Source organism: Macaca mulatta, chromosome 14, assembly GCF_049350105.2.
Source record: "Macaca mulatta isolate MMU2019108-1 chromosome 14, T2T-MMU8v2.0, whole genome shotgun sequence".
Lineage (NCBI taxonomy): Eukaryota > Metazoa > Chordata > Mammalia > Primates > Cercopithecidae > Macaca > Macaca mulatta.
The window spans coordinates 13,161,394-13,437,067 of NC_133419.1; the positions used below are offsets into that span (position 1 = coordinate 13,161,394).

A 275,674-nucleotide genomic window follows, 5' to 3' on the forward strand; every position below is an offset into this window, starting at 1 on the left:
AAATACCACTTCACAGTAGGTGTGAAGTTTCAAGGAAGCAACAATCATGAACATTAAAAAAAAAAAATCCACGTTGCTGACCGAATGTTTTTATAACCATCAAGAGCTGTCATAGGAGAGCTTCCTTTTGATGTTAAAACTTGTTTCTCAAACTCAGCCCTCTAAAACGTAACTCTTCCCTGCCACCCCCAATCATTCAGCCTTCTAATTCTGCCTACCTCCCAGAATACACACTCTGTAGGCTCCCAATCTGTCACCTCACCCAGTTGTTTCTTTCCATCAAATGTTCCTCAGACACATCCATCTTCATCTGAGCTCTTGTCACTTCCTGCCCCTCAGCTAAGAGTCCTTCTTCCAGAACAGGCTCTGGTAGCATCCTGAACCTCACTCTCCAGCTTTTCTAACAGTTTCAATTTTACATTTGCTTGTTAGATCCTTTCTGATGTGTAGGATTACCAATCTCAGGTCACAGACTTTCCTGGGAAAGAAATGTAACCTTTTTTTGTCTATGACAAATTAATTTCTTTTCAACTCTGTTTTCCATGTGGGTAGCAGAAACAATCTCAGACAGCTCAGGGTTCTTCCCATCCTTGATTTTCAGGTTGTATACACCTTTTGGAAAATGAACATAGGGCCAAAATTGGGGGAGAACATTTATCTAATCCTGGCCGGGGCAGTGGTTCACGCCTGTAATCCCCAGCACTTTGGGAGGCTGAGGCGGACAGATCACTTGAGGTGAAGGAGTTCAAGTTCAGCCTGGCCAAAACGATGAAACCCTGTGTCTCTAAAAATACTAAACAAAACCAGCCGGGTGTGGTGGTGTGTGCTGTAATCCCAACTACTTAGGAGGCTGAGGCAGGAGAATCACATGAATCCAGAAGGCAGAGGTTGCAGTGAGCTAAGATCATACCACTGCTCTCCAGCCTGGGTGACAGAGTGAGTGAGACTCCATGTCAAAAAAAAAAAAAAAAAAAGAAAGAAAAAAGAAAAAGAAAAAGAAAAAAAGAAAATTCATCTAATTATCACTGTCAGTCGTTTAAGCTGGCAACTTCTCCCTGCCTAATCTTCTGTCACTTGTCCACACAGATTGCCACTGAAGATACCTGGGAAATTGAGCTTCTTCTGGGTCTTTGGCCGATGTGTCCCCATACTCCCCAGGCAGCAACAGCAGCGTTGGTCTGGGGGAACAAGGCATAGAGTTCCTTCCTCAGGGACCCACCAGCACCAATACATGTATCTCTTTTCCCTTAAGTCTCCCTGTTTCTCCAAAATCAAGTGCCCTGAATTTTTTCTATTCCCTGTGAACTGGCTTATGAAACGGAAAAGCCTTGAAGGGACTTCCTTTTTCCTGCATCCTGCTGTCATAGCCATAAACTCCCCCAGCAGAGGGGCACCTCTGGTTTTGCTCATTGTGATATTACCAACACCTAGTATCATGCCTGGCTGACACACTATGGGTACTCAATAAAGACTGGTTCAACAATTAATTACTGAGTCTCCCTCCTTCTAGTCTGTCCCACTCCAACCCATCCAGTAAGTGTCTTCCAGAGGAAACCTCTAAAAGTGTAGTTATCACTCCACAGTTCAAATGCAAACACATGCTATTGTGCTGCCAGCCCAATCACCACCCAAGTTTAACCACCTTGGGTTCAAGGCCTCTCCTAAACGGATCCATTTTATTTCCTACCACACATCCAAGTACAGTACTTGAGATGCGTGGCCTGTCAGGCAACCTGTCTTTCAACCAACAATCAAAGTTCCTGCTACGCGCCAGGCACAATGTGGCACTCTTACACTCTGAGAGCAAAAGTAACCAGAACAATGATGGTTCCTACCATCATGAAGTTTACACTCTAGTGGAGAACCCAGACATCAGATACTTATAAATAGATAATTAAATGATTACAGTTCTTTGAAGTGGTTTGGAGGACAATTACAGTTTGCTGTGTGGACTAAATGTAAACCAGGGACCATGAAAAGGGCTCCAGAGGAAGTGACATTTAAGGCGAGACTGAAGTTTACATTGGAGGGTTTGAGACAGGAGGGGGAAGAGGGAGGGAGGAGAGGAAAGTGGTCCGGGCAGAAGTTCTGAAACCAGCCAGAATGGGTATGTTTGAGGAATTGAAAGGCCAATGTGGTTGGAGAGAAGATAAAGTGAGACCATGATGGTCAGCATGGGCCAGATGGTACAAGACTTGGGGTCAAGTTTCCTCATCCAGAAACTCTCTCTCTCATTCATGGCCTCAGGAATGACCCCTGGTTGGGGCTCAGAGAATGATACCCCAAAGTATGGTGCTTTAGTATTGTTTCTGAGCAAATAGAGGCTTACTGCCTGATGCACATAGAAGCCAATACTATGGTACCAGCTTTTGAGTGGAGAAAGGCTTTATTGCAGGGCCACCCAGCAAGGAGACTGGAGGCATGGCTCAAATCTGTCTCCCTAATTTTCCCTAACTGGGGCAAGTTTTAAGGGGTCAGAGGGTGATATGGTTTGGCTGCATCCCAACCCAAATCTCATCTTGAATTCCTACATGTTAAGAGAGGGACCAAGTGGGAGGTAATTGAATCACAGGGGCAGGTCTTTCTTGTGCTGTTCTTGTGTTAGTGAATAAGTCTCATGAGATCTGGTGGTTTTGAGAAACAGGAGTTTCCCTGTACAAGCTTTTTGTTTTTGCCTGCTGCCATTCATGTAAGACGTGATTTGCTCCTCCTTGCCTTCTGCCATGATTGTGAGGCTTCCCCAGCCACGTGGAACTAAAAGTCCTATTAAACCTCTTTCTTTTGTAAATTGCCCAGTCTCAGGTATGTCTTTATCAGCAGTGTGAAAACAGACTAATACAGAGGGCAAGGAAAAGAATTAGGAATTTTTGCTTGGCAGGGTCTGATTGGAGGGCTTCAAATTTGACTACACGGGTATGTTGAGGTGGATTTTCGCCCTGGATCTTTCTCGTCAATAGACCCTTTGCTCCTGAAACAGTTCTAGCATTTAGGTTCTGTTCAAGTCTAGGTCTTCTTGGTACTACAGGGAAGAATCATTGGTTCTGGGTGTTGTTAGATGTCAAAGCATTTTCTATTGTGCATGTCCTGCTGACATGACTTGGAGTTTCGGCTCTGTCATACCTACAAGAGAACATGACATTCTATTATCAAAAGAGTAGGCCCAGTTTGGATTGGTCCTGAGGTTACAGCATGCTGAGCACTTTTGAATGAAAAGAAATGGGAAGGTCTTAGAAGCTGCCTTAGAACCAAGGACTTTCTAACCTTCTCTTGCCCACTGACCCCCATCCTAAGTGCAGGTAGAAGCTCTCTCTAGAAGTTCCCTTATCTCAGAAAATTTCTTCCAAAAGAAGTGCAATTGTCTCAAATCCCTCTTCACAGGAAACTCATCAAATAACCAGGAAAGATTAACCACTAGAGAAGAATAAAAACTAAAAGTCATCAACTCACCACTACACCTAGAGAGACTTTTAATCTATTCTTCTGAGGGAGCTATAACAGATTACCTGGGAGACTTTATGAGTATAAGACAACCTTTGTTCACAATGGAGTTCTGCCCCTCACCTTCCCACAATTTGTTGCCACCTCCTCCAGAGCTCATAAGAATTTTGTCCCAAGGCATTGTCTGTTCTTGGGGCTCATTCATTTCCCCTAAAAATTATTTGCTAGCCCTCAAAATTGCCTACATTTCCCCCATCTCCCTCTTTCCTGGGTGCCATTTAAGTAAGCATCAGCCACCTGTTCCTTCTTTGAGCCTCATATTTTGTATGACTGCTGTGCACACTTGCACACTAATACACTTGTATGTCGTTTCTCCTGTTATTCTGTCGTTTGTCAGTTAATTTCAGCAAATCTTTAGAGGGCAGAGGAGAAACTTTTTTGCTCCATACCCTCATTCAGTTCTCAGCGAAAAAAAAATCAGCTCCTCAAAGATGCACTCTCTAAGTGCCCTGTCTAAAGCAGCCATTCCTCCAATCCCCAGCACCTCTGTCTACTTTGCTCTGATTTGTTGCATTCATAGCACTACTACTCTGGAATTTTCTTCTTAAGTGTTGATTGTCTCTGTGCTCCCACCACTCCCAGTACAGTGTAAGCTCCAAAAGAGCAGAAACTGTGTCTTTCTTGTTGACCTTTTCTATCTCCAGTTTTTAGAATAGGGCTTGGCACATAGGAAGTACCCAATCAATATTTGTTGGATGAATGAAATGCCTGGGGAATAACATGAATCGATATTTCATTCAAAGCGGATCACTGGCTGCTCTGTGGAAAGTAGATTAGGAGGAGGAGGCCAGGCTGGAAGCAAGGAACAAGTGGCAAGCTACTTTGTTGGTGCAAGAGAGAGATGAAATGCCCTTTTGCATATTAACTCCTCATAAGAGTTCAGCGAGTTAGTTCTACCCCTGTCATCACTCCCTCTGTTTTACAGATGAGGAAACTAAGGCATAGAGAAGTTCATACAGTTAATCACCTGGGTGGTGCTAGGATTTGAGCACACAGTCTGACTTCAGAGTCCATGCTCTTGGCCACTATGCCATACTACCTTTTGTACCTGTAACTTTTATTTTTCTCTCCAAGCTTTTGCTTACATTGTTTCTCCTTCTGGAATGCCTTTCCTTCTCCTTCTCCTCTGAATACTGCCCACCTGTCAAAGTCCCTCTCACTCACACATCCTGTTCATCCTGCCCGTTTGTCTTGATACCTTATAGTCCACACCACATGTCTTTTGCATGATTCCTGAGAGTATCTTATCTTACAGATATCCACAAAGAATCATACACTATCTGAGCTGGAAGAGAAACAGAAAATACAAAATAAATTGATAAGAGGCCACTGGTTTGGACTGAGCTCTTGCGCTAGGCCTAACAGACCAAGCTAAAAAGAGTCCTGCCGAAGTTCCACCCCAATGAGCTGAAACTAAGATCTTTATGACCTTCTGAGAGAGAGTGTGTGTGTGCATGTGTGTTGGCGGGGAGAGCTAAATTCCCAAACAGGCAAGTTTTACATGGCATGATAAAGAAGTACCCTCCACTTTAACCTTTACAAGAAAAGTAATTTTGAGATTACCAAATGACCAATCCCATTTTTGTTCTGTTTCTGTTTTCCTCAGTCCTTTTCTGTCTAAAAAACCAAGCTCCCCTGTTCAGCTCATTGGAACAACCATTAGATTTTATAGTGTAAGGCGCTGCCCAATTTTATAGAATTGCACCCTAAGTCCCAGAGCTACTCTGGAGGCTGAGGCAGAAGGATCACTTGAGCCCAGGAGTTCCAGGATGCACCTGTGATAGCCATGATTGCTACGATTGCACCTGTGAATAGCCACTGCGTTCCAGCCTGGGCAACATTGCCAGAGTCCGTCTCTTAAAAACAAAAACAAAAACAAAACAAAACCAAAAAACAAAAACAAACAAAAAACTTTAAACTAAATTTGTTGTGATTTTGTCTTTTGACAAAGAAGAAAGGGCAGGGAAGCCAATGTGAATTGCCCCAAATCACAGAGCGAAACGGTAGTAGTCAGGACCAAAACGCTGTCTTAGCCGTTTTCTTAGTTCCTGTACCCATCTGCCTCTGTATTTTTAACACCAGGCCATCCAGCAGTGTCTCTTAAAGGGTGGCCCGAGAAACACCTGACTTAGAATAGCGTGGGGCGCAGTCTGTCTACGCAGATCCGAGGAATCTGCATTTTAACAATGGGAAATTGGGAAATTCTCGCGCACACCAAGGTTTCAAAGACCAGGGTCCCGTGACACAGTGCCGCACAGTTGTCAAAACAAGTGCTGTCCAATTGCTTTGGTTTTAAGTTCTCACTGCATCATGGGAAATGTAGTTTCGAGTCTCCTCTCTTCCGACGCCCCCGCCAATCCCCGGGCGCTTTACGGAACGAGCCGAGTCAATCCGGAAATAACCGAGTGTTCGTGGCGGGCCCTTTCCTGCCCGGCTGCATTCTGGGAAAGGTCTATTTCCGTTAGGTGCTGGAGGCAGTGGCGCGCGGCTGTCCCCATTCCCACGTGAAGCGCTACGCGAGCATCGCTCGACTGGCGGCTCCCAGCTCGCAGCTGAGCAGTCCCGGCAGCAGCGGGGGACCGGAAGTGGCTCGCGGAGGCTCAGAAGCCAGTCCCGGAGTCCGGCGTGTGGCGCCTGGGAGCGCGGCAACGGCGCCATGTCCCTAATCTGCTCCAGTGAGTGTTGCCTGCGGCCGAGCGCGGGTCGCAGGAGGCCGGAGAGCGGCGCGGGAGCGTGTGCGGGCCACTGCGGCGCCGGGGCCGGGGCCGGGGTGGAGGCGGGAATGGGGCGCTCCAGAGGCAGAGCGGCGGCCTGTCAGCCCCGGAGCCCTCCCCTCGGAGCGGGGTGCATTTGCGCAGTGCTCCGCAGTTTACATAGTGCCGGAGGTTTATTGTCGCAGGCATTACTGAGGCAGGTCGCCTCATTCTACCGAGTGGAAACAGGCCTGGACAGAGGGAGCTGGTGCAGGGGAAACAGCCTTGATGTAAGAGTCAGGAAACCCGAGGTCTTGTCCAGGGTCCGCCTCCTGTTGGCTTTGTGAATTGGCTTAAGGCTCTGTGCCTCGGTTTCCCCATCTGCAAAATTGAGAGCATTGCACTGGATATTTTGTGAGGCCTTGCTCGGATAGTCGCAGCTTTTGCAATTTGTAAAGGTCACATGATGAGTTAGAGGTAGGCAAGGCTGGCAGCTAGGTATATGGCTCCCAGCCTTACAGTGTATGACTAATTAAAAACAGCGCACATTTATAAAGCCCTTATTGGTTTACAACGCGCTTCCAAGTCTAGGATCTCATTTTATCCTCACAAGAATTCCCTAAAGGAGAAAAGATCCTGGTGTTGCAAATGAGGAGGCAAGGCTCAGGAAGAGCGGGGCTTATCTAAGAATGCGTAGCTAGTCAATGGCAGAGCTGGGTGACGTAGTTAGGTGACACGGAGTTTGGAGCCTGAATCCTTGCTTTTTCCATACCTTCCACTATCTTTCCCTTTGATATTTTATCATGACGTACATACGTTTTCCTTTCCCTTTTCGTTGTTTCATCAGATTACTCGTTTCCCCTCCCTTTTGCTATTCACCTCCGTCTCTTCTCAGAACCTGTACGTTGATCCAGAGAGGGGGAAGAAGGAAGGGAAATGATGGAAAAGGAATCCCTCACATTGAAGAAATTACAGCTCGCAAAGTACCTTCATATTCATTGTTTCCTTCCAGTCTTGGGAAAGCTCTCTTTTACGTTCCCCAGCACTATCTTTCCTGGCAGGGTTCACTCATTCGTTAGATGTTTACCGAGTGCCCCGGGGGCATCTGCATTGTACTGGAAGTGAGAGACCAGCTGTAATCCTTATCCTCAAGGGGCGCACAGTCTATGCAGGCAAGAGTGTAAATGATACCTCTATTGCGGGTTGTTGTGAACATGAATTACTGTACTGTATGCCTAGAATTGTGCTTGGCACATAGACATGTGCCATGTAAATATTTTTATTGTAATGATTGCCACTTTGCTCCTTGGAATCTTCCAGGTGATAAGTGTCTGCCTGTATCCTAATCAGTTGACTGGTAGCTGGCAGACGTCAATAGCTTCAGGATGGGGACTGGTCACCTAGAAAGACTAAAGGGTATTAGAAAGTTGGGATTTTCAGTCCTACCCCCCACTTACCTGGGGAACGAGAGGGGCTGAAGTTGTCACTAGTGACCAGTGATTTATTGAATCATGCCTTTGTAATGAAGTTTTCATAAAAATACAAAAGGGCAGGATTCAAAGAGCTTCTGTATAGCAGAACATGTGGGCGTTCCTGGAGGGTGGGGTGCCCAGGGAGGGCATGGGAAGCTCTGTACTCCTTCTCCCATACCTCATCCTATGCACCTCTTCATCTATACCCTTTGTAATATCCTTTATAATAAACTGGTCAACATAAGTGTTTCCCACAATTCTGTGAGTCACTGTTGAAAATTAATTGAACCCAAAAAGGGGGTCATGGGAACCCTGATTTACAGCTGGTAGATCAGAAGAACAGGTCAAACAACCTGGAGCTTGCGATTGGCATCTGAAGGGGTGGGGGAGTCTGGTGGGACTGAGACCTCAACCCGTGTGATCTGACACTATCTCCAGGTACCTGGTGTCAGAATTGAATTGGAGGACACCCGGATGGTCACATCTGAGGTCACAGAAGTATTTTGTTTTGTGAGAGAATAGGAGAAACTGAGTTTGTTATTCCTATATTCTCAGACTTTATGATTTCTTTGATAATCCCTCTGGAGCTATAGACTAAGATGGATGGAAGGGATTTGAATGGCTTCATGTGTGTCTCCATGTCATGGAGTAAACTGTATTCATAGAGTACACAATCATTGTTCAGATATTAGGTGGCGATAATGGACTGCTGTTCTCTAGGTGCTTGGCACATAGTAGTTGTTAATAATTATTTGTTGACTATCTGATTGTCAGGAGACTAAAGGAAAAGCTAGTTCCACAGCTGGAAAGCATTCTGGGGCCAGTACAGAACTGGCTTAGGGTCAGATGTCTTGCTTTTTGCTAGTTGATTGTGAGGATGCCTAGTCTTGTTGGGGCTAATAGCAGATGAGGAATCCTCTAGGCTCAAGATTGCCTTCACTCCAAGCTCACTGCCGGCCTTTTCTCTACAGTCTCTAATGAAGTGCCGGAGCACCCATGTGTGTCCCCTGTCTCTAATCATGTTTATGAGCGGCGGCTCATTGAGAAGTACATTGCAGAGAATGGTACCGACCCCATCAACAACCAGCCTCTCTCCGAGGAGCAGCTCATCGACATCAAAGGTGCCTATTGGCTGCCTTAGTCTAGGGCCATCTTAGCTCAGAGCCTGAGAGGATGGGAGGTGGTGCCAATGCACTGGAGGAGGAGATGGTGGGCTGTTTATGGCTAAAAGGAAAAGATGTGATGGCAGGGGAGGTCCCTGGGTTATGCTCTTCATACCTACTTTCCCTTTCGGCAGTTGCTCACCCAATCCGGCCCAAGCCTCCCTCAGCCACCAGCATCCCGGCCATTCTGAAAGCCTTGCAGGATGAGTGGGTGAGTTCCTGCAAGAGAATTAGCATCTTCCCCACTTGAAGAGAATGCATCGCTGAGTTAGGACTTGGGGGTGGGAAGGATGGAGAATTATTTAGATAATCATCATCAGGGTTTTGTGACATCAGGGTTTTGTTTTATTCTTTGTTGTATCCCCAGCACTGAGAGCGCCTGGTACGTAGTAGGTGCTCTAGAATTATGAACTGAATGATTGAATACATCCTGCAGGACTGTCTGGCACAGTGCCTGACACAAAGAGGGCAATCAATAAATAGCAGCAGCAGCAGTGTTGTTATCCACTTTTAGAGAGGTGACGGCATGACAGCTGGAATTTGCCAGTAAATTAGGGAAAGTAGGGATGGGAAAGAGCTGACTGCCACTCCTGTCTGTGTGCCCAGTGTTTGGCTTGGGGTAGGAGCTCAAGAGTGTCTGCTGGCATATTCATGGTGCTCGGATATTGTTTGGGTCACTGATACTGGTCTAGGCTGTGGGATAGGAGGCAGCATCCACTCCCCAAGAGCTGGCTCCACTGGGTGCTCCCTGCGCCCCCCGCCTCAGCTCACAGTAATATTTGCCTCTCCCAGGATGCAGTCATGCTGCACAGCTTCACTCTGCGCCAGCAGCTGCAGACAACCCGCCAAGAGTTGTCGCACGCTCTGTACCAGCACGATGCCGCCTGCCGTGTCATTGCCCGTCTCACCAAGGAAGTCACTGCTGCCCGAGAAGGTGCAGCCTGCCCCCTGCCATCCCCCACCCTGAGCTGGTTCTGCTTTGTAATATCCCATTTCTAACATCGTCTTTTCTCTCAGCTCTGGCTACCCTGAAACCACAGGCTGGTCTCATTGTGCCCCAGGCTGTGCCAAGTTCCCAACCAAGTGTTGTAGTAAGTGTCCCCCTTCCCTTACCACAGCCCATTTGTGTGCAGTGGCCCACAGAGCTGTCCTTATGTAGGTGTCTTTGGTGCTCTGTGCCCCTCACCCTCACTTTTCTTCTCTTCAGGGTGCGGGCGAGCCAATGGATTTGGGTGAGCTGGTGGGAATGACCCCAGAGATTATTCAGAAGGTAAGTCCTGCTCTCACCTGGTGGGAGTGCTGATGGGCCCTTACTTTTCCCCATCTGTCTAGAGTCCATCGTGACTAAAATCGCTATGCTTTTGGGAGTTGAGTGGTGCAGAGCGTGGATTCTGGGCCCAGATTGCCTGGGTTTGTATTTTGATGCCACTACTTGTAAGCTACATGACCTTGGCTTCCTTAGCCGATTTCCAAGTCTCATTTCTGTAGCTTCTAAACTGAGAATGTAATAATATCCACTTTATAGGCTTGATGTGGGAATCTAAACGATTTAATTACTGATAAGTGCACCTTTTAGCCCTTATTGTTTTGGGTATTATTTGCAGATAGTAAACTACTTTTATATATTTTCTTGCTTTTTTTCTATGAGGGCAATAGGACAGGAATTATAATCCTTATTTTACAGATGAAAGACACATCAGAGGCAGAGCTGGGCTCCTGATTGCAAGTCCAGTGGGATTCTCATTTGCAGGGCTTTTTAGTGTCTTTCTGAGCAGTTCAAATTGTCAGCATGTGTCTGAGCCCTTGGCTGAGTGGCATGTAGACCTATGGGAGCTCTACAGTCCTGGCCTCCATTCCTGCTCTGCTATTTATCACCTCTGCAACCTTGGGCAATTGACTTCACTTCTCTGAGGCTCAGTGTCCTCAGCTGTAAAATAAGGTCATCAACACCCCCCTTATAAAGCTGGGATGGAAGTAAGAAGAGAGAATGCCTTTAAGCCTGTAATGTAGAAATTGGCAGATAGCAAGTTCTGGGTGTTGCTTGTGAAAGCACAGATGTGACCAGCATCCAATGTGCTTTTCTCCTTGCAAGATAATTTGTCTCACATTGAGCCTATTCTTCCCCAGCTTCAAGACAAAGCCACTGTGCTAACCACGGAGCGCAAGAAGGTGAGTTCTCTTTTGAAGCCAGGAGAAAGAGCTGGCCTGGTGGGAGGCAGTTGACCCCTTAGGAGAAAGGGGGCTGGCTGATCTTGGATTCATTGCTGCTGTACTTTGGGGGCTTTTTCATTTTCTCAGAGAGGGAAGACTGTGCCTGAGGAGCTGGTGAAGCCAGAAGAGCTCAGCAAATACCGGCAGGTGGCGTCCCATGTGGTGAGTGTCTGGGTCTTCACTGTCTTGGAGACAGCCCTCCTGTTTTGTGTCTGGGGTGGGCGGGCCAGCATGGGGAGTGCTGAGTACAGAGCTGTCCCGGGCTCCTGGCACTGTTCCTGGCGCTGTTTCTTGCCTGGGCTGCTGAGCTGTCAGGGCTCCTCTTCCTGCCCAGTTGTGGGTTTCCCAGTGATGCAGTGAAGGAGTTACCGCAGCAGGCAGATAGCCAAGAGATATGGATAAGGAGTAGAAGTAACTCTTGCTCCCCTGAGAACATGGGTGACTGGGGATGGCAGTAGGGGAGACCTGTGGCTTTGTGGCCTGCTGTGATTTGGCTGTGACAGGGTTTGGTGTGTCTCTCTGCAAAGGGGTTGCACAGTGCCAGCATTCCTGGGATCCTGGCCCTGGACCTCTGCCCGTCTGACACTAACAAGATCCTCACTGGTGAGAGTCTGGGCCTAGCCCAGCAGGCCAAGGTGGGGAGGGGCAGCGGGGAATTTGCATGCGCCTTGTCCTCTTCATGGGCATGGGGACAAAAGCATTTCCTTCAGCAAAAGGGCCTGGGTGGGCCTGACTCATTGTATGGTCTCTTTGGGTCTTCTCCAGGTGGGGCAGATAAAAATGTCGTTGTGTTTGACAAAAGTTCGGAACAAATCCTGGCTACCCTCAAAGGCCATACCAAGAAGGTCACCAGCGTGGTGTTTCACCCTTCCCAGGTAAGGGGTTCTTGCCACCTTTGGATCTTCTTTCCTTGGCTGTTGTTTGTCCCTCGCCCCCCTGCTGTCTCTGTGAAGTGGGGCTGAGAAAGAGCGCTGACTCCTGAGTGGGCACTTGGAAGGGCTTCACTTTGGAGTTGTGGAGATTGCCCTTCACTCTGCGTGAGACCTTCGAAAGCAGTGGTCTTCCAGCCAGGGAGAGAAGGGAAATGTGTAGTTTGACAAGCATATTCATTGAAAAGTTTTATATTAGGGAAAGAAAAAATCTTATAGTGTTCGTCATATAAACTACAGAAAACAAAGCTCAACTCAATCTCAACTCACAGGTATGAGGAAGACAGATGTATTTGCTTTCTCATGACCCTCCGAGACGGGTAAAAGTCATGTTGACTATTGAAAGTGGTGTGGGTTGTAAATAGAACCTCTGGTTTATAGGGTAAAGGTAACTCATGGGACTGAATTAATGATATTATGGGATTCGAATTTCAAGCCTAAGACAGTTTGGGTTTGGGGCTGCAGGACAGTGGTTGGTTTAGCGCTTCCCAGTCGAGCTTTCCCTTGGACCTTAGGGAAATGAGAAATGTTAAGAATGACATGGTGAATTTTTCATGACTAAATTACTCAAATCGAGGGCACTGTTTTCTTGCTTATGGGGTATTAATAGTTAGGTCTCATGAAATTGTATTGATAAAGATGGTAGTTATTTTTGCCTTGTGGCTTTTAATATCCTAACTAAACAAAAAATTGGTGAGTGAGTGATACGAAATTCTCTCCCTGCCCCAAATCTTTTGGAAAACTAACTTACCCTGGAAATCCATAAATGTGGGATGCACTGAAATACAGCCATGCAGCCCCTTCGAGTCCCAGTACTGCCCAGACCTGTGCCATACAGTACAGTAGCAATTAGCTACATGTGGCTACTTAAATTTCAATGAAATAGAATAAAAAATTCAGTCCCTCAATTGTACTAGCTACATTCTTCCTTTGGTCCTGGAAATGGGAAAATTGCTCTCTGTTGCAGTTAGCCTTTTTACCACTAGATGGCGCGGACGCCTCCACAAGCCCTGATGATGTATGAGTTACGACTTTAATAGCGTTTACCATTGGCTGTTGTGGGCACCTTTGGGTGGGTAGGTGGTTCCAGGGAGGGCAGGGCTGAAAGGTGAAGCAATTGTTGGTAGTTTTGGGCATCCCCTGCCCCCTTTTATAACATTGTTTTGATCTGTGTCTCTTCTCTGACTCTGATACTCTGTCTTTGTTTTCCTTGTAGGACCTGGTGTTTTCTGCTTCCCCCGATGCCACTATCAGGATTTGGTCGGTCCCCAATGCCTCTTGTGTACAGGTGGTTCGGGCCCATGAGAGTGCTGTGACAGGCCTCAGCCTGCACGCCACTGGTGACTATCTCCTGAGCTCCTCTGATGATCAGGTGCGGTCCCAGCCAGTGCCCTGGAGAGGCTTGCTGGTCCCCAAGCTTGAACATCCTGGGTGGCGGGAACATCTTCCCACCCCAGCTGCTTCCCCAGAACCTCAAAGGAGAATGTTTCCTCTCTGCTGGGAGGTGCTAGGTTTGCCAGGGTTTACCAGACCAGGGGCTCTGTCTACCTGAAAGGCCACCAAAGCCTGGGACCCACTTTCTCGCTGACTCCATTCTCTCTCTCTCTCTTTTTTTTTCCCCCCAGTACTGGGCTTTCTCTGACATCCAGACAGGGCGTGTGCTCACCAAGGTGACAGATGAGACCTCTGGCTGCTGTAAGTTGCCTCGTAGGCGCTCAGCCTTTTTGTTTGCTATTTATTATTTACTTTTACATTTTATTTAGTCGTTTGCTTATTTGTTCTAAAGATACATTTACCATCAGCACCTGCCTAGTGCAGGCTTTGTGCTGGGTGCACTGAGGATCGTGAAGAACAAGGAACCTAACTTTGCTGCTCTTAGTCTCTCCCTGGTGGGCTCTGACCACAGGTCCGTGTTCCTCCTCCACAGCTCTCACCTGTGCACAGTTCCACCCTGATGGACTCATCTTTGGCACAGGAACCATGGACTCTCAGATCAAGATCTGGGACTTGAAGGTAGGACACGGTGGGCTTCCATCTGAGGCCCAGGGCCAGAGCGGGTGTTTGTGACAACGTGGTGCTGATGAGGTGCTTGTGGCACCTGGCACTGAAGGGGCCGTCGCTGGCTATGCCTGTGTGATATGATGGTGTGGTCTGCGGGGTCCCGCTGGCTGGCCTTCCTGGAAGGACAGTGAGGGACATCTCAGGTAGGGGTTTGGTGAGCTCCATTTTCTTCCTCTCATGATCTGTGGGTGACGTGTTTTACTACCCACCACCACTGTAGGAACGTACTAATGTGGCCAACTTCCCTGGCCACTCGGGCCCCATCACTAGCATCGCCTTCTCTGAGAATGGTTACTACCTGGCTACAGCGGCTGATGACTCCTCTGTCAAGCTATGGGATCTGCGCAAGCTTAAGAACTTTAAGACATTGCAGCTAGATAACAACTTCGAGGTATGCCCTTCCCCCGCCCCACCCAGCTTTCCATTGTGTCTCCTTGTTTGTCGATTATTTATTGAATTAATCTAATTGCTTCTGCTTATCCGCAATTGCCCCATAGTTTCTGTTCCCCTTGTGTGACCTTCTCTCTTTCTGTTTCTGGCAGGTAAAGTCACTGATCTTCGACCAGAGTGGTACCTACCTAGCCCTTGGGGGCACGGATGTCCAGATCTACATCTGCAAACAATGGACGGAGATTCTTCACTTTACAGGTAGAGGCTGGTCCTGGGCTCCTGGGGTCTCTAGGTGCCCAGGCCCGGAGGAAAGCCTCACTGGGTTAGGAATTTCTAGGACTTGCATGAATTTACCTAAGCAGCTTTCGGTTACCACCTGAGGCAGAGCTTTATGGCTAAGGAAGCAGACTGAGTCAGACTGCGTGGCAGTGGATGCTAGTAGTCGCTCTGCCACTTCATGCCGTGTGGCATTGGGCAGGTTACTGAAGGGAGAGAAAACTCCTCCCTCTGAAGGTTTGATAACTGAATCTAAAATCAATGAACATTAGGCAGAGTGACAGGAGGAAAGCCATTTTAATGACGTGCATATGCATGGGAGGCCCACATTATATTAGACCTGCAGAAAGGTCAGATGATTGAAGCTTATACAGTCTATATATCCTTTAATAATGGGGATATGTTCTGAGAAATGTCTTGTTAGGTGATTTCATCATGTGTGACCATTGTAGGGTGAACTCACACGTATCTGAATGGTGTAGCCTGCTACACACCAAGGCTGTTGCTATAACCTTAGTGTAGTCTATTACTGCTCCTGGGCTGCAAACCGGTACAGCATATTACATGTAGTGAGTACAGTTATAACACAGTGGTGAGTATATGTGTATCTAAACCAATCTAAACATAGAAAAGGTTCAGTAAAAATAAGGTAGAAGAGATTTTTTAAAAATGGTACACTGGTATATTGCTTGCCATGAATGGAGCTTGCAGGACTGGAAGTTGCGTTCAGTGAGTGAGTTGTGAGTGAATGTGAAGGCCTAGGACATTACTGTACACAGCTGTGGACTTCATAAACACAGTGCATTTAGGTTTTACTAAATTCATAAATAGCTTTTTCTTCAGTAATAAGCCTTAACTGACTTTTACTTTATAAACTTAAAAAAATGGATTATTTTGTAATAACATTTAGCTTAAAACAAAAACACATTGTACAGCTGTACAAAAATATTGTCTCTCTACATTCTTATTCTATAAGCTTTTTTCTGTTTTCTAATTTTTTTAATTTTTATTTTTTACTTTTTAAACTTTTCTTATTAAAAACTAAGACACAAGCACACATTACCCTAGACCTACACAGGATCAGGATCACCAACTGTGTTAGTCCGTTCTCACACTGCTGTGAAGAACTGCCTGGGTAATTTATAAGGGAAAGAGGTTTAATTGACTCCCAGTGACTGGGGAGGCCTCAGGAAACTTACAGTCATAGCAGAAGGGAAAGCAAACACATCTTTCTTCACATGGTGACAGGGGAGACAAATGCTGAACAAAGGGGGTAAAGCCCCTCATAAAACCATCAGATCTCGTGAGAACTCACTATCATGAGAACAGCATGGGGGTAACCACCCCCATGATTCAATTACTTCCCACTGGCTCCCTCCCACAACACGTGGGGATTACGGGCACTACAATTCAAGACGAGATTTGGGTCGGGGCACGAAGCCTAACCATAGCACCAACATCACTGTCTTCTCCCTCCACATCTTGTCCCACCAGAAGGTCTTCCGGGGCACTAACACACGTAAACCTGTCATCTCCTATGGATGATAATACCTTCTTCTCGGATACCTCCTGAAAGGGCCTGCTTGATGCTATTTTACAATTAACTTTTTTTTATAAGGGGAAAGAGTATGCTTAAAATAATACCAAAAAAGTATAGGATAGGCATACCTTGTCTTATTGCACTTAGCTTTATTGTACTTTGTGGATACTTTGCTTTTTATAAATTGAAGGTTTTTGGCAACCTTGCCCCGAGCAAGTCTGTCAGTGCCGTTTTTCCAACAACATGTGTTCACTTTGTGTCTGTGTGTCAAATTTTGGTAATTCTCACAGTATTTCAAACTTCATGATTTATTGTGTCTGTTATGGTGATCTCTGATTAATGATCTTTGATGTCGCTATTGTAATTGTTGGGGGGGCACCATGAAATGTGCCCATATAAGATACTAAATCGATAAATGAAATGGTGTGTGTGTTCTGACCACTCCACCCACCAGCCGTTCCCCATCTCTCTCCCTCTCAGACCTCCCTGTTCTCTTAGACACAACAATATTGAAACTAGGCCAGTTAATAACTGTATTATGTTCTCTCTGTGTTCAAGTGAAAGAAAGTGTCCCATGTTTCTTACTTAAAACTCAAAGCTAGAAATGATTGAGCTTAGTGAGGAAGGCATGCAAAAAGCCAAATAGGCTAAAAGCTAGGCCTCTTAATGCCAAATGTTAGTCAAGTTATGAAAGCAAAGGAAAATTCTTGAAGGAAATTAAGAGTGCTACTCCAGTAAACACACGAATGATAAGAAAGCAGAACAACCTTATTGCTGATACGGAGAAAGTTTCAGTGGTCTGGATAGATCAAACCAGCCACAACATTCTCTTAAGCCAAACCGTAATCCAGACCAAGATCCTAACTCTTGAATTCTATGAAGGCTGAAAGAAAAGTCTGAAGCTAACAGAGAGGTTGGTTCATGAGGTTTAAGGAAAGAAGCCATCTCCATAACAGAAAAGTGCACGGTGAAGCAGCAGATGCTGATGTAGAAGCTGCAGTAAGTTATTCGGAAGACCTAGCTGAGATCATTGACGGGGGCTACACTCAAAAGATTTTCAGTGTAGATGGAATAGCCTTCTATTGGAAGAAGGTGATGTCTAGAACTTCCACAGCTAGAGAGAAGTCGATGCCTGGTGTCCAAGCTGCAAAGATCAGAGTGATTCCCTTGTTAGGGACTCATGCAGCTGGTGATTTTACATTGAAGCCAAAACTCATTTAGCATTCTGAAAATTGTAGCGCCCTTAAGAATGCAGGGCTAAATCTACTCTGCCCGTGCTCTGTAAATAGAACAACAAAGTCTGGATGACAACACGTCTGTTTACAGCATGGTTTACTGAATGTTTTTTAAGCCCACCATTAAAAGGTACTGTTCAGAAAAATAGAGTCCTTTCAAAATATCACAGTGCACCTCATTACCCTAAAGCTCAGATGCAGATGTTTCATGCCTGCTAACATCCAATCTTCAGCTTATGGATCAAGGAGTAATTCTGACTTTCAAGTCTTATTACTTAAGAAATATGTTTTATAAAGTTATAGCTGCCATGGATAGTGATTCCTTTGATGGATCTGGACAAAGTAAATTGAAAATCTGGAAAGGATTCACCATTCTACATGCCCTTAAAAGCATTTGTGATTCATGGGAGGAGGTTAAACTATTAACATAAAGAGGAGTTTGGAAGAAATTGATTCCAACCCTTCAGCCCTCTTGGATGACTTTGAGGGATTGAAGACTTCAGTGGAGGGAGTAACTACAGATGTGGAGGAAATAGTAACAGAACTAGAATCTGAATGGAGTCTACAGCTGTGACTGAGTTGCTGCAGTCTATGTTAAAACTTTAATGGATGAGGAGATGTTAAGGATGACCAAAGAAAGTGGTTTCTTGATGGAATCTACTCCTGGTGAAGATGCCGTGAACATTGGTGAAATGGTAATGAAGGATTTAGAATATTACATAAACTTAATTGATAAAGCAGATGCAGAATTTGAGAGGATTGGTTCCAGTCTGAAAGTTCTGCTGTGGGTAAAATGCTATCAAACAGCATCCATCACAGAGAAATCTTTTGTCAAAGGAAGAATGAAACGATGTGGCAAACTTCATTGTTGTCTTATTTTGAGAAATTGCCACAGCCACTTCAGCCTTCAGCAGACATCACCCTTGTCAGTTAGCAGCCATGAGCATCAAGGCAAGACCCCGCTGGTGGGTCTTGGAAAAAGATTACAACTCTCTGAGGTGTCTGATGGTTGTTAGCATGTTTTAGCAATAAAGTATTTTTGATTGGCCGGGCGCGGTGGCTCAAGCCTGTAATCCCAGCACTTTGGGAGGCCGAGACGGGCAGATCACGAGGTCAGGAGATCGAGACCATCCTGGCTAACACGGTGAAACCCCGTCTCTACTAAAAAATACAAAAAACTAGCCGGGCGAGGTGGCGGGCGCCTGTAGTCCCAGCTACTCAGGAGGCTGAGACAGGAGAATGGCCCGAACCCGGGAGGTGGAGCTTGCAGTGAGCTGAGATCCGGCCACTGCACTCCAGCCTGGGCGACAGAGCGAGACTCCGTCTCAAAAAAAAAAAAAAAAAGTATTTTTGATTAAGGTATGTACATTGTTTACTAGACATAATGTTATTACACACTTAATAGACTACAGTATAGTGTAAACATAACATTTTTTTTGAGATGGAGTCTCTATCGCCCAGGCTGGAGTGCAGTGGCACGATCTCAGCTCACTGCAACCTCCACCTCCTGGGTTCTAGCACAGGTGTGCACCATCACACCCGGCTAATTTTTGTATATTTAGTAGAGACGGGGTTTCCCCATGTTGGCCAGGCTGGTTTTGAACTCCTGACCTCAAGTGATTCACCTGCCTTGGCCTCCCAAAGTGCTGGGATTATAGGCATGAGCCACCATGCCTGGCCAACATAACTTTTATATGTACTGAGAAACCAAAAAAATTTGTGTGCCTTGCCTTATTGCGTATTTGCTTTATTGGTGGCCTGGAGCTGAACCAGCAATATCCCTGAGATATGCTTATACATAAACCAGTAATGTAGTTATTTGTACTGTACCTAATTGTGTTATACATTTTTTTTTTTTTTGATATGGAGTCTTGCTCTGTCACCCAGGCTGGAGTGCAATGGCTCGGTCTTGGCTCACTGCAACCTCCGCCTCCCGGGTTCAAGCATGTGCCACCACATCTGGCTAAATTTTTTTTTTTTTTTTTTTTTTGTAGTAGAGACGACGTTTCTCTATGTTGGCCAGGCTGGTCTCAAACTCCTGACCTCATGATCTGCCTGCCTTGGCCTCCCAAAGTGCTGGGATTACAGGCGTGAGCCACCGTGCCCAGCTGTTGTACTTTTATACAACTGCAAGTGTAGTAGTTTTGTTTATACCTGTATCCCCACAAACGTGAGTAATGCATTGCACGGTGACATGAAGATGTTTATGACATCACTTGGTGATAGGAATTTTTCAGCTCCTCTGTAATCTTATGGGACCATTGTGTGGTCCATCGCCGACATGTCATTATGTGACACATGACTCTATGGCATCCTGAGCTGCAGAAGGGAGTAGGGGCCTAAGGCTTCTAGGGGGTGGTGGTGACACAAGTTGTGTAGGGGGATGGGGAGGAAGTGCACTACAGAGTCTCTCAGGTAATAAAAGTTGTCTCAGAGCAGACCTTAGATAAATAATGCATGATAGTATGTGACAAAGACCGGCATCTAGTCTTCTCTCTTGTGAGACCAGTTCATTTTCCCTGGTTGAGATTCCCAGGGAGGGAATTCATGATGTTCCTTTCAGATGATCTGCCCTTAGATAGAGAAAGAGGGGCAAGAAACAGGAGGGCAGGACATGGTCAGAGAGACCTTGGTTCAGAGCCCTCAGCATGTCAAACCACCATACTTTGGGGTATTGTTTTCTGAGATCCAACATTACTTAACCTCTCTGGAGCCTCAGAAAAGTGGGAGTGGTAACAGTACAGACTCAGTGGGGTTGTTGAGGTTTAGATGAAAATACATACAGGTGCTCCTTGACATACGGTGGAGCCACATTCTGATAAATCCATCATAAGCTGAAAATACTGCAAGTCAAACCATGGTAAATCGGGGACTGTCTGTGAATACATAGGTCAGAACAGTGTCTGGCACATAGTCAGGATTTGCAGTTGTACTTACTCAGCATTGGGTCTTAGTCTGTTGTGGGACAGAGCAGTGAATAAGACAGATCCGATTTGGGCACTGATGTAATTCATAGTCAGGTTAGAAAGGCAAATGTGGATTAATTTCACACACACACATTTAATTGCAATTATAAGTGCTAGAGAAGAAAAGTATGAGATGGTGAGAGAATGGATAACAGGGTTTCTAACATAGCAGTTATGTGGCCCTGGGTACGTGACTTTCCCTTTCAAAGCTTTAGCTCCTTCATCTAGAAAATGGGAATATTGGCATAGCTTTGCAGAGTATGACAGCTGGTGTTGTGGAGGTGGCATGCTAATATGCTGGTTAACAGGGTGCCTGATGCTCACTTAAGATGCTGCGTGAATGGGAGCTACTGCTGTGTGTGTTGATGAAATTCTCGTCCTCAGTAGCAGTTTGTGAGCAGGATACAAGATACTTCTTCTTGCCCGGTATTCTCCCGAGCCCTGCTCAGTGTGTTTGTGTAACAAACGTGTCCATCCTAACAGTATAACTCACCAGTTTTCACCCCGTACTGTACCTGGTGTTTTGATTCGGAGCTGAGTTAGGTAGCTGAAAATACAGCGTGAACTTTTTAATGGGGAGTTCATTGACTCCAGGTGTGATCCTAAATCTAGAAGGAATTTGGGCAGATGTTCATGAATTTCCTGAGTCCCATGAGGAATGTTGCCCAGCCCCATCTGCCCCTTATCTGGTCCTGCTCTATGTTAGGGGCCTGAGCGCCCTGGGGTTGGAACCCCATGAGCTAGAACATGCCGATGGACTGTTCCACTTACGAGCAAGGAGTGAGCCCTAAGCATAAACAAGCTGAGCTCTGAGGTTTTCAGCTAAACCTAGCCGAATTGCAGTTGCCCAGAAAGCTCTGGTGAGAAGGGGGCTGGCATTGCTTTATTCATTCATCCTACCGGTGAAAAATGACAGGCACTGAGGGAGGCACTGGGGGTAGTGTGCAGGTCAGCCTAGGGAAAACACAGGAGCCTGCGGTGTGATAAATACTAATTAGGGAAGGCCTGATTGTTTGGGAACATGTTATTAGGGATCAGTGTTCAGACTAAAGGAGGAAAAGCCTTCTCACAGTTGCCTCTTATCTTTCTCCTCAGAGCATAGCGGCCTGACCACAGGGGTGGCCTTCGGGCATCACGCCAAGTTCATCGCTTCAACAGGCATGGACAGAAGCCTCAAGTTCTACAGCCTGTAGGCCCTGGCCCTTCTGATGGAAGCTGGGCCTCATCTCAGTAGAGGGGTAGAATTAGGGTTTGGGGGGGTGGGGGGAATCTGTGGGGGGAGGGGGCTCTGTGGGGTGGGACATTCACATCATTTCACTCTGGTCTGAGTGGTGGCCTGAGAACCATGGTGGCATGGACCACCCTCATCCATGCACCTCCATGCACCTCCAGGCCCCATGGGAACGGATGTGGAAGGAAGAACTGTCACCCTCTAAAGGCCCAGGGCCTCTCCCTTCCTGTCGTCCAGTGGACGCGGTGGTGGCTGTTCCACACCCAGAGACAGGAGAGGCCGAGCCAAGGGAACTGTGAAGGGGATGGGCAGGAGGGCTGTGCAGGGTTTTGTAAGCAGCGATCTAGTTTCATTAAAAAAAGAAAACAATAAACATAACCACCTCCCTGTGTCTGTGTGCACCAGGAGCGCCCAGGGCTGGGAAGGTCAAGGGGAGGGAGCACACACTGGGGCACTGGCTTCCGGGAAGCCCGTCTTCCTTTCCTTTCACAGCTCTTACCCTCTTTTTTAAATTGCACAGCAGAGATAAAAACAAATCTGCAGTTGAAATCTGCCATGTTCCTGCGGTTCTTGACCTTGAGTTTCAAGGCCTCAAGTCACTAGTCCTGCCACTTGCCTTGTGGACTTGGTTTCCCACACAAGCCTGGAAGGGAGGGAGACCTGCAGGGAGGATGAGCTGGATCTTGCTGGTGGAGAGGTCCGAGCATCTCCGTCAGGGTTCTTTAGTTGTGGTGCTAGAAAGCCTGCCCTCAGCTGGCATAAGTCAAAAAGGAGATTTTTTTATTGACTATGGCGATTGAAAAGCTGAGGTAGGACTGGTTTTGGGACAAAGATCCACTAATGAATGTGCCTTATAGGGAATTCCTGTAGGGTCATGTGACTGCTTTAGATTGCAGGTCAGGAAAGGCCTCTGAAGTGGTGATGATGAAGCTGAAGCCGGAATGACAGGGACCTAAGAGGGGAGGAGTGTTGGCAGGCAGAGAGCAGGTTTAGGGCTGGACTGAACCAGATGTATGGAGGAACAGGAAGGAGGTCATGGTGGCTAAGGGGGAGACTATGGTGTGCAGGCTGGGGTGATTGACAGTCCCCTGACAAGGGCCATCCCGATGGAAGGTCGGGGCTGGCCGCCTGCCTGGAGTGGGGTAAGAGGATATGAGGTGAGGAAGTGTGGGAGTCAGTGATTACAGACAAAAGATAGTGCTGAGAAGGGGAGCTGAGAAATGGGGTGTTACCAGGTGGGGAGCTTTAGGGGCAAAGTATGGTGGGCCATACTGTGGACGTAACAGGAGACCTCCGGGCATGTTTTGCTGGGCAGTGTTCTGCTGTCAGGGAAGCTTGGGCGTGCCGTATCTGCTGGGAGGGTCAGGATGCCTACTAGCTAGGGAAACTTGAAAAACCCCCCAGTAAAGAAACCACTTAACTTATACAAGTTGAATATAAACCATTTAACTTACACAAGTGTTTATTATTAAGAAAAGACCTGGGCCAGGTCTGGTGGCTCAAACCTGTAATCCCAGCACTTCGGGAGGTCAAGGTGGGCAGATCACGAGGTCAAGAGTTTGAGACCAGCCTGGCCAACATGGTGAAATCCCCGTCTCTACTAAGAATACAAAAATTAGCCAAGTGTGGTGGCAGGTGCCTGTAATCCCAGCTACTCCTGCTAAGGCAGGAGAATCGCTTGAACCTGGGAAGTGGAGGTTGCAGTGAGCCGAGATTCTGCCACTGTACTGCCTGGGTGACAGAGCAAGATGCCATCTTAGGGTGGGAGGAAAAAAAGACCAATCATACGGTTCTTCCAAGGCAGGACATACTTAAAGAAAGGTTAGGACAACTGCCTAGTACAAGGTGGGCTAACAACAGCTATGGTTTGCAGGTAGTAGAGTGCGTTACTTGAGTGGGAGAGGATTGAGGGCACGACTGGGGGACGTGCTGGGCTAAGTTGGACCTCAGGGCTGGTACAGCACTAAAGCCAACAGTTTCTGGTTAGGAGCGGCTGAGCCAAGGGAACTATAATGTGCGTATTTCAGACCTGCCTTCCTTTCCAGGAAAACTAAGCAGGAGATACTGAAGGACAAAGGTTCTTGGGGGATCCGTGGGTTGGGGGGACGCTATAGTTACACTAAGATTTTGTGAAGCATGGTGTATGTCTACGCATACGTACATTTTTCTAGAGAAGGGGAGCCCTAGTATGCATCTCGGAGAGACTAATCTGTCCCTCACCAGTTCCGAACCATTGCCCTAGAACTGACATCTGGTGCTGTCCTGGTGTCCGGGAGCCTAATGTCTGGGTCCTAAGGCTCCGCAGTGCATCTCATCTGGCCTTCCATCTGTGCAGTTGCATCAGCAGAAGAGCTCCATGCCCGCTACCTACGTTTGCTCATTTAATTCTCTTTTTTTTTCTTGAGACTGAGTTTTGCTCTTGTTGCCCAGGCTGGAGTGCAGTGGCGCGATCTCGGCTCACTGCAACCTCTGCCTCCCAGGTTCAAGCAATTATCTTGCCTCAGCCTCCTGAGTAGCACAGATTACAGGCATGTACCACCACCACCAGGGATTACAGGCTGGTCTCGAACTCCCGACCTCAGGTGATCTGCCAGCCTCAGCCTCCCAAAGTCCTGAGATTACAGGTGTGAGCCACCACACCCAGCCACTCATTTAATTCTTAAAACAACCTTGCCCTTGGCCGGGTGTGGTGGCTCACGCCTGTAATCCCGGCACTTTGGGAGGCCGAGGTGGGTGGGTTGCCTGAGGTCAGGAGATCAAGACCATCCTGGCCAACATGGTGAAACCCCGTCTCTACTAAAAATACAAAAAATTAGCTGGGTGTGGTGGTGCATGCCTGTAGTCCCAGCTACTCAGGAGGCTGAGGCAGGAGAATGGAACACGGGAGGCGGAGGTTGCGGTGAGCCGAGATTGCGCCATTATGCTCCAGCCTAGCAACAGAACGAGACTCCATCTCAAAAAAACCAAAACAACCTTGCCCTTTGCTGTCCAGCAATTCAGCAGACTCTTGGTCCCTGCATACCATGTGGACTTCATACCGCTCTTCCTTTGCAGAACGGAGCAGAAGGTGGGAGCATAGTCCTGGCACTGGACTGTCTGGCTTTGAAACCCAGTTCTGGCACTTAGTAGCTGCAAGACCTTGGACAGATTATTTAACTTTTTTTCTGTTTGAGTTTCTTCATCCAGCAGATGGGGGTAGTGTACTTACTAGAGATAGAGTAAGGATGAAGTGAATGTGACAAGTGCTTAGAATAGGGACTGCACATCATAAATAATATATGTTTTTAAACTTGCTGCTGCTACTATTACTGTTACCACCCTACTGTTCCCTGGCCCTGGAGTCTGCCCTCCCCAGAGACAGGCCAAGTCCTTCAGGAAGCCTCTGGAGCCCATTGCTGCCCTGCCAGGTCAGTAAGCTTTCTTGGAGCCCATGGTTCATGCCTTTAGCATAGTGCTGTTACCTGGAAGGTGTTTGCGCATTTGTCTTTCTTAACTAGATTTTAATCTTAAGGGCAGGACCATGTATCCGTTGCTGTCATTTATCTCTTCAGCTCATGTCACACTGCTGCTAAGTAGCAGATTGAGAGGTTCAACCTTGGGGCTCAGTCCAAAGCCCAGACAACGTCTGTCTCTTTCTTTGATAAGTAAACACAGAGGGCTTGACAGAATGTTAGTTTTATCAACCAAAATGAAGAGCTATCACCTCCTGCCACAGCTCACCAGATGTTGGCCCAGCTGCCTTGTAGGTGAACCTTTTGGAAGCAGATCTTGGTTGGGGGGGGGTGGATTCTAAAGGACTCACCCACATTGTCTAGCTAGTGAGTTTTGTGTTTAGGACCCAGCAGCAGTCAGTAGTCCCAGGTGTCCGAAGGGAAATTGTTTGGTGGTGTAATCAGCGCTTACTGCATCCTTTGTGCACTTGAGCCTTTGGTGATCAAACCCTGCCTCGCCTCCACTGTTGAAGGTGAGGAAGCATTTGTATTGTTCCTGAGCTTGGAGCACTAATCAAGGAGGTCACCTGGGGGCAGTGCAGTCATACCCGTCTCCCCAGTAACACTGATGCTGTGATGGAGCTCCTCACAGTGAGTACCACAGAATGACCCTGCCAGACAGGTGGTGGTGTCCCCGTTCTACAGGTGAGAAGACAAGCTCAGAGAAGTGCCTTGTTTAGGCCACCCAGTAAATAATGCAGCTAGAGTTTGTAAGCCATGTGACTTTAGAGACCAAGCTGATGAAGACAGGTACGGGCAGCTGATGACCCACTGCACACCTTTCCAGGAGGTAGTGTCTGTCATGGTTAAATGCAGGCTCTGGAGCCAGCAGCCCAGGTTTGAATCCCAGCTGTGCACATTTCTGTGATGTGCATCTTTATGTCTGAGGCTCTTCATCAGAAAAATAAGTTCTTCGTAGGGCTCTTGAGAATTAAGTGAACTGATTCATGTAGAGATGAGGCACTCAGTAAATGTTGACTACTGTACATTTTCCCTGCTCTGCCTGCACTGCCATTACCCTTGAGATTTAACTGTATTGACACACATAGCCAAGGTCATGGTGGTCCTTGACACTTGACACCTATCCTATAAAGGCATGGTCTGACTGCCTTCTCTGCTGCATTAATAAACTAAGGCTCTGTTGACACAAAGTGGCTGGAACATAATCCAGGCACGGAGACAGGAGTCAACAGAGCAATACAGACATGACGCTAGAGTTCTGATAGAGGTGCCAGCACAGAGGACAGGATGTGCAACAGTTTAGGACGTCAGGTGGACCTGGGGGAGGTGACACAGCCACATTTTGAAGTGGAAGTTCCCTAGGTGGATACAGGACAGAGGAACAGAGTAGGGGTGTCTGGTGTGAGCAAAGGCGCTGGCAACCCCACCCCCACGCCTAGGCAGGGTTTGATCCTCAGAGGGTCAAGTGCACAAAGGATGCAGTAAGCACTGATTACACCACCAAACAATTTCCCTTCGGACACCTGGGACTACTGACTGCTGCCTCGGTGAGAAAGCAGGTTTGAGGGAACAGGCAGCTGGGGAAGGAGCAGCAGCACCGTGGTTGGAGACAGGCCCAGCAGATGGTAGTAAGGCAGGCCAGGAGGTTAAAAGTTTTCTGAAATATTCACCCCGAAGTGTCTAAAAGTGTACCTGTACAGTTTAAAGAATAGTAAACATCTTTGTATCCACCCGCCAGCGGAAGAAAACATAAGGGGCCATCGGCGTGTTCCTCAATGAATGCATCCCTCCCTGCCCCCGCAGAGAAAACCACTACCCTGAAATTGGTGCTGGTCATTCCTTTGTTTTTCTATACAATTTGACTACTACATTGGGGTTTTGGGAACTGATTTTTGAACTTTATGTAAATGAGGTCATTCAATCTAGTTTATTTGATTTCATCTTCTCAGCATCGTCCTTGAGAATTACCTGTATTTACACACGTAGCCCTAGTTCGTTCACTACTGGGAAAACGAAGGAAAATGGCCAAGCGGAACTCACCCAGGGTACTGTGACAGCGTTTACTGAAGGTAGGAGCAGCTGCAGATACGCCAGTCCTGCGTGGCGCGTTCATTCTAGGACTGCACGCCGGGAGAGGGATCCTGGCCACTGGGCTATAGGGCTGTTAAGCTGCATGATCAGGAAGCTCAGCCCCTCCTCCTGCTGTGACCAGGGCTCTAGGGTCTGAGTTTTGCTGTTGCAGTTATTTGATGTGGTCAGCCAGCAGCAGGATTTACTGCAGTGTGTTCGTGGCTGGAGAAGCATCAGCCCTTCCTCTGACATGATTAAAGGGCTGGGGTCCAAACCTTGTAACTGATCAGTGTCTTAGGCACTTAGCAATGGCTAGATTCCATGGAGCCTTGTAAGGGGCCAACTCCTTTCCCGGGAGGCCAGCCTGCAAGGGACAAACAGGTTAACTCTTACCTCTCATTCATTGTAGAATATGACTGTAGGAATATTGCAGAATGTATTTATATGTTCAAGTGTTCATGATGGACATATGGGTTGTTTCTAGTTTTTTATTTTTCTTTTGCTATTATAGTGTTTCTGTGAACATTCTGTTGCAAGGGTTTTTCTAGGTTAGGAGAGGACTTAAAATATATTAGGGAATGACAATTTTTCAACATAGGTATACCAGTTTATATTCTAATTAACATTGGTAGAATGTTCTGTCTTCATACCCTCACCAATGCTTAGTATTTTCTGGCTTTTTAATTTTTGCCACTCTGGTGGGTATATAATATTATCTTGAAGTTTAATTTTTCACATTAATGATTACTGGGTTTTTTTTTTGTTTTTTTTTTTTTTTTTTGTGAGACAGAGTCTCGCTCTGTCGCCCAGGCTGGAGTGCAGTGGCCGGATCTCAGCTCACTGCAAGCTCCGCCTCCCGGGTTTACGCCATTCTCCTGCCTCAGTCTCCCGAGTAGCTGGGACTACAGGCACCCGCCACCTCACCCAGCTAGTTTTTTTGTATTTTTAGTAGAGACGGGGTTTCACCATGTTAGCCAGGATGGTCTCGATCTCCTGACCTCGTGATCCGCCCGTCTCAGTCTCCCAAAGTGCTGGGATTACAGGCTTGAGCTACCGCCCCTGGCCAATGATTACTGTTGAAGTTGAACATCTTTTCAGCCACTTACAGACCATTTGAATTTTTCCTCTTATGAAATGCCTGTTAGTGTCCTTTGCCTAATTTTCTATTTGTGTTATCTTTTTCTTGATTCGTAGCAGTTTTAAACGTGTTTTTTTGGATAGTAATCCTTTGTCAAGAATGTATTGCAACTGTCTTCTCACTTTGTGTGCTGACTTTTCACTATTTATTGTATCTTGTGACTTCTTCTTGTGAGGTGTTCATGTTGTTTGTAACTTGATCTGTCAGAATTCTCTGAGGCTTTGGCTGAAATCACCTTTCAGACAGGACCTGCATTTGCTTCTTCCTGAAGCCTGGGAATCACTTTCTTTATCGCCCCACCTGGGATCACTTTAAATTAAATTCAGCCCTTGAGGTTTGTTCCTAGATTGAACCTGAGGGGTTCTCCTTTCTCTTCTCTCCTTCAGTCTGAGGATTTGACTGCACACACCAGAGAAGAGGGTATTACACTTTTCATTCTCAGGGTGATTTTTTTTTTTCCAATACATCCAGCCCCAAGATAAAAATAGGCAGGATTCCTTGCTGCCCACTCACGTCAGAGGCTTGTTTCTCCTTCACTTACGCTGAGGACAGGGCCTTCTGGAGTTCCAGCTTTGGAGGAGGCCTTGCACCTGAAGTTGTTGCCTTTGCAGTCTCCGGGCTTGATCTGCCGTCCTCTTTCTTCATCAAAGCAGAAGGCCAGGGCCTCCAGGGCCCTGCGGTGCTTCCCAGAATAGAAGCTGATTTTACTTCCCAGAGTTCCTGTTTTGTATTTTTGGCCTATCTGCATGCCTCATTCCCCATGTGAATTCAGCAGCAGTCTAAGGATATTTTAAAATGTTTACCATCTGGTATTTCAGTTGTTTACTTCAGGTTGATCCGAGTATCTAGTGTTCCTGCTGCTGGAACAGAAGTGGCACCTTTCCATGAAATGCTCTTGCGTAAGCGTCCAGACAGGGAGCTGAATTCAGCTGAACAGGCAGTGAAGTCTTCTGTTCCCTTTGTTAAAAACAAAGCAGCATGAAGTTAATTTGCTCTCAATGTGTAATGTAAATCTATGGGGGCTGGTGGGGGCGTGGGGAATGGAAAGGCAGGGGATACCCTTAGGTCTTATATAGATACAGCCACAGCCTCTGCCCTCGTCCCCACCTCCCCAAAAGGGCAGGAAGAGACAAAACCTGACGGGCCCTGAGCAGCTCTGCTTCCTGCCACAGGTCGGAGACAGTGGTTATGGTTCCCAGCGGGTCTGCTGAATTGTTCTCAAGGCCCAGCAGGGGCCTGCTCACATCAGAAGGCGGTAAGAAGGGAGGAAGAGAGAAACTGGGCAACATTTAGACTAGATTTTGGTACCTAGGAAAGCCAAAGTTTAGATTGCTTCCCCCGAGAGAAAGCTAGTGCTGCAATGAACTTCATCGTTCATATAGTTTGTACCTTTGTTTCAGTAAACAGACTCCTTTGGCCGGGCGCGGTGGCTCAAGCCTGTAATCCCAGCACTTTGGGAGGCCGAGACGGGCGGATCACGAGGTCAGGAGATCGAGACCATCCTGGCGAACACGGTGAAACCCCGTCTCTACTAAAAAATACAAAAAACTAGCCGGGCGAGGTGGCGGGCGCCTGTGGTCCCAGCTACTCGGGAGGCTGAGGCAGGAGAATGGCGTAAACCCGGGAGGCGGAGCTTGCAGTGAGCCGAGATCGCGCCACTGCACTCCAGCCCGGGCGACAGAGCGAGACTCCGTCTCAAAAAACAAACAAACAAACAAACAAACAAAAAGACTCTTTGACGTGGAATTGTTGACAAAATCTATGAACAATTTATCAGTTGCCAAAATCATGTACCTATATACACTTGGAAGTAGGAGATAAACAATTGCATTGTTACTGGAGTATCACAATAAAGCAAATGGATACTTCGGTGATTATATAGGATAGGGGAAAGTCTTTGCCATACTCAAAACTACAAATATGAGAGGGAAAAATTCATTGTTACATAATCCTTTCTAAGATAACCTGGCAGAGAAAAGCCAATGGCCAATTAGATGGAAAATTTATAAAATGAGGGTGCCGGCCCCTTGATTTGGGAAAGTTCTTTACAGACGAGGAGAGAAATAGTGGAGAGTAGATAAAAGACATGAAGGGTAACTTATGTGACACGAGTGGCTAGAAAGATGCTTGACTTCTAATCAAAGAGAGCCCCTTCAAAACAGCCAATGCCATTTGCCTTATGATGCTCAGATAGGCAAAGGTTTAGAGTGTTACTGGCCTGTGGTGGCAAGCCTGCACAGTGGCGTTGGGCGGGGAGACAGACAGTCCCGAGCCCCATGGTCATAAGAGGTGTGGTCTTGACCCAGCAGTTCTAAGACTGTCTTTCAAGAAAATAGTATACAAAGAACTATATGCTTAAGTAATTGTGTTCAACACTTGTCATTCTTAACCTACTTGGTCTGTATCAACAGATCAAATGCCATAGCTCAACCACAGTTTAGAAAATACATCTATTTGAAATGATAGGAAATGATACAAGACGTCTACCCTTGTGTTAAACAAAGCAAATTCAGTTACACAGCGTTATTCCAATTGGTACCTCTGGAAGTTTGAAATCCTCACATGAGCTTGTATGATGGAGGGAGGGGAAGAAGGAAGAGTTAATGCTGGAAGGAACCAGAACCCAGGCCCCTAAGACCAAGTCAGCCTGGCTCCTCCAACCAGCCAAGCTAAGAATCCTCACCTATGCCATACTGAGCCTGCAGGATATATCCTATGTCCCCCTGTACACACCAGGAAGCTGGGCAGGGCAAGACTGGCCGTTGCTAGCCATAGATGGGAAGACAGGCCCAGAGAAGGGAAGTCACTTAGCTTCCATGGCAAATGTTTGGGCCTTCCTGCCTCTCATGTTCTCACTCTAGCTAGAAGAGTCAAAAGACAGCAGTTTCCCCAGCCCGTCTTCGTACTGGCCTGTAAACTTGTACATTCAAAACCAAACCAAAACATTGACAACAAAAACTAGGTAAGCATTAGGCTTGGGGCAAGAGGAAATGAAATTCTAGTCAGTAGTTAATAGAACCCAGTTACTGTTGGCTGTTAGGTACTATTCTAAGCATTCTTATTAACTCATTTTATCCAATACTTCTATTGGAATAGACATTAACCTCATTTTACAGATGAGAAATCTGAGGCCCAGGGAAGTTGAGTAACTTACTGATTATCACACAGCTAGTAAGAAGCCAGCTCTGGGGGCCACATGCTTGACCAGTATTCTGAAGACAGGAAAGGCTGAGTAGGCCAGAGCCGAGTAGAGGGTTCATGTAGTATCAAGACCACAGGCATGACTTGAGCACGTTAGCTCCCCTTGTAACAGCTCTCCAAGCTCATGCTCTACCTGAAGTCCAGAGAGGTGTCTGAATCCAAATTCAGCCTTCCCTACCAGATTCTTCTCCCTGTCCCCTTGAGGCCAAACCCTAGCGTCCTGCCCCCTTCTCCACCTAGAGGATCCACATGTCTGGAAAAGGCTTTGCTGCCAAGTCAGAGATGAAGGCCCATGCCGTGTATGGGCAAACCGGGCTCAGCGGCATAGCCAGCACTGGTACGGACCTGTCTGGTGGCCATGCCCACCGTGGCAGGCAGTGTCAGGGCCAGCAGGCTGCCATTCCTCCTGTGCCAGCCCTTCCCACATGGACTAGTCTTGGGAGGCCAGGGGAGGGGATGGGAGGCTGTGGCCAGAAATGCAGCTTTTACAGTAGGCTGGCAGGCTCAGGGGGTCTGTGAAGTGCTCCTTCAACTCAGCCTAAGAGTTCCCCTTCTCCACAACAGCAGCTGCTCTGGGTGCTTTGAGGATGCCCTGGCCAGAACCCCTGTGTCTGTGAGGAGGTGACAAGCCTTCACAAGCCATTTGCCCAGCTGTTGCTGTTCTTTGCCAACATCTTAACCTCCAGTATCTTTTTCCTGTTTGCTCTGCCTGAAATGCCACCATTCCTTGTGAAGAGGGAGAGGCTCCCGAGTTAAGCCTTGGGGGACATTGGCCTCTGTGCAGGGTGTGGCACATATGAAGTATTTGTAATTGACATCACAGTTCTGGAAGGACGGAGCTGACTTGGAGGACGTTTCTCACATAAGAAAGAGTTCTGTTCTAGTGGTCACAAAAAACTTCTCCACACCTGGTTTCAGTAGGTTTGAAATGATTGTTTATTGAGCCCATTCACTGTTTTCCCAGAGCTTCTGGACCCAGGTCTGGCTCAGGCCCACAAAGACACCAAACCCAAGGACCAGGGCAACAGCTGGCAGCAAAAGGACCATCCAAAGGAGAGGCCTCAGGCTGGAGTTCCCATTGGAGTCTGTCAGAGAGAAGGGATTGGCGGGACTGGCTGAGGCCCCTCCAACCCTGCCCTCCAGCCCAGAACTTTGTATCACACTGGGCAGAGCTGAAGCTGCCTTTCTGCAGATGAGGTGGACTATGTCTGTCTTCACTTAGTTCCCCACTGACTGCAGTGACACCATCTCTTGCCCTCAGCTATGGCCGGAGCATCCCCGTTTTGTCAGCACAGTCTTGAGGGCTAGGAGTGGGTAAGGCCTGAGGGGCCCATCCAGAAGCCCTCATACCTGTGGGCCCAAGTGTGGGCTCCTGCCCATAAGAATCCTCAAAGCCCACTGGCCCCGGAGAGCTCACGATGTCCTGGGGCCTGGCAGTGTCATTACGGTGACCTGAGGATCGTCGCTGTCCTGCCCAAGAGAAGAATGAAATCTTGGCCTGGTCTCCTGCCCCTTTGGCCCAAAAGCCGGGCACGGGCCTGAAGATGTATGAAGGAACAAATGCCACTAGCACCCCAGACTCACTTGCAGTCCCAGCGCTGCACACAGTGGAGCAAGTCTCCAGCCCTGAGCTGTGGCAGGCAGAGGCACTGCAGAACAAGTAAACCTGGTGGGAAGAGAACATCAAAGTGGCTGGCTCGGTGCCACCGGGCAGGAAGCAGAGACAGGGACATGGGATCCCCAAGCTGGGCCAAGTCTAGGCTGCTGCTGTTCGGGCAGGGAGAAATCTGAACATTTTTTTTTTTTTTTTTTTTGAGACAGAGTCTCGCTCTGTTGCCCAGGCTGGAGTGTAGTGGCCCAATCTCAGCTTGCTGCAAGCTCCGCCTCCTGGGTTCACACCATTCTCCTGCCTCAGCCTCCCAAGTAGCTGGGACTACAGGCGCCCGCCACCACACCTGGCTAATTTTTTGTATTTTTAGTAGAGATGGGGTTTCACCGTGTTAGCCAGGATGGTCTCGATCTCCTGACCTCATGATCCTCCCACCTCGGCCTCCCAAAGTGCTGGGATTACAGGTGTGAGCCACCGCGCCCGGCCGAAATCTGAACTTCTTGACCAAGAAGACGACTGCTGCCCATGCTGAGGGAGTGCAGAGCTGAATGTGTTCCTTCCTGATTTGAAATCCGCACCTTCCCCCATCCCCAAGGTCCAAGTCTGTAGTGGAGTGCCCTGCAGGCAGGGACCACCGCACTTCAAAGAGCCCCAGTCCTTGGCAGGCCTGCTCTACCAATGCTGCCTCTGGCTGCACAGCCCCCAGGAGGGCTGGATCTCTCCCTTCCACCTGCCTTACTGAGGGAGACAGCAAATTCCAAGGAGGTGGGGCTTGGCCAGGCAGCAGGAGAATGGATATTTGCCCTCCGTTTGTGACCCCCAAGACCAGTGACCGGGGGAAGAAGGGAGGGCAGATTACCACTGCTTCCAGATACACAAGGGCAGGGGCAGTGCCCTATGGGAGCAGAAGCAGGAGGAGCTGAGCTGACCCAGCAGGCCTCACCCACGGGCACCCCTCATCCAGGTAGGTCAGCGTCTCTTGGATCAGGAGGCAGCACACAGCAGAGATGAGAAGGAAGCCACCCTAACCAGTGCTTACCAGTGAAATCAGTCTACATCTGACATAATAACGGGCAGTGATTTAAAAATCTAGAGATTTGGGTATGTGATGTGAAAGATAGGTTATTCAACAGGACAGGAGTTACAGTGTGTCTGTCACCTCTGGGGCCATCTGTATATTTACACAGAAAACCTAAATATACCCTAAGTTTATCTACGTTTACCTTCTGGAGAAGTTGCTAAGTTAAAGAAAATTCAAAGCAGAATTACATGGAACACATTATCATTTCTGGAATCAGAAGTGAGGCGAGGCTACCCTAGAACATCATGACCAGAGTTCAGATTTAGGGCTGATTGCAGCACAGGCAGCGCTTTCCTTCCTCCTGGTGGTGGCTACGGGTTACCTCTTGCTGACCCAAAGCCCGCTGCCTTCCACGACACCTGGTAGAAGCCAAGCCCCATCCCAGAACTTTGTCCACATAAGTTCACGGGGTGCCAGAGGGATTTGGCAACCAGCTCCTCCCCAATTAACACGTGGGGCCAGGCCTGCAGCAGCCGGGGCTTCTTACCGGTCCTCTGAGGGCTCTCTGGGAGCCCGAGTCCAGGAGGGCGAAGGTGGCAACAGTGAATCTCTGGTAGTGAGACTGGAAAGGTGTGGCCCCATCCAAGGCTACCATTTGGGTTCTGTAGCTGTCGCCCTCGAAAGGGCATCTGAGAAGAGAAGTCAGAGGCTGTTTACAGGAGGCAGAGCAGGTGGGGGGAGCACGGAGACACTTACCCGTCTGACAGAATGGGCCACTGGGGCTGCTGGAAGGGGTTGGCACTGGGAGCGCCCCAGCACTGGTGCAGCAGCAGGACCAGGTTGGGGTCTGTCCTCTGCAGAAGCCGGACCTCCACATGGACTGGTTCTCGGAGCAGCCTCACGATGGGATAGTCGTCCTCCCCATAGTAGGAGCTGAAGGTCTCGTCTGCAGGGAGGGTGACTCATGAGCCAGGGTGGACTGTGCGTCGGGGGAGTGGGGGCCACAAGAGAGCAGGGATAGCATAGCATACCCTTGGCGATCCGCAGTTCAAGTCGCAGGGGGCCGGGCTGGGTCACAGGGGCAGGCGCCGGGGGTGGGAAAATGGACGCCTGAACGGGCAGGAAGTCACTGGCATTGAAGACGCAGCGCACATGAAGCCTGAAGTCCACGTGCAAGAGGGTGGGGGAGAAGACACAGAATCAGGGCATCCTGTTTACGTGATAAACTAGGCACCAACTCCGTGGGTGCAACAAACAGGGTACTGTCCAGCAGGGCAGATGGATGCTACTTAAGCAACACTTTTCCAAGGCCGGCTCAGGAAGCTCACCCAGCCCCATCCTCTGTCCATCTGGTCTCCCTGGGATGGCTCAAGCCTGTTATGCCAGGCCCTGAACCTGGTGGGAGAATACATCAGGATAGAGATGGGCCCTTGGGGGGCTGGCACCTTGTTGGGTCTGGCCTGGATACCCACAACTGCCTGCTGTGCCATTCGAGGCCCCTGGAGCCTGACAGTTGAGGCTGGCAGACGAGCCTAGGCGCTCTGCTTCCCAACAGACCTGGGTTTGAGTCTTCTTAGCATTGGGACCACAAGCAAGTCTTTTAACCTAAGCCTCAGTGTCCTCATTTGTAAAATGGCTGTGACTGCCTCCCTTTGAGGGCGCTGAGGCTGCCTGAGATCACAAGATGATGCACCTGTGTCTTCACTGTCCTTGTAGTTGCAGCTGGTCTGCCACAGCCTAAGGGCCACAGTGTCCAGCATCTTCCTCACTAGCCTAAGGGCCATGTGGCCGCTCCTCCACACTCTGGCGGGGCCCGCATCCTCCTAGCACCCCAGAGGCCTGGCACCAAGGAGATGCTAAGTAGGTAGAAGTGGCTCACCCCTGTTCAGAAGGACTTGTGTCTGAGCCCTCTGGCCTAGTCCTGCCGGCTGCAGCTGCTCCCCTGACTTCTGCCTCCCTTCAGGAATCCCCAGTCACTCTGTGTTGACCTCTGGCTGACTCCCATAGCTCTTACATCAGAGAGTCTAAGGCATGACACAGCCTTGTCCCCCACCATTTGGCCATAAGAACTTCAGGGTTTTTTAAATTAAAATAAAAAAAAAAATAATAGAAATGGGGTCTCACTGTGTTGCCCAGGCTAGTCTTGAACTTCTGGCAGTTCTTCCATCTAGGCCTCCCAAAGCACTGGGATCATAGGCATGAGCTACCGCCTCTGTGGTACTTAGAGCTTTAAAGCCAAATTCATTTGAACTGTGACACAGTCCCCTGCTCCCCAACCCTCACGGCAGGGCGGGAACGGGCATCCACGCAGTGTCAAGCACAGGATTTCTACAACCCACTGGCTAGTGCACTGGCTCTGTCCCACAGGCTGAACGGGCTGAGGTGAGGTGCTTTGCCCTTGGTCACACAGGTTCAGAGCCAGGTGTCACAGGCAGATTCCCTCGGCTCACCCCCACTGGCATCCTGGGCACCTGGGTTGCTTTTGCCTCTTGAGTCAGCAGGTCCAGGAGGCCCCTAAACAATGAGGGGTTCCTCCCCCACCCAGTTCCTCTCCCACCACATCCTCAGAGAGGTATCTTCAACTTCATCTGTGGCTTCTTAACCTGACATTAGGAGGGGCAACAGCCATAGCCTCAGCCTCCTCCTGGGACCTGGAAGGGGATGCTTTCAGTTGCTCTGAGCTTGGTTCTGAGAGAGACCAAGACAGGGCTCTCTCAGGACTCCAGCCCTCTCAGGACTGGTCATGGGCTTCTAGCCAAACCCTGCAGGCCGGGCACAGAAGGCCCCCACTTAACACTCATGTCTGCCCTGACAGAGGGATATTTCCCCTGCCTATCAGGGGAGGCTGGGAAGAGGCGGGCCCCTTGCCTAAGATCACATAGCCAGGTAACAGCGGAGCCGGGGTTTGAGCCCAGATGGCTCGAAGCCTGTCCTGAGCTCTCCTGTGCCCCCTGACACCCTAGCACAGAGCCACGCCTATAGGAGGAGGGCTGCTCTCACTGGAAGGTGCTGTCCCGTGTGATGGAACCCTGTGGCCCCTTTCGGACGTGGATGCCAGACACCAGCCAGTTCTCATAGATGAGCTGGTCACCAGCCACCTGTGGGAAGAGATAGCTGGGTGAGGCTTTCCTGCGGGGACCAGGCCCCAGCCTGTGGTCCCGGCTCCTACCTGCACTGTGGTTCCACAGTGGGTGAGAGGGAAGTAGAAGACCACGAAAGCTTCCGTGTGCTGTGTTGGGGAGCAGCTGGTGGGGGCGTAGGCCAGGTGGACGTTGGCCAGTGTGATCCTGTGTGTCAAGGCCACTTCTTGGGACACCACAAGGATGAAGTAGCCATCTCTGAAGCACTGGAGAGTAGCTGGGACAAAGGTAGATGAGGGCCTTGGGGTTTGGTGTCCATCCAGCACAGAGACAGGGGATGTCTGGATGACAGCCAGGCTTTAAGTGCGGGCCCAGGAGTCTGGACGCTTACTGTCTACTTAGGCTGGTGTTGACCCCAGCAAACCCTTTATGGACTGATTTTTCTCATCCATGAGACAAATGAGTTGAACTACACTCTAAAAGTAGGCTCACCATATAATCTGTTATCCAAACCAGGGTGCTTTAGATCTGAAGGTACAGATGTGTGTAAAGGTAGATCTATTAATACTTCCTGGGATAGTTGTTATAAGGCCAGCTGGGACCTGTGACCGCCCCATCTAAAGGTCTCCTCTGCCATCTGCTGTGGGAGTTGGGCTCTCCAGGAGGAGGATGGGAAGCAGTTTCCACCAGCTGGAGGAGACAGCTCTCCTTCCGCTTCAGAATCCAGGGGACCAGGATCGTGCTGGGGTAGGAGGTTGTACCTGTGTTGCCATAGTAACAGGGAACCTCTCTGGTGTTGTCATAGCAGCAGCCAGCCCGCTGACAGGCTTCCTTTGAAGTTCTTCTCACGATGCAGGGGAGGTGCCCCGAGGCCACCTGGCACTGCTCCTGGCTCGGATGGGTACCTAGGGTTGGGACAGAGCAATGAGGCTGAAGGCACACAGTTTGCAAATTGTGGCCCTGGAATTGAATCTTGGGCACCTGCTCCAGAGCGTATGCTCTTAGCCAGCACATAGCCAGGTAACAGCGGAGCCGGGGTTTGAGCCCAGATGGCTCAGCACACTAAATGTCCTCCCTCAAGACTGCATATTACTGACATTTCTAGAGAACGTTTTCTGAGAACCACGTGTTGCTGGCAATGGTTTCAGTGAGTTTCTGCCTAAAGTTAGGAAACAATTTTACAAGACTTCTTCTAGCTTTAGTATACCTGTACATGTTTAAAGCTGTTTTCCAAATACTACAAAGGAATAAAAGAATCATCTTTTCCTAAAAAAAGAAAAAAACAAAAAAAGAAATGGCTTCTTAGAGCCCAGTGAAAGGCTGTTAGACCACCCTGTACCCCAGAAGGCCCCAGGCAGAGGGTAAGGACACTCAGATGTCCTGCGTACCTATGTAATCTGGTTTGTTCACATCCCAGTGTTCCAAGGGGCCCCAGTGCGGTTGAGCCAGGGTGGCGAGGGCAGGTCCAGGTCCAGGGGATGGTAAAGCAGGGTTTGGGTGGACAGAGCTGTGCCCTGGGTCCAGTGGGCTGGGAAAGGCATGGCCAGAGCCTGGTGAGGTGTGGCCAGAGGTGGGGAGGGAGGGAAGGGTTTGCGGAGTCGAGACAGAGAACATGGTGGGTGGTGCCAGCTGGGAGTCCGGAGTCCAGGAGTGGTCAGGTTTGGGACAGACCAGGGTAGTGTCTTGTGCCACATCCACACGACCATCGGGCAGCACAGCCTCCATGAACACTCTCAGGTGGAAACGCCCATCCTGCAGGTGAGAGGCCAGCAGGGAGCAGCAAGGTGAGGCCACCCAGGCACGGGACGGGCCCACCAGAGCTGAGCTGGCCGTTAGGCAGGGAGCTGGATTCATGGTGGATCCCAGAAAGTACCTTCCAGGACTTAGTTTCCCCCACCCACCAGCTCAACAGATCTTGGGCTCTGGTTCCATGAGGGGCCTCTTCAGCCTGAAGTGACACTAGGACAAGCTTGCTCCTGCACCAGAGCACGGACCCCTACCTTCTCCAGCACGTGGCAGCCTCTGTAATCAGCCGAGAAGACTGCAGGCTCCTGCGGCCTGGAGGTGACCCAGTGGTAGCAGATGGAGCAGTTGTTGACATCAAATCGGTTCCCAAATTCATCTGCAGTGGGGGAAGGGGAGGAGCCAGGGATGTTGAAGGGTGCAGGGAGAGGCTGCTGGGGTCTCGGAAGGAGCTCCCACTCAGCAGCCAGACGACCTGAGTACTCGCCTTAGCTTTACTGTTGGTTTGTTGTGTGGTTTCAGGCTATCCCCCTCCCCTCTCTGCGCTCAGCTTCCACAGCTGTAAGAGGATGGCGGCGGGGGGGGTCTTAGGATCTTTCTAGCTAGGGTTCCCTGCTCATAGCACACGGCAGCAGGCAGGCACGAAGGTGAGGTGGAGAAGGGATACACAGGGTCTCAGGCACCGGGCTATTTCATATCACTTCTTTTAAGCTTAGTTATCCGCATCCTGTGGCTGAGGCAGCTGAGGAAGGGAGGGTGCCTGAGCTTTCTCAGGTGCACACAATGAGGGCCAGAATGAGGATTTGAATCCTGGGCTTTGTAGAAAGATCTGAACCCATTTCCCAGGTTAACTGTGGCTGCTGCAGTCGCTCGGAGACGCTCCCTAGGTGTCCACCCTGCTTGTTGGTCCAGAACAGCCTGGGCACTCTCTGGGTGTGGGCATGTCCCCATGTGCTTGTTCCATAAGCACAGCCAGGTTCATCTTCCCCACCTTGCAGATGAGGAAACAGGCTTATGGGTCAGGTCAGTTGTCCAAGATCACACTGTTTAGAAGCTGCAGATCTAAACCCCAATTCCAAACCTACACCAGGCCACGCTCACTAGGTCCTGCTGCTGAAAGTGGTTTATGGACCCTCAGCCTCAGTATTGACCAAGTGTGGTTAGAGATGCAGAGCGTAGGCCGGGTGCAGTGGCTCACGTCTATAACCCCAGCACTTTGGGAGGCTGAGGCAGGCGGATCACCTGAGGTCAGGAGTTCGAGACCAGCCTGACCAATATCGTGAAACCCCATCTCTACTGAAAAGATAAAAATTAGCTGGGCATGGTGGCTCACACCTGTGGTCCCAGCTACTAAAAGGCTGAGGCAGGAGAATGGCTTAAACCCGGGTGGTGGAGATTGCAGTGAGTTGAGATCGTGCCACTGCACTCTAGCCTGGGGGACAGAGTGAAAGTAGTGAGAATCTATCTCAAAAAAAAAAAAAAAAAAGAGAGAGAGAGGAAAGAAATGCAGAGGCTTGGCCCTGCCCCAGGCGCACTGAATCAGAACCCGCACCTCGACAAGGTGGCCAGGTGTTTCCCACGCACACTAACGTGGGAGAAGCTGCCCTGGGTGGTGATTCTCCTCCGTGCCCTTTTCTGTGGTGAGGAGGTGGGGGGCTGGACACCCCCAGGCTGGAGGGAGTCCTCTGTTCTTGCTCCTTCTCCAGGGGAAGGGGCCCAGCTCCCTTCTGGCAGCAGCCCGTGGCCAGGGAGGTGGGGGCCAGGACTCTGCCAGCACTCACCCACCACCTTGAAGCGGAGAGTCTGGCCTGGCCTGGGGAACACCAGCAGCTGCATTCCCTTGATCCCACAGTCGTAGCTGTGCCGGAGGCCTGGGAGGCCAGGGTCAGGATGGAGCCGCCTACCCAGCCCCAGGGTGGCGACCAGCAGCAGTAGGGCCACACGGTAACCCCAGGTAGTGGCTGAGCCTCCTGCCATGAGACACCACAGACACACCCCTTACTCCCTCACCACCAGAGCGGGGCCCAGGCCTTTTATGGAGGAGGTGGCAAGGGGAGCCTCTAAGGGCAAAGGGGGCCCACCTGGAGGAGCACCCAACTGGCCACCAGGGACTGTGGTGAAACTCCTGCCCCAAAGGCTGGGGGAAGCAGAAAGCTGCACGTGGCCCCTGACCCTGGCTTTCTGTCCCACAGCTGTGGCTCTGGAAGGGAGGAGGGAGCTTCCCAGGAAACTGAGGCTGCAGATGGGCTGTGGGAAGGGATCCAAGGCTGGGAGGTGGCCCTGCAGACCTCAGGCCCTCTGCTGTCTCCCTCCCACCCCAGCCTTTCCACATTCCCTCCCTGCCCCAACAGGCTCTCCAGGGCCTCCTTCCTGCCTTGAGGCCTCAGGACCACTGGGAGCTGCAGGCCTGGTTAGCGCAGTCACAGCTCCTCAGGCAGGGCTTTACGGGCCGGTACAGCAAGACCAGGAAGACACGGCCCTCAGAGCTGGCAGCGGAATGCGGGCTGCAGGTGAGTAAACAGACCAGTAGCACCTCCAAGGGCTCTCCTGAGGATTCAGCCGGTCAGTATGATGATGACTATGACTAATAAAAAAATAACAAGGACAACTAAATGTAATGTGTCATCTGGATGGGATCATGGAGCAGAAAAAGGAAGTAAAAGCGAAGAAAGTGGATTTTAGTTCATAATAATGTGCCCACATTGGTTTGTTCATTAATTGCAATAAATGGATCATACTCATGTAAGATCATTCATGAGGTAAACTGGGCCTGCGGTGTATGGGAACTCTCTGTACTATCTTGTCAGTTCTGTATATCTAGAACAGTTCTAAGACATAAAAGTGGCTGGAAACAACAAGAATGACCTGCGGTCTGCCATGATTACAGTGCCAGGCCTTGCTTGTGTTCGCTCCTTATACCACCTGACCATCCTCTGAGGGAGGGACTGTCACCAGCCCCACATCCCGGCACTAATTCCTGCAAGTGATTAGCCTAGGGTCTAGCAGCGTTTGAGCTCAGCAAACATTAGGAAACTGAGCTCAGCAAACATTAGAAAACGCGGCTATTATAATTAGCAGCTGCTGGAAGGGGAGAGCCTTGATAGCTAAGAGGCGGGTCCTGGTGAGGTTGCAGAGAGAAAGGAATGCTTATACGCTCTTGGTGGGGGTGTAAATTGGTTCAACCATTGTGGGAGGCAGCGTGGTGATTCCTCAAAGAGCTGAAAACAGAACTACCATTTGATTCAGCCATCGCATTACTGGATATATATCCAAAGGAATATAAATTGTTCTATCATAAAGACACTGAACATGTGTGCATATGTTCAGCGCAGCACGATTCACAATAGCCAAGACATGGAATCAAATGCCCATCAATGGTAGACTCAATAAAGAAAATGTGGTACATGCCAGATGCGGTGGCTCACGCCTGTAATCCCAGCACTTTGTGAGGCTGAGGCGGGCGGATCACGAGGTCAGGAGATCGAGATCATCCTGGCTAACACGGTGAAACCCCATATCTACTAAAAATACAAAAATTTGCCGGGTGTGGTGGCACTCACTTGTAGTCCCAGTTACTCGGAGGCTGAGGCAGGAGAATCGCTTGAACTCAGGAGGCAGAGGTGGCAGTGAGCCAAGATCGTACCATTGCACTCCAGCCTGGGCAACAGAGCAAGACTCTGTCTCAAAAAAGAAAAAAAAAAGAAGAAGAAAATGTGGTACACATACACCATGGAATACTATGCAGCCATAAAAAAGAATGAGATCATGTCCCTTGCAAGAACATGGATGGAGCTGGAGGCCATTATCCTTAGCAAACAAATGCAGGTACAGAAACAAATACCACATGTTCCCACTTACACATGTACTCACATATAACTGAAGGCTAAATGATGAGAACACATGGACACACAGAGGGGAACAGTGCACACTGGGGCCTTTTGAAGGGTGGAGGGTAAGAGGAGGGAGAAGGGTGGAAATAATAACTATTGGGTGCTAGGCTTAGTATCTGCATGATGAAATAATCTGTACAACAATCCCTCTTGACATGCGTTTACCTGTGTAACAAACCTGCATAAGTAACCCTGAACCTAAAATAAAAGTTTAAACAAAAAAAGTCGGTTCTAATGGTGCCCCAACCACTTTCTTAGCTGTGACTCAGACGCGTTATCTATTCTGAGCCTCAGGTTTCCTGTTTGTAAACGGGGGTGATAATGCTTTCCTTGCCTGCATGGTGGACAGGAAGACACACAGAGATAAGTCATGGGCACCAGATGTAGTAATGATTTAATGCTTGGCAATAATTCACTTCTAATGTGATTAGAGCTCAGCTGGGAAAGCTTGGTGGGGCGGGTTGGGGGTCTCCCTGGGAGCACAGTGGGAAGAGACACTCAACACAGCATCGAGGGTGGGCGACATGGAAGCGTTTTTGGAGGAAAGGGGTCCTAAGCAGAGGTGGGAGGACGCGGGGAGGACAGGGATGGTGCGATGGGGATCTGGGGAGAGCAGGGCTGAAGTAGGGAGGAAGCAGGTCACATAAAGGTCCGGGACAGGGACTCCAGGCAGGCTGGGGGTGCTGTCGAGGGAAGGACTAGGAGGGGAGGGAGAGGAGCCAGGCAGGAGCGGGGAGAGGGATGGATTTTTCCTGAGGAACAATGTGGAAGTTTTAAACTTTTAATTTTGAAATTATTTCAGATTTGCAGAATTTCCATATAGCCTCCTCCAGATTCCTCAAATGTTCACTGTTCACTTTTTACATTTGCTGTAGCTCCCGCTTTCTCTCTGTGCATGTGTGCAGACACACACACACGCATATACACGCGCTTTCTTCCATACCGTTCAAGAGTCGGTGCGGAAATGACAGATTCCCCTTTACCTCTAATTACTTCAGTATACATTTCCTAAAAAAACCAAATCACCCCCATAGTCAAATGATCAAAATCAGGAAACCAACATTGGTATAAACACAACGATCTAATCTGCAGACATTATTGTAAGAATTAAAGAGGAAAGAAACATGAAAGGGCGATTCCACAGGCAACAGGGACGGGTTTATTTTGAATAAACCTGAGAGGGGCGGCTGGCCGAGGTAGGTCAGAGCCCCGCTCTGTTACAGACTAAGAGTTTTTAAGGATTTAGGGTGGAAGAGTTGATCAGAGGCTGGGACTGCTCCTGTGTCTCTTTGCTGTGCGTATCTGGGAGGGAGAGTCGTGTGTCCGTTCCCATACATCTTTCTGCAGCTGCAGGCATATCCCCCGAGTCTGCTGCTTGCTTCCCTATCTTAGTGCACCTGAAGGGAAAGGAAGGTGCTTACTAAGGCCCACTGTTTGACTGGGGCTCACTGTGTGAGGATGAAGTTTGGCAGTTATCAAAGAGATTTTCCCTCCACCCCTCTCTGTGCCGGAGCTGTCTTATCTGTATTTTACTGTCTGCTCTTTCTGGCTGTTGTAGTTAGAAGAGAAGTGATTGCCTTGAAATGTATGAGGCTAGAAAGGGAGCAGGAGCTTGAAGTGGCAGTATTTGTCCGAGATGACGGTGCTCCTGCTCTAGCAGTTATTCAACATCTGCCGACTGTCCTAACCGTGACTTTCATGGCAAAGGAGTGCAATGGTTTTGCAAGTCTGCAGGATCCAATCCAGGCTCAGAGTCTTGCTGGCGTGCCTCTCGGCCTGCTCCCACCCGGGACCGCCCTTCTATCTTCTCTTGTTTTTCATACCCTTGACATTTTCGAGTACAGCCCGATAACTTTGCAGAATGGCCCTTGGTTTGGGTTTGTCTGGTGTTTTCTCCTGATTACATTAGATTTAGTTGATGCATCTTGGCCTTGTATTAGTCAGTTTGGCTGCTCTAACAAAATACAGACTGAGTGGCTTAAATAACAGTCAGTTTCTCACAGCTCTGGAGCCTGGATATTCTAGGTCAAAGTGGCGGCAGGTCTGGTTGCTCGTGAGGCCTCTCTCCTTGGCCTGCAGACGACTGTCTTCTCACTGAGTCCTCACGTGGTCTTTCCCCTGTGCTGCTGCATCCTTGGTGTCTCTTTGAATGGTCAAATTTCCTCTTCTTCTGCCTGGCCCGGTGGCTCATACCTGTTATCCTAGCACTTTGGGAGACTGAGGCAGGCAGATTACCTGAGGTCAGGAGTTTGAGACGAGTCTGGCCAACGTAGTGAAACCCCATCTCAACTAAAATACAAAATAATTAGCCTGGTGTGGTGGCGCACACCTGTAATCCCAGCTCCTCAGGAGGCTGAGGTGGGAGAATCGCTTGAATCTGGGAGGTGAAGGTTGCAGTGCTAGATGGTACCACTGCCCTCCAGCCTGGAAGACAGAGTGAAACTCCATCCCAAAAAACAAAAACCAACTTCCTCTTCTTCTAAGGACACCAGTCAGATTGGATTAGGGCCGCCTTAAGGGCCTCAATCTTAAATCACATCTTTAAAATATCTATCTCCAAATATAGTCGCATTCTGGGGAATGGGGGTGGGGGATTAGGGATTTAGCATATAAATTTTGGGGGGATACAATTCAGCTCGAACAAGCAGGAGGACCCCAGAAGTGATGTCATTTCCTTCTCAGTGCATCCTATCCAGAGGCACACCCCACTGGCTTGTCCTGTTACTGCTGATGTCACTTTGATAACTTGGATAAGGTGGTGTCTGCCAGGTTTGTCTACCATAAAGTAATGATGTTTCTCTTTGTAATTCATGAGTATCTTACAGGGAGATACTTTGAGACTATGTAATTAATCCTGTTCCTCTTCAAATGTTCACTGGCTAGTGTGGTGGTTGCCAAGTGGGTGGTGGTTCTCTAACTCCACCCTTCCTTCTGCATTTATTTGCTTTCTATCATAAGAGAGAACTTTTTCTAACGGGGGCTTTTAGGGGCCAGAGAGAGCATCAGCTGGAGTCTTTGAGAGGCCTAGATTTTGCCTGGTGCTCAGTGTTTATGAGCACAAGGGCCCTGGGACGTCACTTACCGGCTTTTTTCCTCTATCTGGAGAGTAAGGATGAGAATTATTACGGTGGGAATGCAATTAGATAAGACATAGAGAGGCGTTTCCCTACTGGTCATGGACCCATGGGGAGAGTGCGTCTCCCAAGGTGCTGGAAATGGGCAGGGAAAGAGAAGTCGGGCTTCCTCAGGGCCAAGGGCAGAACACCTTTGGGGAAAGGGTGCCAGACTATCTGAGAGAGACAGAGAGACAGAGAGAGAGAGCGAGAGAGAGAGAGCGCACTCTGAGTCCTCGGTTATGACTGTACGTTCTTGCAAAGACTCATGGCCACCAAGGCTCATCGGCCTGGGAGGATCCAAGCTCCTCTGCTCACCCACTGGAGACCCTGGAAAAGTCCCTTCCCTGCTCTGTGACTTGCTTTCTTCATCTATAAAATGGGGTTATAACAGGACCTAAATTGTAGGGTTGCTTTGAGGACTAAATGACAGAATCCATGTGAAGCAGGCAGAACAGGGTCTGCACATGGTCGTTGTTTGAACATGATAGCCATTACAACCATGAGTATTTTTATTGATGAGGAGAGAGGGTCAGATGGAGGGGACTTGACTTGGAATCTTGGCTTTATCCACTTGGCTTCTGTTTTTTTGGTTTTTTTTTTTTTTTTTTAGAGATGGGGTCTTGCTATATTGCCCAGGCTGGTCTCAAACTCCTGGACTTAAGCAATCTGCCCGCCTCTGCCTCCCAAAGTGCTGGGATTACAGGCATGAGCCACCACACCTGGCCACTTGGCCTCTTGGTAAACCTGTTTGTTCATTTCTTTCTCTTTTTGACCTGTGAATTTTTTTTTTAAATGGAACTTCAGTTTCCTTTTTTTTTTTTTTTTTTTTTTGAGGCAGAGTCTCGCTCTGTCGCCCAGGCTGGGGTGCAATGGCCGGATCTCAGCTCGCTGCAAGCTCCGCCTCCCGGGTTTATGCCATTCTCCTGCCTCAGCCTCCCGAGAAGCTGGGACTACAGGCGCCCGCTACCTCACCCGGCTAATTTTTTGTATTTTTTAGTAGATATGGGGTTTCACCATGTTAGCCAGGATGGTCTCGATCTCCTGACCTTGTGATCTGCCCACCTCGGCCTCCCAAAGTGCTGGGATTACAGGCGTGAGCCACCGCGCCAGGCCCAGTTTCTTAATCTGTAAAATGGAACTAAGAATACAGTCTACCTAAGTGGGGCGCCGTGAGATGTAAGCATCAGTTGCTTGCCCTGTCTCCTCTGCGAATAGAGCCCAGGGAGGGCACTGGAGGAGGATGGAGCCTCTCTTGGCTGGAGAGACAAGATCCCCTTTCAGGGGATCCACACATGCCAGGAAATCAGCAGGGAGCAGGCTGCCTCACTCTGGGGCCTGCAGAGTAACCCAAGGGCAGCGCCAGCTGTGTGTGTGTATGGATTATGCTCACTGCAGAGATGCTCCCAGAAGGCCAGTGGTAGTGCATTTAACCGAAGACAGGCAGCCCTGCTTCCCCTGAGGAACAAAGGACCTCAGACAATCTTGTCAGCTGGGAAGAGCTGGGCTCTGCTGCTGGACCACATGGCTCTGAACTCCAGCTCCTCTGCTGCCCAGCTTAGCGCCTTGGTAGAGCTGCTTAAGCTCTCTGAGCCTCAGTTTTCCCCTTGGTGAGTGACAATGACAGTGGTACCTAACTCAGAGGGTTGGCATGAATATTTGATGAGCTTATCCATGAGAAAGGCTCAGTCTTACGCTGGCACATAGTAAGTGCCCCATAAGTGTAAGCTATTACTGTTTTCTTTTCTTTTTTTTTTTTTTTTTTGAGATGGCATCTTGCTCCGTCACCCAGACTGGAGTGCAGTGGTGGGATCTCGGCTCACCGCAACCTCCACCTCCCTGGTTCAAGCGATTCTCCTGCCTCGGCCTCCCGAGTAGCTGGTATTACAGGCATGCACCATTAAACATGGCTAATTTTTGTATTTTTAGTAGAGACGGGGTTTTGCCTGTTGGCCAGGCTGGTTTCGAACTCCTGACCTCAAGTGATCTGTCTGCCTCGTCCTCCCAAAGTGCTGGGATTGCAGGCATGAGCCACCGTACCCAGCAGCTATTGTTGCTTTCAGTGTGTTGAATGGTGGCCCCCGAAAGACATGTCCACAACCTAACCCCTGGAACCTGTGAATGGGGCCTTATTTGGATAAGAGGACTTTGCAGATGTGATTGATTTAAGAATCTCAAGATGAGAGCACCCTGGATGATCCAGATGAGCCCTAAGTCCAGTGACCAGTACTCTGTGAGAGACACACGAAAAGAGGGAGGGGGAAGGCCGGGTGAAGAGGAGGTAGAGATTGCAGTGATGCAGCCGCAAGCCAAGGGACGCCTGGGGACACCAGAAGCTGGAAGGGCCAAGAAAGGCTCCTTTTCTAGAGCTTTTGGAGGAAGTGCTGACACGTGATTACGGACTCTGGCTTCCAGACTGTAAGAGAATAAGTCTCTGTTGTTTAAAACCGCCATGTTTGTGGTAGTTTGTTCTGACAGCCCTAGGAAACAAATACACCACTGTTGTTTCTGCGAAGGTTGCCTGGCACATGTGTGGGCCTGAGCCTAGGCCAGGGCTGCCTCTGCCTGCTCTGCCTTCTTGTCTTCCTTCCTACTATAAAGCTGTCAGTCCCCGAGGTTGTACCCACTGCAGGTGAAGACAGAGCCATGGAGAATTGCACCAGACCGTGGGTAAGAAAGGTTCCAGCATGGGTCCAGGCGCAGTGGCTCAGGCCTATAATTCTAGCACTTTGGGAGGCTGAGACAGGTGGATCACCTGAGGTCAGGAGTTCGAGACAAGCCAGGCTAACATGGTGAAACCCCTTCTCTACTAAAAATACAAAAATTAGCCGGGTGTGGTGGCGCATACCTGTAGTCTCAGCTACTTGGGAGGCTGAGGCAAGAGAGTCGCTTCAACCTGGGAGGTGGAGGTCGCAGTGAGCCATGATAGCACCACTGCACTCCAGCCTGTGCAACAGAGCGAGACTCAGTCTCAAAAAAAAAAAAAAAAAAAAAAAAGTAAAGGTCCCAGAATGGGTCACCATGAGGGACTGGGGTGCTTTGGGGTCTGCACATGGAAGTCAATTTTAGAGATTCATTCTGTTTAGCAAATATTTTTTGGGACCCCTCTCATGTGTCAGGCCCTCTGCTTGCCTTTGGAGGTGAGGAGATAAAATCGGAATAAGTCTCTGTCTTCAGGTGGCTCATAAGGGTGGTGAACAGTTGTGTGAACAAGAGTTACCAGGGAGGACAAGGAGGCTATGGGTCAAGTGAAGTGGAGATGTGGGAGGGAGGGACAGCATGTGTGTCTGTCTGAGAGAATCAGCAAAGTCTTCCCAGAGGAGGCAACCTCTAACCAGGGTTTTGAAGGATGAATAGGAGTTCACTGAGAGTCCAAGGGAAGAAAAGCCATTCCAGAGCAGAGCACAAACAGCATAAGCCAGGGCACAGAAACAGCCTGGTGTGCACAGGACAGGAGGGGACAGTGATGGGTGCTGGCTGATGACAGGATGCCACTAGGGAGTGGCAGCAATACGGGGGGAGGCTTGGATGGGACCGGATCACCGAGGAGCTTGTTGGCCATGGGAGGAGTCCTGTAGGTGATGGTGGCACCAGGGAACTCAACCTGGGCCTCCTCAAGGTATCATGTGGGGCCCTGCCATGCTACTCCTCTACTGGGTGTCGGTGGCTTGAGGGCCTCCGAGCAAGCGGCCGGCCGGAGGATCCCAGGGCAGGCCTCACCCTGCTTCCTGCCCTGCATCTCACTTCCTGTTTGACTGACTTCTTTAAAGTGGCCAGAAGGGAACATTAAAAACCCTCCTCCTAAGGCAGGGCTAGAGGGAGAAGAGAGCCCATCTGGGCTGGGCCTATGCCTGAGGGCTCCATTGGCCCCTTCTCCGTTCCTTTGCTCTCTTGACTGTATTTGTTAAACACTGATGCTGTAAGTATCCTCTGAGTATCTAGTGACATTGATGGTCTCAGAAAGAGGCCCTGCAGGATGAATCATGGAGGGGAAGAAGCACTCCCAACAGCACGTGCCAAGGCATGGAGGTGGGGAAAGAAAGGATGGGGTAGCTGTGGACATGAGGAAGGGGGTGCAGGGACTGGTGGTTGGTGCACTGGATCCTGCTAGGTTGGGAATCTGGACAGCTCCCATGGGCAGCAGAGACGCAGCAGAGGTCCGTGTGGCGGGAAGCGCCAGGCTCAGATTCGTCTCCTCCACGGCAGAAGGTGGTGCTGAGGCAGCGAGGGACCCGACTTCCGCTCTTACTGGCTCTGACGTTAAGTTCCAGGCCTTGGAGGAGGCTGTGCTTTAGGGACTAAGGCCTGAGCCTGAGCGTAGCTTGCATCTTTCTCCCAGTCCTGGGGGACACAGCGCATGGGATAAGGCAGGACACGGCTCTTCTTCAGAAAATTCCTCTGGGCCCTGCTTATCTGGAATACCTTTTTTGGTTTGTTTTGGTAACTCTGTGAAGCTTAGTAGCTTTTTTTGTTTACTTAGTAATAAGTTTGCTTGAGAGAGGTCTGGACGTGAGCCACTACAGTGATTACAGGACTGGAAACAAGGACTGAGAAGGGCGGAGGAGTAAGGGTTTTTTTAGCCAGAAAACAAGAACCTCAGCAGGGCTGCCAGGAGAGGTTGTGCAGAATGTTCACTGCACAAGGTACCAGTGGAGGGGGCAAGGGTGGACTGAGATCCAGAGGAAGGGCTGTGCCTTATCTCAAGCCTGATGCCCTGGTGCTGAGATGTGTCTGTGGGGTGGGGTGGTGGGGAAGGGGTGATTCTTTTTCTTAGTCCAAAGAGAAATCTGGGCTCCAACTCCCGTCCTTTGAGGGTGGGACTGTGCAGAAGGACCACCATTTAAAGTTCATCTTTTACTGGTGAAGTTACTTGCCCAAGATCACATAGCTGGGGAGTGAGTGTGCCAGATCCAGACACTGGCAGTGGCCCCAGAGTCCCTGCGCTTAACCACAGCCTGACACTCTTCGTGCGCAGACACGGCACACATGGCCTTGTCTGTGTTTCAGTGGGTTGGGCATCGGGGGTGGGTGGAAAAGAGGGCCCTTTCCCCAAGCAGAATGGAATCACCCACCTATTTTCTCTGAAGGGCCGCAGGCATTTGTCTTTGGAAATCAAGCCCTCCTGGACCTGGGGGAGAGGAAACGTTTTTATATTGCTAATGATTTGGATCACCAAGGCTCTTACTGATCTGCCATACTGGGCTCCAATGAGATGTATTATCCCTATCACAAGGGCATAGAATTTGACTCATTTTCCACTCATGATGGTAGCCTCTCAGCGAGAGTGTATTACGCATCAGGTTCTGCGTTAAGCCTAGGCCTCAATGAAAGATGCTTGTGCGGTCCATCCCATGGGAGGTGCCCTTGCCTTGATACAGGGATATTGAGTTCTTAACATGTTTTAATGAGTATCCATTAGGTGCTGAGATGCTGAGGTTGAAGGGATGGTCCTGACCCCAGGAGGCTTGGTCAGCAAATGAGAGTAAAGAGTTAGAGAACAATGAAATGTAAACTTCTCTTATCTTAGGGTTTTGAGCCTTTTTTTTTTTTTTTTTCTGTTTTTGTTTTTGTTTTTTTTTTTGTTTTGTTTAAATTTCCATTTTTTTTGAGATGGAGTTTTACTCTGTTGCCCGGGCTGGAGTGCAGCGGCGTGATCTCGGCTCACTGCAACCTCCACCTCCCGGGTTTAAGTGATTCTCATGCCTCAGCCTCCCAGGTAGCTGGGGTTACAGGTTTATGTCACCACGCCCGGCTGAGTTTTGTATTTTTAGTACAGACGGGGGATTTGCCATGTTGGCCAGGCTGGTCTTGAACTCCTGACCTCAAGTGATCCACCCTCCTCGGCCTCTCAAAATTGAGCCTGTTTTAAATAACAGCTATATGACCTTTGCCTTAGAGCCTACATTCATTTTTCCCTCAGAGGGGAAGGAAGCTGATTTTTATAAGCACTTACTGTGTGCCGTGAGCTTTGCGGAATCCACCTCATTCAACCCTTACCATAGACTGTAAGGCAGATGTCACTGCTCCCGCTCACAGATGACAACCCCAGGCTCAGCAAACAGAAATGACTGACCTCTTGGCCTGCGTTCTTCCCACTGCCTCCACTACCCCACTGTGCTTTCCTGGCCTTAGGGCCCTCGGGTCCCTAATGGACAGGCCCCCACACTGCCCGGGAAACGCAGCAGAACTGGAGGGGTTTCTTCTCTGAGGATTCTGGTGTCAGGAGATGGCAGCCCAGGCACAGTGGACAGATGGATGAGACATGCTCCTTCTCGCGCACTTATCCTACACGCTGGTCACTCTCAAAAGCACAGCCCTAGGCACACTGGGGCTCACACTCTCTTGCACACATTGATTTTTTCACGTGCACTTGCATTGCCCTCTGGGCTTCTGCAGTCTCTTTCATGAAGCAGGGGTGGGTGGAGCAGGGGCTGCCGGCACTGATGGAGACTGATGCTACTTGAACTCCCGTGACAACTCACTCTCTAGCTGTCCCCGCCTCCCCACACCCCACCCCTAAACACACATGCACTGGGGCTGACAGCTATTTCCTCTCTCAGCCTCCGTCTCCCACCTCTGTCTGCCTGCTGCCTCTTGTCTAGCTGCTGTCAGGAGCTGACTGCCTCCGGGGCTGGAATCCTGTGCTCCCTCTGTACCCAGGTAAGGAGGCAGTGGCCCAGGGGCTGAGCGGCCTAGGGCCCTCTCTGGACCCACAGGAGAAGGCAAAGTTTTACCAGGTGAGAGGGCTGTTACCAGCTAGATTGGCAGAAGGCTGAGTTTACCAAAGATTGGAGGGGGACTTGGTGCTCAGAGGAGGGAAGGACTAGCTTCTTTGAGGCATTAACTAGATGTCAGGTACCAAGAGAAACCACTCAACTGTCTGTCAATATTCACAAGCAGTCTGGGTGGGAAGATGACACCAGCAGGCTTAAAGTAACTGGCCTAAGGTCACGTAGCCAGGAAGCCGAGGAGCTGGGATTCAAACCCAGGTCTTGGACTCCCACAGCTTGCACTCTCTGGCCGCCTCTTTTTTTTTTTTTTTCACCTGCCAAAGCTGGACCTTAGCTGCTGGGCTCCTGAGAATCTTGGGAGGCTGGGGGCTGTCTCTATTGAGTCAGAAGGACTGATCTGGCGGTTCCCAAGGATGGCAGGACTGTGCTCTCTGATCATCCCCATGGGACTTGGAGAAGCAGCAGCTGGTCTGCAGGGAATGTTTCAGGGCAGACAGTGGGTGGCACTTGGCTGTCTGCTGGGAGTGAAGTCCCAGCCCCACCGCTGCTGCTGAGGAATGCGGGGCAAGTTGCTGTGCTTTTCTGACCTTCATCAGTTTCTTCTGAAAAATGGGGTCTCATAGGTCCATTGCAAGAGTAACTGCTCTGCATATTCTAAAGCCTAGGAAGTGCCCATTCTCAGGTAGCACAGGCTCCTTTTCCATCTACCTGCAGATTCCCAGCTCCAAGGGGCTCATCTGCCAGCAAAATTCTAGTTTGATAACCCAGGACCCCACCCTATAGAGGACTGTGGTCTCTAGAAGGGAGTGGGTTTTCTCATCCTGGCCAACAGTGTTTTCCCTAGAAAGATGAGTACTAAAGACCATTGCTCCCCTCTCCCACTTTCCTTCTTCCTCCTCCATCCTCTCTTCCTTGGAACAGGGGAAGAGGAAAGAGCACAGGCTGAGCATGAAACTTGCTCCTCCACATGTTTGTGCTGTCTGGGTGGCTCTGGGCCAGTTATTTAACCACTTGAGGCTCAGTTTTCTCATCTGTAAAATGGGATGGAGTACTAGCACCATTCTTCTAGAGCCAGAAAGACAGCACCTATTGAAGGACCTACCATAGTACCTGGAGTGTCACTGGTGCCCAGGACAACCCGAGTCCCTGTCCCTGGCTACTTGCCCCCTGCCTCCTGCATGGAGCCTCATGCAATTTCTTCAGCCCTCACTGACCCTGACCAGCCTCACATCAGATGGTCTTCAGGCTTTCAATGAGGATGTGAGCATGCATGTCTTATTTCTGGATGAGTGCGCGGGGGAGTAAGTGAATGAACAGGGCAGAGAGCGCTGCTGTGGCTGCTCCTGAGCGGGGAGAGATCTTTTGGCCCCATTGGGCCTGCAGAGCCCCATGTGGGAGTTCCTCCTACCCAGCTCTCCTGGCTCTTATCTTATTTCCTCTCCAACTATCAGAGGAGGGGCTGGTTCCACTGTTCACAGTCAACACATCTAACCAGCCACCACTGAGTGCGGGGAGCTGCACGGAGCAAGGTCTGGGGGTGCTGTGGGTGGGAAGGGGGAGCATCTCCATCCCCCAGGCCAGCAGGACCCTCTTGCCCTAGCTGTGGGGACTCCTTCACCCGCCAGTGCTCTGGGGATTGGAAAAAGAAGTCCTGTGGGCCTGACCTTGTTCCTATTTCTCTGTGTGATCCTAGACCGTTTGCTTCATAGTCATCACAATGACACTGATACAGCGCTTGCTGTGTGCCAGGCCATGTTCTAAATGCTTTTATGTAGTAACTCATTTAATGCTCCCAATAACTCTATGAGCTAGGTGCTGTTATGACTGACATCCAAGTTTTAGATTCAGAAAAAGGCTCAGGAAGGTTAAATGACTTGCCCAGGCACAGCAATGCTGGGATGTTACTCCCCCCGCCCCCACCGCCCAATATATTCATGGGTCACATTGGCATCTCCTGGGGACGGTCCCACCCCAGGCCTCTCTCTTGGTTCCCCCGTGGCCCCTGCACTGCCAACCTAGGCACCTCCTTCCCTCCACTGCAGAACCCCACGATGTCCGCCAACGCCACGCTGAAGCCGCTCTGCCCCATCCTAGAGGAGATGAGCCATCTCCGGAGCCACAGCAACACCAGCATCCGCTACATCGACCACGCGACCGTGCTGCTGCACGGGCTGGCCTCGCTGCTGGGCCTGGTGGAGAACGGAGTCATCCTCTTCGTGGTGGGCTGCCGCATGCGCCAGACCGTGGTCACCACCTGGGTGCTACACCTGGCACTGTCTGACCTGTTGGCCTCTGCTTCCCTGCCCTTCTTCACCTACTTCTTGGCCGTGGGCCACTCGTGGGAGCTGGGCACCACCTTCTGCAAACTGCATTCCTCCATCTTCTTTCTCAACATGTTTGCCAGCGGCTTCCTGCTCAGCGCCATCAGCCTGGACCGCTGCCTGCAGGTGGTGTGGCCGGTGTGGGCGCAGAACCACCGCACCGTGGCCGCAGCGCACAAAGTCTGCCTGGTGCTCTGGGCACTAGCGGTGCTCAACACGGTGCCCTATTTCGTGTTCCGGGACACCATCTCACGGCTGGACGGGCGCATCATGTGCTACTACAACGTGCTGCTCCTGAACCCGGGGCCTGACCGTGACGCCACGTGCAACTCGCGCCAGGCGGCCCTGGCAGTCAGCAAGTTCCTGCTGGCCTTCCTGGTGCCGCTGGCGATCATCGCCTCGAGCCATGCGGCCGTGAGCCTGCGACTGCAGCACCGCGGACGCCGGCGGCCCGGCCGCTTTGTGCGCCTGGTGGCGGCCGTCGTGGCGGCCTTCGCACTCTGCTGGGGGCCCTACCACGTGTTCAGCCTGCTGGAGGCGCGGGCGCACGCCAACCGCGGGTTGCGGCCGCTTGTGTGGCGCGGGCTGCCCTTCGTCACCAGCCTGGCCTTCTTCAACAGCGTGGCCAACCCGGTGCTCTACGTGCTCACCTGCCCCGACATGCTGCGCAAGCTGCGGCGCTCGCTGCGCACGGTGCTGGAGAGCGTGCTGGTGGACGACAGCGAGCTGGGTGGCGCGGGAAGCAGCCGCCGCCGCCGCCGCACCCCCTCCACGGCCCGCTCGGCCTCCTCCTTAGCTCTCAGCAGCCACCCCGAGGAACGGCGGGGCCCCGCGCGCCTCTTCCGCTGGCTGCTGGGCGGCTGCGCAGCGTCCCCGCAGAGGGGCCCCCTGAACCGGGCGCTGAGCAGCACCTCGAGTTAGAACCCGGCCCGGGTAGGGCAGCGCTCACACGCGAAAGCATCACCAGGGCACTGCGGTTCAACTTGATATCCGGACTCCAGCCGTAGTGATCAAAGTCGGAGGGGGCGGGACCCAGGCATATGCATTTTAAAGCGCCCCGGGAGACTCTGAATCTTTTTCAGAAACAGTGAGTTAAAGCAGTGCTTCTCAAACTTTGATGAGCCTGTGAAAAACCTCGGGGGTCTTGTTAAGTGCAGGCTGATTCAGGAGGCCGGGGCCGGGTGCTGAGAGTCTGCATTTAACAAGCTCCCAGGCCGCGAAGCCAGTGCGGCAGGTTCACAGAGGAGGCCTGGAGTAACACAAAGTGAAACTCGTAATAGACTTCCCACACTAGGGCTGTGGAGTCGGAAGGGCACACGGGCGTCTCCCTGGAGCTCAGTTTTACCAGATGATGGGAGAGGGAGTCTTATGTTAAACCAGCTATGCATTTTTGGAGAAGAGAGAGGCAAGGTTTGAGAAGCACTGTTCCAGTCGGCCCTCTTTATTTAGCCAGTGCTTACTGCCCTAGACGCTTTATCCCACAATCTTAAGGAGCAGCTTCTATTAGCCAGTCTTTACAGCTGAGCACATTCTGGCTCAGGGAGGTTAAGTGACGTGCCCAGTTTCAGGACTAAGGACCACAGGGGTCTGCACTGTAACCCTAGGCATCACATGCTCAATGACTCTGGTGAGCGAGGACATTCTCTGACTTACTGGAGGGACCTAAGATGCTACCCTGCGACCCAGCACTGCCCAAAGTGCTTCCAAGGCAGAAGCAGCAGGGGATGGCGTGGTCAAGCACTCGGGAAACCTGGGGCTAATCAAATCCAACCGGGGAAATGACTAAGTCTTCGGTCTTTAGAATTTGAATGGGCACAGCAACTCCGAGACTACAGCACGTGTCATTTCTTAGCTGAGCTGACCAGCCTCCCTGCAGGCCTGGTATTCTGTGGGATACCACTGGGTATCCTCTGGGCACTGGTAATCCCAAGATCTGTGCAGCCCCCGCCTCCAGGCTGCATGGGGCTGGGCAGCTACCATTTCCCATTTGTGGGTAGAAGGGGTAACTTGCATTTCTGACCTACCACTTCCACTGCACCGCGTCTCATTCCTCCATCTGCCATGGACTTGGGGTCAGAGACTGCTGGGTGTGAGCTCTGCGGCCCAGGGACTGAAAAACTGGCGCCAGTGAATTCTGCTTGGTGGATGAAACGTCAGTGGAAGAAGCAGATGAGAAACTCTTGAGATCTTGGTCCTGTATTTTTTTCTGCCACCAAAGCCAGGGTCACTGAAGGCCTGGCCCACAGCAGGCGTTGAGCAAAGGGAACAGTGAGGTGCCCAGCTAGCTGTATTGACACCCTGTATTGACACCTCACCCCTGCTCCCTCCTATCCCTTCCCCCTTTACTCATAGCACTTCCCCCATTGGACACGTGGTGCATTTTGTTTGTTTATTATGTTTCCTCTCCATTAGAATGAAAGCTTCTCGAGGGCAGGGACTTTGGTCTATTGTCTGTATTTGCTGGTGCCTAGGATTGTGCCTGTATGCAATAGGCACTCAATAAACATTTTTGCTGTAGACTGGACAGGCATGAGTTAGTCAGATTCTCTGGGGCTTCTGCAGAGTCTGGTTTGGAAAAGGAGGTACTGGGGAAAAACTCTGCTCCCCGCAACCTCACCATTTTAATCTTTCAGTGTTGAAAAGTGGAGAGGAGCCAGATTCAGTTTGCTGGGGACAGAGCCAGTGGGGTGTGGAGGTGCTCAGAGCAGTCTTTGGGAAGGTGTGGGGGGAAGCTGGGTTCCCAACTGCCAGCCTCCAGGCCTGGGATGGACCTAGCATGCTGAGAAAGGGCATACACCGCTGGGGAAGTCACCTGCCAGCCACCAACTCACTGAGGAACCAGAAGAATTGCTGTTCTTGGTTTGAAGGCACTTGGAGGAGAGGAAGGAGGGATGGGGGCTGAATCTCTTCCCGCCCCCATCTCTGCCAGGTCCCAGGTCCCTCTGGGCTTCTGTCCCACACAGACCTGCCTGGAAGCCTTCAAAGGCCGAGGAGCCCCGGTCGAGGTGGGGTCCCTGTTCTGCAGCCATGGGGTTGGAGTGCTGGCTCCAGCAGAGGCATCTGAGCAGCAGCCTGAGGTGCTGTGTCTGACATGATTGTTGGCCATGGAAGGCCTCGGGCTGTCCTGAGCTCAGATCTTGGCTGCTGGCCGCTGGGGCGGCTGCTTTTGCAGCAGGGCCAGGGTGTCCCGCTTCTCAATGGAGCGCAGCTGCTGCTTCTTTGCCCGCTTGAGCTTGGCAGGGTTTCGGATCTGGGGATGGTATGAGGGGAGGGCATTAGTGTGGCTGCAGCCTTGGTCCAAATTCCCAAGGGAGAGGAAGCTGCCCCACAGGGGCCTGAGATCACAGCATGACAGTGGGGGCACATGAGGCAGGGGTCGAGGCCCTGGTTTGCACCCCCAAGCGGGGCAGAAAGGCAAGGGGGGAAAACGAGGCACTCACCACTTGGACGACTTCTGCCTTCCGCTCATTCTCCAGGCGGCGTTTCAGGTTCTCGGCCTTGCGCTGTTTCTTCTCCTGGGACATGCAGAAGGGGATTTGAGTCGGGGAGCGGAGGCGGCCCTGGTCTCCCAGACCCCAGAAGAGTGCGAGCCGGCAGAATTCCCACAAGGGGAAAGGCCCTCTAAACCAGGCTCCAGGTTGGTGATGTGTGGGTGGAGGGCCAGCAGGAGCAATCCTGTGCCACGGTCTAGTGCCAGGGGCCAGTGCCAGGGGCCCACTGTGGTGCAAGCTCCTGACAGCACGTTGGGAGGTGGGTACGGGACAGGCAACTGAGAACAGGGGCTGAGACATGGGGGGTGCCCACCTAGAGATTCACGCACATGCAGACAGTGGTCCCTTGGGCCACCCTCATCAACTGCCAAGGGAGAAAGGGGTGCTGGCCCTTCCCCCATTCCCACCCTCTTGGACGGTCCCCCCCTCTTCCCCTGGAGTCCCGCTGCAGCAGAATGCCAGGTAGGGGTGAGGGCTGGGTCCCTGAGATTTTCGCAGGTGTGGGGCTGGGGAGGGGCTGTACTGCACAGAAAAGGCTCTGGAGCTATCTGGGCTGGGTTCGAATCTTGATCCTGTTATTTCCTAAACAGATGACCTTAGCAAAGTCTGTGCCTCAGCTTCTCCATCTTTAAAGTGACAGTGACCACAGTATCTACCTTGTAAGATAGTTTTGAGAAATCATTGAGGGAATGCACATGCAGGGCTTGGAGCAGCCCCTAGCTCCTTGGGCACACTGAGACTCTCGATGGAGTCTGTCTTGGGAGGGGAAGCCCAGTGCTCTCTGGCCGTGCTGACTGTGTCCCTCGGCAAGGCCAGGGTGGGGACGTCGGCTCCAAGGCTGCTGCATGGTTAGGTGTCTCTGCTGGCTTTGGTGACTTGGGGTAGCAGGGGTGGCCTAGGCCCTGGGGGAGGAAGGAGAAGTGAGCCATGGCCTCTTGTGGTCAAGGCAGGCCTGGGCTGGGCAGGAGTACCTTTGCAGAGGACCGTGAGAAGTGAGACGGCAGCTCTCTCTTGCCCAAGAGGGAGCCAGGGCCACACAGGAAAAGAGATAAGGCCTCAGTATACAGTGGCAGACACACCGTTCCTCGGATGTCAGCTGTAAGCTGAGCTGGGGTGACTTAAAGCAGGGGACAGAGACTGAGTGACTGGCCCACCGCTTTCCTCAGTGGCCAGGCTGGGAGCACGGGCTAGGGATGAGTTGTCTGAATCCCGTTCAGCACTCCTCCTACACCCCTGGGGTCATTAGAGGAGTGGAGGAAGAACCTCCCACTGATGTCTCTGCCCTGGGGGGCAGGTGCTGACCAATGCCACCCCGCTTTCTCTGCATGCTGCCTGCTAAGCATGGCCTCTTCCCCCCACCCCCACCCCCACCCCCACCCCCGCCCCCCCTGCCCCCACCCTCCACCCCCACCCCCGCCCCCACCCTCACCCCCACCCCCCGCTGAAAAGTTCCTGGGAGATGTGGGTGAGGCTGTGACCCTTTACAGGGGCTTCCTGGCTCCGGGATGGGTGACAGGGGACAGAAGTGGAGGAGAGGTGTGGGGGCTGCTGCTTGGAGAATGACAGCAGCCATACCGGGGACATGGATTTCCAATCTGCAAGCCCTTCCCAAGTGAGTAGGTTCCAGCAAAGGGCCCTCGACCCCATCTCACTGATGGCCCTACCCCCCAGGGCTTCCTCCTGGGCCTCTCCCCATGGCCTGCTGCTGGTCCTCCCCCTCTGTCCCTGTCCCTGAGGCTCTCTCAGCAGCCCAGGCTAAACTGGATGGTCCCCTGGGCCTCCCTGCCCTGTGGTCCCAGACTGCACTTCTGCTTCTGGCCAGGTGCCCTTCCTCCCTGGGGCCTTCAGATTCAAGAACGTTTCTTAACCAAGTCGGCCTCCCCCAGGCACCCGTGGAAGCTCCCGCCTCAGGTTGTACCAGCAGACACCAGCTCAGCCTGGCTGGGCCCTCACCTGGCGGCGCCTCTCCTTCTCCTCCTCCAGGTGACGGGCAAAGTCCTTGGCCAGCTTCCTCTCCTGCCGTTCCTTCATCTTCCGCTGCCACGACGTGCGCAGGGGCTTGTCCTGAAGCATCTGGGAGAATCTGAAAGGGGGAGAGTGGGTGCGTACAGGGTCTGTGGGGCGAGCGCCACCCATGCCCTGTCTCTTCTCAGCCGTAGGCTCTGGACCTTCTTCCCCAGAGGCCAGGCAGAACCACCTCCTTGATGGCCCGACAGGCAGCCCTCCAGGTCTGCAGAAACTTGGGGTGGGAGGGAACCCGGATTGTGCTGGCTGCCATTTCTCAAGCCTTGGCTACATGCCTCTGAGGTGGGTACTCCTGTCTTCTCCACTTACGGAAGAGCAGGCCAAGGTGCGGAGAGGTTAAATAGCTGACTAAAGATACCTTGTTCCTAAGTGGCAGTCGGGACTCGAACCCCGTCAGCGACTGCAGAGTCCAGGCTACGTGCCCCCTGCTGTAAAGTTCTGCTGCTTCCGCCAAGCGCATTTGGCCCGGATGTGAATGCCTCTGGAGGTGGGGCGCTCACCCCCTATGGAGGCGGCCCATTCCAGTTGAGAGCAATGTGAGTGGTTAGAGTTCTGGGTAATGATTCAGAATCTTCCCCGCCAAGACTGGATGCGGTGGCTCATGCTTGTAATCCCAGCACTTTGGGAGGCCAAGGTGGGCGGATCACATGAGTCCAGGAGTTGGAGACCAGCCTGGCCAACATGGCAAAACCTACCAAGCCTACTAAAACCTACTAAAGTTTCTACTAAAGATACAAAAATTAGCTGGATGTGATGGTGTACGCCTGTAATCCCAGCTACTTGGGAGGCTGAGGCACAACAATTGCTTGAGCCTGGGAGGTGGAGCTTGCAGTGAGCAGAGCGCGCGCCACTGCACTCCAGCTTGGGTGACAGAGCAAGACTCTGTCTCAAAAAAAAAAAAAAAGAAAAGAAAAAAGAAAAAGGAAAACAAGAATCTCTTCCCCCAGTTGGAGACGGAGTGTGCATCAGGGCTCTCAGGGAAATCTGAAAAGAGTGACGATGATTTTAGAGTTACAGGAGAACTGAGCTCATCTCCATAAGAATGCATACTATAAGGATTTATGAATGGGATGATATATCTAGGATGTACTTTAAAATATTTCAGGGAAAAAAAATGCCAAGGATCGGCCGGGCGTGGTGGCTCAAGCCTGTAATCCCAGCACTTTGGGAGGCTGAGGCGGGAGGATCACCTAAGGTCAGGAGTTCGAGACCAGTTTGACCAACATGGAGAAACCCTGTCTCTACTAAAAATACAAAATTAGCTGGACATGGTGGCGCATGCCTGTAATCCCAGCTACTCAGGAGGCTGAGGCAGGAGAATCGCTTGAACCCGGGAGGCGGAGGTTGCGGTGAGCCGAGATCGCCCACTGCACTCCAGCCTGGGCAACAAGAATGAAACCCCGTCTCAAAAAAAAAAAAAAAAAAAAAAAAGAGCCGAGGATCAAAGATGAAACTAGACTAGTAAAATGCTGAACTGTGTTGATGCTGATAATGGGGACTTGAGAGCTTTGCTCTCTCTTTGTATGCTTGAAAATTTCCATTCAAAAAAAGTAAAAACGAAATGCAAAGAAGTGTCTGGTGGCCTCCGCATACTGAAGTTAGGCCTTTCTCTTTTAGATTCAAGGCCCATTTTGGTGTCCCTCGGACGACTTCTGGCCCCAGCTCCCTGATTTCCTTCTCCCCTTCTCAAAGTCCTGCCACCAGCTCCCTGATTTCCTTCTCCCTTTCCCAGGGCCCTGCCACTGAAGGCCTGGCCTCCTAAGCACTAAGAATGGGGTGCCACATGGACCTCCCCCATAACTGTAAAGCTGGGCTTCCCAAGCTGGGGTACAAGAACCCTGAAGGGACAAGGTGGTGGGAGCCTAGAGACACACAGAACCACAGGACACAGCGCTGCATCTCTGTAGAGCAGGGCTGTCAAACAACTTTCTGTGATGGTGCAAACATTCCACATTGACACCGTCTAATAAGGTAGCCACTAGTCATGGGTGGCTGCTGAGCGCTAGAAATGTGGTTGGTGTTGATAGAGAAACTGAATCGTACATTTTATTTAATTTTAATTAATTTAAATTTACATAGCCACATGTGGCTGGCAGCTAAGGTACTGAGGCAGGGCAGTTCCAGACCATCGGTTCTACCTGTGTACTGAAGGAACTCAGGCCTGGGTTCCAAGTCCAACCACTTACCACCTGGGTGACCTTGAGCAAGGTAGCCTCTCTGAGTCTCAGCATCCTCTCCAGTGGAGATGAGAATCATTCCTAACCCAAAGGGTGGTAGGAGATTTAAACCTATTATGGAGCACATAATAGGTGCTCCATAAACGCTACTCCTCAGAGAAGTCAGACAGCTTGCCCGAGGGGCACTACGGAGAAGGTGGCGTTTGGCATGAGCATGAAGGCAGGGCTGCAGCCAGGTCTCCCTCAGCACACATGCTTTCCCAGCTGTGGCTGTCTTCCTCCCTGCAGCAGGAGCTGCTTCCCATCCATCTCCCGGTTCACTCACCACCCACTGAAGCTGCTCCCTCAAAGATCCTAAACATTCATTTAGTGGCCCTACGGGGCCCCTCTCCACAGACCTGCCTGCAGCTTCTGAAGCTGTTTTAGTTCTCTTGCAACAGCCTCCTTGTGGGTTTCCCTGCCTTCACCCCTGCCGGCCTATGTCTGTGTCCAGTAGCCAGGCTGATCTCACAAGTCAGGTCATTTCATTCCTTTGCTTGACACCCTTCCATGGCTCCCAAGCTCACTCAGGAAAGCTGGAGTCCCTGCAGGGGTCACCAGGCCCTGCTGTCTCTCTGACCTCATCTCCTACTGTTTCCCCTTCTCCCCCTCATTCCAGCAGCAAGACCTCTGGAATACTTCTCAAGCGGGAGCTTGCTCCAGCCCCAATGCCTCTGAACTTCCCTTTCCTCTTGCCTGGATACTGTTTCCCCAGATCTCTGCCTGGCTTCCTCTGCTCAGGCCTCTTCATCTGCGAGGCCATCTCTGACCACTGTGACAATACCCAGCCCTCCCTGTTATTCTCTGGTCCCTATCCTGGTTTATTTTTCTTGAAAGTCTTTATTCCAGACATATCATGTGTGTACTTGTTCTTGATCCGTTTCCCACAATTACAACGTTTGCTTCAGGAGAGCAGAGGCTTTTTGTTCACAGCCATGTTTACCCCAGAGCTGAGCAACTGGTTGATGAATGAACGAACTACCTTCTGTCCTCATTCATCCACTTGTTCAGCTTAGTGCCTGCCCGGCTTTGGGCTCTGGGGGATCTAGTCATGAGAGGTAAGTCCCCACTCTCACACTCTCATGGAGCCTCTGGTTTAAAGGATAACAGGCAGTCAATAAGAATCACGGAAATAAATAAGCATTTGTGCAAACAGAGGTGTTACAAAAGAGAAGGACAGCACACGATGAGAACATAAAGCACGGGGACTTAACCCTCGCTGGATAAGCCAGAGAGGCTTTTCAGAGAAGGTGACATTTGAGCTGAGCCCTGAAACATGAGTGGGGGACTGGCCAAGGGAAGAGCCTTTCAAACAGTGGGAACAGCACGTGTGAAGGCGCTGAGGAAGGAGGCAGCATCACACACGGGGGAAACATGGAGGGGACGTCAGTGTGGAAGCTCTAGTGATGGAGGGGAGAGGAGGGTGGGCCTGCCGGCCTCATTAAGGAGGCTGGAGTGCGTGCTCTGAGTGGGCAACAGCGAGTCAGGAAGGGTCTGCAGTTGGGCAGGGAGCTGAGACCACAAACCCTCTCTCCAGACTTCTTGGTCAAGTGATCTGTGGCCTCCTACTCTGCTCCAGCTGCTGATTCTGTGTCTTGTGCGGGCCCCTCCCTTCTCCTCACCTGTGCATGGGCCCCCTTGAGCTCAGCAAGCCCATCTCACCTGCAGCATGAGTACCAGGACCCAAGCTTCACTCGCTCAACTTGCTCATCACCCTCTTCCCACCTGGACCAGCCTCCTCCAGTTCCACATGGCCATCAATGGCCCGGCCATTCTCCTGTGACCCGCTGGGACAGGGCAGAGGGGTAGTGCCATCATCCACTTCTCCAACAGCTACAGTCACTCTAGCTTCAAAGTCTCTCTCATGGGAGACTTGCAATAAATTACTCTGTAAGCCTCAGTTTCTTCTGTTGAATCAGGGGTGGGGGGATAATACCCACAGCCTAGGGTTTTAAGGGTACAAGAAAAGGGCCTAGCACGAAGCCTGGCACAGAGTCAGCTTCTTCCCTAAAAACACCCCCCTTCCTCATGGCCCCTCACAGGCATGCATCCCGGACTCTCCCCTGTGGCTCCCATTAGCTTGAATTGGAACTGAACCCCACACCTCTCCTTCACGGCGGCCTAAACTCTTCCTTCTTCAGACGAGCCACTTCGTTCCTTCCTTAAATAAGCATTCATTGAGCATTTACTATGCTCTTGGCCCAGAAAGACAAGAAAGATCTCGTGCCTGCCCCTTAAGAAGGTTGCAATCCAATTCAAGGTGGATCTACAGGGATTGGGTAAAGGAGTTTTGCACACAGCCTTCGGAATCAGATCTGTGCTCAGATCCTGTGCCTACCACTCATTTAGCCTCGGTTTCCTCACACAAAAAACAGGAATACCACCACCTGCTTCACAGAGCTGATGTGCAGATTAAGTGTGATGATACGTGCTGTTCCATGTTTGAAAGGCTGTATATAATCAGTGCTCAGTAATACTTTTCATCTTAAAGGCAAATAACTGTAACAGACTATATTGGATGAAGACTTCACTGCTTTGATCAAGTAATGGCTGGTTTACTTGCTTCTGCCTCACTCACTAGAGAGGGCAGACAATGGTAAATGTCTGTTGAACGAATACACAACTGAGGTGCTACAGGAGAGGCCCATAGGGACCCCGAAGAGGAAAGGCATCAGAGAAATTGATCTTTGAGGGCCTGGTCACCCCCCTCCGGGATCCCAGGTCATTTTACCACATTCTGATTGTAATTACCTGTTTGCTGACACCCTCACTAACGTGAGCTCTCTCTAACCCTGGGGCTATTCTCCAGGCTGCAGCAGGGCAAAGGCGGGGTCCCAACACCATAGAGAACGCCACCCCTGTCCAAGCTGTCCCTTACTTCACCTTTTCTTGGAGCGGTCCTTCCAAACTCGCCCCGATTTGGGCTTCCCCTTCGGGATTACAGGAAGCTCCTCTTTGTTCAACTTCTTGGACGCTGGGGCCTGGGATGAAGAACCTTTTCGCTTCTTTGCCCCGAGGCCGCCTGTCACCGTCTCCCCAGCTGGAGGTGGCTTGCTCGGCTCATGCTGACCCCGCGGGGAGCCAGGTGCCTTGGGTGTCAGCTCCAGTAGTGGCTGAGAGGGCTCCGGACCGGGAGCTTGCTGACCGGGGTAAGGCTCTGGTGATCCTGGGCCCGGCGGTAGCTGATGCTGGGGGGCCCCCGGGGTCAGCTCCTCCTTACTCTGGGCCAACTCCGAGGCCAGTACTCCCTGGTCCTGAGAACACTTTGATGCCTCCTCATTTGACTTCGGCTGACATCGTGGGGATTCAGGACGGGACTCCGGCTGTCTTTGAGGCGACTCCAGGTGTAGGTCTTGCTGACGCTGGGGGGACCCTGGGCCTGGCTCTGGCTGCACTTGGGGGGACTCCAAGCCTGCACCCTGTTGCAGACGGGGTGATCCTGGGCTTGTCTCCGGCGGTCTTTCCGGGGACCCCAGGCCAGCTTGCTGCACACTAGGAGGAGACCCAGGCTCCCTCGTTTCTTCTGGGTTCGACTGCAACTCCACAAGGGCCCGTCTCACCCGCGAAACTGAGGTGAGGCTCTCGGGGGATTCGGGCCTTAGGCCTCCCAGCCGTCGGCTGCGCCTTAGCGGTGTATCCATGCCTCAGCGGGTAAGTTTCCACACCCCTGCACACGTGCAGACCCCGCCGACAACCGGCGCCTTCCTATGACGTCATGAGTCGCCACGTCCGTGACGCGCAGGAGGGGCTGTTGCTGAGGCGGCCGTGTTGGTGAGGGATGCAGAGGCGGGACTGGGAGTGGGGTGGGGTGGGGCTCAGCATGCGCATGCGCAATTCGCGCGGGCTTCGTTAAGTGATTGATGAGCCAGTCTTTTTTCTAGGATTCGCTTTTGCCTTTCTTGCAAAGTTTCCTGGGGAAAGAAGAGCGAGCACGTAGGAAAGGGAAAGTGGGAGGACCCATTTCAGGGAGAGAACAGAGTTGAAAAAAGGTCCGAGGAGCCTTAGGCAAGGCCTGATGGAAGTTTTGTGGCCAACTCCGGTGCAGTTGGGCAGGGTCCTGCCCTCCTTGGGCCTGTTTTTGCACTAGCTTCGTGCATCCCAAATGACCCTGTCGGAGTCCTCCTCCCAGCAGCCTGAGGGAATGCTACCTGGGGGTCGTGGAGGTGGAAGATCGGTCTTTTCTGTGTTAATTGTTCACACTTTTGCTTCTCCCGTCCTGTGCTTCCGTATATAATCCATGGCTCTCCCTTTTCAGCCTTTTCAACGTCTATGAGTGAAGCTGAGGTACCAATAAGATGCAGCACCTTTGTCCTGTGGCTCACCTGGGCCCTCGACCAGCTGCGTACGCTCCCACGTCCCTCTTTTTCTGCCCCAGTTCTAGAAACAGGTTGGATCATCTCTGATCTTCCTTTCAGCCCAGACAGTGGTTTTTGCCCGTGTGTCAACCTGCCTCGCCTCCCCTCCCTTCCCTTGCTATTCAACTGTAAATGTACTTTGCTTACTGAGCACTTTGGGACCTCACCAGTGAGCAGGTGTTGCCTTCTGGACTTCCCAGGGCCTAGAGAAGATGGGATTGGGAAATGTCGGGCTGTGTAGACCTTCCTGTGAGACCTAGGAGTGAGGCTTTGATTTTCTTACAGCATGCTTCTTAGGAAGAACATCTTGGAAGCGGCCCAGTTGCGTGATTATTGGGACTGCCTGGGGTTGGCTATTAGAGGTCCCAGGGCCCCTGTCCAACATTCCAGTGGTTTCTTTTGAAACCATTCCATTGTTTCTCCAGCTGGGGGCTTGCGAGAGGGCCTGGGAAATTGTCCAAGAATATCAGGAGTCAGAGTGTTCTCAACTTCCTCATGTTCCCGAGCTAAGGAGACCCCTGCAGGGGGACTTCGCCTGCCTTGCTACTCCTCCCCTGCCATGCAGCTGTCCACAGAAGAAGCAGCTGGGACACCTTCTCGCCCAGCTCTTCCACCCCTCAACTGTCAGAGGAGTGAGTTCTGTTCAGTTCCTTAAATGCCCTGCCCCTGCCTAGAGATCCCAATGATCCGACACTCAGAACCAAGCCTGGCAGGCATTGCCAGGGTGCTGGAGGAGACTGTATGCCCCTCTGCCCTGCTCCAGTCCCCCTAGGCTTGCCCTGCCTCCTAAGCTCTTGTCCCCAGCTGGAGGGATCACTCTCCAGTGCCGACTGGATCATATCCTAGTCTAACCTGAAATACTTCAGAGAGTGATCTCAGGTTTTCACCAGAGAGAGGGAGATGTTTTTCAGAGGAGGCCTTTGGGTGTCCCCCTGACATTTGGAGGCACTTTGTCAACCTCAGCATCAGGTGGGCTCTGGCCCAGAACCCCCTACTCCCACCTGAGCTCAGTTTGTCATTGTCATTATACATGGTGTGCAGAGGCCTTGAGTAGACTCCTGAAATTTTCAGAAGAGCCTGGTGTGGTGGTTGCTGTTGGGACCCTGTCCCCTTACACTCCTTTGCTTTCTTTTAAAAATTATTATTTTTGAGACAGGGTCTTGCTCTGTTGTCCAGGCTGGAGTGCAGTGGCACAATCACAGCTCACTGCAGCCTTGACCTCCGAGGCCTCAGGGAATCCTCCTGAGCCTCCTGAGTAGCTGGCACCACAGGCTCATGCCACTATGCCGGGCTATTTTTATATTTTGCAGAGACGGGGTCTCCCTGTGTTGCTCAGGCTGGTCTTGAACTCCTGGGCTCAAGTGATCCTCCTGCCTCGGCCTCCCAAAATGTTGGGATTACAGGCATGAGCCACTGTGCCTGGCCGCTCCTTTGCTTTTATTGCCGCTTTCTACATCCCAGCTTTCTTGCCTTTGGGTGGTAGGATACTGAGGGGCTTCTCTGCAGCCCCCAGAGTCCCCCAGCAGGATTGAACTTGTATTGCCCACAAAGGTAACCTGCTCATGCACCCTCTTTTGGCTTCATCCCTGTCTCATTTCCCCATTTTCTTATAGATGCTTGCTGGGGTCATTTTCAGAGGAGGCAAATATTGTACTTAATCCTCTTCTCAGAGTTGGCTTCTGGAGAAAGCTAGCCCGAAACACTGGTGCCGGCCATGATTGGTCCAGGCGTTGTTTCAAGCACTCTGCAAGTACAAATCCATTTCTTAATGCTTCTCCCAACAATCCTGTGAGGCAGGTACAGTTGTTATTACTCCCATTTCACAGATAAAGAAACTGAGAGGCTGCGTGTGGTGGCTCACATCTGTAATCCCAGTACTTTGGGAGGCCGAGGCAGGCGGATCACTGGCGGCCAGGAGTTCAAGACCAGCCTGGCCAATATCCCAAAACCCCATCTCTACTGAAAGTACAAAAATTAGCTGGGCGTGGTGGCAGGCACCTCTAGTCCCAGCTACTCAGGAGGCTGAGGCAGGAGAATTGCTTGAACCTGGGAGGTAGAGGTTGCAGTGAACTGAGATCATGCCACTGCACTCCAAGCTGGGCGACAGAGCAAGACTCTGTCTCAAAAAAAAAAAAAAAAAAAAAAAAGAAAGAGAGAAAGAAACGAAAAGACTGAGGCACAGAGAGGCTGAGACACTTGTAAAGTTCACACAACAAATAAGTGGTGGAAGCAAAATCCATACTAGACTGTCTGATTCCAGAGCCACAACTCTTAACAGTAAATCTGTCTATTACCCAGGCAAGGAAACAGACATGGGAAGGCTAAGGTGCTTGCCCCAAATCAGACAGCGACACATTCAGGAGCCAGGATTGTGGTTCCAGAGGTGGCATGCTTAGCTGCCTTGCAGCTGCCCCCACGTGGGCCCTGCTCGCCTATTCCTCACACTGATCCTGGTCTGTGTGCTGGGAGGTGCTGGGTACCACCTGGCACACACCATCGTGCAGAATGTGCCAAATCAGCAATACCAGCTTTTTTATGTAACCTGAGATCTGCTGACTGACGGAAACCAAGCGCTGGCAGATGGACGGAAGATAGGAATCAGGTGTTCTCCTCTGAGTCATTGACCTCCCCTCAGCTAAGGGGTGCTGCGGTTGAGAGGGTCTGACAGTTCCCAGATGTCAGGGACCTGGGTCCCCAAGGCTCTCTGTTCAACGCCTAGCCTTGCCTGAGATACTTCAGAGGGTGATCTCAGGTTTTCACCAGAGAGAGGGAGATGTGTTTTAGAGGAGGCCTTTGGGTGGGTCCCCAAACACTTGGAGGCACTTTGTCAGCCTCAGCATCAGGTGGGCTCTGGCCCAGAACCCCCTACTCCCACCTGAGCTCAGTTTGTCATTGTCATTATACGTGGTATGCAGAGGCCCAGAGGAGACTCCTGAAGTTTTCAGAAGAGTCTGGTGTGGTGGTGTACTTGCAGAGCGCTTGAAACAATGCCTGGACCAATCACTGCTTGCCCCAGTGTTTCAGGCTGGGTTTCTCCAGAAGCCAACTCTGAGAGAAGGACAGGGAAAGGGCCCCTGGCGGTCACCGGCAGCGTTAACTGAGCACTTACCATGCATTGTTTCAAGCACTCTGCAAGTACAAATCCATGTCTTAATGCTTCTCCCAATAATCCTGTGAGGCAGGTGCAGTTGGTATTACTCCCATTTTACAGATAAAGAAACTGAGAGGCTGGGTGCGGTGGCTCACGTCTGTAATCCCAGTACTTTGGGAGGTCGAGGCAGGTGGATCAGTGGATGCCGGGAGTTCAAGACCAGCCTGGCCAATTCAACAAACACATTTTGTTTTTTTGATTTTACTGACCAGCCTGCGGTTCGGGAGGGTGATGTTCAGCAGGAGCGCGGTGCTCGATATGTGTTTGTTGAATGAATCGATCCTCATTATGACCTTACAGGGCTGGGGTGACCATCCTCATTTTACTGACCAGGAAATCCCACTCCCAGAGAGGCTGCGCTTCAGGGCCAGGGTGACACGAGGAGAGGGTCCAGGGTGAAGTCCGGAGCTCAGGGCTTCTTGACTCTAAGCCCTAAACCTCCACCTCCACCAGGCCCAGGACTGGGACATGGGGCCGACTCAGTCTGGGGTGTCATTGGCAACCAGGATGTTGCTGAGCATGGCAGGAGTGAAGGCAGGACCCAGATGCACGGAGGTGCAATTGGGCCTCAGCTAATCTTCCTTGTGCCGCAAGGATCCAAGCTGCTCTGTCTTTCGCTCAGAGCTCTCTCAAATATTTGAAGTCAGTTTTCTTGTAGCTTTGCCAGAATTGTCTTTTATCCAGGTTAAGCATCTCCTGTTCCTCCCATAACATGATAAGTCTTTGGGAAAGACACCAGTTCTCTACAATGCTTCCAGAATGTGGGGCCCAGAGCTCCTTCTGGCACTAAGGTTAACTGCCCCATGGACAGCTGAGTGGATTTGTCACCTCCCTCCTCCATGATCTGTATCAGTGTGGCCAAGATTGCATTCAAGCCACCCCATGGACATCTGATTGAAACCCTCAGTCTGGTTCCCGTGGCTGTCCGGCTCCCTTGCTCCCAGCACCTCCTTGCTCTGATCTTGGACATGAACTGTGGCTTTCTTGGATAGTGCAGGATTCTTCATCTGTCCCTGCTGCATTTTGTTTTTACCTCTCTGGGAGTCCAGCTCACCTCCTTCAGTAGTTACCCCCACTTTCTCTTTTGCACATGTGAAGAGCTGCTTCTAGGTACCTTGAATCAGGTGCCACTGAGAACATGGAACAGGACCAGGGTGATTGTGTGAGTTCTTATCGTGTGTGCTTATCTCAGAGGCTCATCTGTGCTGCACGCTTCCAACAGCTCACTATCAGTTTCAGGTCCTTGAGAGGAGGTGAGAAGAGACCCCAGTAGAGGGGCCAAAAGATGGGGGAGGATGAAATGGTACTTGGGACCCCAGCTTGAGACCTCCCAGCTGCCCCTACAGGGCATTGCCAGGGTACAGAGAAGCTGCCTGGCCTGGGAGAGGCCCACTTTGCAAAGCTCTCATGTATCTGCCCCTGCTCAGGGCTGAGGAGAGCAGAGCTTATCTCCTGATCCTCTCACAGTATCTGCAGGTTCTGCTGAAACAGGAAGGGGCCAGACCTGCTACTCCCAGGTCACCATGGGGAGGGGGAAGAGGAGACAAGACCTCCTCGCCCTCCTCAGGCACCTGCCAGCTTCCACAGCCTTTCCAAGGCAGGCCAAGAAGAGGTGGGGTGGGTTGGGTAATGAACACCTGAACCAGATGGAAAGTAGTTAACTCAAGAAGGGGGCGTGGCATCTCATACCCCATTCTAACCTCACCCCAGTGTGTCCAACAGCAATGCTTTTCAAACTTCAGTGAATGTTGGCATCATGGAGGGGGTGTGTTAAAACACAGATTCCTGGGCTCCAACACCCCCAAATTAAGATTCATGATTTTGCATTTCTTCTTTCTTTCTTTCTTTCTTTTTCTTTTTTTTTTTTTTGAGATGGAGTCTCACTCTCTCGCCCAGGCTGGAGTGCAGTGGTGTGATCTTGGCTCACGGCAACCTCTGCCTCCCGGGTTTAAGCGATTCTTCTGCCTCAGCCTCCCAAGTAGCTGGCACTACAGGCATGCACCACCACGCCAGCTAATTCTAATTTTTGTAATTTTGGTAGGGACGGGGTTTCACCATGTTGGCCAAGCTGGGTTCAAATTCCTGACCTCAGGTGATCCGCCCGCCTTGGCCTCCCAAAGTGCTGGGATTACAGGTGTGAGCCACCATGCCAGGACTGAATTTGCATTTCTAACAAGCTCTCAGGTGCTGCTGCTGCTGCTGCTGGTCCACAGACCACACTTTAAGGAACAGTATCTGGTGGGAAGGAATGAGCAATGCAAGAAGAGCTTTCTTTGCCTTCTGTCTAGGGCAGGGGCTGAGTTCACCATACCATCGTTCATTTATTCACCAGTCTTTTTTGAATGTTTACTTCATGACAGGTGTCACGAAGAGGTACAACAGGGAAGAGGGCAATCATGGTCCCTGCCTTTGTGGATCTTACGGGATCTTGGAGGCACAGATAATAAACACCGGAATCTGAAAATTATCCTTTGAGGAAGGCTGAGCAAGGATTAATTCCCCTATTTTACAGGTGAGGAGATGGTATCTCAGAGAAGTTACCTGACTTGTTGAAAGTTACCCAAATGTTAAGTCACAGGACTTGAACTCAGGACTTCTCAACTCAGAATCTGGCCCCTATTCCCTGGCTATGAGCCATCTCAGCTTCATGGGGCTGCACTTAGATGGGAGAGCTATAGACCTTGTGATTATGTTGCCAGTGGGTGAAAGCTGTGGGCTTCCTTCCCGTGTGTGGAAGAAGAGCTTAGGCAGACAGATGGGTAGGCACACATGTTTACATCCCATACATATGGACTCTCAGTTCCTAAGACCTGAAAAATCACAGTTTCATAGTGAGTCACTTCCCCTCCCTTCCTCTCTGTTCACTTCTCCCTATTCTCTCATTTCCTCTAATCTTTGGCTTCCTCTCTGTTCACTCCTCCCTGTTCTCTCATTTCCTCTAAAGCTGTGACCTTGCACAGTGGGAGATCTGCCTAAGTAATGGTCATCCCTTCCAATCAATATGATGGCTTCATCTCAGTGGTAACCCCTGGAGACCCTGCCTTGGTGACCAAGGAGGAGCGTAACGGGAGCAAATTATGAGACCTTCCCAGAAGCATGGATCAGCTTGGTTCCTGCTTTCTTGATTCCTTGGTTTCTGTTGACCATGTGATAGGGAAAATCTCTGCTTTCTCTACCACGGAGTTTCTCTGACACTCTAGTGGTGACCAAAACCAGCCCCAAATCTGATTCAGTGGGCTCATACAGTGCCAGGTTGGTGAGGTAAGCCCTCCCCTGAGTCAACAGTCTCCCTTCTCTGTTCTCATGGAGCAAACAGAACGTGAGCCCCCCAAGGACGGAGCAACTCCTGGACCCCACTGGATCAACAAGGCTTGTTCTTCTGGATCTCAGATGCCATGGCGCATTCTTTCAAAGGACGGTTATAGAAACAAGCAGATCATTTCCCCAAAAAGGCCCATTCCCACGTTTACCGATGGAAAAGTACATCACTTAGGGTAAGCTTTCCGGACATAGGAGTGGTCCGCAGTCTTGATGAGAACACATTTTATTGCAGTGAATTAAACATCATAAAAATGGATCAGTTCCATTGGCAGTTTAAATGATTGAGATTCTTTCCAGAGTAGCTACGAAGGCTTTGGCAGATATTACCCCATTTAATTCTCTGAGATTCTTTCCAGGGTAGCTACAAAGGCTTTGGCAGATATGACCCCATTTAATCCTCACAGCAACCTCACGAGGAAGTTAATATTGCCGCACTGTTTCTCAGAGGTGGAGAAATTGCCCAGGGACGGGCAGCTGGTAAGTGGCACAGTGAGGGTTTAAATCTAGCACTGTGCTTCCAAAGTGTGTACAGTTTCACCCACACTGCTTTGCCTCTGTGTTTTAGGCACTTGACCTGAATCAAGAATGAGTCTCCTCTCTAGCCCAGGCCTAATTTTTCTATTCTTTGAAAATAAGGCAGAAATTTCAGATCATTGCGAGTACCTGCTCTACAGGGCAGGGGCTGATCAACTGAAGTGTTGTTCTGCTGCTGTTTTCTTCTCTGCTCCAAACCAAGGATTATGCAACACTCAGATATTATCTTCTGCTTGAGTGGTTTTTGCTCTCTGCTTTCAAGATGACTCTGGGTAGATGAAGATATCCCACTTGTTCGGAAATTAGACACAGGTCGTGTAGAACATTGCGTTTTCCCAAGTTGGCCTCAAAAGTATCTCCTATCCATGTGCTCTTACCGTGTGACCTAGATACTCCCTTCCCTCCAGTAGTGGGGTCTACACTTCAAACCTGCACGGATCTTTGTGATTGCCCTGGACAAGGATGGCAGGACTGTTGCCATGTGACTTCTTCATGTTATTTGCAGAGACAGAGTCTTACTCTGTTGCCCAGCCTACTTAGATCATAGCTCACTGTAGCCTCAAAATCCTGGGCTCAAGCGATCCTCCTGCCTTAGCCTCCTGAGTAACTGGGACTACAGGTGGACACTGCCACACTTGGATAATTATTATTATTGTTTTTTTGTTTGTTTTTTGTTTGTTTGTTGTTTGCAGAGGTCCTGCTATGATCCTGCTATGTTACCTAAGCTGGTCTCAAGCCATCCTCCTGCCTCAGCCTCCCGAAGTGCCAAGATTACAGGCATGAGCCACTGCACACCCAGCATGCCATGTGACATCTGAGGCTAGATTATAAGAATGTCGTGAGCTTCCACCGGGCTTTCATGGACAAGATGCTAACTCTTGGAACTCAGCCACCATGTTGTGAGGAAGTCCAAGTCATCCCACATGGAGAGGCATGTGAAGGTGCTCTAGCTCACAGCCCAGCTGAGGTCCTGGCTGACAGCCTGCATCAGCTGCCAGGCATGAGTGAAGATGCTTCCAGATGATTCTAGCTCCCTCTCATCAGATCACTCAACTTGGATTCTTCCCAGCAGAGGCTCCAGAAATCATAGAGCAGAGATCACCTCTTCCTGCTCTGCTTTGTCCAAGTTATGGGCTGTAAAATCTATGAGCATGATAATATGATTGTTTTACACCAGAAAGTTTTGGGGGTGGTTTGTGACATAGCAACTGGTACAGAAATTATTTGCTAACAAGCAGGCATCTCTCTCAAGGGGGAAAGTCTTATGGTCATTTTTGCGCCCTTTACTGGGGCAAATATGATTGGTAGGGACGATGCCCATCATAGCACCATTGCTTCATCAGAGGCCGTTTGGATCAGTGAGCCCTTCCGTGTTCTTTAGTGACAATATGTTAATATATTTTACTAGTCCATTTCCTACTGACTAGAATATCAGTTCCCTGTGATAAGTTTTCCCCCATTTTGTTTGTTCCTATATCCCCAAAACCCAAACTAGTACAGTTGCTCCTCAACTTATGATGCGGTTACCTCCCAATAAACCCACCACAAAATTGAAAAATCCTAAGTTGAACCATCTTAAGTTGAGGACCATTTGTGCTTGGTAATTGCTCAATAAATAATTGTCAGATGAATGGTTACAAAACAAACATCAAGTGGGCAAACGCTTTGATAATGATTCCTGGAGAGAATTTTGCTAACATTGCCATGTTCTAGTTGTTATGATAATGTGAAATTACTTTCTGGATAAGGACAAGTTCACATTGTGGTGGGAATTTCTGGAGAATAATAGTTAAATGTTCCCACTTTTTCTTGAAACAGAGAACACAAAAGAATCATTAGGAAAGGTATGATGAGTATTAGGGGCACGTCAGGTCCGTACTTAGGAGTTTGTTCAAGGAGTGATTCGAGTCAACCTTCCTTTGTTGCCTGGCATATGCTGGCTATCATAGGGACCACAAAAAAGTGGAAGATGTAGATGCTGTCCTCAAACTGTGTTGAGTCCAGCTGGGGAGAGATAAGATTGGAATCTATATACAGATAGTCCAATAAGGCAAGCTAGGTCCAGTGGTGAAACTGATAGGGTTTCACCAGCTGAGGCCCCCAAGGGTGAGAGAATGTCAAAGAAGACTTCCTGGAGGAGGCAAGTTAAAGGGAATTAATGGGTTGGGCAGGTGGGCAGCTTCCTGATATACTAATCAGAGGAACACTGAAACCACAGGGATCCATCAGAAATCTGCTGCCTGTTAACTCAGGTTTCCACCTGCAGATTCTCACGTAGCTGGTGGAAATGAAACTGACGTCCCTTTTGCCAAAATAGACAATGCCCCTAAGTAGAAAGAAAAGTTACTCCTCCCCAGCACCAGCCTACCTCTGTGTGGGTATTTCTGCAATGTGCATTGCAAGTTGCTGCATCCACTGGCCAGCCTGGCTGTGAGATCAGCCAGCTGGCAGCCCTGGCAGTGGACATGGCTGGGCAGCCTGAATTCTGAAACCAATTAATGCACTGCAATAACTGTTTACCAAGAAGATATCTGCAAGCCTTAAAAAATATCTCCTAAAAAGTTGTCCACCTGTAGTCCCAGCTACTGGGGAGGCTGAGATTGGAGGATTGCTTGAGCCTACAAGTTTGAGGCTGTGGTGAGCTATGATTGCATCACTGCACACCAGCCTGGGCAACCAAGTGAGACACTGTCGCTGTAACCGCAAACGCCTGAAAACAAGCAATAAATGTGTCTAGAATAAGACTTGTTATTGCTTCTGCAGTAATTTCTGCTATTTACAAATGAGGGAGAGTGGGTGAGCAATGCTTTCCAGTTGTGAGTCAGGGAAGAATCGGGAAAGACAATTCCAAAATCAATTCCTGTTGGCAATTCCTGTTGGTGTGTGTAATACATCTCCATTTTGAACATGAAGAAAGGGGGTTATGATTTTTATTAATGTGAAAATGACTTCTTGCTATCCTCACTCAGTTGAAATGAAACATATTTGATTATCAATTTGGAAGGGTGCCAAATTTTTAGTCTGCCCCCAGGCGCCCGAGTGTTTCTGATCTGTCCTCCAAGCAGGACCTGTGGCAGGCCACACAATCCTGTTGGTGACATAAGACTAAGAATTCATGTGGAATAATCTCGAAATGCCCCAAAGGCCATGATTAGCACCTGGAGTGAGGAGAGCTCAGGGTAACCACAACTGGAGGAGCAGGTGTCAATGGAAGCCCAAAGCTACCAGCTTAGTATCTCTGAACCATGACATTCCTGGCTGTTCCCTCCTTGACCAATTCTGTTCCATTCTGCAGATAAATATCTTTCCGAATGCAGCCTTGAGTGGAGCTGACCCCGCTGGTACCAGTAGCCTCAGCAGGTGCCCGCAAATATCTGAGACTGGTATCTGCCTGGCCAGGGCGTTCATGAATTCTTTGCCCAGAGCAGGTGCTCAAGTTCAATGCTCGATGCTTCACTGCCACCTGGTGGCCTTATGTTGCAAGTCTCTGGAGCTGCCTGTGTGTAGAGAGCCACTCTCCCAGGGTTTATCCTCCAAACAGGAACATCTGTCTAGATGGGAAACTGGGTGCAAACTAGGTCTATGCCACAGGGACATACGGTCACTGTTTTGGAGTCTCCCAGTTACTGGGATATGCATTCTGCAATAGGCTGTCATGTGACAGAGGTGGGAACCAGGAAGCGCTGCTCTCTGAATGTTTGTCAGTGGCTGGATAATCCTCCTGCTCCTCCAGGGCGAGGTGTCTGGGTTATGTCATTTCTTTCTGAATCAGTGATATACGATTTGCTAATGTGAGGCCTTGGGCAAGGTGTTCAATAAGGCAGCACTTTCAGAGTGTCTTCTAGACGCAGTCTCTATTCTAAGGTAGAGCTTTACATATATTAACTCAGAGAGTCTTCACCACAATCCTGTGAGGTGGGAATTAGCATTAGCCCCATTTTACATTTGAAGAAGTGGAGGTCCAGAAAGGTTAAGAAATTTGCCTAAGATCACACAGCTAGGGAAGGAAAGACTCAAGAGTCAAACCCAGACGGTCTGGCCCCGAGTTGGCACTCTTAGCCATCATATCTTCTGGGACTCAGTTTTCTCATCTATACATAGACTATGTTCTTTCCAACACGTACATACCTATGATAAAGTTTAATTTATAAGTTAGGTTCAGTAAGAGATGAGAAATAATAGAATTAAAATATACTGTAATAAAAGTTATATCACTTTGGGAGGCCGAGGTGGGCGGATCACTTGGGTTCAGGAGTTTGCGATCAACCTGGTCAACATAGCAAAACCCCGTCTCTACTAAAAATAAAAAAAATAGCCAGGCGTGGTGGCACAAGCCTGTAATCCCAGCTCCTTGGGAGTCTGAGTCAGGAGAAGCACCTGACTCTGGGAAGTGGAGGTTGCAGTAAGCCGAGATCACACCACTGCACTCCAGCCTGGGTGACAGAGCGACACTCCATCTCAAATAAAAAAGTTATATGAATGTGGTCTTTCCAAATATACTGTACTCAACTTTTTTTTTTTTTTTTTTTTTTTTGAGACAGAGTCTCGCTCTGTTGCCCAGGCTGGAGTGAAGTGGCACGATCTCGGCTCACTGCAGCCTCTGCCTCCCAGGTTCAAGAGATTCTCATGCCTCAGTCTCCCAAGTAGCTGGGATTACAGGCACGTGCCACCAGGCCTGGCTAATTTTCACATTTTTAGTAAAGATGGTGTTTCGCCATGTTAGCCAGGCTGGTCTTGAATTCCTGACCCCAGGTCATCCACCTGCTTTGGCCTCCCAAAGTGCTGGGATTACAGGAGTGAGTCACTGCGCCCGGCCAGCTGTTTTTGGGCTGTGGTGGGCCACGGATAACAGAAATCACAGAAAGTGGAACCTCATGCGGAGGGGACTTCTGAATACATTCAGATTGCTTGCTACCTATACACTTGTCTGCACTGAACATTTTTCTGAGAATTGCTTGGGTACCTTGGGTTGGGATGGAATACATAACGTTTCCCATTTGCAGTCATGAAAATATATTTCTTTTTTAGACAGTCTCACTTTATCACCCAGGCTGGAAAGCAGTGGTGCGATCTTGGCTCACTGCAACCTCTGCCTCCTGGGTTCAAGCAATTCATGTGCCTCAGCCTTCTGAATAGCTGGAATCACAGGCGCACACCACCATGCCTGACTAACTTGTGTATTTTTAGTGGAGACGAGGTTTCACCATGTTGGCCAGGTTGGTCTCAAACTCCTGACTTTAAGTGATCTGCCTGCCTCGGTCTCCCAAAGTGCTGGAATTATAAGGGTGAGCCACTGTGCCCGGCCATATTCATGAAAATATTTTTATTTAATAGCTTCTCATTTAGCAGCAGGGTTTCCAGTAACGAATCCGTTAAGTTTGGGAAGAGGGGGATACTCCTGCCCACTTGTCCATCCACACATCTGGATGTGAGACACCTAGGGTCCCTGCTGTGCACACACACGGACAAGCTATGCAACTTTAGTCATTAAATCCAGGTGGATGTGACCTGAGCCACATGTCAACTTTTTATTGATAGCAAAACAGCGACATTGAGGAATGTTTCTTAGACAGAAAGAGCAGACCCTTCTCCATGCGGCCATGCTGGGGCATGTATGACGGGTGGGGATAGTGATCTCTGGGGCTGGGTGTTACAAAGGGAGGGCCAACCCTGCAGCCAGCAGAAGGGGAAGATCGCAGAGCCCCAGAGGTCAGATGCTGGGAGGAGCTCAGCTCCCAGGAGCAGCAGATGCCTCGAGGGCAGGCCGTGGCTGGGGGGTGTGACGCCTGTGTGGGTGGATCCCGGGAGTGGCTGCTGTGGCCGTGGGAACTTCCTGAGCTGGGTTCAGGTACTGGAGTCGGGAGGAGAAGGAAGGGCCAAGGCCACTCGCCTTTAGTCAACCCAGAAGAAGCCCAACTGAAGAGAATGTTCCTCCTTTCCTCTCTTTCCCTAGGATGTGAGCAGAGGAAACTCCTCCCCCAAGTATTCCCAGCCCATTTTTGCCAAATCCAGGTCCCTGGTAGCAACCTCATGACATAACCAAATGTCTTTGAAAAGATCTGACCTCAATGGCACCAGAAGGCAGGGCTCACTGATAAATCTTAGGTACCATCATGTTGGCAGTCTTCCTAATGTCCCCTTGACCTCTATGTTCTTAGAGGGGAACGTCCTTGGTAGGAGGCAAGGAGCTGGAATATCTTACTCCATGCAAACTATTGTTATTTTTTTAAAAACAGGGGCTCACTCTGTTGCCCAGCCTGGAGTGCAGTGGCATGATTATAGCTCACTGCAGCCTCGAACTCATGGGCTCAAGCAATCCTCCCCCTTCAGCCTCCCAAGTAGCTGGGACTACAGGCGTGCACCACCATGCCCAGCTAATTTTTTTAAAAATATATTTTTTGTTGAGATTGAGCCTCACCATGTTGCCCAGGCTAGTCTCAAACTCCTGGGTTCAAGTGATCCTCCTGCCTTGGTCTCCTAAAGAGCCACCACATCAGCATTCACATAGGAAACACTAGTCCAGAGGGAAGCAGCGGGGACTGTCAGATCCTGGTGGCGTTCTGCCTCAGGGGCTCTGGAGCTAATTGCTAAAGCACTTAAACCCTACTCCCCAAAACTGGATGTCATGGTACCTGCCTGGAGTCCCAGCCACTCAGGAGGCTGAGGCAGGAGGATCGCTGGAGCCCAGGAGTTTGAGGAACAGCATGAACAACTTAGCAAGGCTCTGTCTGTATTAAAAAATAAATACATAAATCCCACTCCCCATTTTCACTTTGACAATAGAGGATAAGAAGACACCTCTTGGTGGTGGTTTCTAGGATTAAATGGTACCCAAAGAGTGGATGCTGGTTCTCTGGGCCTGAGACACTCATCTGGGTATAGTTGCTGCCAGCAGCCAGCTCAACCACAAAGGCACACACTGCACAGAGGCCGGCACACATAAGCTGACCAGGTTCGGCACACTGTGCCGACTTTCATCTACTAAGGAGACCGGAGCCCGCGTTACTACCCAGCTGGAAGGGGAGGGTGCTGGTTCACATGCCCTCTGCATCGTGGGCTTCCTTCGCAGGATTTTGATCCTGGAGGAACCACTGACTTGCCCTAGGAGCCAGGAACCAGTGACCAAGGTGAGAGCATCTCTGCTCCACCTGCTGGAGCCCATGGGCCACAGAGGCTACGTCAGCCTTAACAGACAGGAGATGGATTTGTTGCAGGTGCACAGACAGCAATATGTGTGGCCACTTCTTCCTGCCGAGCCCATGGCAGACAACATCCCTCAATCCTCAGAACCCACCAGGGTCACATCGATAGAAAAGCTATTTGCCATCTTTTGTGGGTTGAACCGTATCCCCCCAAAAGATATGTTGAAGTCTTAACCCTGGTATCTGTGAATGGGATCTATTTGGAAATAGGGTCTTTGCAGATGTAATCGAGTTAAGATGAGGTCATAATGGATTATGACTGGGTGTCCTTAGAATAAGCGAAGGGACACAGGGAGAACAGCCCCTGATGTCAGAGGCAGAGACTGGCAGGATGTGTCTGTGAGCCAAGGAACACCAAGAGTTGCCAGCAACCACTGGAAGCTGGAACGAAGCCAGAAAGGATTCTGCCTGAGAGCTTTCGGAGAGAACTCGATCCTGCCAGCACCTTGACCTTGGGCTTCCAGCCTCCAGAATCATAGACTATGTTTCTGTTTCCTCTTTTTTCTTTTTTCTTTCACTGTTGCCCAGGCTGGAGTGCAGTGGCACGATCTAAGCTCACTGCAACCTCCACCTCCCAGGCTTAAGCAATTCTCCTGCCTCAGTCTCCCATGTAGCTGGGATTACAGGCACCTGCCACCACGCCTGGCTAATTTTTGTATTTTTAGTAGAGGTGGGGTTTCACCACGTTGGCCAGGCTGGTCTCGATCTCCTGACCTCAAGTGATCCACCTGCCTTGGCCTCCCAAAGTGCTGGGATTACAGGCATGAGCCACCAGGCCCAGCCACGTTTCTGTTGTTTTAAGCTACCCAGTGTGTGGTAATTGGTTACAGCAGCCGTAGGTTTCTAGTTTCCTCGAAACAGACGGCTCTGGTGGCCTTTCTGAAGGCCTAACCAGGAGGTTCGGCAAATTTAATGCCATTTTGGGTCTGCATCCAACCTGTCAGATTAGGGGCAACTTGCTGAGGTCCAGGCTGTATTAGAGGCATGGAGGAGCTGTGGTAAAGGAGAGGAGACTAGAACCAGACTCAAGTTAGATACAGGAGGCTCCTAGAGGACAGGAGGATGGTCAGGAGCTCAGACCCACCAGTGGGTAGGATTGCAGACAAAGTCCCACTCCCCACTCACCCACCATCCTGTGGAAAGGCTCCACAAGCATCCACTTTCATATAAGGTCTTCCAGGATAAGCTATGCCCAGAGGCAGAAGCAATGCCTGTGAAACTCACCCGGGGAACTGCAGTTTGCTGAGATGACCAGGGTGGTTGCTCCTGAAACGAAGAACTGCACAGAGAGGCAGGAATGATGGTCTCAGGGAGCCCAGGGGCACCTGCCTCCTGGAAACCCTCACGCAGGGGAGGATTGCTATGGGCATTTATGGCTTGGCACAGTGGGCCATGCACCAGGGAGTAATGGGCTTATGGGAACAGAGAAAGGCATCTAGCTCTCCCGACTGGGCTCTGCATAGGTTGGTGAGATAGGATTTTGGAAGGGGACCACTAAAGATTCCTAGGTACCTGCCAGACGTGGTGGCTCATGCCTGCAATCCCAGCACGTTGGGAGGCCAAGGCAGATGGATCACCTGAGGTCATGAGTTTAAGACCAGCCTGGCCAACGTGGCAAAACCCTGTCTCTACTAAAAATACAAAAATTAGCCGGGCATGCCCGAAAGATGCCTAGGTACCCGGTCCAGTACTTTTCAAACTTGACAGAGGACATGAGCAGCCTAGGGATGTTGTTAAGCTGCAGACTGACTCAGCCTGTGTACCGTGGGGCTCCAATTCTGCATTTTTGTATTTATTTATTTTCAATTAATTAATTATTATTATTATTATTTTAAACGGAGTCTTGCTCTTGCTGTCTCCAGGCTGGAGTGCAGTGGCGCAATCTCATCTCACTGCAACCTCTGCCCCCCAGGTTCAAGTGATTCTTTTGCCTCAGCCTCCTGAGTAGCTGGGACTACGGGTGTGTGTCACCACGCCCAGCTAATTTTTATATTTTTAGTAGAGATGGGGTTTCACCATTGTTGGCCGGGATGGTCCTGATCTCTTGACCTTGTGATGCCACCCACCTCGGCCTCCCAAAGTGCTGGGATTACAGGCGTGAGCCACCGTGCCTGGCCTGCATTTTTTTTTTTTTTTTTTAAGAAACTGGATCTTGCCGGGCGTGGTGGCTCAAGCCTGTAATCACAGCACTTTGGGAGGCCGAGATGGGAGGATCACGAGGTCAGGAGATCGAGACCATCCTGGCTGACACAGTGAAACCCCGTCTCTACTAAAAAATACAAAAAAAAAAAACTAGCCAGGCGAGGTGGCAGGCGCCTGTAGTCCCAGCTACTCGGGAGGCTGAGGCAGGAGAATGGCGTGAACCCGGGAGGCGGAGCTTGCAGTGAGCTGAGATCTGGCTACTGCACTCCAGCCTGGGTGACAGAGTGAGACTCCAACTCAAAAAAAAAAAAAAAAAAAAAAAAAAGAAACTGGATCTTGTTTTCTGGCCCAGGCTGGAATGCAGTGGCACCATCATAGCTCACTGCAGCCTCCAACCCCTGGGCTCAAGTGAACCTCCTGCCTCAGCCTCCTGAGTAGCTGGGACTACAGGTATGTACCACCATACCCAGCTAGTTTTTCTTTTTAAATTTTTTTTCCTTTTTTATATCTTGTTGCATATCAACATTTTTTATTTTTAGTAGAGACAAGGTTGTGCTATATTGCTCAGGTGGTCTCAAACTCCTGGCCTCAAGAGAGCCTCGCCTCAGCCTCCCAAAGCTCTGAGATTGCAGGCCTGAGCCACTGGACCTGGCCTGAGACTCTGCATTTCTAATAAGCTCCCAGTGGATGCCAAAGATGGTCCCTGGCCCATGCTTGGAGGTGGGAGGGGCCAGTCTCTTATTTTGAAGATGGAGAAACTAAGGCTGAGAGAAGGAGGCAACCTGCCTAAGTCACAGGGCTGCTAAGTGATAGATCTGGAACTAGAAATCAAGTCCTGGGGGCTTTTGTTTCACTGTAGTGGCTGAGCCCTTGACTTGAGTGTTACCCTCAGGAGAAGCCCCCAGGGACACCACCTTTCTCCTTCCTTGGCTGCATCTATGGGGCAGAGGCCCTTTGCCACGACTCCCCGCACCACATGCTGTGAACCAGCTTCAGCCCTTTAGCTGGCCGCCTCAGCAGCCCCGTGCCTCCCCTGGGCCATCCAATCCTGTGTGGGCACCTGCACGGCGTGGGCCTGGAACTTCCCCCTCAAGCTCAGAACAGTTCCACACCCTGCCGCTTCACTCCCACTTCACAGACTCAAACGCCCTCCCAAGGGTGCACAGAGGATCTGCAGTCCCGGTCTTTGCAGCCCTCCCTGTCTCTGGGCCACCACCAAGTGGGATCTCCAGGGTCCTCAGGAGCACTCCTGCCAGCAGGTACAGGTAAGTGGTGGGGAACTTGGTGGAGCTCGAGGAGGCAGCCAGGATGCACGTCCCCCATCCCCCCGCACCCCACTCACAGCTGATAATGATCTGCAGGGCCTGGGGGTGGAGGTGGGAGGAGGCAGAGCTAAAGCCTTGCGCCTTCTAGGGCGGGGCTGTGTCTCCCAGGGACTTGAGTGGCTGGGCAGATCTCTGTGCAGATGTCTCTGCCGATAAGGATCTTAGACAAACTCCCCATCCACCTCCTTCCTTGGCAGCCAAGAAAACAGAGGCCTGGAGAGAATGATAACCTTGCCAACTTCCCTAGCTAGGGAGGGGCGGAACCAGGTCTCCTCGTCCCCGGGCATGGCAGGATTGCAGAACGCTAGAAAGCTTGGGTGAGGGCCATCTCAGGCATCCAGCTCAACACATTGGTTATCTCCAAGGTGCTGGCCCCGAGGGCACTGAGCTTGCCCTGTGCACCCGAGTCTGTGCACTGAGTCATTTAGCTCTCACCACACCCGCGCCTGGAGCGGCGCCCTGCTCGTGGCATTCTAGGGAGGAAGCTGGGGTCTCAGAGTGGGATCGGAGGCTGCCTCTGCCCACGTTCCCTACGCCTCCATACTGCACATGCAAGTCTCTCCCTCCAGGGCACAGGGTTGTCTCAGCCTAGGCTGAAGCCCAGAAGTTTGTGGTCATTTGTTTCAAAAAGGCTTCTGTGATCCTGAGAGCAGCACTTTGACCTCGCCCTCAACACTCCACCTCTCTGACTGTCACCCGAGGGGAGTAGCGTCTTCCAGCAGGCTCTGCTCCTCCCATTGCTTTGTGCTCAATGGCAAGGTAAATGAGACCTCATTTTGGAAACTGGGGCCCAGAGCCACACATGCAGAGGATCTAGGATTCCAGTGCCTGGCTTGGCCCATGCTCTCCGCTCAGCTGTCCACATTGGCATCAGCGGGAGACAGGCACAGACTGTTGCCCGCACGTGCTGGTCTCACCATTGACCAAGACCCGCTCGACTACGGTGAGAAGAGCCTTGGTGCAGGGGTGGGGCATCAGAAAAGGAAAGCTCCCCGTTCACCTGATGGCCTTAGAGGGATGGAACCCAGCTCCTGGACACTAGCAAGGGGGACGTAGGTTTGCTTCCGTATCCTGGATTCAAGCAGTGCTTTCCTGGGCAGTGGCAGCTCCAGCCCTTTGCTGCTAATTTTCAGAGTTGGAGGCCAGGGAGGAAAACCCGAGCAGATCTGTCTGGCCTCCCTGCTGCTCCACGATCCCTCCCCTGATATGTACCCTTGGCCCCGTAAATTCTACTGACTGCATCACTGTTGGGATTGGGAGTGGCTGTTTGGGATCTGCCCTGGGAGGGGCGCGGGTCTGTGGAGACTGGGTGGTCCACTTACTCCCAAGATGGTTGGCTGTCCCCGGAAAAAGAGCCCCTCTCTGCTGGATGGGCATTGCTCAGGGTCTCAGCCTGCCAGAGCCTGTCTGGGCTCTGCCGTGGCACCCCTGGGGTTTCGGAAGGAGGGACCCTCACTGATTGCTGCTGCCCTGTCAGAGCTGGCTTCAGAAGGCAGGTGGACTGTGGGCTGGGCTGCCTCCAGTCTCCTGGAGGGAGCTGGAGCCTGAGTCTTGCTTTTGACATTTCAGACACCTGCAGCACACACAACCGGGGTCCCAGGAGGAGGAGGAACATTCTCAGGCAGATCCCCATGTCCTGGGTCTCAGTTTTCCCATCTGAAAAGTGAAGCTACGTCACCAGGAGGAGTGACTGGTAAAACATGGATTGTGTGTAATTCTTAGCAGCTAAAAGCAAAGGTCAGGATGTCCACAGAGAGCAACACGATGGATCTTAGACACAGGGCTGAGAGGGGGAAAAACAGAACCCAAATGAGACAAAACAATACCATATACACAAGTTAAATATGTGCACACTAACATCCTGTAACACGACATGCATTAAAACACGCTGAAGTTCTTACCTGGGGCTGGAAGGCTGTGGGGAATGGAAGTAAGTTAATGAGACAGAGGTAAGGGAAGAAGTTTGGACCTGGTGACAACCACTACAACCTCATGCTTACCAGCACGCATTTATAATTTGGTATGCCCAATCTCCATTTCACTCTTATGCAAACTGAGGACCAGAGAGGTTAAGTAACTTGCTTGGATCACACAGTTAATAAATAGTGGAGCTGGGATCTGAATCCAAGACAGCTGACTAGAAAACCTGGGTTTTTCTTGCTTTCTGATGCATCTCCCCCTTGTCTCCCAGGTCATTCCCTTCCAGTCTGCCAGGCTAGTTAATAACACCACCAACTCCACAGCCTACACCTGTCTGTATGGCTTGTTACCACTTACCTAGAGTCTTCACACATGGTCCTGTGCTTAATTACTAAGCCTCCTGTGTGACGAGGCCCGGGAGCAACCCTCCAGTTGGCTCAGGTCAGAGAGGCTATAAATAATTGGGCCTGTATTGTATTGGAACCTATGGCTTCTGACTCTTGTCCAGTGTTCATCCCGCTGCCTCATGCTGCCTCCCCTAAGCAAAAGTGAGAGACATTAAAAGGAAAATAAAAAGTAACACAAAACCAAAAAACCAAAAACGTGCCTCAAATTCCAAGTGAACTCAGGAATAGAGAGCTGGGAGGACCCTGGGATCCTAAGGCCTGAAGCTCTTGGCCTTCACCTGGTCAGGGGGCTCTCTGTCCAGCAGCCTGGACACGTCTTCACCTCTCCTGATGTCCCTCCTTCTCTGCCTTCCCAAGCACCTGCTCTGCCAATCGTACACTTGCTCCTGCAGCCCCCCCAGTCGTAGAAGCCAATTCCTTGCAATGAGTCTTAGTCTATATGTCCCACTGATTCTGTTTCTCTGGGGGACACTAACTGATAAGAGCGTCCAGCACCTGGCAGGGGCCTGACCCACGGCGGGGGCAATCTGCTCCCGAACGGATGCAAGGCAATCAGACCGTGTGGAAGGAAGTGAGGAGGTGGGGAGGAAGTGATCACAGCCATCGGGTGGTGAGGGGCAGGCTAAGGGTTTTGGCCTGGGAAGAGCTAAGTCTCTGTGCAGAAGAAATGTCAGGGGCAGGGCAGCTCAGACACCCGCAGGCCTCCTCTCACACAGCTTCTCCTTTTGGCCACGCCCTGTATTCCAGATTAGGTCCCCCATCACATTCTCTCATAATGCCCCTCAATTTCCCTTTATGGTAGTTATACGTTCTCAGATGCAATCGTTGGATTAGTGCCTTCCTCCGCCACCACAGTCTGAGCTCTGAGAGGCTGGGGTTTGCTCATGGTGGTTTGCCCCTGGACGTAGCATTGTAGGGACTCAGTCTTTACCTGTGGAATGAATGAAGGAATAAATGAGTGCAATGCCGTCCTGCCTTCCTTAACCTGCCTTAAGGTCATGGAGACGGAGAAGGAAGAGGGTGTGACTTTGGGGTTTCTTTAAGGCTTCTGGGGTGGGGTTGGGATTAGAGTTTGCAGACTGATCTCATAGGCTAGGGGAGATGATAAATTTGGGAGCCAGGAACTCAGGTGCTAGATGCAGATAGGGGTTGGCCTTGTTTCTGCTCTAAGGCTCCTGGGAAAGCAGGTGGGGCAGGCTGGGGAAGGATGTCATGGGCAGTGCAGCGATAGCTCAAGACTGGGTTCTAGCCTCATGTCCATGAAAGGTCTGCCAGGTAACTTCAGTGAGCTCCTTCTGGGCCAAGTTTCTCCATCTGTTCCATGATGGGTTTGGTGAGATGATCCTCAAAGATTCTTCCAACACCAGAGTTCAACGAGATTAGGAAGTAGAATTCTAGGTTCAAGGGCTACAGTAAACTTTTAATCTCAACTGCAGAATGCAAACCCTTCCACTTCCCTTCTATCGAGTGCAGTGAAGAGATCGACTTTCTTTGTTTTCTAGACTTCAGTCCTTCAAGATCTAACTTTATGATTTTATTTTTTAATTTTTATTTATTTATTTTTATAGAGACAGAGTTTCACTCTTATTGCCCAGGCTGGAGTACAATGGCAAGATCTTGGCTCATTGCAACCTCTGTCTCCTGGGTTCAAGTGATTCTCCTGCCTTGGCCTCCCGAGTAGCTGGGATTACAGGCATGTGCCACCACGCCCGGCTAATTATTTTGTATTTTTAGTAGAGACGGGGTTTCACCATGTTGGCCAGGCTGGTCTCGAACTCCTGACCTCAGGTGATCCATGCACCTCTGCCTCCCAAAGTGCTGGGATTACAGGTGTGAGCCACCACGCCTGGCCTAAGTTCATGACTCTAAAACATTCGTGTTTTGTGTCATTATTTGTTTAATATGTTTCCTTAAAAGGCCTCTTTTTTAAATCAATGATTTTTAGTATAGGTAGACTTATGCAAGCATCATTACAATTAATATTAGAACATTTTCATCACTCCTTCAGAAAACCCCATATCCACTATCACCGTTTTAGCTTACATATGTATATTAGAGCACTTGATACCACTACCATAAACAGAAATTCAGTATCACTTGCCATAAATGGAAGATACACATAAAAGTAAACCCAATGGGAACAAAACAGTGTTGTGGAATTCTGGCTCTATATGATTGCCTGCTGCATGCTGGGCTTGCTGTCTTGGTAAAAGGAAGGAAGAACAAGTATTAGGTGTTAAAGATACAGCTGTCCCAGGCCGGGCGTGGTGGCTCACGCCTGTAATCCCAGCACTTTGAGAGGCCGAGGCAGGTGGATCACCTGAGGTCAGGAGTTTGGGACCAGCCTGACCAATATGGTGCAACCCGTCTCTACTAAAAATATAAAAATTAGCTGGGTGTGGTGGTGGGCGCCTGTAGTCCCAGCTACTTGGGAGGCTGAGACAGGAGAATCACTTGAACCAGGGAGGCGGAGGGTACAGTGAGCTGAGATCGTGCCACTGCACTCCAGCCCGGATAACAGAGCAAGACTCCATCTCAGCAAAACAAAACAAAACAAAACAAAACAAAACAAAACAAAACAAAAATCTGGGCTACCACATGTATCGAGCTGTCAACTGGGTAAGAAATGGCTTATCTGAGAGGACAGGGTTCCCAGGAGCTATGAGGGCTGACTTTGCTGTACAGACCATCGCACTAGTCTTTTGCATGTACAAATCTCATCTTCCCAGTGAAAGTGCAACTTCAGGAGAGCGGAGGCTATGCTCCAACCAAGTTGGGGCATTGTCAGGCAGTGGTCTTCAGTTCGCAGTCTGGGTCCAGATCCCAGCTCCGTCGGTGACTACCCATATGTCCGGGGAAACTTGCTGAACTTCTCTGATCCTGCATGAAATGGAGATGTTAATAGTAACAGCAGCTAGGTCACAGATTGATGGGAGGATTAAATGACATTGAGATTAAATAACATTTACTTGGCTCAGAGTTGGTGGCCCAGTAAAGATTCAAAGAGTGAGCTCTGCAAATACGTGGGGAAAGAGAGTCCGGGTGGAGGAAGGGCAAGGGTGATGGCTCAGAGGCAGGGGTGTCCCTGGGGTGCCTGTGGAACCTCAAGGAAGCCATGGTGGCTGGGGCAGAGCTAGCAAGAGGAAGGGAAGCAGTGGGTGAGACCATGGGGTTGGAGGGGAAAATTGCGTTTTATTTCACGTGTTTGTTATTTCTGGGGTTCGCCTCTATTTATGGAAGGATACTGATTTCCCGTATCTTGCTGCTACAAAGTGCCCCTTTACAATAATATAGAAAAAAGAACCAGTGTGGAAAAAACCCAGAATACATTGCAGCTCACAAATAAGCAAAACTCCTGAAGACTATCCTCAGATGACCAAAATTTGGAAAATGAGGAAGGCAGGTCGCTCCCTCACATTATTTACTTAGCACAAGGAGGTCTGAAATCCTGAGGCTGAAGTTTTACTGGCAACCTCGATGTCACAACTGGGATCTTGAATTCTCCTGACCTCAGAGCTTTCAAGCTGGGAGACTCCTGGATCATGTCATCCTCCCACCCCCACTTTACAGTTGGAGACACTGAGGCCCAGGGAGGCAAAAAGATTCATGCAGAGGGTCTTGTTCAGAAGGAAGAACTGTATACAGTTTCTATGGGACTCAACTCCCAGCTGCCCTCATCCTAAATCCAGGGATTCAGATACACAGGCTCCCCCAGAGACCTCTTAGTAGGTTGAGGCAAGGGAAGCCCCTGCCTGTGTCGCTCTGGAGACCTTCCTTCCTGGCTCCCCTTATATCCTCCTGTGCATCCACCATTGATCAGAGAAGGCAGACAAGGGAGGTCAGAGGGCATGGGGGGCACCTGGGGTCTGCAGGCCCAGGAGTTTGCTCTGGAGGCTGGCAGGGAGGGTGATGGGTCCTGGTTGTGCCCAGGTTCAGCTGAGGTAGCTTTGGTCAACCAAGTCAGGTGCAGAGATGTTCCTGGGGGGTCCTGGGAGTTCCTCTAGTGCCTGAGTATATAGGACCATTGCTGCCTCGGCTACCACTCCCAGGCCAGGCAGTTCTAGCTGCAGCACTGTTAGCCCCTTGCCCGTCACAGCTCCCTTGGGAACTGGTTTCTCTCCATGCCAGGGAGAAGGGGCCACGTGTGGGTTCTGAAGGTCTGGGGAGCCGGGGCCAAACCTCTTCACCTCTGAGGCTGCTTGTGTTGTGTGTCCTGTTGAATCACACTCTGGTAGGATGGCGGGGGCTCCACCGGCAGGCCTGTGAGATGCAATGGTGGGTTCGGAACAAGGCATGCGTCGTCATTCTGCAAAAGAAAAGTCACCGTCCCTGCTGCTCACAGCTGTGGAGCGACTGGCTGCTTCCGAAACACTTCTCTGCTAGTTCGCTTCTGAAGACTCAAGTTCTCCATGAAAATGAGGAAACTGAGGCTTGAGAGAGGAAGCGACTTCCATAGACCAACGTGTGACTCCCTCCACTCTCCTTGTTCTTGAAAAGGGAGAAGGGGAGGCCCACATGGGAGTCAGTGGATGGGGCCCTGGTTCCTGTCCCGCTACCAGTGTCCTGGTGACCAGGGACAAGTCACTCACCCTGTTGGGCTTCCTGAGGGGGGCGGGGCCAGGTAATGGCCCAAGTCCCTTCTAGCCAGGATACACTCTAGGGGCAGGTCTGATGCCAACAGTGTCCACCAGTGATTGCTGCCACGCCTCCATCCCCGATTCGCGGTGAGGGTGGCACCAATTCAGTGTTGGAGAGCCTGTCCCTGGCACCGTCCTTACTGATGGGGAGGGCACAGGGACCACTGGGAGACTAGCATGGCTGCTTACTGGCTTGAGACCATGGGAAGTCACTTAACTTTTCTAAGCTTCATTTTTTCCTCTTTAAAATGGAAAAGCAGAACCTGCCTCCCAGAATGGCTGTGAGAGTCAAGGAGGTCTCAGCCAGAAGCACAGCCCACAAAAGATGTCCATGTTCTAATCTCTGGTCACATGGCAGAGAGGAATTAAGGCTGCAGATGGAATTAAGGTTTCCAATTGGCCTTGAGATGGGGAGATTCTCCTAGATTCTCCCAGTATGATGACAAGGGTCTTTAAAGGTAGAAGAGGGAGACAGGGTTATTGGAGGGTGTTGTGATGCTGGCTTTGAAGGTGGAAGAAGGGGCCCAAGCCAAGGAATGCAGGCAGCCTCTAGAAGCTGGAAAAGACAAGGAAAGAGATTCTTTTCGATGCCCCCGGAAGGGATGCAGTCCTGGTGACACACCTTGATTTGAGCCCTTGAGACTCATTTCAGACTGCTGACCTCCAGAACTGTAGGATAATATAGGTGCCATTTTAAGCCACCAAATTTGTGACAATTTACTACAACATCAATAGAAAATGAATACAGCCACCTGCAGCACTAGCATGGTGCCTGGAACACAGCAAAGGTCAATAAATAGGAACAATTACGGCTCATAGCTACAGCTAGGTGTGGGGCCTCAGTTTTCCCTATCCTTAAAAGTGGGGTTGGCCTCAGTGACTCAAGGCCACCATCTGGCTTTCTGATGTCTTAATGAGAAGACTTCCCGTCAGGCAGCCTGGAATTCACAAAGACAACTTCTCTGCTTGATGTAAATGAAACTCAGAGGCCATCAACTTATATATGCGTTACGTGAACACTCGGTGTGTGATGAGGTCACTAACACGAAAATCAGCGTCCAACTTGCAGAATTATGGGGGATTTGGCACTTTTAAAAATAGTGTTCTAAAGTTGAGATTGTAATATGATTTTTTTTTTTCTTTAAAGAAATGAACCTTGGAGATCACTTCTGGTCAGGGTCTTTATTTTTTATTTATTGATTTCTTTTATAAAATATCCTTACCCTGAACTGCTGAGGATCTTTGGGGTGAGGAGAGACTTGCCTTCTATTTTAAAATATATCTAGCCCCAGTCGGCCGTTCTGCCTTCCCCGTGGGTAGATGAGGGCGAGACTGTGGGTTAGACATAGCTCAGGCTGAGTCCTGGATTTCCTGATTGGCTGCTTCGCCTTGGGAAGTGATGTGACCGCTCTGAACCTCAGCTTGCTAGTCTGTAGTATGGGAATTTAAGTACCTCAAAGCGTTGTTGAGGGCTGGGCACAATGGGTCATGCCCATAATCCCAGAACTTTGGGAGGCCAAGGCTGGCAGATCACTTGAGGTCAGGAGTTTGAGACCAGCCTGGCCAACATGGCAAAACCTCATCCATACTTAAAAAAATACAAAAATTAGCCAGATGTGGTGGCACGTGCCTGTAGTCCCAGCTACTTGGGAGGCTGCGGTGGGAGAATTGCTTGAACCTGGGAGGTGGAGGTTGCAATGGACTGAGATCTTGCCACTGTACTCCAGCCTGGGCAACAGAGTGAGACTCAGTCTCAAAATAAAAAGGGTTGTTGAGAAGATAAAGTTAAATACAGCTATATTTATCTGTATATCTGCACGTCTATATCCATCCATCCATCATCCATCCATCCATCCATCCATCCATCCATCCATCCATTGATGGATGCATTGATTGATGCATCAATATAGTGCTTAACAGAGTCCCTGGAATTCCTTAAATGCTCAATCTTTGATGACTCTGTCTCTCACTTGTTTCCACCACAGCCAAACTCCACACACACTGTAGCTTCCCTAGGCCTTCTCTGTCCTGTCTCCAAGCCAGTGCTCGTGCTGTCGTTGCTCTGCTGAAAGTCCCTTTTCCATTTATGCCTGTGGGTCTGAACCCTGCCCAGTCACCACAGGCCTCTGTGATGCAATTTCCCCAGGGCCTTCAGAGCTGGTAGCACAGTAGCCTGTTGTTCTGGGCACCCACGGAGTTTCCTCTCAGGCAGCCTCACCTTCTTCTCCTTGGATTGGCCTCCTCTCTTGCCCCCATGCCTTGGCTCCCCTACCAGACTGTGGGCTGTCACTTAATGAATGTTCAGCAAAGTGAGGAATGAACGAAACACGTTCCTCTTGTAACCTTCACATTTCTTTCCTTTCTGAGCCCTCTGCTGCCTCATGCCCCCATTTTTTTTTTGGTCTTCCTGGGAAGACAAACCCTTGTCTTACCTTTGCAGATGGACGGTCCCCTCTCCAGGCTGTGACAGCTACGGGCACTGGCAGGAAGAGCTCCAGGACCGTGAAGCAGAGCAAGGCCAGCTCCAGCCTCTGGATGTGGACCTGAGAGGGGAGAGGGATGGAAGGCAGGGCGAGACCTTTCTGGGTGTCTGCACCCATTACGTGGGCTTAGCCCGGCAGGGGTCAGATCCACAGCAGAAGGCAGTTGGGGCTTCAGCTCGCAGGGTGCGTGGGGAGGGCAGGGTGGGTCTCTGTGGGATGGGGAGTGGGTCTATCTTGGTCACTGCCCTACACTCAATGCCTGGCACTTATAGGTCTTTGGTGAGCATTGGCCTGATGTTTGACGGCTAGAGAATCTCATGGGTCCCTGGTAAGACTGAAAGTAGCCTTAGGGTCGTCTGATCTAAGCCTACTTGACAGATGGGGATACCTAGTCCCAGAGTGAGGGAGCATATTTTACAGCAGGGGAGGGGAAGAGCTGTGCAGCTGAGAGACATCTAGTATCACATGCATTTGACGGGGAAGCATATGTATGTGTGTGTGTGTGCACGCACATGTGTGTCCGTGCATGCTCACACTTGCGTGTGATGTGCATGTGTATGCACGTGTGTGTATGTGCTGGGAGGAGATAAGGAATAGCAAACCACTATGGTCAGAACACCTGTGGGTGCGGTGGCTCAGGCCTGTAATCCCAGCACTTTGGGAAGCTGAGGAGGGAGGATCACTTGAGGTCAGGAGTTCAAGACCAGCCTGGCCAACATAGTGAAACCCCGTCTCTACTAAAAATACAAAAATTAGCTGGGTGTGGTGGTGGACGCCTGTAATCCCAGCTACTCGGGAGGCTGAGGCAGAAGAATCACTTGAATCAGGGAGGTGGAGGTTATAGTGAGCCGAGATCACACCACTGCTCTCCACCCTGTATGATAAGAGTGAGACTCTGTCTCTAAATAAATAAATAAATAAATAAATAAATAAATAATTCTTGTAGCCTGACCCAGAGGCACCCAGCAGTCTGCCTTCTGCTTCAGAGGCAGCAGTGGCATGGTGAAAAGAGCACCAGGCTTGGAGTCCGAGACCCACTAACCTAGCCTCTCTGGACCTCAGTGTTCACTCCCAGAAGTTGAGGGTAACAAAGTGGACTTGGCCAGCTTTGCAAGGCTGCTGGGAGGCTCCCGGATCACAGGGGCCACCAGGGACACCATGCTTAGAGCCCTGGCTGGGAAATCAGCAGTTTTAGGCTGTGGTCCTGGATTTGCGGCCAAGTTGCTGCTTGACCTCAGGCAGGCTCCTCCCCGTCTCTGGCCCCATTTCCCCATCTATAAAAGTGGACTTGGATTCAGTGATGCTGATCAGTGGGCAGCCCAGCACCCCCCTTTCCACCACACCTTGGGAGGGACAGAGATGGGTTGGCCAAGGGCTCAGCGGCCCACACCTGGGCTCCAGAAGAGGCTTTCTGTGAACTAGAAACCTCCTGTTGGCCAAACCCAAGGCAGCACCTTCACTGAAGTCAGAGGACGCTCTAGGCCTGGGTACTCACCGTGGAGTTGGGGTGCATTCTCCAGACCGGGGACTCAAATGGGCTCTCCAGAAAGAGATCCTTGGTGATGACGAAGAGGCCAGACATCACACAAAAGAGGCTGATGAGGTTTGCCATGAGGCACAACATCTTCTATAGGTGAAAAATAAAGGTAACAGCTGTCCAAAGGGTGGAGACCTGGGGCTAGGTCCTCCCCTGATGCTTGCCAGTAGCTTCCTCTGTAGCCTCAGGGGAGACTCTGCCTGTCACTGGCCCCTCAGCCCCTCACACAGGAGCTGAGCCACTGACCACTGAGGAGGGCCCAGCTGGCCCTCGTCTTCTGTGGGACAAATTGGGAGAACCTGAGAGCTGCCTTCAGATCCAAGAGCTTTGCAATAAAGGATGCCCCATTGCCTTCTCCCGCTCAAAGCCAGCCCCGACCATCCTACATCAGCTATGCCAAGTGTCAGGGATTCGACAAACAAGTGACCCCTCATCCAGCCCCTTCCCCACCAGAAAGGGCAGGAGGAGCTCTGAAAGTGCCCTATCCTCACATATCCCAGTGCCAGCCCCTTTTCTCTGCCCACCTGCCATGGTCCCTGAAATGCCTGTATTCATCGTCCTCTCCAGTTAAGCATCCTAGTGAGGAAAGACTATGCACGTATGGAATCTGTAGCCTTTCATACTGGAATGGGTTTCTTTACAGTAGGAGTGTCCTTATGCGCAGGTATACAAAGCAGGAGGCCTGTGGTTCTAAAAGGGGCTCAGCCCAGGAGGGTGAGGTCTGGGGAATGGGCACATCTTTGTCAAGCGTCTCCTGCCTCTGCTGGGTAAAATGAACAACCATCGTTCTATTCTCTGTGCCCTCTGAGAAAGCAGGAAGCAACCACAGCCTAGCCAGGCTGAGGGACACAAATAGGGAAAGACCTGGCTCGGGCTTCGGCGGCAGAAGGAGGGGCGGTGGGAAGACCTGGGTGTGGGCTGTGGTTTGCAGGGATGTTCCTTCCATCATCCATCCACCTCCACCCATCCAGTCTTGTGCTAGGTGTCTACTCTGTGCCTACTTGGGCCACCTTGGGCTACCAAGATGCTCAGACACATTCTGCCCACACAGAACTTAGTGTATGGCAGAGACAGGTAAGTCCACAGAGTGTGCGAGCACGGAAGGCAGCCATGGAGGTCAGAGAAGACCTCCGGCAGGACAAGACATACAGATTGTCTTGAGTGGTCCGGAGTAAGTCAAACACGGGAGCCATGTGTGCAGGGGAGAGGGCAAGGTGTTTGGGCAGTGGCCAGCACAGGCAGAACAGGGAGGACCACAGTTCCATCTGCCTGGCTCTTAGAGAGGAGAAGTAGATGCAAATCCAGCTGGAGGCTAGGGCTTGCAGGCTATGTGGTGATTAATGTTAAAACTCAGGAGATTTGAGAGGAAGAAAAGTTATGTCCTAGACGGACGGATCAGGGTGCCTGGGAGCCATTTCCTTCTCTGCCTCACTGCACTGGAAAGAGAGAAGCTTCAGATCGTGCTTCCTTTCCTCCCACAGCCAAATCTGTCGGCCTGTCTGCATCTGGACCCTTCTGCTTGGACATCCTCTGTTGTCCTGAAGGCAAGAGCCTGCTCTTAGCAAGTCCTGGAGAAGTACCCTCACAATCACCCCTACACACAGATGCCCTTAACAAAGTTCCCCCATGCTCGGATGGAAGAGAATGATCTCAGTGCACCCACTCACCAGGTAAGTTTTAGAAAAGTTCTTCATTGTTATTGCCAAGATCCCTGAAATGAGAAACTGCAGGACAGATTTGAAAGTCAAAGGAGAGAAGCCGGGGTTCCTCAAAACCCACAAATTCCCACCCTACCCCTATTCTCCAAGAAAATCAACCCTTGGCAGCCAGTGGGGCGGAGAATACTATTCCTCCGGCAAAGTGAGCTCCTCTTGCCTGCCATGTGGCCCATCCCAGGCGCTGCCCCACCTCACGTCTTCCAATGTGCATAAACTGCCGTACCTGCTCCTGTCTCTACACCTTGGACCAAGCTGTGCCCTGCACTTAGAACTCCCTCTTAGCCCCTCCTGCTTCCCTCATTTTACAAACCCAAACTGTCCCTCTGGGATCAGTGGCACTATCCCCTCTACCCCAACCCCTTTCTCTTTTCCTGAATCTTGCAGTTTGGAGGATATGAGTTCTTGCTTCCAAGGTCTCTGGGAGCACCTCTGCAATCTTTCTTTCCAATGTTCACTGATCACCTACTATGGGCTAGTCCCTGGGAGCACAGGGTGAATAAACACTGCATGTGTAGAAAGTTCTATCCCTGTGCAGTGAAAGCCCCATCCTGTGGGCAGTGGGCACAGGGGACTGATGTGAAAGGTGGATTGGGATACTTGCCCAAGACAGTGCCGTGGAGCTTGGACTTAGCACATAGGCAGGACTCCACCTGGGAGTCAGGAATGGGGTGGGCTCTCTGGAGACCTGAAGGAATGTAGAGCTTCCGGGAAATGGTACATGCACTGGTCCAGTGTCATCTCCCATTCTGGCTGATGGCCTTGGGAGGACAGGAGCCACACCTTACACCCTGTGTGTTTTTGTAGCCCAACCCCAACAGGGGACCTGTAGCTGGATCCAGGGGCAGCCTGGCTGCTCAGAAGGCCGGGGAAGAATGAAGCTGTCCCTGGGTCCTGCTCACCCTCCTCTTTGCCAAATGCACATATTCAATTATAGGAGAGTGGATAGCCTCCGAATGCTCTCTTGGGACTCAGAATTGACAGGGGCTTCCTGGAAGGAGCTATTTCCATGGTGACTGAGATAAGAGAAGCAGAGATAGGAACACTGGAGAAAGGGCCTGGTTTCTGCCGCACTTCTATTAGCTGTCTCTGTCCCATCTTGCATCCTGTCCCCAATGCCAGGGCCTCCTGCAGGCCTGCCTTGCAGACTCCCATACCCGGTCTGTGTTTTGCCTTCTACTCATAGAGGCAGCCCCCCAGAATGGATACCAAGACTTCAGCACCACCAGGTGAAGGCTCTTGACTGTAGAGGCCAGGTAGCCCCCAAAGACCAGGTGCAGCAGAGCGATGGTGATGTGGAAGGCCTGGGTAGGGAAGAAAGAATGGCTGGGGTGAGGGCATCGGTGGCTGGCTCTAATTGAGGCCACTGGTGCCCTGGACCTACTGGCTGTGCTGAGTCCCTTCCGTCCTCTTAGGGATCCCAGAGCCCAGGCTCTCTAAGAAGGACCACTCCCCAGGATTTCCTGCAGAAAGAGCTGAAGCTGCCAAGGGCCCCATGGGTGGGAGCTGTGTATCCTGGAGCTGGCAGCCTTCTCCTGCCATTCTCCCCAGGACGGGGCCCTGTCCGAACCTCACAAGGCAGTATAGGTGTGGGCAGATTCTCTCCAATCCTCAAGGCCTTTTCCAGCTCAGATGAATGTTCAGCAGGAAAGCTGGAGCCTTTCTTTTTTCCATTTCTCCTCTTGGCGTCCCCCAGCATCCTCCTCATATCCCCCTCTCCTCTTCCTCCCACCGCTGGGACCCTGGGAAGTGGATGCTCACCCCCAGCTCCTTGAGAAGGCTGCTCCTCTTCTGGGACTTCTTGTGCCGACGAGCCAGGAGCTTGGGCTGGGTCGTGCTCTGGGGTGGACTTGTCTGCCAGGGCTGGACTGGGCTGAGGACTTGCCATGACGGGAGCCCCCTAGCACAATGGCTGGGAATAACTGTGGCTTCTGCTTTCATTGATGCTGGTTGGGGGTCCTGGCTGCAGGACAGGGAGAAAGGCCATCAGAACCCATCTCATTTTTGAGGCTTGTGGCTGGGTGAGCCTCTGCCAATCACCTCTGCTTACAGGATTGGATCTTTCCAGAACTGTGATTGCCCTGTCCAGCAATCCCTGGTCTTGATTTGACCTGGAATAATCTGGCCCCTGAGGATGGGAGTAATTGCTGCTTACAGCCTTTCTGGGGTTGCAGAGACACAGTTCCTTTTGGGGCAGTAAAACAAGGACCAGGCAAACTTCACAACCAGTGGAAGACCACAGCTCACCCAAAGTGGCCAGACTGCAGTTTGGAAGAGTTGGGAGGTGCGGGAGGTGCGGGTTGATGGAGGGGCTTTGTAAACAGTCTCCATCCACTGGTCCAAGATGAGTGACTGAAGGCAGGTGGGAAATAATTGTCCTACCTCCTGTGGTAGTACCCATGCCTCCTGGAGAGAAGGGAAGAAAATGTCTTCCACCAAGGACTTTTTATGAGCCAACACTGAGTCAGGAAGTCCATAATTAGCGAAGCTAGCATTTACAAATACTTTCCCTGCTCCAGGCACTGAGATAAACCTTCTACATGCATTACCTGATTTTGTCCTCATTCCAACCCTATGAGGTAAATACTGCCCTCACTCTCATTTTGCAGATGAGGCTCAGAAAGGTTAAGCCACTTGCCCATGGTCACACAGCCAATAAGTGACTTGGACTTGAAGCATGGCAGGCTGGCTCCAGAGCCTGGGGCTTAAGTCCTTCATGCACTGTTGGCTCAACAATTGAAAATGAAGGTTCTGGATGTTCTCATGGGCATGAAAGGAGTTGGAAAAAAACTTAGAAGGGTGCTGGACACACGACCTGCAGACAGAGCCCAGTATTGTGTATACTGACGCCGCGGGATGCACGAGGGCTTGGGGGCTGCCTGGGGACTTGGTGAGAAAATCCAGTGTAGCCTTTCTGTCCCAGAAAGTGGAGAGCTGGGCAGGGAAGAAAGGGAGCTGGCTTGTGGGGACTGAGGTCGGAGATGGTTTCTCCATGGGGATGGGGCTAATGAACAAATCCTTGAGAGAGAGTGGGCTGGTCTCAGACTCTCTCCTGGATGAATGAAAAGGGAGGGGCATTCCTCTCACTTTTAAGTCCGACTTGTGGATCCAGGAAGTTCCGTTGAGTATCCACATTTTCCACAGGGCTGCAGGGAAAGAACCTCGGGAAGTCTGGAGGGACAAATAGCCCAGGTGACTATATCCTGGATTGGGTAGAGGGGAAAGGAAAGGACATTACCAAGAGCCAAAGAGCCAGATGGGGCCTCACAGTTGGGTGAGCACTGTTTGCCGGGCGCTGTGCCAGGCGGCAGTTTTGCCGGGCAACCTCCCTTAATACTCAGGAAGTCAGCACCACTGCACAGAAGAGGAAACCAAGGTTCAGAGAGGTTGCCTGCCTTGGCCATGGTCACACAGTGAGGAAGTGCCTGGAATTGGAACCACGCGTGGTCTTACTCCATCACCAGTGCTCTGGGCCTGGGCTGCTGGGTGGGACCCCCTGATCGGTATCTCCATGGGCCTGCAGTGACAACCCCTGATTTAGTGGGGCGAGTGGGCAGAGGGTCTCCCTCTTTCATGGGCTTCAGAAGCTGAGCTCATAGACACAGTGCTGCATGACTCTCTTCATGACTCTGCCCAGCTATGCTTGGGAACTGTCCCTCTCTCAGCTCCCAAGCCTTCAGGAGTCCTTCTGACACAGCTGGCTGGACTAAGGGATGTATCTGGTGGCAGAGGCCTGAACCAGATTAGCCACCGGCTTCACTTAGACTCTGCATACCTGGGAGGACAATCCCTGGACCCAGGCCTGGACTCCACTGCAAAGAACAGGAGAAAAAAAGCCTTCTTAGTAGGGCTGCCTCAGATGGAACTGGTTGTCCACGGGGAGAGTGAGTGCCTGGGCACTGGAGCTGCACCTCCACCTAGACATTCACTTGTGAGAGCTGTGGCAGCAGGAAGGGGTCAAATATCCACTAGGGTGTTGGATTCAAGAATCCAGAATAACCTTCCTCAAAGTATATTCCATGGAACATTGGTCCTGATGGATCTGCAGTCCAAGGGTTCCATGGTCAAATAAGTTTGGGAAACCATGGATATCCTCTTCACCCTTTTTCTCATATGAAAGGTGCTGAGATTTTCTACAAGTGGCACACCCTGTCTTAGTATTAAGGGCATTTCCCAAACTTAATTGGCCATAGAATCTTTTTATTTATTTATTTATTTATTTATTATTTGTTATTTTTACTTTTGAGATGGAGTTTCACCCAGGCTGGAGGGCAGTGGTGTAATCTTGGCTTACCGCAATCTCCTCCTCCCGGGTTCAAGTGATTCTCCTGCCTCAGCCTCCCGAGTAACTGGGATTACAGGCGTGTGCCACCACATCCAGCTAATTTTGTATTTTTAATAGAGACGGGGTTTCTCCACGTTGGTCAGGCTGGTCTCAAACTCCCGACTGCAGGTGATCTGCCTGTCTTGGCCTCCCAAAGTGCTGGGATTACAGGCGTGAGCCACTGCACTCGGCTGGCCATAGAATCTTTTTTCTCATACTCTGGTGGTTCTATGCAATTGGTATTCTATGGGGTCTGCTTTTGGGCAAAGTGGCCTTGAAGGTTTGAATTTCTGGTCCTGGGCTCTGGTTTTTGGCCTTTTCTCCGCTTGTGATTTGCTCGTGTGCGTATCACAGTGGGAATGGAAATTGAGTGATGGTCTCTAGGGTCCCTTCCAACTTTAATGTAATGCTTGTCTCACGGAATAGGGAGCTGCTACAAGGAATTTTATACAACCAGGAGAGGAAGGAGTTGCAGAGGGCAGACCTTAGTCATCATGGGGAAAAGTTTGTTCTGACTCTCTTGTCTGCTTTTTCAAGACAAAGCCTGAACTCTGATTCCTTAGAACACTTATTCCCTGCTGTCCTGGCCCACCTCCAGGACCTGTGCAGGGCTGCTAGGAGGTGACAGTGTGCTGACAGACGAGGGCAGGCAGCAGGCTGCTTGGGGGCATGGAATAACTTTTTTAGCCTTGCCCTGCCCCCCGCCAGTGCCCTCAGCCAGCTCAGGACCATGCTCTGCACGGGGCCACGCGATGCCTTGGTCCCGTACGTATTCTCGTTGTTCCTTCAGTTCTGGGAGGGGAGGTAGGACAGGGACAGAGCTGGGTAGGACCCTCCAGAAGCCCCCAGCAGAGCAGCAGAGTGGGCCCGGCCATGAGCCCTGGACGTTGTCGGCCAGAACGGGTGCCCTGTGCAAAGTCCTGGCTCTGCTCCCCGGAGCTTTGACCGTGGGCAGGTTGTTTACACCTCAGCATCTGAGTCTTCCCTCACCTTCTCATGGGGAGGGCCACTGCCTGTCCCTGGGGGGTAGGTGGTAGGGAGTAGCTGAAACAATGCTTGCAACAGACAGGGCCTGGCATATAGCAATCAATGTCAGCCACAGTCGCCACTGGCCTGTTGTGTGTCTAGAATCCCACCAGCAAGCCTCCACCTTGTCCTCGTCGGGTTCTCGGTTAAGACACGATACACCCCAACCCTGTCATCTGGGGTGGTGAGTTTATTGCCTCCATCCCCATCCTGCTTACAGAGGGAGAGAGCCATGAGGGCTCGGGGGCCCTGGGGTGGGGGCACGGGGTCATGAGGGAAGAAAGGCGCTGAGTGTGTTGAGCTGGTGATCCGAGATCCAGCACTGTCATTCATGGATTTGTTCATGGAGTTTCTACACCGGACGCTGCAGGGACCGAGGCAGGAGTGAGTAAGATGTGTCCATGGGAGGTGAGCACGCAGAGGAAACGTGGCACGAATAATGTGACCCTCATCAGACTGTGCAGTGGAGCCCTAGAGGACAGAGAGAGCCTCTCAGGGTGTGTGTGTGTGTGCGTGCGTGTGTGTGTGTGCGCGTGCATGTGTGTGCATGTGTGTGCATGCATGTTAAGGACAGAAAGGCAGGAACTGAGAGGTGCTGAGTGACAGGCAGGCTGGTGTTGGGGAGTGGGGTCCCTTCGAGGATCAGTTTTTCAGTGAATGCCGGTTAGAAAACCACCTTTGACCGTACTGAACCAGCCTCCTCCTGGTGCTTCCAGACAGTGTGCCTGGTGTAAACAGAGTTCACCCCCAAGCAGCTGGAAGACCTGCAGGAAACGGAGGCCTCCGTCCAAGGATGGGGTCAAGAATCTGGATTCTAGTCCTGGCCCTTTGTGGCCCTCGATAAGTCCCTTCTCCTCTCTGGGCCTCTGTTTTCTTGAACTAGTCCCTCTGTGTGTATGCATTTCCAGACTGCAAGAGAAGTGTCTGGGGCTCCTCTAGCTCTAAGGGTCAGTGACTGGCAGCAGGATGGGGCTTCCCGGGGGAGAGGCCGATGGTGTCCGCTACTTCCCAGATCCACTCTGCTGGGAGGACCCTCCATTCTCCAGCTGCTATAATTGTTTATTGCTAAAGGCTCACATCCGCTCTCTTCTGGGAGTTTAAATTACACCGCCCCAACCTTACAGCTAACAACTGACTGGCTAAGGGTATAAGAGGCCGGCCCCCTGGCTTTAAAGTGGGACCAGGTCCGTACACCTGAGCAACCCCCCAACTCCACATGGAGACACAACATCACTCCCCTCTGTTCCTGCCATTGGGGGACCACTCACCCCAGGGCCTGGGACCGCAGCTCTGAGCTTTCAGCTGTGCTTTGCCCTCTGGTGTTGCCGGAGCTCCCCAGAGACAGCGCTGGGAAATCAGCACATCTTTACAACGTTAGACTTTGGATCTTCTCCATCCTGGACCCACCCCCTGCTTCATGCCCCAGTTGCACGGAAGTTGTCAAAGTCTTTCCTCCTCCCCCAAGCCCCGGCAGGTGAAAATCTTAGTGCCGTTCTTTATGTCTGTCCTCGACAGTTGCAAATATCCTTTGGCAAGGGAAATGTTGATAATTTAATCTGTTTTCAGAGCAGGACTGATGGAGTGAAGGTGGTTGTAATCTCCTTAGATCCTGGGAGTAGAGTAAGAAGTTGAACCTTTTGAAAGAATTCTTTTAATTTTGGAAAATTTCAAGCACTCACAAAAGTAGAGAGAATGGTCCCATGACCCCCGGTGCCCATCCCCAAGCTAGAGCCCCCATCAGCAGCTCTTGGCCAATCTTATTCTCCCCCAAAAGTAAGCAAAACTCAGACATCTTCCCATTTTATTTATAAGCATTTTCATATTTATCTCTAAAAGATATGGACTCTTTAAAAAAAACTGTGACCACATGATCAGAACGAAAAAATTAAAACTGAGTCCTGGTACTCACCGAGGCCTATTTACGCTCAGAGTTTAACCCTGCAGCCCCACAGAGCTCTGCTGAACATTTGAAAACTAGTCTTTTAAAGGGCTGGGCGGTGGCTCATGCCTGCAATCCCAGCTCTTTGGGAGACCAAAGTGGGAGGATCACTTGAGCCCAGCAGCTCAAGACCAGCCTGGGCAACATAGCGAGACCTCATCTCTACAAAAATTAAAAAATTAAAAAATGAGCCAGGTGTCTTGGTCCATGTCTATAGTCCCAGCTGCTCGGGAGGCTGAGGTGGGAGCATCTCTTGAGTCCAGTGAGCTGTGGTCACACCACTGCGCCTCAGTCTGGGTGATGCTGTGTGACCCTGTCTCAAAAAGGAAAAAAAGAAACTACTTTTGTAGAGCAGTGACCCCCAACCTTTCTGGCACCAAGGACCCGTTTCGTGCAAGACAATTTGTCCATGGGCCGGGATGGGGGTGGGGGATGGTTTTGGGATGAAATTAGTTCACCTCAGATCTCAGGCATTCGATTCTCATAAGTGCACCGCCTAGATCCCTCACATGTGCAATTCACAATAGGGTCCGCTCCGCTATGAGAATCTATTGCTGCGGCTGATCTGACAGGAGGCGGAGCTCAGGCGGCAGGTAATGCTCGCCTGCTGCCCCTCACCTTCTGCTGTCAGGCCCAGTTCCTAACAGGCCACAGACTGGTATAGATCCATGGCCTGGGGGTTGGGGACCTCTGTTGTGGGGCACAAGTTTAACCGTAGGAGTCAGAAAAACCTGTTCTTATCTAGTTTTTATACTTACTGAGTATCAAATCACTAGTCAGAGCTCCAATTTCTGATCATCTCACAAATGTCTTGTTGCTTTTGATTTGTTCAAATCAGGATCTAGGATCCAGGCATGGCCCACAAATCGCATCGGGCAGAACCAGTTGCCACATCTTGTGCCCTGATCTTTCCATGAGCACAGTGCTGCTCTGGGAAGCGTGCAGGTCTTCCGTGAGGCTGTTCTGGTGGAGGAGGTGTGGAGTGGGCTCCAGTGAGCCCCAGATCCAGAGACCCCCAGATCTCGTGACCCTAGATCCCTCAACCCCCAGATCCAGTTACTCCCAGATCCAGTGACCCCCAGATCCCGTGACCCCAAGATCCAGCGACTCCCAGATCCAGTGACCCCCAGATCCAGCGATCCTCAGATCCAGCAACTCCTAGATCCCACAACTCCCACATCCAGTGACCCACAGATCCAGCAACCCCCAGATTCAGTGACCCCCCAGATCCTTGGACTCTTCCTTTTCCATCTGGTTTCTCTCTCCACATTGCTATGCTGAGGGTGGACAGGAAAGCGCGAGGCAGAGCCAAGTGGCTGTGCAGATCATCCCTGATGCTGGGACTTACTGACTTGGACTTGCTGAGCACAGCATAGCACTTCAGAGCTGACTCTGCATCTGGGATGCCTGAGTTCCAATCTTGATTCTGCCACTTAATAGTTGTGTGACCTTGGGCAAGTTATTTGACCTCCGTGGAGCTCAGTTTTTCCCCTCTGTGAAATGGGCATAATAATACTCATAAACTTACTGGAGGGTAAATGAGTTAGAATATGTTAAATGCTTAAAAGCAGTGCCTCACATGTGTCAGTGGCCTTGCCTAATTATTTTAGTTGCTGTGTGCTTTCAGGGTCGCTCGTGCTCAGCTGTCATGCATGTTCCATGTGGTATAGACTTCGATGTCACACACACAATCAGGCGAGAGGCCACTCGCCCCTCTCATTGCTGCTGGACTATGCAGACTTCTCCTGAGGGTGAGGGGCCAGGCTGAGCAGGAGCTGGTAGCTTTGAGAAAGACCCGTTTCTTCTGAAGGCACTCACCTGCCCACTGTAATGCTGAGACACGTGAGGCCAATAATCACTGTCATTGGTTGCCTTGCACCCATTCATCACCCACGACTTTAGCTTCTCAGACATGGGGTGAGTGTTTTCCCAGGACCAGTGCTTTTTTGCTGAGTTTAAGAAGACAGCCCCGATACCCTTGTTCATTAACTGACCCATTAATTGATAGAACAGCTAATGAGCACTTACTTGGGCCAGGTACCGTGCGACATGCTGGGGATTCAGGAGTGGGCAAAAGGCTGCCCCTGGCCTTGAGGAGCTCGGATTTGTGGTAGTCAGAACAATGGCACCTCAACAATGTCCACATCCCTAGAATCTGTGAATATGTTACCTTATGCAGTGAAAAGGGCTTTGCAGATGTGATTAAGTCAAAGTTGTTGGTAGGGAGAGATTACTCAGCGCGCCCAATGTGTTCCCAAGTGGGAAGCAAGAGGGTCAGAGTTAGTGGGAGAGCTTGGCAGGTGGAGGCCAAGGTCCCAAGCCAAGCAAGGCAGGTGGCCTCTAGAAGCTGGAAAAGGCAAGGAAATGGGATCTCCCTGGAGCCTCCAGAAGGAACTCAGCCCTGCTGACACCTGGATTTTAGGACCTCTGACCTCAGAACTGTCTAATCATAAGTCAGTGTTATGTTAAGCCACTAAGTTCATGGTAATTTGTTACAACAGCACTAGGGAATGAATATGAAGTCCATTGAATAAGATGAACAGGGAGACACGTAACTGTGCTGTGGATGGGTGAGTGATGTGATACTGAGATGTGCGTGTGGTGAGAGCCTGGAGGAGGTCCCCTAATCTAGAAGGGGTTGGGGAGATGAGACCAGATAAGGCTTCTTGGAGGAAGTGGTATCTAAATGAAGGTCTGAAGTGGGGTTGGGAGCTAAACAGGACAAATAGGAGGGTGGGAAGCAGGCAGAGAGCAGCCTTCCAGGCAGATGGAGCTCACAGAGGCTCCAGATGTCTCTGGATCAAGTGTAAGAGGAGGGTGAGGAGGGATGGGGCGGGAGAGGTGAGCTGCTCATCTCCAGGGCTTTGTAAGCGTTGCTAAAGCATTTGGACTTTAGCCCAAGGGCAAAGGAGAACCTGAATAAGTTTAGGCAGAACAGTAACATGATGACTTTGTACTTTAGAAAAATCCCTCTGGCTGTCATCTAGTCAAGAGATGCATGGGGCAGGCTCAGAGCTGGGGACGTGGCAGGAGGCTGATGCCGGATGCAGGTGAGGGGTGGCGTGGTTCAAAGGAGGAGGATGAGGACAGCGGACTCAGTTGAGAAACCAGAGCAAGGAGAATAAGTGGAGGATGATTCTGTGTGACTTAGAGAGGGTGGAAACCAAGAATGATGCTTGGGTTCAGTCTTGGGTGGCCCAAAGTCTATATGGGCATCAATTGACCTCAGGAACACAGGAGGGGAAATGGCTTGAGTTGGAAGAGAAGATGTAAATTCCTTTTTGGTGAGACAAGGAAGTAGATGCTGAGGCTGTCTCAGTAAAAGAGATCTGGGTGGAAGATAGTGATTTGAAAACTGTCAGGATGGTGGTAGATGGCAAATGTGAGCTCTGTGAAAACGGGGCTCTTGGTTAATGTCTGCTGTCTCCAGAGCTTACACAGCACACACACAATCAACACTTGCTGAATAAAAGATTAAATGAACCCGAAGTGGTGGATGAGATCGTGTAGATAGTATGTAGTGTACGTGGAGGAAAGTCTATGGGTAGGCAATATTTAAGAAATGGAGAGAGCTATTATTAAAACAAGGATTTTTAAAAGTCCATTGATTTTGGTGACGAGGTCAATGCAATAACCTTAGAGAGAGTGATTTCAATGGGTTGAATGGCAGTGAGGAAAATAAAGGAGAGGAGAAGAATTAACCTGCAGCTGAAGGGTTTTAGGGGGTATAGATAGGGCTTTTTAATCTGGGAGAGAATTAAATACATTGAATTTGCATTTTCAAAATTACAAATTTAAATAAGCAGAACTGTAACTAAGGCAGACAAATTCTAAGGCAGTCCCAGTAACCCTTCCCTTTGAGTGTGGGTAGCACTTGTGATTTGCTTCTAACCAGTAGCCTATTGCAAAGGTGATGGGATGGTATTTCCATAATTATGTTGTTATATAAGTCTTCATCCTGCTAGCCAACTTGCTATAGGGATTGTCCCAGCTGATTTCAAAGAAGTAAACGTCCATGTTATGAGGCTCCCTTGGCAAGGAGCTTAGCACAGCCTCTAGGGGCTGAGGGTAATGACGTTCAGAAAGAAGTTATGGCCCTCAGTCCCAGAGTTTCAAGGAAATGAATTCTGCCATCAACCTGAGTGAGCTTGGAAGTGGATTCTTCACCAGTTGAGTCTCCAGATAAGAGTGCAGCCCAGCCACCATCTTTTTTTTTTTTTTTTTTTTTTTTTTTTTTCTGAGACGGAGTCAGCTCTGTCGCCCAGGCTGGAGTGCAGTGGCCGGATCTCAGCTCACTGCAAGCTCCGCCTCCTGGGTTTACGCCATTCTCCTGCCTCAGCCTCCCGAGTAGCTGGGACTACAGGCGCCCGCCACGTCGCCTGGCTAGTTTTTTGTATTTTTTTTAGTAGAGACCGGGTTTCAACGTGTTAGCCAGGATGGTCTCGATCTCCTGACCTCGTGATCCGCCCATCTCGGCCTCCCAAAGTGCTGGGATTACAGGCTTGAGCCACCGCGCCCGGCCCCAGCCACCATCTTGAGTGCAACTTTGTGAAGCCCTAACCAGAGGACCTGACCAAGATGCACCTGGATCTGACCACAGACACTGTGAGGTAATATATATGTGTGTGGTTTTAAGTCATTAAGTGTGTGGTCATTTATTGTGCAGAAATAGATAGCTAATATAGTAACTTTTCAATTTATTTTTTTCCACTTAAAAAAAATGGAGGCAATAACATACAGTAAAGTGCATAGGTGTGTCCAATTTGGTTAATTTTTATCTATGTATACATTCATGCAGCCATAACTCAGATCAAGATATGGAGATCTGCACTGCCCCAGGAGATGACCTCACACTCCCCTCCCCTGCTGCTCCCAAGGGTCAACAACTGTGCTGACTTCTACTACCATTAGTTTATCTAAACCATTCTTGAAATTCCTATCAGTGGAATAATGCAGGATGTGCCCTTTTATATCTGTCTTCTTTCACATCAACATTTATCCATGTGTTAGATGTATCGGTAGTTTGTTCTTTTTATTTATTTCTTTTTAATGAATATAGAACAGTTTATTTACCTCTATGGTTGATGGACATTTGAGCTGTTTCAAGTTTTTGCCTGTGATGAATAAAGCTATCATCAAAATCTCCTGTACATGTCTTATAATGAAAACTGTCTCATTTCTGTTGGGTCTATATCCAGGAATAAAATTGTTGGGTTATACTGAATGTGTATGTTTGGCTTTAGTAGATATTGCCAAACATTTTTTCCCAAAGTGGTTGTATCAATTTTTACTCCCACCAGCAATGTATAAGAAGATTAGCTTCCTAAGCTAATCAACACTTCTATAGTCAGTCTTCTAAATTTTAGCCATTCTGGTGTGTTGTGATATCTCATTGTAGTTTTAATTTGTATTTCTCTAAGGGCTAATGATGTTGAGCACATTTATTGGCCATTTCTTATTTAATTTAATTTATTTATTTTTGAGATGTTGTCTCGCTCTGTCACCCAGGCTGGAGTGCAGTGGCTCGATCTCGGCTCACTGCAAGCTCCGCCTCCCGGGTTCACGCCATTCTCCTGCCTCAGCCTCCCGAGTAGCTGGGACTACAGGTGCCTGCCACCACGCCTGGCTAATTTCTTGTATTTTTAGTGGAGACGGCGTTTCACTGTGTTAGCCAGGATGGTCTCGATCTCCTGACCTTGTGATCTGCCCATCTCGGCCTCCCAAAGTGCTGGGATTACAGGCGTGAGCCACCACGCCCGGCCATTTATTGGCCATTTCTATATCCTGTTTTGTGAAATGTCTGCTCAAGTTCTTTGCCCATTTTAAATTTAGCTCTCCATCTTTTATGTATTTATTTATTTAATTTTATTTATTTATTTTTTTTGAGACAGAGGCTCACTCTGTTGCCCAGGCTGGAGCACAGTTGCACAATCTCAACTCCCTACAGCCTCTGTCCCCCCAGGTTCAAGTGTTTCTTCTGCCTCAGCCTCCCAAGTAGCTGGGATTACAGGTGCACGCCACCACACTCAGTTAATTTTTGTAGTTTTAATAGAGACAAGGTTTCACCATGTTGGCTAGGCTGGTCTTGAACTCCTGACCTCAGGTGATCCAGCCATCTTGGCCTCCCAAAGTGCTGGGATTACAGGCATGAGCCACTGCGCCTGGTCTACTTATTATTTTTAGGAGTTATTTATATGTTCTGCACGTGAGACCTATGTCAGATATGATGTATTTCAAAATTTTCTCCCAGTATATGTTTTGCATTTTCATACTTATAGTGTGATTTTTGATAAACAGACTCTTAATTTTTAATAAACTCCAATTTCTTTTATGGTTTTTATGTCTTTTATGGTTAGTGTTTTTTGCATTTCTGGTTTAGTAAATCTTTGCTTATCCCCAAATAATATTTTCCTATGTTTTCTCTTAGAAGCTTGCTTTGTTATAAAATTTAGGTCTGTGACTCAGCCTGAATTAATTTTTATGTGAGGTAGGAATTAAAGTCCATTTTTTTCTATGCCAATTTCTAATTGCTTCAGCACCATTGATGAAAAAGAATGTCATTTATCCACTTAATTATGAGTGCCTTTGTCATAGATAAAAGGACTATATGTGAGGGTCTGTTTCTGAGCTCTCTATTTTATTCCATTGGTCTTTTGTCTATTTTTGTGCTAAAACTATGCTGCCTAATTATTCTTATGTAGTAAATCTTGAAATCAGATTGTTTAAATCCTTCAACTTTGTCTTTAAGGTTTCTTGTGTTTTTTAAGATCCTCTGAATTTCCATATGAATTTTAGAATTAAATTATCAGTTTCCCCAAAAGAAACTGCTAAAATTTTGAAGAATCATATTGAATTTATAGATAAATTTTGGAGATCAATGCCATTTTAACAAACTTGAGCATCTCAGTTCATGAACATGGGATATAGTTTCATTGACTTAGATCTTTGCTAATTTCTCTTAGTAACGTTTTGTAGTTCTCCGCGTTCTTTTTCACAGAAATTATATCTCTACCTCCCATTTACTCCCAGTAGTGGTAGAAAACTTAATTTTGCCAATTCAGGATAACTCAGTCACTTCCAATGACTTCCAGTCCATAAGCCCTCAGTCCTCATCTGTCCTTGCTGGCCTCTGCTGAGGTGTAGTTTGTCCTTGCTGGTCTCTCAGTGGTGGCCACTGTCCCCGCTCTTATCTGCTGCTCATATTTGTTATAAAACTATAGTTTCACATAATCCACATTGCACATCTGGCCACTGGCCAGCTCAGGAAACACATGGAGCTTTCTCATGCTTGGACTCATATACTACGTGGGAATGCAGGACTATTGTGTCACCAGGCACAGTCCCCGGCCATCTTTATGTGCGGCTCCATGCTGTCTGGACATGGGACATCTCTAGGGACCTTGTAGTCTTTAATTCCTCTTAATGGACCTGTGGTTTTTGGCCTACACACTTCCTGAGGGATTTGATCAGCAGAGGAGAGAGGGCAGCAACCCCAGCTTGGGGCTAACTTCTCTCTTTTTCTGCCTCTCTCTCCCACAACTCCTCCCCTCGGTTCTGACATGTCTCTAGTCTCCTTTATATGGCAAGAAAACTGGTCCTAAATCTTCAAGTACATTTCCTCCAACTCTGTACTTAATGATCTTCAAATCAAAGCTCTAAATCCTCGATTCTCCCTTCTTGATTGTAAAAGCCAAAGCTTGTTGTACCCCTTATCCCCACTCTGCACTGGCATGATCCTGAGTGAATGCCCCCTTGAATGGCACCTCCCTTGCCCCACCCTCGCTCCAGTGTGTGGTCATAGCACTGAGCCACCTCGTGGATCACCCTTCCTTTGGGAAGACTTCACAGAAGGGGCAACATTTAAATAGGGTCTTAAATGAGGAGTGGGAGTTTGTTGGGTGAAGAAGTGAGTGTGTTGAGGAATGCAGCCCTGCCTTAGTTTTTGGGATGAAGAAATGGAAGGAGGAAAAGGGGCTGGTGGGAAGCACTTAGGTTTGTACTAAGGGGAGACCAAGTGGTGAGAACACGGACTGTGATGTCACATGGAACTAGGTTTGGATCCCAGTTTTGCTCCTAACTAGCTCGGTGGCCTTGGGCATATAAATTAACATCTTTAAGCTTCAGTGTCCTTAGTTGTGGAGTAGGGATATGGATGCATGTTTGTCTGAACTAAGATGGGGACAGAGTAAGTGTAAGGATTATACTACACAGAGCGAGGCACCCAGAGGTGCCCTTTTGTGACAGTGGGACAGTTACCCAGTTCCTCTGATAAACGTGGATGACCCTTGGAAGCCCCTGAGGTTAAAAAGAAAAAGTCATTGCAACAAGACCAGCTCAAAATTTAAGCCACATGGTTTATTTCCTTCTGTGGTGTGGATGAGACAAGCCATCTCATCTACCAGGGCTGGTGAACACCAGGCTGACGTGTCTCCTTGTCCCCTGGAGACGAAGCCCAGGTCCCGTGGTAACCTTCTGTGGTAGCTTTGTCCTTGGGCTGTGGGGGTGGGGAAGGGAGTGCTGAGAGGCACAGGGAGGTCCCGAACTGCCACTGCTATGCCCCTGTCGATGCTGACTGTCATGGCGCCTCAGGAGTGGGCTGGCGCCAGCTCTCCCCTGCAACCTCCCCTACCTTGGGAGATGGTGGTGGGGGCGGGGCCAATGCTGACTTCATATTACAGACAAGGAAGATGAGGGTTTCCAGGAACCGGGGGGACAATGCCTGGCCTAGACCCAGGACCTCAGGGAGCCTGGGGAGCTGGAAGGGCCTGGTGAACCTTATCTGGTTCAGCATTCTAGTTTCCAAATGGGAAATCTGAGGTCCACGGATGTGGCAACGGATGACAAAGGACAGAGCTGATTTTGGGGCCGGGAGAGCTGCGGTCAGGCCACTGCCCTGCTGTGAGGCCTTGGTCTGGTATCTGCACCTCTGTGGAATGCCAGAGTCACACTCTTCCATTCTGGAGGTTTCCCGGCTCTCTGAATTTAATGACCTCCCCGAGGCCTGAGGGTCGGGGGCAGGCCTCGAACCTGAGTCTCCAATGAGGCCAGGATTTCCCCAGTGAGCAGAGAAATGCTTAGATGCACAAGGCGGGTGTCCCTGGAAGGGTGATGGGGCTCGGGGAGCTGAAGGACGCACACCCCTGACGTCAGCTTGGTGTCTTTTAGAAAGAAACCACTGGGGAAAGTGTGGGAGAGACGTCCCTAGGCATGCTTCACTCAGATGCTGGAGTGTGTGTGGACGTGGTGAGGGAGGGCAGCTGGGATGGGGCTGGCCCCTGATGAACAACGTGGGGGTGGGGAGAGGCTGGGCCCAGAGGGAAAAGGCTGGACTCCACCCACAGGTGCCACATCTGCTACTCAGACGACTCCTTGGGCATATATGCCACATTGTCATAGGCAGGGGGTGGAGAGGCTGCCGGGCTGGGGATGTTGAAGTCTGCGCTGAAGGCGTTTGGCAGGAAGATCACAGGCTGCAAAGAAAACAGCACTGAGCGTCCCGGAGGACGCTGGAGCTTCAGGATAGTGTCGCAATAGTGCCCCCTTGTGGGTAATCTGAGAACAGCGCCCTGGTACTGAATTCCGCAAATATTTCCAACAACATTTACTGGGGCCAACTATGATCCAGGCATTGGGAGTACAGCAGTGAACAAAACAGACAAAAGTCCCATTTCTCCAGGCGCTAACGTTCTGCTGTTCTTTTTTTTCTTTCTTTTGAGATGGAGTTTCCCTCTTGTTGCCCAGGCTGGAGTGTAATGGCGCGATAGCGGCTCACCGCAACCTCCGCCTCCTGGGTTAAAGCTATTCTCCTGCCTCGGCCTCCCGAGTAGCTGGGATTACAGGTGCCCACCACCACGCCCAGGTAATTTTTTGTATTTTTAGTAGAGACGGGGTTTCACCATGTTGGCCAGGCTGGTCTTGAACCCCTGACCTCAGATGATCCACTCACCTCAGCCTCCCAAAGTGCTGGGATTACAGACGTGAGCCACCGCGCCCGGCTCTGCCGTTCTTTCTCTCCCTACTGCCCTGGCCTGGTTCAGGACTTCGCTCTCTCTTGCCTGCACCAAGGCACCAGCCTCCTTGCAGCTTCCTGGCCTCCAGCCCCTGCTTGTCCACCCTCTCCACCTCCCGGCACTGGACAAAGCCTCTTGATTGATTCCCCTGAACCAGCTCACTCCCCTGCTCAGACCTTCGATCCCCTCACCCTCAGTGCACCCTATCGTGCACCTGCAAAGAGCACCCCACCCTGTGGCCTGCATTCGCCTGCCCAAGGCAGCCTTTGATCCATCTGGTTTCCCTGCCTTGAACACTCACTCCAGCCCCTTTCTGTCATCACTGCTCTCCGTTCTTTTTGGAAATCAAAGCTTAATTTCCATCTCCATCATGCTGCCCTCCCTGATACCCCTGTCTCCCATGTGGCCTGGGAACCCCAAAAAGTCCCACTCCTCTGGGTGCAGCACGGCCCCCATGCCACCAGCCCAGGATTTCCGTTCTGCAAGGCTCCCTGCAGGGCTGCACAGAGCAGTGGCCCTGTGGGTGCTGGTGCCACCCAGTTCCACTGGGAGAACAGTCTTGTCTTCACTGACCAGTGAAGACGTCTTTAGTTTTGTTTTGGTTTTAGAGACAGCCTCGCTCTCTCACCCAGGCTGAAGGGCAGTGGTGTGATCATAGCTCACTGCAGCCTCAACCTCCTGGGCTCAAGTGATCCTTCTGTCTCAGCCTCCCAACTAGCTAGGAGTACAGGTGCATACCACCACATCTGGCTAATTAAAAAAAAAAAAATATATTTTTTGTAGCAATAGGATCTTTTTATGTTGCCCAGGCTTGTCTCAAACTCCAGGGCTCAAGGGATCCTCACATCTCATTTTTCAAAGTGCTGGGGTTACGGGCATGCATCACCGTGCCCAGCCCAAATACTTCTTTGGGCCGCCTGACATGGATAGGACACCCCTGCTAGCGCTGTCTCTTCATATTGCTTCCCAGAGTGCAGAGGGAGGGGGCTGGAGGCAGAGTGCGCTCCCAGCCAACTGTGTTCCACAGAGGCTCAGGTTTAGTGGACGTGGGGGTGGGGGTACTCACCGCGTTGACCTGGGCGCAGGTGGCTTGGCACCCGAAGTGAGTGGCAATGACTGCGATGAAGAACTCCAGGATGGTGAAGATAGCAAGCACGGCCAGATAACCCCTGTCCACATCCTGGGGACCAAAACCCACAAAAAGGTGAGTCCAGAGTTCTAGAGGAAGGGGGTCCCCCAAGTGAGAACCACTTGCCCAAGGTCACACAGTTAGTTGGGGGCAGAGCTGTGCCTAGAGCCAGTACCCCTGCTGCCAGTCCTGCACCCTCCCCTTCACCCTGCAGGCTGCCTCCTTGCTCCTTCTGATGCCCATCTTGGGGAAGGCTGAGAGGATCCATGGATTAGTGGGGACTATAGGGACTGGCAGGCCTTGCCAATGTCCTGGCACTGCAAATTCTCACCCCCCTGCCCTCCTGGACATGGCTGCATCATTTTCCAAGTTTTCCTATCCCGGGGACCATCTGACAACGCACCCAGTTAGTAACACCAAAATCCATGAGCAGAATGGCTGTCCCAGCAAAGGCCGCCATAGCGCTGAGGATGTTGGCACCCAGGCTGCTCCTCACCTGCAGAGAGCAGAGAGACAGGAGCAGAGGGAAGAGGCAAAGAGAAGGAGAAAAGGCAGGGGCCTTGGCTCAGCTGCCCAGCCCCCAGCACGCCGCCTCCCACAGCCAAGGAGGCACTGGCCGCACCTCCCTGCACGCAGCTGTGTTCTCATTGACGGCTCTCCTTTTCTATTCTCCTCCCCTGGGACCTCGGGAGGAGGTCTTGTCTCTCTTTCCTTCTCTCGTCTTCTTGGAAGCTGCTAGGGAGAAGGGCAGCACCTCCTTTACAACCTCTCTGGGTGGAGTTTGCAGCCTTCGGCCTATCCTGTACTGTGGCTCCCTCTCCCCCAGGCCCAGCGCCTTGCAGGAGCAGCTGCAGCTGAGGCCTGTTCAGGGGCATGAGTTGGGTGAGGCCCTTTGCTGTGGACGCTGAGGCCTGGTTGGGAGAGAGGCTGAGTTCATTTCCATGAGGTCCCAGGAAGTGGCTGGCGGAGTGAGGCACGCACTGCAGACACTGGTGGGGAACCAGGCAGAGGAGACAAGAGAGGCAGGAGCTGAAGGTCTGAAGTCTGGGTGGGCTGAGAGGCCTGGGACTCCAGGGTCTGAAGAGCGTGCAGGAAGTGACTCCCGGGGTGGTCCAGGCAGTCACCCAGGCATCCCCATGCAGCCAGAACCCGACGGTCTCATGACCCATAGCTGGAGCCTTCTGGTTAAACTGCCCCAGGATTAAAGGGGGAAACACTCGTGGGTGAACTGGGGACTCTAGGACCTCTTCAGGTTTAAAGACTCCTGATTCTTCTTTTTAAATGGCAATCAGGAGGTCATTGAGATCAGAACAGCCTCACAAGAAATCCATTCATTGATTAAGCCAAAAGCTTTTATTGAGCACCTACTGCATGCCAGGCACTATGCAAAGTGCTGTGAGTCCAGGAGAGAGTAAGTCAGGTCTTGTCGTCCTGAAGCTCATGGCCTGGGGGACCCTGAGTTTGGTCCGGAGAGTCCTCCCTTCTAGTCCCGCCCCTCCACAATCCATTCTCTGCCCTGCACCTGGGATACCTCAAGTAAGGAAACAGGGCAAGGAATCCCCTGCTGAAGCCTCCGTGGTCTCTCGTTGTCCTTAAAATAAATCCTGAACTTCGCATTTAGGCTTTGAGTCACCTCCTCGGCCTCTCTCTCTCGGCCCACCCCTTGCCTGTGATGGTCCCGCACTCCGGTCCCCCGTCCAGAGCCCATGGCGTTTCCTGGCTGGGCTCTTCCGTGGTTGTCCTCCTCTGAACTGTTCCGTGACCCCTGCTCAGGGACCCCAGACTGTCCCAGCTGAGCTTAGAATTATCCTGCCTGCTTCCTTTCAGCACTTTTCGTGCTTGGCAACTGCCTTCTTTGTGAGTGTGCTTTATGGGCGTCTTACCAGGCACTAAAAGGTAAGTGCCACGGCCTTCGCTGCGGTGTTCGTGATCTTCACTGCTGTGTTCTCTGAGCCTGACATAAAGCTCACGCCCTCCTGTTCAAAGCCTCCGTCAGCTCCCAGCGCCTGCAGGAGGCACCAAGCCTTCCACGATCCAGCCCCATCATGGGATTAAATCTCTCCGTCTAATTTCTTTCCACTTTCCTTCCCCTACCTTTGCTTTCACTGGACGGAGCCATGCGTGTTTTCAGCGGCGACCCCGCCCACGCCCCTCCGTGCATTCTCCAGCTTTCCCTGTGGCATTTCTAAGTCCACTCTGCGCACCAAGGCCCAGCAGGACTCTTACAGGAGATCTTCTAGCATCTTTCCTTTCTCGGAATGACCATGAGCATGTGATCCGTGGACCTCACTTTCCACTCCGGCTTGTGTATTGAGAGTATCCCTGTCTTCTTCTCCTGTACATGACTGGTCTGCGTCTGGTCTGCCTGGGTGGTGCTCCTCCCTTGGCCTTTAGCGGGTTCCCCGGAAGTGCTGGGGAATAAGCTGAAGGAGTGAGTGGATGGGAGGGGCAGGGTAGAGTGAGATTTAGCCGTGGCCTCATCCCCGCCCCTGGGTCCCCCTGTTCAGACTCACCAGGCAGCTGGCGTGGTTCTTCTCGGCTGCCACTGAGAGGGATCCGGAGATGATGAACTGTGTGGGGAGACGGGACCCAGTGAGGCCTCATCCAGGACCCCGGGCAGGGCACACCCTGCTTGGGATCTGTCAGGAGGTGCCAGGGAGAGAGAGCAGCCTCCTGATGCCACTTTCTCTGCCAGGCAGGCACCTTGGGGTCTCTCGGTAGGGGTGTCCCCTGTCCAGGGAACTGGGGCTGTGGCTTACAAGTTGAGTGTTTTCATTGACGCCATATCATCAGGGCCTTGTGGGGAAGGCATTGTTCCTTCAAACACTCACTCATCAAACATTTACTGAGTGAGGTTGAATGTGGTGGCTCACGCCTGTAATCCCAGCAGTTTGGGAGGCCGAGGCGGGAGGATCACTTCAAGTCAGGAGTTTGAGAACAGCCTGGCCAACATGATGAAACTCCAGTCTCTACTAGAAATACAAAAATGAGCTGGGTGTGGTGGCGTGCACCTGTAATCCCAGCTACTCGGGAGGCTGAGGAGCAAGAATCACTTGAACCTGGGAGGCAGAGGTTGCAGTGAGCTGAGATCACGCCACTGCACTCACGCCTGGGGGCAGAGTGAGACTAGTCTCAAAACAAAAAACAAAAAGAACCCAAACATTTTCTGAGTGGCAGTTATGTGCCAGGAACATAACAGAGTTATGGAGCTTACATTCTAACTGGGGAAGACTGACACTTAGCAAACAGTGAAGAAAGTACAGACAGTGGTGTTAAGAGCTGTGATGAAGTCATAGCACTCACTGGCGCTACTCGAGGTTGGATCAGGGTTGTCTCTGTGAACTGGGATGACAACAGCCGGGCACGAGGCTGCCCATAAGGATAGCCCAGGAACCTGCATCATGGCACCTATGTACTTGGCAGTTGCCTGACACACTGAGGTGGGGCTGGCCCTGCATCTGCTGAGTTGAGAGGGTGGAGCTGAGCAGTGCCACCTCACTCTGGGCCTGCAACTTAGCAGGTCTGCAATTTGCAGGTGGCACTCGGCTGCCATGCTGGGGAGACCACAGGGTCAGCGGGGCGTGGAGGAGGCCCTGCGGGGACATGGAGACAGAGGACCAGAAGGGAGTCACTACAGGTCTCCAGTAGGTGTAGACCCACATGCTGGCCATGGGGGTGGGAAGAAGGGGACACACTCAGGCTGCGCTCTGGGGGACGAGCCAGCGGGACCTGCCGCTGGGGTGGATGTGCAGCAGGGAAAGAAAATACTCTAGGATGACTCTTAGGATTTGCTTTGGCAGTTGGATGGCTGGAGGTGCCATTTGCTGAGATGAGGAGATGATAGGAGTAATAGTAATAAAGTTTTTGCTTTTGTTCCTTCCCCCATTTTTGAAGCTTTACTGGGCATATTTGTGATAAAGTTCGGTGGAATGGGGCTCAGAGGGGAAAGTGACCCGTTTGTTTCTTCCTGTTGTGATGTCTCCCCATGGACTCTCGTGATTGCAAAATTTTCCTCCACCTTCAGGTCACTACGGACTTTTCAAAGGGCCAGAGCTTGTCCCCAAGCATGGCCAGGTGACCATCCTGATCTGGTTGTGATATGTCAGCCACTTTGTCCTCCCTGAACCCCATTCTGGTGGATTCTGTGCTCTTGCTGGAGGCAGCCTGGGCAGGGGAAGAAAGTCGCTGTGCTTTGGTTCTGGAACCAACACTCACGCAATGGAGACCCCCTTTATGCAAATCTCTGGCTTTCTCTCCAAAAAGGGAATCACTCAACAGTCTCCATTTGGTACAGAAGTTTAGGGTTAGTAATCCACTCACCATGCACATTATCTCTTGATGTCCTCTGCAAATCTATGGGTTAGGCAGGGCCAGATCTATGAGCCCAAGTTTTAGATGAGGAAGTTGAATCTTGAGATTCAGCAACATGCCCGAGGGACTCCACCTTAACGTGTGGTGGAGCTGAGACTCAGACCCCGCTGGTCTGACCCTGAGGCCTGTGCTTCCTTGGGGTGGCTGGAGGCTCTGGTGATGTGTTGATGGGGGTGCAAACACCAGGGTTCACTGCAAACACTCAAGTGCCCTTTAATGTTGGCAATGACAAGGACTCACCTGCCTGTTGTCCGGCAGGGGTGAGTGGCCAGTTTGGCCAGACGGAGGTCAAAGGAATGGGCTCAGGGGCTTCAGTGCTGGTTGGACTCCCAGGGGACGGCGGGGCTCATGGAGGGCTGGGACCCAGCTCAGGGAGCTAGAGGGTTTCTGCAGGAGGGGTTTAGATGTGGGGTGAGGCTTAGGATCTGGGTAGTACGGGTGGTTTGGACCCAGCCCTGATGACCGCCATCCTTTTTTTTTTTTTCTTTTTGAGATGGAGTCTTGCTCTGTTGCCCAGGCTGGAGTGCAGTGGCAAGATCTCAGTTCACTGCAACCTCCCCCTCCCGGGTTAAAGTGATTCTCCTGCCTCAGCCTCCCAAGTAGCTGGGATTACAGGCATGCACCACCATGCCTGGCTAATTTTTGTATTTTTAGTAGAGACGGGGTTTCACCATGTTAGTCAGGCTGATCTCCAACTCCTGACCTCAAGTGATCTGGCGGGCCTCCCAAAGTGCTGGGATTACAGGCATGAGCGACCGTGCCCCGGCCTTTCCGGTCCTTTTTGGCAGCTTCTCTGGCTGTTTGCTGGGAGCTTTTCATCCGCAGGAGTGGGGTCAGGCTCAGGTTTATGGTGAGGGTTTGGGGGAAGGAGTTAGATTTAGACTAGTTCTTCTAGGAAGTGCTTCCAGGCCCCCACCTAGGAGAGGCTGTGCCCAGGAGGATGGTGGGGGTGGGCTCATGGGGGAGACGTGAGCCTGGGCAGCATCCCCCCTACCCTCCCTCTCCATGGCCCCAGCACTCACACAGGCTCCTCCCCAGAAGGGGACACCGCCCTCGATGAAGAACATGCCCACGTGCCCGCGGCGAACCATGAGCAGCACGCTGCCAAAGCCCAGGTAGATGAGGCCCACGAGGATCTGCACCGTCTGCGGGAAACCCCAGGCTCAGTGCTGCGGGCCCTGTTCCACACCGCCCCCTGCCGGCCCCGCCCTCCTCTAGCTTGTTGGCGACTGGGAAAGAAACTCAGATTCTGTTCTTTAGAGGCGACATTATTACAGCAACCAATAAAGACACTTTTAAGGAGAAAGCTAGTTCCCCGCAGCCTACCGGACCCACAAAGCCCAGCTCTCAGCCGGCCTGCCTCCTGCTTTCTGCTCTGATCCGTGGATCTCAAGCATCTCCGTGTCGCTATACCTGGCTTTCTTAGGACCCCATTCGATGAGCCAACATTCCCTGCACCGCATGCCTCACCTTGCCCATCCTCATTCCCCAGCACCCCCTCAGCCTGCAGCGAGCACCTTCTCCTAACAGCATCTTTCTATTTCGGTGTCCATCACTGATCGCCCCAGCCCTGCCTCTCAGCCTGCTGAAATCTCCACTGGGATTTTTTTTTTTTTTTTTCCCTCTAAGAGTTGGTTTACCAGCATCCTACTAGTCTATGCTCAGAGGTGGGATGGTCTTCCCAAGTGTGAGCTTCTAGTAAGGTCTGCCACATAGCAGAAAGATTGCAATGCTTTGGGTGACTATTGAATTCTGGAACTGAGTGGAAAGAGATGTTGAAGACCATTGGAATCCAGCCCTGGGAGCCCAGGAGCCCCTCCCGGCTCCAGGACTTCCATGGGGACTCCAGTGACCAGTACTCACCACTACCCAAACCAGCATGATCCTTTTATGGGCAGTTCTGACTGGGAAGAACTAGAATTGTCATCTCAGCGTCACGTGGAATACATATTTCTTTCTAACATGAGTGACAAGAATTTGGATATCCATGGGCATGAGCCCCTGATTCTTCAGTTTCTTTTTCTCTTCAGCGACCTGTCTTTCATCTTTTCAGTGTCCTCACAGGGTACAGCATGGCATGGCGTCCAAGGCGCCAGCGTGGCTCCCCTTCCTGGTAGACCTTTCCCCTGCGGGTAGCCCACCACAGTCACTGCCATTACGCCTTGGGAAACACCCGCTGCTGCTTATTGAATGCCTGTCAATGCTAAGCACTGTGCTGGGGGTTTTACAGATGTGGTCTCACTTAATCCTAATGAGAAGAGGTAGGTTATTACTATTATTATTGTTATTTTTGAGGAGTTTCGCTCTTGTTGCCCAGGCTGGAGTGCAATGGCACGATCTTGGCTCGCCGCAACCTCTGCCTCCCAGGTTCAAGTGATTCTCCAGCCTCTTGAGTAGTGGGGATGACAAGAGCCTGCCACTGCTCCTGGCTAATTTTTGTATTTTTAGTAGAAACGGGATGTCGCCATGTTGGCCAGGCTGGTCTCGAACTCCTGACCTCAGGTGATTCACCCACTTCGGCCTCCCAAAGTGCTGGGATTACAGGCGTGAGCCACCGTGCCCGGCCAGAGGTAGGTTATTATTAACCTAATTTTGGAGATGAGGAAACTGAGGCTCAGAGATGTTCAGTAACTTGCCCGAAGCGTCCCAGCTACGAGGCGGCAGGCCAGCTAAGTCTGCAGTGGTATTCTCAGTGGGTGGCATTCCATAACTCTTATTTCTATTTTCCACTTTTTTGTGCTTTTCAGCAGTTTGTCTCATCAATATATATTTTTTTTTTTGGAGGGGGAGAGCACTGGTCCCCAGGGTCTGCTTTGGTTTAGAAATTTCAGCAATTGTTGATCCCCTCTTTGTCCACTGTCTCCATGGGCCACAAGTCAGGGGCTGTGCGGTCCTTGGTGTCTGTGCCCCCAGTCCAGTACCGCCCCTCCACCGCACCAATGGACATGGTGCAGCTATTAGGGTAGAATTCCAGCATGTTTGAGCCAGAGGTCCTGGATGCCACAAAGCAGAGGCATTGAAAACAGAACTTTAGGGTCAGCCATCCTTAGTTTGCAGGATGCCATTTATCAGCTATGTGGCCTTGGGCAAATGACTTAGTCTTAAGAAACCTCAGTTTCCTAATCTGTCCAATAGGACCAATGATCCCCTTCTTACAAGGTGGTGCTGAGAATCTAGTGAGACGATGCATGCAAAGTCCCCAGCACAGTACGTGCACCTCTGAGAGACGCTTCATAAGCAAGAGCTGTTATCATCTTCACTTTCATTATCATCACCATTGCTTAATCTATGCTTTCATCTTCCACCTGGAGAAACTGAGGCCAAGGAACAGACTGAAGAATCTACATATGTGTGTGTATAATTAAAATAGCAGGAGGCCATTAGCCTGTCTCCATAATTTGAGTTCCTACATAACGAACTGCAACCCAACCAGATGCACTGAAACCTAACTTAGGAGTATATTTTTGTAACAAATAGCTGGGTTTCAGCTAATGACAAACAGCTTCAGCCAACTGATCAGACCGTGCCCAAATAAGGCAAACGCCTCATGACATCATGCCCAAATAAGGCAGACACCTAGCTGTAGCCGATGGGGAGATTTCTCCACTTCACTTCTGTGTTTGCCCTATAAGAGCTTATTGCTCACACAGCTGGATGGAACTCTCTGAACCTCTTCTGGTTTTGAGTGCTGCCAGATTGCTGAATTATTCTTAGTTCACATAAACTCTGTTAAATTTAATTTGTTTAAAGCTTTTCTTTTTCTTTTTCTTTTTTCTTTTTTTTTTTTTTTGAGACGGAGTCTCACTCTGTCGCCCAGGCTGGAGTGTTGTAGCACGATCTCAGCTCACTGCAACCTCCGCCTCTCGGGTTCAAGCAATTCTCCTGCCTCAGCCTCCTGTGCCTACAGTGCCTGTAGCTGGGATTACAGGCACGCGGCTCCACGCCTGGCTAACTTTTGTATTTCTAGTAGAGACGGGGTTTCACCATGTTGGCCAGGATGGTCTTGATCTCCTGACTTTGTGATCTGCCCACCTCAGCCTCCCAAAATGCTGGGATTACAGGCGTGAGCCACCGCGCCTGGCCTAAAGTTTTTCTTTTTAACAGTACATGTATACATATACACGTGCAAATGTGTGTATGTATCTTTCTATCTCTATCCGATATTTTATGCCTTCAGTATTTTATCGAGACCAATAGCTCAAGGCCATCTGAGATTGAAATCCTTCATGCACTGTCAGCTTTGTCAGGGCTGACTTTCATCTACCACGTTCGCTCCATCTCATCTCCCCCTTTCCTTTGCTCATTACGTTCCAGCTATGTCAAGCTTCCACTTCTTCCTTTAACAGCCACACTCATTCCCAAGGCATTTGCACCTGCTGTTCTCTCTACCTGGTGAACCCTCCCTCTCCAGCCCCTCCACCAGCTATTCCCTTGGCTGGCTTCAATCTAACAGCCAGTTTTGGCTTAAATGTCATCTCCCTGGAGAGAAGTTTCTGTCTACCCTCGCTAGTATTCCCCTTAGTCCTAGTCATCCTTTTCAACCGTACTTTTCTCTTTGGAGGTTTCTGAGTCATTTCTTTACTGGTTTACTCTCTGCGGGCTTTATGCGGGAAGGGTGCTTGTCTACCTGGTGCATGGCTGAATCTTGGAGTCACTACTAAGTATTTGCTAACTGCCTTTTCCCCTCTCCAAAACATGCATGAATGTTCCGGTGCTGGGATACTCACTACCTGCCTCAGGTTGTGCAGAGAGGCTGTTCTTACCCCCAAAACTTTGGGCTCTCCTGTCAGGAATGTCTCCTCTGGCTGTAAGTCAGGTGGCTGTGTGGCCCTTGGTGTCTGTGCCCCCAGCGGTGGCTCCTCAAACTGCATAATCCCTGGAGGTTGGCACATGGACGTGGGCAGAATGGCTGGAGGTGGGCGGAGGCCACTGGCATTGCTTGGCGGGATGACGACAAACACCCCATTGCTGGTGGGAGCTGTAGACATCGTGCTCAGAGAGCCTGGAAAACAGAGGCTGGGGAGATAACAATGGTAATGATGATTGTTCCACATGTGCATAAAGCGTTTCAGTTGATAAGCAGCATGCCCACCTGCCCTTGCTTACTGCAGCCCTGTGAGGATGGCCCCAAATGTTCTTATCAAAGCTGGGGAAGCTGAGACTCAGGGAAGCGAAGGATGTCCGAGGTCAACGGCCTCTAGGTGGGGTAAGACTGAGACTTGAATTCCAGTCTCTCTGGTTTCACAGGCCCTTCTCTTAATCTCTGAGCTATATTATGTGGAAAGCTCCTCTTGGAGGAGTGTATATTTAAATGCCCTTCTTTTCCCAGAAAGGGCAAGTGACTTACCTAAGGACACACAGCTAGTGCTAGGTAGAGCTTAGCTAGAGCACTGGTTTCTTCCCCTAGACCAGGACTCACCGCCACTTCCTGCCTCTCAGCTCATGACTATTGAGCTAGTATCAATAATTCCCCTGGGTGTGGGGACTTCCCACCTGCTGTGGGAAGGTTTCTATTTGGCCACCCAAGCAATTACCATTGATATAGCCAAGATATGTGTAGATATGGAACTTTATGCAGAGCTTATAGCTTGCAGTGAACGCCAAGAATGAGTTCTTAGACAGTTCCAGCTGAGCGGGGCTTGGTGGGGAAGCAGCTCGTCTGAGAGAGTCCACCCCAGCATCCGTCCACCAAGTATTTACTGAAAGAGCTTGTCAAACCACAAACATCCACTCGATGGCTTTTTGAGGGTCATGAGACACCTGTGGACTTGTAAAAGCACTCAAACTGCCTTCTTAGGAGGCTGTTTTCAGCGTTCCTTATTACACACCTCAATCCTTGTCCTGTTTTTAGGGTCAAGGAGTTACATTCTCATGCACAAATAACATACACACAGTACCTCAGTATTTTTCCGTGCCCCGACCTCAAATGCCATGTACATAAGCTTGGATATGTTGCTGTGCACCCTCAACATCTCCCCCGTCTTTAATTTTTAGAGTGTGTTGGTTATTTAACGAGAGGTAAGCTTTTACTGCTTTTTCTTGGTTACAGATGCGCTGAGTGGCAGCACAGAGCCATTTGTACATACCTAGCAAACAAATATAAGAAAGAATAAGTATAGCGGCCATTACCCAAATGCGTATGTTTAACCCAGATAACTAAGTGTTTGGGTTTAACTATTGAAAGCCTTTTTGTAATTGTTGAAGGGTATTTGTTTATAATTGCTGCGGCCATTTTTTAAGTTGCTTTTTAAATTTACACTTAAGAGTGGAGATTTGAGAAGACGAATGGTTGTGATAAGCCTCTTGTGGGTGTTTTCACTCTCTCCCAAGCATATTGGGAGCTATTATACGGCAGAGGTGTGACATAAATAGAATTATATTGCCAGTTACAATATAAATTTTGATGGGTAATGAATGCCTGCTGCTGATCTCCCAGCCATTCAACAGTGGCTCTAAGAGCCTCCGGGTGAGACAGAGTAGTTTTATGAATATTTACCTGTTTCTGAAATGTGGTTCACCACTGAAGCTGTGTGAATAGATTTTGTTAGAAAAATAGCTGCAGTAGCAGCAGTTGCTAATATAATAATAGCTGAGACTAAAAAAAGCAATTAAAGTGGCCAGAAGTGTTTTTTTTCTGAGTATGAGACAGTGCTTTTCTAAATAGCTACAGGGTCAAATCTCTTTCCCAGCTCCAGGTTAAATTTATGGGCAGCCAAAATTCTGCATGCCATTTTAAGATCATGACATAGGTTATATTGAACGATGTAACATTTCGATGAGACAGGCATGCAGCATACCAACTACTGGAAGAGACTTTAGTACTATAAAAGGATGGATTCTGCTCTATGTTAGGAATACCTCGCCCAAACAAAAGTGTATAAGGGTGCGTAGTACAAGTCATAACTGTGTCAGTAACATTATTATGGAAAGAGAGGGGATAGTTGCCACCACTAGTAATATACTCACCATGTGAGAAAACCCGTTCAAAAAAAGGAAGTCCTAATCTCCAAATGTGGGTATGAGCAGGGCTTAAAGCTTGTTTCTTTTAGTTGTACTATTGGTCCTGAAAGCCCATCCTCTGATCAGGTGATAGACTTATTGGAGGGACTCCCAGATCCAATAGTCTGATTTGCAGACATAAGATAACCATGGGGACTCCAATCAAGTAAGGTGCCATTATCAAACAGAGGCCCTTGACACAGTGCAGGCTGTCTGGACAGAGGCCACTGAATGGCCTCAAACTTATATCACCAGTCCCTACTCAGATGGCATATAGGAAGATCAGGCACTTGTGTAGCTTCATTAGAGACCTCAGTAAAATCAGTGGTAATAGCAGAAATAAAGGTCAAGTTTGCAAGCTTAGCATCCCTTTTAGGCTGATAGTAAAGATACTCCTGAAGAATAAGAGTAACACACTTATCATGTGCTATTGTGGAAAACCAAAGAGGGGGATTACTAGACAATAAAATCAAGGAGTCATTAAGTTTAATCCATCCCAAATTTTCCATTAAAGGGTAAGACAGGGGCATCCATTGACCTCTTGTCCAAGAAGTATCATTAGATGACAAAGGCGGGTCAGCATCCCACCGAAATAACATTAAAAATAGGGAGACTTAGAACATGACTCCAGTAAACATGCTCTTGGGCTGATCCCACTTGGCAAAGGACAAGAATTACCAGCCACCCCAACATCTACGTCTGTCTTACTTTCTCAGAAGTTTTCCCAATTACTGCCAGATACATAAGAAACTGATTCCCTGCAGTTACAGAGGCTTCTATGGCGGCAAGCCTGATAGTTGCCTGTTGATCCATATTCTTTAGCTGTCCCCAGGTAATGTCAGGTGCCTTCTGAGTCATCATCATCATTGTTGGTTGATTCTCCAACGACAGGTCCTGTTCTCAAGAAGAGGGCCCCATAGTCCCCCTTTTTTTGTTTATTAAGACATACTTTAAGAGTTTGATGACCAGTTGAGTTATAGAGAATCCCAGTCTTGCACTGTATGTTGATGTTATTGCCAAAGTTGTAATGCATAGCCAAAGTGAGCACTAAGATAGCAGGGGCCATGATCAGTTTTAGAGTTTGTGGAAGGCCTAGAGTCATAATAGATTCAAACAAATGAGCCATTGCACCTTTAGTTTTTTTCTCCGGCCTAGGGGGTAGCATGTGTTAGGCCTATATAAGTGTCCACAGTAACGTGGAGAGGTTTAAAATGTCCAAAGGGTGTATACTGAGTAACATCAGTTTGCCAGGTAGCATTAGGCACCAGACCTCGTGGGTTGCCACCAAGCCCTAAGGAAAAAGGGGGCAGAGAATGCCGTTGGCAATCAGGATAAGTTTTAATAATCATGTGAGCTTGAGCAAGTGTTAAGTGAAACTGTAGTTTAAGACTGCATGCATTCTGATGAAAAAAACCAGCATGATCAGCTTGAACTCACAAAAAAGCAAGAGAGTTTGCAAACCACATCTGTGTTTGTACCAGAGCATTAGCTCGAGCATTAGCTGATAACGGACCAGGTAGGCCAGGATAAGAGTGAATATATGTGATGTAAAGAAGGTGATGATCGAAGTCCCTCCACTCCTGTTGGTATTTCTTGTCAAGTGGAGACAAGAGACTGAGAAAAGAAATAAGACACAAAGTATAGAGAAAGAACAGTGGGCCCAGGGGACTGGCACATTCAGCATGCAAGGACCTGCACCGGCACCAGTCTCTGAGTTCCCTCAGTATTTATTGATTACTATTTTCACTATCTCGGCACGGGGAGTGTGGCAGGAGAACAGGGTGAACAGGGTGATGGTGGGGATAAGGTCAGCAGGAAAACATGTGAGTAAAGGAATCTGCGTCATAAATAAGTTCAAGGGAAGGTACTGTGCCCGGATGTGCAGGTAGGCTAGATTTACGTTTCTCCTTACCCAAACATCTCAGTTAGTAAAGAGCAACAGAGCAGTATTGCTGCCAGCATGTCTCGTCTCCAGCCACAGGACGGTTTTCTCCTATCTCAGAATAGAACGAATAGTCGCCTTTACACCGAGACGTTCCATTCCCAGGGACACGCGGGAAACAGAGGCCTTCCTCTTAATCTCAACCGCAAAGAGGCCTTCCTCTTTTACTAACCCTCCTCAGCACAGACCCTTTATGGGTGTCGAGCTAGGGGACGGTAAGGTCTTTCCATTCCCATGAGGCCATATCTCAGGCTGTCTCAGTGGGGGGAAGCCTTGGGCAATACCCAGGCTTTCTTGGGCAGAGGTCCCTGAGGCTTTCCACAGCGCCTCGTGTCCCTGGTTAACAGAGAATGGAGAATGGCGATGACTTTTACCCAGCATACTGTCTGCAAACACATTGTTAACAAGGCACATCCTGCACAGCCCTGAATCCCTTAAACCTTGATTCAATACAGCACACGTTTCTGTGAGCACAGGGTTGGGGCTAAAGTTACAGGTTAATGGCATCTCAAAGCATAACAGTTTTTCTTTGTACAGCTCAAAATGGAGTTTCTTTTGTCTTCCTTTTCTACGTAGACACAGTAACAGTCTGATCTATCTTTCTTTTTCCCACAATGATGGGCACAGAGGAGCTCTTACACTGCAAGAAATGAAGGTAGTAGGGGTTCATTAGTAATGCCCTTCACATGTGCAAGATCTAAATGAGTAATACTATACACCGCATAAGTGGAATCACTAACTATATTTATGTCTTGGGAAGGAAAAGTTTGTAAGGCCAATATCAGGGCACCTAACTCTGCCTGTTGCGTAGTTTTAAAATGTTCCTGGATTTTGTGCTGCCATTTCTGTGTGGCATCTTGCCACACTATAGCTGCTCTTCCAGTTTTTCCTAAACCATCTGTTAAGACAGTAGTGGCATGAAGCAAGGGCTCAGAAACAACAATAGATACAAATTTAACAGGCACAGTTTGTAAGAAGTTCAGGAGCTTAGAGGCTGGTAAATGGAAGCTGATATTACCAATAAAGCCAGCTACGGTGACTTGCCAGTCAAGATCACAAGCTAGAAGAGTATGAAATTGTTTTTTGCTTAGAGGTAGGAAAACAGTAGCAGGGTTATTTTTGCCATATGCCTGGTTAGGCCACAATTATAATATGTGGCTCCGGTCATCACTGCAGCAAAAGTTTGAGTCAGATGAGTTGTAGTGCCTATATTTTGGTATACTTTAATAAACACACTGATTTCAGTGGCAGTGGCTTAGACTGGAGTTATTGCTGTCTGACAATCCTATGTGCATTTTCAAAAGCCAATTGTAACATAAGAAGTTTGGTAGCTTTAGGATGGGGTACCTGTTTTTCAATGGCTGCTTGCAATCGGTTGATAAATTTAATGTATGTTTCTGTGGCACCCCGTTTAACTGTTAAAAAGGAACCCTGGGATCGTCTTATGGTTTTTTTTTTTTTGTTTTTTTTTTTGTTTTTTTTTTTTTTTTTTTAATGTTTGTATTGCTAGCTGTGAGCATTGAGGAAATAGATGGCCATCTGCTTGAGCCTGAGCCTGGGCTGAAGCAAAAGGCCCTGTTCCCGATAGTACCTCAAGTTGTATTGGGATATTATTATCCAGATTTTGCAAGGACTGCTGCATGGCTAACTCACTGTACTCGCTCCCCCACACGGTATATTCTGCAGCTGAAACCAAAACTTTCACCCAAGTTTTCCAATCATGTGGAGTCATCTTATAGCCATTTCCCAGAGCCTCAATCATCCCCTGCGTAAAGGATGAATGTACACTGTTTTCACGGATACTTTCCTTTAACTTTTTTTTATTTTTTGAGACGGAGTCTCGCTCCTCCCAGCCTGGAGTGCAGTGGCCGGATCTCAGCTCACTGCAAGCTCCGCCTCCCGGGTTCACGCCATTCTCCGGCCTCAGCCTCCCGAGTATCTGGGACTACAGGCGCCCGCCACCTCGCCCGGCTAGTTTTTTGTATTTTTTAGTAGAGACGGGGTTTCACCGTGTTAGCCAGGATGGTCTCGATCTCCTGACCTCGTGATCCGCCCGTCTCGGCCTCCAAAAGTGCTGGGATTACAGGCTTGAGCCACCGCGCCCGGCCACCTTTAACTCTTTAAAGACAGTAAAAGGCAAACTGTCATGCCGTCTCCTTTTGTTTTGAACAATAACAGGGAACGCGCCAAAAAGCGCCTGAGTCTGCCGTCCTAAGTCCCTCTTGGAGGCACCCCTCTACTGAGGAAGTTTGACGAGTAGTCGGCGTTGAGGACACGGCCACCCGACCACATAGGTATTCACTGACTGGAGGTCTTATCCAAGAACCATCTCTTGGGCAGCCTCCAGTCTCCTCAAGGGGGATGGGAGGCACCATTGCCTGAACGGGGCCAATGAATGCAGGTCCCTTTAAGGGTGGAGGAAAGGAGGGCAATGGCTTTTCTATAGGTGGAGGAAAAGGCTCCCGTCCGTGCTCATCACTAGAAAAAAATATCCTCCTTGTGCCCTACGGAAGGGAATGAAGTAGAGAGAGGATCCACCCTGCCCTCGGCCGCCTCCCGCTATTCTGATTCCTGTTCTTCCTTCTCCTTTAAACCTCCTGAATTCCCTTCAGGCAGAGAAGATGGGCAGTCTGACCCACCGCAATCTGGCAGATAAAGAGGATACAACATCCAGTGTACCAGGTGGTCCAGGTGGTCAAAATAGTAACCTTAGTAAAATGACCTTGCTCATATCCTCTTTTCAGGCAGTGACCTACCTGCTCCCATAACTCTCTAAGGTTCCTTGATCAGGAAACCAAGGGCATTCCTGCCGAATTAAAATCACAGGCGTGTGTAGAGCTCCAGGCTCTACAGTGCACTGGTTAGCCTTAAGTAGCTGTTGCACTGTTTTTAAAAAAATGCTTTCTGTTCTTTGGTCATTTCTTGACCCATGATAACCCAACCCCTGATATTTCACGCGTGGGTCCCATCCTCCTGATGGGAGTCAGGACTGTCCCTTACCGGGATTCCCCGAAAACGGATGAGTTTTCCTCCTTCACGCGTAACTTCAAGGCGATCACGTCGGGGTCAGCACTTTCAGAGCTTATAGCTTGCAGTGAACGCCAAGAATGGGTTCTTAGACAATTTCAGCTGAACGGGGCTGGGGGCGGGGTGGGGGCAGCTCTTCTGAGAGAGTCTGCCCCAGGATCCCTCCGCCAAGTGTTTATTGAAAGGGCTTGTTAAAACACAAACATCCACTAGACGGCTTTTTGAGGTGGGCTCATGAGACACCTGTGGCCTTGTAAGAGCACTCAAACTGCATTCTTGGGAGGCCGTTTTCAGCGTTCCTTATTACACACTTCACTCCTTGTCCTGTTTTTAAGGCCAAGGAGTTACATTCTCATGCACAAATAACATGCACACAGTGCCTCGTATTTTTCCATGTCCCGACCTCAAATGCCATGTACATAAGCTTGACTGTGTTGCCATGCACCCCAACACTTTAGGTGTGGCTGGCCTGGGCAAACACTTTGGGAAAAAACACCCATTACCCAGGTGTCAGGAGACGAGCTTACCAGGAAACAACAGAGTGGTGAATCTGCCAGATTTTACAATGAAATCGAAAACAGTCATCCTTCTTGTTGGCATGGGTGGGTGAGGAGTTTAGCAGTTCAGTGTAGGGGTCTGAGATGGAAGCCAGGGTTTGAATTCTGGCTCCTCTGGTTACTGTGAGGCATGGGAGCAAGAGGGTCACCCCTCTGCCTCAGTTTCCTTACCTGTGAAATGGGGATAATACCACTGGTACCAATCTCACAGGGTTTAGTGTAAACTAGACTGAAAGAACACACACCAACTTGATAAAATCCATCCCTTACAACGTGACTTGTTATAACATGATGCGGCTGAGATGTTTTGTTAAATATAACATATCTAAGTCAGTGACTTACAATGGACCGTGGATGTGCATTGCTTCCCAGTGCTCTGACAGCTACTGTGCACGTTTGGGAGAGCGCCAGCTTGCAGATTGTGCAGCAGATTCTCTGTGGCTCTGCAAGCGCTCTTGGCTGATAAGGGCTCAGCCTCACTGTTCTGTGTTCAAAATACGTGTGTCTTTCGGGAAGCCTCTGTGCCATTTATTTTGTGGTAGGTCTGACCTATATTGGTTGACAAAGTGGGCAAGGGACAGCGTTGGTCCCAATGCAGAGAAACAGACGGAAAAGGACACAGAGGCTCTTGAGCAAGGTTTTCAGTGACTGGAGGCACCTCCAAGGAGGTGGTTGAGAAAACACAGGATAAAAATCTGCTGGCATTAGATGGGTGCCATCTAATGGATAGGATAAAGGGGTGGGGGAAGCCATTTGACGTTTTTCAGGGATTACTAGCATGGCTCCCTTCAGCCTAGGAGGTGTGACCAACACGTGAAGGTCAGAGTAGATCTCCGGAGGGATTATGCTGTGACTTCCCAAATAGCACCGTCTCCATTGGGTCTCGCATTTCCAGGATCTGACACTAACCTGATTATTAGTAGACACGAAAACTACTCAGAACAAAGTTGGCAAACTTTTTCTGTCAAGAATCAGATAGAAATATTTAGGGCTTTGGGGAACCATATAACTTTGGTTGCAACCACGTGACTCTTCCACTGTAGTGCAAAGCAGACATAGGCAATACATACCCAAACGGGTGTGACTGTGTTCCAATAAAACTTTATTTATGCCTGGGTGCAGTGGCTCATGCCTGTAATCCCAGCACTTTGGCAGGCTGAGGTGGGCAGATTGCTTGAGCTCAGGAGTTTGAGACCAGCTTGGGCAACATGGTGAAACCTCGTCCCTACCAAAAAAAAAAAAAAAAATACAAAAAAAAATAGCCAGGTGTGGTGGCACATGCATGTCCCAGCTACTTGTGAGGCTGAGGTGGGAGGATCTCTTGAGCCCCAGAGGTCAAGGTTGCAGTGAGCTGAGACTGTGCCCCTGAACTCCAGCTTGAGTGACAGAGCGAGACTTTGTCTCAAACAAAACAAAACAAAAACTTATTTAAGAAACAGATGGTGAGCCAGGTCTGAACTGCAGGCTGTAGTTTGCCAACCCCATTCTTAGAACACTGCCTGGCACATAGTAAACTCTCAGTAAATTTTAGCTATTGCTTCAACTGTGTGTCTCAACCTCCAGAACTATGAGGCGTAAATTTGTGTTCTTTATAAATTGCCCAGTCTCAGGTGTTCTGTTATAGCAGCACAAAATGGACGTATTTGGAAAGACTATATAGCTTCTAAGGACATTGCTAAAGATTGCCTAGCCTAGTTGTTTATTTTGATTATTTGCTGTGAATTTGGGCAAAATGTGAAATGGCACTGAGCTACTCTATGTTTCCATAAAATAAAGATACTGAAGGCTGTTCACTATGCCTCAGTTTATTGCGAGGGTCAAAAATGGATGAGAAAGTCCTTGGAAATTGGTGAGGTGCTGTGGATGTGTCGGGGCTCACTTCTGGGTGAGGGTTTCAAGATGACGTTGCTAATGATCCTACCTCATCGCTCACCTCTCTGGAAAGTTCTTTTTTTTTTTTTTTTGAGACAGAGTCTCGCTCTGTCACCCAGGCTGGAGTGCAATGGTACAATCTTGGCTCACTATAACCACCACCTCCCAGGTTCAAGCAATTCTCCTATCTTAGCCTCCCAAGTAGCTGGGACTATAGGCATCACCAACACATCCAGCTAATTTTTGTATTTTCAGTAGAGACAGGATTTGGCCATGTTGGGCAGGCTGGTCTTGAACTCTTGACCTCAGGTGATCCACCCACCTTGGCCTCCAAAAGTGCTGGGATTACAGGTGTAAGCCACCACACCTGGACCTCTCTGTAACTTTCTAAATCAATTCACAGTGATAGAGCCCCACACTGTTTCTGTACTGGTGCCAGGTTAATAAGAGCTTATCATAAACATTTTTTGAGGACTTACTCCTTTCTAGGCACTTCAAATAAGTTATTTCTTATACTCACAATGGTCCTTTGATAATTCCTGTAAGTTTGTTTTACAGATGTGATCACCTCAGTTCAGGGCAGTGAAAGGACTTGCTCAAGGTGACATGGCCATGAAATGGCTGGGCTGGGATTCAAATCCAAGTTTGGCCATCCCCAAAGTCTGCACCTGTGCTGCCTATTGCCACCTCCAGTGCCAGACACAACTGTTATCTCCCCATTGTTCCAGCCATTACATTCTAGGTGCCTTCAAGTTTGGCATGGCCACGTGACTTGTTTTGGTTAAACCAATGGGAGTGGAAGTAAACGCATAGCTTCTGGGTGGAGCATTTAGGTGTCAGCGTGTGACTCTGCAGGACTCTTTTTCCCTTTGTCACAGTGACTATCAGTGTTATAGGCAGAGGCTGCCTTATTCATCTGGGTCCCTGCATGAGCAGAGCCCCCAGGAGACAGAACAGAAGGAAGAAATAAACCTTTGTTGTGTTAAGCCACTGGGCTGTTTGTTATAGCAGCATAGCTTTGTTTCTCCTGATTGTTATATTTTCCAGGAATGAACACATACAGGAGTGAAACACAAAGTTCATGCCCTCAAAGGACTTAGAGTTTAGTAGGCGGAGCAAGAAAAGTTTGCAATTCAGTCCGACAAACAATTGTTGAGTGTTTACTATGAGCACCAAGTTCCGGGGCTGGGAATGCAAGAATGAATTAAGGCTAGATGTCCTGCTCTCAGAGACTAGCAAGGGAGAGGAGGCTTGGTGCGGGGAGGGAGAAGCGCTCCTGATTGTGGAACTCAGGGATATCATCAGGGAGAACGTGGACCCGAAACAAGGGTCCTCAGCCTGCTCCCCTGCTGTCCCCATCTCCCTTGCCCCACACTCCTTCTGTTTCCTTTTTCTCTCTTCTTCAATCTCTTCCTCCTCCCCCACCTTCTGTGGTTTGAATGTGTCCTCTCCAAAATTCATGTTGAAACTTAATCTCCATCATGATGGCATTAGGAGGTGGGGCCTTCTGGAAAATGGTTAAGTCATGAGGGCTCTGCCTTATGAATAGATTCATGCTTTATAAAAGGGAGAGAGGGAACTAGCTTAGGTCTTTTTGCCCTTATACCTTCCACCATGTGAAGACACAGCATTTGTCCCCCACGGAAGATGCCGCAACAAGGCGCCACCTAGGAAGTAAGTGAGCAATGGGGCTCTCACCAGACACAAAACCTGCTGGCACCTTGATCTTGGATGTCTCAGCCTCTGGAGCTGTGAGGCATACATTTCTGATCTTTATAAATTACCCAGTATTCTGTGATAGCAGCACAGAATGGACATATCTGAGGAGACGCTACAGTTTCTGAGGACATTGCTAAAGATCGCCTTGGCTGGGAGTCCATGAACACTGGACAAGAGAGACAGACGGCAGAACGATGAAGAATTTGGGGTGGGGGGGCCCACCCCGTCCACAGGTCTTTCCCTTCCTCAGATGTAATAATGAATATTTACAGCCCACTTCTCGCTCTAAGGGAGAGGCAGGCATGGATTATTAAGTGTGATTTAGAGATAAGAAAACAGAAGTTCAGAGAGGACGAGTATTTTCCTTCCAGTTGCACAGCACCTCAGTGGCAGAACTGGAATGGACCCAGACTCCCATCTCTCAGTAGGAAGAGCGCTGACGTTATGGAATTCCTATACTTTTGGGTTTGAGTCCTGGCTTTGTCAGATGAGGGAACAAATGTTTGAACTTCACTGCTGGAGTAATGGTTCTGAAAAGCTTGTTGTTCACAGATCAGCAAATGATAAACAAATTGGGACCAAACGAGTCTGCCAGTTTTCTACTTCCCCAAGTAAGTTCATGCAAAAAGTCATCCATGTTTTCACCATCATCTAGAAAAGATATTTAACACCAAAGAAGTAGAAAGGACATAATTTTAAGATACAGGCTGAGTGCGGTGGCTCATGCCTGTAATCCCAGGACTTCAGGAGGCCGAGGTGGGTGGATCATGAGGTCAAGAGATTGAGACCATCCTGGCCAACATGGTAAAACCCCATATCCACTAAAAATACAAAAATTAGCTGGGCGTGGTGGCACATGCCTGTAATCCCAGCTACTCAGGAGGCTGAGACAGGAGAATTGCTTGAACCCAGGAGGCAGAGGTGAGCCAAGATCGTGCCACTGCACTCCAGCCTGGGCGATAGAGCGAGACTCCATCTCAAAAAAAAAAGGAAAAAAAGAAAAAAAAGAAAAAGATACAAACACAAAACCTTAACATCTAAATGAAACAATTTTAACTTGGTGAGCCCCTCACCACTCTGCCCGTATAGCTGTCATTTCACTAGGGACAGGTGAACACTGCGTCTGAGACCCACAGTGGTGTGTGGGCAGGTTTGTGGACCTTCTGGGGTGGGGAAGGACCAGCCCCATGTGGTTCAGCTGGGCTCTTCCTGGGCTTTCAGATCAGACGGGGCCTGCACAGCCCCAGAAGGGAGCACATGTGTAATTAACAACATCTCTCCTGGGCAAGTGGTGAGAAATTTGAGAAAATGGAGAGCTTGTGATCCTCAGGAGAAAACACCTACAAAAATAACCTGCCTGTCAACAGGCAGGTTAAGTGAAATCATGAGCATGAAAGCGTCACATAGTTCCTGAGATTGCAAATTCCTCTCTCTTCCTAGCCCTCTGCAGCCACCACCAGCACCTCTGCACCCTGAGGCCAGGGACTAACCCATCCGCCACATTCCAGAGGCTACCTGGCCCATGCCCCGGCTCTGTGCTACCCAGGAGGACTCTCTTTTTCTTACTAACCCATCAGTCAGCATGCCCCAAAACACAAATGCATGTGTGTCAGGGACGGACAGGTGGAGGAGGGAAAGCCACCGTCCCCTGCCTCTAGGAATCTGCAAGGTACCCACCAGAGGACCAGCTGCCTGTAGCAGAGACACAGAAAATACGCAGACATCACCAAAACGCATGTCATCACCCAATGAAGGAGCAGTGGTAGTAACACCCCCTCCTAGGCACAGTCCTCTCACAGTTTATAAAGAGCCGTCACCTGTATGAGACCACAGAACCATCCAGTAGCCCTATAAGGTAAGTGTTATTCAGCCCATTTTGCAGACCAGTAAACCAAGGGCTAGAAATAGCAGTGTGGGAGGATGAGACAGGCTGTGGACCTTGAAGGCTGATGTATTTGTCAGAGATATTAAAGGGAGGTTTCAGCTGAGACCAGGTAATGAAGTGAGCTGTGCTGTAGACGGACCAGTGGGACGTGCAGAAAGCAGGTGGCTAAGAACCTGCTAGATGCCTTTTGCACCTCCCCCATGGGGCTGGGAGTGGGGATTGAGAGGGGCTTTTAGGAAAGAACTTACAGAATCATTTGAGCACTGTATATTGGGGAGGGGAATGCGTCCTTCTTCATCTTAAGACAAGGCAGAGAGTCTGGCTTTAAGGAGACTCCTGGGAGAGATTTCAATGTACAGCCTGCATAGTGGACCTGCCAGATTCCTGAGTTGAGGGAGGAATTTTTTGGGGGGTACACAGGAAGAGGGATCCCATGTGTGAGGGGCATCTCCATAGAACCCATGAAAACTCCTGCAGAGAAGTCAGCGTTTCCTCTGCCAGCCTCAGGGAGGTGACGCTAGCTTCCAACAGTATCAGGCAAGTACGCATTCCTACCCCGTTCCCCCCTTTCCCCATTATTCAGCCTTGGAGAGGGCAGAAACCACAGTTAGCTCCCGGGGAGGAGGAGGGAAATCCGGTGGGAAAAGGGAGAGGAAGCCCACCAGACACCCTTTCTCACCTGCCATGTGCCTGAGCTGAGAACAGAGGGGCCCCAAATCAGGTCGTGACATAACACAAGATTGAACACTTTAATTACTAGATTACAGCTCTTTGTCTTGTCTGAGTGCAGTCAGAAAAGCCACTGGACTGCCCCAATTTCAGCCTTCTATGGTTGCTGTGAGTTTTAAAAGAGTTAACACCCAAACTTGCGCCTAGCGCAGTGCCTGGTACACAGGAGGCATGCCATGCCTTTTAGCCTCTATTATTGTTAACAACCTTATGAGGTTGGTACTATTAGTATTCCCATTTGGCGGATGAGGAAATTGAGCTCAGGATATTCAGTGACAGGCTGCCCCAGAGTCCTAGGCTGAGCCGCCCTGAGCAGCCAGCACTTGTCTTGTAAGCATCTCTGTTTATCACCTTTATTCACGAGGAGCCAGAAGCAGCTTTGCTCTTGGACTGCAGCTGCTGCCTGGAATGCGGCATTACCGGCTGGAAGAGAAAGTGTCTTGTACAAAATTCACAGGAGCACATCTGGGTGCGGAGGACCTGCACATCTGCACGTCTGAGAAGAGGCAGTTTTGCTTAGTGGTTAAGCTATAGGCCTTGGGATTGGCTTGGTAAGAATCCACCCTACTATTCAATGAGCTTAACCAGCTGCATGACTTTGGGCAAATTGCCTAGCCTCTCTGGGCCTCAGTTTCCCCCTCTGCCAGATGGGTGGCTGTGAGGGTGGTGGGTGCTCCAGGCTCCTGAAGATGCTCCATCTACTTTGCCCATTGGTTGCTGTGGCCCCACCACTTTGTGGATCAGGCAGGAATTCACCCCTTCTGTCTAAGTCTGACCCCATGGCATCTATCTGGATGCCAGAGCCAGGAGGCTGGGCCGGAGTTCCTCCCATCTCAGCCCTTCCAGGACAGCCTAGACCTGCCCCACAGGCCTAGAAAGCATGCCAACAGATGCAAACACACGATGGTGGACACAGGCCTCCCCTCCCTTCCCACTCCCCAAGCTTGGCCCCTTGGCCGGGTTCTCCTCTATGCCACTGTGCTCTCCATCCTCACTAAGGGCCAGGTGCAGGGACAGCCTTCCGTTTCCTCATCTATAAATGAGAGGTGAAACAATTTGCCCCTCGGCGCCTTTCCAGCTAAGAAGCTCTGCCGGGTCCCTCTCTTTTTCTTGCAAGGTGCCTGCATCTGAGCAGGCATCACCTTTCTGCCCAGGCCGTGCACTCCATTTCCCTGGGAGAATGGTTAGGGTCCGAGGGTCTCTAGGGGATGCCTGAGTCTTCTCAGCCGCTGGCTTTGAGGAGAGAAGACAGAGGCCCCTCCTCTACCCCACTCACCTGTGCAATGGGGCCCATAGGCTCTGAGCTGGTGGTTCCCTGTCGGTGGGAGGCCAGGAGTTCAGAGGGCCCCGGAAGCCCTCCAGTCCCTTAGTGCCAGGTGGGGGATAAGACGCACGGGGAGGGCCGCACCCTCCTCTGATGAGCAGCTCTACTTCTTTCCTTTCCCGGGGATCCCAGGTGCCCCTGCACCAGTTCCCCTGCTACTCCTCGGGGCTGGGCGGCCTGGACTGCCCCCCTAGAAGGGCGGAGGGTACTCACCGTGCCGCCACCGCTGCTGTGCCGCCGCTTGCTCCCGGCTGCCTCTGCTCTCCTGCAGTCAACTCTCCTGAGTTCACACATTCATGTGAAATCCTTTTATGCGCGTGGGGCTTGGAAATCCACTCTGCTTGCGAGCTGCCACCTCTGGGAAGTTCTCAGGTCCCTCCTGGCTCAGAGGCCTCTGTCCTGTGGCCCAACTGAGGGAGCGGAGGAAGCCGCTGGTGGAATCATCGGCCGCCACGCCACAAGGGCCCAGGGAGAGCATCTGGATCCCTTCCTACAATCTACAGAAGGGGAAGCGGAGGCCAAGAGAGGCAAGTTGCCTGCTGGGGTCCCCCAGTTAGCGTCAGAGCTGGGACGGGGATCCACACTGGCCTTCATCCTCCTGCCGCTGAGAGGTGGAAACTGAGTAATCAGAGGCCACCTGGCTTTCTTCAATTGGACTTGTCCAATGTTAGATTGGAGGCCAGGGAGCCCACAATTTCCCAAGGGCAGGAGCATAGGGGTGGGTGTGAGGGTGTGAGCATGTGCACACACATGTGTGTGAACACATGTGAGTGTGGATGTGTGTGAATGTGTGTGGATGTGAGTGTGTGAGTGTGTGGATGTGTGTGGCGGTGTGTGAATGTGTGAGGGTGGGCGTGAATGTGTGTGCACATACACGTGTGTGTAAATGCATGTGAGGATGTGAGTGTGAATGTGTGTGCACATGTAGGTGAGTGTGTGTGCACATGTGCGTGTGCACATGAGCATGTGGGTGTATGTGCATGCATGTGAGAGTAAGGTGTGTGCACACATGTGTGATTGTGCATACACGTGCCTGTGCACACATGTGTGCGAGAACACGCATGGGTGAGTGTGCACACACGTGTAAGTCTGTATGCACCCATGTGCCTGTGTGTACACATGAGTGTGTGTATACGTGTGTGTGAATGTGTGCACGTGTGTTTGTGCACACGTTAGTGTGAGTGTACACATGGAGTGATATTGGAGTGGCACATGCAGGTGGAGCAATTTGTTCATCAGTTTCTGGGTTCAAGTTCTCACCAAAATTGCCCCTCATGCCTCAATACAGTCAGGGAGATGACACGGGACCTGACGACTCAGGATGGCACAGGGAATGGTCTGGATGCCCATGGCTGGACCAGCTCTCAGCTGAACCAGCACCACACCTCTTGCAGCTAGAGATGGAGTCTCTTTTGCTAAATCTTGAAACTGAGCTGCCTTGTGGCTTCCTTTGCCAATAGAACGAGGCAGAAGTGGCCATGTGTCAGGTCTGAGCTGCTTCTGTTCTCCCTTGGAGCTCTGCAACCACCATGGACTACTCCTGGACCAGCCTGCTACAGGACGAGACACATGGAGTGCAGCCAGGCTGGCCCAGTTGTCCCCGCTGAGGCCCCACATATGCAGTCAAGGTCAGCAGGGCCACCTAGCTAACCCTCAGCTGAACACAAGCACATGGATGAGTCCTGCCAAGCCCAGATCAGATCAGGAAGGCTGCCCAGTCAACCAATAGACTCGTGTGCAAAAATAAATGCTTCTTGTGGGATGCCACTGAGGTTTTACAGAACTTTTGTGGCAATAGCTAAGTGCAACAGTCCATTTCTTTATGGTGGCTTGATCATTGCTCACATCAGCAACCCTTGTAGGCCCAGACGAAGCAAGGCATGCTGAAATTTAAGAACAGGAGCAGCAGGATAAAATGGAAATGTCCAGACTCTAAGCCCAGCACTAAGCCCTACCCTCTCCTTGCCCATTGCTGTGCTATCCCAGCTGATAACCTATTTATCTTCCTTGGTGATTGGCTGCCATAGGCTGAGTGATTCTTTCCTTGCTTTTGTTTTTTGGAATGCTCGATTCTTTCCTGTTATTTACAAGTTTTTAAAACAATAGGTGCGCCCTAGCAATCTCCAAAGATGATCACAGATTGTTTTTTTCTAACATGATGAGCCATGTGTTTCAATCCATTGCAGATGTTGTTGCTATATTATTGTGATTGCTATTCTTCTTCTTCTTCTTTTTTTTTTTTTTTTTGAGACAGTTTCACTCTTGTCACCCATGCTGGAGTGCAATGGCACTATCTCAGCTCACTGCAACCTCTGCCTCCTGGGTTCAAGCAATTCTTCTGCCTCAGCCTCCGAGTAGCTGGAATTACAGGCGTACACCACCACACCCAGCTAATTTTTGTATTATTAGTAGAGACGAGGTTTCACCACGTTGGCCAGGCTGGTTTCGAACTCCTGACCTTGGGTGATCCACCCCCCTACCCTTCGCCTCCCAAGGTGCTGGGATTACAAGTGTGAACCACTGAGCCCGGCCACTGCTATTATTCTTGATGTTCTAATTCGTTCCTTTTTAAGCTATAATTTTGTCATTATGAGAATATTATATACATGGAGTCATGCAGTATGCAATACTTTGAGATTGGGGTTTTCAGTCATGTCCTTGAAATCCAAATTGTTGTGTGTATTGAAGGAAACCAGATTATGTCACCCCCAAATATGTCTCTTTGACATAAAAAGTATTTCAAGCTGAAGGCAATTAAGAAGAAGCAAATGCAGGAGAAGTTCCCTCTATCCTCTTCCTTTTCTGCCTAAAGGCAGGATATAAATTCTCCTTTGCTGGAGAAGACTCTAGACTCTAATTAGCCCAGAAATGGCTCCAGAGGAAACTGTAAGCAAACCTTACTCCATTAGTTTCTTTCCATATATTTAACTTCCCACCGTTTCCTGCCTTTGGAAGCCCGAAACTGCTTTCCTTTGTCCTGTCATTTCTCTACAAATCCATTGTTCTTTGGGGAAGATGCTATGTAAGCAGATTCTAAGTCACCGCTCCGAGTTACTTTTCCTTGAAGTTTTTCGCAGGTGATGTGTGCTGCGTGGGCTAATTAAACTTGTTTCTCTTGTTAACCTGTCTTGTTGTTAAACAGTCGCAGCTGAAAACCCATTTTAGCTTGATTTAGAACTGGTTTAGAACTGGTTTTTCAACAGTGAGCACACATCAGGAAGCACGGAACAAAAATGCACCCTGCCATTTGCCAGGTTAAAAGATATCGAGAGCCAAAGGAAAATTATTATGAATGAAAAAAAAAAAGACATCAATAACAACAAAAAGAAAATGAAGACAGGTAGAGGTAAAGTTTTGCTTCCCCCACAGCATGAATAGCTTGTTCCTTTTTACTGCTGAGAAGTATCCTATTGTATGGATGTAGCACAGTTTGCTTTTCCATTATTTATTCAGTGAAGAACATTTAGGTTGTTCCCAGTTTGTGTTTATTACAAACAAAGCTGCCATTCACATTTCATGTGGAAGTAAGTTTTATTTTCTCTAGGATAAACACCCAGGAGCAAGATTGCCGAGTCACATGGTAAGTGTATACTTTGCTTTATAATAATCAGCCAAGTTGTTTTTGGGAGTAGCAGTGCCAGTTACATCTGAGACCTCCAGTTGCTCTGTTTTCACCAGCACTTGGTATTATCAGCATTTTTAATTTCAGCCATTCTAATAGGTGTGTAATGGTATTTCATTGTACTTAACGGCTAATGACATTGAACATCTTTTCATATGCCTATTTGCAACCCTATATTCTCTTTGTTAGAACCTCTGTTCAAGCCTTTTGTCCATTTTGTGATTAGGTTTTTTTTTAATACTGTTGAGTTTAGAGAGTTCTTTATATATTGTGGAAACATATCCTTTGTCAGATATATGATTTGCAAATATTTTCTCCCAGCCTGTGACTTTTTATCTTAGCAAGCTCTTTCACAGAGCAACTGTTTTTAATTCTAAGTCCAATTTATTGATTTTTTTTCCCTTTGTGAGTTGTATTTTTGGTGTCTAGTTGAAATTGTAGGTCACAAAGATTTTCCTCCACCCCCATACCTGGGAATACCAAACACACTCCACATTGCTCCCCCTTCTCTGTGGGGGAGAACTGTCAGAGTTAGAGCTGGGGACTGGGTAAAAGTTGGACCTACAAGAATTCCATGGCTGAGGCACTGATTTAGAACTGGTTTTTCAACAGTGAGCATACATCAGGAACTATAGAACCAAAATGCACCCTGCATTTTGCCAAGGATAAAAGATACTGAGGGCCAAAGGAAAATTATTTATGAATGAAAAAAAAAAGACATCAATAACAAGCAAAAATGAAGCTTAGGAGTGAAGAGGAGAGGAAATGCTTGTTCATTTCAATCTGGTAACAAGGCTAGGGTCATGGTCATGGAAGTTTCAGGGAGAAGGAAAGATACTGCTGCAGTGTTTCCACTTGTCATTGAGACAGGCATCCCATGTCATCTATCTCTGTGCAAATCAGCTATTTCTTGGCATGAGGGTTCAGGGGGTACATTGTTGGTGTGGATAGCATTGACAGAACTGGTGGTAGTTTTGGCAGGGCCAGTGGTAGTGTTAACAGGGCCAGTTGTCACATTGACAGGGCCGATGGTAGCATTGACAGGACCAGCAGTAGCACTGACAGGACCAGCATTAACATTGACAGGGCTGGTGGTGGTATTGGCTTGGTTGAAACTGAATACGGTTGGAATCACTGTCACATTCTGAAAGACAAAGGACATGTGGTCATTATCTTCCTCTGTAGTAAACAACAAAAATGGCCACAGATTTTTCTCCCTCCTGTTTCCATACCCTTAGGTAGACCCTCTCTCCCTAATGCTGGGCTTGGTCATGTGACCTTCTTTGGTCAAGGGGACAACAATAAATGTGACCTGTAAAGTGTCTGCCCATTGGAGCTTGCTTTCTCTTGTTGCTCTTTGGAACACTGAACATAAAGAGTGGCCTGCCTTCTGGATAATGCAAGACAAGTGGCCCAGTTGTCCCTATTGATTGCCAGCTTGCAAACAGCCAGACACCCATGTGGGACTGCCCAATATCATCCAGCCACCGGGCAACTCACCAACTGACTGCAGACCCATGGCAAGCCCAGCAGAGGTCAGAAGAACTGCCCAGCAAACCCAGGGAATCAGGAGCTAAATAAGTGGTTGTTGAGTAAGCTATTAAGTTTTGGGGTTATTTGATATGTGGCAAAAGCCAATTGACATAGAAATTGGTAGCTAGAAGTAAGATAACAATAATTCAACACATGCATGGAGTTTGGGACTAGGTAGCAGGTAGGGCTGGAGAAGCTGTGAGTAAGCCTCTAGCAAAAGCTGGAAAAGTGGTGATCTCACTGCTGGAGGAGTCTGGAAAAGGGGAGAGGAAAGTGCCACAGCAGACTGGAGAAATGTTTTCCCATGTTATGTAGTGGTGGAGTGCTGTTGTACTTTAGAAGACAAAAATATGTATCTAATAACTTTTGGATTTGGCTAAGGAGATCATCAGGCAGAATATTGAAAATGTCATTTGGGTGCTTCTGGCTGCATATGATAAAATACTGTGAGAAAGTGAGAGGATAAAGAAGGAATTATGTAGTTTGCAAGTGGTATTTAGAGGCAAAGTAGAGCGCCCAGGACTTGATGAGTTAGAAAACAAGATTATCTCTAATTTCCAAGGTCCTCAATGGATAAATAACATTCAAAGTAAAACTAGGCCTAAGAACAAAGATCAAACAAGGATGTGTCTACACAGCCCTTTGTTAAGACCTTTGAAAGGCTTAATCAGTGCTTATTACACCCTTTCAGCTAGACAGAAATGCTTCTAAGAATCTTAAGGTATTGGTCTCACAGAAGCCTAATCCCAAAACAGACATTGGTAGATTTAGAGTGAGAAGTGTGTCTAGAACACAGTCTCAGGTGTGGCTCTTGTCAGATGGTGAAAGCCATAATCTGATATATAAAACACCGTTGGAGTTTTTAAGGGAATTGTATTAGTAACAGGATTACCAACTTGGACCAAATCTGACTGAAATTGCTCAAACTGCAAAAAGACCTTTGGGGATCACTCTTAATACGGGAAGCAGATTGAGAAAGCAAGATGGAAAATATAGGCCTTTTCTTATGAAAAAAGAAAACATGTTTCTGAGGGTGGAGTCAAGAGTCCAGAGGGTGGAGTCAAGGTCTTGGAGAACAATGGATTAGAAAGCTCTTCTCAGGAAGCAATAGAGAACAATGGAATGGGCAGAATCTTCCAGAGAGTCAAACTGACTCCTAATCAAGAAACATTCTCTGCCCCCAGGGCAAGACAATATGTGTCCCTTAGGATTTCAGAATTATTATGGAGCAGTGACAATCTTGTGCTTCTGTTCTTTCCCTTATTGAGTGGGGAAATACCATAATTCTATGTATCCTATTTTTCTGTCACTTAAGTATGTTGCATATATGGGGACAGAACTTGCTTTTAGTTCATAGGTTTCTGAGTCAAGAAGAGTAATACACCCAAATCCTCCATCACGTCTAGATCTGATTTGGATCCTAGACTTCAAGCCTGATGCCATGATTAGATGGGACATTTGGGCATCCAAAGTATGGGCTGAGCATACTTTGCATCTTGGACAGCTGTGAGTAATTTGTGGCCAGAGGAAAGAGTATTGTAGACTGCAATACTGGTTATGAATCCTTATATTTATCAACCTTTGCTGGGTGACTTTGTAGCTCCTCTTATCAAGAGGTAAAGCTGTTGCTCCACTTGTGGAATCTGGGTTCAGCCGTGTGACTGACTGTGGCCAGTGGGACATTAGCAAATGTGATGCAAGCAGTGACTTAAAGTGCTTGCCTGTAGGGGCTTGCTGTGTCTTGCTACTCTTGGAATCCAGCTCCCCACAAAGAAGCTCAGGTGATCACACTGGAGGATGAGATAACATGTGGAGCAGAGGTGAACTATTTCACGAAGGTCCCTGGAAACCAACCATCCCCAAGCTAAGATACAAGGGTGAGTTCATCTGAGGCCAACAGAAGAGCTACCTGCTGATCATAGCCCAAGCTGATGATGCACAGAATAAATAGAGCTAAATAACCAGAAGTCACTAAGTTCTGGGGTAGGTTGCTATGCAGCAAAACTTATCCTCTCTCAGGCCTCATTTCTCCAGATCTCTGGTTACTTCTTGCTACAGCCCATGCCCAACCCCAGAGCATACTCTGATTGCTGGAACAGAGTCCAATGCTTACCTCAAATTGTTTGCAGCAGGTAGCCTGGCACCCAAAATGTGAGACCACACAAGTGAGGATGAACTCCAGGAGGGCAAAGGGGAGAAGACCACCAGAAATTGCCTTTGAATACGTCTAAAGGCAAGGAGTAATGGAAGACTTTTAGTCCTTCGGGTTGATGGTCTAGGAGACAGTCCACATCTGGAATGCCACACACCTCCCCTGGAAGGCCTGAGACCCTCTCTACATGTGGCCCTTTGGAGCAGATGCTTGGGTCACCCATTTTATATGCCCTTGCCTTACCCTCTTAGTCACTGGCCTGACTTCCAACTGCCAGCATCTACATTCCTTTGCCTCAGGGCTCCCTCTGGCCTCTGGAGCCTACTTTGCTGTTTGCACAGGCTCAAAGTTCCAGGAAATGAGTGTCTCTTGAGAACAGCCCTCTCTCCATGACTGTCAGGGTTTGGTGTATAAATACCCCAGCTCCTTTACCCCTTAGGTTGGTGTTTGCTTCCTCTCCCAGGTAAACTACTTGTATCAATGTCTGCTTCTGGGAGGAACCCAAACTGAGACATTTCAACAAGTGCACTGGCTAGGAAAGGCACTTGTGTGTGAGGGTCTGGACTCCTTGCCTGGAAAGGGGATAGACACCAGCTAGGTCAGGGTCATTAGCTCTGCCTGGCTCCTGGCTTTCTCAGCCATCTTCCAGTATCCCTGCCTCATACTGCCCTTGACAGGTTGGGATGGGTCCTCAGAGCTTCAAGGGATTCTGCCAAGACAGAAGCTAAGGCAGGATTGAAGGGGCCCTACAGAGCTCAGTGTGCTCTGGGCCTGGTCCCTGCCCATAGTAGGGTGAGAGGGGGTCACGGAGTTCCTCTCATTGCTACACACTCTTTCTCTGGAGCAGAGGGTGGGGAGCCCAGGGCTTGGAATGCCTGTTGGAATCCAGTGCCTTTGTGCTACACTGAACTAGTATGCTCCTTGATGACAGAGGTCCTGATTGCCAAATGACCATCTTTAGGATTTATAACTGTTGTGCTCTTGGTTCCACATGACCACAATCCACTCCCTTGTTGGGACATCCTGTTGCATCGTGTTGGACTCAAGAGGCCAGCACCTTGCTGCCACATCCCCTAGATACCAAGTTATACCCTGTGCATCAGGCTTCTTCCTGGGGCCTTCAGGGAGCGCTCCCCTTAGGGACTGCCCTCACTCCTGTAGACACGTCTGGTTTAAGACCCTGTGTCCTGCCAGCCTTCCATTGCCCACTTGGTTAGTCCCAAGAGAGCATCAGATTGCAGCCAACTGTGGAGCTAGCTATTCTCGATCTTGTTCTTCAGGCCTCCTTAAGTACTGTGTCAGTGTTACTGATGTCCTTCCCATATTTCCATGCCTGCTTCCTGACTTTCATTTGCATGGCTTTACCTGAGGGCTTTCTTTGGCCACAAAAATCCTCTGCCCATGAGCATGGCAGACTGGAAGCACTAGGGAATTGATGCCCCTCAGGGGCAGTTTTTGATCAATGATTGAGGGGAGTTGGTGGATAAATACCCCAGCTCCCTCACTCCAGGACAGGGTGTAGCTAAGGAGCATATCATTCCCTGGCTACCAGGGCCCCGGCAGGCTCATCTCCAGGAGTCCTTGCCGGATAATACGTTTGTTTATAGTGTGACTTTCTCCCCTTGTTTGTCTTACTTCTTCCCTCCTCTAGAGAGGTTTCCTAGAATAACCTCTGAAATACATGACTTGCACCTGAATCCTTGTCATTGCATCTGCATCTTGAGGTCCCCCCACCAAAAGACCAGAACTAGCATCAGCACCTCCTGCTTGTGTGAAAGGCTATCCCTTGAGAGACCCCTAGGGGCAGGTGATCTTGTGAGTCTGGGTGTGGCAGCCGCGTAGGCCACTTACCTGGTCACCTGCTACCTCCAAGCAGAGAATAGGATAGGTATGAGGAGGGGTCAACTGGCTACACCTCCCTGAGTCTCAGCGTCCTCACTGTGAAATGGGGTTTATCACAGCCACCTCAGAGGGCACAGGGTTTTGGTGATAGTTAAATAGCTCATGGATGTAGTGGTTGTCATACTAGGATGGAATTCTGGGGCAATTCCATTCTGCTCTGGAAGCAACCTCAGAAGCCCTCTTGGTCCTTTGGCAGCACGGGGCCCTGGCAGTCAAATACTCACCATCACATGGTAAAGGATCAGATCTGTAATGATAATGAAGATCCCGGCAAGGGCGAATAATGAACTGATGATGTTCAAGATGATGCTGCTGTTCACCTGCAGGAGAGGAGGGAGAGGAGACAGGGAGCTGAGTGTGAAGAGTCTGAAACCCGGCTTGTGGGGACTCTTGGGAAGTCGGAGAAGAGAGAAGGCAGGGCAGAAATGGCCAGGCAGGGTGGAGAAGCATTCTCCACCCTGAGAAATCATTGCTTTTTTTTTTTTAAACTTTTATTTTAAGTTCATGGGTACAAGTCCAGGTTTGTTTCATGGGTAAACTTGTGTCATGTTGGTTTGTCGTAGAGATTATTTCATCACTCAAGTATTAAGCCTAGTACTTGTTAGTTGTTTTTACCTGATCCTCTCTTTCCTCCAAATCTCCACCCAAAATCATTCCTTAATCAATGTGCAGTGTCCCTCTATGGCAGGGATTGGATTTGTTTGGGAAAATTTCTTGCTGAGCAGCAGAGGGTAGGCAATGAGATTCAGAAAGAGATAAGGCATGGGCAGAGATCCCAAGCTTGAATTGAGGGAAGGGAGTCGGGGAGACTTGCTCCCGGTGGTGGAAGGCTGGGGCCAGCATGCTGGCAGGATTGGCTGGGGAAGGTTTTCGGAACTGGAAAGTCTCATGTTCAACTCTGAGGGGTCTGCTGCTCGGTGCTGAGGAGCTGAAATCCTCTAATGCTTCATTATCCATTCCCTACTCAAGCTGCTTCCCTTTAAGAGGGTTATGGGGATGAAGACAGAGAAAGATGAAAGAGAAAGGGACGGTGTTCTACATTTGGGCTGAGGCCGGGACAGCTGTAAGATGTATAAAGTAGAAATGGAAGTTGAGATTTCAATAGAAAGTCAGACGTCAGAGCAAGAGAGGGCTAGGAGATCCCCAGGGGTCAGCAGACACCTTGGGGAGAGCATTTGACTTCCCAGGGGATATGGAACTTCCCAGTTCTGTTGGGATACAAAGGGGTGGTGTGAGCTTGGCTGATGCTGGGGTGTCTGGAGGACTCTACTCTTCCTAAAGGGGGTGAAGCAAGGCAGACCGTGGGGCCACAGGAGTTTGCCTTGTAGACTGGAGATTGGTAATTGGGAAACCCTCCATTAGATACCCAGCCCCTAGCTGACCCACTGCTTTCCCATCAAAAGGCAGAAGAAAGATGACAAGCCATGTAGAGAAAGTAGAGAGGGGAAGGAGGACCTGAGAAGGAAGGAGATGAGAGAAGAGCCACTGTGGAGCTCTAAATTTATCCCTAAGCTTCTTAGAGACCGCAACAAAAATCATCAAAACATGACCAGATACTCTGCTGGATGCTGAGACAGAGAATAAATGCTCCAAAGGTACAAGGGAATTCTGGGCCCTGTGCTCTTGGCTGGGACTTTAAATTGTTCAAGGCAGGCATTGCTCTCACTTTTCTAGGTCCACACAAAGAGGATGGTGGAAAATATCTTAAAGAGATGGCCGAAATGCACACCCATTTCTGTTTGGCTCACGCCTGGCTTAATTCAGAGCACCCATAAGGCACTGCATGTAAATACTCACGAGTTTCCTGAAGAGCTAAGTTTTTCAATAGTAAAATGCAATAGTTAAAAAGGAACAGTTTCAGAATCAGAGAACTCTGGAGTCAAATCCCAGCTCGGCCATGTACTCACTGTGTGATCTTAGACAAGCCACCTGACCTCTCTGCTGCTCAGTTTTCTCCTCTGAAAAATGGGGATAATACAGCTTCATAGAGTGGTGGGGATTGACTGGAATAAGGTTTGGAAACGCACTGTACCCAGGGCCAGGGCCAGGGCCAGGCCACACCACTACTGTGAGTCCCCTTTTTCCATGGTAGAGAGTCAAATTCCAACACTCAGGAATCATCAAAGACAGCACTGTGACTCACCACACAAGGACTGGGATCCTTTGCAGCCCATACTGAGAGGGATCCAGATATAATATACTATGCAGACAAAAAAGAAAAAAAAGAATGACCAATTGTGCAACATGTTAAAAAAGACAGCTGTCCACCCAGAGACACATTTCTCAATCTTTTGTTCTATGCACCTTGTTTCACAAAATGTGTAAATCTGTTTATTTCCTCCCAACGTTTTTACTATCCCAATGGTTAGGCACCGAATATACTAAATACCATGATACTCAAACTCCTGTGGGTCTAGGCTAACATCTTCCTTCCCCCTAAAAACCTGAATTTTGTCCCAGGATGCTGTAAGTCTCATTATTATTACTTTTTGACTGATTCTCCTTGAGTCCACTGTCTGGACATGTCATCGCCCAAATGCATTTATTACTCATTTGGCCTCACGCTGCCCTATGCTCAACTGTGAGCTTGGAAAACCAGGGGCTGAGTAGTGTGGTGGGTGGGGCCTTGGGGCTGGGAGATAGGAGACCTGGGCTGTGGCCTCATCTGCTGTGGTTCTGGACCCAGCTGGAGGGTCCTCTTTAGCCCTTGATGCTGCTAGGCAGGTGATGGAAACATGAACATCAGAAGCAGTAAGAGCTCTGTTCAGTTATGAGAGCCCGGAACTGAGGGGGCCTGGGCTCAGGACGTTGCTCCAGCACTTTCTGGCTATGAGGATGTGGTGGTGTCATCCTCATAGCCAGAAAGTGCAAGAGGAAGATCTTGAGCTTCAGTCTCCTCGTCTGGCAAATGGGCATAGATCATGATTCCGGCCCTCTCTATCCACAAGTGGGCCATGCAGTTCAAGTGAGAGAACAAGGGTGGGATTATTGATGGGGGAGAATAGGGGCACTCAGGGGTTTTGCTAGCTCTCTTGAAGCTGCCCCTCAAAGGAACTCACTTCCTCCCAAACAAAATGCCTAGTGGGGGAAAAGAGACAGCTGCACGCAGATACAGAATTATTCCATATATATGCGTTTGTAAACACGCAAAGCCAAGTCACTCGTTGCTTAGGCATATAGGTAAACATGATCAGACCATAAAGAAAAGCAAGGGAGGCCGGGCGCAGTGGCTCACGCCTGTAATCCCAGCACTTTGGAAGGCCAAGGTGGGCGGATCTTGAGACCAGGACTTCGAGACCAGCCTGGCTAACATGGTGAAACCCCATCTCTACTAAAAATACAAAAATTAGCTGGGCGTGGTGGCGCATGCCTGTAATCCCAGTTAGGAGGCTGAGGCAGGACAATCGCTTGAATCTAGGAGGCAGAGGTTGCAGTGAGCCAAGATTGTGCCACTGCATCTCAGCCTGGGCGACAGAGTGACTCCATCTCAAAAAAGAAAAAGAAAAAAAAAAAAAGGGAATTAAAACATTAAATTGAAAATAGTGGTTACCTCCGGGGGCATAGAGAGGATACTCATAGGGATTTAAAAATTTAAAAACTGTGAGTGATGCTTTGTTTTTTAAGTTAGGTGGTGGACACACAGGTGTTCATTTTTTAAAACTTCAATTTATTATTTCTAATTGTGGTAAAATACACACAAATTAAAACTTACCATTCAAACCCCTTCAAGTGTTCAGTTTACTAACACCAAGAAAATTCACATTGTTAGGCTGGGTGGGATGGCTCATGCCTGTAATCCCAGCACTTTAGGAAGCCAAGGTGGGCAGATCACCCTGAGGTCAGGAGTTGAAGACCAGGCTGGGCAACATGGCGAAACCCTGTCTCTACTAAAAATATAAAAAATTTGGCTGGCCTGGTGGCACACGGCTGCAATCCCAGCTACTAGGGAGGCTGAGACAGGAGAATTGCTTGAAGCCGGGAGGTGGAGGTTGCAGTGAGCTGAGATGGCACCACTGCACTCCAGCCTGGGCAATAGAGTGAGACTCTGTCTCAAAAAAAAAAAAAAAAAAAGAAAAAAAGAAAAGAAAATTCATATTGTTGTGCAACCAGCCACCCCAAGAACTCCTTTTATCATCCTAAATTGAAACTCTGTCCCTATAAAACACTAACTCCCCATTACCCCCTTACCCGGCCCCTGGCAACCACCATGCTGCTTTCTATCTTTATGAATTTGACTACCCTAGGGACCTCATCTAAGTGGAAGCGTACATGTGGGTGTTCAGTTTATTAATATTTAAGCTCTGCAAGATGAAATACACTCAATGGCCTGCTGGTAAATGATTAACATCTGCCTTATAAGGTGGCAGCAGTGCAGGAAAGGGCCCTGATTTGGAGCACGTGTTGATTTCCATGTCGTATATACACCCAACATGGCTAACTTCCTGCTACCAAATGGTTTGACAATCATTTTACATAATTCCTGGAAGTTTTACAATTGGCTCCCATAACTGATATGGTGGGTAGATGCTGTCTATAGCACACAACTTTACGTACTCTGAGTTACATACGAGATATTTCTTTTTTTTTTCTTTGAGACAGGCTCTCACTCTGTCACCCAGGCTGGAGTGCAGTGGTGTGATCATGGCTCACTGCATCCTGCACCTCCTGGGCTCAGGTAGTCCTCCCACCTCAGCATCCCAAGTAGCTGGGACTAGAAGCGCACACTACCACACCCAGCTAATTTTTGGTATTTTTGTAGAGATGGGGAGTCTTGCCATGTTGCCTAGGCTGGTCTCAAACTCCTGACCCCAAGTAATTCACCTATCTCGGCCTCCCAAAGTGCTGGGATTACCTACGTGAGCCACCCTGCCTGGCCATATCAGATAAATATTTCGTAAAAGAGAACCTAGAGAGGGTGGAAGTGGTGAAGCACATAATAATGAGTCTTTGTGGCCAATAGTTCCCTAGAGGCTGGGTGGGGGGTATGGGAGATGGGGAGGGTGGTGGTGGGAGGGAGTGTTGCTGGGGCAGGGAGATGGAGGGGTGGTTGGATCTTCAACCCTTTGCCATATCTGCAGGTTGGAGGCTGGCTCTAGTCTATGGAGTCATATTACTGGGAATGGGATTCCATGCTCCTTCTTCCTCCACTTCCTTCTTGTCCCAGTCTGGTGACCCAGGAAGGAGACCATATGGCCTTGTACTCACGGATAATCCTCCCCAGAGTGGGTAGCCTGACACCCAGGTCACAGAAAAATAGTGATACAGCACAGGGTTAATTGCAGAGAACATGTGCGTCAAGCCGATGAGGATCTGGATGGCCTGCAGGGAGAACAAGTCACTGTGAGAGAGCAGAACTGGGGCCTGTGGGCTGCGGAGCTGTGCTTTGCATCCTGGCTGTGCCCTAGAATCACCCCAGGTGCGACTGGTGTTGGGACTCATCCCAGACCAACTGGATACAAATCTCTGAGGGTGGGGTCCGTGCCTGGGTGTGTTTTAAAAACTTCACAGGTGATGCAAATTTGCACTCAGGCTGAAAACCACAGGCATAAAGGAAAGGTAAGACGCCTATAACAGAGCAGGAAATGTCTTTCCTTTAGACTGAGCCCACAAGTGTGCAGAGACACGGGCCGAGCCCGGGTCGTGGCTGAAAACTGCTTGGACTCCTGTCCTGGCTGCGGCACTGGCCGGCTGTGTGGTCTCCAGCAAATATCCTCTCTGCCTCAGGGTTTCCTTATTTGCAGGGAAACCGAAAATGTCAAATCCTAGAAAATGTAGCATTCCTATGCGTGATGTGAGCATCGTTCTCCAACAGTTGTTGGCCAAAATTCATGTGATGAATCCGATTTTTCCAAAATAGATGATTCTGACGATTCAGACCATTCGGTGTCAGTTCTGTTTAGAAATAACTCAAAGAAAGGTCTTTATATTTTATTTTCACTCTGAAAATCAGCCAGATTTGCTTCAGCCTCCAGAGCATGTTTATGAGAGGCTACGTATTTGCAAGATGGGGGTAGTAACAGTATCCAGCTTGTAGGGCTGTGGTGGAGATTAAAAGTGTCTATGAAACTTGCAGCCCAGTTCCTAGCATGCAGTAGGCGTTTCTTTCTTTCTTTCTTTCTTTTTCTTTTTTTTTTTGAGTCAGTCTCGCCCTGTCACCCAGGCTGGAGTGCAATGGTGTGATCTCGGCTCACTGCAACCTCTGCCTGCCGCGTTCATGTGAATCTCCTGCCTCAGCCTCCCAAGTAACTGGGACTACATGTGCCTGCCACCCTGCCCAGCTAATTTTTAAAATATTTTTAGTAGAGATGGGTTTCACCATGTTAGCCAGGATGGTCTCGATCTCCTGACCTGGTGATCTACCCGCCTCGGCCTCCTAAAGTGCTGGGATTACAGGCATGAGCCACCGCGCCCGCCCTGAATGCAGTAGGTGTTTCAATGCCCTCTGCTGACACCATTCATCTTCCCAGTACCGATATTCTCTTTGTGGCCTTCTCTATGACGTCCCCACAGTTCCCCTTGGCAATGTACACACCAGGAGATCCTCTGTCTCCTGCAAGTCCTGTGTTTTTCCCCCTTCCTCCTTGCTTTTCCTCCACTGTTGCCACTGTCTGAAATCTGCTTGCTTTACTCTCCTCCTATTGAAATCCTACCCTTACCTTAAGGGAATCAGAGAGATTCTTTTTCTGATCCCTGATCCAGGATGAATCCCCTCTCATTTGGGGCTCCTACAGGGTTTACCACTGGCTTCTCTGGGCCTCAGTTTCCTCAGGGATCAAATAGCCAGTGTAGGGCAGCGGCTCCCTGCCCTCCTGGTCCATGAGTCTATGAATTGGTGACAGACCTGGGTTTCATACGAACATCCCTTCCTAAGACGACATGCTTGACTCTGTCTATAGGCCCACTTTATCAGTATGTTAATGAACCCCTTTCCCATTTAGAAAAAAAAAATAGTGCCACTTGCTGTCAACACTCATTTAATTTTACACACACACTCTTGAGGCTGAAGCAAATCTGGCTGATTTTCAGTGTGAAAATAAATGATAAAAATGGTTCTTCGAGTGATTTCTAAACAGAACTAACATCAAAATTGTCTACTTCGGAAACATTGGATTCATCAAATGAATCTTTGGCCAAGAACCGTTCGAGAACAATGTTAACACCATGAGTAGGAATGCTACATTTTCCAGGACTTGACATTTTTAGCAATTGAGAATTACTGTATTTTGTAAATGGGAATACTACTACTAAAACCAGAATGCTATAAATAGAATGACGTCTCTTGTTTCCAAGGTCGATATGCTAGAGCAATGTGAAAGTTATAATAAAAGGGAGATATTGCATGGCAAAGTTATCTTGGGGTAAATACTGCAGCCGCAAGTGCTGCTGGCGAGTATTCTTGGGGCAAACGGGAAAAGGGCTAAGAGGCAGGCATGGTTTCCTTCCCAAATCAAAATTATAATTGATTCAAGATAGCTCACATTTTTGGCTTTTTGGCTTTTCATTTTGTTTGGCCAGGTTCCCCAGACATTTGCTCTGACTTAATTCTGTTTTGACAAATTTTCAAATCCTTCCAAAATATCTTAGAATAATTGGGAGTCAAAGTTAACAAGCCTTTACCCAGTATTAATTAATAATAAGGATAGTCATTGTAATACACGATGATAATTACTACGCAATATCATAGACCAGCTTTACCTTTTGGAGGATTTCCACACACATTTATAATCTCACTCGATGCTCGTGACCAGGATTTCTATTCCTGATCGCTGTTTTATAGAATTTAGTTCCGGATTTGATTTTGATTTGTTTGGGAGGCAAACAATGCCTTGTTTCTGGTACAATCTACTTGTCTACTCCTGAAGGATCCTGGGTTAAATGAGGAGGAATGGGTCCCCTTCCTGAACCTGCCTTTGTCTTCCTGCCTCCAGGAGGCAGTTTGTAACTTCTCAAAGAAGCCAGACAATTTGCTCTTTGGGCACCCCCAATAACTTATGCATGTCTCACGGCAATTGCCAGAAGGAATTGTAATTACGACAGCCGCCATGAACAAAGACCCTCCTTGGTCTTCATGGATCATGTCTTGGTTATCTCGGAGTCTCCAGCTCCTTGCAGGGTGCCTGCCGTGTTGAATGGATGAGTGCATAGAGTATGGGCATCTGTGACATGCCAGTCTCCATACTAGGAGTTGGTCGGGCATCCAGTGGGATCTGGCTTCTGCCTCAAAAACAGAATTGAACTGAGTTTTGCAAGGTGCTAAATGAAACTGGAGGAGGCAGGAAAGAGGCAGGGGCCCCCTTGATTGAAAAGGAAATCACAAAACCTCGGGGCTGGAAGGAATTTAAGAAAGCTGAATCTTCTTATTCTAAAGATGACGAAATGAGGACCCAGAGCGAGGAAGAGATGTCTGCAAGGCCACTCAGCAAATCTAGCTGGCCTGAGACCTGGACTGCCTGACTCCCCGCTCGGTGGTGTTTTCAGTGGAACTGTTGCTGACCCATGCCCCTGATAGATAACTGGGCAAGGGGGGAAAGTTCACTGATTATTCGGCCTCCTCCAAAGACCATGGGTCTCCTTGGGGAGTGGGAGGAAGACAAGGGAGAGGGGCCGGCATCTGGGTGACTGTGCTGGGTCCAGCCTCTAGAAACCACCCCCCACACCCACACCATCTCCGCTTTACCCTCTGAACACATTCCCTTCCTCATCCCAGAGCACTAGACGTGGGCTTATGAAGTGACCCAAATCGGAGAGAAGGAGAAATCACACTTACCCCTAATGTTCTGACCTCCTCATTTATGAATTTCTTGGGATTAAATGCAGTAAATGATGCAAATGATGTGTTCCACTGGGATGAGTCTGAGGTGTGTGTCAGCCCAGGGTTAGCATTTGGAGGATTCTGAGGGTCTCCAGGCCGTGTCTGGAGATTCGTTGTTCCCTGTGTGTATTGGATCACTCCAGGCACAGTCTGCAAACTGGCTGTTCCCACCGGATACGGTTGGTGATACCCAATGGGTTGACTCTGTGCACCTGCCACTGGGTTCTGGCTCATCACGAGTAGATTCTGTAAGTTTGCTCTTCCTGTATCACACTGGATTACTTTTGGTGAGACTGGGTAAGTGATCACCCCTGAAGGCTGCAGATGACTTCCAGAGGCCACGGGGTAGCTGGGCTGGATGACGTGAACACTGCCTGGGGCAATAATGCCAGGTACACTGTTGGCTCCAATCGCCTGTTCGGTCATGGTGCACAACTGCTGCAAAATACATGAGAAGATGCATTTCCTTCTTTTGACAAAATGAATAATGCATCTTATCTCATTCTTATCTTTAGTTTCATCTTCATTAAAATAAGAATCACCTACCGTGGTACCAGACAAAATAAACTTCTTGCCTTTCTTGGCAAGAACATGCTGTTTTCCTTTTATGGGTTTGGATTTGCAAGACTAAGTTTCCCAAGGCTACTTAGCTCCTTGTAGACCTTTCGTTCACAGTCTGGGTGGTGGCTTTGCTTAGTCCCCTGCAGTTGGCATTTTAACCTACATGCTTTGAGTTTGTTGAGTGGGCACAGGCTACCTCCCCATCTTGCCCCCTGCTCTGGCAACAGCTGATTGATCTGGGGGTGAACAACTAACCCCAAACGCTCTGGTAACTTCTTTCTCCTGGGAATCTGGAATTGGACCCAAGGACTACTGTGGGATGGGAGGCTATGCAGAGCTGGACGGGTCACATTTATGTTTGTGCAGGGGGAGCAGAGAACACCAGTTAGCAGAGTGAAGAGAATAAAGCTGAGAAGCACTGGGAGAGGGAGAGATAAAAGAAGAGGAGAGAAGGAGAGAGAGAGGGAAAGGAGAAGGGGGAAGGAGAGAAAGAGAGAGCGAGAGTGAAGGAGAAGGGAAGACAGATACACAGACACAGACAGACACACAGAGAGAGGGAAGGAGGGTGGAAGACAGATACACAGACATAGACACACACACACACACAGAGGGAAGGAGGGAGGAAGACAGACACACAGACATAGACACACACACATACAGAGAGAGAGAGACAGAGAGACAGAGGGAAGGAGGGAGGAAGACAGATACAGAGACAGACACACACACACAGATACACACACAGACGCACACACATACATACACACACACACAGATACTACCTTGGTCCTTGATGTCCTTTTGACTCTTTGTTCTAGGTTCTCATTTGCCTCAGCTGTACTTCTGTCCTTGAAGTCTATAACTAGTTAACTCATTTATGGGTTTAATTTAATTAAGGTATTTCGTGTATGGTTTCTCAACATTAATTGGTTCCAGGGTGAAAAAACAGACTGCCTTTCCGAGGCTTCTTGGGTGCTGTTGACATCCTAGGAGGAACCAGGGACCAAGTGGCCTGGGAATGATCATCCCTTTCAATCTCTTCATGGGTCTTGTGCATGTTGGTGTTGGGATTGGGACCACGTAGAAACTTTCCTGTATTTTCCTTGTGTTTAAACCATTATGGTCCAGGGTCCTAGAGATTATGATAGTGTCAAGCCCTTAACAGCCTGCAGCTTCTACTCAATCTTGAGCATTAGAAAAAGCTGAGAAGGGAATCACTTGGAGGGAGACCTGGGATATTGTTCCAATTTGATAAAGACTGATACGCTGGACTTAGAGCATTGCTTAATTCTTTTTATGCTGGTGAGCAAGTGTGCAATGGGAGGAGGTAGCATGTAGCCCTCAGAACATTATAGATATTATTAGATGGAAAGATATCCCATTCAGATGAGAGATAAGGTTACTCGTGTACTTTACTTATTAACTGTTGTGGCTGGTGGGCTTATCCCTTTACTTAAGTTATACACTCCTTACTGGCAAGACACCAAATCCTATGGCGCAAAATAAGGTGTGCAGGACCCAGAAGTATGTTCTCAGGAAGCTTTCTGTCCTCTCTAGATCACAAGCATAAATTGATCCCCCTGTCCCAACTGCATCCTGAGTGAGAGAAACACTCGAAATTGTCAATGGTCATCTTGAGTTTGGTGCTAGCTGATGAATTGGCATTATTTAAGATTAATCATCTGTAAAATAAACTCAAAAGCAAGACAGTATCAGGGTTAAGACCTTAGACAGCCCTAAGTCCACTTCTCAGTTCCTTCATTTATTAGTTGTACGACCTTGAGCAAGTTGCATATGTTCTCAGTTTCTTATCTATAAAAGGTGCATAATAATGGCACCTTCTCCAAAGGGTGTTTTGAAGATTGAGAAAACTGCCAGCATGGAACCTGGCACAGAGGGAACAGTTAACATTTGTTCTTTGTCGAAAGGTAGAGACCACCCATAAGAGAAGGGCCATTGTTTAGCAAAGTCTTGGAACCAACCCAAAGGCCCCTCAACAATAGACTGGATAAAGAAAACGTGGCACATGTACACCATAGAACACCACATTGCAGCCATAAAAAAGAATGAGTTCATGTCCTTTGCAGGGACGTGGATGTAGCTGGAAACCATCATTCTCAGCAAACTAACACAGGAACAGAAAACCAAACATAAGCGGGAGTAAAACAATGAGAACACATGGACACAGGGAGGGGAACATTACACACTGGGGCCTGTCAGAGGGTGGGGAGCAAGGGGAGGGAGAGCATTAGGACAAATACCTAATGCATGTGGGGCTTAAAACCTAGATGATGGGTTGATAGATGCAGCCAACCACCATGGCACATGTATACCTATGTAACAAACCTGCACATTCTGCACATGTATCCCAGAACTTAGAGTAAAATTAAAATAAAATAAAATATAATATAATAAGTGTTACCTCAATCTTAAAAAGGAGAAGGGCTACTGTTTTGAATATTTTTCCTAATTGACCCCATACTATTTTGATTTAGTATTAATAGCAGTGGATCTCAAAGTATGGTCTCTGGACTAGCAGTATCAGTATCACTGGGAACTTGTTGGAAAGTCAAATTCTTGGTCCCCTCCCCAGAACTACTAGAAAGTCCAGGGGCAAGGATCAGCCATCTGTGTTTCAACACACCCTCCAGGTGATTCTCATGCTGCTGAAGTTTGAGAACCACTTCCATGCAGAAATGCCGTACACTTCTCTTTTGTGGTTTCACTTCTCTTTCCTTGGATCCCAACAGTTCAAAATATTGGTTATATAAAGCTTCAGGAAATTCCTAGCTTTTTCCTTATTTTAAAATCTAGTTGATCTCTGAGGCCCCTTTCCATGCTACTCTTCCATAGGAAAAATAACTGTCACTGGTCTGTCACCTGACGGCTAAGGCACTCAACCCTTGTCTTCTCACTCCTTTTGATCTGACCTGCCTCTTTGCAAAGTAGGGAGACCAAGGCTCTGAAAGTGGAATAACTTCCCTACAATTATGCAACCCACAGGAATAGATCTGAGACTCAAATTTACCTTTTTCTGACTGCTATTTACATTTCACTATGTTTTCATTTCCCAGAAGAAGTGTTCTACCAGTGACAAAGGGACGGTGGAATGTTCAGCTGCATGAATGGAGGCCGTGCAGGCAGTGTGAGCCACGTCTGCCTTAGACCTTGGCATTCCTTGCTTTCTTGAAGAATAACAGGTTTCCCAGGAGGGTGGTTTAGAATAATAACTACAGCATTCTTGGATGTGGATGCTTCACAACCTTATAGATATAAGGCGGTTCCCCCAGCAATATATTATTGTTATTACTATTTTTTGGACAAACTATCTGAGGCTCAGAGAGGTTAAGTACCTTGACCATAATCACACAGCTAGGAAATGCTGAAGTTGAGGTTTGAAATACAAGAATTGAAAGTCTGCCTGCCTTCAATTTTCATAATGAATACTGCGCTAAATGTTATACTCTGCTTCATGATATTAAAAAATGAATCATTTCACTCTTCCTTTTTTCCAGAGCAGGACTCCTTCTTCGATGTATGAAAAACAATACAATTGTAGACCCGACAATTGGCACAAACAGCTGGGCCTTGTGAGGGATGCTCCTGGGACCCCTGAGATTCTACCTCCTGTCAGGAAAATGTCAGGAACAAAGAGAGTGGTTCTGCCTGTAATCCCAGCACTTTGGGAGACTGAAGCGGGCAGATCACGAGGTCAGGAGATCGAGACCATCCTGGCTAACACAGTGAAACCCTGTCTCTACTAAAAAATACAAAAAATTAGCCGGGCGTGTTGACGGGCACCTGTAGTCCCAGCTACTAGGGAGGCTGAGGCAGGAGAATGGTGTGAACCCAGGAGGTGGAGCTTGCAGTGAGCTAAGATCGCGCCACTGCACTCCAGCCTCAGCGACAGAACAAAACAAAACAAAACAAAACAAAAAGAGTGGTTCCGTCAGAAGCCGTTCTACCACTTCTAGACTGAGGTCCTAAGTAGACCCAATCGCAGTATGCCTACAATGCCTACAGCTGGGCTCAGGGAGCAGGACCGCCAGAAGAGGCCTCACAGTCTCCAGCCTTCTATCTTAAGATTGCTGTGTCCATGCAGAGACAGGAGCTCTCTGTTGTGACTCTTCAGTTACTTCCCAGACTCCCAGTACCTCCAAGGATGGGTGGCTGCACGGCTATCTTGCTGGAAGGCACTACTGTATGTCTGAACCCCTGATTCCTTGTGGTTACCAAGAGACACTTCCCAGGGACTGCCTAGGTCCACGTCTCTGCTGGTGCTATCCAGGCTCTGTCAGTCTTGCAGAAGAATTCACAGAAGTCTTACCTTGTGGTCCTGGGAAGTCTTTGGATGCTCTTTCTTCAGGCTCTGTGGGCTTCTGCAGCCTGATCTAGAAATACCGGTGCTAGCTGATGGATTGGCACTATTTAATGTTAATCATCTAGAAAATAAACTCAAATTAGGTTTCTCTTTCAAGTTCCAAAGTCCTCTTTGCAGTTTCATTTGGAGTCAATACGTGATCTCTGGCATCCATGTTGAGTTTATTTGCCCCTCAGAGTATTTATGGCCTTGGCTAAAGTAGGATTCCATGGGATCTTCTTCAAAACTTTCTCTCTGAGAAAGTGAGAAATCCAGAAGTGGGTCATTAAGATTTCATGAGCCAATAGATTTCTCTTATGAGCCATTAGTGAGCATTTATTGAGTGTCTGGTGTGTGCGCTGGGTGGTATGCTAGGATAAGAGGTGCTCTAGAATTTGCAAGGATTTGATGAGACAGAATATAACCCCTGTTGGGATAATTCTAGTACAAGCATGGATAGAACAAACAAATATTCAGTCAGAACATCAGTGATAACGTAGTTGGGAGATGTGTCAAAGGGCTGGGCTTGTCCTGGGAGGTTTGCCGAGTGGCTGGACATGGAACTGGACATGTAACTCAAATTGGACATCGAAAGAAGGATTGGATCAAAGCTGCACAGAAGGCACAGTGTATTCCAGAAGAGTGTGAACCAGAGGCGTGGGAGCATGTTCAGATTCATCCCATCCTCCAACACTCATCCTGAAGCCTTTTCCTCCACAAAGCCTTCCCTGAACTTTCCAGTCAAACGAAGTATCTTTGAAACCCAAATGCCCCAAATGTGAGCTGCCTGGGATGTGTGTGTGTGTGTGTGTGTGTGTGTGTGTCTCCAATTTTTTCCAGCTTTATAGAATCACCCTTTCCTTTAGTTTACATGAACTGGCTAAAGCCGCCATTCTATATATAGTGGCTCCATTCCCAATAAGTTGGAGGAGTTTTTCATGTAGATTACGCTTTACGTAGTCAATTTCCTTGCTCAGTTGCCTATACGCTCCTGATCTCCCTCACATCTCCCCTTTTACAGCTGCTTGTCCACCCCACATGAACTCAGTCCTGGAACACAGCTCCAGCTGTGGGTTGAAATGGGAACCTCCAAAAAGATATACTGAAATCTTAACCCCTTATCTAGTATCTCAGAATGTGAGTTTATTCCGAGATAGTTTCATGGCAAAAGTAATGAGGTTAAAAGGGCCCTAATTTATTATGACTGGTGTTTTTGTAAAAAGGGAATATCGCACAGACTTGCACACAGGGAGAAGGCTGCATGAACGTGAAGGCAGACTCTGGGGTGATGCATCTACAGGCCAAGGAGTGCCCAAGATGCCCACGGACCACCAGAAGCCTGGAGAGGGGCCAGGAATGGAGTCCTCCACAGCCCCAGAAGGAGCCCACCCTGCTGACACCTTGATCTCAGACTTCCAGTCTCCAGAGCTGGGAGACGGTACGTTACATTAACAGAGCACCCGGTTTGTGGTCCTGTGTTACGGCAGCGCTAGAAAACTCCCTCTTCCTTGATTTTCCTACAGCTTTACTCAAACACGAAGTGGTTCTGTGTAGCAGAATTTTACTAAAGTTTAGGGGTTGGGAAAGGTGCCAATGCCCCAAAGCAGAGCAATGAACTAAAAATCAAGTGCTGGATGTCTCTGATCTTAGTCCCTTGCTCGTTCCTGTCACAGAGAACTTTAGCTGGACCCTTTCTTCTCCAGGACCTTGGACTTCCTCCATGCTTCCAGGCTCCATCCTTTTCCTCTCCTCACTTTCCTTTTCTTCCCATCCTAGGGCCTCGTCCTCCGGCCCCTGCAGAGCTGCCCTCAGAATCTCCAGACGCTCCCTGCAATATTGTGCAGAACAATTCTGTTTTTCCCTCCCCAACTTGGCCATTCCTTGGGATGGGAGGAGGGCTTCATTTCCCATACACCAAAAGAGTCAAAAACAGTTATTCCCTAAGGAAACCTGCTGCCACTTGAAAAAAATAAGTGCTTTGTCCCTTGACAGCATTCTACTCCAAACTCCCATGGCTTTTTTTTTTTTTTTTTTTTTTTTTGAGACAGAGCCTCATTCACCCTCATTCAGCCTCATGTCACCCAGGCTGGAGTGCAGTGGCACAGTGTCGGTTCACTGCAACCTCCGCCTCCTAGGTTCAAACAATTCTCCTGCCTGAGCCTCCCAGGTAGCTGGAATTACAGGTTAGCTGGGATTACAGGTGCCTGCCACACCAGACTCATTTTTGTGCTTTTGGTAGACACCAGGTTTCACCATGTCGGCCAGGCTGACCTCAGATTATCCACCCACCTTGGCCTCCCAAAGTGCTGGAATTACAGGCTCCTATAGCATTTTGTCCGAACCTCTCCTGCATCCTTGCCCCACTGTTATCCGTGTATGTGTGTATCCTTCCTTATGAGCCTCTGAGCTCCTAAGGGGTGGGATCTGGTTCTTACCTGCAGAGGCAGGTGCTTGGCGTTTGATGAATGAGTGAATGGATGACTGAATTTGGTGAGTTCAAGGCAGGAGCCATTGACAGAGAGGTTGGATGACTGGGATTTGGACGCTGTGGGAAGAGGGTCTGAAGTGCAGCTGAATAGGGTCTTGAATGCCATGGTTAGGAATTTAACTTTATTCTGTGGTTGCTAGGAACTCTTGCAGGGCTTTGAGGAGGAGAATAACAGCATAAACTCTGGTCTCAGGACCCACACTCTTTGGTCTCAGGAGTCCTTTGCATTTTTAAAAGTTATTAAGGACTCTCAAAGAACACTTGTTTATGTGGGTTAAATTTGTTGATATTTATACTATATTAGAAATTAAAATGGAGATACTTAAAATTATTTATTAATCTATTTTAAAATAAAAATATTTGTTACATATTACCATAAATAAATACTTTTAAATAAAAAATAATTCTATTTTCCAAAATAAAAAAAATGAGTGAGAAGAATGGTATTGTTTCATAGGTTCGTAGGAGAGGAGCAATACCTTTTCTTCACCCATCACTACATTTGTGGCCAAGGCCCTTAAGACAAAAGACAGATTAACAAGAGAAAAGCACACACATTTATTTAATGTAAGTTTTGCTTGACGTGAGGGCCTTCATAAGGAAATAAAGACCTGAAGAAAGAGATAAACTTGTGTACTTTTTATGCTAGGTTTGTTGAGGACGTGAATAATTGTGAAGTATGATTAAACAAAAAACCATGACTTAATGGTAATAAACTGGGGTGAAATTAGCAAGGCCTATTTGTTTAATGTAACTTTGTAACCACATGTATTCAGAGATAAGGATGTTCCTTTCCTCTGGGTGTAGGGAGGGTACTTTTCTTTTCTACCTTGTTTTTGAGCTCCCAATCTGTGATCTAGGCTGTAGTCTGGTGGTACAATCATAGCTCACTGCAGCCTCAAACTCCTGGCCTCAGGTGATCCTCCTGCCTCAGCCTCCCAGAATGTTGGGATTACAGGCATGAGCCACCGCCCCAGGCCTGGAGGGTGCTTTTCGAATTAGGGTCTTATGAGTTGCTTCAGGGAAGAAGTGGTGGGGAAAGGTGAGCATGACCTTCCTGTTTCTGCTGTTTTCACCAATGCCAGAACTCCACATTTTGTGGCTGTGTGACCTGAACCGTATCAGGTTTGTACACCTCTTTCCTGTTTGGATTACTGGAAGAGAGCTAGAGTTTTTCATCTGCTTATATATTGTTTGTTTTGGTATGTTGTTTTGGTTGAAGTATATGAAGAAAATCAGATAGGTAGTTGGAAAAGTGAGTATTTTAATAGCCTTTTCAGATAATTACGGGCAGTCTTCTTTCTCAGCCCTCAACATTATTGCCACTTTGGGCTAGACAATTCTTTGATGAAGGGGCTGTCCTGTGCACTGTAGGATGTTCAGCATTATCCTTGGCTTCTACCCACTAGATACCAGTAGCTCCCTTTCCCTCAACTCCAGTTGTGGTAACAAAAAATACATCCAGACATTGCCAAATTCACCTCTTCCCGCTTCTTGAGAACCCCTGATACACCAAAATCAAGTGTTAGTTCCCGAAAGATTACTTGCAGTGTGGAATCTGAAGCTGTATCAATAAGCTTTTTGTACTCTGTGCTATAGATTAAACGTTTTTGTCATCCTAAAATTCGTATGTTAACACCTAGTCCTCAATGTAATGATATTTGGAGGTGGGTTTTTTTGGGAGGTGATTAGATCATGAGGGGTTCATGAATAAGATTAGTAGCTTTATATAATAAAAGAGAGACTCCAGAGAGCTCCCTTGGCCCCTCTGCCATGTGAGGACATAGTGAGAGCACTGCTATCTATGAACCAGGAAGCAGCCCCTCACCAGACACCAAATCTGCTGGTACTTTGGTCTTGGACTTCCCAGCCTCCAGAACTGTGAGAGATACATTTTGCAGTGGCAAAAGAGCATGGGATTTGGAGTGAGGAGACACGGATTAAAATCCAGCTCGATCATTTACTAGCAGTGCAGACTTGGGCAAATTACTTATCCTCTCTGAGCCCCAGATTTTTCATGTTTCTGTTTCCTAAAGTATAGATAATGCTACTCTGTATTGTTGCAATACAAAATGAGATCATGCAGCTGAAAGGTGTTAAAGCAAACTAAATATAGCCTGAGAAGGACTCTGTACTTCTATATTTGAGTCCTTGTGGATGAATTGTAACCTAGCTTAATAGTCAGACAAAATTGAAAACCTAACTTAGTAGTATGCGTCAGTAACAATAGCTGAGCATTGGCCAATCCCAGCGGCCATACTTCAACCATTCATAGATCACTGAGTATTCAAGCTGCCTTCAAATAAGGCAAAAGCGGAGCTATAACCAATCTCACTGTTTCTGTGTCTCACTTCCAATTCCAGTACATCATGTTTCCTTTTTGTCTATAAATTTGTTCTGACCACGAGGCCCTCATGGAGTCTCTGTGAATCTGCTGTGATTCTGGGGGCTACCTGATTCGTGAATTGTTCATTGCTCAGTTAAACTCCTTTAAATTTAATTCGGCTGAAGTTTTTCTTTTATCAAAGGGCATTGAACAGAATGAGTTGTTAGACATTAAAGACTCAATAAATGTTAATTACTTCCATTTTCATAAGACTGTGTTCATTTGACAGGCATTTATTGAGCACTACCAGCCCCGTGGCCAGCACACAGGCAGCGTTCAGTAGGGGAGGTGGGGAGTGTTCAATTGCCTGATGCTTCCTGCAGTCTGTGGACTGGCCCGCTGGGTTGTCCTTTATGGCATTTTATTGCCCTCTTACCTGGGTGAAGTCTAATGTTGCTGCTTCTGCCTTTATTGCCCTCTGTACCTATATAGTTTCTATTGATTCCTGGTTGTTGATTCAACTTTATGAGACATAAAAAGTGTACCTGATACTAGCCTTGCTGGGGTGAGAAGGGGAAGAAGGTTGACCAAAGGGAATATGGGGGACGTAACCTACCAGAGACTGGCAGCAAGTGGATGGGCTGAGACAGAGTCATATCTAATACTCTGATTCCTCAAGTCTAAAGGTCTTTTTTTTCTTTTTTTTAATCTCCCACATGAAAACTTGACATAGTTTATTCCGCTTTGACATAGTTCATTCTTAAGAAGAGCCTCTCGGTACAATCGTCTACAGATGGCATGGGATACCTCTGTAAACACCGTCAGAACATACGCTGTCATGTTAGAAGGTACTCAAAAGGAGAAAAACAGTCATTTGAGAAGAAGCTGCAGAGCAGTGGTTCTCAAACCTGAGAGTGTGCAGCAGAAACATCCAGCAGGCTTGTTCAGAAACAGATTGCTGGATCCTGTCCCCAGATTTGCTAATTCAGAAAGCCTGGGATGGGGCCAAAGAGTTTGCAAGTCTAACAGGCTCCCAGGTGATGTTAATAATATAAATCCAGGGGAAATTATAGCGGATACTCAAGCACTAAATGGAGGTTAGAATATGTTATCTTTAAGTTTCTGACCACCTCTGAAATTCTATGTTACTACAAGTTGTGAACCCAAAATATCTGAGACAGGCCTCAACCAATTTAGAAAGTTTATTTTGCCAAGGTTAAGGGCATGCCTATGACACAGCCTCTGAGGGTAAGGTCTTGAGGACATGTGCCCAAGGTGGTCAGGGCACAGCTTGGTTTTATTCATTTTAGGGGTACAGGAGACATCAATCAATACATGTGAGACATACATTGGTTTGGTCCTGAAAGGCAGGACGACTCAAGGCAGGGGCTTCCAGGTCGTAGGTAGATAAGAGACAAATGGTTGTATTCTTTTTTTTTTTTTTTTTTTTTTCCAAGATGGAGTCTTGTTCTGTCACTCAGGCTGGAGTGCAGTGGCATGATCTCTGCTCACTGCAATCTCCGCCTCCCGAGTTCAAGCAATTCTCCTGCCTCTCAGCCTCCTGAGTAGCTGGGACTACAAGCACGCGCCACCATGCCCAGCTAATTTTTGTATTTTTAGTAGAGACAGGGTTTTACCATGTTGGCCAGACTGTTCTTGAACTCCTGACCTTGTGATCTACTTGCCTCGGCCTCCCAAAGTGCTGGGATTACAGGCGTGAGCCACTGTGCCAAGTCAAATGGTTGCATTCTTCTGAGTCTCTGATTAGCCTTTAACTGAATACACAATTTAGAGTAGAGGAAATAGTCATTTATGCCTTAGTCTGGCTTAGTGAAACAATAGGGTAGAGGAAGCCATCAGACGTGCTTTTGTCTCAGGTAAACAGAGGTATGACTTTGAGTTCTGTTTATCCTTTGTCCAAGAGGAACTTCCTTGTGGGCAAATTGTGAGGGAGGTATGTAGCTTTTTTTTTTTTTTTTTTTGAGACGGAGTCTTGCTCTGTCGCCCAGGCTGGAGCTCGGTGGCGCGATCTCGGCTCACTGCAAGCTCCGCCTCCTGGGTTCACGCCATTCTCCTGCCTCAGCCTCCCGAGTAGCTGGTACTACAGGCAACTGCCACCACGCCCGGCTAATTTTTTGTATTTTTTTTTTTAGTAGAAACGGGGTTTCACTGTGTTAGCCAGGATGGTCTCGATCTCCTGACCTCGTGATCCACCTGCCTCGGCCTCCCAAAGTGCTGGGATTATAGGCATGAGCCACTGCACCTGGCCAGCTTTTTAATCTTTGTAGCTATCTTATTTAGGAATAAAACAGATGCAGGTTTGCCTGACTCAGTTCGCAGCTTGACTCTTCCCTTGGCTTAGTGATTTTGGAGTCCCAAGATATATTTTCCTTTCACAAAGTTCTTGAGGGACATATTACTAAAATCTTGGTTTTTATATTTCAGTCTTCTCCATCTCAGTAAAGGACCATGACCCAGTTACCTGAGCCAGAAAACTCATCCTCAATTTGCCCCTCTTTCTCAGCTTCCTCCATACCATCCAGTCCATCCATGAGCCCTAGGGTGGTCAGCTCCAAACCATGTTCCCTGAGCTGCCCCTTTGTGTCCACTGTCTCTTCCGAGTCCAGATGTTCAGCATCTATGTCCTGAGTACCACCTCCCTGAACCATGATCGTGTGGGCACAGAGTCCATCTTAACTGCTTTCACCAGGGGAGCCTCTGAGTGTCAAGGGCAGGAGGGGATGTGGGTCATGGTATTTCATCCCCACCATGAGCGAGTGACATGGGACATCACAATCCTGGTACACCAAGGACAGCGACTTGATTGTCATCGTGATCATCAGTCTCCAGGGTTGGAAAACGTTTTTTTGTAAAGGGCCAGATAGAAAGTGTTTTTAGGCTTTGTGAGCTGTGTGGTCTCTGTCATGTGATTACACAGTGCAAGAGCATGGAACAGTTTTCTTATTTTATTTTATTATTAATTATTTTTTGAGACAGGGTCTCACTCTGTTACCGAGAGTGCAGTGGCACAATCACAGCTTCCTGCAGCCTTGACCTCCCTGGCTCAGGTGATCCTCCCGCCTCAGCCTACTGAGTAGCTAGGACTACACGCACCCATCACCACACCTGGCTAATTTTCGTATTTTTTGTAGAGACGAGGTTTCACCGTGTTGCCCAGGCTGGTTTTGAACTCCTGGGCTCAAACAATCCACCGTCCTTGGCCTCCCGAAGTGTTAGGATTACAGGCGTGAGCCACCATGCCCGGCCCTTGGAATGGTTTTCACTGTACTTCTGGTGTGGCTAGCTAGCCTTTATCCTCCAGACTGCAATTTAAATGCCTTTATTTAGAGAGGCCTTCCCATCTAAAACTAGGTCCCACTTTTCCCCTCCCCAATAACATCTACACAAGCATCCTGTTCATTTCCCTCATCTCACTTTTCTTCACTTAAGTGACAAGCAGCTTGCCTGTCACACACTGGCATGCAATCTCTAGGAATGCACAACAACTGCATCTGTTTTATTCACTGCTGTATGCCCCACACCAGACACACAGTAGGCACCTCATATTGCCAAATGACTGAGGGCATGGATATGTAGGGATTTCTCTTCTGGAAGTAAGAGACTACTTTTTATTCTAGCAAATATTCAGTGAGTAGTTGCTATGTGCCATACCTTATCCTGGCCCTGGCAGAGAGCTAGGAGCTGTTGAAGACATCGTGTCAGCACCTCGGAAGACTGAAATTACTGTCAGCAGCCAGTGCAGCAACATGAATGCTATACACTGTGGCCAGAGAGTCCTGGGAAGGGAAAGTCAGGGTTGTGTGGGTCACAGCATGGTATTGGGACTGGGGGCTCTGGGAATCTTGTGTCTTTCTTTGACATGACATACCCATGACATTGAAATGCACCTTTCCAAGCGTAAACATACCTTCCCAATGTGATGTGCCAATGTTCTTAGGGAGGTTGGAAAGAGCTATAAACGCTGCAAGTGTGAATTGGCTACTGTGAAACATAAAGGCACAGTTCTGTTTTTTTTTTAGCCATAATACAAAAACCAGAATTTTTTTCAGTCAAGACTAAAAAACAGTCCTCCAGGTTGCACTCGGCGTCAACAGTGGTGGATCATGTTGTGACCCCAACCTCACTCCACTACAGGTCTGCTTTACCCTGGATGCTTCTGACTATGGGAACCTGTATTACAATAATAGTATATATGTGTTCTCTGCCCCTGACTCCTGGCACAGAGCTCCTAAAGCTCTTGCAATTTCCTGAGCAATAGGGGTGCTAGGACAATCTTTTGTTCTAATATTTGATCTTTGACTCTGGTTCCTGACACAGAGCTCCTAATCCCTAGGAATTTCCTGGGTGATAGGAGCACCTTTGTTCTTATTGGGTGACTCTTGTTGTGCTCCTGGATGCGAGTTGGTCACTAGAAGAACCAAGTCATGGATAGAAGCTTGGAACATTCAACCCTACTCCCATTCTCTGGGAAGGGAAGAGGGGTTGGAAATTGAGTTAATAATCCAACATGTCTATGTGATAAAGCCTCCACTAAAAACTCTGAACTACAGAGTTTGGAGAACTCCTGGGTTGTTGAACACATGGAGGTGGTATGCCTGGAGAGATCATGGAAGCTCCACGTCCCTTCCCACATGCCTTGCCCTATGTATGTTTCCATCTGGCTGTTTACCTGTATCCTTTATAATATCCTTTATAATGAATAAGTGAATGTTAGTAAAGGCTTTCCTGAGTTCTGTGAGCTGCTGTAACACAGTCATACCCAGGAGGGAGTGGGTTTTTTTTTTTTTTAAATAATTTATAGCCAGTTGGTCAGAAGTTCCAGTGATCCAGACTCATGATTGGCATTTGAAGTAGGGGCAGTTTTGTGGGACTGAGCCCTTGAGCTGTGAGATCTGATGCTAACTCTGGGTAGATAATGTCAGAAGTGAATTGAATTATAGGACAGCCAGTTGATGTCCACCAGAGAAATGGTCAGCGTGGGAAAAATCCCCACACATTTTGTTGAGTGTGAGACATGCTGAATGTGAGATTAGGAAAAACACACATTGAAACTTGCACACGTTGAGTTTAAGATAGGACCATCAACTTGTTTTTTTTTTCCCCCTATCTTATAAAGACTCTTAGCTTCCCTGTGGAAGTGGCACTTGAACTTGCACAAAAAAATAGCATGACTTCCTTCATAAATAATCCAAAACTGGAGGATGGTGAGGCTTAGGTTTGATTGATATAATCACTCTGCAGCATTTCCATGCACTTACTAGCATATTGGAGCCTCACAAGAGCTCCAAGAGACAGGGTTGAGTACATTGACTGAGAAGCAGGTCAAGGGCAGTGCCATATTGGAGGCACAAAAGGAAAAATAGTTGTTCATGCAGGAGAATGAAGAGGACACCTGGAGAAGCCAGAGCAGAACCAGAAGACAGTGTTCTAAGAAGTGGTTTGCTGGGTCAAACGCTGCAGATGTCAGTAAGGTAGGAAACAGAATTACTGGACTTGGGAACATGAAGGGCATTGGTGACTTTCGTGAGAATGGTATCTTCGGTGAATGGGAAATTGGGGGAGAAAGCCAGTGGAGAGTGGTGTTGATAGCCACAGGAGGTAGCCAAATTCCAAGGCAGAGAGGGGTGGGTCCTCAGTGAAACCCGACCCTCAAGCCAAAGAGCCTGAAGCCTGAAAACTGGGCTGCCAGTTCCAGGTAAAGTCCATGACCTGGAGTGAGAACTTCCTTGATGCCTTTTAGCCAATCAAGTGGTGCTTTTTCCAGGCCTGCCCTGGACCAATGAGCATGCACTCACCCATTCTGAGCCCATAAAAACCCTGAACTCAGCCACATGGGACTACCCACCTCTGGGTAGGGGCTACCTGCTTTTGGCCCCTTCTCCACTAAGAGCTGTTTTATTGCTCAGTAAAACTCTTCTCTGCCTTGCTCACTCTCTGGTTGTCCATGTAACTTCATTCTTCCTGGACACAGGACAAAAACCCAGGACCCACGGAATGGCGGCTGCAAAAGGAGCTGTAACATTGTAACCCTCCTGCCCTTTACTGGCACTGGGCAGCTGCTCCACATGGCAGGGCAGGGCAGGGCCAGGCCAGCCCAGGAGCTGTGGGCTGGAGCAGGGCAGCAGTATCAAACAAGCTGTAAAATAACCAAGCTGAAACACGTTTCTGGCCAGACTGCCGAGTTTTGGGTGGTGACATGCTCTCATTCGCCGGATTATGAGAGAAGAGCTGTGACCCTTCTGGGAGCCCAGATCTTGGTACTCCCTGAGCCAGAGCTGTGACATACTGTAACACCCACTTGGGGCTTTGCAGTTGCTGGCATCTCTAAGTGTTCAGGCACCATGCGTTCCCCTCATCCAGATGCCAGTGCTCAAGGTGGAAGCCACTTAAGACATGCCTGGTCCAGCTATAGCCTTGCACAGAGCTTGTGCCTGTGCTGGCCCCTGGAGCTGCCTGCCCCACCGCAGCAGCCAGCACAGGTGTACCATGGCCAGACCCCACTCTCGCTCACTTGCTCACACACCCCTTGCTGCTCCATGCCTAACTTGCCCATGGTGGGTGTGAGATCCAGGCCAGTAGCATGAGCTGAGCACAGCCTGCTGGGCCAAGTGGGAGGAGCCAGCCCAGCAGTCAGGAGCAAAACTCTAGCAGAGGTGCTGCTGGCTGTGGAGGTCTCTGACTGGTGAAGTGGCACCCAGAGGATCCTGTGTCATTTCAAGCTAAGGAAGTGAAGACAGTGTTTTAATCTTAATCACCCGTTTTTTTTTTTTTTTGGTTTTTTTTTTTTTTTTTTTTTTTTTAAACCACATGCTCCTCCTTCTGCAAGGAGTCCTGAACTGGCCATCTGAAGTTCTGGTTCTGGACCTGGCTATACCTCTAACTGGGTTGATGACCTTGGGCAAATTTCTATCTCTACCTGTCTTAGTCTGTTTTACATTGCTATAACAGAATACCAGAGACTGGGTAATTCATAAAGAAAAGAAATTTCTCACAGTTCTGGAGGCTGGGAAGTCCAAGAGCATGGTGCCAGTATCTGGCTGAGGGCCTTGATGCATCATAACATGGCTGAAGGGCAAATGAGCACATGAGGTGGAGAGAGGACGGGGCCAAAATTTATCCTTCTATCAGGAGCCCACAACTGTGATAACTAACCCACTCCCAAAATAATGGCATTACTCCATTCATGAGGGCAGAGGCCTTATGATCTAATCATCTTTTAAAGACTCCACCTTTAAATAGCATTACAATGGCAATTAAATTGCAACATGAGTTTTGGAGGGCAGATTTAAACCATTGCACTACCACAGTGCTATGGTTAAATAGCTGGGTGGGCCACAGATCTCTGAGATCTCTTCTGGGTTTTATGTTCCATTGTTATGGAGTGGATAGGGAGGGTATGGAGCCCTGTGGATGGAGGGCTTGTGGGGTGGTGCAGAGAATGCATAGCATTTTATGCAGTGAGCTGTCACCCTACGTTGGCAATTGGTCCCCCTGGGACAAGGGCCTAGAACACAGGACTAATATAGTAGGTGATAAGATAGGAAAGAATCTGTTCCAACAAGCCCCATGGTGACTTCAGGAGGGCGGGTCAGGTGCCCCCATCTGGAGAGGCACCAGATGTGTTAGAAATGCTTTCTCTGGGATGACCTACACTGTAGGAAGTGAGCTATGTTAGCAATATCTGAGTTAACTCCTAGGTCAGAAATATCAGGAAGGAGGCTCTGAGAACAGAATGGAGGGTCAGGGTTGAGGGGTAGAGTTCTGTAGAATGAGAAGCAGGTGTGGAGTTAGATGGGGCAGCAAGAGGCAGCAATAAGAAAGGAGGTGGTGAGAGGGGCAGGCTTGCTCTGTTTACCCAGCCCTCAAAGAACGGTGCAAACAGATGGATCCCTTTTGGGGAGCTCAATGTCCTAATCTCATGGCTTACAAAACAGATATGTGAAGGACTGATCTAGAACCAGGATATTACATGCCTCATATTTCACTTGAGAAATCAATGTTTCGGGAGGTCTGTAATTCCTAAGGCCCATTTAGTTCTAGCAAATGAAAACTCTCCTGTTCCTGGCTAGCTGATGGGCATCAGAAGGATCCCTGATCAGAGAAGATGAGAAGATGCACGTGTACAGGTGACAGATCTCTAACTGCATGCCATTTAGAAGAAGCTTCTTAGATAACCCCAAGAACAAAGTTATTTACAAGAGCAAAATCACATTTTGTATTTAGTAATCAAAACAAACAACAAACAAACAAATTCCTGCAGTGCTTCTGCAGCTAAGGAAAGCTTGACAACACCTGGACTTTAGAGATGATTGCTATAACCCCTCAGAATGCAACTTCTTGGATGCCCATCGGTTATCATACACAACAATATTTAAATTTTGCCTGGTTCAGGAAGCAACATCTAAGTGGGTCATTAAAGGATAGTGAGGGATTTTCAGTGTAATGAGGGACCATGCTGTTTGGGAGACCTTTGGAGAGAGTGAGTCATCTGCTGAAAGGATTAGTCCTTTTAGATGCTGTTGCCACTGTAAATGCAGAAGTGGTAACCATAATGACACAGCCATTTCTCTTTGGAATTAGTCCTTTTATGGATAATGATGTCCTGGCCTTATGTCTCTGGAAGATTCCTTCTACATTCTTGCACATTTGTGAATTTGGTTGCATTATTGGTAACAGAATCTAAAAGGACAGATCATTCTCTCCAAAGGCCTCCCAAACCATGTGGTCCCTTATTACACTGAAAATCCTCACTGTCCTTTAGTGCTGCATTCAGATGTTGCTCCCCCAACCAGACCTGTCCTCTGCTCTCCTCATTCCTTCCTTTCTGCATCACAGCCAGAATAAATCATACTTCACTCTGTACTCCTTCTGCCTCTCCCCCATGTTGCCCTTTGTGAGTGAAAATTGCTCCCCGGATGTCCTGGTGTCCTCTCTCCTGAGGTCAGAAGTGCCTTGAGGTCCAAGACTGTGTCATGTCAATGTCCAGCCCCCTCCTGCCATGAAGAGAGCCTTGAACACATTGAATGCTCAGTATCTATTTATTAAATGAATGCACAATTGAAAGAGTGAAGATTAAATGTCTAGATATTTGTTCCTCTAACCCACAAGCTCACATGCAGCAGAGCACATGAATGTGTGTGTGCCAAGGCCCCAGGCTGGATGCCCGCATATGTGCAGGTGCATGCACCCTAGGGAGGCCCTCTTCGTTAACATCCATTTAAAATCTCTGTCTTCTTCTTGATAGAGAAACAGCATGATTTACTAGACTGATTGAAGAATGAAGGTGAGAGTACGAAGAGTGGGAGAGACATTTCCTCAGCTGTCAGAACAGGAACGACCTGGGTTATGGAAGCCCAGAAAGGGAGGAGGACTTCTTTTGGTCCCAGTGAAAGATGCTTCCAGAATCTGTAGCTTTACTTGTTTGCTTGGAACTCACTGGAATAACTTGGTGGTGAGGTCACTGGTTCTGGGATGACCACTGGGTTTGCTGCATAGACGTTTGGATACATGACACTCACCTGGAAAACACAGGCACACGGGGGCATGCTAAGAAGGACGGGCATGTGCCAAAGGCCTCGGGCACCGAGGAACTACTCCTGCTCTTGAGCAGGCAGTGGAAAGCACAAAGCACTCCCTTGTCTCCACCTTTTTGGGGGCATCGTTCCACCCACTGAGGAGCCCTGGGACTCACATTGCTTGATTGACAGCAGACCAACTGGCAGCCAAAGTGGGAAGATGTGCATGCAATGCCAAACTCCAGGAGGCAGAAGACCAGCATCACGCCAGAAATCGCCAATCCAGGGTTCTGGAGGCAGAGCAGATGGGGAGGACAGGAGCACTGGACTGGGGTCCGAACTGACCTCTCACTGGGGCCCTGCCATGGACTCTCTATGGCTTTGTGGAAGTCCCCTATCCTCTCTCAGACTCACGGGGGGAAATTTCCCACCGGGTTTTTGTAAGGATCAAGTGTGGGAGTAAAAGAATTGTTATTGCAACATTTACTTGGTAGTATTCCTCTGAGAAAAGGGATGACCATGTTTAGGGAAGCCCCTTGAGAGTTTGCTTCGGGTGTGGAGACCTGAGGGCGTGCTCTGGAGTCAGACAGGGGAGCAGTGACACTGCTCTGGGGAGGCCGTGGATAGGAATTGGAGGGTATGGACAAGCCACAGAGAGAACAGGGAGATGATTAGAGGAAAAAGGAGCAGAACACCGTAGTGGGACGGGGGAGGCCATAGGAAAATGAATTTTTCCTGTGAAAAATGAAGACTTCTCAAAGCAAGGATGTCTAATCTTCAGTAATCGGTGGTTTGCTGGGCTCTGATGTAAACCTCCACCATCCCTCTGAACCTTTGGGAAAAAGTCAGCGTCTGAAAAGACTTTCTTGACTGTGACAGTGGTGTTTTGTGGAGGGGAGGAATTGGGGCTGTTTCTCTGGCTTGGGAAGGAGAGTCAGTGAAAGGATCCCCAAACTGAAGTAATTTAACCATAGCAGGAGGTAACCAGGAGAAAAAAAACCTCACTTGCTGTTACCCAAGAATACCCAGGAGAATGGGGCCTTCCAGAGTGTCTAGGAAGAGTTTCAATCTAAAAGGTCCAGGAATGACTCCCATTGCCATTTGGGTTTCAATTATGTGTCATGAGAATATTTCATAGTGAAGGTGGATGGCATGCAGTAGGTACCAAATAAATGCCTCTTAATTATGATTTTTAAATTTTTTTGAGACAGAGTGTCGCTCTACCACTCAGGTTGGAGAGCAGTGGCATGAGCTCAGCATTGTGAGCTCCACCTCCTGGGTTCAAGTGATTCTCGTGCCTCAGCCTCCCAAGTAGCTGGGATTACAGGCAGACGCTACCATGCCTGGCTAATTTTTGTATATTTGGTATAGATGGGGTTTTGCCACGTTGCCCAGGCTGGTCTTGAACTCCTGAGCTCAAGTGATCCACCTGCCTCGGTCTCCCAAAGTGCTGGGATTACAGGTGTGAGCCACCACGCCCAGCCTCAATTATCTCAATTATGACTTTTAAAAACAGTATTGGTGACAGCCAGATGCTTGGAGAATTCTCTCTTTTGGAGAGGCCTCTCCTTAGACCCTTTTCTTCTCCTTCCTCTCTATTTAGCAAGTGGTTTGGTAGAAGCTGCTAAGAAATGCATCCTGGGAGGCACAAGCTAGTAGGAAAACAGATGCAGATGATAATTATAATTCACATCAGATGGGGTAAGAGCTACAGAACAGCAAAAAGATATCTCAGGGCACTGAGGAGTGAGAGGTTCATTCTCATGAAGGGATTTAGAGAGGGTGAGGGTAGAAGCAGTTGTCCCAAGAAAAGGGGAGGGCAGGATAATGATGTCCAAGTCAACGGATCACAGAGACTTAGAGTAGAATGGCCCGGGCAAAATATGCTGGTCCTCTTCAATTTTTTTTAAATAAAATTTTTTTACACATAAAATCTATCATGGAAAAGGGGTCCCTCAAGCATCTGAGATATTTGTTATTTGATGAAAAATAATTCCTGCTGTTGAAACCCTGGAGCCTCTCCATTCCTTGGGTCATTATTTGTAAAGCTCGGATGCAGCCCGACCCTCCACATTCAGATGGGATGATTGAGGCTTGAAGTTGGAATGGGTGGTGGGCATGGGGCGAGTTCTCATTCCAAGATCAATCATTGGCAGAACAAAGATTAAAAGCCAAGTTTTCTGAATCAAAAATTGCTGCTCCCTCTCATCCAGGGCAAATAGCTATGCTGCTTGGGGTTAGTCTTTCCTAAACTCTTCTCCCATCTTCCTTTCCCTTAGTTCCTCCACCAGCATTTGCTTCTTAATTTCTTGTATTGGGCAGTCCATGCCTCCCTGATTGGTTCTTTCCCAGCAGGAAAATTCCCACATACTTGGTGTGGCTGCCTCTCCCAGTGGATGGGAGTAGCTGGGGTTCAGGGTGAGTGAGAGAGTCGAAGGGAGGTGAACTGTAGGGCACAGTGAGACAGAGCCAGACCCCCCAGAGAGGGCAAATACCTGGCTGAGGAATTTGGACTTTAATCCTACAGTATCTGGGAGTCATAAAATGTTTCTGGGAGGGGAGAAACTCAAGGTACTTTTGATAAATGACATGGACTTGGTCCATAGGGTCTCTAGGGAGGGGCTTTGCCTAAGAATCTTGGAAAGATAAGTCTTTACATCTCCTGCAGATAAAAAGATCCGATCGAATATAAACAACAGTTAATGGCTGTTGATGTTTACTGAGTACGCATCACAGCTGGCACATTCATTTATTCCTTGACAAATGCTTATGGAGTGTCAACCGTGTGCCAGGCACAGTTCTAGGTATTTGAGGTATGACAGTGAGTGAAACAGAAAACATCCCTGTCCTTAAGAAGCTCATTCTAGGGACAGGCAGTAAGCATGAAATGTAGTAAATAAGTCAGTTGCAGAGGGTGTTAGATGTATAGACTACAGGAAAGATAGATGAGGGGAAGGGAAGCGGGTTACTGGGAGAGTATGGGTGTTGGGTTCTTAAGGTGGGCCTCATTGGGAAGGTGGTTGCAGAGTAGTGATCTGAAGGAGGTGAGGAAGGGACGGAGGAAGCTGTGGGAACATCTGAGGGAAGAGTGCCCCAGTCAAAGGGAACATTCCAGGCCTGAAGGTGGAAACATGCCTGGAGTGTTGGAGAAAACATCAAGGAGGTTCCCATGGTTCAGCAGCAGAGCCAGAGGATGGCAGCAGAGCCTGGGTCTGGGGGCACCAGAGGGCCAGCATCTTAGGCTGCTGGAAGGACATTGACTTTTTTTCTGAGTAAGATGCCAGCAGAGAAGTGATGTGATCTTATGTCTCCAAAGGATCCCTCTTGTGACCATGCTATCAACAGCGGCAGTGAGGCCAGAGTAGGAGAAGGGGAGCAGTTAGGAGGCTGTTTTCATGACTAGATGAGAGATGCGGTGGCTCGGGCCAGTGTGGGAGTAGAGGGGCTGGGGGAAAATGGCAGGATTCTGAATGCATTTTGAAAGTAGAACCAACAGGATTGCCTGGGGGATTGGCTGTGAGGTGTAACAGAAAGAGAGGGTCAATGATGACTCCAAGGTTTTGTCCTGAGCAACTGGAAGGATGGAGTTACCATCAACTGGAATCAGGAAAACTGAGTAGAGAAGGTTTGGGAAGTGAAATCTGGAGATCAGACTTGGACGTATGAACTTTGAGCTGTTGAGTTGACTATTGGACGTGCTAGAGTGCTGTGTAGGGGAGAAGATTTGGCTGGAGCCACGTATTCTGGAAGAATTATCATAGACAAGGTGTTGCAAGTTGCCAGACTAAATGAGATAGACAAATGAATAGAGAGAGAAAACCAGAGAACCAATTATTAAGCCTAAGAGATTGGGAAAAAGAGAACTAGCAGAGGAGACAGAGAAGAGGGCAACCAGTGAGGGTGGAGGCCGGAAGTCAAGCAAAGTCCCTCGGAGAAGAAGGACCAATCACCCCAGTGGGGATTTGGAGAAGAGCAGGTGTTTGGGGGAAGCAAGGCTGAAAGTCTAATTGGAGCAGGTTCAGAGAGAATATGAGAGAAGAGGATTGGAGTCACTAAGTGTAGACAATTCTTTTAAGAATTTGTCTGCCAAGAGGGTCAGAGAGATATGGTGGTAGCGGGTAAAGGAAGTAGAACGAAGAGGAGGTTGGTTGGTTTGTTTTTTAAGAAACAAAAGCATGCTTAATGCTGATGCAAAAGCCCCAGTAAAGGGGGAAAGACTGATGATGTAGAGGAGAGATGGGGTGAGGGAGAGGGGAGGAGAACTTCAGCAGGTAGGAGATGATGGACTCAGTTGTGCAGATGGAGGATTGAATTTACATGGGACACAGGCAGCTCATCTGTAGCTGCCCTGTTCAATTCAGCAGCCACAATTCCCATCTGGCTTTTAAACACTTGAGATGCAGCTGGTCCCAAATCGAGATGTGCCATAAGTGCAAAATATACACTGGATTTCAAAGATTTAGTTCCCCAAATGCAAAATAGTGAACCAAGTTTTTATACTGATTACACGTTGAAATGACAATATTTTGGATATACGGGGTTAAATAAAACAGATTATTAAAATCAGTTTCACCCATTGCTTTCACTCTCTCTCTCTTTTAAATGTGGCAACTAGAAAATTAAAATAACATATGTGGCTTGCATATTTCTATTGGACAGTGCTAGTGTGTAGTAGAGGTTGGCGAATTATGATCCATGGGTCAAATCCTGCCTGCTGCCTGTTTTGTAAATAAAGTTTTCTCAGAACACAGACATGTTCATTTGTTTAGTGTTTTCTGTGGCTGCTATTAGGCAGCTATAGCTGCATGACAGAGACTGTCGGCCTGCAGAACCCTAAATGCTTACTATTGGTCCTTTAGAGAATAAGTTTGCTAACCTCTTGCTTATAGTAATGGGCAAGAAGGCAGAGAATGTGAGGAGAGGTGCTGGTTGGTGGGTACATATGTATTCTTTGTAAAATTGCATTTCATTCTCTCAACACTGCCACAAGGTAGGTATTGTTTTACAAAGGCGGAGACCCAAACTGAGAAAGGTCATGTGCTTAAAGCTATGGGTCAAGGACTTTAAACTTTATTCCTATTCTGAAAGCACCTCCTTTTCCTACCATGTTCAATGAGGAAGCTTGGTTGTCAGGTCCTTTCTGGGAGTTTTCTCAATGGAGCTAATTCAGAACTTAGAGGATCTTTGGTTGAGAGGGATACTCACCACACCCCAGGCGTAAGAATAATAGTTGGGGTAGGCATATGGGTGAGGAATACTTAGATCTGTGATGAAGAGTATGACTCCAACTGCAGAGCAGATTGCACTGACGATGTTCAAGCCCAAACTGCCAGACAGCTGAAGAAGACACAGAGGGTCAGGGTGGGCAAGAAAAACCGTTATAACTGAGATGAATGGAGACCCAACAAGTGTTTCTCTTTCCCCCCCATTTCTAAAATTGTGTTAAAATATATGCGATGTAAAATTTAACATCCTAATCATTTTCAAGTGTTACAGTTCAGTAGCTTTAAATACATCGGCACTGCTCTGAAACCATTGCCACCATCCATCTCTATAACTCTTTTCATCAAAAAATGTTTCTTAATGCAAATCCCAGGTACCCTATTTCCACTGCAAGTAAACAGGTGTTCTGTACAAGAAAGGTTTTGGGGGTAAGTTAGCTTTGAAAATAGTTGGGTTGGGCAAAGGTAAACAGATCATCATGGCAGGGCCTTTAACGAGGATTTTAGATCTCAGAGCCTTTAATGAGGATTTTAGATCTTTCAGATCTTTTAGATCTCAGAGCCTTTAATGAGGATTTTAGATCTTTTAGATCTTTCAGAGAGAGGACAATACATGGAGATTTTCCCAAGTTCATCTAACTATCTTCATTGAGCATAGCACGGGAGAAATGTTCTCAAGAATAATCTTTGGGGCTGGACGTGGTGGCTCACACCTGTAATCCCAGCACTTTGGGAGGCGAAGGCAGGCGGATCACCCGAGGTCAGGAGTTTAAGACCAGCCTGGCCAAAATGGTGAAACTCCATCTCTACCAAAATATCAAAAAATACAATAATTAGCTGGGCATGGTGGTGTGCACCTGTAATCCCAGATACTCAGGAGGCTGAGGCAGGAGAATAGCTTGAACCCAGGAGGCGACGTCTGCAGTGAGTAGAGATTAAACCACTGCACTCCAGCCTGGGGGACAGAGCAAGACTCCGTCTCAAAAAAAAAAAAAAAAAAAAAGAGAAAAGAAAAGAAAAAAGAATAGTTTCTGGGAAACACTTGACCTATTTGTCCCATAGGATAAATAGAGCCTCAGCTCAAGTGTCTCAGGCTGTGATAGGCTCAGATACTCCACGATTCTGGGTCATGTGCAGAAAGATATGCTTTGATATTTTGAGCTTTCTTTTGAAGACTTTGAAATAGATCTCATCTGGTTGTAGGGACCTGGTCACCTTGAGTCCCTTTACCCTTCATAAAGGGTACCCTCACCCTGCTTATGAGACAAATGAAGGTACTTTCTTGGTCTGTTACTAGGGGAGCACAAAGCTCTGTCTGTGTTGATTATCAGAGCTCTGTCGGCTGGATTCCTTAGGGAAGCAAGTGACTGAGCCTCCTTCAGATCCCCGGAGCCCTGCTCTGTGTACTGGAGGTATTCTTGGCTCCTTGTTCTGCTAGAGGGCAGCCCCGGGCCCCTGGGAGCTCTGTGCCTCTCCATGGCAGGGTTTCTTAGGAAAGCTGTTACCTCTCTCTTTCTCCCGCTCTCCATACTCTGATGCCTTAGCTAAGGTGACTGTATTGCCCCTTCTCACTTCTGCATCCTCTTGGGACTTTTCTACATGTGACTCCAGGGCTAGGCTCCTGTGGCCAGTCTGCCTGAGCAGAAATGTATGTGAGCACCTTGTGTCTGGTTATAGTAGGTGCAAGGCTGCGGGAGGAATCATATGTGACCTTATTTTCCCCCTTGTGACACCATTCTGTAAGTCTCCAGTTGGAAGAGCTGGTCTCAGAGTGTAACTTACCAGGCAGTAAGAATATGGCTGATTTTCTGCTGCCACAGAGAGGGATCCTGAAATGATAAACTGGTGCAGAACAGAGTGGGTTTAGAAAGAGGTCAGGGGCTAGGGTGCCCTTCCCCAGGCTTCTGTGATTCTGGTCACACACAGTGGGTACCTTTGCTGGAACCATCAGCTCAACATGGGGAACAGAAAAAATGAGCTGTTCTGTACTGCGTGAAAGGGCCCTGGGGTGGGGTAAATATATATTCTAGGACCCAGCAAACCTGGTTTTAAATTCTAGCTAGAAACTCTTGACCTTAGGTAAGTTATTAAGTTCTCTAAATCTTTATTTCCTCATCTTCAAAATAGAAAAATTTCTAGCTCTTCCCAAGAGTCATTGTCATGAGATAACTTATGCCCTATATCTGGCATTTAGCATATCTTTGCATATAGTAGATGCTCAATAAATGTTGGATTATTTCCCTGTATTTTATTTTCCCACATGTACACCCTATTGTTTTCCAGTCTTTATATCAAGATTCAGTTAGGTTTGGTGTCTCTGGAGGGAAGAAGGAAGGGGTTACCAGCGTCTTCTCTGATGCTTTTAGAGAGAAGCCTGAAATCAATCCTTGCCTGTCTGCATATCTGGACAAATAACTTTTAGTTACTCAGATAAACGTTGTGTTCCTACAATGCTGAATATCAAATACAGGATGATGATGTCGACTGTGTGCATTTCATCCAACACTGGTATTCTGCAGGCACTGTGGCTGATGGGATTGCTTGCCATCATTGGCCCAATGGGCTAGCAACAGTGGTATGAGAGGGCGTGAGTTATGATTTAATAGGAGCTAGCATTTGTGAGGCACTATAGAAAATTCTTTTTACAAAAAGCCTTCATTGACATATAATTCATATATCATGTAATTCACCCATTTAAAGTACATGATGCAATTATTTTTAGTATATTTATAGAGTTGTGCAATCATCACTACAATCTAAGTTAGAACATTTGCATCACTCCCAAAAGAAGCCGCATACTGACTAGCAACCCATCACCGCCCTCCTGCCAACACACGAAGTGCTTATTTAACCTCGCCTCATTTAACCACATGGTGGCCCATCAAGCACTATTACTCTTGCCATTTTATCAACGAGGAGACTAAGGCTTGGAGATTGTAAGCAACTCACACAACATCATCCCGCAGAGTTTTCGTTGTAAATAACTGTTTCCACTCTATGGCACATGCATTTGAGAATCAAATCCAGGCAGCTTGATTTCAGACTCCATGTTCCTAACCCTCAACCCATGTTCCCTCCCACCCAGGGCAGGTGCATGTGCCATAGAGTGGAAATAGTTATTTACAATGAAAACTTATTCCAGCAGCTTCTGCCTTCCAAGGCCAAGGCCATATTCTCCTATGAGTGGAAAAACAAATCTCAGGTTCACACCCTTCTGTTTGTAGAGATTTGATGGGGAGGAAGGGCTGGACTTTCGATGTCCCTCTCAGTCCTTCTGAGGTGCCAGAGGAGATGGGCCTTTGTTTCAGAAGAGGATATTGATCTTTGGGAAATAGAAAGACAGTCCTGGGATCAAGAAAGCAGCAAAGAGCACAACTGCCCTGCAGAAGAGCAAAAGGAGGAAAGTCACGAGGGCTGAAGGGACTCAGCAGCCTGGTGGGAGGGGGCGTGGTCAGTGAGGCATTTGAGATGTCAGGACAACTGCCTGCTGCTCACCGGCACTTGCTGGAATCCAGTGCTCAGTGGCAGGCATTGTGTGCTCGATGGTAGGCCTGGGTGGCTGTGATGCTAGCCCTCTCCGCAGCCCCGCATTCCACGAAGGTCGGAGATACAGGAACAGGTATCTTGTGAGTGGTTATGGGAAGGAAAAGGGGCTTGAGTTCTGAGTTTGGGTGTGTGCAGAGCCTCGCTAGAGGAGCCCTGTTCATTTGCAGACCTTGTGTGGCTGTGGGGGATGGAGATAGCTCTAGGCTATTTTATTTAACTCTTACGAGGTAGAGTGACTTGGACTGGCACCTAGGTTACTCTGGAGTTGTGCCATTTATGAGGAAAGTTGCATTAGTGTCATAGGTAGGTGTGTGAGTCAGGAGAAAGACTGTAACAGAAGGGAGAGAAAGGAGAAAGGAAGGTGGAGAGGGAAGAAGGAGAGTGTGTGTGTGTGTGTGTGTATGTGTGTGTGTGGGCAGGGGGACACTGCAAAGGAACCACAAAGGTAATAAACTGACGTGGAAGGACTGTAGTTCTTAACATTTTATGGAGTCACAGATCACTCTGATAATCTGACGAAAGCTATGGACCCTTCCAGAAAAATAATGCACCTTTAACATATTAGGTATTTTGCCAAAATGGAGCACCCAAAGCCCATCTGCAGATCTAGATTGAGACCCTGCTGCTGAAACACTCACACCCTTGCTGTTCTACAGCTGGGAAGCCACTCTTCACTCTTGCTGCGTGTTTTCCTCCTGGAGCTCAGGCTTGTGGGCCTATGTTCAACAACGCCAGGCGCTATTCCCAGTGTATTCTTTACATGTGGATGTTTTCTTTGTGAATTAAGAAAATACATCCCTTTTGGCCGGGTGCGGTGGCTCACACCTGTAATCCCAGCACTTTGGGAGGCTGAGGCAGGCAGATAACCTGAGGTCAGGAGTTTGAGACCAGCCTGGCTAATGTGAAATCTTGTCTCTACTAAAAATACAAAAATTAGCCAGGCGTGGTGGTGCACGCCTGTAATCCCAGCTACCAGGGAGGCTGAGGCAGGAGAATTGCTTAACCCGGGAAGGGGAGATTGCAGTGAGCCGAGAATGCACCACTGCACTCCAGCTTGGGCAACAGAATGAGACACCATCTCAAAAAAAAAAAAAAAAAAAAAAAAAGAAAAAGAAAAAAGAAAAAAGAAAATACATCCCTTTTGAGGGGAAGTCACCTTACGGGGTTGTAGTTTGATATTATGGGCTGAATTGTGTCCACACCCTCTATCTCCCACCAAATTTCATAGGTTGAAGCCCTAATCTGTAGTGCTTCCGAATGTGACTGTGTTTGGAGATAGGGTTGTTAAAACTGTAATTCAGGTTAAATGAGGTCATCGGGGGGACCCTAATCCAATATGACTGGTGTCCTTGTAGGAAGAGGAGACTAGGACACAGGCATGGAGGGAAGGCCGTGGAAAGGCACAGGGAGAAGACCATCTGCAAACCAAGGAGAGAGACCTCAGGGGAAACCTGAGGTCTGCTAATATCTCCATGCCAGACTTTCAACTACCAGAACTGTGAGATAACAAATTTCTGTTGTTAAAGCCACCCAACCTGTGGTACTACACTTTGTTGGGGCAGCCCTATCAAACTCATATACTTGTGGAACAAGGCCAGGGCTGGCTGGATTCCTATCCCCCACATTTGGGTGGCTGGGAACCTTCTGCAGGGCACAGCTGCACAACTTGGCAAGGTGGCCTTGAGTGCCTTGGCACCTTCTGGGGACTCATCTGCAGGAGTACTTGCATTACTCACCCACAAGCCTCCCCAGAAGGGAAAGCCTCCGTAGAATGAAATAGACAGGTAGTCCCCCACGAGAACTGTCCCCATGATGGAGCCGAGGCCGATGTGAGCCAGGCCGATGATGATCTGGATGGCCTGTCAGGAGAGCCACAAGCTGAAGTCTTGTTTCTGAGGCTGGGTCCTGCCTCCCCTATGAGCCTACTTTTAATTTTAATATGTGTTTTATTTTCATGGCCTAAAAAGTAATATGGGAAATACAAAAATGAAATAAAAACTACGTATAATCTCCCCGCCGCCTGGAGAAAACAACTGTTTACATTTTGGTGTATTCTCCCATTATTCTTTTCGAATATATACCTTGATAGCACAACATGGCCCTGAATTTTATTAACTTAATATTTCATCATGAATGTGTCCTCATGGTATTCTTGGAACATATGCTTTTTCGGGGCTGCTCAGATCCCATTATGGATGGTCTGTGGAGTAGTTGAGACAGAGTTATTGGACAGGTAAGATTATTTTTACTTTTTTCTATTATATGTAACATTGTGATAAACATTCTTGTATGTAAAAATTTGCCTTCATCTCTTATTTCTTTAGGATATTGTTATGTGTTGAATTATGCTCCCCTCTCCCAACCCTCTTCCAAATCCATATGTTGAAATTCTAACGCTGAGTGCCTCAGAATGTGATTCTATTTGAAATACGGTTGTTGCAGATGTAATTAGCCAGGATGAGGTCACACTGGAGTAGAATGGGTCTCTAATCCAATATGACTGGTATCCTTATAAAAAGTGCCATGTGGGCCAGGCGCAGTGGCTCACACCAGTAATCTCAGCACTTTGGGAAGCTGAGATGGGCAGATCACCTGAGGTCAGGAGTTCAAGACCAGCCTGGCCAACATGTGAAACCCTGTCTCTATAAAAATACAAAAATTAGCTAGGCATGATGGCAGGTGCCTGTAATTCCAGCTACTTGGGAGGCTGAGGCAGGAGAATCGCTTAAACCCAGGAGGCAGAGGTTGCACTGAGCCAAGATCGTGCCACTGCACTCCAGCCTGGGTGACAGAGTGAGACTCTGTCTCAAAAAAACAAAGAGTTTTCAACTTTATTCTGGTGTGAAAGTGACATGTATTCAGTAGAAACCGTATTTGGGGTACCCATACAACCATTCTGCTTTTCACTTTCAGTCCAGTATTCAATAAATTACATTAGATATTCAATAACTTATTATTAAATAGGCTTTGTGTTAGATGATTTTTGCCCAACTGTAGGCTAGCCTAAGTGTTCTGAATATGTTTAAGGTAGGTGAGGCTAAGCTATGATGATTGGTAGGTTACATGTATTAAATGTATTTTTGACTTATGATATTTTAAATTTATGATGGGTACATTGGGACATAATCCCATTGTAAATGAAAGAACATCTTTGTATGTTTGTTTATTACACACGTGGTAGCAAATACAAATATATTATTTCCATAAATTCACATAAATGTCAGCAAATAATACGCAGTGTCTGCCCCTTTCTTTCTTCCACTAACTCCATATCTCGGGGTGTGTCCCTATCATTACATAAAGAGCTTTCTTGTGCTTTTTATAGCTCCACTACATTTTATTCTTTGGATGCACAATATACTGACTTAACCAGTATCATATTGATGGTATATTACAATTTTTTTGTTATCACAAACCACGCTGCAATGAATAAGCTCATACATATCACAGTTTTTGTGGATACAGGCATATCTGGAGGATGAAGTTCCAGTAATGGAATTATTGGATATTTTGCAAATTTGACAGTTACAAATTTCCCTCCCTAAGGGTTGTATCAATTTATGTTCCCGTAGTGCTAGGGTCGGAGCTCGGGCAGTCTGCATCCGAATTCATGCTCATCATCATTTGGCTACACAGTGAAATGGGCCTTTCCTTGTCCTGCGCAGGACAGCCTTTCAGGGGTTACTGTGAGCATTAATGTTGTTGATTGCCTAACCTGCTTTGTTTCCTGTTGGGCAACTATTTGATTCGATCTTACTGGATTCTGACTCCACCTTGTGGTCTGCTTTGGTCTTGCTGGGACCCCTTTCCTTTCTTCTGAGGCCACTGGGCTGGGCATGGAGCCTGGCAACAGGATCAACATTCAAGCACACTGCTTTTTTGTTGCTTTTCTTTCTCTTTCCTAAAATGCCTAAATCAGAAAATACAAGGCCTGTACAGAGGCCTCCCCCATGATGTTGTGCAGCTGAGCTTTCTTTCTAAGAGACCTGTGTTTGGCAAGGCGCGATCAGCTCAGCCTCACTTGCCAGACGTAGTGTTTGTGTATTTCCCAGGCCTTCCCTTCCCCTCTGCTGTCAGTCCAGCTGTGTAGTCCGTGGCCTGCAAAGGGAAATCCCACTTACCCCCAAGGTTTTGCCTTCTTTCAAAGTTTTCTGCACAGGCTGCCTATTCACATTCGACATCAAACCAGGTGGGTTCCCAGGAACTAGATGGACTTGTGGCTGGTTGTTTGGATACAGGGGCACCTGAGACATGATTCCTGGGGTCGCAGGATAACCATTGTGGGGCGCCACCACCAACACAGAATTGGCCACTGGAACTGCTGAAGTCATCGAATTCATGCTGCCAAAAAATAAATGCGACAGACTTGTCCCTCACGTATGGACTTGTACTTACATTTAAAGAGGACTTTTACTTCTTCTAGCTCATTGGAGCATCTTAACCCTCTACAAGTTTATGAATCCCACGTTACAAATAATAGACATCAGTTATAGGGCACTTAAAAGGTGCTTTACAAATACATTTCCTTTCATCCTCTCACCCACCCGGTTTTACAGATGAGAGAACTAAGACTCAAAGAGGGTAAAGGCTACCGGAGGGCAAGGGGTCCATCTTTTCCATCTTTGTGTCTCTCGCAGTGTTTATTTTATTTTTTATTGTTTTTGAGACAGAGACTCGCTCTGTCACCCAGGCTGGAGTGCAGTGGCACGAGCTTGGCTCACTGCGACCTCCGCCTCCTGGGTTCAAGCAATTCTCCTGCCTCAGCCTCCTGAGTAGCTGGGATTACAGGCGCCTGCCACCACACCCGGCTAATTTTTATATTTTTAGTACAGATGGGGTTTCACCCTGTTGGCTAAGCTTGTCTCGAACTCCTGACCTCAGGTGATCAGCTCACCTTGGCCTCCCAAAGTGCTGGGATTACAGACGTGAACTATTGTGCCTGGTCTCTCATAGTGTTTAGAGTGCTGCTTTGCATATGTTAGTACTGGCTGAAAGCAAAATTTCGGAACTAGAAAATCTCTTGGACAACATCGAGTTCAATTCTCTTATTTTCTGGAAAAGGAAACGGGGTGAGAGAGTGGACAAGAATCCTCCAAGGTCCCAGTTATGTCAATATTAGTTAAATGGAGATTATCCTCCTCAAGGGAAGCCCCATTGCCAAGGCAGTGTATGTTCATTGGGTGGCTTCTACTGCTCAATTTTCTAGGCTACTTAGAAATTCTGATGTGGTTTAAAAAATTCTTTTTCTTTTTGTTTCTCCCGTCCCCCTCCATTTCCCGTCTTTGTCTTTCTTTCTCTTGGAGCAGACCCAATAAAGCTAGTACAATACACTCTGCCTATCCTTCACCCACACTGGTTTGCCATAAGTATCATTTGGTAGAAAAACCTTATCACCAATTCCCAGTTACCAACCACCAGATTAAGCAGACTCACCTTGCTCTGCCAGCAGCCACGTATCTCTTGATCCTATTCCCTTTTCTTTGCTGTCAGGACCTTGCTTTTTTCCTGAGAGAACGAATGTACTGGGACCAGTTGGGTGGTAGGGTTAGAAGGATCCAAAGTCCTCTATTTCCTGGATGCAGGCCAGGTTACGTGCTGCTTACAGCTCAGTTTCCTTCATATTTATTTCCTGTTTTGGTTAATGAGACAGTGAAATATGGTTGGCTGGTTGCTCTGGGAGACACAGAATGAACTGGGCACCCAGGATGTGCTGTATTTAGCTGTAACATGAGACAGGATGACATAACAATTCTCGCCCAGTAATGAGGCCCTCAATCCTATCCCTCCACAGCCTAGTTTTCTCATGCCTGGTTCCTTTTGGCTAATCGGACTCCCTTGGAGTCACAGGCTCCCTTGAAGCCTGGTTCCTTTTCTTCAAATCGGGCTCTCTTGAAGCCTCAGGTTCCCTTGAAGCCTGGTCTGCAGTTGCCATGGCAGCCTGGATTTCAGGCCCATGAAAGACCAGCTCAGCAGGTAATCTGGTCTCATCCTGGCCTTCAAGTTCTCAACTCTTCCTCCATTCAAAATTCCAACCTTTTTTCTGCTCCTGGTCCAGCTGCTACTGCTGTTGCCAACACTAACATTGCCGCTCATAAGCAACAAGTTACATACATTCCTGAAAATGACACTCCGCTTATGAGGGCTATAGCTCAGGCAAGGGAATATGGTGATCCTGAAGCCTGGCAATTTCCTGTAATTTTACAACCTCCAGTACCCACCACCCCAGTGGCACAAAATCACCCACAGCCCATTGATCCTGCTCAGCAAGCGGCTGACCCTGCAGCTCATCAAGATCAACAGCTTAATAATCAAGCCCCTCAGCCCGACAATCAGGCTGCTCAGGGAAATAATCAGGCTCCACTACTGCCTGCCGCTGGGGCACAGCCAGTACCTGGTATTCCAGCCGTTCAGGCAGTAGTTCAACCTGACCCCATACATCCAGGTCAGGTTCAGCTACTTCCTGCTACTTGGGAAAGTTTTTCGTTTAAATTCCTCAAAGATTTCAAGGAATCAGTAAAGCAATATGGCACCAACTCTCCTTTTGTCCGTTCCACATTAAAAGCCCTGGCAGAAGATAAACATTTAGTGCCCTATGACTGGGAAATTTTAGCAAAGTCAGTCTTATCTAAATCCCAGTATTTACAATTCAGGACTTGGTGGGTTGATGCTGTCCAGGAACGCATTCGTCTTAATCAGGGCTCCAATCATCTTGTTAACGTTACAGCTGACCAGTTACTGGGACTGGGTCAGTGGGCTGCAATTCGAAACCAAACTATACCTAAATGATGAGGTTATTGAACAACTGCGAAAATGTTGCTTAAATGCTTGGGATGGCAAAGTATGCCCATCCTTTATGGCCATCAGAAAGGGACACCATGAACCCTACCTAGACTTTATTGCCCATCCCCAAGACGCAGCGGAAAAAGCTATCCCTGATAGCCACTACCAACAACTTGTTGTAGAACTCATGGCTTATGAACAAGCAAATCCAGATTGTCAGGCAACTATTTGCCCCATTAAAGGCAAAATTCCACCGGGGGGTGGTATATTTACCTCCTACATTAAAGCCTGTGAAGGGGTGGGAGGAACTCTGCACACAGCAATGATCATGGCACAAGCCATGGCCTCTATTCGAATGCCCGGACGATTCTCTGGCCAATGCTTTATACGCAGTCAGACAGGACATGCTAAAAGAAATTGTTCCCGGTGTACAGGTCGCCGTTCTTTTCAACACCACCACCACCACCACCACCAACAACAACAACAACAAAATTTTTCAGCAACAAAAATCCCACCTTCTACTTTTATGTCCACGATGCCAAAAGGGAAATCACTGGGCTGCTCAATGCCATTTGAGATTTGATATTGATGGTAATCCTTTACAGTCTCTTAACAACCAGGGAAACGGGACGAGGCGCCAGCCCCAGGCCCCTCTAAACAATGGGGCATTCCTCAACTCCCAGCCCCCGGTGTCCGGCCAGATGGGTGCCTTCCCAGTCCAATCCATTCAACCTCCAACCCAATTCCCACTTCAGCAATTTGTGCCACGGGATCTAACAGCTCAGCCCCAGCACGAATCTCAGTACAATGCTTGTCCCCTGCCACCACAGGCTCAGCAGCAGTAGATCTCTGTTGTACCAGAGATATTTCTCTGTTGCCTGGAGAGCCGCAGTTCCCACAGGTGTTTTTGGTCCCTTGCCGACTGGCAGTGTCGGTTTGCTACCTGGTCATTCAAGTCTAAATTTAAAAGGTGTTCAAGTACATAATGGTGTAATTGATTCTGACTATTCAGGTGAAATTCATATTGTCATTAGCTCTGCAGTCCCTTGGAATGCGGCAGCTGGGGAGTGCATTGCTCAACTTCTGATACTCCCTTACATTCCTTTAGGATCCAGTTGTTGTACGAGAAGCGGAGGTTTTGGTGGCACAGATTATCAAGGCAAAGCAGCTTATTGCGCCAGCAAAATTTCTGACACTTTTCCTATGTGCTCCATGCATATTCGAGGGAGGAAGTTTGAGGGAATGATTGATACAGGGGCTGATGTTTCTATTATCACTTTACATCAATGGCCCCGACATTGGCCAAAGGAGCGTGTGTCAGGCTTCAGAAGTCTATGAAAGTTCCACAATTTTACATAACATGGGCCCTGAAGGACAGATTGGAACTATTTGCCCCCTCATTACACCCATTCCTGTTGACCTATGGGGAAGAGATCTTTTATATCAATGGAGGGGCACAGATTTCTTTTCCACAAGGCAATTACAGTCAGCAGAGTAAAGACATTATGACCAAAATGGGATTTGTTCAAGGTATGGGCTTAGGAAAATCAGCACAAGGCATCACCGAGCCTATTATACCTACCCATAAATCAGATTCTACAGGACTTGGTTATTCTTTTTAGAAGTGGTCGCTATCAAGCCTCCAGATCCCATCCCTTTGACTTGGAAAACTCAGAAACTGGTTTGGGTAGATCAGTGGCCGCTCCCAAAAAGTAAGCTGGAGGCACTTCATATTTTGGTTCTTGAACAGTTAAAATTGGGACATATCAAACCCTCTTTTTCTCCCTGGAATTCACCTGTCTTTGTTATCCAAAAGAAGTCTGGTAAGTGGAGAATGCTCACTGATCTCAGGGCAGTAAACACTGTCCTTCAACCTATGGGGACATTACAACCCGGTTTGCCCTCCCCCACTATGATTCCTGAGTATTGGCCACTGATCATCATTGACCTTAAAGACTGCTTCTTTGACACTCCTCTGTCCCCTCAGGACTTTGAAAAATTTGCTTTCACATTTCCAACCCTTAGCAACATCACTCCTGCAGCACATTACCATTGGAAAGTCTTACCTCAAAGAATAGGACAACAGCCCGTGTGGGTTCCCTCCTGACAACTGAAATCGCACCATAACTCCAAAGATAAAACGCTCCCAGAAACAAAAGGCAAAGACCCCTCAGAAACCAAAGAGCAAGTTTCGCCGCCTGACACATAAACGTCATGACCTCGACACTGAGACAAAATCTCGCTGTGTGACCTACAACACCACTCGTTCAACTCCACCAACATGGGGTCAAATAAAGGTCTTATCCCATGGAACAGAAAAATTGTTAAAAGAAAAAGGAATCCCCAAAATGATAGGTAATATAATTCTGGCTGCCTTTATGGTAGTGCAGCGGTGAGTATACCACTAGTTGGGGCAACTCAAAATTATACCTACTGGGCATATGTTCCTTTTCCCCCTTTAATTCGGTCTGTCTCCTGGATGGACTCCTCAGTCGAAGTTTACACTAATAGTAGTGCATTCATGCTGGTCCCTAATGATGATAGGTTTCCAGTTCAACCAAAAGAAGAAGGTATGCACTTTAATCTGTCAATTGGCTATAAATATCCAGCACTATGCATTGGGATGTCACCTGGTTGTTCAGCTTATTTTTACCGGAATTGGATGTGGACAGTACTGTCCTTTACAAATGATTCTTATCAAGTACATAATGTGTTTAGTTGCAATTCTTTTCAACTTCTGTTAAACTTAATCCACGTGAGAAATGGAGAGTTCCTGTCCCTACTAACAGCAATAAAACAAAAGGACTGCCAGACTGCCCAAAGGAACCTACAAAGGGACCTTTTCTAGTGAATTCAATTTTATGGAATGATTGTAATGCTCCCAAGGCTGTAGTGTTCCAAAGTCTAGCTACGGGTATTGTTATTGATTGGGCTCCAAAAGGGCATTATTGGCGGGATTGCTCTGGCCAAAATACGACATGTTCAGAGTTTAATGATTTGTTACAATATGTAGATGACGGACGGCAGTCCTACAGGTTGAGAGAATGGGTGTCTCCTTACCCATTCAAATGGATGGACGCAGGCATTGTTCCTCCTAGACCAAAAATGATTCATCCCATTGTTGCCCCAGAACATCCTGAATTATGGAAATTAGCTGCAGCTATGACAGGAATAAAGATATGGAACACTACCTATCAAATCTCTCCCACTAATACCAAAACACCCACATTCAACATTACCTTGATGTCTGAACAGGTGATACCTATCAGGAGCTGTGTCAAACCCCCTTACATGCTGTTGGTTGGAAATACAATTATCATTCCCAATACACAAACTATAGAACGTGATAATTGTAAGCTGTTCACATGCATTGATGCTACTTTTAATTCCACAAGTATTCTCTTGGTAAGGGCTAGGGAGGAGGTATGGATACCAGTTTCTTTACATCGTCCATGGGAGTCTTCCCCCTCCACACACACAGTCAATGAAGTTCTTGAAGGTATCCTCAAAAAAAAAAAGAGATTTATTTTTACTCTTATTGCAGTCATTGCAGGTCTAATTGCGGTTACTGCAACGGCAGCAACCACTGGAGTTGCGATCCACAATTCTGTTCAAACTGCTCAATATGTTAAAGCACGGCAGAAAAACTCCTCCAGACTTTGGAATTCTCAGACTCAAGTTGATCAAAAATTAGCTAATCAAATTAATGATCTCTGTCAAAGTGTAATATGGCTGAGAGATAGAGTTATGAATTTGGAACACTGTATGCAATTACAGTGTGATTAGAATACTTCTGATTACTGCATAATGCCTTATGCTTATAATAAAGATCAACATAGCTGGGAAAAGGACATTTAAAAGCCTGGGATGATAACTTAACCTTAGATATTTCAAAACTTAAACCACAAATTTTTGAGGCTTCACAGCTCATTTATCCACTGTTCCTGGCTCAGATACTTTTGAAAGGATAACTAAAGAATTATCTGATCTTAATCCCTTTAAATGGATCAAACCCCTTGGAGGATCATTGTTGTCACTGGCATTATTAATATTGGTATGCTTATGTTGTCTACTTTTAGTCTGCAGATGCCTCCAAGGAGTCCGAAGACAAGTCCAAACTCAACGACAAGCAATGATGGCGATGGTGATCCTAGTTAATAAAAATAACAAGAGTTATACTAGATATAGATCATAGATATGATTATATATAAATATCATTAATCATTAGTTTGTAGTAATTACTCTTTATTCCAATATTATAATAATCCTCGCTCTACAATCATAACCTAGAAAAAAACCAGGTCATACAGGGATACGAGCTGAGGGGACATGGTGAGAAGTGACCAGATGAGTGTGAACCTTCTGTTATGCCCGAACAGGGCCACCAGAGGGCTCCTCGGTCTAGCAGTAATGCCAGTAATGTTCTTAGAAGGCGCCCACTACTAAGCAGACCGTGGTCTAGCGCTAGCGTCAGTGCCAAGGAAAAGCACCCGCTACTTAGCAGACCGGGAAAGGGAGTTTAGAGAAGACTGCACTCCACCACCTCTTGTGGAGGGCCTGACATGAGTCAGGCCTGCCTGCAGTTATCTGGTGGCCTAACCGTCTCCCTGTGATGCTGTGCTTCAGTGGTCACGCTCCTGGTCCACTTTCATGTTCCATCCTGTACACCTGGCTCTGCCTTCTAGATAGCAGTAGCAGAATTAGTGAAGGTATTAAAAGTCTCTGAAGTGCAGAAATGATGGCGTAAGCTGTCTCTCCTCTCTCTCTCTCCGCCTTGGCTGCCAAACAGGGAAGGGCCCCCTGTCCAGTGGACATGTGACCCATGTGACTTTACCTATCATTGGAGATGGCTCACACTCCTTACCCTGCCCCCTTGTCTTGTATCCAATAAATAACAGCATAACCTGGCATTCGGGGCCACTACCGGTCTCTGCATCTTGGTGGTAGTGGTCCCCCGGGCCCAGCTGTCTTTTCTTTTATCTCTTTGTCTGTGTCTTTATTTCTACAATCTCTCAGCTCTGCACATGGGGAGAAAAACCCACAGACCCTGTAGGGCTGGTCCCTACATTTTATTACCTATGAATTTGAGTCATTGTTTGAAAGCCTTTCTTAACACTAAGATTAAATAGGAATTTAACTGTGTTTTCTTCTAATACTTGTATCGTTTTACTTTTTACATTTTGATTCTTAATATATGTAAAATGTATTTTTTTGTGAATGCTGTGAGATATGGGTCTGATTTGATATTTTTCCAAAAGTCTACCTTGTTGCCCCAGGGCAATTTACTAAATAGTCCATCTTGTCTCCAGTGGCATTTGAAATGCCACCTCTGTCACAGCCTAAATTTCTATATGCATTTGGTTCTAATTTTGTTCTTTCTCTTCCTTTCTATTGGTCTGTTTGTCTCTTCATGTGTTATTTCAACAGTGTTTTAATTATAGAGGCTTTACAGTGTACTTTAATGTCTTGTAGAGTTAGTCTCCCATGTAATTATTCCTTTTTCATTATATTTTATGGCTATTTTTGCATGTTTGTTTTTCCAAATGGACTTTAGCATTGTTCTAACTCTATAAAGTAAGTCAATAGCTTTTTGTAAAGACAAGTAACATGAACCAAACTGTACTGACAGAAATAATAAGAGGCATCTGAATGAGGACATGTAGGTGGCGAAGCCCTAGTGCACATGGGCTATTCGGGACTAGGTTTAACCAGATATTGTAGAAGGTGAAATTTGCCACCTTTTAATTGAGTTTATAGAAATGGTGCCAACTTTCTAGAAGGGACCAGAGACATAACAGGGAGATTATTATTGTCCAAACCTACTGCAGCAAATGCTGTTGATGCAGCGTCTATATTCCCTTGATCCACTCTGGAGGTCTTAAGACAGAGTCTTGCTCAAGTTAGAGTGCAGTGATGTGATCATAGCTCACTGCAGCCTCAAACTCCCAGCAAACTCTGCAGCAAATGCTACTGATGCCCCATCTTCAGCCAGTCTCCACATCTATGGATAACTCCTTTCTTTTTTGAGGATACATACGTATGGGCAGGCCATAGGTACTGGGAAGTTAATACTGCAAGAATTTTTCTTAACCAGCGTAATGTGCATATGCTGGATAACTAGCCTAGCTTCTCTGTCCCCTAAGACAGATAATTTTGAAGTGTGTTTCATCCGTCTCTTAGAAAGTCCCCAACAGCATTGAGCACCAGTTCCCCATAACAGAAGTCATTCATTAATACATAGCCCATTGACTTTCTTGTATCACTTTTCCATTGTTTTCACAGTGAGTCTTGGGTCACTTCCCAAGTAGGCACCCAAATGCTTATGCCAGAGCCTTTTGTATTCCTGTGGTATCAATTGTAATGTCCCCATTTTCAATTCTGATTGTGTTTATTTGAATCTTGTCTCCCTCTTATTAGTTTAGCTAGTGGTTCATCAATTTTATCTTTTCAAAGAACAAACTTTTCATTTCGTTGATCCTTTGTATTCTTTTTTCGTTTCTGATTTATTTAGACCTGCCTTGATCCTTTTTTTTTTTTCCTGCCAATTTTGGGTTTGATTTCTCCTTGTTTCTCTACATCCTTGAGGTACAATGTTAAGCTGTTAATTTGTCATCTTTCTGCTTTTTTTTGATGTAGGCATTTAATGCTATAAACTTCCCTCATAGAACTACTTTCATTGTATCCCACAGGTTTTGGTATGATGTGTTTTTCTTTTCATTTCACAAAAAATTTAAATTTCTGTCTTAATTTCTTCATTGACCCAGTGATTGTTCAGGAGTATGCTGTTTAATTTCCATGTATTTGTATACTTTCTGAAATTTCTCTTGGTACGGATTTTCAGCTTTATTGCATTGTCATCTGAGAAGATAGTTGATATGATTTCAATTTTTAAAAATCTCTTAAGGCTAGTTTTGTGGCCTAACATGTAGTCTATCTTGGGGAATGGTCCATGTGCTGATAAAAATAATGCACATTCTGGGCCAGGTGCACTGACTTATGCCTGTAATCCCAGCACTTTGGGTGGCCGAGGAGGGTGGATCATCTGAGGTCAGGAGTTCGAGACCAGCCTGACCAACATGCTGAAACCCTGTCTCTACTAAAAATACAAAAAATAGCTGGTCATGGTGGTGCATGCCTGTAGTTCCAGCTACTTGGGAGGCTGAGGCAAGAGAATCTCTTGAACCCAGGAAGTGGAGGTTGCAGTGAGCCAAGATTACACCAGTGCATAAATACCTGTTAAGTCCATTTGGTCTAAAGTCCAATTTAAGTCCAATGTTTCTTTGTTAATTTTTTCTCCCTATGATCTGTCTAGTTCTGCAAGTGGGGTGGTTAAGTCCCCCACTGTTAGCGTGGTGTTGTCTTTCTCTTTCTTTAGGTCTAGTAATATTTGTGTGTGTGTGTTTTTTTAGGTTTGGGCGTACATGTGAAGGTTTATTACATAGGTAAACTTATGTCATGGGGTTCGTTGTACAGATTATTTCATCACCTAGGTATTAAGCCCCATACCCAATAGTTACGTTTCTGCTTCTTTTCCTCCTCCCACCCTTCATGCTCAAATAGATCTCAGTGTCTATTGTTCCATTTGTGTTGATGAGTTTTCATCATTTGGCTCCCACTTATAAGTAAGAACATGTGGTATTTGGTTTTCTGTGGTAATATTCATTTTGTAAATTTGGATGCTCCAATGTTGGGTGCATATATGTTTAGGATTGTTACATCTTCTTGCTGAATTGATCACTTTATCATTATATAATGCCCTTCTTTGTTCTTTCTTACTGTTTTTGACTTAAAGTCTATTTTATCTGACATAAGTATAACTACTCCTGCTGGCTTTTATTTCTGTTTGCTTGAAATATCTTTTCCACCTCTTTACTTTCAACCTTTATGTGTTTTTATGGGTAAGGTGAGTTTCTTGTAGGCAGCATGTACTTGGATTATTTTTAAAACCCATTCTGCCAATCTGCATCTTTTCAGTGGAGCATTTAGTCCATTTACTTTCGAGGTTAATATTGATATGTGAAGCTTTATTCCTATCATATTGTTGATTGATTTCAAGTTGTTTTATAGATTCTTTGTTTCTGTCTTTTTGTCTTTGTGGTTTAGTAAAATTTTGTCATGTTGCCATTTGATTCCATTCTTTTCCTCTTTTGTGTGATTGTTTCATACAAACTGTAAGTTTTATATTTCCATGTGTTTTAATGATGATGAATATTGACCTTTCATTTCCATATTTAAGACCCCTTTGAGCATTTCCTGTAGGGTGACCATTTGTAGGGGTGACAAATTCCCTCAGTGTTTGCTTGCCTGGAGAGGACTTTATTTACGAAGCCTATTTTGGCAGGACACAAAATTCTTGGCTGACAGTTCTTTTCTTTAAGCACTTTGAAAATACTATTCCATTCTCTTCTGGCCTGTAAGATTTCTGCTGAAAAGTCTACTGTTAGTCTAATGGAGTTTTCTTTATAGGTGACTAGAAACTTTTGTATTGTTACTGTCCAAATTATTTCTTTCTCATTGACTTTAGATATTCTGAATATAATATTGCCGTGGTGATATCCTTTTGCAATGTTTTTGCCTGGGTACCACTGGACTTCCTGTATCTGTATGTCTAACTCTCTTGCTATTCTTGGGACATTTTTATTGATTATTTCCTCAAATATGTTTTCTAAGCTTTTGTTTTGTTTTTGAGACAAGAGCTCACTCTGTCACCCAGGTTGGACAGCAGTGGCACAATCATGGCCCATTGCAACCTCAAACTCCTGGGATCAAGCAATCCTCCCACCTTAGCCCCCCGAGTAGCCTGGATGACAGACATGAGCCACCATGCCTTGCTAATTAAAAAAATTTTTTTGTAAAGGCAGAGTCTTGTTTTCTTGCCTAGGCTCGTCTCAAGCTCTTGATCTCAAGCAGTCCTCCCACTTTGGCCTCCCAAATTGCTGGAATTACAGATGTGAGCCATTACACCTGGCCATTTCTAAACTTTTGGATCTCTCTTCCCCCTTGGGTGTACTGATCATTTTTAAGTTTGGTTGTTTTATATCATCTCAGATATCTTGAAGGCTTTTTTATCCTTCATAATTCTTTTTTCCTTAGTTTTGTCTGGCTGAATTGTTTCAAAAGACATGTCTTCAGGTACTGAGATTTTATTTTCTTTCATTTTCTGAATTGGTTTACTGATTTTCTTGTATTAGTTTACAATTTTCTTTTACTTTTAGTAGAGACAAGGTTTCAGCATGGTGCCCAGGCTAATCTTGAACTCCTGGCCTCAAGTGATCTGCCTGCTGTGGCCTTCCAAAGTGCTGGGATTACAGTGGGATTACAGGCACGAGACACTATGTCTGGCCTAATTTTCAGATATCCTTTGCATCTCATTAAGCTTCTTTAAAAATCAATATTTTAAATTATTTATCTGGCATTTCAAGGAATTCATTTTTATTGGAATCTGTTGCTGGACAATTATGGTCCTTTGATGGTGCCCAATTTCCCTGCTTTTTCATGCTTCCTGTGTTTTTCCATTGATATCTTTGCATCTAGTGTAGCAGTTGCTTGTTTCAGTTTTTTGAAATTGCTTTGGTAGGGGATTTTTTTTTCTTCTGAGGATGTGTACATGTTGTTGATTAAGATACTTCGACTTTGATTTTATGTGCTGGCAGTAATGTGATCTTTGTATGACTTCTTTTGCAGTATACATAGTCAGTGGTCTCTGTGATTGCCTTGGCGACTTATGGTACAGTTATTAGTTAAGGTTGTGGTGACTTTTAGCTGGGGACTTAGATGCCAACTGATATGGTTTTGGTCTGTGTCCCTGCCCAAATCTCATGTTGAATTGTAATCCCTAGTGTTGGAGGTGGGGCCTGGTGAGAGGCAATTGAATCATGGGAGCAGATTTTCTCCTTGGTACTGTGTCACAATAGTGAGTGAGTTTTGTGATATCTGGTTGTTTAAAAGTGTGGGGCACCACCCCCCTCTGTCTCAGTCCTGCTCCTACCATATAAGATGCCTGCTCCCACGTTGCCTTCTGCCATGAGGAAAAGCTCCCTGAGGCCTCCACAGAAGCATATGCTGCCGTGCTTCCTGTATAGTCTGTGGAACCACCAGGCAATTAAACCTATTTTCTTTATAAATTACCCAGTCTCAGGTCTTTCTTTTTTTCTTTTTCTTTTCTTTTTTTGAGATAGGGGCTCACTCTGTCACCCAGGTGGGAGCGCAGTTGTGTGATCTCAGCTCGCTGCAGCCTCTGTCTTCCAGGTTCAAGCGATTATTGTGCCTCAGCCTCCCACGTAGCTGGAATTACAGGTGTGCACCATCACGCCCATCTAATTTTTGTATTTTAGTAGAGATGAGGTTTCACCATGTTGTCCAGGCTGGTCTTGAACCCCTGGCCTCAAGTGATCTGTCCGCTTCAGCCTCGCAAAGTGCTGGGATTATAGGCATGAGCCACTGTGCCTGGCCATCAGGTATTTCTCTATAGCAGTGTGAGAACAAACTAATACACCAACGGAGCCAGTCTTTGGGCCCTAGTAGTGGCAGCAGTGGGGTGAGTGAGCCTGTTTTAAGGCTCCAGAGTAGCTTATACTGGCCCTTGTGTTAGTGGTCCTACTGGGCTCATTCTTGGGCCTCCAAGCTGCTTAAAAGTGGGCAGTGGGAGCAGTGGGCCTGGTGTGTGGGTGGAGTCTCAGGCCCCTGGGAAGCTGGTGTGCTGTGGGTAACGGCAGTAGCAGCGGTGGAGGAAACCACAGGGACCCGTGCCATCTGTGTTGGTGTTGCTGGAAGCTGCAGTGGATTGGGTGGTTTATTCCCTAGTCCCACAGCTGCCTGTAGCAGGGCAGCGGGTACTGTCCTAAGTGTTCTTTGGAGACCTTCGTCTTCCTTGTCTCTCTCTCAGTTGGCTGGCGACTGCTGTTGTGTCACCTTGACCTTGGCCCAAGGGTGGGGCACAGCTTAGTGTTAAACTCTCAAAATGGTGCCAGCTGTGGGCTTGTGACCAGAGAGGGTCAGGCCCTTCTCAGGCAAACAGTATGGGCCAGACTCTGTGAGAAGTGTGGTTCACTTGAGTGTTGGTCTCGCAGCAGCCTGTGGCCGGGCATTGAATATTATCCTAGGTATGCATCGGAAAGCCTGGCTGCCCTATCCCTCCTTGACCAGGGAGTAGCTGCAGCCATGTCAACTTGAATTTGGCCTGACCATGGGGCATAGCCCAGCATTAAACTCTCAAAATGGCACCTTGGGCCTGTGGCCAGGGAGGGTGGGGTGCCTCCTAGGCAAGAAGCATGTGTTAAGAAGCTGTGGGGAGTGTCATCCCCTCACCTCTCAGTCTCACAGCAGCCTGTTGCAGATCAGTGGGTGTTGTCCTCCATTTGCATGAGAGAGCCTGGTTTCTCCATCACTCCTTGGCTAGGCAGCAGCTGTAATTGTGTTAGTTTAACCTCAGCCCAAGGGCGGGGCACAGTCCAGCATTCAACTCTTAAGATGGTGCCTTGGGGTTAAGACCAGAGAGGGTGGGGCATCTCCCAGGCAAGCAGTGTGAGCAAGAAGCTGTGGGGAACGTGGCTCATTTATGTCTCAGTTTCAACTGCAGCCCATAGCAGGGCGGCAGGTACCCTCCCATTGGTGCGTAGGAGCACCTGTTCTTCCCTCGCCCTCCTTGGAGCTGCTCAGTGGCAGCAGCTGGGTCTGTAGATCCCCAGTATCCAGGCTCTCAAAATGGCTCCCAGCTGAGGCTGCTCTGGGTGCTGAAGCTTGTGGGAGTCTGTGTGGGTTCCCTTTCTGTGCAATCTTTAGGAAGCTAGATTGCACATCTCTGTGCAATCTTTAGGAAGCTCCATATGCCAGGCCTGATGCTGTAGTGAATCCACTACAGGCTTTCTCCCATAGCCAAGATCATAAAAGCCCATTTTGGAGTTCTAGGGATTTCTCTCTTCCTGTTTCCCTAGGTCCGGGAGCCTCTCTTGGGTCTTGGTCGGTTCCTGGCTGGGCAAGCTTCCTCACACCATGTCCTTTCTTACTGCTGGTGTTTCTCGTCTGTTCTCTGGTGCATCCAAGTGTTCTTTCCTAGATGATCTGTTCAAAATGGGAGGATCTGTGTACTATTCTCTTTCCTCTCCTTGGAGGAGGCACACGAGCCATCCAATTTCTGCAGATCATCTTGCATCCTGATTTTAGGCTTTGTTAGGGTAGGTCTTTTTCTCCTTTTTTCTTATTCCAAGGTATAGCGTGTACCCCTAGTTCATCGTTTGTCATTAGAAGCTGTAGCATCTCTGGAGTATCCTTTGAATGTCAGGGACGATCGAGAAGGTTTCTCTCTTTCGGCCGCGCCTGCACTTCACCACTCACCACATTGTGTAGGATCAAGAATCTATGCTCAGCTCTCAGTCTCCCTGGAATTTACTTCCTTTTTTTTTTTTTTTTTTTTTTCAAGACAGGGTCTCACTCTGTTGCCCAGGCTGTGCTGCAGTGGCAGGATCTCGGCTCACTGCAACCTCCACCTCCTGTTTCAAGAGATTGTCCTGCCTCAGCCACGTGAGTAGCTGGGACTACAGGCGCCCACCACCATGCCGAGTCAATTTTGTGTTTTTAGTAGAGACGGGGTTTCCATGTTGGCCAGGCTGGTCTCAATCCCTTGACCTCAAGTGATCTGCCCTCTTCGGCCTCCCTCCCAAAGTGCTGTGATTACAGGCGTGAGCCACCACGCCCGGCCACGAATTTACTTTCTGTTAGGCCTTCTGAAGTTGTATTAAAGGATATGGCCAGGATTCAGCTAAGGACCTAAGGAAAATTTCTTTGTAGACTTCTGAGGTATCTGTTCCATAGCTTCCCTATCTCTGTAGGTATGCTCATCAAATTCCAGCTACTTTAGCAGTTTCAAACTTAATCTCTGCTTCCATCCAGCAAGACCACTGTAACTATTTGGGTTCTGCTTTCCTACCGCATGGCCTGGAAGATGTTTCCAAAGGGAAGTCTGGGTGAATGTGGGGCCTCACCTTCTATGCTTCCTCATTTCCAAAGAATGGAAACCTTCTGTTGGTTTTTGTATAGTGCCTAAAAATTGATGTTTTATGCATTTTCTCCAGTTTTCGTAGCTGGTTTCAGTAAATCTGATATCAGTTATTTCACATTGGATGTAATTAGAAGTCTGTACTAAGACTTTTAGTCAAAATCTAGGTGGTTTAAAAATTTCTCAGTAAAATAAGTGTAGAGTTAATATTTTTCATCTCCTGAGATACAAACCACAAATAGTAAGATCTACATAATTTAAGAGATCAATATAATGCTTAACTGTAATATAAAGGGCAAGTAAATTTATTATAAAATATCCATTTTATTATATAAAATTTCAGACCTGAATATACTGAATACATAATAATTTGATGCCTGTACATTTTTATAATAATACTTTGTAAGAGAAAAAGATCAGAAGTCATATATACAAAAAATATATAAAAAAGAAGAGCAGAGGTATTAGTGGGAATTACTATTATAAATAATAAAGAACAGAATAAGAGAAAGAACAAACTTATTCATCTAATACAGGAGAAAGGAGGAACAGGCTGAGGCCAATTACAGAGTGCTGAAGTAGACAAAATGAGAAATAGTCTCATAATTAACCGGGGCAAATACAGTGTTAATTTCTTTTGTTATTTCATGGAATGGGGAAATAGAAAAGTATCCCATACAAAGTTTGAACTATGACAGATCCCACTATCTGTTGAGATATATGTTCAGTCTCTAGTACTTAACATGATCTTGGGTGCTGTTATCTTTGAAAGTGTATCAAGGATGGATTGGAAGAAGGTAGTTGTAACAGAGGCTCTGGAGAAATTGTATGGTGGACTCCTGGAGATAACATCCGAGTAAGACTGAAAAACAACAGGCAACCCAAATATATACATTCAATATGTAATGTTCACAGCAGAGACTTTAAAAATTATTGTTACAAAATATGCATATTTAAAATATGCATATAAATTATACAATTATGATAAATTAAAATATGCACATTTAAAATACACCTATAAAATGACAAATTTTATACATATAAAAACAACGTTTATTTTTTAAAAATTAAATGAAATTAAATGAGCTTGCATGTCAGAATATAGTTCTCTTTCTGTGGATTATATTCCTAACCTAGGCAAGTATGTGGAAGCTTTTACTGGCCAGTTAAGAGCCACTCAATTCTGAGAAGCTCTCCCCTAGGCATTAGTAGCTTCTTTGGTAATTTGGTTACACCTTTGTACTGACCCTCCACTGGCAGCATTTTGCTAAAGTGCTTTCCTATGCCTTGCTCCCCATGCTACAGCAATTCTCAGGAAACCTGAGGCTTCCAGTCTCATCTCCCTCTAGTGTTCCAGGGTTGGGGTCTGCAGGCAGTGGTGATAGGCATCTTTCTTTTTTATAATATTTTTATAAGAATACTTTGTATGTAAGAGAAAAAGATCAGAAGTCATATGTACAAAAAATATATAAAAAAGAAAGAGCAGAGGCATTAGTGGGAATTACTATTATAAATAATAAAGAACAGAATAAGAGAAAGAACAGACTTATTCATCTAATACAGGAGAAAGGAGGATATTGCCTGCAGCAAATTACAGCTGTTCCCCCTTACACCAATCTCAAACTGCTAAGTCAATCAGGAATTATCTCATGATCATAAAATGGCTTGGGCAGCATAATTTCCAGTTCACATGCATCAGGAGAAACTGGCTTTTCTCAGTTTCTCAGCTTTTGCAAACTCCGACTTTTAGGAGTGGTCCATCGTCCCTCTCTGCAGGCTCCTATACGGTGCCTTCTTTTTAACATTGCTGGCTTTGGCTCTGGTTGTTATAGATCAGGTCAGCGAGTCCCACCTGGGTCCCAAAGACTATCACTGGGGACTGGGATGCTTCCTGTAAATAGCCACAAAATTTACAGCTGCTGCTTCTCTCCCCCAGCTTCAGAGAGGAGAGCCGTTCGAACGCCACACTCCTGCTGCGGAATGCTGAGGTGAGCGGATAACCTCCTTTCATAAACACCTAACATATTCCATGGGGTGGGGGAAATCTAGTGCTCCTTATAGTGAAAAGGCACCTGCATTAGTTTCCCAGAGCTAATGTAACAAGGTGTCACAAATGAGTGGCTTAGAAGGACAGAAATTTATTATCTCACTGTTCTGGAGGTTAGAAGTTCAAAATCAAGATGCTGGCAGGTCATGCTCCCTCAGAAACCTGTAGCAGAAGGATCCTTCCCGACCTCCTCCTGGTTTGCTAGAAATCTTTGGCACTTCTTGGCTTGTCAATGCATCACCCAATCCTTCATCTTTACATGGTTTTCTCCTTGTGCGTCTTCACATCGTTTTCCCTCTGTGCATATCTGTGTCTGTCTCTAATTTCCCCTTTTTCTTTGTTTTGAGATGAGAGTCGCTCTCTCTCACCCAGGCTGGAGTGCAATGGCGTGATCTAGTCTTACCACACCGCCTCCTGGGTTCCAGCGATTCTCCTGCCTCAGCCTCCTGAGTAGGTGAGATTACAGGTGCGCACCACTATGCCTGGCTAAGTTTTGTATTTTTAGTAGAGACGGGGTTTCACCATGGTGGTCAGGCTAGTCTTGAACTCCTGACCTCAAGCAATCCACCTGCCTCGGCCTCCCAAAGTGCTGGGATTACAGGTGTGAGCCACTGCGCCCAGCCCAATTTTCCCTTTTTATAAGGAAACCAGTGATATTGGATTAGGCTTTCTCCTAATGATTTCATTTTAATTTGATTGGTTATTTAAAGACCCTACTTCTAAATTAGGTCATATTCTGAGTACTGGGGATTAGGACCTCAATATATTTTTTTGAGGGGGACACAACTCAATACATAACATTTTCATCAAGATTTTAAGTGGTTTTGTGGCCTTAAAATACCGAGTACTTCTCCTGCTTTCAGAGGGAGGTTCTAGTCACCAATTCTTGGAAAACAGGAAAAAATTCAATCTGGCTTCATATATCATTATGCTACTGATATAATGATAAGAGCTGATAAATAATAAATAATAAATAATAAAAACTTACTGAGGGACAACTATGAGTTAAGAGCTGTTGTAAGCTCTTTTAGTGATATATTGTCATTTAATCCTCCCATCTACTCTGTGGGTTAGAGACTATTATTTCCGTTTTACAGATGAGAAAACAAAAGCGCAGAGAGAGCAAGAGTCTTGACATTATCACATGAACATTATGCCAACTTCCAAAATCACAGTATTTTCTCCTCTTGGATGGAGGAGTTCTTTAATTCAAGCCAATCTCCTCCAACCTCAGATAAAGTGGGCATTCAACACTATTTTCCTACATCCCCTCAACCACAGGGATTGCAGGGGCTGTATTGATCCGTGTTAACCCATACTGGCTTTTAAAAAGGGAAGAGTCAATTTGTGATCAAATCGCATGCTTTATTGAAGAACTGAGAAAAAAGAGCAATGGAAAGGACTTCATTAGAATGCGTTTTCCATGTGGCCTCTTGAAAAAATTAGAGTTCTTTGCTAATGCACAGTTAATCTTTTGTTCTTGACTGGAGTCACACTGGTTCTTTGCAAATTATGAAGAAATAGAAGTTGTGTGTGGTGTGATTTCCAAGGATTCCGACAGTGAGATTTCTGAGGGCGAAGTGCCTGAGATGAAATGAGATAGCAAACGGATCATTATTATAGTCTAAAATAAGAGCCTTATCCTGAGACATTGAGTTAAAGTAAGACAAAACAACAACAAGCGAACAAATATGTAAACCTGGAAAGTGGTTAGTTAAAAGTGTACTGAGAAGACAGTACCTACTGTGTTCTGGGGGGCCTAGCCAAAGGCATATCAGATCTATAACTCATCAGATATCAGAGGTTTCAATGAACTACAACAACCATATTAAACTAAATTATTCTTCTTCTTAAAATGATTTTAACTGGACTCCGGTGAGTCCCGATACCTCTTGGGTACTCTACTTCCTGTTCTAGACCAGAAGAGAAATATCTGACAACCATTGGAGTGGAGAGCCATCTGGCTTGTACTACAGGATTTTTGGGAGCCACTGTAGAAGGCATTCTAATGGGAACAGTGTCATTCTTTTCTTGAGTAAACCTCTGTTTTTCTATTTTGTTTTTAAGTTCACAGCAGAATATGATATTGCATAAGCACATACACACAAAACTGAAAATACATGATTTAAGAAACAGTTTCCTAATCAAGTAAAATACAGGTTAGCATTTAAAGCTATGTTCAATAGTTATTGAGCAGTATGGGAAATAGAAATAAGGGATAAGCAGTTTATTAAACTAATTTTATTTAATCTAAGATTGAACGTTGAGTGTGAAACCAACATACAAAACATTAATAAGCTTCCTAAATATCTTTCAAATTTATCATCTTCTCTTTATTCTTCATTGTTTAGGTTTAGGTACTCATTGTTTGGCTTGCCTGTTGGGGCAACCAGCTAATTATATTCATCTCTAGCTTTGTTCTTCTTTTTCCTATCTCTATCTCTATTTTCCTCCCAGAATGACTGAGGACACTCTGGTTGACTCCCTCAAAATTATCCTACTACATATGATTTGTCTGAATCCTTCATGGTAATCCCATTCCCTTTGCTATTACTCAATTCAGAGATGAGCAGACCTGAGGCAATTAAGCCAAGTGAAGTAAAGAGAGGTCTCCTTGTAGCTTCTGAGAAAGGCCAGTTTCTCCTGCTGGATGTGAACTGGAAATTATGCTGCCTAAGCCATTTTATGATCATGAGATGATTCCTGATTGATTTAGCAGTTTGAGTTGGGGGTGGGGGGAAGGGCTGTAATTTGCTGCAGGAAATATTCTAATGAAAATAATTATATAAATGAAAAGTTTGATCCAGAAACATTGTTGTTAAAAACCCTGCAAGAGCATCCTGGTATCTATAGACTAAATTCAAAATTCTTTAATAAGGTATAGTTAAGCCCCATTAAGATCTGGTCTCAATGTCCTTCTACAGCCTCATTTCCTGCCACTCTCCTCCACATATTATCCTACAGGAATTCCACAAACATGCTGTTCCTTTGGCTCCTGGCAGTTTTAGGTTGACACCAAACTACAGATTTTTGTTTTTGGAATTAATTATCTATTTTGAAAGGATTTAGGGAAAATAGGTAAATAAGGAGATTAAAATCATCAGCCATTACAATCTATTTCCTTTCATCACTTTGTTTAGTGAGCGTGTTTTTGCCCTTTATTATTTTAATGAAATATATTGCATTGATTGATTTTGGTATGTTAAACTAACTTTGAATTACTATAATAAATCTCACTTGGCCCTGTTGTATAATCATATTTATATGTTGCTGGATTTGGTTTGCTAGTTTTTTGTTGAAGATTTTTGTACCCCCAGCCTGTAAGCAGCAGTGGGTTCTGGCATTACACTGGTTCCCCACTTCTGTAGGTTTCATGCTGGACGTAAAGCCTGCATTTGCTGTTGAGCCACCCTGTTTATGTGTGTGTGTGTGTGTGTGTGTGTTTGTGTGTGTGTCTTTCTTTAACCCGTCCCTTCCCTTCAAAACCTAACACCTCCTAGTTTGTTTTTCTTTTTTAATATTGGTTTGACTATTTCGGGTCTTTTCCATGTTCATATGAATGTCAGGATAAGCTTGTCAATTTCTGAAAAATGCCAGCTGTAATTTAACAGGGGTTGTGTTAAATTGTATATTAAGTTGGGGAGTATTACCATCCTAATATTGTCTTTGAATATTATCTTTTATCTATGAACATGAGATGCCTTTTCATTTGTTTGTATCTTCTTAAATTTCTTTCAATAATGTTTTGGAGTTTGTGGTAGACAAGTCTCGCACTTCTTTTTAAAAATTTATTCCTAAATGTGAAGTATATGTATATTTATTCCTTTTGATGTTACTGTAACTGTGTTTTTGTATACAAAAATACAACTGGTTTTTGTATATTGGCCATATATTCTGCCATTTTGTTAAACTTATTTATTAGTTCAGATTTTTATGGATTTTTTAGCATTTTATACAAGATCAGATAATGTCATCTGTAAAAAGTGTTAGTTTTAATTTTTCCTGGATCAAGCTAAATTATTTTGTTTATTTTTTATTGCCTGATTTTCCTGGGTAGAACCTACAATACAATGGTGAATGTAAGTGACAAGATATCTTGTTTCTTATCTTAGAAGAAAATGATTCAGTGTCTCTTTATCAAGTATTATGTTAATGATAAATTTTTAATAAATTCCCATATTTAGGTTGAGAAAATTCCATTCTATTCCTAGTTTTTCAAATTTTTTAATCATAAAAGGGTGTTCAATTTTCTTAAATGCTTCTTCTATGTCTTTTGAGGTGATCATGTGGTTTCTGGCTTTTATTTTATTAGTAAGGTGTAATACATTGATTAGTTTTCATATATTGAACTAGCTCTGTACTCTTAGGATAAATCCTAACTAGTCATGATATATAATACTTTTTGTATGTTGCTAGATTCCATTTGTTAATAGTTTTTGAGGATTTATGCATCTATATTTATAACGGGTATTAGTCTATAGTTTCCTTTTATTATAATGTCTTTGTTTTATTTTAGTACCAAACTAGTGCTAGCCTTATAAAATGAGTTAGGAAGTATTTATTCCTCCTCTTTTTTTTTTTTTTTTGAAAAAAGTTTGTGAATAACTAGTATTAATGCTTTAAACCTTTGGTAGAGTTCATAATGTAGCTATCTGAGACTGGGCTATTCTTATGGAAAGTTTTTGATTATTAATTTGATTCTTTAACTTGTGATACGTATATTTAGGTTTCTATTTCTTCTTGAGTCAGTTTCAGTCATTTGTGTATTTCTAGAAATTTGTCCATTTCATGTAGGTTATCTAATTTGTTGGCATATGATTGTTCAATATTTTTACTTCTATAACATTGTTAGTAATGTTCTTTCTTTATACTTATAGTAAATTAAGTCTTCTTTCTTTTTTCTTGGTCAGTGTGGTTAATGGTTTGTTATTTTGAGATTCTTTTTAAAGAAGGAACTTTTGGTTTTATTGCTTTTCTCTATTGTTTTCCTATCTTCTATTTCATTTATTTCTGCTCTAGTCTTTATTATTTTCACTTTAGGTTTAGTTTTCCTGATTTTTTAAGGAGGAAAGTTGGGTTTTTGATTTGAGATACTTATTCAAAATATGGTCTTTATAGCTATACATTTTCCAATATTTCTTCACAAACTCACTGTGCCAATTTTTTCTTTCTTTCTCTCTTCTTTCCTTATGTGATCACCATTATGCACATTTTGGTATGCTTGCTGGTGTTTCAAAGGTGTCTGAAGCTCTGTTCATTTTTCTTCATTCTGTTTCATAGATTAGGTAATTTTAATTGACCTACTGTCAAGTTTGTGGATAATTTCTTCTGCCAACTCAAATTTTCTGTTGAGATCCTTGAGTAAAATTTTTATTTTAGTTATTATAATTTTCTGCTCTACAATTTCTATTTGGTTCTTTTTGAAAAATAGTTTCTATTTTATGTCATTATTAATATTCTCTTTTTGGTGAGACATTGTGTTTATACTTTTAGTTTTTTTAGGCATGGTTTTGAAAAGTTCTTTGTGCTTATTTATACTTGCTGACTTAAAATACTGTTTTTTTCTAGAAATCTCAACATTTAGACTTTTTTGGAGAAAATTTTTATTGACTGTTTTTTCTCCTGTATTTAAGCCATATTTCTCTGTTTCCTTGCATATTTTATATTTTTACTTGTTAAAAATTGAACATTTGAAATAACATAGTGTGGCAACATTGTAAATCATAGCCCTCTAGGGGTTGGTTTTATCATTGTCTTTGTTACTATGCTTTGTTAACTTGGTGGTCAGCTAGTGATTGGACATAGATTTCCTTAATTCTCTCAAACCAGTAAGTTTCCTAGACTTTGCTGAGAGATTGTGTGTGTGCGTGTTTGCATGTGTTTGTGTTGGGGTAAGGTTTTAAAGCTCTGGGAGAGTTTGCAACTCTGCCTTAGCTATCGCTTCTTGCTTTTATTGTAAAAAGCAGGAGATGGTTTGTGAGGGATGGGAATAGGACAAGTTACAATACCACAAAGTTCACTGTTCCTACCGTGATTCGGCCATTTAACTTGAATGGTTGAATTGGATTTTCTTCAGGTCAGCCAGAGGTGGGAGGTTAGGACATTTTTCAGGTCTTTTCTTGGCATGTACACATCCCTGCATAGGCATGTGACCTTTTACGTTTCCAGATATGTCATAATTTCAAAATATTCTATGGACATCTGACTGCTCAGATTTTTTCTTTTAAATGTGAATTTTTGTTTGGCACAACTGTTATCTCTGCCTCGGGCAGCTGTGATGTTAAATGCTCTGATTGTTCTGACAAATATCCCAGAAAGAAAAGCTGTTTACAGGGACTGAGTTCTGAATGAAATCAAATTAAAAAGAGTCTTGCCAGTGGGGATGTCTGGGGAACTGCCAGACAAATTAGCCACAATTCTCTGAGAATGAGACTTTTTTGGGGCACTTAAATCCAATTTTGTCCTTTCCTGTGGTTGTTAGGCTGTTTTTTGTTTTTTTTTTTCTCCCACAGGTACTATGGTTGCAAGGTTGTAACTTTTAAAGGCTACTGAGGAGATGTGGTAAGACGGATGGGAATAGGGCATGCTGCAATACCATAGAGCTCACTGTTCTTACCATGATTTGGCCATTTAACTTGAATAAATGCTTATTTAATTGTCGCAGGTCTTTGACTAATTTCTGAAGTTCTGAAAAAGTTGATTTTGACACCTTTTTCAGTATTCTCATTGCTTTTATTGAGGAATGGGTTTTTGGAGGTTCTTACTATTCTATTCTAGAAGTACTCTTTTCAGTGTCCTCTAAAGTGTTTATTTTCTGAAGGCATTTGATATTCCAAATGTTGGAAACAACATTTCAGAACTAAATTTGAATTTTTGGGTTTATAGCAGTCAGTATCCCCATATCACAAGTATGATCTCCGAAACCTTTTTAGTCTATATATTCCCTCTATTAATCTCCTGGGAGATGTTAAGTCTAAAAGACTTCTACATAGTTGTGCCAGGGCAGGTTGTTTGACTTCGGTTCCACACAATATCAAGCAGAAGACATTTCAGCATGTTTTCAGATACTCTTGACCTTACTTTTGAAGCAACACTCTTGTTTGCCAAGTCTAAACTTTGAACTCTCAGAGAGGGTCCTTATAATAAACTGACTTTATCTTGATTTGACTGCCAGAAACAAAGTTACTCACGTTCTTCAGTGTGTTTTTCATGATGAAATGCTCTTGCAACCCACTGGATGATTATGATTACAATGGTCATCTCTAAGATGGTGCAGAGTAGTAAATATTGTAAAAGCACCATACCAACTATCTGAATAAAATTATTCATATTAATTAACCATTTAAAATGATATAAGGTCAACATTTAGAAAATTGGGAGTAATATTCATCCTAGCAGTCTCACACAATTATGATTTTTTTGGGTATTTTCATAACAACTAAGTATGTTTTAAATTTATTGAGTACTTACATATTGTCCTCCTGTATTCATTTCCTAGGGCAATATAATAAAGTACCACACACTGGGTGGCTTAACACAACAGAAGTTTATTGACTTATGGGTTTGGATGCCAAAAGTTCAAAATAAATGTATTGGCAGGATCATGCTCTTTCTGAGGCATATAGGAGAGAATCCTCCCTTGTCTCATCCAGGTTCTGGTAGCCCCAGGTGTTCCTTGACTTGTAATAGCATAACTCCTATCTCTGCTTCTATGTTCAGATGGTGCTATGGTTCATCTCTGTGTCCCCACTCAAATCTCATTTCAAACTGTAATTCCCAACTGTTGAGGGGGGGATCTGATGGGAGGTGATTAGATCATGGGGGCAGTTTTCCCCATGCTGTTCTCATGATAGTGAGTGAGTTCTCATGAGATCTGATGGTTGAAAAGTCTGTGGAAGTTCCCCCTTTACTCTCTCTCTCCTGCCTTCTTGTGAAGAAACTTGTTTCTCTATTGCCTTCCACCATGATTGTATGTTTCCTGAGGCTTCCCCAGCCATGTGAAACTGTGAGCCAATTAACCCTTTTACTTGATAAATTACCCAGTCTCAGTCTAGCAATGTGAAAATGGACTAACACAGGAAATTGGTACCAGGAGTGGGGTACTGGTATAAAGATAACCTGAAAATATGGAAGCAACTTTGGAACTGGGTAATAGGCAGAAGTTGGAACAGTTTGGAGGGCTCAAAAGAAGACAGATGTGGGAAAGTTTGGAACTTCCTAGAGACTTGTTGAACGCTTTTGACTAAAATGCTGATAGTGATATGGACAATGAAGACCAGGCTGAGGTGGTCTCAGATGGAGATGAGGAACTTTTTGTGAACTGGAGCAAAGGTCAGTCTTGCTATGCTTTAGCAAAGAGACTGGTGGCATTTTGCTCCTGCCCTAGAGATTTGTGGAACTTTGAACTTGAGAGAGATGATTTAGAGTATCTGGTGGAAGAAATTTCTAAGCAGCAAAGTGTTTAAGAGGTGACCTGTTTTTTTCTAGAAGTGTATTCACATATGTGTGAACAAAGAGATTACCTGAAACTGGAAGTTGTTTTTAAAAGGGAAACAAAGCATAGAAATTTGGAAAATTTGCAGCCTGATATGTGGTAGAAAAGAAAAACTCATTTTCTGGGGATAAATTCAAGCCCGCTGCAGAAATTTGCATAAGTAACAAGGAACCAAATATTAATAGCCAAGACAAAGGGGAAAATGTCTCCAGGGCATGTCAAACATCTTCACTGCAGCCCCTCCCATCACAGGGAGGAGTCCTAGGAGGAAAAAAATGGTTTTGTGGGCCAGGCCCAGGGCCCCTGCTGCTGCTCTGTGCAATCTTGGGACTTGGGGCCCTGCTTCCCAGCTGCACCAGCTCCAGCTCTGGCTAAAAGGGCCAAGGTACAGCTTGGGCTGTTGGTTCAGAGGGAGCAAGCCCCAAGCCTTGGTGGCTTTCATGTGGTGTTGGGCCTCTGAGTGCATGGAGGTCAGGAGTTGAGGCTTGGTGGGTTCCACCTAGATTTCAGAGGATGTATGAAAATGCCTGGATGTCCAGGAAGAAGCCTGTGACAGGGGTGGAGCCCTTATGGAGAACATCTACTAGGGCACTGCAGAGGGGAAATGTGGGGTTGAGGCCCCCACAGTGTCCCCACTGGGGCACTGCCCATTAGACCTGTGAGAAGAGGGCCACCATTCTCCAGACCCAAGAATGGTAAATCCACTGACAGCCTCCACAATGAACCTGGAAAAGCTGCAGGCACTCAATATCAGCCTATGAAAGCAGTTGCAGGGGCTTTACCCTGCAGAGCCACAGGGGTACAGCTGCCCAAGGCCTTGGGAGCCCACCTCTTGCATCTGTGTGCTCCGGATGTGAGATATGGAGCCAAAGGAGATCACTTTGAAGCTTTAGGATTTAATAACTGCCCTGCTGGGTTTCAGACTTGCATGGGACCTGTGGCCCCTTTGTTTTGGCCAATTTTTCCCATTTGGAATGGAAACATTTACCTGATGCCTGTACCCCCATTGTACCTTGGAAGTAACTAACTTGTTTTTGATTTTACGGGCTCAGTGGAAGGAAATTTCCTTGTCTCAGATGAGACTTTAAACTTAGACTTTTGAGTTAATACTGGAATAAGTTAAGACTTTGAGGGACTGCTGGGAGGGCATGATTGTGTTTTGAAATGTGAGAAGGAGATGAAATTTGGGAGGGGCCAGGGATAGAATAACATGGTTTGGCTCTGTGTCCCCACCCAAATCTCATCTCGAATTATAATCCCCATGTGTTGAGGGAGGGATCTGGTGGGAGGTGACTGGATCATGGGAGTGGCTCCCCCATGCTGTTTCATGATAGTGAGTGAGTTCTCATGAGATATGATGGTTTAAAAGTCTGTAGCTCTTCCCCTTTTGCTCTCTCTCCTGCCTCCTTGTGAAGAAGGTACTTGCTTCTCCTTTGCCTTCCATCATGATTACAAGTTTTCTGAGGCTTCCCGAGCCATGCAAAACTCCCAAGCCATGCAAAACATTACTCAGTCTCAGTCAGTTCTTTATAACAGTGTAAAAATGGACTAATACACAGTGTCATCCTTCTTATGTACCTATGTCCAAATTTCTCTCTTCTTATAAGAATACTAATCATACTGGATTAATGACCTACCTACCTCATCTTAATTTAGCTGATTATACCTGGAATAATCCCATTCCCCCAAAATGTCACATTCTGAGGTGCCATTGGTTAGGACTGCAACACATATGTTTTGGTGACACAATTCAACCCTTAACAGTCTGCCTCTAGTTCCCCTCAATTCATGTCCTTCCCATGTGCAAAATAGATTCAGCTAATTTCAACATCTCCAAAAGTTGTAACCCACTCCAGAATCAACACTATGTCCAAACTTGTCCTAAATATTATAAAATCAAAAATCCTCAAATCTCATCATCTAAACCAGTTATAGCATCTAGATTCATGCTATAAATAATCAATTGTAGCATGATTAAGTTGTAACCCACTCCAGAATCAACACTATGTCCAAACTTGTCCTAAATATTATAAAATCAAAAATCCTCAAATCTCATCATCTAAATCAGTTATAGCATCTAGATTCATGCTATAAATAATCAATTATAGCATGATTCATCTTGGGCCAAAATTCCTCACTATCTGTGGACTTGTGAAGCCAGAAAACTAGTAATCTACTTCTAAAATACAATGGTGGGACTGGCAGAGGTTAGACATTTCCGTTTCCAATAGAGAAAATAAGAAAGAAAGAAGTGGGCAGCAGACCTAAGCAAGTCCAAAACCCAATAGAGAAAATTTTGTTAGATTTTTAAGGCCTAAGGATAATCTTCTGTGGTTATGTCTTCTGGGTCTGCTGGGGAGACAGCCCTATTCTTTGACACCCTGGGGTGGGGACCCATTTCCTCAGCCCACTGGGGCCGTATTTTAACTCTTTAGGCTATTGTTGTCTCAGCCTGTATTATATAAAAAAATGCAAATATTTGTATATAATGTATTATAAACAATATGTATATAATATTATGTATATAATGTAATGTATATAACAATATGTATATAAACAATATGTATATAATGTATATAATATAATATGTATATAATGTATATGTATATTATATATATATCTGAAGTTAACCATTGCAGATCCTAAGCCCTTCATCTTCCCTTAGGTGGTAGATCTCACTGGTAGGTCAATAGGTAGACAGTAATAGGCCTATACCTTCTCAAACACATTGTCACCACTATCTTCCAGGTCAGATAAGCAGATGCGAAGCAATCAACCTAGACCTGAAACACCACTGTATTGGGAACACCGCCGGTTCCCTGCCCTTCCTATATATGGGGCTTTACTGCATGTAGGTATGCCCTGTATTCTGATAATGTACTGGATAGGTCTCAACCAGCTGGATATAACCATAGATTCGAAATGTTGGGAATTTTCCTAGTGCAAGCTTTAATGTTGCTGACTTAAATGCAAATGTGATTCAAGGTCCCACAAATATTGGTGGATACTACAAAAGGGTACAGTATTCTAAGATTGAAGAGAGCTGAGCGGGAGGTCACTGAAGCAGAATATGATCCACCTGAGCCGAATGTAAGGGGAGCATGTTGACAGTACAGTGCCCCAGGGTCTACAGCCTTTTCTGGTTTTAAGCCCATTACCTGACCACTTTATGATTGATGAGCTTTGATTCAAACTGTTTATAGACACAGGCAGAACATGGACCTCTCATATATCAGCAAACTCAGAATGCATTTGTTAGAACCCTGAGTGGGTTGTGGTAATGTTGAACTATTCTGGAATGGTTTTTGGGTCCATCATTTGAGTCTAATTCGCTTCAGGCTAGTTATCATCACCTTAGGACACTTTTGTCGATTCTTCTTCCCTTGGGGAAGATGTGGTCAATGTCTTTTCCTTTTTCTATTAGGAAGAAGCAACACTAGTCATTTATTAACCCAAGTAGGACTTAGTCCTTACCCCCATTGCTTTGGTGCCTTCTTTTAGGATAAATCTTCTTGGCATTTTAACAAAGATATAGTATAGAAGTTATAGAGGACGAATGGACTCCTTTTCTGTAGAGAAATATAGAGAACAAGTAATACTAATTATTATTTTGAGATAAGGCACTTGAAATGGAAGCCTCTGATTTTCCACTACTTAGCAATTCCTTGCAAAAAGCTTTTTGCATCAACCCACAGTACTATTCTCTGCTAAACAGCAATAACTTCCTGGCAAAAAGCCAAAAGCTACCTCTTAGATTTTATTCTCCTGTAATGAGCTTTAAATGAGACTGGGTAGATACCTTTTGATGTAGTTGACCCACTCCCATTATTTTCATCTTTCCTAGGGATGTAAACTGTAACAGAAAAATGTAAAATGTGGTATGGGGTATAAAAGTGTAGAGGTTTTGTATACAAGTGAAGTTGAGTTGTCATCATCTTAAAATAGGTATACCTATGAGATTTTTTATTTAAGCCTCATGGTAAATACAAAAGAAAGCCTATAGCAGCAACCTACAGAATGGGAGAAAATCTTTGCAATCTACCCATCTGACAAAGGGCTGCTATTCAGATTCTACAAAGAGCTTAAACAAATTTACAAGGAAAAGAAAACCCATCAAAAAGTGGGCAAAGGATATGAACAGACACTTCTCAAAAGAAGACATTTATGCAGCCAACAGACATGAAAAAATGCTTATCATCACTGGTCATCAGAGAAATGCAAATCAAAACCACAATGTGATACCATCTCACAACAGTTATAATGGTGATCCTTAAAAAGTCAGGAAACAACAGATGCTGGAGAGGATGTGGAGAAATAGAAATGCTTTTACACAGTTGGTGGGAGTGTAAATTAGTTCAACCATTGTGGAAGACAGTGTGGCAATTCCTCAAGGATCTAGAACTAGAAATACCATTTGACCCAGCAATCCCACTACTGGGTATACACCCAAAGGATTATAAATCATGCTACTATAAAGATACATGCACATGTATGTTTATTGTGGCACTATTCACAATAGCAAAGACTTGGAACCAACCCAAATGTCCATCAATGATAGACTGGATTAAGAAAATGTGGCACATATACACCATGGAATACTATGCAGCCATAAAAAAGGATGAGTTCATGTCCTTTGCTGGGACATGGATGAAGCTGGAAACCATCATTCTCAGCAAACTATCACAAGGACAGAAAACCAAACACCTCATGTTCTCACTCATCAGTGGGAGTTGAACAATGAGAACACATGGGCATAGGGTGGGGAACATCACACACTGGGGCCTGTTGGGGGGTGGGGGGCTGTGGGAGGGATAGCATTAAGAGATATACCTAATGTAAATGATGAGTTGATGGCTGCAGCAAACCAACATGCCACGTGTGTACCTATGTAACAAACTTTCACGTTGTGCACATGTGCCCTAGAACTTAAAGTGTAATAATAAAAAACCAAAAGACCAAAAAAAAAAAAAAAAAAACAACAAAACAAAAAAAAGCCTATAGCAGATATGAAAAAGATAAAAAAAATCAAAGCATATCACTACAAAAATTCAACAAATCACAAAGGAAGCCAGCAAGATTGGAAGAACAAAGGAACTACAAAATAGTCAGTAAACAAATACCGAAATGGCAATACTAAGTCTTCATTTGTCAAACATTACCTTAAATGTAAATAGATTAAATTCTCCAATCAAAAGACAGAATGGTTGAATGAATGAACAAATAAGACCCAACTCTATGGAACCTATAAGAGACTCACTTCACTTTTCAATACACTCTTAGACTAAAAGTGAAGGGATGGAAAAAGATATTCCATACAAAGGGAAACCAGAGCATGCATAGCTACCTTACATGTGTCAAGATAGACTTTAAGTAAAAAACCATAAAAAGAGACAAAGTAATTATGTAATGATAAAGGGGTCAATTCATCAAAAGGACATAACAATTGTAAATATATATGCACTCAACATTGGAGAACTATATAAATGTGTGCATATATATAATATTAATAGATATGAAAGGAGCAATAAACTGCACTTCAATAATAGTAGGCAACTTCAATATCCCACTTTCAGCAATGGACAGATCATCCAGACAGAAAATCATTAAGGAAATCCTGGACTTGAACGAAACTGTAGACCTAATAGACCTAATATACAAATATAGAACATTTCATCCAGTAGCAGCAGAATACACATTCTTCCCAAGTGCTCATGGAGCATTCTCCAGGATGCATCATATATTAGGCTCCTCTCAAACAAGTTGTATTAGTCCATTTTGCGCTGTAATAGAATACCACAGACTGTGTAATTTATTGGCTTGAAGTTTTGGAAGCTGGGAAGTCTAAGATGGAGGAACTGGCATCTGGCAAGGGTCTTACTGTTGTGTCATCTCATGGTGGAAGGGCAAAGAGATGGTGAGAGATAGAGAGGCAAAAGAGGACCAAACTCTCCCTTTTGTAATGAACCGATTCCCTCAATGACAAACCCACTCCAGTGATAAAGGCATTAATCCATTCATGAGAGCAGAGACATCATGGATGAATCACTCTTAAAGGTCTTGCCTCTTAATATTGATATAATGGCAAGTAAATTTCAACATGATTTGGGAGGGGACAAACTTTCAAACCATAGCATTTATCCCATAGCCCCCCAAAACATATGTCCTCACATAAAAAATGCAGTCATCCTATCCCTAGAGACCCCAAATCTTAACTTGTTCCAGCAACAGCTCAAAAGTCAAAAGTCCAGAGTATCATCTAAATCAGATATAGGCATGAGATTCAAGGCACGATTCATCCTGAGGCAAGTTTCCCTCCAGCTATGAGCCTGTGAAGTTGAATAAGTTTTGTGCTTCCAAAATACAATGGTGTGACAGGCATAGGATAGACATTTTCATTCTAAAAGGGAGAAATAGCAACAAAGAAAAACTCAACTGGGTAAAGAATGTTAAATATCAAGTCTACAGAATAATTTTGCTTGACTCCATGTTCCACCTCCTGAACACATTGGCATCCAGATAGGAAATGAACCCTATATATAGGAAACCCCATAGACATGATGACATGATCCTATATATAGAAAATCCAATAGATTCCACCAAAAAACTATTAAAACTAATTAACTAATTCAGTAAGATTTCAAGGTTAAAAACCAACACGTGGCTGGGCGTGGTGGCTCATATCTATGATCCCAGCACTTTGGGAGGCCAAGGCAGGTGAATCACTTGAGGTCAGGAGTTCGAGACCAGCCTGGCCAACATGGTGAAACCTTGCCTCTACTAAAAATACAAAAATTAGCTGGGCATAGTGGCACACATCTGTAATCCCAGCTACTCAGGAGGCTGAGGTATAAGGATCACTTGAAACTGGGAGGTAGAGGTTGCAGTGAGCCAAGATCATGCCACTGCATTCCAGCCTGGGTGACAGAACAAGTCTCCATTAAAAAAAAAAAAAAGAAAAGAAAAAATCAACATGCAAGAATCAGAAGGTTTTCTTTGTACTAACAATGAACTATCCAAAAAATAAATTAAGGAAACAAACCCAGTTACAGTAGTATAAAAAGTATGTAGAAACAAATTTAACCAAGGAGTTAAAAGATTTATATACTGAAAACTACAAACCATTGATAAAAGGAATTGAAGAAAACACAAATAAATGAAAACATATTTCATCTTCATGGATTGGATGAGTTAATGGTGTTGAAATATCCATACTACCAAAATCAGTCTATGGATTCAATGCAATCTCTATCAAAATTCAATCTATTTCTCAAAGAAATAGAGAAAAAATCTGAAATTTGTATGGAATCACAAAAGACCCCAAATGGCCAAAGCAATCTTGAGCAAAATAAGCAAAGCTGAAGTCATCACACTACATGATCTTGAAATATATTACAAAGCTATAATAATCAAAACAACATGGTATTGCCATGAAAACAGACACAGTGACCAATGGAACAGACTGAAGAACTCAGAAATAAACCTGCACATTTATGGTCAACCGATTTTTGGCAAAGATGCCAAAAGCACACAATGGAGAACGGACAGCCTCTTCAATAAATGGTGTTGAGACAACTGGGTATCCACATGCAGAATAATGAAATTGGACCCTTTTCTCACACCATATACAAAAATCAACTCAAAATGCATTAAAGACCGCTCTGCTTATCCTTTACTTCCTACTTGTACAGAGTCTGAACATTATCTGAAGGTGAGACCTTAGGATGTTTTCAGGTCTTTTCTGAGCATGTATCTAGCCCAGGGCATGTCTGTGGTCCTCTAGATTATCAGAAATATGTGGGAATTTGTTACTCAAAGCATCTCATTCCCTGGCCTTTTCTCCCAAACTTTTAAGTTAGTCTATTATTTGCCCCAACCATTATTCCTTGCCTCGGAGATCAATGACTATTATGTTTTTTCCTTTACATGTTTTTGACAAATGCCACTGCTTACCTGAGCTCTGGGATAGTTCTGTTTTAGGCGAGGTAAAGGCAGGTTCTCTGAGCAGTTTCTCTATGGAACCACCAGGCAGATCTAACAAGCAGCTGCAGTTCTTTGAGGATAAGATTTGCTTTGCTCTCTCTGTTACTGGGTACCTATACAGAGAATGAAGGCTGTTTTATTCAAGGGCACTGACGAGCTGGGGAGTGGGAAATGAGACTAGGATAAATTAAAATGTCACAAAAATCTGTTTCCAACATTTACTTGTGTTTTCTTGATCAAGCATTCCTTGGTTGCTGCAAGTTTTGGTTAGTTTTCAGAGTTGTGAGAATGTTGCTTCTGAAAGTTTTTTCCAGTTTGTTAATTGCTTGGTGTTCCCCACTGTGCCATTTTCACTAATATCACCTCTAACCATGTTGTTTTAGATTGCTTTCACTGACATAAGTCTTATATCTTAGGAATGAGTCTGTTGGGTTCCCACATGCTCACTCCATTGGACCTCTTCTCTAACCTTCTCCATGAGCTTTCCATATTCTGCACTTGGCTTTTGTCCCATTCCTAATTTAAACTTCTATTTCTCAGTGGAATTAAAATGGTGCCTAGAAATCCAATTGAAGTATCGTTAATATATATATCGTTAATATATATATATCGTTAATATAACTGAAGTATCTTGAATACCTCACTGTTCCCTTCCAACTTCCTCCCCTTTAGTCTTCCCCCAAAGCCAGTCCAACCCAGCTGAACCAAATCAACCAACCCATTAAAACATGGAAAACTCCAAATCCAAATCTATTACTATATTGAAGGGCGGGTGTAGAGATAGAAATGGTAGACAAAGATCACTGGCTGAGTTTGCAAGGAGCTCATTTTTTGCTTGGACTATTATGAAGACTTCTTACTCGGTCATCTGTCCTCTAATATTCATTATTCGTTTCATTGCTCCTTCAGCCTATTCCCCACATCTCAGCCACAGCAATTCTTCATATATCATCATATCATTTAAGAGGCTCCCTACTGACTTTAGAATAGTCTGCAAACATACAAGAGCCTTTCACGATGTGCCCTCCAGCTTCTTTTCCAGGCTAATTTATCAAACCACACTCCAGCCATTTCTGATCAGTTTCAGTTCCACCAATAAGTCATATTTTTTGTATGTTTCATCATATTCATCTTTGTAACTGTAGATTCTAAGCACTATGCATGGTACTTTTTTTTTTTTTTTTTTTTTTTTTTGGAGCTCAGTGACTGTCAAATAAATGTATAAGTACAACGAAGTTTCTATGTGTTCCTGCAGTTTGCAAACAACTAAACTGGCTGGATTTCATTTCATGCTATTTGAGGTCTTAGTATATGAGCTCATGGCATTCATAAAATTAGTATTAATAGATAATTTTAAAAAGTGTCTAGTACGTAACATTGTGCAATAAATGTAGCCATGATTGCAGTTTTATTATTACTGTCCTAAAGAGCAAGCTGAAACTCCAAATTTGAATGGTAAGTATGGAATGGAACGACTTAAAATCTAGGCTATGTGAATACACAAAATTCACTTTAGGGACCCTGCTGAACGTCTCAAGGTGATAAACAGAGATCTTTTAAAATAACTGACAGTCTCAAGAGGATATCTTATGGCCACCTCAGCCATTAGGAAGAGAAGGGAAAACCAACAGTGGTTTCAAACAAGAGCTCAAATTGGGCAGATGCTGAGAACTGCAGGCCTTGGTTTTTCATGGCAACTCACAAGGCCAAATCCTCCCGCTGGGGTTTACTTAAATGGATGGAAGATTCTTTCAGGCAATGCCAGGTAAGCCTCCTAGACGCCTGTATCGTGCAGAAATGCGTAGGACAAGAGTGGATCGTCTCAACTATACGATGGTTGCTAGTAAAACATTCCTGGCGATGGGAGAACCCAGGACTAGGGAGTTGCGAATGGTAACCAGGTCAGGGCTTCGGGCACTCGCGTCACGCTCTTAGCACAGGGACAGTGGGGCGTGGTTCTGCAGGCAGCGCCCTCAGCTGGGGGGCCTGGCAACCCCGGGAGCCCGGTGAGTGCTTCCTCGGTGGCGCCCTTCATCCCCCCTCACGGGGTTCTAACGCCCAAAAGCGCGGCTGTGCTAGAGACCCGCGCGGACACATGAGGCGCGGTGGGGCTCCCGTGGCTCCGCGGAGCCTGCAGGCTCCCAAGAAGAGGGTGGGGTAGGGGCTGATAACGATGCCGCCCTTTCCTGGCTGTGTGGGCTTTATCCTCTGTCCTTGGGCCGCGCACGCCCAGGGGGAAGAGGCTGTGCTTGACGTGTCAGCAGGCTGATCACGTGGCGGGCCCACTACTAACCCCAGAGATACCCCCGCTTAGAAGCAGCAACATTGTCAGAAGCTCCTTGCCACTAAGAATCCTCTGCAAGATGTGGTGGATACAGCACTGCACTTAACTCCTTCGGTCCTCAGTTTATTCTGTAGAGTGGAGATGATACCTGCTTAGGTACTGGGCAAGCTCGAACTCATGCTATAGAATTTTGAAGACCAAAGCTGCTATACAAATATAGTCTATTGCTATAATTAGGTAATTTTGTTTCACTTTATTTTATTCTAAGTAAAACAAACAAACAAAAAAAAAATGGGCCAACTATTTAGAATCGTCCCATAGGTGGGTTTCATGAGGGCAGATACCCTGTCTGACTTCCTTCCCCCCGTGCTTAGCTTATTCATCCCTCTCTCCCCTCTAATGCTGGCAATCAACTCTCAGCAGTGTATAGCACTGTGTCTGGCACACAGTGAGAACGAGTGAATGAATGGATGAAGTGTAGAGCCAAAGGCTCCTTTGCTTATCAAACACCCTGATTCCCATATTAGAATGTGATCCATTCCGTGCTGCAGGGCATGCTATGTGACTAATCTAAGATGGGCACATCCAAAAATCCTTCTTTGGAATCTAATAGTCTAATGGGGGTACAGCTTTAGACCCTGCAAGTTCTTAGATAACCTAGGGTTGATGCAGAGGAGAGCGAATTGACTACATACAGATTCTTTTGGGGTGGGATAGTATCCCTAATTCATAATGTTCCAAAAAAAGAAAGTAAAGGACAAAAAGAATGCATGTAGGTAAAGCACTTACCTCACACCCAACAAATGCCCAACAAATGGTGCATAAATGTATATTTTTATTATGATACTGAAGAATCGTATGTGTAAAACTTGCAAGTCCAGATTCTGAGAAAATCACAGCAGCATGGAATCCTAGTATAATAAAAGCAGCACAGTATCCTAATATGAAACATAAGACAACCTCCTACTTACTGTTTTCATCTCTGTGCTATTAGTCTGTTTGCAAAAGAGTTATAGGATTGCACCAATCTGTATTGGCAGAAGTCTGGGGATCATGTTTTGGAGGGGATTCTAATTTCATTCCCATTGTCACTGATAGTTAAATGCCATCACTAGCCATCTGCCACTTTGGAATCCCATAATTCCCCGTTATGAGGATACTTGATTCCATTGCTGTACCACCCACTGTCATCTCTGGCTTACAAAATAGAGCCACCACAAAGTTCTTCAGTATGCCACTAAACTGTCACCAGTATATGTCTTAATGCTCTGTGAAGACAGTGCCCTCTGGAACTTCTTAGAGAATATCACTGGGGTATGTTGCATATAAAAGATTCATTCTAAGATCCCCATTTCTTGGAATCTTTAAGCTCCTTCTAAAATATGCAAGGGAAGTTCGAATGTCATGTTAGATGACATTAACTGCAAGCCTGGCTCCAGTTAGTAACCAACAAGCTATTAAGTTGTTTCCAGGTACTTGAGCTAACATGTTAAATTTTAAACACTGGATAACTACACCTTTGACAACGAGTTTTGATCTAATATTTCTAGAAAGTTTCCCAGACTCTTGCCAAAACAGATTTATGCAGTCTAAAGAAGACTTTTTAACTCGGTGAAAATGATAAATGAAACCTACACTAAATCTTATGCAATATAGGTGTGTTAGTCAGTTTGGGTTGGTACAACAAAGTACCATGAATTGGATGGCTTATAAACAACAGAAACTTATTTCTCACGGTTCTGGATGGTGTCAGCATGGATGAATTCTGATGAGGGCCCTCTTCCAGGTTGCTGACTGCCAACTTCTTGTTGTATTCTCACACAGTGAAGTGAGAGCCAGTGAACTTTTTGGCCTTTTCTTATGAGGCCACTAATCCTATCCCATGAGCATAGGATCCTATCCATGAGGGCTTCATCCTCATGGCCTGATCACTTCCCAGTGGCCTCACTTTCAAATACCATCACTTTAGGGGTTAGATTTCAACATATGAATTTTGGGTAGACACATTGGGTCCATAACATGAGATTCATTCTCTTTAAGACAGGAAGAAACCTGAGATGCCTTCTATTACTGTTACTATTTATCATTAAACTGGCCAATGCTGAAAGAAAATAGTAATAAATAGTGAAAGGTTTGGAAAGTAGGTAGTAAAGTGATATGAACAATATGATCACTTATTTTGAAAGTTCAGTAGTGTCTGCCAAAAAACTACTAAAACTAAGAAGATAGTCTATCTAGGTTTTCAAATCCAAAATCAACCCACAAAAGCCATTATCAGTTTTTCGACACCAGTGGTAACCAACTACAAAATGTAATGAGTAAGAAAACATCCATAATAGCAAAAACTATAAATTATCCAGGGATTAATTTAACCAAGTATATATAAAACCTTTGTGAAGGAAACTTTAAAAGTCTAATAGCGGAAGATGATCTGAATGAATGGAGAGACAGTCCATGCTCTTGGATGGACATCAGTATTATAATGATGTCAATTCTCCCCAAATTAATGTATTAATTCTGTGAAAAATTTAAGTTGAATTTTTTGAGAAACTTGATAAACTCTAAAATTTTAAGGAATAAATGTTTGTGAATACTAAGTTAACCTTAAAAAAGAAGGACATAGAAGGGTCAGATTGTTCTATACATTATTAAGATATATATGTGGGAAAGATAACAAAACTTCATGGCAAGAGATGAATTGTTTAGCAGATATTATTGAGAAAACCATTTTGCTAACTAGAGATAAATAAACGTAGATTACTACCTATCATCACATATAAACTGGATTGTAGATGGATGGGGGCTCTAAATATAGAAGGTAAAACTGAAGTTAATAGGAAGAAATGTAGCAGAATACCATGTGTAATAAGCATATGCAAGGATTCTGAAAAACTTTAAAATTAGTAACCATGTGGCAAATAATTTGTTAATTTGATTTCATTAACAAGAACTAACATTTTAACAATCACATAAATATATGATCATAATTATCGATAATCACAGAGATTCAGATTGAAAAGTAATGAGATATAAAAGTATAATACTTTATACTCATTAGCCTGTCAAAAGCTGGATAGTTCTGTTAAAAGATGTGGGTTTTGGGATTGCTTATGCTTTGCTTGGTAGGAATACATACTGTAGCAGCCGTTCTGGAATATCTATTTATTTAGTATTTAAGTAAACTAAATAGATGTAAACTATTTAATCCATAATTGTACTCAGAGATAATTTTCTATATGAGATGCATGCATTCATTGCAGGTTTGTTCAAGGGATCAGGGAATTGGAGGCTATCTAGGTGTTCATCATTTAGAAGGCAGATAGGTAAAGGTGTGTTTTATGAAGTATTATGCGACATTTAACGTTAACAGGTTTGATATACTATTGGCAGCCTGGATGAATTATAAAAGTGTGGTGGCAACTAAGAGAAGGACATGTGTTTATGCACTGACACACATGTGCACAGACACTATACCATCCACATGATTTAAATATATGTACACAAAAGAACATTATCTATTAAAAAATAGAAAAAAACCCATACATTAGATGAAAATGTTAGAAAGATGGCAGAAGAGGACACTTCGGGAATTATCCCCTCATAGAGACACAGATTTTGGCTAAACACTCATGATTGAGAATATATTGTGGGACCCCCAGAGCCTAGCTGAGATTTCAGCACCTCAGTGGAGCAAACAATCTGAGAATAGGTACATTGAAGAGGGTAAGAAAAGTTTTACTTTACCTGCATCACCCCTTCCCCAGGGCAGCATAGCTCCTTGCCAAGAAAGGCCTCTTAGGCCAGTCTTCATGGGGGAAAGTGAGAATGGAGCGAGTGTCGGCTTCCCCAGCATTGTGAGATAGATGCTGTCTAGGACTCCACTTCCGTGTTACTCTACCTGAACCCTGAGGGGACTGGCAGTGTGAATCATCTGGAGATAGGTAGGAGCAGAGAAAAGGGGAAGGAGTACACAGAATTGGTGGTGTGGTTCTCAAGAGGTAGTGGCAGATCCTGCTAACCAGCTCTTGAACTCCACCAAGAGACCTGACCATAAACCCTGCAGAATGGCTTGTCAGAGGGCTTCCCAAATAGCCAACACATTCTCCTAGCATTCTCCTAGCACCCTGGGAACCCTACCTTGAATAGTACCACACACATTCCCATGCACAGCGCAGAATGGACTCCCACAGACAGCACTTGGATCTCAACGCAGCTGTGGATCTTAGAAACTGGCTTGACACTTTTATGTATTAATCATATAAAGTAGCTTAAAATTAGAAAGTGGTTTTAAAAAACCATTTATATTAAATACAAAGGAATGGTTCCTCATGAGGGGAGATATTTGAGAGTGTAGAGATAAAGGAAATAAAAATAGAGTAGAGATTTAACAGATCTGATGAGATAATCTCAGTAAAATGTTTCATAAAATTCATATTGTGAAAAAAACTATACAGTATCATTATTTGTAGCTAGGACATTAGGCATAAGGAATGCTATAATTCTTTGGAAACTGGACCTTCTGGAAAACTGAAGGCTGCACTGTTGTTAAAACATTTCATGTTAACCTAGCGGGCGTTAGTGTATGCAGTAACAACTTAATAAGAATATGTATAATTGAAATATGCCTTCTCTCTAATGGCAAGTTATGCAAATTTCAAGTGTTCATTGAGGAGAAATTACTCAGAAATAATGTATTTAGAGTACAGTATGTTTAGAACTATTATTGGTCTAGAGAAGATTATCTAGGCTATGGGGTGCTTATACTTCATGCTAATTTTACTCTTAATAATGACATAATGATTTCCTTGAGCCAGCATTTAAAATATTACCCTATCAACCTATGCTTCCTCCTTGCGTCCATCTTGCTTATTATGCTTACTTTGGAGAATCTGTCACCACTCCTGCAAGTTTTCTTGGGTGAAATAATTCCCTAACTCAAGACAACACGATCCAACTGAGAATGCTCAGTATCTCCATACAGGAAATATAACCAGAGTTATGTATTCTAATTTTTTTTTTTTTTTTTTTTTTTTTTTTGAGACGGAGTCTCGCTCTGTCGCCCAGGCTGGAGTGCAGTGGCGCGATCTCGGCTCACTGCAAGCTCCGCCTCCCGGGTTCACGCCATTCTCCTGCCTCAGCCTCCCCTGCAGGCGCCCGCCACCACGCCTGGCTAATTGTTTGTATTTTTAGTACAAACGGGGTTTCACCGTGTTAGCCAGGATGGTCTCGATCTCCTGACCTCGTGATCCACCTGCCTCGGCCTCCCAAAGTGCTGGGATTACAGGCGCGAGCCACCGCACCCGGCCATGTGTTCTAATTTTTAATTATAGAATGGGGGAAAGAAACTTTGAGACAAACTTCACTGTATGTTTTCTAGAAAGTCACTTGAACAAAATGACCATTTATTCACCATTAAACCTTTTCATCCCAGCCTGAGGTCATGACCGAAATGATGATTCATTCACCATGAAACTTTTTCATCCTGCACTGAGGTTATGATGATTTTGTTCTTTAATATGTAAGAAAGAGTCCCCTTGTGCCAATGAACCTGAGATAAGTTAAGTATTAGAAGCTGATCATTAATATATCCTGAGTGGTCTTATTCTAAGTCATTGAAGTATCCTAATAAATGACTCTCCAAATTCTTCCCAATTAAATTCCTTTTCTGAATTAGACCTGATAGGTGATTCAAAGACACAACTTGCAAGTATTCAGAGGAAGGATGCAATCATATGAAAATAAACACTCCTGGCCGGGCGCGGTGGCTCACACCTGCAATCCCAGCGCTTTGGGAGGCCGAGGCAGGCGGATCACGAGGTCAGGAGATTGAGACCATTCTGGCTAACACGGTGAAACCCCATCTCTACTAAAAATACAAAAAATTAGCCGGGCGTGGTGTCGGGTGCCTGTAGTCCCAGCTACTCGGGAGGCTGAGGCAGGAGAATGGCGTGAACCCGGGAGGCGGAGCCTGCAGTGAGCCAAGATCGCGCCACTGCACTCCAGCCTGGGCGACAGAGCGAGACTCCATCTCAAAAATATATAAATAAATATATAATAAATAGACACTCCTTTTCTCCATATATTCTCTTCTCTGCTTTTTCAGCTTATTCTTTAATAAGAATATTAATTCCTACTTGGACTCTGAGAGACCCTAAGCCTTTTCTTGAGTCATCTATTTCATGTTTCTCTGGGCACATGAATCAAATCTGAAAAACTGATGAGTGAGGACTGTCTGTGTCAGACTACAAAATTTTGGGTGGTCATTTTGGAAGGGATGTTAATGGGATTATTCTCACCATTCAGGTTTTTTTTTTTTTTTTTTTTTTTTTTTTTTTTTTTTTAACCCCTAGGAAAGGGCACATATGCTTTTGATGTTTTCGTTTTAGATTAGAAATGAACGGCCATGCATTATAAACACTAAAAATCTAAAGAGAACATACATGAGTATTTAGTTTCAAGTTAAATTAATAAAATTAAACCGTTAAGAGTGTAGTGCTATGCTTGATATTTACTATGTGATGAAAGAATTTAGAATAAATGGAAGGTGATTTATTAATGTCATTATAGTTAACATGAGGTTGTATTTTATCCAGTGTTATTTGTGTGGTATAACTGTAAACAATATACAAAACATAATTTAACATTAACAAATTTCTTGATAACTCTCTTCTCTGGTTTCCCAACTTTCCATTTTCTGTTGGTTTTCCCTTTCTAGGAGGCCAACTCTCTTCAGGTCCTGCAGAAGAGGGTCAAGACTTAGGAACCCAGAGACTGGAATTTGCTTGCAGACATCCATAGTTTTTTGTTTTGTAGAGGTTTGTTTTGCTTTTAGCTACAACCATGATTTCAGTTTTTAATTGTTTGTGTGCCTTTTCTTATGACTTGGGCTACTTTACCACTTGGCTACTACTTCCTATAATTTCACAAACCTGACCTTTTACCCAAGTCTTGATCTGATATTCTTATAACATTTAGGTCATTGTACCATTATGTCCCTTGAGTTTTTCAGCTGAGATTCTTTAGTCACTCACCTCCTCCAATGCTGTGTTTCAGGCTTGTCAAACTCCTCCCTCTTACACTTTCCTCTCATTATGAGGATTTCTAAATTAATTATTTCCACGTTCTTGGGCTAGAACTCAGCTATTTTCCCCCTTTTCCTTGGTGTTGTGAGGCTTCATCATTATTTACATAGCCAGAATATTTTCTTTTCTTAAAACACATGGATTGCATTTTATTCCAGAGAATATGGAGCTTTGAGAACCAGATCTCTTGGTCACTGGTGGCTTTTAAATTAAGTTACCTAAATCTTTCTCTTCGAAACTGACAGTTTTTCCAATCATATGGCAAATGTCCATTTGAGAAGTGTTCCTTTATTTCAGGTTACTTTAATACATAACCCATCATGTACATGTTGAAGGTCCAGGGTAGGGTTTGGAAAATGCAGAGTAACTGGGGGTTTACTCCTTCTATTCCAGCCTGATCCACAGCTATGACCCGATGTTCTTTTGTATTTCTCTCACTTCCTCATACTATTTGGATTCTTCATTTTCATTCCTTCTCTCCTATCAGATTTAAGGTTAATTCACTTTCAGACAGTTGTGGATGAGTTTGAATGTCAAGGCTGCTGTTTGCCTATTTCGAGGAGATGCTTGGAGAAGAGAAATACATTATTTCTGTATCGCTGGTGTCATCTAAGACCAGCCGTGTCTGACAGTAGGACGTGTTCTCTTCTCCCAACATGTTTTATCTTCCTTCTGCTCCAAGGATCCCAGATGCCAGGGACCTAAACTTTATTTGTTAATTATAAGTCACAGACCTAGTGGACTGATCTCCATGCAATTATCCTTCAAATGAAATAGACCTGAGCCAGAAAATGATACATCTCCTACTATATTTTCTCATGGGGATGTGGACACACACCCCTTTGATGCTAAAAATGTGTCTAGGAGAATTGTTTATCTTCATTTGTACACAGATAAATTTAGTCCAGTCAGCTTCAGCTCATATTCAGTGTTTAGTGGAAGCACTAAGTAGAAAAAGCTTCTACAGAAATCTTAATCCCTTAGCATGGGTTCATAACAGACTACTACTTCCTAATTAGTCAGAGAAATGAAATACTCACATTACATGGTATTGTCGCCATGATTATTTGCTTTTTTTATCCATCCGGTCACTGTATTTGCAAAGACCAACTCCAAGGTGGAGAATATCCACAAATACATTGAAAGCATGATTCCACTTTTCTAAATAAAAAAGAAGAAAATCTATATTCCTCAGAGATCTTCACATTTCTAAAATTTCTAGCAACATATAGATAACACAAAATTGTAATAAATGTAGAAAACAGAAAACTCATCTGTAATACTAGTACCACAACCTTAATACAATGTGATGATTTTGTCTGTATATAAGATAATACTGTAGTAACAAACACTTGTTGAGCACTTATTAGATGGTTCGGAATTTGTGTGAAATGCTTCATATGCATTATTTCATTGGGTTCACTCAATCCTTTGTGGTAGGTAGCATTATTATTCTCACCTTAGAGTAGAAGAAAATGAGACTTGGGTAAGTTAAAACAGCAAAATTAGTACTACTGGATGTTGGAGTTGTTTAGAACTTGGTTCTAGCCCCCTTTTCTTCGCTTACTCTACTCTCTCTCGGGTGACTTCCATCCTAGTTCTGGCAGACTTATAAGATTGTAATTTCTGTTTTCTCATTTATGTATTTCTATAACATTGTTATAGTTGAAAATAGAACACTTTTGCACTGTTGGTGGGACTGTAAACTAGTTCAACCATTGTGGGAGACAGTGTGGCGATTCCTCAAGGATCTAGAACTAGAAATATCATTTGACCCAGCCATCCCATTACTGGGTATATACCCAAAGGATTATAAATCATGCTGCTGTAAAGACACATGGACACGTATGTTTATTGTGGCACTATTCACAATAGCAAAGACTTGGAACCAACCCAAATGTCCATCCATGACAGACTGGATTAAGAAAATGTGGCACATATACACCATGGAATACTATGCAGCCATGAAAAATGATGAGTTCATGTCCTTTGCAGGGACATGGATGCAGCTGGAAACCATCATTCTCGCAAACTATTGCAAGAACAGAAAACCAAATACCGCATGTTCTCACTCATAGGTGGGAATTGAACAATGAGAACACTTGGACACAGGAAGGGGAACATTACACACCAGGGCCTGTTATGGGATGGGGGGAGGGATAGCATTAGAAGATATACCTAATGTAAATGGCGAGTTAATGGGTGCAGCACACCAACATGGCACACGTATACAGATGTAACAAACCTGCACGTTGTGCACATGTACCCTAGAACATAAAGTATAATAATAAAGAAAATAGCATTTCTCATTTTTTCATTAAAATTATGCCATAAGAAGTTTATATGTATGTAGAATTTTAATACTTAATATTTATAGAATATTTAAGTGGAAATACAATATTTAAGTTTAATATTTAAGTATAATATTTAAGTTTGTTACATATTTTGGTTCATCCAAGGTTTTCTATCTTTTGATTAAAATGGATTTCAAAAAAGCTGTTTTATGGTAAATACTGCCAAAATGCTTTCCACATGCATTTCTCTAGCTCACTCTGTTAGTATCAACATTTGAGAAGACTATTTACGGCTTTCTTTTCATTTTCTTCCATTTCAAATTGGAACAAATGATATGAATTTATTGTACTATGAATATGTTGATATTGTTTGGCTGTGCCCGGACTCAAACTGCTACTTGAATTTTATCTCCCAGAATTCCCACATGTTGTGGGAGGGACCCAGTGGAAGGTAATTGAATCATGGGGGCCAGCCTTTCCAGTGCTATTCTTGTGATAGTGATTAAGTCTCACGAGATCTAATGGGCTTATCGGGGGTTTCCGCTTTTGCTTTTTCCTCATTCTTTCTTGCCACTGCCATGTAAGAAGTGCTTTTTGCCCTCTGCCATGATTGTGAGAACTTCCCCAGTCACGTGGAACTGTAAGTCCAATTAAACCTATTTTTCTTCCTAGTTTTGGGTATGTCTTTATCAGCAGTGTGAAAATGGACTAATACATATGTTATAGTCATAGCATATGTATATTATATTCATAGCATAGAATATACTATATGTATAAAATTCTAATAATTTCTAATAAAACTCCTTTCTAATAAACTCCTTCAAGGAGTTTATTTTCACGAGTCTCTCTAATGATGCAATGTCTACTATACTGAACTCTACATGAGCAAATGGTTTTAGAGTAAAGTACTATTACAGGAATCTTTTTATCCATGATGGACTGAAAGATTTCTGCCTAATAGGTAATTTAATCACATTATATGTTATATTCTATACTATGAATATAGTATTACATATTATAGTATTATATATTATATTAACTATAACAGTATATATTATACTATAATATATTAACTATAACAGTATATATTATACTATAATATATATTATATTAACTATAATAGTATTATATATTATACTATTATATATTATACTAACTATAATAGTATTATATATTATACTATAATATATATTATATTAACTATAATAGTATAATATATATAATGTAATCTATTCATATTGTATCTAGTTATATTGTATAATCACTAATAATACATCCATTTAGTATAATCACATTAATAGATTATGCTAAATGGATGTATTATAATCTATTAATATTAATTATAATATGGTCATATGAATACATTATATTAAATGACCATATAATTAATGATTATACATTATGACTAGATTGAATAGGAATAGATTATACTAAATGAATTTATTATAATGAGTGGTTCTTATGAGACTCTTTCATGTGAACATGACTGAGGAATAGGGTGAGCAGAAATTGCTCTTCTGACTATTGGTAATAAAGATCTGACAGACAGTGAGATAAAAATGATCGTATTTGGTCTCTCTTGAATCTTAAATGATATTCTAGTAATTGGAATGCCTTTCAAAAGAGCTTCAGGCATACTTTACTTAGAGGAGAGGACAGACGTCTTCCTAAATGCTAATGACATTATTTAATTATCACAAAGTAGGAGTGGCCACCAGAGACAATTGATCATGTTAAATAATAATTTCCACTAAAAATATTTGATACCAATTATTTTAAAGCAAGAAAATTAATTTGGATAAATATTTCTTAATTTCATTGTTTTTATCTAATAATGTCATATATTTTCTAAGTTTCAATTTCTTTGGTTATTTTTATTAATCTTATAAATAATTTTTCTAATGAGATAACTATGAAGTTATAATCCTTGAATCCAGGTTTTTTTCCAAGAGTGTTATTAAGTCATTCTTTAAGGTTGGTTTGGGTGACATACTTTTCACCAAAATATTCCAGTCAATACATTTAAAAACATGATTTGTGGCATAAAATATGGGAAACCTGATTTATGTGCTAGAATGGATTAAGAAAAGTCCCAGTTGTAATAATAACTATGTCAGAATGAATGAGAGCTCATCTACTGAAAACCTTACTTTTCAAATTCTATTAAAGAACATAAATCTGCTTATTTACTACCTGCTTGCTTAATTTTTACAAGTCTAATGTGATTACAAATATCTTCAGGTTCTAATCATTCCAGAATAATATACACCTGAAAACGGTCTGATACTCAATTCTTATCATGGATCCATGATTTATTTATGAAATAGTTTGAAGTATGTAATCTCATGAACTCACCACCTCTCGAGCTTTTATCTCTTGATCAAAGCAGGTCATTAGGAAGCAACCATTGTTAGTTCACAATTTCTTGACTCTAAAGTTTCCCCAGAATTTCCTTAGAAGTTTTTTTTTTTTTTTTTTTTTTTAAATAAGAAATAGCTTTTTGGAAGCTACTCTAGCCTTTTCTGTAGGAATGTTCACATATAAATTAGTGCCTCTTTTGTGCCAAGTCCTGTTCTAAGATGCTGGGGATGTAGCAGTATCTGAAGCAGACAAGATCATAGCCTTCAAGGAGTTTATTTTTGCTGATCTACCTCATGACACAATGTCCATTATACTGAACTATACATGAATAAATGGTTGTAAAGTACTATTACAGGAATCATTTTATCCATAATGAACTGAAACCTTTCTGCCTAATAGATAATTTATTCACATGATGATTGAATTTCATTTTCACTTTGCCTATCAGGAAACTTAGTGCAAAAACTGTGAGTCAATATTGGTAATTCATAGTATTCTAAAACCTATATATCTACATTATTATTTTCCTCTTGATTTCACAAGGAGCATATTCCAAATTACAAATATTGGAATAGTCTAATACATTGGATTGGATCATACAATACTGACAATTTGTAGATTAAAAATGGTCTGATATCAGCAATTTCAAATGGTTCCACCTAATATAAGGGGTCTTCAAAAAGTTTATGGGAAATGCATACTATGGAAAAACTATGCACGGATTTCAAAAACTTTTTGCACCAAAATAAACTCACACTAAGTTGTCATAACATGTCTTAACAGGATTTACTTTGAGGCACTTAGAAGGATAAGAAGTCAGTTTGAAAAGAGCCCCTACCAGAGAAACATGAATTCTGCTAAAATTGAAGAAAGAACAAACATGAAATTGATGTCAAAGCCTGGGCGGAAGTCTAATGAATTCATGAATTATTGATACTTTACAAAAAGTTTTTGAGGGGCCACTATATGACCTCTATAATAGCTTTAGGTATGGAAAGCCATCATACTTCAACATCCTTGTCATTAAATTTGCTTGAGAGGATTCTGCCCATGATGTGTGACAAAATAAACTTCCAAGGAGTGGGGCAGGCTGACCTTTGAATGTACTGTGATGTCTTAGGCCTTTGCTCTATATCTTTTGTGTTTGTGCATGTGAGTGATATCCTCTAAGACCTACCAGCTAGTTACTCAATCAAGTATTTAAAGTGTTCTTATTTACTCCTATAGCCTATACAAACAAAACTTCCAGATATGTACTGAGCTGTCACATCAATAAAGCACAAGCAGGATTTGAAAAATAGATATGAACACTTGATAGGCCTCAGAATTCTTAAGACTTTCCCTTCTGCATAAGGCATGCAGTACACATGGTGTCATAAAATATTAAGTGTAGTCCTAAAATGATCAAAATGCCAGTAATGCTTATGAGTGTAAAAATTCTGAACTGCAGATATCTGTCCTAACTATCCTGTCGTTTTTCTAAATTTGAAAGAAAAAGGGACTTCCTTTCTTTGTCCTAATTCCATCAGGTCTTTGACATCTGAAGTGTTAATGTATCACCTCCCCCGTCCCGATATACGTAGGTTTCTAACTTTAAGCAACTAGGAATCCCATGCACATTTAGCCAATGACCGTATGTTCATCTTTTTTTTTTTTTTTTTTGCATTTCAATTTTCATATCCATAATATTTACCTTAAAATCAAATGGTTAGTGCCATGTGGAAAAAAAAGGTGAATTTACAGCATATTCAGGGGACTTGCGACTTAGCTGCCTATTGCGTACAGATAATTTCTGATTACTGATGCTCAGGAGTATTTTGCTGGGAATACTTTCAGAAAGGATAGTAAAATAAAAAGTATTTACATTCACTCAATAAACTCTTATTAGACATCTATTAAGTTCTGGGCACTGCAAATACGGATTGAGGAGACAGATAACTGGAATGTATCTAGTACATTGTGTCAGTGAGCCTGCCAACTTCCAATATCTCTTTATTTTGAAGAGATATCTATATTTATTTAAGGTTTTTGTATCTTCGCCATCATCCTTCATCTGAATCTCAATAATCTACATTTCAGTTATTTTATTTTATGTAACACTGTTTGATTTCTTGAGGTTTGTTTTGGCCACAGTTTTAAAGGTCTATTCAGTGGTTTGGATCCTGACTTGTGGTCATGCCAAGTATGAATTGATAATTTAGATCACCTCTGCATTTGTCCAACACCAAAGTAGGTCTGCTCATTTACAAACAAATTTAAAATGTAAGTTTCTGTGAAAAATATATTGTAAAACCTTGTACTTACGTGTGGCCACTGAATAATTTCATCTTGCAGTAAAAAGAGTGTAATTTCACATGCAGTTAGAAGTAAACCAATTGCTGAAAGACCCAAACTGCTAAAATTCATCCATAGGGCATACATCAACTGGAATAGATATAAAATGTCAACTGGTTATACGTGGAACAAACAAGCTGACATGAAGTTATCAGTTTGCATTTCTGATAAACACATTAAAGCTGAGGATTTGTTATAACTTCTGATTTTTTTCTGAATCAAAGTTCACTCTAAGGGTTCCCAACCTCCAAATGTGTCAGGATTCCAATAATACAGATGGTTTTCTGATACTGCATGCAGATATTTCATTTCCTCGTTAAATATAAAATTCTTATGGGCACTGTGTTGAGGCAAACAAGAAAGTGCTACGTTCTAATGGGAGAGAAAAACTAGCAACAGTAAATGTGAAGACAGTGCAATAAATACTGACATCATGAATAAACCCAGTGTTCTCTGCAGGGGCGGATTACCATGAAGCTAAAAGCACTTGTCTCTGAGCTTCTCAAATGCACAGGTCTTTTTTCAAGGCCCTGGGAGAAGCCATGCCTACCATCTTAAAATAGTGAGTTTCTGTAATCCCAGCACTTTGGGAGGTCGAGGCGGGTGGATCACGAGGTCAGGAGATCGAGACCATCCTGGCTAACATGGTGAAACCCCGTCTCTACTAAAAATACAGAAAATTGCTGGGCGTGGTGGCGGGCATCTGTAGTCCCAGCTACTCGGGAGGCTGAGGCAGGAGAATGGCGTGAACCCAGAAGGTGGAGCTTGCAGTGAGCTGAGATCGTGCCACTGCACTCCAGCCTGGACGACAGAGCAAGACTCCATCTCAAAAAAAAAAAAAAAAAAAAAAAAAAGTGAATTTTGGCTCTTCCTTTCCAATATTTATATTTCTGACTTTTTTTGGGTCTTTTTTCATTAACTAGGATGTCAAATTTCTATATTGAGTAGTAACAATGAAAGTGTTTATTCTTGTCTTGTGCCTCGTTTTAATAGGAATGCTTCTAAAGTTGCATTATCAAGTATGATATTTGCTGTAAATTTTTAATAAATATTTTTGTCATCAAAAGGACATTCCTAGATATTCCTAATAGCTTTTTACCATGAATGATTACAGATTTTGTTGAATTATTTTTTGACATCTTTTAAGATGATCAAATATTTTCTTATCCTTTAATGCAGTAAATTACATTGAAATCGTTTTAAAAATAAACATTGATGCCATAACAGGCATTCTAAAGTATGCAGCTTAGAGAATTATTACAAAGTGTAAGCATTCATGTAGCCACCACCCATATCAAGACACCAAACCTATTCAGCAACCCAGAAATCAATCACTTATATCTCTTTTCACTCCCTATTCCCACCGTCCTCCATAAGAGAAACCACTAGCTGACTTCCAATACCATTGATTCGTTTTGTCTATTTTTGAACTTTATATAAATGTAATCATGCAGTATGTACTGTTTTGTACCTTGTTGCTTTCACTCAAAATTATGTTTGTATGAAATTCATCAGTCTTGTTACGTTTAGTAGTAGTTTTGTTCATTTTCATTGCTATGTTATTTTCCATTCTGTCAGTGTGCTATGATTTGTCTATCCATATTTTTACCAATGCACATTTGGGTTATTTCCGGTTTTGGCCACTGTGAAAAAGGAGGCTATAAACTTTTATTTCCTTTCATAAAACATATGTAAGCATTTCTGATAGAAGTAGAATTAGTCATAGGGCAAACATATGTTCAACTCTGGAAGATACGGTCAAATTTCCAGTGGTTGTAGAAATTTAAACTTCCACTAGTAGTTGTTTTACATTCTTGCCAGTAAGTTAACCATTCTGGCAATTTTGCTGTAGTATTTCATTGTGGTTTTAATTTTTATTTTCCTAATTTTTAATGAGCTTAAGCACATTGCTTTTTTTTTTTTTTCTATTTTTATTGTTTTTGCCATACTGTCATACAAAATAGCTGTATCATTTTGCAACGTATTTGAGTTGTACAGTATGATGTTTTGATACACATATACATAGTATAATGATTACTACTGTCACGCAAAAGATCATGTCCATCACATCACATAATTACTTTTTTTGTGGTAAGACCACTTAAAATCTACTCACTGAGCACATTTTAAATATATATTATCACCTATTGTCCTCATGCTGTACGTTAGATCTCTAGGCTTATTCATCCTACATCACTGCAAGTTTGCACCTTTTGATCTACTTCTCCTCATTTCCTCCCCTCCCTGTCTCTGATTACAACTGTCCTGCTCTCTGTTTCAATGCATTTGGTGTTTATTAGATTCCACATATAAGTGAGATCATACATTCTTTTTGTTTTTGTGTATAGCTTATTTCACTTAACACAATGTACCTCAGGTTCATCCATGTTGTTGCAAATGGCAATATTTCCTTTTTAAAAAAGGCTTAACAATATTCCCTTGTTTGTGTGTATGTGTGTGTGTGTGTGTGTGTGTGTACCAGTTTATCCATTTATCATTGATGGACACAGGTTGTTTCCAAATATAAGCTATAGTGAATAATGCTGCAATGAACATGAGAATACAGATATGTCTATGAGTTACTGATTTCATTTCCTTTGGTAAAAGAGGGATTGATGGGTTATATGGTAGTTTTATTTGTAATTTCTTGAGGAATCCCCATACTGTTTTCCATAATGACTGTACCAATTTACATTCCCAAGAACAGTATATAAGGGTTCCCTTTTCAGTTTGATTATATTTTAATTAATTTATTGGCCATTTGAATATCATTTTGTATAAGGTGACTGCTCAAGGATTTTGTCTATTTTTATTGGGTTATCTGTACTTTTTATTGATTTTTAGAAGTTCTCGATATATTGTAGATACAAGTCTTTTGTTGGTGACAATTGTAAAATTAACTTTCCCTGTGTGGCTTACCTAGTTTTTGTGAATAGTGCCAATTGATGAATCAAAGTTTCTAATTTTAACGTATTTTCCTGTTTATATCTGGTTTAGGAAATTTTTACCTACCACAAAATCATGCAGATATACACTTATCATCTAGAAGCATTTAATTTTACTTTTTACATTTATATCTGAAGTCTTCTTGAAACTGATTTTTTTGGGTGTGTATGGTATATGGTAGGACTAAAGTTTCGTTCTTTTCACATGAGTCATGTTCAGATAGCTGTAATTACTGAAAAGGCTGCTTGGTTCCCATTGCTCTGCAGTGCCATCTTAGTCAGAAATCAAATGTCTATGTAGGCATGTGTCTGTTTCTGGAAACTCTATTCTGTTCTATTTTATTGGTCTATTTGAGTGATAATATCATACTGTCTTTTTAAAGTTTTAATAAGTCTTAAAATTTGAGAGAGTACGTCCACATTGTTTTTCTTGAAGATTATCACAGCCTTTTTATTTACACATATATTTTGGGATCAACCTGACTTTCTAAAAATAGCTTTTTTTTTTTTTTTTTTTTTTTTTAAAGATGGAGTCTCACTCTGTTGCCAGGGTAGAGGGTAGAGTGCAGCACTGCGATCCCGGCTTACTACAACCTCTGCCTGTCCCGGTTCAAGCAATTCTCCTGTCTCAGCCTCCCAAGTAGCTGGGACTACAGGCACTTGCCACCATACCCAGCTAATTTTTGTATTTTTAGTAGAGATGGGGTTTCACCATGTTGAGCAGGATGGTCTCGATCTCTTGACCTCTTGATCTTCCCTCCTCGGTCTCCCAAAGTGCTGGGATTACAGGCGTGAGCTACCACGCCTGGCCAAAATAGATAATTTTTTAAAGAGCAGTTTTAGGTTAATGGAAAAGTTGAGCAGAAATTTTCCATATGCCTCCTGACCTCCCCTTTATCATTATGTAATGCCCTACTTTGTCTATTTTGATCTTTGTTGGTTTAAAGTCTGTTTTGCCAGACACTAGGATTGCAGCCTCTGCTTTTTTCTGTTTACCATTTGTTTGGTAGATTTTTCTCCATCTGTTTATTTTGAGCCTATGTATGTCATTGTATGTAAGATGGATCTCTTGAAGACCACATACTGGTGGGTCTTGGTTCCTTATCCAGCTTGTCACTTTTACATTTAAGATTAATATTGATATGTGTGGATTTGATCCTGTCATCATGATGTTAGCTGTTTATTTTGCAGACTTGTTTATGTAGTTGCTTTATAGCGTCAGTGGTCTGTGTACTTCAGTGTGTTTTTGTAGTGGCTGCTAATGGTCTTTCTTGTCCATATTTAGTGACTTCCTCAGGAGCTGTTGTTAGGCAGGTCTGGTGGTAACAAATTCCCTCAGCATCTGCTTGTCTAAAAGGAATCGTATTTCTCCTTCACTTATGAAGCTTACTTTGGCTGGATATAAAATTCTGGTTTGGAATTTATTTTCTTTATGAATATTGAATATTGTCCTCCAGTCTCTTCTGGCTTGCTGGATTTCATCTGAAAGGTCTGTTGTTAGTCTGATGGGTTCCCTTTGTACATGACTTGGCCTTTCTCTCTCACTGCCTTTAATATTTTTTTTTCTCCTCATTTTGGCGTTGGAAGAATCTGACGATTGTGTGTCTTGTGGATGATCTTCTTGTAGAGTATTTTACTGGAGTTCTCTGCATTTCCTGAATTCGAATGTTGGCCTCTCTCACTATATTGAGGAAATTCTCATGGATGATATAATGATATATGTTTTCCAGATTGGTTCTGTTCTACACATAGAACCAACCATATCTTTCAGGTACATCAATCAGTCATAGATTCAGTCTCTACATAATCCCTTATTTCTCAGAGGTTTTGTTCATTCCTTTTCATTCTTTTCTCTCTACTCTTGTCTGCCTGTCTTTTTTTGGAAAGCCAGTCTTCAATCTTTAAGATTCTTTCCTCTGCTTGGTTTATTCTGTTATTAATACTTATGATTGCATTGTGAAATTCTTGTAGCATCTATTTTGTCTGTCAGCTCCTGCAATGTTCTATTATGATTTTTAGCTTCCTTGCATTGAGTTATAACATACTCTTGTAGCTTAATGAACTTTGTTTCTATCCATATTCTGAATTACATTTCTGTCATTTCACCCTCAGTCCAGTTCTGAACCGTTGCTGGAGAGGTAATGTGATCCTTTGGAGGAAAGAAGGCACACTGGCTTTTTGAGTTTTCAGCATTCTTGCACTGGTTCTGTTTCATCTTTAGGGGATTATCTACCTTCAGTCTTAGAGGTTGCTGACCTTTGTATCTTTTTCTTTTTAAGTTTTATCCTATTTGATGACCTTGAGGGTTTGATTGTGGTATCAGGTGGATTCAGCTGTCTTCATTTCTGGGAGATTTTAGGGGGCCAGTGCTCAGCTCCCAACTCACGAACTGCCTGCTGTAACTCTGGAGGACTTGTGTTGGGCCCCAACTTTGTTCTCTGGCTCCTTGAGGTTTGGATTCCACTGTACTGGGGGGACTGAGGTGCGGCATCTGTAGCAGAGTGTTAGTAGATGCAGGGTGTCTGCCTCCCTGGGGGCATTCACAACAGTGGCAGAGGCAGGGCAACAAGACTGTGTGCCCTGTTGCAATGGAGGTGGTGTTGGCTTGGGACAGGGTGCTGGCCAGTGCAGGTCTGAGTACCTTCTCTGTGCTCTGCAAGCAGGAGTGATCACTTAGGGTGTGGGAGGATCCCCTGCTCTCTGTGCAGTGTTAGTGCAAGGGTTGGGTGTTTCTTGGGGTGGGGTTTACTGACCCTTTACCTTCAAGGCTTTATCTGCAATGATGATCAGCAAGGGTGGGAAAGCATACTGCACTCCTGCATGCTGGTGGGGCAAGTAAAGCAAAACCTGCCTTTGCAGACACGTGCCATCAAAGTGATGTGGGGAGTTGCCATGGGGTTGGGGGAAGCTGTAGTATGAGGAGGGAATGTGAGGGCTGGTGCACGGCTATAGGGGCCACCTCGCTGGAGCTCTCCACCAGGCAGGCACTGTCCACTGGTGCAGAAGTTATCGTGTGGGTCCCCCAGGGCATCCAAGACTGCTCTGTAAGCAGGCATGGCCAGACTGGGGCCCTGGGAGAGGCCATGAAACCAAGGAGGGCCCAGGTCAGACCAGCTCTGTCTGATGTGGAAGACCACAGGGTCTGACAGTTCCCTTAGGACTAAAGTCTCTTATGGGAGCAAATTGAGCCTAGAGGGTTGGGTGTCTTTGACTTTTAACAGTTTGACTCTAATGTTCCTTAGAGCGTCTGGACATTTCTGGATTGAGTCTATTGGAGACACTCAAGCTTCCTGGACTCTGGATGTTCACATTTCTCCCAAGACTTGGAAAGTGTTAAGCTACTATTTCATTGCACAGGTTTTCTATGCCTTTCCTAATCTGTTTTCCTTCCAAAAACCCCATAGTGCAAATATTTGTTTGCTTAAGAGTGTTCCATAAGTCTCATAGGCTTTCTTCATTTCTTTAAATTGTTTTTTTTCTTTTTACTTAGTCTGATTGGATTATTTCAAAATACCTGTTTTCAAGTTCAGAATATTTTTTTCTTCTGCTTGAGTTAGTCTATTGTTGAAGTTCTCAGTTGTATTTTTTATATCATTCACTGAATTCTTCAGCTTTAAGAGTTCTCTTTGCTTTTTTTTTTAATGATACCTATCTCTGTTGAATTTGTCATTTAGATCATAATTATTTTTATTTCACTGAATTGTCTGTATTCCCTTGTATCTCACTGAGTGCCTTAAAGTTATTATTTTGAATTCCTTTTCATGCATTTCATAGATTGCCTTTTACTTGGGTTCTGCTACTGGAGAATTATTGTATTCTTTGAAGTTTTCAGGTTTACTTGCTTTTTCATTTGTGTGTGTGTGTGTGTGTGTGTCTATACTTTGATATCTGTGCATCTTGTGGAAAAGTGCCTCTTCCAATTATATGGAGTAGCTTTTTTACAGGGAAAATCTTTTTCTTCTAGATGTGTTCTACAGTGTTGTGTGAGTAGGGTGCTTTGGTGGTTCTGGGTGGGCACAATAGTGGTCTCTGTGTGATTTCTTTGACTGTAACCAATGTCAATGGTGTCTGTGTGTGCACAGAGACTGCAGGTGTTTATGAATTTAGTGGTGCAGTTTTTCTGGGCTGTCAGGTGAGCCCGTCTTTGGACTGCAGGAGTATATGTGGCACCTGGTTGCTCTGCAGGTTAATTGAGCAAGGTCACTGTTGATGGTGGGTAATGGACAGTCTTATCCTTGGACTCTGGGGAATGTTCATGGTGCACACTTTCTCTGGTGGTTGAGGTGGTAGAATCATCAGTGGTGGTGGGTCTCAGGAGGGCTGGTCCTTGTTTTATGGGAGGACATGCTTAATGCATAGTGGCTCTGCTGGGCAAGGGGGAGCGGTTGCTGGTGACAGTGGATATTGTACATTCTGGTTCTTAGTGCTGGGGGTGCCACATGGTATGCAGAATGTTCCTTTTAATATGTTATTGAAATTGTTTTGCTAGAATTTTGTTTAGGATTTTTGCATCTATGTTCACCAGGGATACTGGCCTTTAATTTTCTTTTCTCACAGTTTTTTTTTCTGGCTTTGGTATCTGGGTAATGCTGGCCTTGTAAAATCAGTTTGAAATTATTCTCCTTCAATTTTTAAAAAATATTTGAAGAAGGATTGTTGTTAGTTCTTTAAATGTTCGGTATATTTCAGCAGTGAAGCAATCAGGTCCTGGAATTTTCTCTGGTAAGAGACTTTTTATTACAGACTCTGTCTCCTTACTCGTTATTGGTCTATTCAGATTTTCTATTTATTTAGAAGTCAGTCTTGCTTGGCTTTACATTTCTAGTAATGCATTCATTTTTTCTAGGTTATCTAATTTGTTGACATATAATTATTCATAGAAGTGTCTTCTGATTCTTTTTATTTCTGTGGTATCAGTTGCAATGTCTCTTTCCTTTCAAATTTTATTTGTCTTTTTTTTAGTCTAGCTAAAGGTTTTTTAGTCTAGCTAAAGTCTTAGCTAAAGCTTGTTGATTTTATGTATCATTTTATGACAACAAATCTTCATTTGGTTATCTTTTGTATTATTTTTCTAGTCTCTATTTTGTTTATTTCTGTTTTAATCTTTATTGTTTCCTTACTTCTGTTAACTTTGTGCTGAGTCCCCTACTATTGTATTGCAGTCTATTTTTATCTTCTCTTCAGATATATTAATATTCCCTTTTGTATATTTAGGTGCTCTGATGTTGGATGCATATATATGTACAATTGTTATATTATCTTGATAAATTGACCCCTTTGTTATTCTATAATTGCCTTCTTTGGCTCATTTTACAGTGTTTGTCTTTGAGTCTATTTTGTCGGATATAAGCATAGCTATTCTTGGTCTTTTTTGGTTATTATTTGCAAGGAATTTTTTTTTTCATCTATTCATTTTTAGTTCACGTGTGTCCTTAAGGCTAAAGTGACTCTCTTGTATGTAGCAGATAGTTAGGTCTTGTTTTTATTCATCCAGTCACTTTATATGTTTTGATGGAGAATTTAATCCATTTAAAGTAATTATTCATTGGAAAGGACTTACTATTGTCACTTTGTTAATTATTTATCGATTCTTTTGCAGCTCCTTTTTTTTCTTCCAATCTTGTTTTCTTCCTCTGTGATTTGTTGATTTTTGTAGTGATACACTTTAACTTAAAAAGCTATCTTATGTGTATTTTCTGTGTTGTTTTTCTTTGAGATTATCATTGGGCCTAAGTGAACCATCTTGGTACTGGCATTTTTGTTTTATTCCTGATTAAAGAGAAAGTTCTTATTATTTTAGCATGACATATAATGTTTGATTTACATTTTTTACACCTAGCTTTCTAAGATTTAAATACAGTATGAATGATTTTAAATTTTATCAACTGCATTTGCACTATCTGCTGAGATGCTGATATGTGTTTTCTTGTTTATTCTACTAATGTAACAAGTTACATTTTTAAATTTTTAATATTATATCAACCGTATATCCTGTAATAAAAATAACTTTTTATATCATATTATATTCTCTATATAATAATTTGATTTATTCATATTTTGTTTAGAATTTTTGCTTATATGTACATGTGTACAAGATATTTGCCTTTAATTTTTATTTCTCATCATGTCTCTGCCTGATCTTGACTTCAAGTCTTACTGACCTCATAATATATGCTGAGAAGTCCACTTTCTTTTATATTCTCTGAAATAATTTAAGATTGATGTTATAAGTATTTGATAGAATTTGTTTGTGAAGCCATCACAGCTTAAATTTATCTTGTGTGGGAATGTTGCTAACTATGGATTTAATTTCTTTAACAGTTATAGGACTATCAATATATTCCATTTCCTCTTATGTCTTCTTTCAATAGATGGTAGTTTTCAAAGGCATACATTTTATAGGTTAATTTATAGGGTTTTTTGCAGTTTGTTTATCCCTGTTGTGACTAACCAAGACAAAGTGAGCACACAAATAATCAATATCAGAAAGAAAACAATGAGATCCTATAGGCATAAAAACATTGACAAGATTATGCTTCTGGTGTGATAAAAAAGGTATGGCAGACTAGTGTTCCCTCTGAAAACAACTAGAAAAGCATGATATAGTACAAAAAGTATTTAATCTATATAAAAGCATCAGAAAACCTCTAAAACAATCAGGAATATAAAGGGATTGTGAATTCTAAGAAAGCCACAGAAAGGTGAGAAGATGTTGGTTCTACAGGTAGTTTTTCTTTTCTTTCTTTTCTTTTCATTTCATTTCTTTTCTTTTCTTTTCTTTTTCTTTTTTTTTTTTTTTTTTTTTGAGACAGAGTTTCGCTCGCTCTTGTTGTCAAAGCTGGAGTGCAATGGCACGATCTCGGCTCTCTGCAATCTCCACCTTCCGGGTTCAAGCTATTCTGCCTCAGCCTCCCAAGTAACTGGGATTACAGGTGCCAGCCACCACACCCAGCTAATTTTTGTATTTTTAGTAGAGATGGGGTTTCACCATGTTAGCCTTTGGGAGCATTTGCTAGGACAAGAGGCTGAGGTTTCTGATTATGTCTAAGTAGGAATTGCTAGGGGAGAAAGGAATCATTATAGCATTTTTTGTGTGTTCTTTAAGGTCTGGAAAGAAAATGTAAACCTAAGGAGATAAGCTCCTGAGTAGAAGAAGGGGTCAGAGAAATGAGCCAGCTTCATAACGAATTTTTCTATTAACATGCTAGCCAGATTTTGATGCCTTTCTTGTCAGTAGGACAAGGAATTAAGAAGAAAGCAGCTGAGAAACAGAACAGAGTTTTTGGCCATGTAATTGTGCTGAGAAAACATGGTTCAGGACTGCAAGAGGGAAGTTACTTGAAGACATACCATGTTCTCAGTTGAAAACCTTGGAGGGTTATATGCTATAATTAGAAGATAAATTAGAAGTATATGAACCAACTGCCATTCAGCCTTGTTCTGGTTTATCAACCTTGAGGAGAGAAGAGTGAGCTCAGTCTGGAAGAACTAAGCATCAGCTGACATAGCTGTACTTTTTGATACATATTTTTGAGCACTTAATAAAAAATTACTAGACATGTTAAAAGACATGGCCATATTTAAAAGAAACACTAGAGAAACAAAAATAATAGAAACAGTGTCGCAAGTGATCCAGTTCATAGACTTAAAACTGATAAGGACTTTAACTCCTATTTATATGTTCAAGAACACAGAAAAAAATGGATAAAATAGATGAACAGATAGAAAGTTTCATAGAAGAATTAGAAACTAAAAATGGAATCAAATGGAAGTTCTAGAATTGAAAAATACATTCACTGAAATGGAGAACTCTATAATTGAGTTTAACAGCATATTAGACACAATAGCAAACAGCATTAATGACCTGGAGCAAAGGGAAAGAGAAAATGTTGAAATTGAAGTAAAGAGAAGAGGAATAAAAGAAAAAGGAGAAAACTGTGGGATATATAAAATATACAGTGAAAATATCTAACATACATATAATTGGAATCCTGGAGGTTGAGGGAATAGAAAGGCAATTTTGAAAAAGCAGTATTTGAAGAGAAAATGGGTGACAATATTCATAAATTGATGAAAACTATCAACCCAGACAGTCAACCCATGTAGATACATGTATTTGGCAAATTCCAAATGAGATAAATATAAAGCAAAGCGTATTTAAGTACATCATAGTAAATCTTTTAAAAACTAAAAGAGAAAATTGTAAAAGTAGTCTGAGAAGCTAAGACAAACAGAAACTTCACCATGGCAACGAGGTAAGCCAGAACACAATAGAATGACATCAGTAAAGTGCTGAAGTAAAACAAAATAATTGCCAACCTAGAATGCTACATACAGCTAAAGAATCTTTCAAAACAAAGACAATATAAGGTGGTTTTCAAACTACCAAAAGCTAAGAGAATTTATTGCCAGGATTTTTGTGCAAAAACAAGTTGAAGGGAATATCTCAGCCATAGAGAAAGTATTGCCAACTTGTAATGCTGAAATACAGAAATAAATGAAGAGAAACAAAATATAGATATGTGAATAAATACTATGTGTCACTTTGTTTTGCTGAGTTCACAGAGAACTTGGATCCTATCTTATTCTTAACCAAGACTTTCTGTTTAGCCCTCTCTGATTCTTCCCACCCAATGCCTTCTTAGTCTAAGCATTTGTTCCTTCTGCCATATTCCCTAAGCAATGATTAAGTGTTTGAATTCTTAACCTAAGGTTACTCGATTCAAAGCTCAGCTCCATCCCTTACAGAATCTAGATCTATCAATTAATATACATCTAGGGATAGTTGCATATGCTCTTGGTATCTTAGTTTCCTTATCTATAAAATATGTATATAATATTATCAACATGGTAGGATTTGCTGTGCTGTGAGCTATTGTGCAAAAACTTTGTAAGGCATCTGGTGCTTAGAAGCCATCCAATAAATCTTAACATTATTATTCTAATCATATTTTTCTCTCCTACCGTTTCAATGTATCTATATACATTTGTTCTGTCATACTTGATATCTCAATTTGAAATGAATACTGTATTTTATTTAAATTTCCATATCTGACTTTCTGGTTTGCTTCATGTATCCTGTATTATTTTGGTGTTTTATAAAATTAGCAAATAATTCTGTTGTAGTATACCCATTTAAAAATATCATAAAGTATTGTGAAGCAATATTTTTACATTTTAGTACTTTGGACAGACTTGCACTGCTTAAGAAACAATGATATGTGCTCCTTACAGATATCGTTGTTTCTGACAAATTAAATTTTTTTTCCCTCAAATGAGGAGGATGAAGACCACCTGGTGACCATCAAACAGGTCATCTGAGACAAAAAATTCCTTATTTGAGTAATTTAGAAGTAATTAGATTTCCCTGTTATCTAAAGTCAGCACCTAGTTCCAGGCCTCTTTTCAACTTAAAATTTATAAGTAACTGGAATTTCTGCATATCCCTGGAATGCATGCGTGTCTAAACTCATGCTACCCTTCCTGATATTAAGACACCAAAATGTCTACAAATGTAATCGTTTAACATGCATATTACCCTTAAGCTCCCGCTTTAAGGTCCATAAATATCCCTAAAGAAAAATCCACTGTGGCATGCTCAGTCCTCACCTGCTCAGATGCCCTGCTGCACTCTTCTGCAGCATTCTTTCATTCTGATAAAACTTTATTTATAAAAACCTATTCTATTGTTGCTAAATTTTTCTAGCCAACCCATGAGCTGACCACTTTCTGAGGCCAGCGCTCTGACACCTAACACAGCATGAAATTGTTTTAATCATTTTGACTTACCAACCTTGGGGAAGGTTTCCTCTCCGCTGCTATTGCAAAACTTCCTGATATAACATACTGAGAACAAAAAGAGGCATACATAAGAATAGTTTCCTTATCATACAAGAGATTCTCAGAACTTTAATAACATGAAGCCCATGCAAAGAGTAGCTGAAGTTTAAGAAGAATTTGGCTGAAATACCAAAATTCCTGTTGTAGTTCTGTGGTAGCCCCTGGAAAAATCACCCAGCTATAAATCCAATGGTTCTTTAGTATATAGAGAATCATTACTGGATTACTGTGATGCTTGTATTTGGCATAAAATACAGGGATATTTTAAACATGATTTTATAGCTTGGAGGGTAAATAAAAACTTACGTGGTTTTATTTAATAACTTCTTACTGAATATATGAGTTTTATTGCTAGAAAATATATGTTGTTAAAATTTGGTGAGTTCATATTCACAGATGTTCAATATAATGTTATTGAAAAATATTTTACTAACCGGAAACAGCATTGAAAATAGTTCATCTGCAGTTTAATTTTTGAAATGCAAGTGTCATGTATTAGCTTCCAGATGTAACTTATAGTGAATATTCTATTGTTTTTCTGGCACTGATTGGAAGGACAATAGTTTTCAGTGCATCAATAATTGATTTTTTTTTCCATTGGTGTAAACTGCATGTGTGTATGCAGTTTTTAAATGACATTATATGATTATCTAGTCTGTAACAAGTGGAGCAGAGAATGTTCCTTTCTCAGAAAATGGGGCCTCTGAAAAATCACAGTAAATAGTGTTAGAGACAGATAAACAAATGAACAACATATAGAGAAGGGATTTTCATGTCATATTAAAATATGAAGTAAATAAAACAGAATGATATGATAAAGGATATGCTGAGGGTGAAATTCAAGAGGTTTTTCAAAAAGGTTTCTCAGAAAAGGTGACATTTAAACTGTGATTTGCATGACAGTAAGACTTGAGGGTGCAGCATCTTAAGGTGAGAAAACAGCTACTACAAAGGACCTAAGCCTCTGTGCTAGAGTATCTGCCTCTGCGAAGCCTCCCTCCTTTCTTCCAGTTGTGGTGACCATCTGCGTCAAGCATCTATGATCTGTGTTTCTATAATAACACTCAAATATGTTGAAAAAATTATACATACATTTGTTTGCCTCTTTATATCCTTAGTTCAAAATGGAATTTAGATGACTTGCATAAGTACACACACTAGGTTTAAAAATTTGTGAATAGAAGTAATTAATATATAAAGACACTAGGGATGATCACTGGCTGAGGTTGGGGGTAATTTTAACCAGTGAAATTGTACTGTGGGTCCCTGAATAATGAATAAGGCTAGATAAAACTAATCTTCACTTTTGACTCTGTGATGACTGGTGGCTTCCTTACTGCATGGTCACCTAATAATAATATGACATATAAATGTATTTAACCCATGTGCGACTTATCCACACTGGGTAACCAATGCTCTCAATGTACTAGATTCCCATCATAACTTGGAGGCCAGACCCAGTTAATCACTGTCAGAATGAAAACACACACTGCATTTGCTCTACCAGCTACTGCCATATTGTTATTATTCTTTATGCAGGAAAATTCAGTGAAGAGTTATCTAAATTTACTATCTTGTCTTCCAATTATTTCTTAAGCCCACTCCAATCAGGTTTTCAATTCTACCTTGCCAATGAACCTCTTTTTGTCAAGATCATTCATTACCTCAATGTTATAAAATCTAATGACAATTTTAGCTCTTGTCTTATCTAACTTGGCCTAATCTGTAGTCTTCAAGAGTTAATTGCTCCTTTTTTCTTGACTCTGCTTTCCTCAGTTGACTTCCAATGTAGCATACTCTCTTATTTTTCTCTTTTTCAATTGTCTTTGCCCTTCCCTCCTCTTCAATCTGAATTCCTGATGCTGTAGGTACACCAGGTCTCAAGCCTTGGTCCTTTACTCTATCCCATCTACACAATTGAGATCCCTTCTTAATAATTTCTTGTTTTCTTACAGTACTAAATACCATCAATATGACAATAATCTCACACTTATATTTTTCTCTCAAACTCCAGACTCAAATACAGATAGGTACTTGACATCTCTACCTGGTATCTAAAAAAGATTTCAAACCCAATGTGTCCCAAATTGAACACCCAAAATTCTACCCTCTTCAAACCACCTCTGCTCATAGTCTTACTCATTTTAGTCAATGTCAAATCCATTCTTCTAATTACTTGAGGAAATATTTTGGAGTCTTCTTTATTTCTTTTTCCCCTTTCACATCTCACATACAATCCATTAGGAAGTTTTATGGTCTCTATTATCAAAGTATATCCTAAACAAACTACTTTTTGTTTTGCTACCTCCCTGGTTTGAGCCACTATCATCTCTTATGGATAACTGTAATCAGATTTTAGGAGGTCTCCTTGCTTTGACCTTTGCTCCGTTATAATTTCTTAATGATCTTTAAACTTAATTCAGATCATGTCATTCCTCTGTTCAGCATCCTGCAATGACTGTCAATGATATTCATCCATGCAATGATCACAGATCCTTAGATTATCATGTCTTCTGTCATACAGCTGACCTCCTTTTCTACCAATTTTCCCTTAGCTGAATTTGCTCCATCCAAACTCGCCTCTTCTTTAGTAAACACTCTAGGCTTGTTCTTAGCCTAAGACCTGTTCTCCTTCTTACTCTTCCTCCAGATATCCAGTGGCTTATTACTTCACTCCTTCAAGTCTTAGCTCTAATGTTTTCTTTTCAATGAGGCTTGGACATTCTATAAAAATTGTAACCTGCCAGGCATGGTGGCTCACACCTGTAATCCCAGCACTTTGGGAGGCTGAGGCAGGTGGATCACTTGAGACCAGGAGTTTGAGACCAACCTGGCCACCACGATGAAGCCCCATCTCTACTAAAAATATAAAAATTAGCTGGGCCTAGTGGTGGACACCTGTAATCCTAGCTACTTGGGAGGCTGAGGCAGGAGAATCACTTGAACCCGGGAGGTGGAGCTTGCAGTGAGTTGAGATCAGGCCACTGCACTCCAGACTGGATGACAGAGCAAGACTCCGTCTCAAAAAAAAAAAAAAATTGTAACCTGCACTAACCTCATGTTTCTTTACCCTCCTCTATATTTTATTGTTTTCCCACAGTACTTTTAAATATTTATGATGTATAACATGATGTTTTGATATATGTATATTTTGTGAAATGATTACCATAATCAAACCAACATATACATCAACATAGTATTTTTTTGGGGGGGTGAGAACATTTAAGATCTACTCTCTTAGCATTTTCAGGTATATAATACCTTATTAACTATAGTCATAATGGTGTACAATAGATGTCCAGAGCTTATTCTTCCTGTTAACTGAAACTTCTTACTTTTTGACCAATATGTCCCCTAAGTGCCAGACCCTGACAACCACCATTCTACTTTATGCTTTTATGAATGTGACTTTTTAAGATTCCATATATAAGTGAGACCATACAATGATATGGTTTCGCTGTGTCCCCACCCAAATCTCATCTTGAATTGTAGTTCCCATGATCCCCATGTATGGTAGATAATGGAACAATGGGGCAGTTACCCTCAGGCTGTTCTCATGATAGTCAGTGAGTTCTCCCAAGATCTGATGGTTTCATAAGGGACATCCCCCTTTGCTCAGCACTCACTTCTCTCACCTGCTGCCATGTAAGATGTGCCAGTTTTGCCTTCTGTCATAGTTGTAAGTTTCCTGTGGCCTCCTTAGCCATGAGGAACTCTGTCAATTAAACCTCTTTTCTCTATAAATTACTCAGTTTTGGGTATTGTACTAGTTCATTTTCTTGCTGCTGATAAAGACATACCTGAGACTGGGCAATTTACAAAAATTTACAAATTGTGCTACTATAAACATGCATATTCAAGTACCTTTTATGTATAATGACTCATTTTCTTCTGGGTAGATACCCAGTAGTGGGATTTCTGGATCAAATGGTAGATCACTTTTAGTTCTTTAAGGAATCTCCACACTGTTTTCCATAGTGGTTGTACTATTTTATATTCCCACCAACAGTGTAAAAGTGCTCCCTTTTCACCACATCCAGGCCAACATCTATTATTTTTTGATTATGGTCATTCTTACAGGAGTGAGGTGGTATCACTCCTGTGGTTTTGATTTGCGTTTCCCTGATAATATTGAGCATTTTTCCATATGCTTGTTGGCCATTTGTGTATCTTCTTTTGAGAATTGTCTATTCATGTCCTTAGCCTACTTTTTTATGGGACTGTTTGTTTTTTTCTTGCTGATTTGTTTGTGTTATTTGTAGATTCTAGATATTAGTCCTTCATTGGATGTATAGATTGTGAAGATTTTCTCCCACTCTGTATGTTGTCTGTTAACTCTGCTGATTATTTCTTTTGGTGTGCAGAAACTTTTTAGTTTAATTAAGTCCCATCTAGTTTTCTTTGTTTTGGTTGCATTTGCTTTGGGGTTCTTGGTCATGAAGTCTTTGCCCAAGCCAGTGTCTAGAAGGGTTTTACGATGTTATTTTCTAGAATCTTTAGGGTTTCTGGTCTTATATTTTGAGTCTTTGATTCATCTTGAGTTGATTTTTGTAGGAGATGAGAGACAAAGATCCAGTTTAATTCTTCTACACGTGGCTTGCCAATTATCCCAGCATTTGTTGAATATGGTGTCCTTTCCCCACTTTATGTTTTTGTTTGCTTCGTGGAAGATCAACTGGCTATAAGTATTTAGGTTTATTTCTGGGTTCTCTGTTCTGTTCAATCAGTCTATGTGCCTATTTTTATACTAGTACTGTGCTGTTTTGTACCAGTACTATGCTGTTTTGGTAACTATGGCCTTACGGTTTAGTTTGAAGTTGGGTAATGTGATGCCTCCAGATTTGTTCTTTTTGCTTAGTCTTGCATTGGCTATGCAGGTTCTTTTTGGTTCCATACAAATTTTAGGATTGTTTTTCCTAGTTCTGTGAAGAATGATTGTGGTACTTTGATGGTAATTGCTTTGAATTTTTAGATTACTTTTGGCAGTATGAACGTTTTTCCCAATATTGATTCTACTTATCCCTGAGCATGGGATGTGTTTCCATTTGTCTGTGTCATCTACGATTTCTTTCAGCAGTGTTTTGTAGTATTCCTGTAGAGGCCTTTCACCTCCTTGGTTAGGTACATTCCTAAGCGTTTTATTTTTATTTTTTGCAGCTATTGTAAAAGGGGTGGAGTTTTTGATTTGATTCTCAGCTTGGTAACTGTTGGTGTATAGCAGAGCTACTCATTTGTGTACATTAATTTTATATCATGAAACTTTGCTGAATTCATTTACCAGTTCTAGGAGCTTTTTGGAAGAGTCTTTAGAGTTCTCTAGGTATACATTCATGTCATCAGCAAACAGCAACAGTTTGACTTCCTCTTTACTGATTTGGATGCCCTTTATTTCTCTCTCTTGTCTGATTGCTCTGGCTAGGACTTCCAGTACTATATTGAATACAAGTAGTAAAAGTGGGCATGCCTGTCTTGTTCCAGTTCTCAGGGGGAAGAATTTCGAGTTTTACACTTTCAGTGTAATGTTGACTGTGGTTTTGTTGTAGATAGCTTTATTACCTTTATATCCCTTCTATGCCAATTTTGCTGAGGGTTTTAATCATAAACAGATGCGGAATTTTGTCAAATTCTTCTTATGAATCTATTGAGATTATTATGTGACTTTTGTTTTTAATTCTGTTTATGTGATGTATTCCATTTATTGACTTGTGCATGTTAAACTATCCCTGCCTCCCTGATATAAAATCCACTTGATTATGGTGGATTATCTTTTTGATATGCTGTTGGATTCTAGTTTGTTAGTATTTTTTGCTAGTATTTTTTTGAGCATTTTAAAATCTATGTTCATTAAGGATATTGGTCTGTAGCTTTCTTTTTTTGTTATATTCTTCTCTGGTTTTGATATTAGGGTGATACTGGCTTCATAAAATAATTTAGGGAGGATTCCTTCTTTCTCTGTCTTTTGGAATAGTGTCAATAGGATTGGTACCAATTCTTCTTTGAATGTCTGCCAGAATTAAGCTGTGAATTCGTCTGGTCCTGGACTTTATTTTGTTGGCAGTTTTTACAAATTATCATTTCCAATCTTGTTGTTTGTTAGTGGTATGTTCAAAGATTCTATATCTTCCTGGTTTAATCTAGGAGGGTTCTATGTTTCCAGGAATTTATCCATCTCCTTTAGGTTTTCTAGTTTATGCATGTAAAGGTAGGTGTTCATAGTAGCCTTGACTAATCTTTTACATTTCTGTGGTATCAGTTGTAATTTCTCCCTTTTTGTTTCTAATTGAGCTTATTTGGATCTTCTGTCTTCTTTTCTTGGTTAATTTGGCTAATGTTCTATCAATTTTATTATTCTTTTCAAAGAATCAACTTTTTTATGGTATTTTTTTTGGTTTCAATTTCATTTAGTTCTGCTCTGATCTTTATTATTTTTTTCTCCTGCTGGGTTTGGGTTTGGATTGTTCTTCTTTCTCTAGTTCCCTGAAGTGTGACCTTAGGTTGTCTATATGTGCTCTTTCAGACTTTTTAATGTAGGTATTTAAGGCTATGAATTTTTTTTAGCACTGTCTTTGCTGTATTCCAGAGGTTTTGATCGGTTGTGTCACTATTATTGTTCAGTTTAAAGAATTTTTACATTTCAATCTTGATTTCATTGTTGACTCAATGATCATTCAGAAGCAGGTTATTTAACTTCCAGGGATTTGCATGGCTTTGAGGGTTCCTTTTGGAGTTGATTTCCAATTTTATTCTACTGTGGTCTGAGAGAGTACTTGATATTATTTCAATTTTCTTTTTCTTTTTTTGAGATGGAGTCTTGCTCTGTCACCCAGGCTGGAGTGCAGTGGCATGATCTCGGCTCACTGCAAGCTCTGCCTCCCAGGTTCACACCATTCTCCTGCCTCAGCCTCCCAAGTAGCTGGAACTACAGGTGTGCGCCACCGTGCCTGGCTAATTTTTTGTATTTTTAGTAGAGATGGGGTTTCACCGTGTTAGCCAAGATGTTCTTGATCTCCTGACCTTGTGATCTGCCTGCCTCGGCCTCCCAAAGTGCTGGGATTACAGGTGTGAGCCACCGCACCTGGCCTCAATTTTCTTAAATTTATTGAGACTGGTTTAGTGGGCTATCATATGGTCTATCTTGGAGAAAGTTCCGTAATATGATGAGTAGAATGCATATTTTGCAATTGTTGGGTAGAATTGCTCTGCAAATATCTGTTAAACCCCTTTGTCCAGGGTATAGTTTAAATCTATTGTTTTTTGTCGACTTTCTGTCTTGATGACCTGTCGAGTGCTGTCAATGGAGTATTGAAGTACCCCACTCCTATTGTGTTGCTGTCTATCTCATTTCTTAGGTCTAGTAGTAATTGTTTTTTAAGTCCATTGTTAGGTGCCTATATATTTAGGATTGTGATATTTTCCCATTGGACTGGTTCTTTTATCATTGTATAACATCCTTCTTTGTCTTTGTTAACTGCTGTTGCCTTAAAGTCTGTTTTGTCTGCTAAAAGAATAACTACTCCTACTCACTTTTGGTGTCCATTTGCATGGAATATCTTATTGTACCCCTTTACCTTAAGCTTATATGAGTCCTATGTGTCAGATGGGTCTCCTGAACATGACAGAAACTTGGTTGGTGAATTCTTATACATATCACCATCCTATATCTTTTAAGTGGACCATTTAGACCATTTACATTCAATGTTAGTATTGAGGTGTGAGGTACTATTCCATTCATGTTGCTATTAGTTGCCTGAAAACCTTGTTTTTTTCATTGTGTTACTGTTATGTAGGTCCTGTAAGATTCATGCTTCAAGGAGGTTCTATTTTTGTGATTTTGAAGATTTGTTTCAATATTTAGAGCTCCTCTTAGCTGTTCTTGTAGTGCTGGCTTGGTAGCGGTGAATTCTCTCTGCATTTGTTTGTCTGGAAAAGGCTATATCTTTCCCTCATTTATGAAACTTAGCTTTGCTGGATACAAAATTCTTGGCTAATAATTGTTTTGTTTAAGGAAGCTAAAAATAGGACCCCAATCCCTTCTAGCTGGTAGAGTTTCTGCTGAAAAATTTGCTATCAATCTGATAGGTTTTCCTTTATAGGTTATGTGATGCATTTTCCTCACAGTTCTTAAAATTATTTCCTTTTTCTTGACTTTAGATAACCTGATGACTATGTGCCTAGGCAATGATCTTTTTGCAATGAATTTCTTAGGTGTTCTTTGAGGTTCTTATATTGGATGTCTAGATCTCTAGCAAGGCTGGGGAAGTTTTCCTTGATTATTCTCTCAAATATGTTTTCCAAACCTTTAGATTTCTCTTCTTCCTTAAGAACACCAATTATTCTTAGGTTTGAAGATTTAACATAGTTCCAAACTTCTTTTTTTTTTTTTTTTTTTTTTTTTTTTTTACAGAGGTTGTATCATTTCTTTTTTTTTTTTTTAATTTATAGACAATGTGATTTTTTAAAAAATTTATTTATTATTATTATACTTTAAGTTCTAGGCTACATGTGCATAACGTGCAGGTTTGTTACATATGTATACTTGTGCCATGTTGGTGTGCTGCACCCATCAACTCGTCAGCACCCATCAACTCGTCATTTACATCAGGTATAACTCCCAATGCAATCCCTCCCCCCTCCCCCCTCCCCATGATAGGCCCCGGTGTGTGATGTTCCCCTTCCCGAGTCCAAGTGATCTCATTGTTCAGTTCCCACCTATGAGTGAGAACATGCGGTGTTTGGTTTTCTGTTCTTGTGATAGTTTGCTAAGCCATCCCATTACTGGGTATATACCCAAAGGATTATAAATTATGCTGCTATAAAGACACATGCACACGTATGTTTATTGCGGCACTATTCACAATAGCAAAGACTTGGAATCAACCCAAATGTCCATCAGTGACAGATTGGATTAAGAAAATGTGGCACATATACACCATGGAATACTATGCAGCCATCAAAAAGGATGAGTTTGTGTCCTTTGTAGGGACATGGATGCAGCTGGAAACCATCATTCTTAGTTCCAAACTTCTTAGAGGCTTTGTTCATTTTTTAAAATTCTTTTTCTTGTCTTTGATGGATTGAGTTAATTTGAAAACCTGTCTTTAAGCTCTGAAGTTCTTTCTTCTGCTTTTTCAATTCTGTTGCAGAGACTTTCCAGTGCATGTTGCATTTCTCTAAGTGTGTCCTTGATTTCCAGAAGTTGTGATTGTTTTTTATTTATGCTCTCCATTTCACTGAAGAAATTTCCTTTCATATTCTGTATCATGTTTTTGACTTCCTTAAGTTGAACTTCACCTTTCTCTGGTGCCTCCTTGATTAGCTTAATAGCTGACCTTCTGAATTATTTTTCTGGCAATTTGGATCTTTCATCTTGGTTTGGATCCATTGTTGGTGAACTGGTATGATCTTTTGGGGATGTTAAAGAACTTTGTTTTGTCATATTCCCAGAATTGTTTTTCTGATTCCTTCTCATTTGGGTAGACTATGTCAGAGGGAAGATCTGGGATTCAAGTGCTGCTGTTCAGATTCTTGTGTCTCACGGGGTGCTCCCTCGATGTGGTTTCCTCTAGATATGGGGCTTCCTAAGAGCCAAACTTTAGTGATTGTTTTTGCTCTTCTGGGTCTAGCCATCCAGCAGAACTACTGGGCTCCAGGCTGGTACTGGGGAGTGTCTGCAAAGAGTCCTGTGATGTGATCTGTCTTCAGGTCCTGCAGCCATGGGTACCAGCACCTGCTCTGGTGGAGGTAGCAGGGGAGTGAAGTGGACTCTGTGAGGGTCCTTGGTTGTGTTTTTGTTTAGTGCGCTGGTTTTGTTTTGGTTGGTCTCCAGCCAGGAGGTGATTCTTTCAAGAGTGTATCAACGGTGGTCTTATAGGGAGGATGCAAACTTGCCCTAGGAACAGCTGATAAAGTACTCAGTTTTTTCAGGCAGTGAGCAGGGTCATAGAGCTCCTAAGAGATTATGACCTTTATCTTTGGCTACCATGGCAGGTAAGAGAAAGACCATCAGGTGGGAGCAGGCATAAGAGTATCTGAGTTCAGCCTCTTTTTGGGCAGGGTTTGCTATGGCTGCTATGTGGGCTGGGGGCATGGTTCCCAGTCTAATGGAGTTATATTCCCAGGGGGATTATGGCTGCCTCTGCTGAGTCATATAGGTCACCAGAGAAGTAGGGGAAAGCTGGGAGTCACAGGCCTCACCTTGCTCCCATGCAGCCCACAGTCCTAAAGGCCAGTCTCACTTGGGAGGGTTTTGATTATTGATTCAATCTTCACTAATATTGTTCTGTTCAGATTTTCTATTTCTTCAAGAATCAGTGTTGGTAGGTTATACGTTTCTAATCTTGGTCTATTGTATCCACTGCTGTAAGTGAAGCACTTAGAAGAAAGCCTGGTCTATAGTAGGTATTTAGTAAATTTTTGCTGAGTGAATGAACTAAAATATTTTTGGGAGATAGATATTACTGAGAAGTGTGTGGGAAAATGGAAGGAGGAATATTTAACTCTGTGCTATAAGACATAATATAAATTCCTTAGAAATCTCTGTTGAGTCCGGGTGTGGTGGCTCACGCCTGTAATCCCAGCACTTTGGGAGGCTGAGGCGAGCGGATCACAAGGTCAGGAGTTTGAGACCAGCCTGACCAACATGGTGAAACCCGGTCTGTACTAAAAATAGAAACAATTAGCCAGGTGTGGTGGCATGCGCCTGTAATCCCAGCTACTCGAGAGGCTAGGGAGGAGAATTGCTTGAACCCGGGAAGCGGATGTTGCAGCGAGCTGAGATTGCGCCATTGCACTCCAGCCTGTGCAACAAAGTGAGACTCCATCTCAAAAAACAAAAAACAAACAAACAAAGGAAATCCCTGTTGAATTCTTTCAAATTCCTCTTGGGCTAGTAATGCCCTGATCTCTCTTCTTCTTTGTGGAACTACTTTTAATAGTTCCTCTATTGCCCCAGAAATGAAGTTCTGGCTCTCAGATTGCCTACATTATTGGGAAACCTGAGCTTTATAAGTAAGCTGAGCACTCATTAACCACTTACTATTTGTCGTTTGGAACCTTACCATTCTTTGACCCCCAATGTTTGCTCAACTAAATAAACTCTTTGTATGAAACAATTTTATAAGTAAATTTACCACTTTAAAATATCTTCAAAGATACAAGACTGAATTCTTCGACAGCAAGGATTATACGTTTTCACAGATGGCATCTCTAGCACATTGCTTGGCCACAGAAGCAGTCATTAAATATATTGAATGAATAAATAAATGCTCATCAGAAAAATAATTTACTCACAATTAAGAATGACAAAAGTGGAAATCCTGATATCAAGGCTATAGGCAAGTAGCTTGCTGAAAATGAAGCAGATTGATCAAGACATAAATATATCCAGATTTTTCCCAGAGCACAGTGGATCAGACCAATAATTATTTGAGCAGCCTATAAGAAAAGAATGTCAGAATCAATTATATGATACATACGTTTTAAGAGAGTTACAAATTAGGTGATGGAAAGGGAAGGGAGGGAGTATAGCTTCCATGTTTCTGAATCTCAGGAGTCTTTGCTACTATTCTTGTTCAGCCCTCAAAATTTCCAAAAATTGGGGAGAAGCCAAGGTGACAGAAGAAGGTAGCAGCCATAAAAGTGCTTAGAATTGCTACATGTAGTTCACACAGGAATTATGCATGATGGTTTTTAGCAACTGGTAGATGTATGGTTGCTTTCAGGCAAATGAAGGTGTTCTAGTGGCTTGTTTATGGGCCAGGTCAGCAAAATACATGGATCCAGCTCCTTTCCCTGATGTGTTTTTTACCATACCTATCAATCAGTTAATACAAAAATGGTTTTCTTGTGATAGCAATTTTGATTTTTAACACCATGGGGTGGGAGGAACACTTGCAATCAGTCCTGCTGAATCCTAAGATTCTCGCCCCTGTGATCTTAGGCACTTTCTTGAGCCATACAATCTCATAGTTTGGTTTTTGAGCTCACTCAAGTCCCCAATAATTAGGCTGTATTATGAAAAAATACGTAGCATACTAGGTTTGGTTGGGGAAAAAGAGTAGATAGTGGTCCAAAATATCAACTTCCTTGAGATAAATGTAGAGAAAGAGCATCGAGAGCATCGTGCTATGAGATGATCAATGTCCACAAAGCCCTATGATCTAGATTATCTCTTGACTATGACCCCGACCTTGTCATCTCCTTTAGGACCCAGTCTCAGTTTTATTTCAAACTCTTTATAGATATACACAGACAAAGGGAAAATCACAGCAGTAGGATTGCTGGGACTCAGTTTATCAACTCTTTCCCATTGGGTAACTGAGATAGAGGAATTGATGTCTCTTTCCTTAAATATTTGGGATCTGCAACACCAAAATCATTTATCCACTCAAGTAGCACTGAATCTTACCCCCAACATTCTGATTTCTTCTTTCAACACAATGTGAGATGATGGCATGTTATCCAAAATATGGTGTAGACATTAGAAAGGATGAATGGAATCTATCTCTAAAGGCAACATAGAAAAAATAAACATAGTGATTTTAAAAACAGTGATCTCAGATAAGCACTTAAAAGTCATTGAGAAACCTATCATTGTTGTCTTTAATTTTTAAATAATGAAACAGTTCCCTGAAATAGGTATTTAAAAATTAATCAATTGATAAGCTCTCTTGGACATAGCTAACCTCTTGGCAATTCTAATTGTCCTGTTAGATTTTATACAGTTTTACCAATTTTAAATGACACCCTGTGGGTCCTTAGGATTCTAAGATGCAGACATCATAATTTAATATGGCTTGTTTAAGCAAAATAGAACATGAGTGAGCTCACATAATCACTGGGAAGGGCAGGCTTTTCAAACAGTGCCCTAAGACAACTCGCTGATCTAAACTGAGGAGGAAGTGCTCTTGCCATTTCCTGCCCCAGAACTCTGTTGTAGAACTGGCATCATGAGAAAACCTTCCCTGTCTCCTGGGCCATCGTCTGTCCAATTGATGACTACTGTAGGGTCTCTTTTGTTGTTCTCCCCTAAATCAAACTTTAGTGCAAGAATACGTAATTGGCAGAACCTAGATCAAATGCCTGCACTTTGATTTCAAGGGAGGCAAGGGAATATCGTTTTTTGGATTCTATTTTGGCAAAGGTAGCTTTTACAACTTAGTGACCAAAAAAAGGTAGGGAAGATGTTTGACACATGGCAGCCATGAATGTTTAAAAGATGGCTGCCATACATTATCTCTATGACTTTGCTATTGTGGACACCATTCTGGGTATGTGGCCAACTCACCTCAGTTTCATGCTTGTCATCTGTAGGAATTATTCCCTTATTGTACTAACTGGAAGAGAGGTGGGGAGTGTGTCTCAGGTTGGATCCATCAGTGTCACTTTCCCAGGAATTGTGTATTTAGAACTTAGATATTATAGGCCCGGCGCGGTGGCTCACGCCTGTAATCCCAGCACTTTGGGAGGCCGAGGCGGGCGGATCACAAGGTCAGGAGATCGAGACCACGGTGAAACCCCGTCTCTACTAAAAATACAAAAAATTAGCCGGGTGCGGTTGTGGGCGCCTGTAGTCCCAGCTACTCGGGAGGCTGAGGCAGGAGAATGGCGTGAACCCGGGAGACGGAGCTTGCAGTGAGCCGAGATCGCGCCACTGCACTCCAGCCTGGGCTGGGCGACAGAGCGAGACTCCGTCTCAAAAAAAAAAAAAAAAAAAAAAAAAAAAAAAAAAAAAAGAACTTAGATATTATAATGTTAGTCTGGGTTTGCCTCTAGATAAGATTATATAAACTCTTGAAATGAAGAACATTAATGTGTTCTACCATATGAGCTGAGAAGACATCCAGAAAAATCAAAAATAAAAAATAGACCAAGAGAACTACTGGAGTTCCTAATAACTTTCAATTTCCTAGTTATAGTCCTTTTCTGAAACAGATGTCTTCCTGCCCTTGGAAAATACATGTGTCTTTGTTTTGCTTAAGCTAGCAAGAGCTGTTTTCTGTTGCTCGCAGCCAAAGTATTTTTAAATTATTGCTTTGTCTTTCTTATAACTCTTGCCCTACGGCTTTGAGAATTTACTCTTTAGATTTTACAATATCTGATGGATCTTCGTTCTTTACCTAGTTTAGATTTTTTCTCAATATTTTGCCAATAGCCAACTCTGAAGTCTAAGATCTTGGTTTCAAAATCTTTGCTTACGTTATTTTTCTTTCCAATTTACATCAACCATTAATTCTTAAGGATCAGTTACCAAATAGATGTACCAATGACACATGAAACTGAGAAAATGGAGCATAGTATTGTGAAACAAGCGGATATAGACTTGAGTTCAAATCTTGTCTAGATTGACTGCTAATTGTATAATTGGTACAACTACTTTTAGACTAATAACAGTTGTCTATATTAATTACTAATGTTAAGTTCTACATAATATTTCAGAGAATTAGTTTTCTATTCCCACAGAGTTGTTTTGGGAAGCAAATAATAGGAACTGGCACAAAGTCAAATGCCAATAATGCTTTTTTCCTGTTTCCCTTCAACCTCTCTCCAGTTACTTGTATCAGATTCCTGATTCCCCTGTAGTTTTGGACACTGCTTTTGGTTTCTTTTCCAGATTGTATTAGAAACAACCTCACTGGTTATTTGTGAGTGGCAAGCCACCCAGGTGCCGAGGCAAGAGACTGAAGGCACAAGCTGTTTCAGTATAATAAACAAAATACTTAAAATAAGAATAGTTGTATTAGACATAGAATATAGATATGATTATCCATGAATATTCCTAATCATTAGTTTATAGCATTATTCTTTATTCTAATATCGTAATAATATTTGTTCTACCATTATAACCTAGGAAAAACCAGGCTATACAGCGACAGGAGCTGAAGGTACACGGTGAGAAGTGACCAGCAGTGTGAGCCCTCTGTCATGCCCGAATAGGGCCACTAGAGGGCTCCCTGGTCTAGCGGTAATGCCAGTGCCTGGGCAGGCACCCGTTACTTAGCAGATCCTGGTCTAGAGGTAGCGCCAGTGCCTCTGAAGGCACCCGTTACTTAGCAGACCAGGAAAGGGAGTCTCCCTTTCCCGGGGGGAGTTGGAGAAGACTCTGCGCCGCCACCTCTTGTGGAAGGCCCGCCGGCAGCCGTGCGGAGGCCTAACCGTCTCCCTGTGATGCTGTGCTTTAGCCCTGATGCTCCTGGTCCACTTTCATGTTCCGCCCTGTACACCTGGCTCCGCCTTCTGGATAGCAGTAGCAGAATTAGTCTAAGTATTAAAGTCTTTGATCTTTCTGAGAAGAGCATAGAAGAAATAATGACGTAAGCTGTGCCCTCTCTCTCTGCCTTGGCTGCCTAAAAGGGAAAGACCCCCTGTCTGGTGGACACGTGACTCACGTGACCTTGTCAATCACTGGAGATGACTCACACTCCTTACCCTGCCCCTTTTGCCTTGTATACAGTAACTAGCAGCGCGGTCAGGCATTCGGGGCCACTACCAGTCTCCGCACCTTGGTCGTAGTGGTCCCCGGGGCCCAGCTGTCTTTTCTTCTATCTCTTTGTCTTGTGTCTTTATTTCTACAATCTCTTGTCTCTGCACAGGAAGAGAAAAACCCACAGGCCCTGTAGGGCTGGACCCTACTGTTATTTCACACCATTCCTTTGAATTCCCTTGAGTTACAATTTGCTACAAAGTAGCAGAATATGAAACAACTCGGTCACCACAGCAAAGGAACCTAAAAGCTTAAATCCAGCCTCTGTAACATGAACACAGTGGCATTTCCAAAACAGAAATCATGTGTAGAAATCACTTGCTTAAATCATTCTACCACAAAGATACATGCACTTGTATGTTCACTGCCATGCTATTCACAACGGCAAAGACATGGAATCAACCTAAATACCCATCAAAGTGGACTAGATAAAGAAAATATGACACATATGCACTGTGGAATACTACATGGCCATAAAAAAGAACAAAATCATGTCCTTTGCAGCAACATGAATGGAGCTGGAAGTCATTATACTAAGTAAATTAATGCAGGAACAGAAAACCAAATACTGCATGTTCTTACTTATGTGAGCTAAACATTGAGTACACATGAACATGAAGAAGGGAACAGCAGACACTAGGCCCTATGTGATGGTGGATGGTGGGAGGAGGTGAAGATAGGAAATCTACCTATTACGCTGGGGGCGGTGGGTCACTCCTGTAATCCCAGCACTTTGGGCGACCAAGACAGGCAAACCACGAGGACAGGAGTTCAAGACCAGCTTGGCCAACATGGTGAAACCCTGTCTCTACTAAAAATACAAAAAATTAGTTGGGCATGGTGACAGGCACCTATAATCCCAGCACTTGGGAGGCTGAGGCCGGAGAATCGTTTGAACCTGGGAGGCGAAGGTTGTAGTGAGCTGAGATTGCCACTGTACTCCAGCTGGGGTGACAATGTCTCAAAAAAAAAAAATCTACCTTTCAAATACTACAAGTACTATGCTTATTAGCTGGGTAATAAAATTATCTGTACACTAAACCCCTATGACATGCAGTTTATCCATCTAACAAACCTGGACATGTACCCCTTGAACTTAAAACAAAAGTTGGAAAGGAAAAAAAAAATCTTTCGATGACTCCTCATTCTCCTCAGGTCACAGTACACATTTCTTTGTGTAGCACATTGGAGCCAGGTATATTTGGCCTACACTTCTTTTTCCCACACAGCACTCCATCCATTCCTGACCGCTGACATTTCCACTACTGTGTGATATTTAAGCACCTTATGGTTTTTAAGTGCCTTCCCATATACATCATTGTTGCTGCAAAATCTCACAGTGTCACAGTATCTGGCTCTAGCAATGAGTTTGCACATTGTTGGAATACAATAATTGCTGGGAGAATCCTTTCTACCCATTTTGGGTATCTTGTGCCTTGGGTTTTGCACTAGAGATTATATAAACAGAAACTCATATTTTGGATGATAAGAAAGGTTGATTTCCAAGAACAGTGATTTAAGAGTTTCCCTGATTGTGTATTCCCTTTCCTGGCTGATGCGTTACCAGGAAATGCATGACGTGTTACCACATTAGGTATAGATGGGTAGATTTGTTTATGCCAGTTATGAAACATGTTTGGGAAGTTCAGCCTTAGAGCATAGGTTCTCTGGCATTTATTGAATTAGTTTTGGGCAGCCTTGGAAGGTTACCCCAAAGACACACACTGTCTTTCTCCATAGCAGATGAACCCAAGGAGATAGAACAGACTGGACTGAGACATGTGGCAGGTACTAAAAAGTCTTGAGAAGGCAAACTTCGGTTTCAATATTAAGGATCACATTGAATTTATACGTGCAGACAATATGAATTTCAGGAGGTGATTCTCAGAAGAGCCACTTTTCACACGAGGACTCTGTGGCCTGCTCCAGAGGAGCAGCAGTGGAATCTCTTATATAATCCTGGTTGAGGGTTCTCCCTCCTAAAGCTTTGTAGGCCAGTCGGGAAAGGGAATACAAAATCAGGGAAACTCTTGAGTCACTGTTCTTGGAAATCCACCATTCCTATCATCCAAAATATGAGTTTCTGTTTATATAATCTCTAGTGCAAAACCCAAGGCACATCTCCTAAGCTAAAAAGGATATAGAAATACGGTAAAAGATGGAAAGTAAGAGTCATTCTTGCCACAACCATGACCCTGGGATCCCCAGTTCACTACACTATCTCCATATTCTCCTCCTGTCAATTAGCCAATTTATTTTTACATGAGAGGATGCTGGGTGTGTCAACCAGGTCACTTACTGAAAACACACATGGGAAGAAAAAATATTGAAAGAACTACGTGAAAAGTGCCACAATGTATTAATTGAGGCTCTTTCCACCTGGAAGTGATTTGGAAAACACTATGACTATGGGGTGGTGGGGAACACCTGACCCTCAGCAGGTGCTAGTTTTATTCCCAGCGCCAGTGAAAATCCAACCAGGGATCCCTCCACTCACGCCTGGGCCCAGAGAGTGTGATCTGGCATTCAACTTCCTCAATGCGGGGCCTGGCAGCCCCGGGAGCCCGGTGGGTGCTTCCTCGGTGGTGCCCCTCACCTCGCCTCGCGGGGTTCTAACGTCCAAGAGCGCGGCTGTGCGAGAGACCCGCGTGGGCACCTGAGGCGCGGTGGGGCTCCCGTGGCTCCGCGGAGCCTGCAGGTTCCCAAGACGAGGGTGGGGTAGGGGCTGACAACGATGCCGCCCTTTCCTGGCTGTGTGGGCTTTATCCTCTGTCCTTGGGCCTGGCACACCCAGGGGGAAGAGGCTGTGCTTGATGTGTCGGCGGGCTGATCGCGTGGGGGCCTCACTACTAACCCCAGACACACCCCCGCTTAGAAGCAGCAACATTGTCAGAAGCTCCTTGCCGCTAAGAATCCTCTGCAAAATGTGGTGGATACAGCACTGCACTTAACTCCTTCGGTCCTCAGCTTATTCTTTGGTAGAGTGGGGATGATACCCGCTCAGGTACCTCATATGCTCATGCTGCAGAACTTTGAAAACCAAAGATGTTTTACAAACATATTCCACTGCGATAAGCAGGGTGCATATATGTCCTTCAAGCCGAACCTGACAGTTTAAGTTGTATTCTCAGTGTTTAACAACTATCCTCAACACATAGTAGGAATAGATGAATGATTGCAAGGTTTTGTCTAACATATTAAAGTGTTAGCATCAGCTGGCTAATTAAGAGTAATAGATGACAGTCATGTTCGTTGAACTCTTTTATGTTTGGCGTTTTTATGATAAATTAATTCAGCAAATTTCCACTTGGTGCCAGTATGTGCTAGGCATTGTTCACAAGGCTGGGGATACAGTAGTGAATAAAACAGATGAAATTCTAATAAGAATAAGGAAGCTAATAATAAATAAGATTCATAAGGAAAATGTATAGCATGTTAAGAATAATGAGAGCTAAGGAGAATGATAAAGTATGAAAGGGAGGTGGGGTCAATGGAAATGTAAATGAGGGGAGTCAGGAAAGTCCTCATTATAAAAAAACTTGCACACAAATGTTCATAGGAGCATTCCTATATATTCCTAATAGCCAAAAGTGAAAACAACCCAAATCCCTATCGACTAATGAATGAACAAATAATATTTGGTATATCCATATAATGTATTATTTGACAATGAAACACAACAAAGTTCTAGTTTATGCTACAGCATGAGTAAGCCTTGAAATCATTATGGTAAGTGAAAGAAGCAAGTCACAAAAGACATTCATATAAAATAGCCCCAGTAGGCAAATCCACAGAGACAAAAAGTAGACCAGTGGTTTGCTAACACTGAGGTAAGTGGTGGAGAATAAGAATTACTCTTAAGGGGTTTGAGTCCAAAATTAGGTGCTGTTATTTACACAACTCTGTGAATATACTAAAAGCCACTAAACTATACACTTTAAGTGGGCAAATTTTATAATATTTGAATTATATCTCAATGAAACTGTTATAAAAAAGAAAGGCAAGATGTATGTTTTATCTCTTTACTTATGAAATTTTGAAATAATGAACACCCTACAAGGGTGACTATGATTCTTTTTATTTTTTTATGGGGGAGGGAGAGATTGGCCTTTTCAATTTTTATGTATTTGCTTTGTTGACCAGTGCGTGATCCATATAGTGTCACTGACTTCCTTTCCCTAGAATATAAGCTCCCTGAAGGCAGGATCTTGTCTCTTTTGTTTAAATCTGTTCCCAGAAGCAAGCATTATGCCTGGTGCAAAGTAGATTGTCAAAAAGTAGTTTATGATGAATGTATGGATGAATGGAGGAGCTACCCTATATTTACATTAACAGCTAATTCTTTCCAGTATCTCAATGGTGATATCCTGCTCTGTGATAAAAAACAAATATCTTTCAGATCTGACATGGCATCCCTATCTAGAGCTATTCTTTGTGTTAAACTAGCTCAGGCTCTAAAGCTGGGACCTTGTTCAAGGATGCATGTGAATGGAGTTAAAGATTGGCACTGCAATTGCACCTGATCTCCACTTGCAGGCAGACTTCCTTGGTGCTGGTTGATCAGTTAGGAGGAAGGGGCCTCAATTTATAATTGTACTGTTCAGAGGGGACTCATCGTCTATTTCATTTTCCCAGAGGAGCTGTTATTGAGCAGTCTGTCCTTTTGCACAGGGTACTTCTGTCTAGTTTGCACAACGGCATCTTACGTGTTAGTAGCCCCTTTTCAGATTATTGGCCCCCGATCTCTACATTTCTTTCAAAATTTCTGGCATCATATCCTTCCTCATTCAGCCTGGATCCCACAGATCCAACTAATTATCTTCTTATTAAAACCCACAAATGCAAGTTTACCACCTTGTAATGCCACCTTTTCTGTGTAGGATATTTTAGGGAAACTCACAATGGCATGGATAGACACCCAACAAAGATGTCATTTGAAAGTCCAGTGTCTTCATCTGTGCTTCTAATTAAATCGTTGAGTATAATTTGGCCAATTTTTCCTCTGATTCCTGGCAACTCTTAATCCAAACAAGTACTTTATTCATTACCACTCCTCACTCCTAAATGACTTCCTTGTCAATATTTTCAAAGGAAAGACAAAGGCTCTCATGTTCTTTCTTATCCTCCTCATATGGAGAAATGGATAAAAAACATTTACATTAAAGCTATTGATTCACTATTTTCTTACTTGATCAGAATTAGGTATCTTTCCTGGGTTCTAAAGTGTAATCTGTTCCTGTGCTACTAATCTCATTTCCTTCAAAGGGCTTATAAACCTTAATCCATCAATTATCTCTTTCTCCCCAGTATATTCAAATATTACTCCCTGCTTCGTATTTCTTCTCAACCCATACATTTGTACAAGTCTCTCTCACAGTTGTGGTTTCTAGTTCATGAAGGTAGACCAAACAGATGCTACTTATTCCTCATATGAACTCCAATTCCAAGGAGCACCCCTACAAAAAAAATTCCATTGCCACATTGAAAAATAAGAAGCAGCTCTCTTGGTGAGCCAGAATCTGTGAATTCCTGAGAGACTAAAAGTATGCAGACTAGACTGAAGAAAAAGTACACAATAATAAAGGACCTGCAACAGAAGATGGTTCTAAATGGTGGGAATTTTTGCATTTCATAAACAAATGGCATATACATAAATAACACAGATACTCTAATCTTGAATTTATATCCCCCCAAATTACTTAAGGGGTAAGATGGGGGGACCCAGTTGCCCATTCCTGGGATAGCGAATGTGTTAATGTGCTGGGTTCATGGCACAGACTTTTAGGCAGCATTTAAAATCAACTGATAGAGGTACTGATAGCAACATGGATAGATCTTTAAAACTTACTGTTGCGAGGAGCAAAATTTGTGCATGTAATTTATCAGTGTGTATGATCTTCATGGATTCCAAATACATTCCCACAATAGAATGCCATACATTTTTGGGGAGATACTGACAAAAATGTTTTATAAAGTGGAACAATTGCTCATGGAGGGAGGGAAGGGGGAGTGGAGTATGGACATCAAAGAAAATTTTAAAAATAGGAAGCATCCTTATAGACACAACAAAACATTTCTAAGATAATTTACTTAAAATTTGAGTGTGATAAGCCACAGTGTAAAATTATAGGCAAAAATACGTAACGTTTTGGGAGCTGGACTTTCTAGACAAAATAAATCCAGCAGCTATTCATGTAGTCTCAATAACATAAAGATATGGCTAATTGTAATATACCTTCTTCACTATATGTAAGCTATGCCTGTTTTAATAATATCCAGTGAGAAAGAAATAATTAGAAGTAGTATTTAGAGCTAATCAGCAAAGAAGCCTTCACAAGTAATGGGATTATTTA

At 45.8% G+C, this 275,674-nt stretch overlaps 8 protein-coding genes and 5 long non-coding RNA genes across 43 annotated transcripts; 7 read left to right on the forward strand and 6 right to left on the reverse strand.

The window, feature by feature from the left end:
* The first annotated feature begins 5,950 nt into the window (after positions 1-5,950).
* On the forward strand, positions 5,951-22,040 carry PRPF19 (pre-mRNA processing factor 19). 2 transcript variants are annotated; one of them, XM_028832525.2, is made up of 17 exons: positions 5,951-6,173; positions 7,087-7,174; positions 8,635-8,784; positions 8,961-9,037; positions 9,619-9,760; positions 9,844-9,917; positions 10,034-10,096; positions 10,954-10,995; positions 11,125-11,199; positions 11,565-11,640; positions 11,803-11,912; positions 13,183-13,338; positions 13,592-13,661; positions 13,894-13,979; positions 14,248-14,418; positions 14,570-14,675; positions 21,530-22,040. In XM_028832525.2, the coding sequence occupies exons 5-17, from the start codon at positions 9,628-9,630 to the stop codon at positions 21,625-21,627; spliced, it is 1,260 nt and encodes a 419-aa protein (XP_028688358.1). In that variant the 5' UTR covers positions 5,951-6,173; positions 7,087-7,174; positions 8,635-8,784; positions 8,961-9,037; positions 9,619-9,627; the 3' UTR covers positions 21,628-22,040.
* A 5,026-nt stretch (positions 22,041-27,066) lies between these two features.
* On the forward strand, positions 27,067-34,349 carry LOC144334198 (uncharacterized). Its single transcript, XR_013403756.1, has 3 exons — positions 27,067-27,186; positions 29,498-29,580; positions 32,091-34,349. It is a non-coding gene; the product is annotated as an uncharacterized LOC144334198 (long non-coding RNA).
* Positions 32,439-41,076, reverse strand: ZP1 (zona pellucida glycoprotein 1). The gene is made up of 12 exons (XM_001084628.5): positions 40,761-41,076; positions 39,237-39,358; positions 38,625-38,988; positions 37,998-38,141; positions 37,326-37,513; positions 37,157-37,254; positions 35,188-35,315; positions 34,913-35,102; positions 34,704-34,845; positions 33,111-33,192; positions 32,877-32,996; positions 32,439-32,611 (listed from the first exon to the last, which is right to left on the reverse strand). Exons 1-12 carry the CDS (start codon positions 40,954-40,956, stop codon positions 32,463-32,465), a joined length of 1,923 nt encoding a protein of 640 aa, XP_001084628.3. The 5' UTR covers positions 40,957-41,076; the 3' UTR covers positions 32,439-32,462.
* An 11,484-nt stretch (positions 41,077-52,560) lies between these two features.
* On the forward strand, positions 52,561-57,558 carry PTGDR2 (prostaglandin D2 receptor 2). Its single transcript, XM_001084746.5, has 2 exons — positions 52,561-52,642; positions 54,756-57,558. The coding sequence occupies exon 2, from the start codon at positions 54,765-54,767 to the stop codon at positions 55,953-55,955; it is 1,191 nt and encodes a 396-aa protein (XP_001084746.3). The 5' UTR covers positions 52,561-52,642; positions 54,756-54,764; the 3' UTR covers positions 55,956-57,558.
* CCDC86 (coiled-coil domain containing 86) lies at positions 57,410-66,480 on the reverse strand. Of its 5 annotated transcripts, none has more exons than XR_013403169.1 (4): positions 65,650-66,480; positions 60,312-60,608; positions 58,475-59,808; positions 57,410-58,284 (listed from the first exon to the last, which is right to left on the reverse strand). XR_013403169.1 is itself a non-coding variant. In NM_001265928.1 (4 exon segments), coding segments are annotated over 4 exon segments (1,083 nt in total). In that variant the 5' UTR covers positions 66,408-66,468; the 3' UTR covers positions 58,042-58,164.
* A 19-nt stretch (positions 66,481-66,499) lies between these two features.
* On the forward strand, positions 66,500-76,871 carry LOC114672248 (uncharacterized). The gene is made up of 5 exons (XR_013403757.1): positions 66,500-66,537; positions 72,633-72,784; positions 73,589-73,766; positions 73,950-74,070; positions 74,820-76,871. It is a non-coding gene; the product is annotated as an uncharacterized LOC114672248 (long non-coding RNA).
* Positions 76,872-84,600: 7,729 nt separating this feature from the next.
* On the forward strand, positions 84,601-163,248 carry LOC144334199 (uncharacterized). Of its 19 annotated transcripts, XR_013403773.1 has the most exons (10): positions 84,601-85,739; positions 86,366-86,489; positions 97,262-97,450; positions 109,191-109,394; positions 114,501-114,643; positions 115,880-115,998; positions 136,963-137,021; positions 137,851-138,265; positions 138,716-139,575; positions 140,481-144,114. It is a non-coding gene; the product is annotated as an uncharacterized LOC144334199 (long non-coding RNA). The 19 variants fall into 19 exon arrangements; XR_013403775.1 differs by lacking the exon at positions 86,366-86,489; XR_013403770.1 differs by lacking the exon at positions 84,601-85,739 and having other exon boundaries at positions 85,747-86,489.
* On the reverse strand, positions 89,003-104,253 carry MS4A10 (membrane spanning 4-domains A10). Of its 6 annotated transcripts, XM_077962771.1 has the most exons (10): positions 104,114-104,190; positions 101,271-101,307; positions 100,583-100,698; positions 99,257-99,458; positions 98,653-98,799; positions 97,448-97,504; positions 95,739-95,870; positions 94,193-94,303; positions 91,311-91,429; positions 89,003-90,003 (listed from the first exon to the last, which is right to left on the reverse strand). In XM_077962771.1, exons 4-10 carry the CDS (start codon positions 99,434-99,436, stop codon positions 89,922-89,924), a joined length of 828 nt encoding a protein of 275 aa, XP_077818897.1. In that variant the 5' UTR covers positions 99,437-99,458; positions 100,583-100,698; positions 101,271-101,307; positions 104,114-104,190; the 3' UTR covers positions 89,003-89,921. The 6 variants fall into 6 exon arrangements, with proteins under 6 accessions (XP_077818897.1, XP_028689213.2, XP_001085216.4 ...); XM_028833380.2 differs by lacking the exon at positions 101,271-101,307 and having other exon boundaries at positions 98,705-98,799; positions 104,114-104,253; XM_001085216.5 differs by lacking the exon at positions 101,271-101,307 and having other exon boundaries at positions 104,114-104,253.
* MS4A15 (membrane spanning 4-domains A15) lies at positions 113,119-127,291 on the reverse strand. The gene is given in 8 exon segments (XM_077962772.1): positions 113,119-114,162; positions 114,165-114,254; positions 115,861-115,974; positions 116,327-116,419; positions 118,437-118,493; positions 121,317-121,439; positions 125,058-125,386; positions 125,864-127,291. Coding segments are annotated over 7 exon segments (795 nt in total). The 5' UTR covers positions 125,355-125,386; positions 125,864-127,291; the 3' UTR covers positions 113,119-114,141.
* Positions 143,861-163,396, reverse strand: MS4A18 (membrane spanning 4-domains A18). Of its 2 annotated transcripts, none has more exons than XM_077962770.1 (7): positions 163,255-163,396; positions 158,325-158,807; positions 154,763-154,876; positions 151,701-151,757; positions 149,782-149,877; positions 147,617-147,730; positions 143,861-145,114 (listed from the first exon to the last, which is right to left on the reverse strand). In XM_077962770.1, exons 2-7 carry the CDS (start codon positions 158,793-158,795, stop codon positions 144,851-144,853), a joined length of 1,116 nt encoding a protein of 371 aa, XP_077818896.1. In that variant the 5' UTR covers positions 158,796-158,807; positions 163,255-163,396; the 3' UTR covers positions 143,861-144,850. The 2 variants fall into 2 exon arrangements, with proteins under 2 accessions (XP_077818896.1, XP_014969578.3); XM_015114092.3 differs by having other exon boundaries at positions 158,325-158,804; positions 163,255-163,376.
* Positions 163,397-164,587: 1,191 nt separating this feature from the next.
* Positions 164,588-174,916, forward strand: LOC144334200 (uncharacterized). Its single transcript, XR_013403780.1, has 2 exons — positions 164,588-164,725; positions 173,498-174,916. It is a non-coding gene; the product is annotated as an uncharacterized LOC144334200 (long non-coding RNA).
* Positions 174,917-177,141: 2,225 nt separating this feature from the next.
* Positions 177,142-192,094, reverse strand: MS4A8 (membrane spanning 4-domains A8). 2 transcript variants are annotated; one of them, XM_015114062.3, is made up of 7 exons: positions 191,839-192,094; positions 190,527-190,746; positions 188,142-188,264; positions 184,642-184,701; positions 182,843-182,974; positions 177,814-177,927; positions 177,142-177,640 (listed from the first exon to the last, which is right to left on the reverse strand). In XM_015114062.3, the coding sequence occupies exons 2-7, from the start codon at positions 190,743-190,745 to the stop codon at positions 177,536-177,538; spliced, it is 753 nt and encodes a 250-aa protein (XP_014969548.1). In that variant the 5' UTR covers position 190,746; positions 191,839-192,094; the 3' UTR covers positions 177,142-177,535. The 2 variants fall into 2 exon arrangements, with proteins under 2 accessions (XP_014969548.1, XP_014969549.1); XM_015114063.3 differs by lacking the exon at positions 177,814-177,927.
* LOC114672249 (uncharacterized) lies at positions 188,273-208,167 on the forward strand. The gene is made up of 3 exons (XR_003722508.2): positions 188,273-188,638; positions 205,604-205,704; positions 208,116-208,167. It is a non-coding gene; the product is annotated as an uncharacterized LOC114672249 (long non-coding RNA).
* The last annotated feature ends 67,507 nt before the right edge of the window (positions 208,168-275,674 follow it).

Bases quoted from the DNA above. Each gene is read 5' to 3' on its own strand.
- MS4A8 (XM_015114062.3), bottom strand. From the start codon at position 190,745: ATGAATTCGATGACTTCAGCAGTTCCAGTGGCCAATTCTGTGTTGGTG. The intron at 177,928-182,842 runs GTGAGTATCCCT...CTCTGCCTCCAG, and splicing joins ATTCTTACGCCTGGGGTGTG to AACCCTGGATTGGCGATTTC. The intron at 177,641-177,813 runs GTGAGTCCCAGG...TGTGTTTTCCAG, and splicing joins TCTGCTGTCAATCAAGCAAT to GTGAGTGTCATGTATCCAAA.
- MS4A18 (XM_077962770.1), bottom strand. From the start codon at position 158,795: ATGACCGAACAGGCGATTGGAGCCAACAGTGTACCTGGCATTATTGCC. The intron at 151,758-154,762 runs GTGAGTACAAGG...TTGTCTGCATAG, and splicing joins CACTCTGGGGAGGATTATCC to TATATTATATCTGGATCCCT. The intron at 147,731-149,781 runs GTGAGTATTTGA...CCTTGCCTTTAG, and splicing joins TGATCCTTTACCATGTGATG to ACGTATTCAAAGGCAATTTC.
- MS4A10 (XM_028833379.2), bottom strand. From the start codon at position 99,436: ATGAAAGCAGAAGCCACAGTTATTCCCAGCCATTGTGCTAGGGGGCTC. The intron at 91,430-94,192 runs GTAAGACAAGGG...TTTCTTTTGCAG, and splicing joins GGGACCGTCCATCTGCAAAG to AATGACGACGCATGCCTTGT. The intron at 90,004-91,310 runs GTGAAGAGGTTT...CATTTCATGCAG, and splicing joins CAACACAAGCAGCCTCAGAG to GATCAGAGAAGTTCAGCAAG.
- ZP1 (XM_001084628.5), bottom strand. From the start codon at position 40,956: ATGGCAGGAGGCTCAGCCACTACCTGGGGTTACCGTGTGGCCCTACTG. The intron at 38,142-38,624 runs GTACGCAGGACA...TCCCAACCCTAG, and splicing joins GAACAAACCAGATTACATAG to GTACCCATCCGAGCCAGGAG. The intron at 33,193-34,703 runs GTAAGAAGCCCC...TCTTCCCACCAG, and splicing joins AGAGAGCCCTCAGAGGACCG to GTTTACTTGTTCTGCAGTGC.
- PTGDR2 (XM_001084746.5), top strand. From the start codon at position 54,765: ATGTCCGCCAACGCCACGCTGAAGCCGCTCTGCCCCATCCTAGAGGAG.
- PRPF19 (XM_028832525.2), top strand. From the start codon at position 9,628: ATGCTGCACAGCTTCACTCTGCGCCAGCAGCTGCAGACAACCCGCCAA. The intron at 11,641-11,802 runs GTGAGAGTCTGG...GGTCTTCTCCAG, and splicing joins CACTAACAAGATCCTCACTG to GTGGGGCAGATAAAAATGTC. The intron at 14,676-21,529 runs GTAGAGGCTGGT...CTTTCTCCTCAG, and splicing joins GGAGATTCTTCACTTTACAG to AGCATAGCGGCCTGACCACA.